The 288,358-nt window shown below is 44.8% G+C and overlaps 1 protein-coding gene and 1 long non-coding RNA gene across 3 annotated transcripts; one reads left to right on the top strand and one right to left on the bottom strand.

The window, feature by feature from the left end:
* Positions 1-51,602: 51,602 nt before the first annotated feature.
* On the top strand, positions 51,603-184,461 carry DBN1 (drebrin 1). 2 transcript variants are annotated; one of them, XM_044277733.1, is made up of 13 exons: positions 51,603-51,768; positions 148,961-149,016; positions 150,183-150,295; positions 151,239-151,313; positions 153,111-153,257; positions 153,840-153,917; positions 156,509-156,660; positions 157,353-157,416; positions 157,492-157,578; positions 158,892-158,997; positions 161,792-162,432; positions 164,374-164,476; positions 183,494-184,461. In XM_044277733.1, exons 1-13 carry the CDS (start codon positions 51,683-51,685, stop codon positions 183,580-183,582), a joined length of 1,797 nt encoding a protein of 598 aa, XP_044133668.1. In that variant the 5' UTR covers positions 51,603-51,682; the 3' UTR covers positions 183,583-184,461. The 2 variants fall into 2 exon arrangements, with proteins under 2 accessions (XP_044133668.1, XP_044133669.1); XM_044277734.1 differs by having other exon boundaries at positions 157,516-157,578.
* LOC122926360 lies at positions 84,239-86,362 on the bottom strand. The gene is made up of 2 exons (XR_006387660.1): positions 86,142-86,362; positions 84,239-84,521 (listed from the first exon to the last, which is right to left on the bottom strand). It is a non-coding gene; the product is annotated as an uncharacterized LOC122926360 (long non-coding RNA).
* Positions 184,462-288,358: the final 103,897 nt, after the last annotated feature.

Below are 288,358 nucleotides of genomic sequence, written 5' to 3' on the forward strand. Positions count from 1 at the left end.
CTTAAAGAGACAGCGCACCTTAAATCAAAATGGCCGAAAAGGACCTCGTACAGTTCCCCAGTGATGAAACAAAGGAAATGCAACCTGATACTGATCATTATGAAGAGCTGGAGGTAGAATCCACACTTCCAGCAGACCAAGTCACGCGACCAAGGCGCTCTCTCAAACCAACTATAAAGATCACGGAAAATTATCACACCAGGAAAGATGAGTTATGTGACAACCTGGAAGAGCTATGGGAACGAGTTTCCTCCCTCATATCAGGAATTAAGTCCTCCTCAGGCGATGCCACCAGTTTACAAGTTGCCGTCGGGCGGCTGAACTCAGCCCATGAAAGATACAAGAGACTGTCCACAAGGTATATAACCTTTCTAAAAGACTCTAATATTGAAGAAGCCCCATCAGAATTGTGCAAGGCAGAATCAATAGACAGACAAAGAGACGCCATGGTGCTGGACGCTAAAGATAAAGTGGAACTCCGCATCTCTCATTTGCAAGAAACTAGATCACACAGATCGCATTCATCCAAACATTCCTCGCGGTCCTACAGATCATCATGCTCTAGAAGCTCCGCCCTGAGCGACAGATTACTAGAGGCCCGTATAAATGCAGAGCAATCCAAAGTGAGACGTTCCTTCACCGAAAAAGAAGTCCTTGCGAGGGCAGAAGCACAGACAGCGGCCAAGAGGGCTGAAGCAGAGGCGGCAGCCAAGAGGGCTGAAGCGGAGGCGGCGGCCAAGAGGGCTGAAGCGGAGGCAGAAGCCAAGAGGGCTGAAGCGGAGGCAGAAGCCAAGAGGGCAGAAGCGGAGGTAGAAGCCAAGAGGGCAGAAGCAGAGGCTCGAATAAAGATCCTTGAATCAGAGAGGGAAGAGGAAATTGCATTAGCAAAAGTAAGACTACTTGAGCAAGCATTGAGCCAAGGCCTTGATTGTTTACCACCAGAGGAGATAGACGATCCAGTTGATCGCACCAGCGACTACGTACTGAAACAGTTATCTGCACCACCCCCAGTGTGCAGTACTGTCCAAGCCAACTACACTGAAACCTCCAAGTCAGCTCTACCTGCAGTGCCAGCGATACCCACAGCACCCGAGCAACCCAATAACAGTTGCCCAGGCGCACCCCCTCAAGGACAGCTATTACAGCAAGATGGCTACCAGGTGTTTCCTGGCCTACCTCCACAGCTCAAGCAGCAGGCATCAGAATCTACAGAGGCTAGACCACAGCTCAACCCTGCAGCAACATCATTCTACCCGGAAGCATCTCACCCTTTCACGCCACACAGCCTATACGCCCCAGGGGCATCACAAGTTGTCATGGCAACAAGCAGTGAGAGATCAGATATGTCTGAGTTTGCCAGGTTTATGGTGAGCAGAGAGCTAATTAACACCAGTCTCTCAAAATTTGATGACCGTGCGGAGAGCTACAGAGCCTGGAAGGCAACCTTCAAAGCTGCCATCGCCAACCTCAACCTAACTGCAGAGCAGGAGCTCGACCTCTTGATCAACTGGCTGGGCCCAGGCTCCACAAATCGCATCAAGAGCCTTAGAACTGTCTATGTGGGACAAGCAGAAGCAGGTCTCGCTGCAGCCTGGCAGAGACTCGAACGCACCTTTGGCAGTGCAGAAGCAATAGAGAAGGCACTATTCAGGAGACTGCAGAACGTTCCCAAGATCAGTCTCAAGGATGTCCACAAGCTTCAGGATTTAAGTGATTTGCTCATGGTACTGGAGCTCGCCAAAAGAGATCCTCGTCTGTCCGGGCTGTGCTACCTGGACACCGCCCATGGGGTGAACCCAATTGTCGTGAAGCTACCATACAGCCTGCAAGAGAAGTGGGCGACATCCGTCTCAAGGTACAAAAGAGTGCATGACGTCACTTTTCCCCCATTTATTCATTTCTGTAGGTTCATCGACGAACAGTCCCAGATGAGGAATGACCCCAGCCTCGACTTCCTGGAGTTCAATACTACAGCTTCAGTGACACCATCATCAAGGTATGAAAGTATTGTGCATAAACACAGAGACTTTAAGAGCAGCGTGAATGTTAGGAAGACTAACCTACCATCATCTGCAGTACCCACTGGTAAACAGTACACTACCTCATCAGGAGACAAGGCCTTCAATCGTGAATGTCCCATTCATAAAAAACCACACTCACTGAACAAATGCAGAGGATTTAGATCCAAAACCATACAGGAGCGCAAGAAAGTCCTCACCGAGCTTGGGGTATGTTCCAGGTGCTGCGCTTCATTGGAGCACATCAGGAAATAAAAAGATATGAGTCTCTGTTTAAAATACTTATTCTCTCTAGCGCTGCAAATCCAAAAGACGATGTGGGAAAAGTCCGCTATGTAGATAAATGTGGAGGAGGATTGCGCTGCAGGAGAAAAATCTTCTTGGAAATATAAGTTCCTTATGGAAATCCTAAACCATTAGGATCACAGACCAACTTTGCAACCTTCACTGGTATGGAAATCTGTGGTATATTTTATACCACAGATTTCCATATCATTGGAGCACATGGCTAAGGACTGTAAATCCATTATCAAGTGTGAGGAGTGCCATAGTGAAAGACACGCCTCAGCTATGCACCCAACTCCACTCACAAGGGATTCACCGGCTGCTTTCGCCACCAGTCCCGCTCCAAGTCATGGCGGGGAGCCCCAAAATAACGCCAACACAGCCACTGCTGTTTCCTGCTCATGCTTGGACGTATGTGGGGAGGGCCAGAGTGAGAAATGTTGTGCCCGCATATGCCTAATCAAGGTCTACCCGGAGGGGCTACCAGAAAAGGCAGTAAAAATGTATGCCATCATTGACGACCAAAGTAACCGCTCCCTAGCAGGACCTAAATTCTTTGAAGCCTTTGGAATAAAGGGACCGTCAGAACCCTACATCTTAAACACCTGCTCGGGTCGCATAGAGACTAGCGGCAGGAGGGCACAAGGATTCATCGCTTGTTCCGTCAGTTGGAATACAGAAATACCTCTACCGACGCTGATCGAATGCGATCAAATACCCAACCATAGGGATGAAATTCCTACCCCGGAAGCCGCATTTCACCAACCACACCTAAGGCACCTAGCCAACGTTATCCCACCTATGGACAACAACGCCGAGATTCTACTCCTGCTTGGCAGAGACAATCTAAGGGTACACAAGGTGCGTCAACAGTGTAATGGTCCTGACTATGCACCATACACCCAGAGACTGGACTTGGGATGGGTAGTCATAGGAAATGTATGCTTGGATCAACCAAGAATCCACTCTTTCAAAACGTACGTGCGTGGAGATGGACGCACAACTTGCATTAAGCCTTGCCCTCATCACTACGAGGTGAAAGAGAAGCCTCCAGACCTCATACAACCACCTGACGACATTCCTCCCTTCTTTGCCGACAATTTGGGAAGATTAATCTTTCACACAAGCAAGGACGATGATAAAGTAGCTTTGTCAGTAGAAGACAGAGAATTTATCAAGATAATGGACAAGGAGTTCCTTAAAGACGAAACCAATCACTGGGTTTCTCCATTACCCTTCCGAGCTACCAGGGTGAGACTCCCGAACAATAGAGAACAAGCTCTGTCTAGATTTAACTCTCTTCAGCGTACCATGAACAGTAAGCCTGAGATGAGAGAACACATCGTTGCCTTTATCGACAAAATATTCCGTAACAACCATGCAGAACCAGCTCCATCCTTAGGGAAGAACGACGAGTGCTGGTACTTGCCTTCATTTGGAGTGTATCACCCACGGAAACCTAATCAAATTAGGGTTGTTTTCGACTCAAGGGCCGAACACCAAGGCAGGCAAATTACTGAGGGCAAATTACGGTCTACAGGCCTTTGGATTATAGGTATGAAAAAACGTGTGGCCCAGGTACTGCATCAATGTGTGCACTGTCGTAAAGCAAGAGGAAAACAACTACACCAACAAATGGCCGACTTGCCTGCAGATAGACTATGTACAGAGCCGCCTTTCACCTATGTTGGCCTAGATGTCTTTGGGCCATGGATGGTATCCGCACGCAGGACCCGTGGCGGTCACGCAAACAGTAAGCGTTGGGCCGTACTATTTACTTGCATGAGTGTGCGAGCAGTTCACATAGAGGTGATAGAATCTATGGACACATCCGGCCTTATTAATGCCTTAAGACGGTTCTTTGCAATCAGAGGACCAGTAAAACAATTGAGGTCTGACCAGGGAAGCAACTTCATTGGAGCCTGTAGAGAACTTAACATCGACACCAAGTCCATCCAAGATCAGTTGGCGGAAAAAGGTTGCACCTGGATTTTCAACCCTCCTCACAGTTCCCACATGGGGGGCTCTTGGGAGAGAATGATCGGCATCTCACGCAACATCTTAAATTCTATGTTGATGGATGTAAACTCGTCTAGACTCACACATGAGACTCTAGTTACTCTCCTCGCTGAAGTTTCAGCCATTATCAATTCAAGACCCCTTGTGCCAGTGTCTATGGATCCTGAGACACCAGCCATTCTGACTCCGGCTATTCTACTTACCCAAAAAACTGAGAGTACGCTTATTCCTAGTGGAGAATTCACTCATGCGAACATCTATCAAAAACACTGGAAACGTGTACAATATCTAGCAGATTACTTCTGGAACAGGTGGCGAAAGGAGTACCTCAGTGTTCTTCAAGGAAGAAGAAAATAGCAACACCACAAACCAAACTTGAAGGAAGGAGACCTTGTATTGATGAAAGAGCAACAAACCGAAAGGATTGACTGGCCTGTTGGGCTAATTTCAAAGGTTTTCCCTAGCAAGGATGGTAAGGTCCGGAAGGTGGAGTTGAAGATCTTCAGGAAAGGCGAGCTTAAAACGTTCTCAAGACCAATCAATGAACTCATCTTAATACTACCCATCGAGAACGTCCCTGACGGGTGAACAGGACTGTATTTAGCTTCGCAGATCTTCTCCATTCCAAGTTGAAAACAGGACTATCTATGTTTTGCATTCTAACATGTTTTTTTACAGGTTGTTTATATTTTATGGACATTCGTCATAGTGAAATCCCCAAAGTGAATTTCAGACGGGGAGTGTGCTGTTTCTTTCAAATTTAATTAATGCACTGTATTATTATATCTCCTTTTACTATGTTGTTTCTACGTATTGTTTCTCTGCTGCCATCTGCTGGCCGGAATTTGTATGCTGCACGCCTTGTTCCTTATCCATAAAGTTTTTCTCTGCTGGGCGTGTTTTTGCAGCCTTGGTCCTGGTCACTTCCTGTAGCCATTTTCAGTGCTGCACTCCTTGTGACTGGAGACACACATCTTGGCTTGGTAAGGCATCAGTTTTTGACCAGCAGTTGCCTCAGCAGTTAGCCTCAGAATAAGACATCTACACAACAGCATCTATTCTACTACCGCATTACAGTACTGCATCACTGTATGTCACTGCTCTGCATCAAATAAACCCACGTTTGATTGCATCCTCGTGTCTACGTCTGGGTCCATCTAACCTGAGCATCTGCCGGTCCGGTCTGCTCCACTGCTTGGATACGAAGGTAGGACAGTCACAAGGTCATTATCAGTTACACCTTCATTCGCCTTCATGTGGGGACAGAACATGCACCCTTTACATACAGGGGTTTAATTCAGGCATATCAAATACAGCCATTTTGGGGAAAGAAATCTTTAATTGAGGCCTACAGTGGGTCAGGCCATGTGAGATTCACCCTTTACACACAGGGGTTTGATTCAGGCATTTGAAATAAAGCCATTTTGGGCAAAGAAATCTTTAATTGAGGCCTACAGTGGTTCAGGCCGTGTGAGATACACCCTTTACATACAGGGGTTTGATTCAGGCATTTGAAATACAGCCATTTTGGGCAAATAAATATTTAATTGAGGCCTACAGTGGTTCAGGCCATGTGATATACACCTTTTACATACAGGGGTTTGATTCATGCATTTGAAATACAGCCATTTTGGGCAAATAAATCTTTAATTGAGGCCTACAATGGTTTAGGCCGTGTGAGATACACCCTTTACATACAGGGGCTTGATTCAGGCATTTGAAATACAGCAATTTTGGGCAAAGACATCTTTAATTGAGGCCTAGTCTGGTTCAGGCCGTGTGAGATACACCCTTTACATACAGGAGTTTGATTCAGGCATTTGAAATACAGCAATTTTGGGCAAAGACATCTTTAATTGAGGCCTAGTCTTGTTCAGGCCGTGTGAGATACACCCTTTACATACAGAGGTTTGATTCAGGCATATCAAATACAGCCATTTTGGACAAATAAATCGTTAATTGAGGCCTAGTCTGGTTCAGGCAGTCTGAGATACACCCTTTACATACAGGGGTTGGATTCAGGCATTTGAAATAGTAATTTTGGGCAAATAAATCTTTAATTGAGGCCTACAGTGGTTCAGGCCGTGTAAGATACACCCTTTACATACAGGGGTTTGAGTCAGGCATTTGAAATACAGCCATTTTGGGCAAATAAATCTTTAATTGAGGCCTACAGTGGTTCAGGCCGTGTGAGATACACCCTTTACATACAGGGGTTTGATTTATGCATTTGAAATACAGCCATTTTGGGCAAAGAAATCTTTAATTGAGGCCCACAATGGTTTAGGCCGTGTGAGATACACCCTTTACATACAGGGGTTTCATTCAGGCATTTGAAATACAGCCATTTTGGCCAAAGACATTTTTAATTGAGGCCTAGTCTGGTTCAGGCCGTGGCCGTGTGAGATACACCCTTTACATACAGTGGTTTGATTCAAGCATATCAAATACAGCCATTTTGGGAAAATAAATTGTTAATTGAGGCCTAGTCTGGTTCAGGCAGTCTGAGATACACCCTTTACATACAGGAGTTTGATTCAGGCATTTGAAATACAGCCATTTTGGGCAAATAAATCTTTAATTGAGGCCTACAGTGGTTCAGGCCGTGTAAGATACACCCTTTACATATAGGGGTTGGATTCAGGCATTTGAAATACAGCCATTTTGGGCAAAGACATCTTTAATTGAGACCTAGTTTGGTTCAGGCCGTGTGAGATACACCCTTTACATACAGTGGTTTGATTCAGGCATATCAAATACAGCCATTTTGGGCAAATAAATCGTTAATTGAGGCCTAGTCTGGTTCAGGCAGTCTGAGATACACCCTTTACATACAGAAGTTTGATTCAGGCATTTGAAATACAGCCATTTTGGGCAAATAAATCTTTAATTGAGGCCTACAGTGGTTCAGGCCGTGTAAGATACACCCTTTACATACAGGGGTTGGAGTCAGGCATTTGAAATACAGCTATTTTGGGCAAAGACATTTTTAATTGAGGCCTAGTCTGGTTCAGGCCGTGTGAGATACACCCTTTACATACAGGGGTTTGATTCAGGCATTTGAAATACAGCCATTTTGGGCAAATAAATCTTTAATTAAGGCCTACAGTGGTTCAGGCCGTGTGAGATACACCCTTTACATACAGGGGTTTGATTCATGCATTTGAAATACAGCCATTTTGGGCAAATAAATCTTTAATTGAGGCCTACAGTGGGTCAGGTCGTGTGAGATACACCCTTTACATACAGGGGTTTGATTCAGGCATTTGAAATACAGCCATTTCGGGCAAATAAATCTTTAATTAAGGCCTACAGTGGTTCAGGCCGTGTGAGATACACCCTTTACATACAGGGGTTTGATTCATGCATTTGAAATACAGCCATTTTGGGCAAATAAATCTTTAATTGAGGCCTACAGTGGGTCAGGTCGTGTGAGATACACCCTTTACATACAGGGGTTTGATTCAGGCATTTGAAATACAGCCATTTTGGGCAAAGAAATCTTTAATTGAGGCCTACAGTGGTTCAGGCCGTGTGAGATACACCCTTTACATACAGGGGTTTGATTCGGGCATTTGAAATACAGCCATTTTGGGCAAAGAAATCTTTAATTGAGGCCTACAATGGTTTAGGCCGTGTGAGATACACCCTTTATATACAGGGGTTTGATTCAGGCATTTGAAATACAGCCATTTTGGCCAAAGAAATTTTTAATTGAGGCTTAGTCTGTTTCACGGCGGGGGGTGGGGGGAGACCCCCACCGAGCGGTGTCAAAGGGTAAAAGGAGATCAGCCTGGCCAAAAGGAGTAATAAGGGAGCAGGTCACCTCCTACAGCGTCTCTAATCCTCTCCATGACTCCTCACCACATGAGCGGACCCCGATGGTAGGACTACTCATACACAGGATTTCTAGAGACCCTAAGTTGCCCTGGCAATCCCTCACCAAGGAGCAGGGAAGAGACGACCTGTTCATTCAAGTCATGAAGGAACAGGAGTCTCTATCTGAGGCCAGGGTGCAAGGGGGGAACACATACAGCATATGGAGATGGCAGGTAAGCGACACCCATAGCACACTTACCTGCCACAGACACACTGACTGGAACCCGTGCACAAGTACTGGTGTCCACACCAACATAAATGGACACAGCACACACCACAAACCACACAGGGACCCAGGACACCCATAGCTGCAATAAACATAAGACATACAAACACCCTGAACTTAACCCACTCGATACAAATAGGGACAGGAAGGGAAGGAGACACCGGGATAACATTGAACATCTATGACCACAAGGGTGGCCCTCACTGGAAAGATGGTAAAGCCAGGAGCAGTGAACCACCGGCACAAACCAAGCCTGGTGGAGCACTCAGCTACAGGCTTCTAGCAGAGACTAAATAGCCCAAGTAGCCACACCCACAAACACATAAACCCAGTGTTGACAATGTAAACTAGGAAGGGAGTTAACCCTTCCAACACCAGACAGAGGAAGGAAGCCACTTAAAGGGGAAGTGCACACACAAGCAAACTAAGCCACACGTTACCACCGGCAACAGCATGCGTGGCAACCTTGTCACGACAATCACCCAGAAGGCCGAGACATTGCCACTGCAGGGGTGAAGACTGGGTGGAAGATGATGTGGAGGACGATGAGGTCCTCGACCCCACATGGAATCAAGGTCATGCGAGTGACCTATGTAGTTCGGAGGAAGAGGCGGTGGTCGCACAGAGCCACCAGCACAGCAGAAGAGGGAGCAGGGTGCAAAAGCGGAGCGGCCATCCTCTAGACCAGTGGTGGCACACCTATGGCACTGGTGCCAGAGGTGGCACTCAGAGCCCTCTCTGTGGGCACACACACCCAGGAAAAAGTCTATGGTGTACCAATATGCTTTAGACTTTTCCTGCCATTCATCAGCGCATGGCGCACTATGAACAGCACAGGCAGCGCACTAAATGTAGGCAGGCTACTATAGATAAACAGTAAAGGACCTGGAAGATATACTATAGTGGTATTCAGGTTAAATTGCCGTGTTGGCACTTTGCAATAAATATATGGGTTTTGGGTTACAGTTTGGGCACTTGGTTTCTAAAAGGTTCGCCATCACTGCTCTAGACAGTATGCCTTCTACTGCCCACCGCAGCAAGGGACCGAGCACACCAACGCCAGCTCCAAGGAGTTCCCTGGCGTGGCAGTTCTACAGACAATGTGCTGACAACAAAACACAAGTGGTTTGCATGCTGTGAAATAAAAGCCTGAAGTGAGGCATAAACGTTCTCAACCTGAGCACAACCTGCATGACTAGGCATTTAAGTGCAAAGAACAATCTGCAGTGGATTAGACACCTCAAAAACCAAGAAAGGTCTCTGGCTCCTCCTGCTTCCTCTTCTGCTGCAGTCTCGGCCTCTTTATCCACCTCTGGAGTGACAGTGCCACCTGCCACCCCGCAAACAGAGGATCTGCCAGCAACCCACTGAAGCGTTCAGCTCTCTATCTCCCAAACGCTGGAGAGGAAGTGGAAGTACCCCCTACCCACCCGCGATCTCTAGCCCTGAATTTCTAGCCCTAGCATTTCTAAATTACTGGCCTTTGAAATGCTGTCATTCCGTCTGGTGGAGACGAATAGTTTTAAAGGCCTTATGGCGGTGGCTGTCCCACAGTACGTCGTGTCCAGCCAGCCGCCACTACTTTTCCAGACGAGCCATCCCTTCCCTGCACAACCAAGTAGGGGACAAAATCAGGTGTGCACTGCACAACGTCATCTGTGGCAAGGTGCACCTGACTACGGATACCACCACCGAGGATTGCAGGGCGCTTCAGTTTGCATCCTGTTGCTTCCTCCTCCTACTCTGCTTCCTCCTCCTCTACCGGCTCCTCATCCGGTCAGCGTAACACCCTCACCACCAACTTTAGCACAGCCAGGGGTAAACGACAGCAGGCAGTTTTAAAACTTATCTGTTTGGGGGACAAACCCCACACCGCGCAGGAGCTGTGGACAGACCGATGAGTGGTTTGTGCCAGTCAGCCTCAAGCCCGGCCTGGTGGTGTGCGATAATGGCCAAAATCTCGTAGCAGCCCTGGGACTAGCCGGTTTGACGCAGATCCCTTGCTTGGTGCATGTGCTGAATTTGGTGGTGCAGAGATTCCTTAAAAATTTCCCCAATATGTCAGAGCTGCTGCTTAAAGTGCGGACCATCTGCGTGCGCTTTCGGCGTTCTCACCCTGCTGCTGCTCGCCTGTCAGCGCTGCAGCATAACTTCGGCCTTCCAGCTCACCGCCTCATATGCGACATGCCCACAAGGTGAAACTCCACCTTGCACATGCTGGCCAGACTGTGCGAGCAGCAGCAGGCGATAGTGGAGTTTCAGCTGCAGCACGCACGTCTCCCAAATGCTGCAGAGGAAGTGGAAGTACCCCCCTACCCACCCGCGATCTCAAGCCCTGAATTTCTAGCCCTAGCATTTCTAAATTACTGGCCTTTGAAATGCTGTCATTCCGTCTGGTGGAGACGGATAGTTTTAAAGGCCTTATGGCGGTGGCTGTCCCACAGTACGTCGTGTCCAGCCAGCCGCCACTACTTTTCCAGACGAGCCATCCCTTCCCTGCACAACCAAGTAGCGGACAAAATCAGGTGTGCACTGCACAATGTCATCTGTGGCAAGGTGCACCTGACTACGAATACCACCACCGAGGATTGCAGGGCGCTTCAGTTTGCCTCCTGTTTCTTCCTCCTCCTACTCTGCTTCCTCATCCTCTACCAGCTCCTCATCCGGTCAGCGTAACACCTTCACCACCAAGGAGGGCAGACCCGTCATTCAGTACATGTAGGCGTGTTCCTCGGTGGTGGTATCCGTAGTCAGGTGCACCTTGCCACAGATGACGTTGTGCAGTGCACACCTGATTTTGTCCTCTACTTGGTTGTGCAGGGAAGGGATGGCTGGACAAAGTAGTGGCGACTGGCTGGACACGACGTTATGCTGCAGCACAAAATGATTGGGCCTCCATGCGAGCCCTGTGTTCCCTTGTTGCGCTGTTTCGAGTACTCCACCAACATGGCCAGTGCCAATAATGCCGTTCTCAGCGTTACTATCCCACTTCTATGCCTCCTTGAAAAAACGCTCCTGGCGATGATGGAAGAGGATGTGGCAGGGGAGGAGGAGGAGGAGGAAGAGGGATCATTTCATAGGTTTTCCGGCCAGTCATTCCCAAGTGGCTCCGAGGGTGGGTTCCTGCATCCACAAACCCAAGGTACACAATTGTCCAGCCAGGGCACAGTTCTGGAAGATGACGAGGTGGAGGATGAGGAGGAGGAGATGGAGGAGGAGAAACCATGTTCACAGCAGGGTGGCACCCAGAACAGCTCATGGTCATCACTGGTGCGTGGATGGGGGGATAGAGAGGACACAGACGATACACCTCCCACAGAGGACAGCTTTTAGTTGCCTCTGGGCAGCTTGGAACACATGAGCGATTACATGCTGCAGTGTCTCCGCAACGATCGCCGAGTTGCCCACATTCTAACTTGTGATGATTACTGGGTGGCCACGCTGCTGGGGCACCGCCAGCACCTCAGAAGGCAGGGTTAGCATGGCTGAAATGTGGAAAAGCTTTGTCAGCACACCACAACAACCAGCACCACCAGCTGATATGGAACGTCTTAGCAGGAGGCAGCATTTCACTAACATGGTGGAGCAGTATGTGTGCACACGCCTACACGTACTGAATGACGGGTCTGCCCCCTTCAACTTCTGGGTCTCCAAATTGGGCACATGGCCTGAGCTTGCCATTTACGCCTTGGAGGTGCTGGCCTGCCCTGCAGCCAGTGTATTATCTGAACGTGTGTTTAGCACGGCAGGGGGCGTCATCACAGACAAGCGCAGCCGCCTGTCCACAGTCAATGTGGACAAGCTCACATTCATCAAAATGAACCAGGCATGGATTGTCAGAATTGTCAGTTACATTTTCGGGTGAAATTTACTAATTTTTGGATGTGATGTACCACTGCTATACCTAGTAGGCCGGCTAAAAAAATTAATAAATTGTCTGTTATATTTTCAGTTGAAATTCAACAAATTAAAAAAAAATTGGCAGTTACATTTTCTGGTAAAATCCAGCAATTTTTGGTGTGATGTACCACTGATATACCTATTAGACCGGTAAAAAAACAAACACATTTGTCAGTTACATTTTAGGGTCAAATTCACCAATTTTTGGGTGCAATATACCCCTCCTCTACCTATTTGACAGCTTAATAAATTTCAATAATTTTTATTTAACATTTTCGGGTGAGAATAAACAATTGTTTTCTGTCATAGACCCCTGGTCTACCAAGTAGACAGGTTAATACATTTCTGTAATTTTTCTGTTACATTCTTTGGTTGACATTATACAATTTTCGACGTGAATAAACCCCTGCTCTGCATAGGTGATAGGTAATAGAATTTCGGAAATGCTTCTTTAATTGATGCGCACCACCTTCTTTGATTCAATGCTTAAACAAGTTGTACCACATTTGCACTTCAATAATTTGTCCCACATTTCCGCTATACTCTTTTGGCCAACATTTGCGCCTCAATAGCTTTTCCTACATTTCCGCTTGACTCTTTTGGCCCACATTTGGGCTTCTGTAATTTGTCCCACATTTGCGCCTCAATAGCTTTTCCCACATTTCTGCTCGATCACAATTTTTTAAAATAAATTTATCTCCTTTAAATTTTGTCTCTTTTTCTCACGCTTCCTCTCCGGACTGGAACCCTGATTCCCAGCCATCTGTGATCACCATAGTAGGCGCATAAAAGAACATCGAAAGTTGATAGAGCAGATATCAAATTGGATTGTGAACATCACGGGGACGTGCGACATGGTGGGGCAGTAAGTATGCACATGCCTACACGAACTAACTAACAGCCCCTGCAACTTCTGGGTCTCCAAATTAGGCATATGGCTTGAGCTTTCCCTTTATGCCTTGGAGGTGCTGGCCTGCCCTGCAGCCAGTGTATTGTCTGAACATGTGTTTAGCACGACTGGAGGGTTATATTTCCCAATGTTTTGGGGTGTACCCTAATTTAAAAAAATAAAAATAAATTTTAAACTAAAAGCAGTGTAGGCTACATACTCCTCTTCTACCGCCACTTACACCTACACCCACTGCCTCCTCAACCTCCTACTCCATATGGACCTGGTCCTCCTAGATCAAGATTATTATTTTTTATTTTTACGTATTTTATGTTATTTTAAGTAATTTCCCTATCCACCTTGGTTTGCAGAGCACTTGCCATGCTCTTAACCACATTTTGATGACAATTGCAGCCCTCTTGCCCTTTCCATGACATTTTTACAGCCATTTTAGTGCTCAAAAGTTCGGTTCCCCATTGACTTCAATGGGGTGCGGGTTCGAGGTCAAGTTCGGGTCCCGAACCCATACTTTTTTCTGAAGTTCAGCCGAACCCGTCGAGGTGTCCGCTCAACTCTAGTTAACAGTTATCCCCATCTAATCAATTCCACTTAACCCTGGATCAATACAGAATCAATGATTTAATCAGGATAGGAAACAACAGCACTATGAGTGATCACATTAAATCGAAGCGTCATTGTGATGATCAAAGCAGGGCACTGTCACTGGGGGTGTACAGTACAGACCAAAAGTTTGAATATACCTTTTCATTCAAAGAGTTTTCCTTATTTTCATGACTATGAAAATTGTAGATTCACACTGAAGGCATCAAAACTATGAATTAACACATGTGGAATTATATACATAACAAAAAAGTGTGAAACAACTGAAAATATGTCATATTCTAGGTTCTTCAAAGTAGCCACCTTTTGCTTTGATTACTGCTTTGCACACGCTTGGCATTCTGCCTGCCTCAATGAATACTTCTGTTCCGTTTTTACAAAGGAAAATGAAGGAGAAGGACCTCAGTTAGGAAAGAAGACTAATGAATTTTTTGACGCATGTGTCTTTACAGAGGAAGAGGTTCTAAGTCAACTGTCTAAAATTAATACAAATAAGTCACAGGGGCCTGATGGGATACACCCAAAGCTATTAAAAGAGCTCAGCGGTGAACTAGCAAAACCATTAACAGATTTATTTAACCAATCACTGGCAACAGGAGTCGTCCCCGAAGATTGGAAATTAGCAAATGTTGTGCCCATTCACAAGAAAGGTAGTAAGGAGGAATCAGGCAACTATAGGCCAGTAAGCCTGACATCAATAGTGGGGAAATTAATCGAAACCATACTTAAGGAGAGGAATGTGGACCATCTAAAATCCCATGGATTGAAAGATGAAAAACAGCATGGGTTTACTTCAGGGAGATTATGTCAAACTAATCTTATTGATTTTTTTGATTGGGTGACTAAAATAATAGATGGAGGAGGTGCAGTAGACATCGCTTATCTAGACTTTAGTAAGGCTTTTGATACTGTCCCACATAGAAGGCTTATCAATAAAGTGCAGTCATTGGGCTTGGACTCCCATATTGTTAAATGGATTAGGCAGTGGCTGAGGGACAGACAACAGAGGGTTGTAGTCAATGGAGTATATTCAGACCAAGGTCTTGTTACCAGTGGGGTACCTCAGGGATCTGTTCTGGGACCCATATTAATTAATATCTTTATCAGCGAAATTGCAGAAGGCCTCAATGGTAAGGTGTGTCTTTTTGATGATGATACAAAGATTTGTAACAGGGTGGATGTTCCTGGAGGGATACACCAAATGGAAAAGGACTTAGGAAAACTAGAGGAATGGTCAAAAATCTGGCAACTAAAATTTAATGTTGATAAGTGCAAGATAATGCACCTGGGACGTAAAAACCCAAGAGCAGAATATAAAATCAGTGATACAGTCCTAACCTCAGTATCTGAGGAAAGGGATTTAGGGATCATTATTTCAGAGGACTTAAAGGTAAGCAGACAATGTCACAGAGCAGCAGGAAATGCTAGCAGAATGCTTGGGTGTATAGCAAGAGGAATTACCAGTAGAAAGAGGGAGGTGCTCATGCCGCTCTGCAGAGGACTAGTGAGACCTTATTTGGAGTATTGTGCTCAGTACTGGAGACCATATCTCCAGAAGGATATTGATACTTTGGAGAGAGTTCAGTGAAGTGCTACTAAACCGGTACATGGATTGCAGGATAAAACTTACCAGGAAAGATTAAAGGACCTTAACAGGTATAGCTTGGAAGAAAGATGAGACAGAGGGGATATGATAGAAACTTTTAAATACATAAAGGGAATCAACAAGGTAAAAAAGGAGAGAATATTTAAAAGAATAAAAACTGCTACAAGAGGACATAGTTTTAAATTAGAGGGGCAAAGGTTTAAAAGTAATATCAGGAAGTATTACTTTACTGAGAGAGTAGTGGATGCATGGAATAGCCTTCCTACAGAAGTGGCAGCTGCAAATACAGTGAAGGAGTTTAAGCATGCATGGGATAGGCATAAGGCCATCCTTCATATAAGATAGGGCCAGGGGCTATACATAGTTTTTAGTATATTGGGCAGACTAGATGGGCCAAATGGCCGACACATTCTATGTTTCTATGTTTCTATGTTTCTTATAAGTGGGATTTATTGCCTTATAAATGGGGTTGGGACCATCAGTTGCGTTGTAGAGAAGTCAGGTGGATACACAGATAGTCCTACTGAATAGACTGTTAGAATTTGTATTATGGCAAGAAAAAAGCAGTTAAGTAAAGAAAAACAAGTGGCCATCATTACTTTAAGAAATTAAGGTCAGTCAGTCCAAAAAATTGGGAAAACTTTGAAAGTGTCCCCAAGTGCAGTCACAAAAACCATCAAGCACTACAAAGAAACTGGCTCACATGCGGACCGCCCCAGGAAAGGAAGAATAAGTCACCTCTGCTGTGGAGGATAAGTTCATCCGAGTCACCAGTCTCAGAAATCGCAGGTTAACAGCAGCTCAGATTAGAAACCAGGTCAATGCCACACAGAGTTCTAGCAGCAGACACATCTCTAGAACAACTGTTAAGAGGAGACTGTGTGAATCAGGCCTTCATGGTAGAATATCTGCTAGGAAACCACTGCTAAGGACAGGCAACAAGCAGAAGAGACTTGTTTGGGCTAAAGAACACAAGGAATGGACATTAGACCTGTGCTTTGGTCTGATGAGTCCAAATTTGAGATCTTTAGTTCCAACCACCGTGTCTTTGTGCTACGCAGAAAAAGTGAACGGATGGACTCTACATGCCTGGTTCCCACCGTGAAGCATGGAGGAGGAGGTGTGATGGTGTGGGGGTGCTTTGCTGGTGACACTGTTGGGGATTTGTTCAAAATTTAAGGCATACTGAACCAGCATGGCTACCACAGCATTTTGCAGCAGCATGCTATTCCATCCGGTTTGCGTTTAGTTGGACCATCATTTATTTTTCAACAGGACAATGACCCCAAACACACCTCCAGGCTGTGTAAGGGTTATTTGACCATGAAGGAGAGTGATGGGGTGCTGCGCCAGATGACCTGGCCTCCACAGTCACCGGACCTGAACCCAATCGAGATGGCTTGGGGTGAGCTGGACCGCAGAGTGAAGGCAAAAGGGCCAAGAAGTGCTAAGCATCTCTGGGAACTCCTTCTAGACTGTTGGAAGACCATTTTAGGTGACTACCTCTTGAAGCTCATCAAGAGAATGCCAAGAGTGTGCAAAGCAGTAATCAAAGCAAAAGGTGGCTACTATGAAGAACCTAGAATATGACATATTTTCAGTTGTTTCACACTTTTTTGTTATGTATATAATTCCACATGTGTTAATTCATAGTTTTGAGGCCTTCAGTGTGAATCTACAATTTTCATAGTCATGAAAATAAAGAAAACTCTTTGAATGAAAAGGTGTGTCCAAACTTTTGGTCTGTACTGTATGTTTTGCAGATTTGCATTGTGGATTCTCCTCTGAAATTTCACAAGAACATACTGTACAGTGCAGGTGAACAGGGTTTCTCAACAACATCTCCACACAGATTTGAAAGCTTGCTGCAAATTTTAAAGCCTGCAGTTAACTTGTTCTAAAATGGATAATGGATAAATGGATATCATCAATCTACATATGACAAATATTATGATTCTACTAATGCATTAAAAACTGAAATATTTATTATATTTACAAGTAAACAGAACTTTGGCTGTGAACACTGGCTACCACGCACCTGCTGATACGTCTCATTCAGCCTATGCCCCTGTAATGTTATGTGTTTCACATGTGGTGAATTCAGTTAAAGGAATATGATCTGGCATGACAACTGCAGAGCAGAGAGCACTGAGGGATCCACAGCTGGAGAATGAAAAACATATTTTTTTGCAATTGAACACTGAAAGTCCAAAAGAACATACCGGCCTCCATGATTCTTTAAAGTAAGAAGTTTCGAACCACCAGGATCTTACTAAAGCTGTTCACCAAACTGTAGCAATCAAAGACTTGGTCAGTTAGGTTGTCTAAAAGAGCTCCAGAAATCCTTTGTGGTGATGGGAGAAATCTTTAGGACAATCATCTCTGCAGCATTGCACCAATCAAACTTTTATGAACCATACAGAATCCATGCCTGACACACCAATAAAGGGCACCAAATCGTAGTCAGGCCGAGGTCAGTGCTGGTGGACTGCATGCAATACAGTGAAACAGGCAGCAAAGGGTCAATATGGAGGTTAAGAACAGGTCAGTCAGGTAGTGGACGTCAGAGAAAGTATACAGCAGAGGTCAGTACATGAGCAGGCAACAGAACACAGAACACCTTAACATACACTTAGCATGCTAAGGAATCTAATGGCCTAGGCACCCTCCCACAGGAGAAGATGCCTGAAGTACCCTAGGATTGCCAGCCATTGGCTGGTGAAGATTAGAGTGTGTGCTGGCCCTTTAAGAGCCGGAGGAAACACTTGTGTGACCTAAGAGCAGAAGTGGACAGGCTTTGGCAGCAAGCAGGCCTTAGTCCGCCTGGCTACATGCACACAACTGTATGAGTTTTGAGGTCTGCAAACCACGGATATGCAAAATACAGATACCGGCCGTGTATATGTGAGAAATACCTATACCTGTCTGCAAAACATAATAATAAATAAATATAAAAAATTATAGGTCATGTTCTGTGCAGGACGTGGATGTGGACAGCTCAGGGATGACATCCATGTTGCGGTCCCATAAAAATAAACGGGTTTGCTTGCAACTGGTGATTTGTGGCAGTGCCAGGAGGTGGACCCCCACAAATTAGATATTGATTACCTATCCTGAGGATAGCCCATTAATATTCTACTCCCAGAAAACCCCTTTAATACATTGATTTTTCATGAAGGGTGCCCATTATTTTAGTGTTCACTGTATATGGATGCAGATGGATACACATACATAGCATATACACATATACATGGCATATGGAATTAAGTGCAAACATTGTCTCTTTAAATGCAAGTAAAATAGATGGCTTCCTTTGTACTTGGTATTCTCACATTACACCCAGTCTTATCCTGTTCACATCTGTCTTTCTGTTCTATTACCCAGAGACATAGCTTGAAGCCCCAGGCTTTGATTCAATCTCTAACTAGATGCATGTGATCTGCACAGTATATATGCTATGCATTACACCGTATAGAAGTATGTATTTTTATAGTGAGATAGCTCTATGATTGATTACATCACAACTCTCCACTGCCTGTCATAGTAGCCTGTGCATTAGATTTCATGAAGATTCCCTACTATATGAGAATGATATAAGGTTACAATGCTCAATGGTATAGCTTTAGGGGATGGGAAGACATTACATTACAGACACCCAAATCAATAGAACACCATTGTAATTAGCATATAACAGTTGTGGGTTCCTGGTTGTGATGTTACAGCAGGGCTTGTGATCTAGGCCCCTTATGTAATTCCATAAAGATTATATAGCCTATAGGCTATACAAGTATGAATGCTAAGAGGATTCCCTAGTATTTTGGATAAAACAAAATCAGTCATATGAGGATTTTCTACTATGAAATATCACAGTACCAATGCTATAAGTGTTTTCTAGCATATGGCATGCCATGAAATTATTAATGCAGTGCCCTGTGTTCATCTGCTGTCACCCCTGCCATTGCCAGAAAACCAACCCCCAATCATTGCCAGTCTCTGCCATCCTCAGCCTGCAAGTAAGTTTTTTTTCCTAAAGCCATGCTCACTATGCATCTTCAGTCTTTTAGGACTTGTTTCCTCTCTCATTCTGTACTCATGACCCAACAAAGAACATACAGTATATACAATACTCATAATAAACCTTTGCGTATAGCTACAATTTCCCGAGGTACTCCGGCCTGCTCTTTCCCAGTCAGAAAAGATCAGGTCCTTGAGGACTGCCTCATAGAACTGAAGGAATTTCCCTGTGTTGCCAGCGCTCTGGGACAGCACAAAAGAGTTGTACAAGGCAACCTGTACCAAGTATTCCGCAACTTTTTTGTACCATGCCCGGGTTTTGCGCATGGCATTATATGGCTTGAGGACTTGATCATAGAGATTAACTCCTCCCATATACCGATTGTAGTCGACGATACAATCGGGCTTGAGGACCGTTGTCGTGGTACCTTGCACAGGGACAGGGGTGATGCCGTTACCGTTAATTGTGGACAGTACAAGGACATCCCTCTTGTCCATATATCTGTCCAGCAACAGGTTTCCACTGGTAAGGGCATGGGTCTCACCCCTGGGGATAGGTACCTGGAGGGGATGGGTAGGGAGGCCACGTTGATTTTTCCGCACGGTCCCACAAGTATCTGGCGGCGAGGGACTGGAACAAGGGGATACTAGTATAAAAGTTATCCACATACAGGTGGTAACCTTTATCTAGCAGTGGGTGCATAAGGTCCCACACAAGTTTCCCGCTAACACCCAGAGTGGGGGGACATTGTGAGAGTCAGAGGCAAGCAGGGCGTATGCCTCCTCGGCTGAGAACGTCTGGCGGGTCATAGGGGAGTGTGTGTGTGTGTGTGTGTGCGTGTGTGGCAAACTTTATTCAGTGTGCGTGTGTGTGGGGGACGGATGTTCGCAGACTTTGCCCTACACCTAACAGAAAAAAAAAAAAAAAAAAATTAGAAAATCCCAAAAAGTGTAAAAACAAAAAAAAGATTTGAATGCGCTGACCAGCGATACGAAGCTGATCAGCGGTGGGGTGGGCAATGCGCTAACAGTGGCCGGACACAAGAGTGGCCGGACACTAAGAGTGCAAAGCAAAAAAAACAAAACTTGCGCCCCCCCAAAATGTGTGTGTGGAGGCGGGGGGGGGGGGGGGCGGCAAGCTGCAGCACCCCTGGGTGGTCTAGGGTCACACAGCTGAGTGCTGTGGACCCCAGACACCCGATCCGGTGCTACAACCCAATAAAAAAACTTTATTTTTTTCCCTAACTCCCTCACTATCCCTATTTTCCCTCACTATCCCTGCCTAATCTACCTCTTCCTACCTCTCCCTTCCTCTCCCTACCTCACCAAAAACACCATCGATCACCGTCCTATTCCGGGTTATCAGGTCACCAGAGACCCGAATAACCCGTAAACGCAGCAAACTGCAGGTCTGAATTGACCTGCGGTTTGCTGCGAGCACCAACACGGGGGAAGGGGGTGGTCACAGGACCCTCCTGGGCATTGTCCCAAGGTGCCTGCTTAATGATTTGAGCAGGCACCTTGTTCCGATCACCGCCCACCACGCAGCGGTAATCGGAAATACACAGGGCGTAAAGATACGCCCTGTGTCTTTAAGTACCCGGACATCAGGGCATACCTGTACGCCCTGTGTCCATAACAGGTTAAGTACTTCAAGAAAAAAGGACTCAAGTCATATTTGAGCATATAATGATAATATTGATTGCACTAATAAATGCACTATGTTTTTGCCCTATTATCTACAGGTTATGCAACGTTACAACATTACAAGCTCTTTGTGATCTATATTTCTATATTATTGCACTGTTTATTCACTTAAATTTACAGGTTAAGCGACGTTCAAGTATCATATGCCCATTGTGTGTATTCTTTTCTGGGTGCCGCAATGTGACCTTGATGCATTTATTGTGAAATTGCACTTAACTTTTGCACTTAGCCAGATATGTAGCACCTTACTTTTGCATGCCTTGCTTTACAGCTCTTGTTCTCTCCCCCCTTTAAACGGAGTGCCTATATGGACGCTTAATACTAATGGCCTACACCCGGTGTTATATACCCATAGGTACCCAGGGTAGGAGCAAGTGGTAAGTCCTGACAGGTCTAGTAACTACACGGGTAACCCTGCTGCTTCGGGAATGGTTAGAGGAGTTTTTGACCCCTTCTTCCCGTTTGTTATTTGTTCAGGATTGCTCCCATGCTGAGGTGTCTTCCAGGAGTTCATGGGATTATCCTACCTTCCTCTTCTGTGCCTTTGCCTAAGGTATGGTGCCTCAAACCTTAGAGCCATATTAGCTACCCATAGTCACCATAGTGATCGTGCTATAAGCCTTATATTTTGACTTTGGTGCAGGGAAGGGAATACAGGATAAAGCCACCCTTCCATTTGCGGGTATTTCATTACATAATGGTGGGATTACAGAGTAAAGACACCCCATGCTTTCTTTGGTATTGGTGGACAATACTCCAAAAGTCAGTCAGTAGTGATTGCTTTGTAGACCTTTGGTTCACTGGTTATATTGAGAGGGAAACTGTTACTTAGATACCCTACTTATGCGGGCAGGAACCTCAGGGTAGCCGTTTCATGTTTGTCTTTGTTTGTCGTTATATGTAATACATGCAGCACTTTGTATTTATCTGGGTACCCCAGAGCTATTTCCTCCCCTCCTAAGCATAAGCCGAGGGCGGCTCAACTCAAAGTAAGGGGGAATGTAACACCCCAGAGTTGTGTTACTACATGCCTTTACCCTGCTACTATCTTCTAAGAGCCTTTATCTTGTCATCTGATATGATTTTACATTATGTCATTCACAAATGTGCATAAACCATGTTAAATACAATTATTGTTGTAATTTTCCATGTTCTCCAGCACGTGGCTAGAATGGATTGGTAAGGAGTTAGTTTCAGTTTAGTATATCTAGGCTGGAATGGATTTTTTCAGCTTAGCTCCCCTTCTGTGGAGGTGTGGAATATTCCCACATCCTGGGAGAGAAGGGAAGTTAGAGGCAGTGTAGCCCTTCCCTGCTAGGGGTAGGGTGTGTATGTTAGGAGCTCCCCGATATAGGGAACAAAGCCAGGACCAAGTCTCGTGCTGAGACATTGAGCACAATCCCCAGCCTGAGCCCTGCAGCCTCAGCTGGATGGCAACACAGCAGACAATCTCCAGAGTTCCAGAACGAAAGCATTCCCTGTGAGCCTATCTGTGAGTAAAGTCCAGAGACACAGGATAAGCCATATTCCTTCTCAGCTAGTCAGTCCCCATAAAGCACAAGACATGAATAAGTGCAGAAGCCAAATTCATGCCACAGTTTTAGAGCTACTAAGCAGATGTTCTTTCCTGCAAGCTCCAGGTTTATAGAGCAGAAGATTAATTCCTGCCAACCATTGCCAAAGCCTGCTGGGACCTGAGACCAAAGCTGTACATTGCTTGGATGAAAGTTATTCTCATTAAAGACACGTTTGAATTTCACCTAAAGGCCTGGACATATTTTCTGCTGCAAAATTCCTCTATTACTCCTACTATCACTACACTTAATTTATTTCAAGTGAGCCAGGCGTCCAGCCATACCCAGGTAGTAGACACCGTTGACACCATTAGGGACTGACTGTTAGTTACGCTGCAATTGGCATCACAAACAAAACTACAAACTGTTATCTACCCATATCCTGGCCCACTGGCATCAGCGTACCCCTTTCCTGGTCTCTGCACCATAAAACTGTTGGATGAAGGTGGTACCATTAGGGTGGCCAGACGTCCAGTTTTAGGCCGGGCAATCCTGTTTTCTGGCTCCCTGTCCTCAGTCTGGCGCAGGGCCTGGACGGACCCAGGGATGTCCACCTTTGCAGTAGCTCACGCTAAGACAGCAGCACTGCACTGTCTGAGCGTGAGCTACAACTGACTGAGGCTTCTCTCACCCCCAGTCAGTCACTAGAGCCGCAGACATGGCTCCTGTGGCTGACTGAGGGTAAGAGAAGCACCCAGGCTGCCCCCAGCTCACCTTCCATTCAGAAACTTCTTCTCTCTCCTTCCCCCGTTTTCTTCAGGCCGGTGATGGGGCGTGACTTTGTGGAGATGGGGGTGTGGCTTGATAGGTGTGGGGGTGATTTATAGGTTTGGGGGCGTGGTCATGAGGTCCGGATTTCTGGAGTGAAGCCAGTGGCCACCCTAAGTACCATTGATATCACCTCTCTGTATTTCAGCAAAGCCTTTGACATAAGGAGATGATAGATACAGTGAGGAACAGAAGTATTTGAACACCCTGTGATTTTGCAAGTTCTTCCACTTAGAAATCATGGAGGGGTCTGAAATACACATTGTAGGTGCATCCCCACTCTGAGACAGAATTTAAAAAAACTGAAAATCACATTGTATGATTTTTAAAGAATGTATTTGTCTTGCACTGCTGAACATAAGTATTTGAACACCTGAGAAAATCAATGTTAACATTTGGTACAGAAGCCTTTGTTTGCAATTAAAGAGGTCAAACGTTTCCTGGGATTTTGGCCCAATCCTCCACACAGATCTCCTCTAGATCTGTCAGGTTTCGGGGCTGTCGCTGAGCAACACAGAGTTTCAGCTCCCTCCAAAGATGTTCTATTAGATTTAGGTCTGGAGACTGGCCACTCCTTGGTTATCCTGGCTGTGTGCGTCGGGTCGTTGTCATGTTGGAAGACCCAGCCACGATCCATCTTCAATGCTCTGACTGACAGAAGGAGGTTGTTGCTCAAAACCTCAGAATCAATTCATCCTCTACTTAATTCAGTGCAGTCGTCCTGTTCCCTTCGCAGAAAAGCACCCCCAAAGCATGATGTTACCACCCCCAAGCTTCACAGTAGGGATGGTGTTCTTGGGAAGCAACTCGTCCTTCTTTTTCCTCCAAACACGACGAGTGAAGTTTAGACCAAAAAGTCTGACCACATGACTTTTTTTCATGCCCCCTCTGGATGATCCAGATGGTCATTGGCAAACTTCAAACGGGCCTGGACATGTGATAACTTGAGCAGGGGAACCTTCCGTGCAATGCATGATTTGAAATCATGACGGCATAGTGTTCTATCAAAGTGACCTTTGAAACTGTGGTCCCAGCTCTCTTTATGTCATTAACCAGCTCCTCCCTTGTAGTTCTGGACTGATTCCTCACTTTATCATCAGTGATCAGTGCAGTTTCTAGGTAAAATTTCTCTCAGGGCGATTGTCAAAAAAACTCCACCCCCCTTCAAAACTGCTCGATGAAATACATTGTAAAAAATGTTCAACCACATTGCACGGACGGTCACAGTGACACACCCAGTGACCCACAGACTCAGGCTCTCACTCACAGCAGGCTTCTTTATCAGCACTGCTCCGGGCGGGCAGTAACAGGCAGGCAGTGTGGGCGGCGGTGCTCACCTCCCTCCCTGTACGTCACGTGGCGCATGACGTACAGTGAGTGAGCGTGTACGTCACGTGGCGCATGACGTACAGTGAGTGAGCGCTGCCCGCAGAGCCTGCCTGTGGGGGGACATTATTTTTAATAAGGATCACTATGGACATTATTTAGAAAGGAGGCTGCTGTGGGTGTCATTACTCATTATAACTATAATGTCTGATAGGCCTAGTCCTGAGTTATATTACCCTGCCCTGTATAATAATTTACCCATTTTCTAACAATTGCTCCAAGCTGCTTGGCAATTGCCCCAAAGCCCTTTCTTTTTAAAGGCATAAAGGCACAGTATCAGGTCTTTGAGAGCCAGAATTCTTGCTGTTTCTCAGGTGTTCAAATACTTATGTTCAGCAGTGCAAGACAAATCAATTCTTTAAAAATCATACAATGTGATTTTTTTTAAATTCTGTCTCTCTTAGGGCTCTTTCACACTTGCGTTGTTCTGTTCCGGCATTGAGTTCCGTCGTCGGGGCTCTATGCCGGAAGAATCCTGATCAGGATTATCCCCATGCATTCTGAATGGAGAGAAATCCGTTCAGGATGCATCAGGATGTCTTCAGTTCAGGACCGGAACGTTTTTCGGCCGGAGAAAATACTGCAGCATGCTGCGCGTTTTGCTCCGGCCAAAAATCCTGAACACTTGCCGCAAGGCCGGATCCGGAATTAATGCCCATTGAAAGGCATTAATCCGGATCTGGCCTTAAGCTAAACGTTGTTTCGGCGCATTGCTGGATCCGACGTTTAGCTTTTTCTGAATGGTTACCACGGCTGCCAGGACGCTAAAGTCCTGGCAGCCATGGTAAAGTGTAGTGGGGAGCGGGGGAGCAGCATACTTACCATCCGTGCGGCTCCCGGGGCGCTTCAGAGTGACGTCAGGGCGCCCCACGCGCATGGATGACGTGATCGCATGGCACGTCATCCATGTGCATGGGGCGCTCTGACGTCAAATGAGCAGCACGGACGGTAAGTATACTGCTCCCCCGCTCCCCACTACTACTATGGCAACCAGGACTTTAATAGCGTCCTGGCTGCCATAGTAACACTGAACGCATTTTGAAGACGGATCCGTCTTCAAATGCTTTCAGTTCACTTGCGTTTTTCCGGATCCGGCGTGTAATTCCGGTATATGGAGTACACGACGGATCCGGACAACGCAAGTGTGAAGGAGGCCTTAGTGGGAATGAACCTACAATGTGAATTTCAGACCCCTCCATGATTTCTAAGTTGGAGAACTTGCAAAATCGCAGGGTGTTCAAATACTTCTGTTCCTCACTGTATATTGTTGAAACTTGGACATAACTCCTAGTAAGTTCAGTGGATTTACAGTTGTCTTAAGGATAGATATCAGTGCTGTTTTTATTTCTGTGCATTCTGAAGAGATGGCCTTGCAGTTCGCCCGGTGGTTGTTTCGCATCGAACTTTGCTCGTTCGCGATTTGCTGAACATGCGAACATATGGCGATATTCGCATGCACCATATTTTTTTGCATAGCGCCGAACTTTGACCCATGACACATCTATCAGGTGGGACAGGACAGCCACTTGAGACGTGTCAGCACATGGACACACCCCCTACCCTGTAAATAAACCCGATCTGGCAGCCATTTTACATTAAGTCTTTTGCCAGTGTAGGGAGAGGTTGCTGTGTGGAGCAGGGACTGACTGTTAGTTACACCAAATGCTTTCTAATAGAGCCACAAAAGTCCTTTTGAGGACTGGTATAGGTGTGCTATCGATAAGTGTGACATACAGAGGGGTGTGATATACTTATAATATACTTTCTAACATAGAAAGTATATTATAGTGCATTTGTATTGTGCAGCAGTTGTGTGCGGTTCTGCTGCGATACTGCAGCTAGATAGAGGGACAAATGCTATTGGAATAACTAATTGCAACTGGTGTGATATACCTGTTGCCCCCCAAAAAAACTGATTGAGGGGTGAGATATACCTATAATATACCTTCTAACATAGAAAGTATATTATAGTGCATTTGTATTGTGTAGCAGTTGTGTGTGGTTCTGATGTGATATCGCAACTAGATAGAGGGACAAATGCTATTGTAATAAGTAATTGCAACAGGTGAAATATACCTATTGCACCAAGAAAAACTGATAGAGGGGTTTGATATACCTATAATATACCTTCTAACATAGAAAGTATATTATAGTGCATTTGTATTGTGCAGCAGCTGTGTGCGGTTCTGCCGAGATACCACAGCTAGAGGGACAAACGCTATTGGAATAAGTAATTGCAACAGGTGTGATATATCTGTTGCCCCCCCCCCCAAAAAAAAACTGATCGAGGAGTGTGATATACCTATAATATACCTTCTAACATAGAAAGTATATTATAGTGCATTTGTATTGTGCTCCACTTGCCCGTCAGATGTCGTTAATGACTGCCTGTACGAACTCTGCGGCAGGACAGGTCCAGGGGAGCTTCTTTTTTTTACCGCGTCTGTGGTTGCTCATGCGCTATGCATGCAGACTTCTGCGGCCATTTGATGAGATCACCAAACTGGTCAGTCGAAGCCAGGACACCATCAGTGACATCTTAACTTACGCCTTCTTTCTGGAGCGTGCATTGCGTCGTGCTGTTGATCAAGCCTTCGAGGAGCAGGAAGATTAGGAAGTCGCAATGCTGAATGAATGCCCAGGGGGGGCTACTCCATCCGAGACAAGTCAGCAGGAGTCTGAAAAAGAGTCAGAGGAGGATGGTGCCTTGGGGGAGGAGGAGGAGCAACAAGAGCAGGTTTTAAACTTTTCTGGGACCCCTGGGGGGAGGAGACCGAGAACGACATTCTCCTGGGCAATGAGCAGGAGCCAGGCTGCTCCATCGTTTCAAATTTAGTGAAAATGGGGGCCTTCATGCTCTATTGTTTTTAGAGGGACCCCCGTATAAAAATCATAAAGGGCAAGGACCAGTACTGAGTGGCAACGTACGTTGACCCCCGGTACAAACACAAAATGGCGGATATGTTACCAGCATCACAGAGGGCTGGCAGAATGCAGCATTTCCAGGCCTTGCTGCAAGAGATGCTGCATTCTGCTGTTGCGGGCGCTGGCAGAGGAATTTCCACCCACAGCGAAACAGGTGTGGGTACCAATCCTACCGCGCCTGCAAGAAGAGGGTGGTTTGAAGATGTGTTAGTCACTTCGGATATGAGATCATTCTTGCATCCAACCCATCGACAGCTGCCCTCCAGTTCCAGCCTCTGACTACATCGGGTTAACGGCCGATGTGAACGCTCTGAGAAGCGAGGAACCCCTGGACTACTGGGTGTGCAGGCTTGACCTCTGGCCAGAGCTGGCACAATTTGTCATGGAACTCTTGACTTGCCCCTCGTCGAGTGTCCTGTCCGAAAGGACGTTCAGCGCAGCAGGGAGGATCGTGACCGATAAGCGCACTCGCCTAGCTTTCTAAAAATGAATGAGGCATGGATCTTGGAGGAATTCAACACCTGTGACGATCACATTTAATCGAATTTCCTCATACCAGCCAAAGGCCTTTTCTGTCCGGTGAATGCCTAATGTTTGGGGTCACGGAGGAATTCAACACCTGTGACGACCACGTGTTATAGAATTTCAACTATTATCATTTGGGGTTTTTTCAAGAGGGGGGATTTCGTCAGAAATCCAATTTTATATTTTCAGTTCTTTTAAATATATTTGAAATGTATTTACGGGCCTGCTGTAAAATTGATATCCAATGACCGTCTAATATACCTGCAGCCACATAATCACTTGATATTTTCTGTCCGGTGATTGAATAATCTTTGGGGCTTGAAGTCCACTGGCCTGCATTAAAATTGATATCCAATGAACGTCTAATATACCTCCAGCCACATAATCACTTGATGTTTTCTGTCCGCTGAATGCCTAATGTTTGGGGCCTGTACTCCACTGGCCTGCAGTAAAATTGATATCCAGTGGTCGTCTAATATACCTCTAGCCACATAATCACTTGATGTTTTCTGTCCTGTGAATGAATATTTTTTGGGGCCTGTAGTCCACTGGCCTACAATAAAATTGATATCAATTGACCATCTAATATATCTCCAGCCACATAATCACTTTATGTTTTCGGTCCGGTTAATGCCTAATGTTTGGGGCCTGTACTCCACTGGCCTGCATTAAAATTTATATCCAATGACTGTCTAATATACCACCAGCCACATAATCACTTGATCTTTTCTGTACGGTGAATACATCATTTTTGGGGCTTGTAATCTAACTGTCCAACAGTAAAATTGTTATATGGTGACCGCCTAATGTACCTCCAGCCACATTATCAATTGTTCTTTTCTGTAAGGTGAATTACATTTTTTGGGGGGCCTGTAGTCCACTGGCCTTAAGTAAAATTGATATCCAGTGACCATCTAATATACCTTCAGCCACATAATCACTTGATGTTTTCTGTCCATTGAATGCCTAATGTTTGAGATCTGTAGTCCACTGGCCTGCAGTAAAATTGATATTCAATGACCATCTAATATACCTCCAGCTACATAATCACTTGATGTTTTCTGTCCGGTGAATGCCTAATGTTTGGGGCCTGTACTCCCGTGGTCTAAAATAAAAAATTTCTAGGCGCCAGCAGGGCTTTTTTGACAGTTTCCCTTTAAGACGCATAAAAATGGCCCCTGATTAAAATACATATTTTTGCCATTGATCCCTCTCTGGTATGTCACTGTCCATGTTGTGGGGCGATTTGTGCACGTCTAGTAAGTATTTGGTGGCTGCAAATATGACCTGTAGGTTTTCAGGTTCGCCTGTCATTAATGTGAATGGGGCCTGCCGTGAACTTGCGGTTCGCGAACATTTGATCGCGTTCGCGAATCATCCCAGCCAATGTTCGTCCATCACTAGATATAACAATACCAATGCTGTGAGGGGTCTCCAGTGTTATGTCATATAACAATACCAATGCTGTGAAGGGTCCCCAGTATTATGGAGATAATAATACAAATGCTATAAGGGGGCCCCAGTATTATGGATATAACAATACCAATGCTGTGAGGGGTCCCCAGTATTATGGAATATAATAATACAATGCTATAAGGAGTCCCCAGTATTATGGATATAACAATATTAATGCTGTGAGGGATCACCAGTATTGTGGATATAACAATATCAGTGCTATGAGGTCACCAGTAGTATGAAATATAACAATACAATGCTATAAGGGGTCCCCAGTAGTGATGGCCGAACATCGGCCAGGACATTTCGCGAATGCAAGTTCGAGATCAAATATTCGTGAACCGCGTGTTCGCGGTGGGCCTCATTCACTTTAATGGCAGATGAACCTGAAAAACACCAAGACTTTACAATCTGCTGGCCACAGGTTGCCTGTTATTTAGGTCCTTCCTGCAATTACTTACCTGGTTTGCTGTTCTCCTGCTCATGTTAGACTTCCGTCCCTCTCATCCCTTGGTCTTGGCGTTCCCTCCTGGTTCTGACTTTGGCTTCCTCCTGACGATCCTCTGCTTGCTTTTCTAGAACCTTGCTGTTCTCCAGGTTTTGACTCTGCTCGTTTGACTGCTCTGTTGTGTGTTTGTCCGTCCTCCCTGCACTTATCCTAGTTGAGGGTTTGTCGATCAGTTGTCCCTTGTCACTAGGACTTGCGAGGCAAGTAGGCAGGAAAAAGGGTGCGGGTTGACCTCAGTGGTCACTTCCCTACCCCCTGTGTGTGTGAAACCGACACTGTGTGTGAGAGATATATTCAATTGCCGCTGAACATGTAGTTCAGGGATGCCCTTCTGGGAGAAATATTTCCTTCCAGGGAATTTCCATTGCGGTGTGCCAATGGCCACAAATTTTCTAAAGGCCCTCAGAGTCCACCAGTTTATATGGCAGTAGTTGGTGGGCTAGCAGTTCCAACAAGCCAACGGTCAGCCATTGGGCAAGAGGGTCATCCGGCGCCATCAACTTTTTCTTTCAAATTTCATTTTATTAAGCAGAAAAGACAAATATACACTTATTGCAGAAGGTGCACAGATAAGACCAAGTTGTAAGAAGGTTAAGGACACCATACAATCCTGATCAAAAGTTTAAGACCAATTGAAAATTGGCAAAAAATCATATTTTGCATGGCTGGATCTTAACAAGGTTCCAAGTAGAGCTTCAACATGCAACAAGAAGAAATGGGATTGAGACAAAACATTTTTTGAGCATTCAATTTAATGAAAACAACGAATAAACTGTTTAGGACCACACCTCCAAAAAAAATGTACTAAAACCCCCAAAACAGAAATCCAACTTCGAAACATGAACTCAGTAATGAGTATCTCTGCCGTTATTGTTGATCACTTAAAAAATTTGTTTCGGCATGCTTGATGCAAGCGTTTCCATGAGGTGAGTGGGAACATTTCTCTAAGTGGTGAAGACGGCTGCACGAAGGCCATCTACTGACTGGAACTGTTGTCCATTTTTGTAAACTTCCCTTGCCATCCATCCCCAAAGGTTCTCAACTAGATTTAGATCAGGGGAACACGCAGGGTGGGCCAAAAGAGTGATGTTATTCTCCTGGAAGAAGTCCCTTGTCCTGCGGGCATTGTGTACTGTAGCGTTGTCCTGTTAAAAAACTCAGTCGTTACCACACAGACGAGGGCCCTCAGTCATGAGGAATGCTCTCTGCAACATCTGGATATAGCCAGCAGCCGTTTGATGCCCCTGCACTTCCTGAAGGTCCATTGTTCCACTGAAGGGAAAAGCACCCCAGACCATTATGGCGCCCCCTCAGGTGGGATCTGCTTGTCATGCCAGTAACGTTGGAAACCATCAGGACCATCAAGGTAAAAAAAAATTCTGACAAAAAATGACAATGAATCCACATCTTTGCACAGATTTGGCTCCCTATAGCGTTTGTTGTGCTCGTCATCCCTCTCGGCTGTTTTTCCCTGTGTCCATCGCATCTGCAGGGTTTTCTTATTTATACTTTTGCTAAGGTTTCCCCATTTGTTCTGCTTTTAGCGGTGGCACTGTACACCCATATATTATTCGTTGCAGGTTCTGTTTTACCTCCCCTTTGCACATCGCTTCCCGCGCTCCCTCCTCCGGTTTTCTCCAATGGCCGTGGGATCTCGCGAGATCTCGGCGGCCATATTGGTTCACCTTTTTGTCCGTCTCCCGCTTGTTCTCGCGGGATTTCGGCGGACATTTTGGCTTTCTTCTGTTTCTTCCTGTCGGGTCTCGCGAGATTTCGGCAGCCATTTTCATTTCGCCGCATCCGTCCTGCGATCCAGACGTCTTTCGCCGGCGCTCCTCAGATCGGGTGACTAACCCTGTTTCGGCTACTTTAGACCATTATCTCTTTGTTTAGGCTCCCTCCGGTCCCTTATATTTATCTTAGTCTCCCACCTGCGCCTTAGGATTAGAGGGATTTCACCTAGTATATATATATATATATATATTATATATTACCTTGCTACCATGCCTCTATCAGACCCAACTCCTGAGGCTACCTCTCCTTCATCCCCTGGGAGGGATTCCCAGATTAGGGATGAGACCCAGGCAGTAGCGCTGCAGTGCTCTGTCTCAGCCGCAATCACTGCTGCAATGGACTCTATGTCCTCTGTGCTGTCTCAGACGATAGCACAGGCACTGGCTGGCCACCCTGTGTCAGGGTCTGCACAGCCTGCGATCCCCACAGCTCAGCAACCTCCTGATGTGAATCTTTCTGTGTCACAGGAACAATTGACTGGTGCGCCTCCGGCCACCCATGAACACGCGCATAGATCGCGTAAGACAGCCTTTCCGCGCCAGGCAGAACGTGCGCGGCCTTGGAAATGCGCTAGAGCGCAACAAATAAGTGATTCTGACGCCGAGCTTGGGTCAGACGAGGAGGCATTTGCTGAAGCTAGTGCAGACTTAGAGGAAGAGACGCATTTGGTGCCCAGTGCTCCTCTTTGCCCCACTCCTTCCACTTCTCAAGTGAAGGATTCCGCTTCCGTAGTCACTCTGGCATCTTCCCTGGTAGACCCTTTGGGAGAGCCCATGTTTGATCCTGACGCCCTCCACCATCCCAGATCGGCAGAGTGGCTCCCTACGGACCATGTGGGCAAATATCTGGAATATTGGGTCCGCCGCCCCCTTAGCAAGGAGGCGCGCAATAAGATGAAGGTGGAATGCCCAAGACCCATTGTGCCTAATAAGGTATGTGACACTCCTGTGGTAGACCCGAAAGTCACACAATTTCTTGCCAAGTCCGGCTGGAATCCCCGTAAGGGGTTAGACTCAGCTCTGCGTAGCTGTCAGGATAAACTCCTGGACGTATTTGGACCTCTGGCCAAATTGTTTGAGCTGGCTGAGAACGCCAGATCAGATGGGTCCCCTATTGACCCAGAGGAGATGAGGGGCTGGGTCCAGAGAGCGATCTGCATCGCTGGTAATGCCAACTCCTTTCTGGCAATCGAAAGACGTAAGGCCGTTCTATTTAAAATAGATCCGAAACTGGCCAACCTGGCCCTGACCAAGTCTGGCGCAGATGCCCAGGGTCATCTATTGGGCGACTCCTTCATTAAGGATTAGAGTCGGTTTGTGGGAGCATTTACTGCCTAGATAAGACCCAATCCTCCATTAGGATAGTATTCCAGGGACGGGTCTCCACCAGGGCCGGCAGTAGTAGGGGCCGCCTGTCCGGCCGTTCCAATTTTCAAGCCCGCAGCCCTGGTGTAGAGGCTCCTTCCATCAACGTCCCGCCTTCCAGGAACAGAGGTTTCCGTCCCCCTTCTTCCCTGCCAGAGGTGGACAGTGGCGTGGCAGATCCTACAGAGGAAATCAGTCTTCTCGACGCCCTTTCGGTAAGTCCTCCCACGAGGGGGGCTTCTTTGGATCATTGCATAGGGGGCAGACTCCTTCATTTTTTTCCCTGCTTGGGCGGCAATAACATCCGACCCTTGGATTTTATCCACTATAGAAGGCTTCCACGTGGAACTCGTGGGGTCTCCGGACCTTATTCCCCCCCCCCCCTCCCACCTCCCTACTGTCTCCCTCCGATGCCGTGCTGGTAGATCTAGAACTCCTGTCCCTCTACCACAAGCGGGCGATCGAGAGGGCCTCGACATACCTGAGGGGGTCATCAGCTCTATTTTTCTGGTTCAGAAGAAAGGGGGTCAGATGCGCCCAGTCATCAATCTGCGGGCTCTGAATGCGATTGTCCGCTATCGCCACTTCAAGATGGAAGGCATCCATCTGCTTCGAGATCTCCTCATGCCGAACGATTGGTTTGTAAAGCTGGACCTCAAGGACACTTACTTGACGGTCCCCGTCTCCGCCCCCTCCAGGGACTTGCTGCGTTTCCTATGGAAGGGAGAGATTTGGCGGTTCTCTTGGCTCCCGTTCGGCCTTTCCTCGGCACCGTGGTGTTTCACAAAGCTAATGCGACCGGTTGTGGCCTGGCTCCGCAGTCGTGGGGTCCGCCTTGTAATATACCTGGACGACATTCTTCTCATGCACCAGTAAGCCTTGACTCTGCTGGTCCACCTTCGCTGGAGGACGGATCTCGGGTTTCTCCTCAACCACGAGAAGTTGTGCTTGGTACCATTGCAGAGGATGGAGTTCTTGGGATTTACCGTGGACTTGGTGTTGGAATCCCTCTCCCTGCCCGCGACGAAACTGCGTTCCATACGCAAGGAACTCAGACATGCCCTCTCCATGCCTCAGTTGTCTCTACACCATCTGGCCAGGATCATCGGCCTCCTTGCCTCTTCGATCCAAGCGGTGTTTCCGGCCCCTTTGCACTTCAGAGCCCTTCAGCGCTTGAAGATAGCGCACCTCCGCTCTGGCGCTGCGTTCGCAGACACTCTGACCCTGGACCCAGAATCGCGGGAAGAACTCACGTGGTGGATCGACAACCTGGAAGCGTGGAACGGCAGGACGATCTTCGGTTTCCAACCCGAGTTCACTGTCGAGTCGGATGCCAGTCTTCACGGCTGGGGGGCTCACTGCAACGCGATCTCCACGGGTGGCCGGTGGTCCGCGGACGAGGCACGACTACATATCAATGCGTTGGAGCTTTTGGCCGGGTCCTTCGCCATTCGGAGTTTCTCCAACGGGATTGCTCAGGCGTGCATCCGTTTACGGATGGACAATGTCTCTGCCGTGCGCTGCCATGCACTACATCAACCGGTTGGGAGGAACGCGTTCGGATGGATCCCTGCGACTGATTGCCTGCCGGATCTCAGGACGCCCGGAGAGGTCGACGATATTTCGGAGGCAACTAGACGCTTTTTGGACAACGCGTGGGCTCCAGAAAATCTTATTGGGCATCCTGGCAATCTTGGTCTGGCTGGTGCGTGGAACGGGACTTAGATCCCGTTTCAGCCCCTGTGACCCATCTTTTGCAGTTTCTCACTTAACTTTTTGAGGCAGGTAAGGCTTTTCGGGCTATTAATTTGTTCCGGTCAGCTATTTCTTCTACGCATCAGGGTTTTAATGGTGTTCCTGCAGGTCAGCACCCTTCCATGTGTCGTTTGCTTGGCGGCTCCTGCATGTCCCGGCCTTGTTTTACGACGACTTGGGATGTGTCTTCTGTTTTGTCTTTCCTTTCCAATTGGCCAGGTAATTCGGATATCACGTTACGGCAGTTGACTGCCAAATTACTGGTTCTCTTTTGTCTCATATCCTGTAAACGGGTCTCGGATGTTCGGGCTCTTGATCACGACGCCAGGTCCTTTACTCCTGAAGGGGTCACCTTCAACATCTCCCGGCCTACAAAGACCAACATTGTTTGAGGGAGTACAAATCCCGGACGCATACTTACCGATCATCTTCGTTCCCTCAGCTCTTCCTGTCTATTCGACATCCGTTCGGTCCTGTGTCCAGTCCTACTCTTGCTCGCTGGATGAAGTGGGTTATGTAATTAGCAGGGGTAGATACCTCCATTTTTACCGCTCATTCCGCTAGGGGCATATCGGCTACCGCCTTGGCTGTTTCGTTTGTTGGATATTTTACGTCTCGCTGACTGGTCTTCGGCTTCGACATTCAGGGAGTATTATTTTAGGCCACCTCCACATTTGTTTTCTGCTGTTATTGCTCAACTTTAAACTAGCAATAGGAGCCTCCGTGTCTTGCTGTAAAACATGATTTTCCTAGTCTATGACGTAAAGTCATGGTTTTATTAAAGACACGGAGGCGAGTATTGCCCGCCCTTTTGTTCCCTCCTTTGTATTTATATTAGTTTTCTGTGATTATCAGTTTTGATTGCATACTCTGTTTGCATTGTTTGCTTTTTATGCTTCTTATAGCAGGATCGCGTATAATTTGCGCTGTCTGCTCCTGCCCAATGTTTAATCTTGCTATATATTGTCTGTTCCTTTCAGGTGGAAGTTGAATTTCTTCGGGCTGCAGTTGCTCTGTTCCGGTTATAGCCACGTTGGCTTTCGATGAGGACGTTCAAGTGGATTTGAGCTGATCGTGTTCGTTAAAGGTGTTCCGGTGGATCCGAGCTGATAGTGTCCAGGTTCATGGTTCCGGTCTTGTTTTCGGTGGTTTCCGGTCATGGTGTCAGGCTCATAAAGAAAGAAGAGGATCTATAGGAGGAGCCGTCTGTTATATGGACTGTGAGGGGAGGGTGTATGTTACTATGGTTACATCCGGTTTTGTAAACTTTTCTTTGCTGCTATTGGTGGACAGTAAAGAAGGAGATAGCAATACTCGCCTCCGTGTCTTTAATAAAACCATGACTTTACGTCATAGACTAGGAAAATCATGTAGTTTTTAAGAGATTTGTCCTACCCATCCACGAGAAATATGGGATTTTAAGGGATTTCAGAAGTGACTGAATGTCTTTAATGAGGGGTATGTAGTTAAATTGGAACAATTTCCCTAATTTAGAAGGAATTTTGACTTCAAGGCAGTGGCTAATCCAGAGCCTGGTCTCGGGAGGGGCACTTTCAGATTATTTTCTGTCCGCTGCCACAAAACAATGGTGCTTATAGAACAGACTACACAGTGTAGGCCAGTGATGGCGAACCTATGGCACGGGTGCCAGAGGCGGCACTCAGAGCCCTCTCTGTGGGCACTTGCACCCGGGAAAAGTCCATGGTGTTCCAATATGCCTTAGGCCTCCTGCACACGAACCCCGTGGCCGTGCTGCGGGCCGCAATGCAAGAACACTGACCATGGGGCAGCCGCAGTGGATCACGGACCCATTCACTTTAATGGGTCCACGATCTGCAAAAAGATAGGACATGTTCTATCTTTTTTCGGAATGGAAGTACGGGATGAAACCCCATGGAACCTCTCCGTAGGGTTCCGTTCTGTGCTTCCGTTCCGCACCATTCCGCATCTTCGGCTTTGCGGACCCATTAAAGTGAAAGAGTCCGCATCCGTGATGCGGAATGCACGTGGAACGGTGCCCATGTATTGCGGATCCGCAAATGCGGTCCTCAATATGGCAACGGGACACCTACAGTCATGTGCAGGAGGCCTTAGACTTTTCCTGCCATTCATCAGCGCAGGCATGATTTCGCTTTTATAGCGAAATGTACATGGAAGATATACTATACTGGACTGTAGTATTCAGGGGAAATTCCCATGTTGGCACTTTGTGATAAATATGTGGGTTTTGGGGTGCAGTTTGGGCACTCGGTCTCTAAAAGGTTTGCCATCACTGGTGTAGGCTATATGTGTATAACAAACATATTTCACATGAAAACTTACAAATACTTGACTTGGCCCTTGGGGATCTCGGACACCACTTCAACACTTTGGTCGGGGGCTCGGCGGAGCTGATGTGTTTTATCCTAATGAGAAAGATTTCATAATAAGGATTTGGAGAAGGGGCAGAGGGATAGCAGAGCAGGGAGAGACTGGTGCTGCTACTAGGGGGTGTTACCATGGGGGAGTAATAAAGCCCACCATAATGTCCCCCCCAGTAGAAATAATTCTCCTTACAATGTGACAGTGCAAAAAATACCCCCTTGTAATGCCCCCAGTTGAGCTAATGTCAGCATACTGCCCCCATAATGTGCCAGTATAAAATACCCCTATATAGTGCCCCTAGTAAATTCCCCCATAGTGCTCAACACCCTCCTTCCTCCTAGTGCCCCACATGTACCAGTATAAAATGCTCCAGTAGATGCCCTCAGTGTCCCCCATAATTTGCAAGTATAAAATGCCCCTTCTTGGTGCCCCCCGTAGATGACCCCATAGTACTCCTCTCCCCCCTTCCCCATAGTACCCACCATAATGTGTCCCAGTATAAAATTATACTGTACAGAGCGCCCATATAAAATACCCCTTCTTTGTGGCCTAAGTAGATGCCCCTATAGTGCCCCCAATCATGTGCTAGTATTAACAGCCCCCCATGTGCCAGTATTAATAACAGCCCCCCATGTGCCAGTAATAATAACAGCCCCCCATGTGCCAGTAATAACAGCCCCCCATGTGCCAGCAATAACAGCCCCCCTGTGCCAGTAATAACAGCCCCCTGTGCCAGCAATAACAGCCCCCCGTGCCAGCAATAACAGCCCCCCCTGTGCCAGCAATAACACCCCCATGTGCCAGCAATAATAGCCCCCCTCTGTGCCAATAATAACAGCCCCCCTGTGCCAGTAATAACATCGCCTCTGTGCAAGTAATAACAGCCCCCCTCTGCCAGTAATAACAGCTCCCCCCCCCCTCGCCAGTAAAAATATTGCATATATATATAAAAAAAAAAACACACATACTTACCTCCGTGTCAGCGATTCGATGCAGGCCTCTTCCAGCCTGTGTCCCGCGCTGTATAGCTCAGGTGGCGCGATGACGTGTGCCAGTAATAACAGCCCCCCATGTGCCAGAAATAACAGCCCCCCCTGTGCCAGTAATAACAGCCCCCCGTGCCAGTAATAACAGCCCCCCCTGTGCCAGCAATAACAGCCCCCCCGTGCCAGCAATAACACCCCCATGTGCCAGCAATAACAGCCCCCCTCTGTGCCAGTAATAACAGCCTCCTGTGCCAGTAATAACAGCCCCTCTGTGCCAGTAATATCAGCCCCCCTGTGCAAGTAATAACAGCCCCCCGCCAGTTAAAGTATTGTATATATATATACCTTTGTTCTTTTCTTTAGACTTGCACCAGCAGGAAAAACAAAGTTTAATTCATATGCAAATGAGCATTCGCAAGTGCCCAGGGGCAGCGTTCAGTGTGTGTAGGTGCCCAGGCTGCTCTGCCTTCTTTTCACTTTACTCCTCCCCAGTCTCTGCATTTGCCCTATCGATGAGGCAAGAGACTTGGAAGGCGGGCAAAGGAAGAGACTGGGGAGGAGTAAAGTAAAAAGAATGCAGAGCAGCCTGGGCACCTACACACTGAACGCTGCCCCTGGGCACTTTGTGAGTGCTCATTTGCATATGAATTAAAGGGATTCTGTCACCTGCTTTTAGCATTTTAAGCTGGCACCATCGCTATGTTGACTAAAGTACCTTATTTCCAGCAGTCTTCTTTTTACTTATTTACATTTGCTAGTTTTGATATAAAAGCGATTTTTATGTTATGCTAATTAGGGTCCAAGGTGCCCAGAGGGGCATTTTTTTTCACTCTCCGGTGCCCAGTGACGCCCCCCTGCAGTGCCCAAGACAGCCTTCTGATCATCAAAACACCTCCCACAGCCCGGCAAACGGTTCCGCCCCTCCCCACGTCATAATCTACCTTATATAAATGCCCCGTCCTCCTTCCTGTCTGCGGCCAGAAAACTCGCGCAGGCGAGGACAACAGCGCTCAGGTCACATCACTGGGCTCAGCGCATGCCCAGTGAGACTTTTGAGGCTGTTGCCCTCAGGAGGTTGATGATCGCGCAGGCGCAGGCCGCAGGCGGTACTGCGCCTGCGCGAGCTTTCTGGCGACAGGAAGAAGGACGGGGCATATCTATAAGGTAGATTATGACGTGGGGAGGGGGCGGAACCGTTTGCCGGGCTGTGGGAGGTGTTTTGATTATCAGGAGGCTGTCTTGGGCACTGCAGGGGGGGCATCGCTGGGCACCGGGGAGTGAAAAAAATGCCCCTCTGGGCACCCTGGACCCTAATTAGCAATACCAATGCAGTGAGGGGTCCCCAGTATTATGGATATAACAATACCAATGCTGTGAGGGGTCTCCAGTATTATGGGATATTTCAATGCCAATACTGTAAGGGGTCCCCAGTATTATGGATATAACAATACCAATGTTGTGAAGGGTCTCCAGTATTATGGGATATAACAATACCAATGCTATGAGGGGTCCCCAGTATAATGTATGTAACAATACCAATGCTATGAGGGTTCCCCAGTATTATGGATATAACAATGCTAATGCTATGAGGGGTCCCCAGTTTTATGGAAATAACAATACCAATGCTGTCAGGGGTCCTAAGTATTATGAATAAAACTATAGCAATGCTGTGAGGGGTCTCCAGTATTATGGATATAACAATATCATTGCTGTGAGAGGTTCCCTGTATTATGGATATAACAATACCATGCTGTGAGGGGTCCCCAGTATTATGTATATAACAATGCCAATGGTGTGAGAGGTTCCCTGTATTATGGGTATAACAATACCAATGCTGTGACGGCAGGGCCGGTGCAAGGATTTCTGCTAACACAAGCGAAGCTACATGTCAGCCATTAGCCCCCATGTTAGCCATTAGCCCCCATGTCAGCCATCAGCCTGCCACTATATAAGCCATCATGCCCCCCATGTAAGCCATCAGCCCCCATGTCACATTTCTCCCCCTCCATGTCACATTGCCCCCCTCCATGTCACATTTCTCCCCCTCCTTTTTACATAATCCCCTCTGTCACATCACCCCCATGTCACATTTCTCCCCCCATGTCAACTTTCTCCCCCTCCATGTCACATTTCTCCCCCTCAAGGCCTCAATGTCACATTTTTCCCACTCCACTGTCAAATTACCTATGTTACATCAACCCTCCATGTCACATTTCTCCCCCTCCTTGTCACATTTCTCCCCCTCCAAACCATGTCACATCACCCCTTTGTGTCACATCATGATCACATCATTACCCCCTATTGTGTCACATTTACATTTCTCCCCCATGGCACATCATTCCCCCCCCCCCGGCCAGCCCTGGCCCTCCCTGGCCCATCCCCATGTCACAGACTACAGACATTGTCCCTCCTCCCATCATGTCAAGGTTACCATCCTCCCCTCCATGAATGATTGTTGTTTGTGTAATAATTTTTTTAAAACACATTTATGCCGTGCACTCTGGTGCTAGTGCGCTCATCAGTGATCACCTACCCACCTGTCCAATCTGGCTGTGTGTAAAACAGACTCAAAGAGAAAGACACAGTCAGCTCCTTGCTGCCGCCCGCCGCCACTGCACCACTCGCCAGTCACACCCCCCTGGCCTGACACTGTGACCGTGTTGCCGCGCTGCCGGGCCCAAGCGGCTCTGTGAGTGAGGGCCGTACGGCGCACCGAGGCTGGGGCGGGTGGCCAGCGGCGCTGCGGCACAACTCATAAGTAAGTGATAAAAATAAAAAAAAGAAGGTTAATTTTTCCGCTCTTCTGCCTTATGGTAGCTTGGTCTGCCTTATGGTAGCATCGGCTCTGTATGACGGCTCACTAGAATAAGGCCTCTTAGATGTCTGTGATGACATCTGCGACAAGCAGGTCATTGGTTCATCCGTGTTTCATCTGGGTGTCTTTTTGTCATCTATATTACACTGTGAGGATGAAAATAGTTTCCAGAGTATCTCCTAGCATTGAAAACTACGGCCCAAACACGGTTGGCATCCGTGGTTTTTATGGGCTTATAGACTGTAAAAGGAGTCTTAGGTCCCTTTCACACAGGCAAGATTTCCGCGCGGGTGCAATGCGTGAGGTGAACGCATAGCACCCACACTGAATCTGGACCCATTCACTTTGATGGGGCTGTACAGATAAGCGGTGATTTTCACGCATCACTTGTGCTTTGCGTGAAAATCGCAGCATGTTCTATATTCTGCATTTTTCATGAGGCCCCATAGAAATGAACGGGGCTGCGTGAAAATCACAAGCATCCGCAAGCAAGTGCGGATGCAATGTGATTTTCACACATACACTACGTGCAGAATTATTAGGCAAATGAGTATTTTGACCACATCATCCTCTTTATGCATGTTGTCTTACTCCAAGCTGTATAGGCTCGAAAGCCTACTACCAATTAAGCATATTAGGTGATGTGCATCTCTGTAATGAGAAGGGGTGTGGTCTAATGACATCAACACCCTATATCAGGTGTGCATAATTATTAGGCAACTTCCTTTCCTTTGGCAAAATGGGTCAAAAGAAGAACTTGACAGGCTCAGAAAAGTCAAAAATAGTGAGATATCTTGCAGAGGGATGCAGCACTCTTAAAATTGCAAAGCTTCTGAAGCGTGATCATCGAACAATCAAGCGTTTCATTCAAAATAGTCAACAGGGTCGCAAGAAGCGTGTGGAAAAACCAAGGCGCAAAATAACTGCCCATGAACTGAGAAAAGTCAAGCGTGCAGCTGCCAAGATGCCACTTGCCACCAGTTTGGCCATATTTCAGAGCTGCAACATCACTGGAGTGCCCAAAAGCACAAGGTGTGCAATACTCAGAGACATGGCCAAGGTAAGAAAGGCTGAAAGACGACCACCACTAAACAAGACACACAAGCTGAAACGTCAAGACTGGGCCAAGAAATAGCTCAAGACTGATTTTTTCTAAGGTTTTATGGACTGATGAAATGAGAGTGAGTCTTGATGGGCCAGATGGCTGGATTGGTAAAGGGCAGAGAGCTCCAGTCCGACTTAGACGCCAGCAAGGTGGAGGTGGAGTACTGGTTTGGGCTGGTATCATCAAAGATGAGCTTGTGGGGCCTTTTTGGGTTGAGGATGGAGTCAAGCTCAACCTCCAGTCCTACTGCCAGTTTCTGGAAGACACCTTCTTCAAGCAGTGGTACGGGAATAAGTCTGCATCCTTCAAGAAAAACATGATTTTCATGCAGGACAATGCTCCATCACACGCGTCCAAGTACTCCACAACGTGGCTGGCAAGAAAGGGTATAAAAGAAGAACATCTAATGACATGGCCTCCTTGTTCACCTGATCTGAACCCCATTGAGAACCTGTGGTCCATCATCAAATGTGAGATTTACAAGGAGGGAAAACAGTACACCTCTCTGAACAGTGTCTGGGAGGCTGTGGTTGCTGCTGCACGCAATGTTGATGGTGAACAGATCAAAACACTGACAGAATCCATGGATGGCAGGCTTTTGAGTGTCCTTGCAAAGAAAGGTGGCTATATTGGTCACTGATTTGTTTTTGTTTTGTTTTTGAATGTCAGAAATGTATATTTGTGAATGTTGAGATGTTATATTGGTTTCACTGGTAAAAATAAATAATTGAAATGGGTATATATTAGTTTTTTGTTAAGTTGCCTAATAATTATGTACAGTAATAGTCACCTGCACACACAGATATCCCCCTAAAATAGCTAAAACTAAAAACAAACTAAAAACTACTTCCAAAAATATTCAGCTTTGATATTAATGAGTTTTTTGGGTTCATTGAGAACATGGTTGTTGTTCAATAATAAAATTAATCCTCAAAAATACAACTTGCCTAATAATTCTGCACTCCCTGTAGTTGCTAGAAGATGATGTTAGTAAATTGATAAAAGTCAATTTACTGTATTAATTTCCCTTATAACATGGTTATAAAGGAAAATAATAGCATTCTTAATACAGAATGCTTACTAGAATGTGGCTTGAGGGGTTAAAAAATAAAAAATTCAATTAACTCACTTCATCCCCTTCTTTCAGGGCCTGCAAAAGTACCTTTGATTACATAATCGCGCTCACCACATGGTGATGTCAGCGCAGGTCCTGCTGAATGAAGATAGAAGATCCTTCTGTCTTCATTAAGCAGGATCTGCGCTGACATCACGACGCTCACCACGTGGTGAGCGAGATTACGTCATCAAAGGTTATTTTGCAGGTCCTGAAAGAAGAAGAAAGAAGACATGCCGGCTGCACGAACCTGAGGATGAGGTGAGTTAATTTTATTTTTATTTTTTAACCCCTCATGCCACATTTTAGTAAGCATTCTGTATTAAGAATGCTATTTTCCCTTATAACCATGTTATATGGGAAAATAATAAAATGAATAGAACACTTAACCCAAAAATCATTAATTTCTAACGATAATTTGTTTTCCCTTAGTCCTAACAGCAGCACAGATGGGGTTAACCACCCACAGTGGACTGGTAGGACCGGCGGAATGTTTAATGAGCCCAAACATAATAGCTCAATTTAACAATTAAGTATCCCCTTAAAAGGAGGGAGTCAACCCCCAGCCCACTGTGTTTATAGCAAGAAAAACAAGACATACTAGGGTGGGATATTTGTGTGCTGCTGTTAGGACTAAGGGAAAACAAATTATCGTTAGAAATGAATGATTCCCTTACGTCCTACCAGCAGCACAGATGGGGAGATAGCAAGAAGAAACCCCTAGGGAGGGCCCTCCTGCCTGGCAGAACTAAGAATAGTTTGTCCAAAGGACGAAAACTCAGCTAGTCTGGCATCTAGTCTATAATGTGAGATGAATGTCGATTCAGAGCTCCAGGAGGCAGCTTTACAAATCATGTCGAGAGGCAGAAGACTCCTCTCGGCAAAAGAAGTAGCCACAGCTCTAGTAGAGTGGGCCTTCACAAACTCCGGAGGGTCCAGAGATTGGGAAACAAAAGCCTCCTTAATCCACAGAGTGATAGAAGGTTTGGATGCCTTACAGCATTTAAACTTACCGGCAAACAGGATTAGAAGATTTTCATCTTTCCTGAACTCCTTTGATCTATCCTTATAGATCCGGAGACATCTCGAGACGTCCAGAGGATGTCTAGCAGGTTCCTCGGAGGAGGTGGAAGATGTCAACAGAAACGGGAGGGATATCACCTGTTTGATGTTCTGGAAGGAAGGAACTTTAGGCCTAAAATACGGGAGGAATCTAAAAAGGACCCGGTCATGTAATAAGATAGTATAGAGCTCATGTGCTGAGAGAGCTTGAAGCTCAGAAACCCTCTTGGCCGAAGTCACTTCAAGGAGAAACACAAGCTTCCAAGTGACGAACTTGAAATCCACCTCCTCTAACGGTTCTAAGTGTGGAGATGCTAACCCCCTGAGAACTACTGATAAATCCCATTGAGAAATGGGTCTCAGTACTGTAGGCTTTAATCTTTCAGTTCCTTTAAAGGGTTTCTACCACTTCACTTTCACATAATTAGCTTTCAGACACTAGCGATCCGCTAGTGTCTGCTCTGCCAAACAATCCTAATATAATAGCTTTTGGGGCAGCCGTTTCGCTAAAAAAAAACTTATATTGATATGCTAATGACCCTCTAGGTGCTATGGGGGCGTCATTAGCACCTAGAGGATCGGTCTACCTTCACAAGATGCCGCCGCCCAGCGCGTCCCTCCAGCCCCCCATCTCCTCTGGAATGCGATCAAGCGGACGACTTCTCGCGCATGCGCCGTGCGCGTCTGTATTCGGCACATGTGCAGTGAATGTCCGACCGCTTCCCTGCTCAGACATCTCCACTGCGCCTGCGCCGATGGAGCACTATGACGCCATCGGCGCAGGCGCAGTGGAGATGTCTGAGCAGGGAAGCGGTCGGACATTCACTGCGCATGCGCCGAATACAGACGCGCACGGCGCATGCGCGAGAAGTCGTCCGCTTGATCGCATTCCGGAGGAGATGGGTGGGCTGGAGGGACGCGATGGGCGGCGGCATCTTGTGAAGGTAGACCGATCCTCTAGGTGCTAATGAAGCCCCCATAGCACCTAGAGGGTCATTAGCATATCAATATAAGTTCTTTTTTTAGCGAAACGGCTGCCCCAAAAGCTATTATATTAGGATTGTTTGGCAGAGCAGACACTAGCGGATCGCTAGTGTCTGACACCTAATAATGTGAAACCGAAGTGGAAGTAACCCTTTAAGGAACCGTTTGATGAGCTAGTCCTGAGAGAAAGGCCTGTTGAGGCAAGCTGAGATGGTTGAAACTTGAACCCTCAGAGTAGAAGGGGCAAGGCCTCTATCAAGGCTGTCTTGCAGGAACTGAAGAATAGCAGAGAGGGGCGGATCTGCAGACACCACCTCCTTTAAGGTATACCAGGATGAGAATATCCTCATAATATGAGAGTAGGCTCTCTTGGTAGAGTCCGCTCTAGAAGTAGACAGCGTTCTCAGGACCAACTCTGAAAGCCCTTCTACTCTGGGATGGGACTGATCAACCTCCCGGCTGTCAGTTTGAATCTGTGCAGATCTGAGCAGAGGTGAGTGTCCCACGACACCAGGGTCTCTGCGGGGGGAGCCTCTAAAATTGTCCTCATCTGGGTGAGCTGGGTAAACCAGGATCTTTTCGGCCAAAACGGTATGATGGCTATCACCGAGGCCTGATCCTGACGGATTTTCATCAATACCCTCGGAATCATGGAAAACGGAAGGAAGATGTAAGCCAGCCTGAATCTCCAGGATATTGACAGAGCGTCTATCGCCAGGGGGTTGTCCTCCCTGTAAAGGGAGCAAAACCTCTCCACCTTGGCGTTGAACCTTGTTGCCATGAGATCCACCTTTGGCATACCCCACTTGAGGACTATCTGCTTGAATATCTTCGGATTTAAAGACCACTCCACCGTCGGAAGACCGTGGCTCAGCCGATCCTCTATCATATTGAGAGAGCCTTGAATGTGGATCGCAGATAAGTGGGAAAGGTTCAACTCTGCCCAATCCAGAATCACCCCAATCTCTGATAGGAGGGGAAGTGATCTTGTGCCTCCCTGCTTGTTGTAAAGTACCGCAGTCTGACTGGACTTTCACCGCTTTGCCCCGGATCTGAGGGGCGAAGTGAAAGAGGGCTAGCCAGATTGCTCGAATCTCGCAGAGATTGGATGAGAGAAGCCGCTCCTGAGGAGATCGGGTTCCGTGAACTGGAGTGTTGTCTAGGTGAGCTCCGCCCCCCGAGCCTACTTGGGATGCATCTGTAGTCAATATGATCCAGGTTGGCTGGGTCATAGACTTCCTGTCTAAAAGATGGCACCACCATCTGAGGGAATACTGAGTTCGCCAAGACAGGAAGCCCAGGGAGTTTAGCCTGGCAGGGCTGCCATCCCATTTGGAAAGGACCTCCGACTGTAGAGGACCGAGGTGCCATAGAGCCCAAGGGACTGCTTCCACAGACGCTGACATGAGCCCTAACATCTTCATGAGAGTAGGAAAGGAACTCTGACATGTTCTGAATCCGGGAACTTCTTTCTGGGGTCAACTGGAGCGACATCCCAGCGGAGTTGATTATGAAGCCTAGATATGTTACTGAAGTCGACGGGCTGATGTTCGACTTCTGCCAGCTGGCAATCCAACATAGGCGGAACAGAAAGGAGATTGCTACCTGAAGATGTTGGGTCAGGACCGTTAGAGAAAGGCTTTCAAAATACCCCACATGTGACCCCACTTTGGAAAGAAGACACCCCGAGGTATTCAATGAGGGGCCTGGCGAGTTCCTAGAATTTTTTTTTTTTTGCATAAGTTAGCGGATATTGATTTTTTTTTGTTTTTTTCTCACAAAGTCTCACTTTCCGCTAACTTAGGACAAAAATTTCAATCTTTCATGGACTCAATATGCCCCTCACGGAATACCTTGGGGTGTCTTCTTTCCGAAATGGGGTCACATGTGGGGTATTTATACTGCCCTGGCTTTTTAGGGGCCCTAAAGCGTGAGAAGAAGTCTGGAATATAAATGTCTAAAAATGTTTACGCATTTGGATTCCGTGAGGGGTATGGTGAGTTCATGTGAGATTTTATTTTTTGACACAAGTTAGTAGAATATGAGACTTTGTAAGAAAAAACAAAAACAAAAACAAAAAAAAATTTCCGCTAACTTGTGCCAAAAAAAATGTCTGAATGGAGCCTTACAGGGGGGTGATCAATGACAGGGGGGTGATCAATGACAGGGGGGTGATCACCCATATAGACTCCCTGATCACCCCCCTGTCATTGATCACCCCCCTGGTAAGGCTCCATTCAGACGTCCGTATAATTTTTACGGATCCATGGATCGGATCTGCAAAACACATGCGGACGTCTGAATGGAGCCTTACAGGGGGGTGATCAATGACAGGGGGTGATCAGGGTGATCACCCCCCTGTCACTGATCACCCCCCCTGTAAGGCTCCATTCAGACGTCCGCGTGATTTTTACGGATCCATGGATACATGGACCGGATCCACAAAACACATGCGGACGTCTGAATGGAGCCTTACAGGGGGGTTATCAATGACAGGGGGTAATCAGGGTGATCACCCCCCTGTCACTGATCACCCCCCCCTGTAAGGCTCCATTCAGACGTCCGCATGATTTTTACGGATCCATGGATACATGGATCGGATCCGCAAAACACATGCGGACGTCTGAATGGAGCCTTACAGGGGGGTTATCAATGACAGGGGGTGATCAGGGTGATCACCCCCCTGTCACTGATCACCCCCCCTGTAAGGCTCCATTCAGACGTCCGCATGATTTTTACGGATCCATGGATACATGGATCGGATCCACAAAACACATGCGGACGTCTGAATGGAGCCTTACAGGGGGGTTATCAATGACAGGGGGTGATCAGGGTGATCACCCCCCTGTCACTGATTACCCCCCCTGTAAGGCTCCATTCAGACGTCCGCATGATTTTTACGGATCCATGGATACATGGATCGGATCCACAAAACACATGCGGACGTCTGAATGGAGCCTTACAGGGGGGTGATCAATGACAGGGGGGTGATCAGGGAGTGTATATGGGTGATCACCCGCCTGTCATTGATCACCCCCTGTAAGGCTCCATTCAGACGTCCGCATGTGTTTTGCGGATCCGATCCATGTATCCATGGATCCGTAAAAATCATGCGGACGTCTGAATGGAGCCTTACAGGGGGTGATCAATGACAGGGGGGTGATCAATGACAGGGGGTGATCAGGGAGTGTATATGGGTGATCACCCGCCTGTCATTGATCACCCCCCTGTAAGGCTCCATTCAGACGTCCGCATGATTTTTACGGATCCATGGATACATGGATCGGATCCACAAAACACATGCGGACGTCTGAATGGAGCCTTACAGGGGGGTGATCAATGACAGGGGGGTGATCAGGGAGTGTATATGGGTGATCACCCGCCTGTCATTGATCACCCCCTGTAAGGCTCCATTCAGACGTCCGCATGTGTTTTGCGGATCCATGTATCCATGGATCCGTAAAAATCATGCGGACGTCTGAATGGAGCCTTACAGGGGGGTGATCAATGACAGGGGGTGATCAGGGAGTGTATATGGGTGATCACCCCCCTGTAAGGCTCCATTCAGATGTCCGTATGCGTTTTGCGGATCCGATCCATGTATCCGTGGATCCGTAAAAATCATATGGACGTCTGAACGGAGCCTGACAGGGGGGTGATCAATGACAGGGCGGTGATCAATGACAGGGGGGTGATCAGGGAGTTTATATGGGGTGATCATGGGTGATCAGGGGTTTATAAGGGGTTAATAAGTGACGGGGGGGTGGTGTAGTGTAGTGTGGTGTTTGGTGCGACTGTACTGAGCTACCCGAGTCCTCTGGTGGTCGATCCTAACAAAAGGGACCACCAGAGGACCAGGTAGGAGGTATATTAGACGCTGTTATGAAAACAGCGTCTAATATACCTGTTAGGGGTTAAAAAATTCGTATCTCCAGCCTGCCAGCGAGCAATCGCCGCTGGCAGGCTGGAGATCCACTCGCTTACCTTCCGTTCCTGTGAGCGCGCGCGCCTGTGTGCGCGCGTTCACAGGAAATTCTGGCCCTCGCGAGATGACGCGTATATGCGTCGTCGTGCGCAGGGCTGCCGCCTCCGGACCGCACATCTGCGTTAGGCGGTCCGGAGGCGGTTAAACTGATTGAAATACCTCAGATCGATAATCATCCGGAGATCTCCAGAAGCTTTGGGAACCAGAAAAACTGGTGCATAGATCCCTAGGCCCCGTTCTCCTGTCGGAACCTCTTCCAGAGCCCCCTTGCAGATATAGTCCTGAATGTAGGCCTCCAGGATCGCCTGCCTGTTAGCTTGTAGAAGATTGGTCTTGACCAACCTGTCTGGAGGAATAGAGGTGAGGATGATTAAATATCCCTCGGAAATGATGTTCAGGAACCAGGGATCCGAGATCTCTCTACTCCACTCTTCCCTGAAGTGGGAGAGACGACCCCCGACAGGTACATGAAGCACAGGAATGGGGAAGCTTACTGGCAGGACGGCAGGAGTAACGGGACTTATCCAAGAGCCTCGAAGAGGGCTGGGGCTGGGGGTTGACTCCCTCCTTTTAAGGGGATACTTAATTGTTAAATTGAGTTATTATGCTTGGGATCATTAAACATTCCGCAGGTCCTACCAGTCCACAGGGGGTGGTTAACCCCATTTGTTCTGCTGGTAGGATGTAAGGGAAAATGCACTGCACTCGCGCAGAAAAAAACTTCGGAACGCAATCGCAGTTAAAAGTGACTGTAATTGTGTGCCTACTCACGTGGGTTTCCCGCAATGCACACAATGCAAATCCAGAACGCCCGTGTGAAAGAGGCCTTAGGCTTGGGATACATGTGTTAGCAACAAGTCACCGAAAGGAATTTGTTTGCGACTTGCTAAGAGTGTGTGATTTAGCTGTAGAAACGCTGCAAAGTCACAGAAAAGCCACAGGAGAGTTGCATGTTGCACGTGACTTTTATTAAAGTCAATGGAGTAATAGTCGTATGCGACTTGCAACACAAACTCCATCAGGTCTGGATTTTTTTGCAGCTGGCACATGTCAGTATGTCACCCTGAGACACCATTGACAATCATTAGATACAATGCCACACGACACATCTCACTGGGTAGCCCCAGCCTTATGAGGTGAGACAATTCTAATGCCACTGTGGTAAGTTTATTTTACATAGCAGCACCATTGTACCAAACAAGCACTGTTACCTTTTGTGTCACCCCTATCGCCATAGATTGTAAGGTCTTGCGAGAAGGGCCCTCATTCCTCTTGTTCTAATTATTGACTTGTCTGTTGGTATGTTATATACATTAGGCCTAATGCACACAAATGTATTTTCTTTCTGTGTCCATTTCGTTTTTTCGCGGACCGTATGCAGAACCATTCACTTCAATGAGTCAGCAAAAAAAAGAAAAAAAAGAAAACGGAAGTTACTCCGTGTGCATTCCGTTTCCATATGTCCAAATTTCCATTCCGCAAAAAAACAAACATGTCCTATTATTGTCCGCATTATGGACAGGGATAGGACTGTTCTATGGAGGGCCAGCTGTTCCGCTCCACAAAATATGAAATGCACACAGATGCCATCCATATTTTTTGCGGATCCGCTTTACATATGGTCATGTGCATGAGCCCTAAGGATTATTATTATATCAATGTTTCCAGACAATTGGAGTCTCTTTATGGTGCAGATATACTTTTTAATGGCTGACTAACCTACAAGAAATGCATTGTGGTATCCTCCATTTAACCAGTAGGACCTATGTTACATGAGGTGCACTTTCCCAGTGGCCAGTATGTCAGGGAATACAGAGCAGCAGTCGCCTGACACCAGTGCACATGATGTACATGGAGCTGGGGTAAATAGTGGTTTGGGCTCGCCCGTCCCCGCACTAGGACCCCGCAGCTCCCCCTCCCACCCTGGCCCTCCCCTTCCTCAGCTGCAGTTACTGCCTCCACCTCTCTCCATCTCTCTCCTCCTCATCCCTCCCTCAGTCCGCTGCCTTGTCTCTCCATCCCCCGGCACACAGTCAGCCTGTAGCCGGCATGGCCACCGTTAGCTTCAAACCCCATCGCCTGGAGCTGCTGGCTGCCTATCATGATGTTATCCATGAGCAGACCCCTGTAGACTGGTGAGTGAGAGCGGCGTTAGGACCCTGCTGCGCCCGAGGAACTTGTGGGGCACCTGGCACTGTGATGTGGGCACGTGTACGGGCACTGCATTGTGCTGCATTATTGGGGGCACTAAGAATGGGAGGGGTGACATTGCCATTCTTTGCAGGGCATTGTCGGGGTTATGCACGGGCTGGTGGGTAAGTGGGTGCATTTGATAAAATGGTGCAGTACATAAGGTAATGTGGAGAAACAGGGCAGGGCTGTGGGGGAGGGGCCTTAGTCCTGCAGGGATCGGGGTGACTGTAGCATGTAGGGCACTACTACACACAATGAGGAGGATGCATAGAGTGGCAACAGCTGGCATATCTATAGGGATCTTTGGCACATGATTGTATGAGGGGTGGGGCGCAGCACTGGCCACCTAGGATGCACATTGTTTGGGCCATGTTGTGTAGGCATGGGCCACCTGTCAGGGTATAGTCCTTGGCACAGTAAGGGATTTGCTTGCCCATCTTACAGGGATGGAAGTCTGATGGGATTAATCCTAGGCTGGTCAGGTGGTAGAGAAGCTTGCCAGGCTGCAGTTGTAGCCAGCTAGGGTGGCACTGGCAGGCAGATGGCATTGTACACTGCCTGGGATGCTGAGCTGTGCAGAGGTCTGGATGGGGGCTGCCTCTTTGTGTCTGGTGATCTGCAGAAAGGGAATTGGAGGACATTACAGAAGAACAGGGAGGGTGGGTCACAACATAGGAAGGAGTCCAGTTCTCCGCTCTGTTATCTGAGATGATTTAGGGGGGATCGTGTGGGAGGGGACCTTAGGGAGACATTGAGAACTTACATTTGGGTGGGGAAGGCATGGAGGAGGGGGATCAGACAAATCATTACAGCATGTGAATGAAATGGTTGAGGTCAGCTCCTGGGATTGCTGGGATGTGCTCGCTTTAGGGGTTAATGTACCTCTTCTTGGAGGCAGCTGGGTGCACCCTGTTATTGAGACATAGAAGAAACCTGTGGGTGGGGGATGATGCAGCTCTGGGCCAGCTCACAACCCCTAACTGGCTATTACCTCATCCCTTCATTTCTTCCCCTCTTTGTTCCCTGCTTCTTTGCTTTGTTCTGTAGGTTTTCATATTATTATTATTATGTATCTATGTCCTGTCAATCTCATCCTGTCTTCATCTGGCCATAGATGGAACGATTACACGCACCTCCCAGTGCGTGCTGTGATACTGGAGGAATAGATTTAGGGCCCATGTGCACCAATTTGTCACTGGCCAAATGAATGGGTCAGGAAGAAAAACGGATACACCCCAATGTCATATCACTACGACCATGCTTCCTAGGGTGACATCTGAATCAGGCCTATTGTTTTTCCACCTAATAGAACAAATCATGTATTCTAATAGACATAGCAATAATCTCAATAAGATATATATTTCAGTACTGCTTTTCTTTGTTACCGCTTCCACCCTGAAGTTTTATTGCCTTTGTCTTGTGTCTCTTGACAATTTCAGGTCTCTTCACTATACGGTATTTCTACATTTCTGACCCCTGTCCTCCTGCTCTTTGTCCTATCTCTGTCCACAGACATCCAGTTGTTACATAAACACCCCCTGTCCCATTCTGGCTAAAATATGTTTTCTATATTTGGAGTTTGGGAGGAATTTTTCCCCTAATATTGGGCAAATGGCATCTGCCTCCTCTGAATCATCGCTGTAGGATTATAGCTTGGGCCTGAAGGGTAATTGCATACATTTACAGGGATCATTAAGTGGCCATATAATTCACGTTTATTATATGGAATTCTATATATACCGTTTATTTTTATTTTTTCCAATGATCACAACTTTTAAAATGGCAGAATGCGGACATCCATATATTATCATCTAGGGTATATTTAATGCCTTAAAGAAACCTGTCACTTTTCCCAATATATCTCTTTTAGTAACTACTTGCATTCCTTATGCCATAAAGATTCTGTAAATCTCTTCATATAAATCAGTGTTCCGTTCATTTATTATTCCTACTAGACATTTTTAAATAAAGGTACAACTTGGTGTTACCAGTTCGGTGTGTGCCAGTATGAGCCGGTACAGGGACACGCCACACCCTAACTGGTAACATCTATTTGTAGATTTATTAAAAACTTATAGTAGCAGTAACAGAGGAACAGAACACCATAGAGTCATAGTAAAAGATGGCCCAGAATTACTGGTATTGCACGGCAAATGCAAGTAGTTGCCAAAACAGACATGTCAGAAATGTTTACGGATCATTTCCAGATCCCTCCTTTTTATTACTCATGTACTAGACCCCTGCATGTTGCTTTTTTGTGGACCACTGATACTTCTCTTGGATCTCCCCTGTGTTGACCAGCTCCATGGATTATGCCATGTCTAGTTTATGTCTAGACTGTCCTCCAGCCACCATTCCTCTCTTGCATCTCACCAGTGTTCACCAGCTGTATTATATTGTTGTACTAGACCTCAACTTCATGGGTTATCCCAGTTTATGTCTAGACCAGGCATCCTCAAACTGCGGCCCTCCAGCTGTTGTAAAACTACAACTCCCATAATGCCCTGCTGTAGGCTCTTCAAGCATGCTGGGAGTTGTAGTTTTGCAACAGCTGGAGGGCCGCAGTTTGAGGGTGCCTGGTCTAGACTATCCTCCAGCCACTATTCTTTCCTTGGATCTACCCTTCTCTTGTATCTCACCAGTGTTCACCAGCTCTATTATATTGTTGTACTAGACCTCCACTCCATAGATTATGCCATTTTATGTCTAGACCAGGGTTTAGCAACCTTTGGCACTCCAGGTGTTCTGAAACGACAACTCCAGAATGCACAATTCACTTTAATAGGAGTTGGAGAACAGCTGAGCATGTTTGCATGCTGTGAGTTGTAGTTTCACAGCAGCTGGAATGCCGAAGGTTGCAGATGCATGGTCTAGAGTCTCTAGACTGTCCTCCAGTACCAATTCTTCTCGTGGATCTCACTAGTGTTCACCAGCTGCATTATATTGTTGTACTACACCTCTACTCCAAGGATTATCCTAGTTTGTCTAGACTCTAGACTGTCCTCCAGCCACTATTCTTCTCTTGGATCTCACTGGTGTTCACCAGCTCTATTATATTGTTGTACTAGACCTCCACTCCATGGATTATCCCAGTTCAATGTCCATACTGTCCTCCAGCCACCACCTTCTTTTTCGTCCTTGCAAGACACCCACCTTTAGGTCTTATCTCTGTCCACACATCCTTCAATTCCATGTTTAGATCCTCATAACTTTTTTGAGTTTCTACATGAAGAAATTATGGCTTTGATCACTTCATATTCTCAATGTAATGGTATAAGCTAGGAATACAGCGAAGCCTTTGCTGGCACATTTCCCCTTTGTTTTTAGTTCACTAATGAAATCTGAGTCCTGCTTCCAGTACTTGCTGAGCTTCAGTGCGTTATACATTTGGGTGTACTGAGCATGGGATACAGCTGTGTCTTGTACCACTGCATTGCCCTGACATCTGATCATTGGCAGGAACAGCTGGTGTCTGATCCTTAGAGCCACTTACTACAATGGATATTTCTGTTATGTAGAATCTATTGGCTGCAACACTGTTCTGAGGGGAAAAAACTTGTGAATAGGTAAAGGGTGTGAGTTAGGCTACCATCACATCTGCCGCTGGCTTTTATGGTAGAGAATGTTTGGACATATTTGCCTGGGAGCAGATGGATCTTTGCTGGACCCTGTTATAGTCAATGGGGTCCGGCAGGCAGGTGACAGTACTCCAGCGTGCTGTTCTCTACCGGGACAGCCTGTCTGAGGTGGTGTCATAGATGAAACTTTCAATCACAGTGCAGAAGGCACAGCAGTTGAAGATAGAGCAGAGCCTCTAGGTGTAAGGGCAACGCCCATATTGCTCCAAGAGGGCAATGTTGGCACGTATGAACATGGGACACGGTCATGTGCCTGAGGCTTAATACAGATGGATAATAAGTCCAGAATACGCCCATGTGAATAGCCCCTTAAAGGGCTTCTACCACCAGATTTTGACCTATTTAGCTGCTGACACTAGCACTTTGCTAGTGTCAGTCAGTACCTAACCGTGTTCTTTTATCAACTTTGTCTGCTGCCGTTAACCTTTTAAAAAGTACTTTTATTGATATGCAAATGAGCCTCTAGGTGCTATGTGGGTGTCTTTTCAGCACCTAGAGGCTCCTTCCACTAACCATTTCTGCCGCCCATCGTGTCCCTCTGGCCCACCCCGCTCCTGTTGATTGACGTGAAACTTCTAAGTATTTTGTGCCAATTCCCGCGCCTGCGCCGTGAATGGAAGTCCGGCAGGCAAGAGGAAGCCCCTGGTGCCGGCTTCCTCACTGTAACATAGTCTACGCAGGCGCAGTGAGGAAGCCGGCACCAGGAGCGCGGCATTCACTCACTGCGCCGAATACAGAAGCGCAGGTGCGGGAAGCAGTACGAAAAACTTAGAAGTTTAATTTCAATCAACAGGAGCGGGGCGGGCCGGAGGGAGAAATGGTTAGTGGAAGGAGCCTCTAGGTGCTGAAAAGACGCCCACATAGCACCTGGAGGCTCATTTGCATATCAATAAAAGTACTTTTTAAGGTTAACGGCAGCAGACAAAGTTGATAAAAGAACACGGTTAGGTACTGACTGACACTAGCGATGTGCTAGTGTCAGCAGCTAAATAGATCAAAATCTGGTGGTAGAAGCCCTTTAAAGACCATTTCCACTAAGAAAGGACCACCAACTAATAGTTCTCTGTGCGACCTCTTTTATAAAGTTGGTGAAAATACCATTGAGCTGTTTTTTTTTTCATTCTTTTCCCTGTAACTGAAAAGTACTAATGAAAGCTGTGAGAACCCATCTTCTCCAGGACCTCTGCGGCCTTACACATTTACTATAGTTTGCGGCGGTTATAACTGAAATCTTGGCCAGCTCCTAGCAAGTGTAGATTTAGTTTTTGCTGCATGGTGGTCACAGATGCAATAAAGACTGGCATGTGAAACACCATCCTCGTATAAATGACCCCCAATAGGCAAACAACTGATAGACACAGGGCAGTTTCCGGTTAATCCTGTGCTCTTTGGATCACATCTGGAGCTATGCTAAGTTTAAAGGCTCTGAACCCTGACATAACTTCTTCACTCATTCAGCATGAATGAGTGGAGCATGCTTCCTCTTGTCCTGTCCTGCATCGCACAGGGCAAGGGCTTTTTCTTTACCTCCGATGACGTACCAGGTCTCAGAATGGGTTTGCTAGGTGGAGGTTTCCGCCTAACCGTGAGCCCAGTGACATCACTGGCACTTATGGGTGGTCTTTAACGCTGCCCTTGCCTGTCACTGGGATCATTGCTAGGTGGAAGCTTCTGCCTAGCAACGTGAGAATGTTAACAAAACAATGAAATGCTCCGCTGCTAGACTCAATCATGCTGAATGAGTGAAGAAGGGGTTATGTCTGGGTTCAACTCTGAACCCAGACAACCCCTCTAAGGAATCAACCATACAGACATTTTTGAACATGCATATTTTGTATTGAATTGTGGTGAAATTTTGCCACAGAATGTAGCATATTATGCTACACCCCTTCCCTTGCAAAGTCACTCCCCTTTTCTGTTAAAGTATGCCCCTATGTCAGGCCAAGCACAGATAATTTCTCTAAACTTGGATGTGAAAAATTGCTACAGATTTTGGTGCAATTAATGGTGAACTCTAGGAACACTCGCATTGGTAACTCATGCTCATTGTTTATATGGTGTTTATTTTTGAGAATTGTGCACGTCTACATTTCCCACCCTGAAGTAGATACTGGCAGAGGTATCAAGGTATACCCTATAATTATAGAAATTATTTCCCCTATTGGGACTAAAAAATAATACGGTAGTTATCGGTTAATAAAGTTTATTAAAAAAAAATGCCTTATTTTTTTTATGTGGTAAAAAAAACACACACAAATATGCAACACTGTGTTTGCCAGAGCCATAATGCTTTTTTAAACTGCTTTGTAAACCAGATATTAATGCAAACAATACAGATTTTGTTTTTTCACCTGCGCCCCAAAAAATTCTAAGTGTTAAGCCAGAAGTCCCATATACCCCCCTCACCTGAAAATAGTACCAATAAACATACTGAAGCACTCGTATGGCTAAGCCAGTGCAAAAAAGAAATGAGTTGTGGCACTTGCAATGCTGTGACATAACAAGACGTGCTGTTATGTGCAAAAGTAGTAGAAAACATGGAGATGGAGATATATCAACCAATAAGGTGTGTCTGGCATATGCTTCGTTTAGTGTTGAAAGCAGAATTGCGTTATGGATTCCGTTACCACGGACCATAACGCAATTCTATGACTGAAGGTATAACGGAATGCCTTTAGAGGCATTCCGTTATTCATTCCGTCATCATTGAAATCTATGGGCTGCAAAACTGATCCGTCCGGTTTCCGTTATGCTGGGGAGTCCTCTCCTGCATAACCGAAACAAGACGGATCCTTTATGCAGGCCATAGACTTCTATTATGACGGAATGAAAACGGAATGCCTCTAAAGGCATTCCGTTATGCCTTCAGTCATAGAATTGCGTTATGGTCCGTGGTAACAGAATCCTTAACGCAATTCTGCTTTCAACACTAAACAAAGCATGAACGAATTTCATAACATGAAATTCGCTCATCTCTAATGACTATCATAAAGCCAGTTTGGGTCAAGGGAGCCATGGCCAGCTCAGGAGATGGACTCAGTCCTTAAAGGGATTCTGTCACCAGGAATAACGATATGTAGATATTTATATGTGCCCAATAGTCTTCATGCAGTGTTTACAATGATCTCTCTGTTTATGCTCTGTGTGCCTTATATTCTTAAAAAAAAAAAGTGATCTTAATAATATGTAAATCACCTCTGTCAGGAGCCCAAGGGGTTGTCCCACGATCTCCTGGAGCCCAGCACCGCCTATCGATCCAGAGCCCAGCACCGCCTACTACTTAATTTATTCACTGCACTATCCTGACGGCATGTAATCTCTGCTCTGTAGTCTCACGCAGGTGCAGTGGACACTAGTCTGAGGCGCCCGTGCGGACTACTGGCACCGGCTTCAACTTTTCCACTGCGGGTGCTCCGGCTCCCTGCGCACCCCGATCGGACCGGAAAATACTTTCTTTCTCTGCGCAAGTCGTTCAAAATTGTCAAAGGAGCGATTGCTGCTAGAAGATTCCTCCGCCTAGGACCGACTTGCACAGACTTTTCCGGTCCGATTGGGGTGCTCAGGGAGCTGGCGCATGCACAGTGGACAAGTTGAAGCCGGTGCCAGTAGTCCGCATGGGTGCAGACTACAGTGTCCACTGCGCCTGCGCGAGACTACAGAGCAGAGATTACATGCCGTCAGGATAGTGCAGTGAATAAATTTAGTAGGCGGTGCTGGGCTCCGGATCAATGGGCGCGACTGGGCTCCAGGAGATAGTGGGACAACCCCTTGGGCTCCTGACAGAAGTGATTTACATATGATTAAGATCGCTTTTTATAAATATATAAGGAACGCAGAGCATAAATGGAGGGATCCTTGTAAACACTATATGAAGACTATTGGGCACATATTAATATCTACATATCGTTAATCCTGGTGACAGAATCCCTTTAATACTCATGAATGCTGATGTTTTTTGCAGTGTGAAATTTTGAGAAACAACTTGACCATTTCTAATTTCATCAGATTAAAGATTAAAAAAAAAATACCTGGCCATGTGCTCTACCTTATCTGGAGACTTGGTGGACAAGTGTTAGGCTACATTCACATGACTGGCCAGCAAGCGCACATGCCCTCCTGAATTTAACTGCTGTGGCCTGCATCTTACCTCCCAAGCCCCCTGCTCTTATCAGAGACATCTGTAGGTGGAGGAAAGAAAATGGCAACTGTTTATGGCCCCCACAGAGGGACGGCTTTCGGGGCAGTATATTGTGCTGCCCTGTGGTTATATAGTTATGATTGGACAGTATTTTATGCTGCAATATTGCTGACCCTGTCTACATGTATTGCCCTGCCTTCTGGCAATTTCGACCCACCTACAACATGAGGCCACTTTTATGTTTTTTTTCCTAGGGCCACTTTAAGTTCTGACACTTGGATATTCAAATATGACCCCCTCTTTTTTTTTTTTCTCTCTCTCTGCGCATCACCTGTCTATGGATTGTGCCTGCTATTACAATGAATGAGGCTAAACTGCAATACCACACACAACCTATAGACATGGGAGGTGCTATATTTGCAAAAAAAAGTAGCCATGTTTTTGTTACAGGAGATCCCCTTTAAACCAGACAAAGCAAATGTGAAACAATGGAGTGAGTCAGGACTGAACTCGGAAGGAACTTTATACATAGACAGTGATTCTTTGTAAGGCTACTTTCACACTAGATCCGTCATGGATCTGCAAAAACACTTCCGTTGCAATAATACAACCGAATGCATCTGTCATGAACGGATCCGGTTGTATTATGCCTTCTATAGCCATGACTGATCCGTCATGAACACCGGATCCGTTTCCAGTGACTTGCATTGTGTGCCAGGACGGATCTGTTTGGCTCAGTTTCATAAGACGGAAACAGATGCAGGCAGCGCTTTGGTGTCCGCCTCCAAAGACAGAACGGAGGCAAACTGATGCATTCTTGGCGGATCCTTTTCCATTCAGAATGCATTAGGACAAAACTGATCAGTTTTGCACCGCTTGTGAAATCCCTGAACAGATCTCTCAAACGGAAAGCCAAAACGCCAGTGTGAAAGTAGTCATAGGCTTTTTTAAAATATAATTCACATAATATACGGTATATGTACACACCGCAGAGTGATCAGATATATCTGTTGGTTGCAGAATATTCTTTTGATTAAGAGAAGTCAGTCCATTTCATTCTCCGCACAGAATAGGGTTTATCCTATTTCTTCATGAATGTACCAGAGAATTATAAATTCCTGCTCCTTATACGGCAATTCTTCCTCTTAGGCCTCATGCACACGGCCGTGTTCCGCGGCCGAGAGCGGACTGTGGAAACCCGGCCGGGATTCCTCCTGACAGCATGAGCGCACGGCGTCATTGGTTGCTATGACGCCGTGCGCTTCATGCAGCCGCTGCTGTACAGTAGTAATACACTAGTATGCATGATGCCTTAGTCAGAGGTTTAGTACAATGTAAAGTGATTTCACAATTTTGGGACATTCTTTATGTATGAAGCACTCCTTTTGTTTCTTGTATTAATGGATTTCAGGTCAATATGGACTTGAACTTTAAAGCAAAGTTCCCCTGCATATTTAAGAGAAGCCTTAGCCGATAGGAATAATACAACCTACCAAGGGTTACGAAACGTGTTTAGGCTCTGTTCATGTCTAATGTCTGAGGTATACTTGGGGAGGATCTTATGAGTTTTATACTGCAATAACTGGTTTAGTGGATCGATGGGCGCTAAAAGGAAACTCTGTTGGGTAAATGGAGCCCTATGAATACATTGGGTGTATACACAAAAAACTCTTTCCTGACATATATGCCAAGCATAGGTTGTAAACATGAAGAAAACAGGGCTTTAGTGTCAAATAAAGAGCAGGAAGTAGATGCGTAGGCCTAAAGCGGGCCATAGTTTTTATTTTGTGGACCACAGTGCAGACATGGTCGTGTGCATGGGGCCTAAGGCTATGGCTACATGGTGATCCTGGTCGCATTGCTGGATTTGTTTTTGAGAGTAGCGCAGCAATGCCACTCATTTCTGATTACCGATACACTGCTATCCTGGCTGTGTAGCCATACCCTTAAAGGGGTTGTACCACAAACATATATTTATAGCAGAGCAATGAATGGGGAGATCTCTGGATCTTTTCTAGAGATTGTCATGTACTAGATTATGTAGGATTTTCATTTTTACAATTATCATGGGGTAACCCCTTTTAATGCTCATTTGGCCGGCATATTTATACACTGGCTCACTTTCAGACTTCCCTTAGCAATTTACCTTGGACCCATGTCCATGTTATTTTGGCTTGTACTTGTTATTTTGCTGGCTGCTCTGTTACCTCATGGAAACCAATAACACTGGAGAGATTACAAGTACGTCAGGAATCTTTTATCCTTGGGGAAATATTTGGAGTCTGTCTACAGGACAGCAGAACAAGGAGTTTCAGGCTCTCTGTTTGCCTCTGTATGGTGCTTGATGCCATATGTTGGAGATATTGAGGGTCATTTAGTAGGATCAATATGCCAATTTTTGGCGTTCAAAATGTTGCAGGAGCCCTTTCTGCTTTATTTTTTATTTTTTTTAAATGTCCATGCAACAATAAGTTGTCCCATGAGGTGTGCGCCTCATCATAAATTAGGCGCATCCTCTGGCAGCGCAGAGAGGAATTTACGCCAATCTTTGTACCTGACCTCCATACTTCCCTAAATGCAAAGCTTGTAGGGTAGAAAACCTCTTGTCAAACTGCATCCTATAAAGCTAGGTGTATATTTTTTTCTATTGGTTATGTAGAGAATCTGACTGAAATAAAAGACTTGAGGGAATTTATCATTCCTCTTTGTCACTTTTCTTGTGTAAAAATAGTTGCAGACTTTTTTTTAGCACCACTTGCAAGTGGCGTTTCAATGCTTCTGTCACCACTTTATGTTCATATTCGCCAGTTTTCTGGTTTAACTGGAGACAGAAATCTACGCCAGCTCAGAGCTGCCATATATTTCTGTTTAGATGCACAGACCACCAGAGATGCGCCCATCAGTGTATGGGCATATCATAGACCAGTGTAAAACGCTGGTCTGTAATAAATCTGGGCATCAGTGCTTTTCCATATGAAATCAGAGGTATATCTTGTAGATTGTAAGCCCTCGCGGGCAAGGCCCTCTCTCCTTGTACCAGTTTGTAGCTCGTCTTGTTTATGCTTAGGGTACTTTCACACTTGCGTTTTTCTTTTCCGGCATAGCGTTCCGTCCTAGGGGCTCAATACCGGAAAAGAACTGATCAGTTTTATCCTAATGCATTCTGAATGGAGAGCAATCCGTTTAGGATGTCTTCAGTTCAGTCAATGAACAGCGTTTTGGACGGATGAAATACTGCAGCATGCTGCAGTATTATCTCCGTCCAAAATTCTAGATCAGTTGCCGGAATGCCGGATCGGGCATAAATTTACATTGAAATGTATTAGTGCCGGATCATTAAATCCGTTATTAAAAATACCACAATGCCAGATCCGTTTCAATTTTATTACGGAAGAACCGATCTTTGTCCGTATGACAAACGGAGAGATCTGCCTACAAATGCTGTCCATTTGCATGCAGATTGCCTGAGTCGGATCACTCTGCCGCAAGTGTGAAAGTAGCCTTAGTGCGATTGTATTATGTATGTATACCATATACCCCTTATATGTACAGCGCCATATAATGATTGGCGCTTTAATAATTAGATTCGTACAATAGGTCTCTATAGAAGCCTTTGGGTACCCACTTAAAGCTCCGTGGAGTTTCAATAGGGTCATATGCTTGAGATTGCATGTTTGAAAGTTTGACTTAAAGGGAACCTGTCATCGGGATTTTGTGTATAGAGCTGAGGACATGGGTTGCTAGATGGCCACTAGCACATCCGCAATACCCAGTCCCCATAGCTCTGTGTGCTTTTATTGTGTAAAAACCCCTGATTTGATACATATGCAAATTAACCTGAGATGAGTCCTGTGTGTGAGATGAGTCAGGGACAGGACTCATCTCAGGTTAATTTGCATATGTATCAAATCGTTTTTTTTTTACACAATAAAAGCACACAGAGCTATGGGGACTGGGTATTGCGAATGTGCTAGTGGCCATCTAGCAACCCATGTCCTCAGCTCTACACAAAATCCCGGTGACAGGTTCCCTTTAAAAGAGGACCTATTACACTGTGAACTAAGTATACAGACATGTATAGCGGCGCCCGGGGATCTCACTGCACTTACTATTATCCCAGGCTGTGAGCTCTGCGCTGTGATTGGCCAGTGCTAGAGCAGAACAAGGGTAGACTCCGCCTACCATAACTTAGTGACTGAAATCTCCGCCTACTATAATTTAGTGGCCGGAGATGCCGGAGGGCATAGCAGGAGAACGGATGCGATGTGTTTTTTACGCAGCCCCTTTCACTTCTATGGGGCCAGCGTTGCGTGAAAAACGTAGACTATAGAAAATGCAGCGATTTTTATTTTATTTTAATTTTTTTATTTTTTTCACGCAAGACACAAGTGATGCGTGAAAAACAACGCAGACCCATTAAAATGAATGGGTCTGGATTCAGTGCGGGCGCAATGTGTTCGCATCACGCATTGCACCTGCGTGGAAAACTCGCTCGTCTGAAAGCGGCCTAAGGGTGCTGCCCTACACTGCGGCTGTGCTGCGATTTTCGTGTGATCAAAAAAAAAATGCATGCGGTTTTCGTGATGACATATCTGTGATTGTGCTGTGTTTTGTCCAGCAAAGGGAAACCGCAGAGCAGACAATTCCACTAATGTAACTATATTTTAAGTATAACTGTCATATATTTTTTGGAGTATTGGATTGTGGTGATTAACCACCTCCCGACCGCCGTACGCGTATATGCGTCCGGGAGGTGGTTGCTTTATTCCTCCTGGACGCATATACGCGTCTTCTCGCGAGACGCGAGATTTCCTGTGAACGCGCGCGCACAGGCGCGCGCGCTCACAGGAACAGAAGGTAAGCGAGTGGATCTCCAGCCTGCCAGCGGCGATCGCTCGCTGGCAGGCTGGAGATCCGAATTTTTTAACCCCTAACAGGTATATTAGACGCTGTTTTCATAACAGCGTCTAATATACCTCCTACCTGGTCCTCTGGTGGTCCCTTTTGTTAGGATCGACCACCAGAGGACTCAGGTAGGTCAGTACAGTCCCACCAAACACCACACTACACTACACCCCCCCCCGTCACTTATTAACCCCTTATAAACCCCTGATCACCCCATATAAACTCCCTGATCACCCCCCTGTCATTGATCACCGCCCTGTCATTGATCACCCCCCTGTCAGGCTCCGTTCAGACGTCCGCATGATTTTTACGGATCCGATCCATGTATCCATGGATCCGTAAAAATCATGCGGACGTCTGAATGGAGCCTTACAGGGGGGTGATCAATGACAGGCGGGTGATCACCCATATACACTCCCTGATCACCCCCTGTCATTGATCACCGCCCTGTCAGGCTCCATTCAGACGTCCGCATGATTTTTACGGATCCGATCCATGTATCCATGGATCCGTAAAAATCATGCGGACGTCTGAATGGAGCCTTACAGGGGGGTGATCAATGACAGGCGGGTGATCACCCATATACACTCCCTGATCACCCCCTGTCATTGATCACCGCCCTGTCAGGCTCCATTCAGACGTCCGCATGATTTTTACGGATCCGATCCATGTATCCGTAAAAATCATGCGGACGTCTGAATGGAGCCTTACAGGGGGGTGATCAATGACAGGCGGGTGATCACCCATATACACTCCCTGATCACCCCCTGTCATTGATCACCCCCCTGTCAGGCTCCATTCAGACGTCCGCATGATTTTTACGGATCCGATCCATGTATCCATGGATCCGTAAAAATCATGCGGACGTCTGAATGGAGCCTTACAGGGGGGGGTGATCAGTGACAGGGGGGTGATCACCCTGATTACCCTGATCACCCCCTGTCATTGATAACCCCCCTGTAAGGCTCCATTCAGACGTCCGCATGCGTTCTGTGGATCCGATCCATAAAAAATCATGCGGACATCTGAATGGAGCCTTACAGGGGGGGTGATCAGTGACAGGGGGGTGATCACCCTGATTACCCTTATCACCCCCTGTCATTGATAACCCCCCTGTAAGGCTCCATTCAGACGTCCGCATGCGTTCTGTGGATCCGATCCATGGATCCGTAAAAAATCATGCGGATGTCTGAATGGAGCCTTACAGGGGGGGTGATCAGTGACAGGGGGGTGATCACCCTGATTACCCTGATCACCCCCTGTCATTGATAACCCCCCTGTAAGGCTCCATTCAGACGTCCGCATGCGTTCTGTGGATCTGATCCATGTATCCATGGATCCGTAAAAATCATGCGGACGTCTGAATGGAGCCTTACAGGGGGGGTGATCAATGACAGGGGGGTGATCAGGGAGTCTATATGGGTGATCACCCCCCTGTCATTGATCACCCCCCTGTCATTGATCACCCCCCTGTCATTGATCACCCCCCCCTGGTAAGGCTCCATTCAGCCATTTTTTTGGGCACAAGTTAGTGGACATTTTTTGTTTGTTTTTGTTTTTTCTTACAAAGTCTCATATTCCACTAACTTGTGTCAAAAAATAAAATCTCACATGGACGCACCATACCCCTCACGGAATCCAAATGCGTAAACATTTTTAGACATTTATATTCCAGACTTCTCACGCTTTAGGGCCCCTAAAAAGCCAGGGCAGTATAAATACCCCACATGTGACCCCATTTCGGAAAAAAGACACCCCAAGGTATTCCGTGAGGGGCATATTGAGTCCATGAAAGATTGAAATTTTTGTCCTAAGTTAGCGGAAAGTGAGACTTTGTGAGAAAAAAAACTAAAAAAATCAATATCCGCTAACTTATGCAAAAAAATAAAAAATTCTAGGAACTCGCCATGCCCCTCATTGAATACCTCGGGGTGTCTTCTTTCCAAAGTGGGGTCACATGTGGGGTATTTATACTGCCCTGGCTTTTTAGGGGCCCGAAAGTGTGAGAAGAAGTCTGGGATCCAAATGTCTAAAAATGCCCTCCTAAAAGGAATTTGGGCCCCTTTGCGCATCTAGGCTGCAAAAAAGTGTGACACATCTGGTATCGCCGTACTCAGGAGAAGTTGGGCAATGTGTTTTGGGGTGTCATTTTACATATACCCATGCTGGGTGAGAAAAATATCTTGGTCAAATGCCAACTTTGTATAAAAAAATGGGAAAAGTTGTCTTTTGCCAAGATATTTCGATCACCCAGCATGGGTATATGTAAAATGACCCCCCAAAACACATTGCCCAACTTCTCCTGAGTACGACGATACCACATGTGTGACACTTTTTTGCAGCCAAGGTGGGCAAAGGGGCACCTTTCGGATTTCGCAGGCCATTTTTTACACATTTTGATTTCAAGGTACTTCTTACACATTTGGGCCCCTAAATTGCCAGGGCAGTATAACTACGCCACAAGTGACCCCATTTTGGAAAGAAGACACCCCAAGGTATTCCGTGGGGGGCACGGCGAGTTCCTAGAATTTTTTATTTTTTGTCACAATTTAGCGGAAAATGATGATTTTTCTTTTTTTTCTTTTTTCCTTACAAAGTCTCATATTCCACTAACTTGCGACAAAAAATAAAAAATTCTAGGAACTCGCCATGCCCCTCACGGAATACCTTGGGGTGTCTTCTTTCCAAAATGGGGTCACTTGTGGGGTAGTTATACTGCCCTGGCAATTTAGGGGCCCAAATGTGTGAGAAGAACTTTGCAATCAAAATGTGTAAAAAATGCCCTGCAAAATCCGAAAGGTGCACTTTGGAATATGTGCCCCTTTGCCCACCTTGGCAGCAAAAAAGTGTGACACATCTGGTATCGCCGTACTCAGGAGAAGTTGGGCAATGTGTTTTGGGGTGTCATTTTACATATACCCATGCTGGGTGAGAAAAATATCTTGGTCAAATGCCAACTTTGTATAAAAAAATTGGAAAAGTTGTCTTTTGCCAAGATATTTCTCTCACCCAGCATGGGTATATGTAAAATGACAGCCCAAAACACATTCCCCAACTTCTCCTGAGTACGGCGATACCAGATGTGTGACACTTTTTTGATGCCAAGGTGGGCAAAGGGGCACATATTCCAAAGTGCACCTTTCGGATTTCACCGGTCATTTTTTACAGATTTTGATTGCAAAGTACTTCTCACACATTTGGGCCCCTAAATTGCCAGGGCAGTATAACTACGCCACAAGTGACCCCATTTTGGAAAGAAGACACCCCAAGGTATTCCGTGAGGGGCATGGCGAGTTCCTAGAATTTTTTATTTGTTGTCGCAAGTTAGTGGAATATGAGACTTTGTAAGGAAAAAAGAGAAAGAAAAAAAATCATCATTTTCCGCTAACTTGTGACAAAAAATAAAAAATTCTAGGAACTCGCAGTGCCCCTCACGGAATACCTTAGGGTGTCTTCTTTCCAAAATGGGGTCACTTGTGGCGTAGTTATACTGCCCTGGCAATTTAGGGGCCCAAATGTGTGAGAAGAACTTTGCAATCAAAATGTGTAAAAAATGCCCTGCAAAATCCGAAAGGTGCACTTTGGAATATGTGCCCCTTTGCCCACCTTGGCAGCAAAAAAGTGTGACACATCTGGTATCGCCGTACTCAGGAGAAGTTGGGGAATGTGTTTTGGGGTGTCATTTTACATATACCCATGCTGGGTGAGAAAAATATCTTGGTCAAATGCCAACTTTGTATAAAAAAAATGGGAAAAGTTGTCTTTTGCCAAGATATTTCTCTCACCCTGCATGGGTATATGTAAAATGACACCCCAAAACACATTCCCCAACTTCTCCTGAGTACGGCGATACCACATGTGTGACACTTTTTTGCTGCCAAGGTGGGCAAAGGGGCGCATATTCCAAAGTGCACCTTTCGGATTTCACCGGTCATTTCTTACACATTTTGATTGCAAAGTTCTTCTCACACATTTGGGCCCCTAAATTGCCAGGGCAGTATAACTACCCCACAAGTGACCCCATTTTGGAAAGAAGACACCCCAAGGTATTCCGTGAGGGGTATGGTGAGTTCCTAGAATTTTTTATTTTTTGTCGCAAGTTAGTGGAATATGAGACTTTGTAAGAAAAAAAAAATAATAAAAAATCATCATCATTTTCCGCTAACTTGTGACAAAAAATAAAAAGTTCTATGAACTCACTATGCCCATCAGTGAATACCTTAGGGTGTCTACTTTCCGAAATGGGGTCATTTGTGGGGTTTTTCTACTGTTTGGGCATTGTAGAACCTCAGGAAACATGACAGGTGCTCAGAAAATCAGAGCCGTTTCAAAAAGCGGAAATTCAAATTTTTGTACCATAGTTTGTAAATGCTATAACTTTTACCCAAACCATTTTTTTTTTTGCCCAAACATTTTTTTTTTATCAAAGACATGTAGAACTATAAATTTAGCGAAAAATTTATATATGGATGTCGTTTTTTTTGCAAAATTTCACAGCTGAAAGTGAAAAATGTCATTTTTTTGCAAAAAAATCGTTACATTTTGATTAATAACAAAAAATGTCAGCAGCAATAAAATACCACCAAATGAAAGCTCCATTAGTGAGAAGAAAAGGAGGTAAAATTCATTTGGGTGGTAAGTTGCATGACCGAGCGATAAACGGTGAAAGTAGTGTAGTGCCGAAGTGTAAAAAGTGGCCTGGTCATGAAGGGGGTTTCACCTAGCGGGGCTGAAGTGGTTAATATCTCCTTGGTGGCCCTATTTAAACTTTTCACTTCAATTACCCCTTAATTCCATATTTTTATTCCCTGTACTGCCTGCTTTTACCTGTGCTTAAAATCAGGTTGCTATGCATGGTCCGTTTATCTGTTGAAGGACGGAGGACGCAGAAGCAGGCAGCCTGCAAGGTCACATTGCTGACAGCCAGGGACTGTAAGTAAATGATTAAAGCCAGGTCCTCCCCAGCAGCTAACAGCGCCTGGGTTGTGTGCACTTCTCCCTGTCCCTGCGCTTGGCAGACGCTCCCTCACTCAGCAGAGCTGGAGAAGAGTTGAAGCAGCGCAGACCAGGGAAGGGAGATCTGCCATCTGCTCAGTGTATAAATTAAAGCAACATGTGGTAAGAGGACCCCTTTGTGCTCCAGTAGATTAACCCTTTAGGGGGAGGGCTCTGGTTACTGACACTTTTCGGGGGCTATTGTTACTGGCTAGTGAGGGCAGTGGCGGCCATCTTAACTGAATAGTGAAATTGCAGTTTTATGCAGACTGGTTGCTAAGGGCTGAATCTTAGTATGAGGCAAGTAAGTCTAATAGTAACTGATTCTGGAATATCATGTTATTAGTAACTACATATATGAAAATTTAAATTAGGGTCTAAGTGTGACAGTTATCCTTTAATAATTAACGTGATTCAGTTTTGCTGTGTGTGATTTGCTTTTTCCCCCCCCCTTTGCTGGAAGAAAACACACCATAAACCCAATTGTGTTGGTGCAAAAACCGTAGGCTTTTTTGGGGTGTGTTTTTTGCTGCACTAAAAAACGGAGCATGGCAGCAACATGTGGTAGGTCCCTTAACCCCTTAAGGACCCATGACATACCGGTACGTCATGTGTTGTTCCGATCACAGGCACCTTAGCTAAATGCGTGGGGGGGTCCTGTGACCCCCCCCCCACCCTTTCCGTGTCGGTGATCGCCGCATACCGCAGGTCAATTCAGACCTGCGGTTTGCGGCTTTTACCTGGTGCGGCGGTGGTGCCATCGGGTCCCCATGGGGCTGTGTGTGTGTGTGTGTGTGGGGGGGGGGGGCCTGATGGCATGGACGGCAGCGCAATGCCTTCCTGAGGCATCTGCGCTGCCTTCCAGTGAAGAGCCTGTGAGATCCAACCCCCTGGATCTCACAGGCCCCGGAAGCTGTATGAGTAAGGCTACTTTCACACTAGCGTTCGTCGGTCCGCTCGTGAGCTCCGTTTTAAGGGGCTCACGAGCGGACCCGAACGCAGCCGTCCAGCCCTGATGCAGTCTGAATGGATGCGGATCCGCTCAGACTGCATCAGTCTGGCGGCGTTCAGCCTCCGCTCCGCTCGCCTCCGCACGGACAGGCGGACAGCTGAACGCTGCTTGCAGCGTTCGGGTGTCCGCCTGGCCGTGCGGAGGCGTGCGGATCCGTCCAGACTTACAATGTAAGTCAATGGGGACGGATCCGTTTGAAGATGCCACAATATGGCTCAATCTTCAGGCGGATCCGTCCCCCATTGACTTTACATTGAAAGTCTGGACGGATCCGTACGAGGCTATTTTCACACTTAGCTTTTATATGCTAAAATAATGCAGACGGATCCGTTCTGAACGGAGCCTCCGTCTGCATTATTATGATCGGATCCGTTCAGAACGGATCCGATCGAACGCTAGTGTGAAAGTAGCCTAATGCACACAGTATTACTCATACATTGTAAAGGAATATACCCCCAAAAGTTCAAGTCCCAAAGTGGGACAAAAAATAAAGTAAAAAAAAAAGTTGAAAAAATAAAGTTTTTCCCCCCAAAATTAAAAGTTTCAAGTAAAAATAAACAAAAACTTAATTTTCCCGAAATAAAGTAAAAAAAAATTGGTAAAAAATAGGGGGGGGAAAAGGATACGTATTATGTATCGCCGTGTCCGTATCGACCGGCTCTATAAACATATCACATGACCTAACCCCTCAGATGAACACCGTAAAAAATAAAAACTGTGCTAAATAAACCATTTTTTTTTTGTCACCTTACATCACAAAAAGTACAACAGCAGGCGATCAAAAAGGCGTTTGCCCACCAAAATAGTACCAATCTAACAGTCTCCTCATCCCGCAAAAAATGAGCCCCCTACCTGAGACAATCGCCCCAAAAAAAAAAAAAATATGGTTCAGGATATGGAGACACTAAAACATCATTTTTAAAAAAAAATTTTTTAAAAGCTGTTATTGTGTAAAACAAAAAAAGTACACATATTTGGTATTGCCGCATTCGTATCGACCGACTCTATAAAAATATCACATGACCTAACCCCTCAGATGAACACCGTAAAAAATGTTTTAATAAAAAGTGTGCTAAATAAACCATTTTTTGTCACCTTACATCACAAAAAGTGTAATAGCAAGCGATCAAAAAGTCACACGCACCCCAAAATAGTGCCAATAAAACCGTCATCTCATCCCGCAAAAATCATACTCTACCCAAGGTAATCGCCCAAAAACTGAAACAATTATGGCTCTCAGACTATGGAAACACTAAAACATGATTTTATTTTTTTTTGCTTCAAAAATATAATCATTGTGTAAAACTTGCATAAATAAAAAAAAGTATACATATTAGGTATCGCCGCATCCGTGACAACCTGGTCTATAAAAATAATCGCATGATCTAACCTGTCAGATGAATGCTGTAAATAACAAAAAATAAAAATGGTGCCAAAACAGCTATTTCTTGTTATCTTGCCTCACAAAAAGTGTAATATAGAGCAACCAAAAATCATATGTACCCATAACCAGTACCAACAATACTGCCACTGTCAGGTTGTAATTCGGACTCAGATGTGAATTGTATCAATTAGGTTGTCTACAATTCACCAGGTCATGATTTTAAGAATTTATGACAAATTTTATAAATTTTATTTTTTTATGGTTAATTATTTTTATGACCATAATTAATAATTCTTAATTGAATTATTACAACCCGACACCACCCTATCCTGTAGTTTCTAAAATGGGGTTTCTACTTTGGGGGCTTTAAATGGGACATGGTGTAAAAAAAAAAAAAAAACTGTCCAGCAAAATCTGCCTTCCAAAAACCGTATGGCATTCCTTTCCTTCTGCGCCCTGCCGTGTGCCCGTACAGTAGTTTACAACCACATCTGGGGTGTTTCTGTAAACTACAGAATCAGGGCCATAAATATTGAGTTTGGTTTGGCTGTTAACCCTTGCTTTGTAAAAGTCAAAAAAATATTAAAATGGAAAATCTGCCAAAAAAGTGAAATCTTGAAATAGTATCTCTATTTTCCATTAATTCTTGTGAAACACCTAAAGGGTTAACAAAGTTTCTCAAATCAGGTTTGAATACCTTGAGGGGTGTAGTTTCTAGAATGGGGTCATTTTTGGGTGGTTTCTATTATGTAAGCCTCGCAAAGTGACTTCAGACCTGAACTGGTCCCTAAAATTTGGGTTTTTACAAATTTCTGAAAAATTTCAAGATTTGCTTCTAAACTTCTAAGCCTTGTATCATCCCCCAAAAAATAAAATATAATTCCCAAAATGATCCAAACATGAAGTAGACATATGGGGAATGTAAAGTAATAACTCTTTTTGGAGGTATTACTATGTATTATAGAAGTAGAGAAATTGAAATTTGGAAATTTAGCAATTTTTAAAAAATGTTTGGTAAATTTTTTATTTATTTTTTATAAATAAAAATGTTTTTATTTTATTTTTTTTACTTCATTTTACCAGTGTCATGAAGTACAATATGTGACGAAAAAACAATCTCAGAATGGCCTGGATAAGTCAAAACGTTTTAAAGTTATCAGCACTTCCTTGTCCTTGATGCGGTTTTGCTGTTTACAGTTGCATGTCGCAATGTAACCTTATGTGCGGTTTGTATACTGCAATGTGTGATGTTCTTTTATGAGTACAAATGATAATTATATCAATAAAATCTTATTGAACCATAAAGTTATCAGCACTTAAAGTGACACTGGTCAGATTTTCAAAAAATGGCCAAGTCCAGTAGGTGAAATAGGGCCGAGTCCTTAAAGAGGACCTTTCACTAGAATAAAACATCTAATCTAACTATACAGACATGGAGAGCGGTGCCCAGGGATCTACCTGCACTTACTGTTATACCTGGATGCCGCTCCATTTTACCGGTATAGCCTCCGGTATATTCATAGTTAGGCTCCACCCAGGGGAACCTGCCGGTGTCTCATTCTCCCATGCTGTAGAGCTGGCCAATCGCAGCGATCAGTTCATAGCCTGAGAGAAAAAAAGACTCTCGGGCTTTGAGCTGAGCGCTGCGATTGGCCAGCGCTACAGCATGGGAGAATGAGATGCCGGCAGGTTCCCCTGGGTGGAGCCTAACTATGAAGATATCGGGAGAACGGAGCTGCGCCCAGGTATAACCGTAAGTGCAGGGAGATCCCTGGGCGTCTGACTTCAAAGCCCAGAATGAGCAGGAATTTAAATGAATGAAATACAAATTTTATGGAATCTTTTCCTATAAAACTATATATCAATCTGCTCGGCTCCTCCTGCTCTATAACATTCTGCCTGCAGATTGCACTGCATTTACATGGTGATAGGTTCCTGAGGATGGGGAACAAATAGCTTATTAGCGGGGTTAGGGTACTTTTTACACTAGTGGCAGGACGGATCCGACAGGCTGTTCACCTTGTTGGATCCATCCTGCCGCTATTTCGCCGTACTGCCAGCTCCGTCCCCATTGACTATAATGGGGACGGGGGCGGAGCTCCGGCGCAGCACGGCAGTGAACGGTGAGAGGCCGCTGGACTAAAAAGTCGGATATGTCTTAGTTTTAGTCCGGTGGCCTTTCGCCGTGCACTGCCGTACTGCGCCGGAGCTCTGCCCCCATCCCCATTATAGTCAATGGGGACAGAGCGGCGGCACGGCGAAATAGCGGCAGGACGGATCCAACAGGGTGAACAGCCTGTCGGATCTGTCCTGCTGCTAGTGTGAAAGTACCCTTATGATTGCTGGGGTCTCCACCGATCCAGAGAACAGGGACCCTTTCATCTGTCCTGTTGGAGCGGCAGGTCGAGCATGCTTCCTGAGGAGGGGAGCGGACCCTGTGGCCACTTCCACGGTCCACCAATGATTTAATATTGGAGGTTTGGGGAGAAGGAGGGCACACTGCGCCACCAATGTTTTCAATACTGCACCGCCAATGAAGATAACTAATGTTTAATGCAAATACAGGAGGCGGTTGCCGGCGGCAGAATCGCATAGCCGGCGATCAGCGGCAATTAACACCTCGAGATGCAGCACCTGAAGGGTTCACTGGCACTAATTGCAGCTCCCTGTCATAGACGTCAGGTGCCGGGTATGTGATTCTGCCGCTGGCACCCACCTCCTGTATTTGTATTAATGGTTTAGTTATCTTCATTGGTGGCACAGTGGCCACAGCCTCTCCTCCTCCTCCTCCCCTCTTCTCTCATTGGGAGCAGCAGCACAGAGGGGAGAGACTGCTTCCTTCTTCCCTGTGCTGCTGAGGGAACATGGCGCTCGCCGAGAGCAGCACGTGCCATGTTCTTGATACTAGGTTGTGCAGTATCGCAGCCTATTATCGGTAAAAAGCAAATCCCGGTATTTAATCAATACCAGTACAAAAGTATCGATTGGTTATAGATAATTTGATACCCAGTGCAACCCTATTTTTGACAAGAATAGGACATGCTCTAGCTTTTCCGTGGAGTAGCGGAACGAAACCATGAATGCGGACAGCACACATCTTTTGCGGCACCATTGAAATGAATGGGTCTGCACCCGTTCCTCAAAATTGCAGACCGGGTGCGGACACATTTAGACTGCCATCTAAATGAGCCCTAAGAGACGGTCCTGGCATCAAGACCACTTTGTTAAGGTGTTATACAAGTAGAAAGTACTTTTTATTTCAGTTAATATTATTGGGTAGTTGGCTTTAGATTACATAAATGCCCCTTTTTATGAATGTCAAGTATGGATCTGTTCAAATCTTTTTGGTATTTTGTGATTAATTCATGGCAATACATGGCATATTATGCCCAACCTGCAAAACTGTTAAACATGCATAACATCAAATAACAAAATGCACTGACTAGAGAGTGGAGGTAAACGGCCAAGGCCTGATTTATTAAACAAATGCCAAATACAACTTAAATTAAACTTTTCCGGCTCCACAGCTAGGCTCAGATTAAAGACGAGCCCAGCCTGTGGGGCACGGACAATTATAGCCCCCCAAACATTCCAATAAACCAATCAGATGTCGTCTCCAGGGCTCCGCTAACCTTCCCCGAAACCCTGGAATAATATAGGCTAAAATTCTAGCCAATTGTAGGACACTCACTGGGCAGAAATATTCCTCTGCCCAGTGATCCCACAAAGGCGGGAAACCCTTTTCCCTCCAAAACTGCCTCCCAGAATAACTATCCTGTCACCGGGCAGACAATCCCACAGGGCAGACAGTCATCAGGCAAATGCCAGTATGGCCATGTGTCCCCCTCCATAATGTCCGGGGTCCCTTCATGGCAATACATGGCATATTATGCCTAACCTGCAAAACTATTAAACATGCATAACATCAAATAGCAAAATACACTGACTAGAGAGTGGAGGTAAACGGCCAAGGCCTGAGTTATTAAACAAATACCAAATACAACTTAAATTAAACTTTTAAGAGCCTAGTCATAAACTCAGACTCCAATACCATAAATATATATATCTATATCAGAGTCCATCCCATCACGGGACGACTATCATTACTTTAACCAACCGGCCCAACCCGCCTTAACAAAGCGGTTGGTGGGGCCCGCGCCGCCATTTCAATCATCGCCTGCAGGTTGAGGTTGAAGATATCGCAACCGATTACCGATAAATGCACACCATCTCTAAAATAAAGGCCCGCCTCTCCACTCTTTAAATCAACATGTCTGAATGAAAAACCACCCCACATAGGCATATAGCTAAACATCGCCCGATTGATCCTCTTCCGCACTTTCGCCTTGAACTTCAATTCCGGGGACAGTAACCAACAGCTTCTGCAGATTTCCGAAAAGATCAGACGAGTGCCAGGAAACAGACGATGCAGATCCGAAAATGTCCTCTTCATCTGGAAAATTAACTCCATAGTGTCCAAACAACCTATATCATTACCTCCTAAGTGAACAATGATAATATTCGGGTTAGGAAAAACATCATGCAAATGTAACCCTAAATCAACCAAACCTGACCAACGAAGTCCGGCCCAGTATATCCTGACGGCCTCAGCTGAAAACAATAGATTCTGCATCTCTGCAGCCCTCTTTTCAGCCCAGTGGACAAAAGAATCCAGACTGCAGCACCTGTAACTAATAAATCACACGATTAATAAATGAGGTCTTACATATAACTTATACCTGTTAGGCCACCTGCCAATCCCTCTTATAACCGACTCATTCAAACCTGCTTGTGCTGCTGCAGTCGCAGCTCCTATACGGAATGAATGAGAAGAAAAAAATGTTGCACTTAACCCCAAACTGCCCAAACATTTAGCTAGCACTGCTCTAAATTGAAACTGTGACAGGGGAGATAAGTCCTCATGAACCAGAAAACAATCCAACCTACCTACAGGCTGAATTGCCAAATACTGCCCCACTGCCAACATCGGATAAATCCTCTTATCCTCAATCGCCCCCACTCTAATCCATCATCCCTTACCTGCCTGATCCGTCTTGGACTTCTCAATAAACAAAGATACCACCTGCCTCAAAGACAAACCTCCCTTAGCCCAACGAGAGCGAGGTAAAAGCTCGACCTTGTAACATCACACAACCTTATGAGCAACCCCGGGGAAATGGGACACCGCCCATCCGGCAAATGACCCACCGAAATAATCCGCAAATAACCCCGACCCAAACAGTTTAAGAAAAAACTACACCCCCGCTAGAATCCGACAAACCGAGCTATGCGCCAATCTCTCCTCAAACAAAAGCAAACCAAACGACAAAGCCAGTGACTCATTCAACACCCATGGTGACACCGACAAGCCACCCGTAAATCGTTCCCAACGCAACCACGCAGACAGGTAACCTTGCCATGCTGACACCTCCACTGACCGCCTCAGCGGGTTCAGAGCTAACTCCAGATCAGCCCCCACAGATGCTCCGGACAAGGAGTCCCGAACGCGTTGGCCGATGGCACCAAACTGCGAAACCGATCCATCTGCAAACAGGACAAAGCATCAGCGACATCATTATTAACACCCGGGATATGCACAGCCTCGATCCACACATTCCTCCTCAAACACAACAAAACCAAATGTCTTAACAATTTGACTTGCCAAACATCCTCACCACTAAAACAGCTGCATCAAACGTAGTGTAACAAACCTTTGTCAAAGACGGATCAATTTCATCATTCAGCGACTGTCCAAACGGATAGGACAAATGATAAATAATCCTAAACGTGCCCGGCTCCTTCTTCGGCACCACCCCCAGAGGAGATAAACGAAAATCCTCAAAAGGTGGCACTGAAAAGGGGCCAGACACTCTTCCAGCAGCAATCTCCTTTTGCAACTTCTCCGACCACTACCCACGGAAATTGCTGAACCGAAGGTAAATTCTTTACCAGCACGCATCCCTTTCCAGAGAAAGGAGGCAAAACGAAACCCTTGGCAACCAAATCAGCTATCTGCCGATTTGGAAACCTGTTTAGCCAGGGAAGCATTCTCGCCAGATTTACCGGCGTTGATGCTTTTAAAAAGAAACTCTTTTGCCAGCGGCTGTGATGACAAATTAGCCTTTTTAAACCGCCGTGACATTGGGTGACTTGCTCCACAAAACCCACACTCGTGCTTTCAACTTACATGTGGCAGGCCATTTGCACTGCGACTCATTGTAAGCAAAGCAAAGACCCCTCTTCATGACACCACCCACTGGAGACACTCTGACTAACCACCGGCGGCTTCTGAGGCACCAACAGATTCAGCCACAAGCCAACATCCTTGGTGCCCCATTGCAATTGCGGATAAACCGCCAACTTCTGTCTAAAATTCTCATCGTAATGGAACCAACCAAAACTCCCAAAACTTTTGTACGCATCTAACACAATATCCACATGTTGAAACAATAACTAACATCTCTCAGGAAAACGCTCACCCAGCACACCTGCAAAAATAAAGAATGCCTTCAACCAGTTATTAAATGAGCGAGGAATCGGACGTCGCCTATCCTCTTCCACTCTCTCCTCCTTGCGCTCCATCTTAGAAACAAATTCCTTAGAGGCCGGGAGGAGAGATAGAATATCCACATAATCTCCACTCCAGATTTTCTCTTTAACAGCCGTGGATAAATGAAAACCTAAAGGAGATACTGAACAGGGCAAAACCTCCTTCAAACAATTCTCAGCAATACCTCCCCTTCTGTCTAACACAGGTGGTAGACGCTGAACCGTAAGCAGCTCAACAATACTGTCGGCCTCTCTTCACCCCCCAACCCCTCAGCTGCAAGCCAGGCAGAAGCAACATTACGCAGGACCGGTTCAGCATCAGAGATCTGGGGGGGGGAGGTGCCGAGGACCGAGGAGGTAACAAACCCTCAAGAGAGGATAACACTCTAGACAAGGATGACATTACTGGGGCATGATGTGCAGCTTTCTACTCACCCGACATAGCAGACGATCCAGGCTGAGGTGCTGCAGCAGCATTCGCCCATCGGGCTTGCGGTCCCGATGCAGAGTCCACCTGCTCCTGAAGAACGCTGCCCGCAAGCTCCACCGGTCCCCCCAGACCCTGCGACCCGATACCACAGGTCCGCAGAGCGGGGTTAGAAACCGGCCTGCAGCTCTTCCTGCTGTCCCCTGGCACTGCCGAACTCTGACCCGCCGCTCCAGACGTACCCAGCGTAATCTTACGTCGTCCTCTCGCGAGACTACCACCGGCACACCTCCGATCCTGCGGCCTCGGCCTCACATGCTCCGCAGTGGCCGGCGAGAACTTCCTCTTCTGGGACCTCAGTCTACGGCTCTTCTCACGGTATCCAGACGCTACCGCTTCACCCCGCAGGTCCGGCAGCTCCGAAACTTCTTTCAGCACCTCGACGGTAGGGACGAACATCGCAGCCTCTCCTCCATCCTGGGAACCATCGATAGCCGTCACCAATGCCTCCACCGCTGGCTGGAACACCGGGGCACGCAGCTGTACCAAACAATCCTGGATCCACTCCGGGGCACCCTCCTCAGCAGCCCGAGACGACAGCTCCTCCATCAAGAAATCCATCCTAAGGTAAACGCACAAAGAATCCGGCTCCACAGGTAGGCTCAGATCAAAGACGAGCCCAGCCTGCGGAGCCCGGACAATTATAGCCCCCCAAACATTCCAATAAACCAATCAGATGTCTTCTCCAGGGCTCCGCTAACTTTCCGCGAAACCCTGAAACAACATAGGCTAAAATTCTAGCCAATTGTAGGACACTCACTGGGCAGAAATATTCCTCTGCCCAGTGAACCAACAAAGGCGGGAAACCCTTTTCCCTCCAAAACTGCCCCCCCAGAATAACTATCCTGTCACCGGGCAGACAATCCCACAGGGCAGACAGTCATCAGGCAAATGCCAGTATTGCCATGTTTCCCCCTCCATAATGTCCGGGTTCCCTTCAATCTAAAGACTTATTGCATTCTGGGCTAATAAAAGGTTATGCTTTTTGAACAAAGTTATACAATATTATGTTATACTTTCTGTGTGAATTCCTCACGGTTCTCAAGATCTTTGATTGCTGCCACTAAAGGAGTTTTCTGGGCTTTTTAATATTGATAACCTATCTGCCTTTCCAGTTTGCAGTAAAGGTCAAGATAGGTGTTGCCAGTTGAGGTTTTGTCCCTGTACAGTCTGACGCTATACAACCAGTGCTGCCAGTGTCAGACTGTACAGGGACCCACCCCCAGCTGTTAACATCCATCTGGGCTTTCGTTGCTAACTGTTTGGCATTATGCATGAATTACTAACAGGAATAATAAAAGAATGGCGCATTATACGGTAGTCATAAAAATAGAGGCCCCAGAATTGTTATTACACCGGGAGTGCAAGTAGTTATAGGGGTTGTCCGGGTTCAGAGATGAACCCGGACATACCTCTATTTTCACCCTGGCAGCCCCCCGGACATGAGCATCGGAGCAGTTTATGCTCCGATGCTCTCCTTTGCCTTGTGCTAAATCACTCAGGGCAAAGGCATTTTTTGGAGATCTGGTGATGTCATAGCCCTAGTAAAACGGCTAGGGCAGCGCTAAAACCTGCCCATCAGAGCCGGTGACGTCGCCGAACACACTGCCAGTGTAAAACAAAAGAGCCCTTGCCCTGTGCGATTTAGTGCAGGGAAAGGGAGCGCATCTGAGCATGAGATGCACTGATGCTAGCCTCGGGGGGCTGCCTGGGTGAAAATAAGGGTATGTCCTGAACCCGGACAACCCCTTTAATAAACGGATATGGAGAAGTCAGGTTACAGGTTTACTTAGTTTAAGGCTACTTTCACAATAGCGTTTTTTGCAGATCCGTCATGGATCTGCAAAAACGATTCCATTACAATAATACAACCCCAGGCATCCGTCATGAGCGGACCCGGTTGTATTATGTTAAAGTCAATGAGGGACGGATCCGTTTTCTATTGTGTTTTCTATTGTGTCAGAGAAAACACTCCGCATGCATCCTAGCAGGCAGCGTTTTGGTATCCGTCTCCAGAGCAGAATGGAGACTGAACGGAGGCAAACTGATGCATTCTCTCTTGTGAGAGCCCTGAACGGATCTTGCAAATGGAAACCAAAACGCAAGTGTGAAGCCTTACTTATGGGGACAGCTGTTTTCATGTATGCAGTATGGCAGTATAGTTTAAAGAATCTTTTTCACTTTTATCTATCCATCACCGAAATGTTGTAGGTTATATGACATAACACTGGATTATTGGTGTGGTTTTAGCGCCATGGTTTGACTAATGGATGATATATTTGAGACCAATCCCTAAAGGGCTGATCATTATTTCCTCAGCTATTCCTTTTCTTTCTTTTGGAGCTGCCAAACAGCTGTCAAGTCATTGATTGCAGTCTGTGGGATGTCTTTGCTGAAATAGCAGGAAGATCTACATTTGCTTTTACATTTATTTGTTGTTTTGTTGAACCATCTGTCAGATAACCACAATGATTGGTCTTGTGTGTTGGAACAAAGAAAATAGCCTCTGCAAAGCTAACCTAAGTGCTTTCTGTCCATTTATCCATCTGCTGCTTGTGAAGCACCCCATTAAGGGTATGTTCACATGTAGTGGTTGAGGTATGGTCAAAGCCTTATAACACTTTTCTGATATAGTTTTAACTGTACCTAAACCGCTACATGTGAACATACCCTAAAGCTGGAATCACACATGCTGTTTTGGTGATGTTTTTTTAGCTAAAATCTCAGGATTTTCTAGATGACTGAAATGAATGCAATTAGTAAAATTGTGAAAAAAAAACTTCTGTAAATATACACGACCGTATGGCTTTTTCAGTATTTTCCGCAAAAAATATGGATGACGTCTGTGTGCATTCCGTTTTATCTGGAACGGAACAGCTGGCCCCTGATAGAACAGTACTATCCTTGTCCGTTATGCGGACAATAATAGGACATGTTCTGTCTTTGAATGGAAATATGGAAACAGAAGGCACGTTGTGTGTTTTTTTTTTTTTTGCGGACCCATTGAAATGAATGGTTCCGTACACTGAACACAAAAAACGAACGTAACCGGAAAAAAAAAAAGTTCATGTGCATAAGGTCCTAGGTACTTTCACACAGTATTTTGACCATAATATTTCATCAGTATTTGTAAGCCAAAACCAGGAGCGTTCAACCCCTTTAGTGCTCATGGACACAACTGTTGCGGGTTCGCCAAACACGGATACCGGCTGTGTGCTTTCAGAATTTTGCAGAACAGAACTGCTGGCCCCTAATAGAACAGTCCTATCTTTGTCCTTAATCCGGAAAAGGTCATATCGGCCTGCGCTATAAAAAGTTATTAGTTGTTTGCATGAGTGGTTATGTGAGGACACAGCCAACAGCCTCCAGATGGACCAGACAGAACACCAGTAGTAAGGATCGTTTGATGCACCGACAAGCATGTTTTGCTGTCAACCATTAAGACACAAGTAGCGGTAGTGGAAGGAAATTTGGTGTCACAATGCCAATTCTCCTGACATTGACAGCCAGCCACTGTTGCATTTGTTTGCAGTTGTGCCATTAATGAGAAACCTGGACTGCTATGGACTGGAACCTTGCAGTCTTTTGCAAGCAATCTAGGTTCTGTTTGGGATTCGACAATGGTTACATTCGAGTGCGGTTGCTTTGTGGTGAGCGCTTCAATCCTGTCTGTGGTGTGGAGTGACACACTGACCTAACTACTCGTGTAATGATCTGGGGAGCAATTACATATAACAGTTAATCACCCATAGTGATATGTGCAGGACATCCTCCGACTAGGGTTGGACGATATCAAAAATATTCAGACGATAACGATATAAAAAAAATTATCGCGATAAATACCCGTTTTAAAGAAGCCACAAGGGGACGTTATACTGTATGGGGGCAGCTACAAGGGGGCGTTATACTGTATGGGGCAGCCATAAGGGGGCGCTATACTGTATGGGGGCAGCCACAAGGGGGCGTTATACTGTATGGGGGCAGCCACAAGGGGGCGTTATACTGTATGGGGGCAGCCACAAGGGGACGTTATACTGTATGGGGGCAGCCACAAGGGGACGTTATACTGTATGGGGGCAGCCACAAGGGGACGTTATACTGTATGGGGGCAGCCACAAGGGGATGTTATACTGTATGGGGGCAGCCACAAGGGAACATTACATACAGTATGGGGCTTGTGGGGGGCAGCAGCCTTCCCCCCCATGTCTTATGGACACCTGTGTGACTGTGACTTGTCACCTGCCTGCCAGGCTGCCACCACCATAATTCCTCCTTGTTCATCATGTCATGGGGGCCTACAGTGGAAGCTAGCCCCGCCCCTCCCCACCCTCCAACCAATCAGAGGCAACCAGCAGTCCAGCACTGACTCACAGCACAGGGGAGAATCATCTAAGTTTATTAGTTAAAAGAATCGAATGAGTCAGAGACTGTGTCACAGAGTCCCTGCCAGGCTTCCTACTCTGCGGCTCCTTGTCTCCCGACAAGTCCGTCGGAGCAGTGTAGCATGTAGCAGAGCAGGAAGTCTGGCAGGGACTCGGTGACACAATTCTTTTAACTAATAAACTCTCAGACAATTATCTGAGTCCCTGCAATAACTATACATTGTAAGTCCCTTCTGACCTTCGGTTCACTTGAGAGCCGACTCAGCAGTCGCTGCTGTACTTCGCTGCTCAACTCAGCCTGGGGTTTCCCAGGGCTGTCTCCACTATATTGCAACAATTTCCTTAGCCTGTCCTGTTACCAGATTTATCACCAATCGAGCATTTACGTTTTTTTTTTTTTTTGGTCAATGAGTGTATTTGGCATACTGGCTATTTTACTTTGAGAAGACCCTTTTTAATGCAATTCTGGGTGGGCGGCTTGAAAGTTCCACCATTTATGTAACTGAATGCCTAATAGTTGTGTACATCTGCTTTGGATTTCTATTATTTAAAAAAATACACACTAACACACATGTTTTTGTGGTCTGTTTTCTGAAAAACAGATATACTTTTCACTACTGTCATAGAAAACATATGTAGACCTAAGCATAAATCTTCCCCATTGAAGCCTGGGAATATAGCACAGTACAGTAAATTGCTAAAGAGTCATCATAAGATTCTAGACCCTATGCAATATAATCAGCTCATTATAAGCTTACGTTCCATCCATAGTGTGGGTGTTTGGTCACCTATATTAACAACGCAAATGGCAGATTATTCTCCAACGTAAGTGGTTTACGACCAGATGTAGATGGCAGTTATTGTATGGGTACAATAGATTGATTTAGATATGGGTCTACTCTGAGAAGATACACGGCACTGGTCTAGTCAGCATTTTTATTGTAATGAAGATGCCTAAAAACTGTTGGAAACATCTGACTCTGCTAGGAGGTGGGTGACTGTTGGTACCCATGGTAAGGTTGATTTGAATAAGTATGTTTGTGCAGCATTCTTAATTGTTTTTTGCTTGTACAAAATAAGGGCCCTTTTACAGGTGAACAAAAATTTTAAGCCATATTGTTTTTCTTTGTTCTTCTTGGTCGCAGTTGAAATTTCTTGTTGACCTTCCTTCCCTCCTGTTTTGTCTTCTAACATCTATAAGATGCCTGTTGACACGAGGGGATATAATGCAATAAACATTTATTTTCAGGTCATTGTAAAACATTTGATAAATTAACAAGTGATTAAATTCTCACTGATTGTGCAATGGCCAATCATTAGTCACGTTTGCTAAAACAAGGCCCATTTTGTTTTCTAGGTGTTCCTATCTTGTTTCATTGTCCACTCATTTTATACAGAACCAAGAGCTGAGCTTCCCTTGACATTTTTGTTTGGTATGGTTGATGTACAATGCTGGCAAGAGTTCATCTGTTTGGTTTTCTTTCAGTGATCTTATCTAGCATTCAGAACTCATAGCTCACAGATGCTTGGTGATCTTCAGTTGTCTGCCACAATTAATTGGCGGAAATGCTACCAGTGCAACAGATGACCATGGAACAGATGACAGTGCTGGTTGCTTGTAATTAACCACATTTACTGCACATGGCTCTGCTCATTCCCTGAAGCGATTAATAATTTACTAGGGGGTGCATTATATACTGTTATATACTGGTCAGCTGCTTGGCTCATTATAGTGAGGATTTAAAATTATTGCACTATTGCCATACACTGTGTGTCCCTCACTTTACATATAGGTAGTCTTCAAACTCAATAGAGTTCTTGGGCTGCTTTCACATGGCCATGTGTAGTCCATGAAACATACTCCGAGTGATGGCTTCATTTCCTGGACTGACCGTAATTTGAACTCGCTGAATCATGGTGAACTACTGGTATATTGCTATGCGTTCCTGCATAATGGGACAGTAGAACCACAGGTGGGATAGGACTCGCAGCATGTTCGATCACTATGATGCTGTGAGTTTAGGTTTGTGAAACTGTGGTTGGTCCAGGAAATAAAGCCGTCAAATGGAGTAGGTTTAATGCACAACACACATCCATGTGAAAGCAGCCTAAGCCATATAAACATATGAGTATGTAAAATCCCCTTCAATAAGCTATATTCCTGTGGATAGGTCATCAATTTTATTTCCCGGGTATCCCCTTTAATGACCTATACTCAGGATAGGTCACTAATATTCTATCAGTGAGGGTCTGAGACCCCTCACCCTTACCGATCAGTGGTTCCCCGCAACCTGTTGTGCTGGATATTTGGATATTAATGACCTATCCTAAGGACTAGTCATCAATATTTGGAGCCTGGAAAACCCCTGTAAAGTGAACCAAGAAATGCCATGGTACTTGGTACATTAAAATGGACACCATGCTGGGAAACCAATGGACACAGAAAATTTTAGGTCCTTATTTAGGTTGATGAAAAATGCCCAGATATTTTCTGAATGCTTTGGGGACATAATCTGAATTTCAAGTATGCCATGGGGGTAATAATAAACACATATGGAGCCATCAAGTTGAAAGTGGATGCAAGGCAGAGGTGGAATGTTAACTGGAAGCCAGTAAGTTATATTGGCATAACTGTGGATGGGTAAACTGCGAGGATGTTAGAACTGGTTCATTAGTATGATACTGAATCAGTTTATGTATGCACTGTGTGAGTACAAAAAAAAACCCAATGACTTAAGCATTTTGTTCTCTAGTGTATTTTTTGGGAGCACACATTTTTGTGATTTATGAAACTGTATACATTAGTGGAAGCATAGTTTTCATACCTTGTATAGTTATAGTGTTCCACCAGGGACTGAAAGCCCTGAATGATTCCAGAACTGCCACGTCATTAGAACATTCCTGAAAGAATAGAAGCACGGGCACTATCACAGTTAGCTTCCGGCAAGCTTGCTTGGCATCCCTTTTGTTCGCACTGCATGATGTGCCATGAGAGGTAGACGTGGCGGATTTTGATGCGATCATTCTTCACCACAAAGGGCTGGGAGTTGCTGAACACTTTCGGACCTTGTATCTAATAATTTATGCTGGCACGGTTTCCTTAGAGAGTGAAGATTTTATTAAATATTGCTCAATAAACCAAGCTCATGTGGTGTTACAGGTCGGAGTGTATTTATGTTGTAAAAAATTTTAGGGTGTAAACACTTAAAGGGAATGTGACATCAGAAAATGACCTGCAGTTTGTCACATTTTTTTTTTTTTTATAATTTTTTTAATTTTTCATGTCCCTTTTAATCCTTAAACTAAAACATAAAATCCTGCATTTTTTGCACTGGCCACTATGTCTAATAATTGGCTCCACTTCTTGGTTTATACAGATCACTTTACTGCAGTTAACTCATTCTAACCCTGCCTGTAATTATATCACCTCTGTGTATAGAGAAGATGGGATCTACCATTCACAATAGGTGATTGTCAAAGCTTATCTATTCTTACCTTGTACAATGACCTCTGCCCAGGTCACAGAGCATGCCTAGAAAACTCTCCTATTTACCGTAAGTCAATGAGGTCCCCTCCTGACCATAGTGTCCATGGCCCATGGGGCTGCCATAAAGATTTTTTTTTTATGCTGTGTAAATGCTGTTAAGTATAATCGTGTTCAGTAAATAAAATAAAATAAATTCTACAATTGGAAAATAAAATCAGATTAGAAAAAAAGAAATGTGTTACTATCTGGTTTTAACTGGCAGATAACATTTTTGGCGACTATGGGGAAAAAGCACAGGCCTATGTGCACCCTCACTGTCCCAACCACCAGAGAGGCCTGTGCTTTTTCATATAGTGTACAAGCACGGCCACTGCTGCTGAATTGCAAGGTGGTCGTAACCATGGAAACGAGCAGTGTATGTGATGGAAAAATGAATCCAGCCAGCAAAAGAGGCAATATGGACAATCACAATACATTAGTAAGCGCCTTGTATTAATTTTCTCTGCATGATAAATGCCATTTTCTGAAGTGAGACAAGTCCTTTAAGTATAGATTGCTAAAAAAAAAAAAAAAAATCTCAAACATAGCAGAAATAACCTATATTGAAAGAACCCTTGAAGCATATGAGCTTTAGAGCTTGTTTTTTTTGTACCATTTTACAAAACATCTGGTAACTTTGTAAATACATTGCGTTGCTTATTCTGTATTTATCCTGAGCTACAGCATCTCATATACTCCAGAATCCACCAAAAGTGGTATCCACCAACAGTCTGATATGTGTGGATTGCCAATTGAAGGAAACAAGGCTTTTTGCGCTCCGTTCCCTTGTTCGGTCTTAGACAACCTGTAAGGCTACTTTCACACTTGCTGCAGAGTGATCCGGTAAGCAGTTCCATCGCCGGAACTGCCTGCCGGATCAGGCAATCTGCATGCAAACGGACAGCATTTGTAGACTGATCCGCATGCGGATCAGTCTCACAAATGCATTGTAAGAACTGATCAGTCTGTCCGTTTGTCATATGGACAAATGGATTAGTTTCTATATTATTATTTTTTTCACATTTTTAAAGGTCTGCGCATGTGAAGACCGGAAGGACGAATCTGGCACTAATACATTTCAATATAAATTAATGCCGGATCCTTCATTCCGGCAAGTGTTCAGTTTTTTGGGCCTGAGAGAAAACTGCAGTATTTTCTCCGTCCTAAAACTTTAAAAAGACTAAACTGAAGACATGCTGATGCATCCTGAACGGATTGCTCTCCATTCAGAATGCATTAGGATAAAACTGATCAGTTATTTTCTGGTATAGAGACCCTAGGACGGAACTCTGTCGGAAAAGAAAAGCTCTAGTGTGAAAGTACCCTAATACAGGTAGATATGACTGGCAAATTGAACTCGAGACCACCAATGGAAATATATTTACTTGTTTCTATAATCGGAGAGCTATATATCACGTTTAGATGTAATCAGAATAACATAGTAACATAGTATATAAGGCCGAAAAAAGACATCTGTCCATCTAGTTCGGCCTGTTATTCTGCAAGTTGATCCAGAGGAAGGTAAAAAAAAAAACACTTAAGGTAAAAAATTCCTTCCTGACTCCAATCAGGCAGTCAGAATAACTCCCTGGATCAACGACTTATCTCTACTAGCTAAAGCCTGTAATATTATAACACTCCAGAAATATATCCAGGCCCCTCTTGTACTCTTTTTTAGTAAACTCACCATCACCACCTCCTCAGGCAGAGAGTTCCATAGTCTCACTGCTCTTACCTTAAAGAATCCTCTTCTATGTTTCTGTACAAACCTTCTTTCCTCCAGACGCAGAGGATAGCCCCTTGTCACAGTCCTGGGGATAAATAGACGATGGGTGAGATATTTGTACTTACCCCTGATATATTTATACATGGTTATTACCATATTTTTCACCCTATAAGATGCACCGGCCCATAAGCTGCGCCTAGGTTTTAAAGACACCGCCGCTCCTCCCCTCCAGCACGCTCTGGCTTCTTCCTGCTGTGCTGTGACCCAATGCGCACAGGGTGAGGTCACAGCTCACACTCGCACTGTGCGCAGCCTTCACTGCCGACAGCCGAGGACTAGGAAGCAGTGAGTACAGAGCCTTCACTGCTTCCCGGTCCTCCGGTACTAATAGGCGCTTCCAAAATTAAGTGATTAACCTTCATTTTGATAAGCTTTCAGGGTACCCATTCCAGTTATTACTTTAGTTGCCATCCTCTGAACCCTCTTCAGCTCTGTTATTTTTTGTCTTGTTCACAGGAGCCCAGAACTGTACACAGTACTCCATGTGTGGTCTGTCATGATTTGTAAAGTGGTAGGACTATGTTCTCATTATGGCATCTATGCCCCTTTTGATGCAACCCATTATCTTATTGGCCTAGGAAGCAGCTGCCTGGCATTGGTTTCTACAGCTTAGTTTGCTCTTCACTAAAATTCCTAGGTCCTTTTCTTAGTTGGTGTTACCCAGTGTTTTACCATTTAGTATGTACGGGTGACTTGGGAAGCCATGTGCATAACCTTACATTTGTCAGTGTTAAACCTCATCGGACACTTATCTGGCCAAGCCTCCAATCTATCCAGATTCCTCTGTAGCAGTATACTGTCCTCTTCAGTGTTAATTACTTTACACAGTTTAGTGTCAGCTGCAGATTTATTTATTTTTAGTGTGCAAGCCTTCTACAAGATAATAAATATATTAAAGAGAATAGGGCCCAATACTGACCCCTGTGGTACCCCACTAGTGACAGTGACCCAATCTGAGTGTGTACCATTAATAACCACCCTCTGTTTTCTATCACTGAGCAAGTTAGTTACCCACATACAGACATTTTCTCCCAGTCTGAGCATTCTCATTTTATATACTAACCTTTCATGCAGTACAGTGTCAAATGCTTTGGAGTCCAGATATACGACATCCACTGTCTAGAACTTGCCGTATTTTTTGCCCTATAAGACGCACTGGCCCATAAGACGCACCAAGTTTTTAGAGGAGGACAAAAGGGAAAAAATATTTTTAATTAGACCTCAGCTCAGACCCCCAATCAGACCCCCAATGTTAATAAGACCCTCAATCAGACCTTGGATCAGAGCCCCCAGGCTCCTGTCTGCAGCCTCAGATCAGATAAAATAAAATAAAAAAGCCACTTACCTCCAGCTCTGGACACCACCGGTCCTCACCTTTTGGCGCTCCTCCTGCTCTTCCTGCCACCGGCTATGCTGTGAACTGAGGCGCACAGCGTGAGGTTACAGAGCGCCCTCACGCTGTGAGCAGCCACATTACAGCCGACAGCCGAGGACCAGGAAGCGGTGAGTACAGAACCTCCACATATTGGAAACGCTCATTAGTATTCATCCCATAAGATGCAGGAACATTTCCCCCCACTTTGGGTGGGGGGAAAGTGTGTCTTATAGGGCGAAAAATACGGTATTTCCTCATAGAAACTGATTAAATTAGTTTGACGTGACCGGTCCCTCATGAAACCATGCTGAAAAAGCGTTATATGCTTATTTTCATTGAGGTAATCCAAGATACATGTAGCATCTATTAGAAAACCTTCAAAGAGTGGACCCTTTTTGAATGTTGGTACCACATTTGCCAATCCTGTGGAACACTCCCTGTTAGTATAGAGTCCTTAAATATCAGAAATAAGGGTCTGGCTATGACATTACTTAATTCTCTTAGGATACGGGGGTGTATGCCATCTGGTCCTGGCGATTTGTCTATTTTAAGCTTTTTAAGATGCCGCTGTTCTTCTTCCAGGGTCAGGGCACTTTTAATGGGGAATTTACTTTTAAATTCTGCATTTTATCCAACAGTTTATTTTCCTCAGTGGATACAAAATATTTGCCGTATTTTCTGGGCGTATAAGACGACCCCCAACTTTTCCATTTAAAATATAGGGTATGGGCTATAATCGCCGTATAAGACTACCCCGGAATGCCCAGCCATCCCTGTCTTCAAGACTATCTTCTCCAGTCCAGAGAACTGACTGGGATCTGTGGATGGCATTGTTATGGGGAGGGGGATCAGTGGATGACTGTGCTATGGGAAGGGGGATCAGTGGATGACACTGCTCTGGGGAGGGGGATCAGTGGATGACACTATATAGCATCTTATGCTATATGTGCCATCCACAGATTCCCCTCCCCATAACAGTGCCATCCACAGATTCCCCTCCCCATAACAGTGCCATCCACAGATTCCCCTCCCCATAACAGTGCCATCCACAGATTCCCCTCCCCATAACAGTGCCATCCACAGATTCCCCTCCCCATAACAGTGCCATCCACAGATTCCCCTCCCCATAACAGTGCCATCCACAGATTCCCCTCCCCATAACAGTGCCATCCACAGATTCCCCTCCCCATAACAGTGCCATCCACAGATTCCCCTCCCCATAACAGTGCCATCCACAGATTCCCCTCCCCATAACAGTGCCATCCACAGATTCCCCTCCCCATAACAGTGCCATCCACAGATTCCCCTCCCCATAACAGTGCCATCCACAGATTCACCTCCCCATAACAGTGCCATCCACAGATTCACCTCCCCATAACAGTGCCATCCACAGATTCACCTCCCCATAACAGTGCCATCCACAGATTCACCTCCCCATAACAGTGCCATCCACAGATTCCCCTCCCCATAACAGTGCCATCCACAGATTCCCCTCCCCATAACAGTGCCATCCACAGATTCCCCTCCCCATAACAGTGCCATCCACAGATTCCCCTCCCCATAACAGTGCCACCCACAGATTGCCCCCTCCCCCCCATGACAGTGCCACCCACAGATTGCCCCCTCCCCCCCCCATGACAGTGCCATCCACAGATTGCCCCCTCCCCCCCCCATGACAGTGCCATCCACAGATTGCCCCCTCCCCCCCCATGACAGTGCCATCCACAGATTGCCCCCTCCCCCCCATGACAGTGCCATCCACAGATTGCCCCCTCCCCCCCATGACAGTGCCATCCACAGATTGCCCCCTCCCCCCCATGACAGTGCCATCCACAGATTGCCCCCTCCCCCCCATGACAGTGCCACCCACAGATTGCCCCCTCCCCCCCCATGACAGTGCCATCCACAGATTGCCCCCTCCCCCCATGACAGTGCCACCCACAGATTGCCCCCTCCCCCCCATGACAGTGCCACCCACAGATTGCCCCCTCCCCCCCCCATGACAGTGCCATCCACAGATTGCCCCCTCCCCCCCCATGACAGTGCCATCCACAGATTGCCCCCTCCCCCCCCATGACAGTGCCATCCACAGATTGCCCCCTCCCCCCCATGACAGTGCCATCCACAGATTGCCCCCTCCCCCCCCATGACAGTGCCATCCACAGATTGCCCCCTCCCCCCCCATGACAGTGCCATCCACAGATTGCCCCCTCCCCCCCCATGACAGTGCCATCCACAGATTGCCCCCTCCCCCCCCATGACAGTGCCATCCACAGATTGCCCCCTCCCCCCCCATGACAGTGCCATCCACAGATTGCCCCCTCCCCCCCCCATGACAGTGCCATCCACAGATTGCCCCCTCCCCCCCCATGACAGTGCCATCCACAGATTGCCCCCTCCCCCCCCATGACAGTGCCATCCACAGATTGCCCCCTCCCCCCCCATGACAGTGCCATCCACAGATTGCCCCCTCCCCCCCCATGACAGTGCCATCCACAGATTGCCCCCTCCCCCCCCATGACAGTGCCATCCACAGATTGCCCCCTCCCCCCCCATGACAGTGCCATCCACAGATTGCCCCCTCCCCCCCCCATGACAGTGCCATCCACAGATTGCCCCCTCCCCCCCCCATGACAGTGCCATCCACAGATTGCCCCCTCCCCCCCATGACAGTGCCATCCACAGATTGCCCCCTCCCCCCCCATGACAGTGCCATCCACAGATTGCCCCCTCCCCCCCCATGACAGTGCCATCCACAGATTGCCCCCTCCCCCCCCATGACAGTGCCATCCACAGATTGCCCCCTCCCCCCCCATGACAGTGCCATCCACAGATTGCCCCCTCCCCCCCCATGACAGTGCCATCCACAGATTGCCCTCCCCACGTCCAGAGTATACATTTATTAACTGTAATCTGTAATTTTAAATGAGCCCTCATGTCCAGAGTATACATTTATTAACTGTAATCTGTAATTTTAAATGAGCCCTCATGTCTTTACTAGGGTACCTTACTCTCCGCTCCTGTAATAGGCAGTGCAGGTGGCGCTCACTTACTGACATCACGCGCCTGCCCCGCCTAGTGGGAGGGGCAGGCACGTGTTGTCAGTGATTGCGCGCCGCCCGCACTGCCTATTACCGGAGCTGAGAGTAAGGTACCCTAGTAAAGACATAAGCGCTCATTTAAAGTTAATGTTACAGATTTCAATTATTAAATGTACTCCTGTGAGCGGCGGGGCCCTGTATATTCTAACCCCCAGGCAAGTGTCCCCGTCACCATGGGAACGCCTGGGGGTTAAAATATACCATCAGATCTGAGTATACTCGGTGTATAAGATGACCCCCGACTTATATAAATAATTTTTAGTGTTAGGAAGTAGTCTTAGGCTACTTTCACACTTGCTTTTGGGGCTCCGCTTGTGAGTTCCGTTTAAAGGCTCTCACAAGCGGCCCCGAACGGATCCGTACAGCCCTAAAGCATTCTGAGTGGATGGGGATCCGCTCAGAATGCATCAGTCTGGCAGCGTTTGGCCTCCGCTCTGCTCAGCAGGCGGACACCTGAACTCTAAAAGTCCAGCAATACAGATAGCGAGCTTATACTAAGACGGGGTATCAATGTGTATCAATAGTTAGTCCAGCAAGAGTACCCTGTTTATTCATTAAGTAACTAAATTTAATAGGTAATTTCAGAATTTACATATACACAGACAAAACAGTTCTATGCAAATGATCCATGTAGAGGCCAGAATATGAATACCTAAGATACAGGTATACACAGCGGGAGGCCGGGGAAGATTATCCCTAGCACTGATTCCCTGATCTGGTCCTCTGCCCAGGGACGTCTCCTGATGGTGGGGGCGCCCTGTCCCCGTACCTAAACTCCAACTCCTAACTATCCCTGGTGAGGTGAGTGGTGGAGTGGGACGATATACGTGGTGTCTAACATGGAAAACAAGCACAGATAGAAAGGATTAGTTACAAAGGTGTCCACTGTATACTGCCCTCGTGGCGTAACCAGGAGGTACAGGGCACACCTAGAAGATAAAATATACAAACAAAACGCACAATTAGGTATAGGTATATTAAGATAAGTATAGATGACCTACAAACCCCGACGCGTTTCACCCATACGGAGGGTTCATCAGGGGGTTACGTGTAGTAGGTATGCAAAGATACCGGGACCATTGCCAATGGTTATGGCCGCCCCAGTTCAGTGATGCGTGTGTGCATATATAACAGGAATAAACAATCCTTTATGACACTGCAGACCCACAGTAATGAAACGATTGCCAAATGGCAGTTTACATACGTTTTTGGCAGCGTGGTGAGTGAACTCGACTGCCAACATGCACACTGAGGTAGGCAATAAGATATTGCAAACAAGGTCGTTCCTGAGGAGGCTCATAGATAAGAGCATATATAACTGGCTGCCGGGCTAACCACCCAGAGGATACATGGTGTGGTCAGTGGTGTGGAATAATGGGTGACCTCAGACCCATTATTCCACACCACTGACCACACCATGTATCCTCTGGGTGGTTAGCCCGGCATCCTGGGTGACTAAACTGGGGCACGCATACCTTTCGTGCTGCACTTCAGCCAGTTATATATGCTCTTATCTATGAGCCTCCTCAGGAACGACCTTGTTTGCAATATCTTATTGCCTACCTCAGTGTGCATGTTGGCAGTCGAGTTCACTCACCACGCTGCCAAAAACGTATGTAAACTGCCATTTGGCAATCGTTTCATTACTGTGGGTCTGCAGTGTCATAAAGGATTGTTTATTCCTGTTATATATGCACACACGCATCACTGAACTGGGGCGGCCATAACCATTGGCAATGGTCCCGGTATCTTTGCATACCTACTACACGTAACCCCCTGATGAACCCTCCGTATGGGTGAAACGCGTCGGGGTTTGTAGGTCATCTATACTTATCTTAATATACCTATACCTAATTGTGCGTTTTGTTTGTATATTTTATCTTCTAGGTGTGCCCTGTACCTCCTGGTTACGCCACGAGGGCAGTATACAGTGGACACCTTTGTAACTAATCCTTTCTATCTGTGCTTGTTTTCCATGTTAGACACCACGTATATCGTCCCACTCCACCACTCACCTCACCAGGGATAGTTAGGAGTTGGAGTTTAGGTACGGGGACAGGGCGCCCCCACCATCAGGAGACGTCCCTGGGCAGAGGACCAGATCAGGGAATCAGTGCTAGGGATAATCTTCCCCGGCCTCCCGCTGTGTATACCTGTATCTTAGGTATTCATATTCTGGCCTCTACATGGATCATTTGCATAGAACTGTTTTGTCTGTGTATATGTAAATTCTGAAATTACCTATTAAATTTAGTTACTTAATGAATAAACAGGGTACTCTTGCTGGACTAACTATTGGGACACCTGAACTCTGCTTGCAGTGTTCGGGTGTCCGCCTGGCCGTGCGGAGGCAAACGGATCCGTCCAGACTTGCAATGTAAGTCAATGGGGACGGATCCGTTTGAATTTGACACTATATGGCTCAATTTTCAAACGGATCCGTCCCCCATTGACTTTCAATGTAAAGTCTGGACGGATCCGTCTGAAGCTACTTTCACACTTAGAATTTTCTCTACAATATAATGCAGACTGATCCGTTCTGAACGGATCCCATCGTCTGCATTATATGAGCGGATCCGTCTGGGCGGATCCGCTCTGAACGCAAGTGTGAAAGTAGCCTTATACACTGGAAAATGCGCTAATAGCTTTGCTTTCTCCTCACCGCTCTCTGCAACTCCCCCCTCATTACACTGTAGAGGGCAGATACCTTCAGATTTATACTTTTTACCATTTATATAATTGAAGAACATTTTAGGGTTAGTTTTGCTCTCTTTGGCAATTAATCTCTTGGTCTCTAGTTTGGCTGCTTTTGTTTTTTACATATTCCATTTTTTTCCTTGTTTTTAGTGATTTAAATTCTTTCTTTTTGTCATTTATTGCTTTCTTTACAGTTCTATTTATCCACATTGGTATTTTTTCTTGTTCCTTAACCTTTTATTCCCATACGGTATGTACCTCTCATAATTAGATTTTAGGATGCTTTTAAAAATATCCCATTTTGTCGCTGTATTTTTATTTTTGAGGACTTTGTCCCAGTTAGTTCGGCCTATGGCCTCTCAGTTGGCTAAATTTAGCATTTTTGAAGTTTGGTATATTTGTTCCTCCCTGTAGAAACGCTCGTTTGAAGGATAATTGGAAGGTTATTACTTTATGGTCACAATTTCCCAGGTGTCCCCCAACCTGCACGTCTGTTGTTCTGTTAGGTCTATTGGTTAATACTAAGTCCAGTATGGCTGTCCTTCTAGTAAGATCCTGAACCAGTTGGGAGAGGTAATTGTCTTTGGTTATTGCCAAGAACCTGTTTCCTTTTTTTTGCGATATATACAGGTTTGTTTCCCAGTCTATATCTGGGTAGTTGAAGTCCCCCGTAACAACTACCTCATTATCATCTGCCGCCTCATCTATTTCGTTTATTAGCAGATTTTCTGTAGACTCTGGTTTATTAGGTGGTTTATAGTAAACTCCTATTAGTAATTTATTATTGTTTTTGCCTCCATGTATTTCTACCCACAGTGACTCCACATATCCATGCCCCTCACTTATATCTTCCTGGAGTGTGGGCTTTAGACAGGACTTTACATAAAGGCAGACCCCTTTCCGGTTTTGGCGATCCTTTGTAAACAGACTGTAACCCCATTAACTGCCCAGTCATAGCTATCATCCAGCCATGTTATTCCCACTATGTCATAGTCCTCCTCACACATCACTAATTCCAGTTCATCAGTTTATTAGGGTACTTTCACACCAGCATTATTCTTTTGCAGCATTGAGTTCCGTCCTAGGGGCTTAATACCGGAAAAGAACTGATCAATTTGATCCTAATGTATTCTGAATGGAGAACAATCCGTTCAGGATCCATCAGGATGTCTTCGGTTCAGTCTTTTTGCCTTTTCAGGATGGAGATAATGCCGCAGCATGCTGCAGCCTCCCCCCCCCCCCCCCCCCCCATTAACATGCATTAATGCCGGATCCGGCATTGCGGTCTGCGCATGCTCAGACTGCAAAAAATGTGAACAAAATAAATGTTTCTCTGGATCACACCGGAGAGACTAATCCGGCATTTCAATTCTTTTGTCATATGGATCAGGATCCTATCCGTCTGACAAATGCCATCAGTTTGCATACGTTTTGACGGATCCGGCAGGCAGTTCGGCGACGGAACTGCCTGCCGGAATCCTCTGCCGCAAGTCGGACTTCTGGCATTAGTATACATACAATTTCAGAGGTTAATATTTAATTATAAACTATGTTACTATGTAGAGGTGGTCCTCTTTTGTGATGAAGTATTTTCATTGCTAAGGTAACTGATAAATATAACTAAGAGGATTGTGAAGATTAAAGGCTTGTTTCCTGTTTTTATTATATAATTTTCCATCTCTCTTATTAATTTATTATGCAGTTGTAGGGAGGCTTTATATGCACATTCAGCTGATATGGCAAAGACATACTGATGGGGAATCTAGATTGTGAGCTCCACTGGGCACAGTGAGTGATGCTAATGTCTGTAAAGAGCTGCAGCGTATGTCAGTAAAATAATATGGCCTGAAATCCGCTGCACAGTACACATATATTACTGCAGATTTCACTCTTTGCATCCATAATATGCCTGCGGTAGGATGGCTAGCTGCTGCATTGAGCATGAACCAACTAGTGTACAGGCAACGACCTATAATGCCGCGTTGGAAATGAAAGCTAAGCAGCCATGACTAAGGACTACTTAGGTTATCAGTGTGTAAGCTGGGTCTTTTCCCATCATTTGCATTACAAAAATATTAATAAAAGACAGGTTTTTAGGCAATTTATTGGAATACTGGTCATTGTTGGAAGTTTTGTGTGGATGTTATATCAATGACACCTAGGGATTGCCGAGAAGAGCACCAGGACAATGTGAGCGCCCTTCAAATTTCAGTTGTACATAGGCTGTCCCTACCCCTCTCAATAACATCCAATTGCCTGGCTTACCTGTGTTGTGGGTCCCTTTTTGTTTGTAGAGGCAATTTATACCAGGATATTGCATACATAGCAATTGACAAGTATAAGGTTGCTATTGAATTTGCTCCTGTTTTTCCCTCATATTTTGCCCTTCCCTATTAAAATGTACGGAGGCCTCCAGACACGAATGTATTTAGAATAGTCCAGCTGAGGCTACTTTCACACTTGCGTCGGAACTGGCCACCGGATCCGCCGATCTGCTGCTGCCTGAAAGCATTTGTGAGACGGATCCGGATCCGTCTCACAAATGCATTGCAAGGACGGATCCGTCTCTCCGCTTGTCATGCGGACCGACGGATCCGTCTTGTAAATTTTTCGCATTTTTACCGATCTGCGCATGCCGGAACGACGGATCCGGCATTCCGGTATTCTGAATGCCGGATCCGGCGCTAATACATTCCTATGGGAAAAAATGCCGGATCCGGCGTTCAGGCATGTCTTCAGTTTTTTTCGCCGGAGAAAAAACCGTAGCATGCTACGGTTTTCTCTTTTGCCTGATCAGTCAAAACAACTGAACTGAAGACATCCTGATGCAAACTGAATGGATTACTCTCCATTCAGAATGCATGGGGATATGCCTGATCAGTTCTTTTCCGGTATAGAGCCCCTGTGACGGAACTCTATGCCGGAAAAGAAAAACGCTAGTGTGAAAGTACCCTGACTTGTAATATACACAGTGAGGGGAGTGTATCAACTTTATTACCTCAGAATACTGGCGTACAAAGTCTACATTTTTGCTACCAAAATTGCAACTTTTCTACCTCTTTTGTCACTTTTATAAAAAGTGAGCTGAGGTACGCAGAAGAAGGTGGGCAGTCGGTGGGACCTCTGCAGTATAACCCATTTAACATTTGCAGAAATCTACACCAGCTTCTTAGCTGTTGTAGACTTTTATCTGTGGTCTACAGTGCTCCTGGTGATGCAGCAAGGTTATTACCGCATAATAATTCTAGTGCATCATATGCAGTGGGGTTTTCTATAAAGACTGGTGTACAATAGAGCAGTCAATACTTATTAGGGAGATTTATCAAACTGGTGTAAGGTAGAACTGCCTTAGTTGCCAATTGGATTCCTCCTTTCATTTTTGACAGCTCCTTTGGAAAATAAAAGGTGGAATCTGGTTGCTATGTGCAACTAACCCAGATTTCCTTTACAGTTGTTAAATGGCCCCAATATTGTTTTGTCCTCCCCAGTTTCAGTTTATGCACCATTAAAAATCATAATCTGTCTCCTTGAACCCAAAAAATCGGTAGTAACTCTTGTTACTAAAATATCTTAAGGTTCCATTACAAAAATCTTACAAGGACATCTAAACCATGTGCGTCATTGCCGGTGCCAGTTTTTATCAGATGCTGGTAAATATATGACTGAATATTTGTTAATAAATAACCCTTTTAAGTTAGTGTAAATGATGGAAAGTACTGGCAATGCTGCAGAGCGGGGAACACACAGAGGTTATGGTGTTTAACGCCTTTTCCTCCAAATCAAGACAAAAGCTGATCACTTATTTGAGGTTCCAATGCAACCAAAAAAGCCACCTCAACTGATCTGAACCCACCACCCAGAAGCTGTAAAATCTGATGGGATTGAATAAGCATTATGCATGATGCATAAATTACAAGTTTTGCTGAATCTTTTCCCACATAACAATATATCAATCTGCTCAACTCCTTCTGCTCACTGTATTTTAGGGACTGCTTCACATATTGTATTTTTCACCCCATAAGACACATTCTCCCCCCCCTCAAAAAATTAAATAAAAAAATAAATAAAATAAAGTACCGTATTTTTCGCTGTATAAGACGCATAAGACCGTATAAGACCCAAAATGGGGGGAAAATGCCCCTGCGTCTTATACGGCGAATGCTGTCAGTTTTACATCGCAAGCTGCGATGTAAAGCGAGCGGGGACTCGGGGAGGGACTGGGAGGAGGAGCTGGGGCCGGCAATAGCGGCGGGGCGGTGCAGTCACTGTACTATAGCCCCGCCGCTCCGGTATACTAATATAATATGTCATATTCAATTAATAGTTATTAAATATGCCCCTTTATGCCTAATAGTACCTTAAATCATAAGCGCTTCAGTACAATGCAGGCCGGGCGGGCGGCAGCGTAACTCCCTGATGTCACGTGCCTGCGCCGCCTACTTTATGAATGAAGCAAGCGGCGCTGCCGGCATTATACTGAAGCGGTTAGGATTTAAGGTACTATTAGGAATAAAGAGGCATATTTAATAACTACTAATTGAATAAGACATATTATATTAGTATACTGGAGCGGCGGGGGATCTGTGGATGGCACAGTTATGGGCTGGGAGGGTCTGTGGATGACACATGTATAACAGTGCCATCCACAGATCCCCCCCCCCCCCCCCCCCCCCCTGTAACAGTGCCAGCCACAGATCCCCCTGTAACAGTGCCAGCCACAGATCCCCCTGTAACAGTGCCAGCCACAGATCCCCCTGTAACAGTGCAAGCCACAGATCCCCCCGTAACAGTGTCCGTCATCCACAGATCCCCCCCCGTAACAGTGTCCGTCATCCACAGATCCCCCCCCGTAACAGTGTCCGTCATCCACAGATCCCCCCCCGTAACAGTGTCCGTCATCCACAGATCCCCCCCGTAACAGTGTCAGTCATCCACAGATCCCCCCCGTAACAGTGTCAGTCATCCACAGATCCCCCCCGTAACAGTGTCAGTCATCCACAGATCCCCCCCGTAACAGTGTCCGTCATCCACAAATCCCCCCATAAGTGTCCGTCATCCACAGATCCCCAGTAATAGTGCCATCCACAGGCCACCATTAGTTCCAAACACACAGCACACCTTTTGGTTAAAAATATTTTTTTTCTTATTTTCCTCCCCAAAAACCTAGGTGCGTCTTATACGGCGAAAAATACGGTATATCTTATGGGGTGAATACTAATGAGCACTTCCATTATGGAAGCGCTCATTAGTACTGGAGGACCAGGAAGCGGTTTATGCCTACATAATCTAATTAATGATTTTGGTCCTGTAGATTTTGTTTAAAACATGCTTTTATATGCAAATTACCTTGCTACCAGCAAGTAGGGCGGCTACTTGCTGGTAGCAGCCGCATCCTCCGATCCTAAAGACGCCCCCTCCGCATTGTGATTGACAGGGCCAGGGAACGGCATCGTTCTCTGCTGGCCCTGCCTGTTTGCATTCAAAATCTGGCGCATGTGCCGCCTCCATTCTGTGAGCTGAATACGTTCAATACACAGTGGACAGAGCCTTCTGCTTCCAGCTCCTCTACTCTGCTGGGTGACTAGTTTATGGGGTGCCAGGTGTCTGACCACCACCAATATATAGAGCCTCTTTAAATATACATCCTATTGACAAACTCTGATATAGCCAGTAATACAGTGAAGACGTATATGATGCATCGTCATATGACCAGCTTTGTTCCATGTTGATTTTTTAACAATTTGTTCTGATGTTATTAGTGCCGAACGGCATTTCTTTTCTAATCACATCTTGAGAAAACATGGAGGCTGAGCTTGTAACATATGATGCTGGACTCGGATGCCAAGGATTTGTTCAGCTCCTCCCTTTATCACTTCCAAAGAAATGGTAATTGTATGTGTTTGGCTAATAAAAGGGAGCAGCATGTACTGCTGTACAAAACCTTGCCACAATGTATATCCTGTTTTTAGATTTTGTCTACACTGTTATACTTGGCGCTTGCAGCCAATCCATGTATGTAGGGAGGGCTGAGTTAGCCTCCCACCTTTCCCTTGGCAGCGTCTGATGCTGACAGTCTGTCCGATTTTTACAGCATTTGAGCCAAGCACTCTGACAATAGTAGTGCTGGCAGTGCAACATTTCTCTGTAATGACAGTGCCAGTGTGGGCTGGATCACATGCAAGGTACTGGAATGAAATAGCAGCAGGACCATTTTTTTTTTCCGTATAAGGCACATTATATTCCACCCCCATAAGCAATTATCCTTTACACTGATTATTTTCCATAAAGCTGTCAAACCTGTGACAAATATACCTAAACTCCCATCCACTAGAACTGTGCCACTTGAACACTACAGCAGTTGGCAGGATTTTATGGATCTCCTCTTTTAAGAACCTCCTCCTCCTAACCATCCGTAGCTCAAACCGTGACGTCACACAGCGCTCCATGTGAGCGCGAGCGAGCAAACTTTTCAATTTAGAGCTGTACCGCCAGCTGCGGCAAGCTCAATATTAGTAATAGGGTTTAGCCTCCGGAATCCCCTTCATGCTGACATAAGAGAGAGAGAAAAGCCACCAGTACACAGTCGAATAAACAAGAATTCGGGAACAGGTACTTACCAATCTAAAGTTGTATAGCTATAGCACTGACAGATAGTGAAGATGGACAGGGAGTGCATTGCGCAGTACCACAATACAGAATACACTTGTGAATACTAATAGCAGTGGCTGCGGTACCGCAGCGGCAGTAATCAGGAGGTATAAGCGCCTGTGTAATTGAGATAAATAATGATACATATTTGTTTTAACATGGAAATTGTAAGAATTGTCCCTAATTTCTAGCAATTCAGATTTTTTCAGTTGCTAACATTATATTAAGATGTGCCCACTTCACTGCTCTTAAAGGGGCTGTCCACTTTTCAGGATAGGCCATTACTATCTGATCGGCAGGGGTGTGACACAGAGCATCCTTGCCGATCAGCTATTTAGCAGTCGCTCCAGCATCTGAAGTCTGCATCAGAACTACATAGCTCCATCTGTTGTGCAGTGAACAGAGCTGGTTACTGTAGAGCTGCTGGTATTCACTTCAATGTAACGTATAAGTATAAAATCATCAAAGCCTTTAAGTATGTTAAAAGTTTAAAGGGAATCTGTCACCAGTGACCTCCCTATTTTACTGTTTGCATAGACACATAGTTGTGGCTCACCTGAGAATTTTTTTATTTATTTTTTGATCCGAGGCTCTGTTCTCGAATTATTATACATTTTCTTAATATGCAATTGCGTCCTTTGGTGCAGTGAGGACAAAACTGTTGCTCTTGTCAGAAAATATTATTTTACTAAAAGAGAAGTAGATTTTTTTAACCAAATTTCCAGTTGATCTATCCTGAGAGAAAATGATAAAAAAATAAGGTCAGAGTACACAGACCAGGGTGTCTTTTCCTGCCTTCATTCCTCTGTTTCAAAAAAATGAAAAAATGATAAAATAATTCTCAGTAGTGAATAACAGAGAAACATAACAATGCTTTTTCCCTTTTTAATACCTAGGATGAAATCTGCAGCAACATCTGAATGTAAAACATGGTTTTGCCATGGATTTTGCTGCAAATTCTGCAGTAGATCTTCAGTAGATATTTTCCATTGTATATTACATTCCATAGGGCGTGCCCTTAACAGTTCACTTTCATGCATGCATGCAAAAATGTTATTGTAGCGTCCAATCAGAGACATAAACACCATACCAAGAATTTGATGCCATGTCCCCTACAAATCATGCAGTGCAGTTGAGGTTTGCTAGCTTGGAGCACATTGTAAGATTCACATACAGTACAGACTAAAAGTTTGGACACACCTTCTCATTCAAAGAGTTTTCTTTATTTTCATGACTATGGAAATTGTAGATTCACACTGAAGGCATCAAAACTATGAATTAACACATGTGGAATTATATACATAACAAAAAAGTGTGAAACAACTGAAAATATGTCATATTCTAGGTTCTTCAAAGTAGCCACCTTTTGCTTTGATTACTGCTTTGCACACTCTTGGCATTCTCTTGATGAGCTTCAAGAGGTAGTCACCTGAAATGGTCTTCCAACAGTCTTGAAGGAGTTCCCAGAGATGCTTAGCACTTGTTGACCCTTTTGCCTTCACTCTGCGGTCCAGCTCACCCCAAACCATCTCGATTGGGTTCAGGTCTGGTGACTGTGGAGGCCAGGTCATCTGGCGCAGCACCCCATCACTCTCCTTCATGGTCAAATAGCCCTTACACAGCCTGGAGGTGTGTTTGGGGTCATTGTCCTGTTGAAAAATAAATGATGGTCCAACTAAACGCAAACCGGATGGATAGCATGCCGCTGCAAGATGATGTGGTAGCCATGCTGGTTCAGTATGCCTTCAATTTTGAATAAATCCCCAACAGTGTCACCAGCAAAGCACCCTCACACCTCCTCCATGCTTCACGGTGGGAACCAGGCATGTAGAGTCCCATCCGTTCACCTTTTCTGCGTCGCACAAAGACACGGTGGTTGGAACCAAAGATCTCAAATTTGGACTCCTCAGACAAAAGCACAGATTTCCACTGGTCTAATGTCCATCCCCTGTGTTCTTTAGCCCAAACAAGTCTCTTCTGCTTGTTGACTGTCCTTAGCAGTGGTTTCCTAGCAGATATTCTACCATGAACGCCTGATTCACACAGTCTCCTCTTAACAGTTGTTCTAGAGATGTCTGCTGCTAGAACTCTGTGTGGCATTCACCTGGTCTCTAATCTGAGCTGCTGTTAACCTGCGATTTCTGAGGCTGGTGACTCGGATGAACTTATCCTCCGCAGCAGAGGTGACTCTTGGTCTTCCTTTCCTGGGGCGGTCCGCATGTGAGACAGTTTCTTTGTAGCGCTTGATGGTTTTTGTGACTGCACTTGGGGACACTTTCAAAGTTTTCCAAATTTTTCGGACTGACTGACCTTCATTTTTTTAAAGTAATGATGGCCACTCGTTTTTCTTTACTTGGCTGCTTTTTTCTTGCCATAATACAAATTCTAACAGTCTATTCAGTAGGACTATCAGCTGTGTATCCACCTGACTTCTCCACAACGCAACTGATGGTCCCAACCCCATTTATAAGGCAAGAAATCCCACTTATTAAACCTGACAGGGCACACCTGTGAAGTGAAAACCATTTCACGTGACTACCTCTTGAAGCTCATCAAGAGAATGCCAAGAGTGTGCAAAGCAGTAATCAAAGCAAAAGGTGGCTACTTTGAAGAACCTAGAATATGACATATTTTCAGTTGTTTCACACATTTTTGTTATGTATATAATTCCACATGTGTTAATTCATAGTTTTGATGCCTTCAGTTTGAATCTACAATTTTCATAGTCATGAAAATAAAGAAAACTCTTTTGAATGAGAAGGTGTGTCCAAACTTTTGGTCTGTACTGTACATGGTGATGACTATTTGTCCTCTGTATCTGTTTATCCTGAATATATCTGTTGATCCTGAAGTAAACCTATATCCTTTTTGTCTCTATTCAGCAAAGGATACTCCTCATTCAAAATTATTGGCGTCTAGCAGTTTGAGACCACAGTATTCTCTAGTGTTTTCACCTCTGTATAATATTGTCTGTTTATTTATTTATTTTTTGCTCTTTTTAACCCAAAAATCAGCTGGTGTTAACTACTTCCTCACTTGTACTTGGTGTATACATTTACAGTGGGTTCACATATGGTGGATACTCCATGGATTTGCCATCACAGATTTTTGTACAACAAATCTGCAGCATTGTACAGCGCCAGCGAAGTGGACAAGATCTTAAAGGGTTAAAAAAAAAATTACACAGTGCGTGTGCGTGCATAAGATTTCTTAAAGGGTTTCTGTCACCTGAAAAATGGGTAGTAAGCTGGCTGACATTAGCGATGTGCTAGTGTCAGCTGCACATAACTATATTAGGGCCATCTCACTGCCTGAAGCCTTTATTGAGAAAAAAAACTTTTATAATATGCTAATTAGCCTCTAGGAGCAGGGGGGCGTTGCACCTCCTCCTAGAGGCTCTGTTTGCCCACCTCTTTTCATGCCCTTCTTCTCTTAAATGACAGGCCCAGGCAGCGCTGCTCTCCTCCCGCCGGCCGTGTCTTCAGTGTAAATCTCTTGCCGTTCGGTATTTGGCACAGGGGTAGTGAGGGAAGGACACTTTGCGGCTTCCGACACGGCAGACACGGCCGGCGGGAGGAGAGCGGCCCTGTCAATCAAGAGAAGGGCGTGAAAAGAGGTGGGCAAACTGAGCCTCTAGGAGCAGGTTCAATGCCCGCCCGCTCCTAGAGGCTAATTAGCATATTATAAACATTCATTTTTCTCAATAACTGCTTTAGGCAGTAAGATGGCACTAATATAGTTATGTTCAGCTGACATTAGCACATCGCTAATGTCAGCCAGCTTCGTACCCATTTTTCAGGTGACAGAAACCCTTTAACCCCTTAGGGACAAAGCCTTATTTCACCTTAAGGACCAGGTTATTTTTTTTCAAATCTGACCAGTGTCACTTTAAGTGGTGATAACTTTAAAACGCTTTGACTTATCCAGGCCATTCTGAGATTGTTTTTTCGTCACATATTGTACTTCATGACACTGGCAAAATGAAGTCAAATTTTTTTTAAAATTTTTTTTTACCGTATTTACCAAAAATTTGAAAAAAATTGCAAATTTCCAACTTCTCTACTTCTGTAATACATAGTAATAACCCCAAAAATTGTGATGACTTTACATTCCCCATATGTCTACTTCATGTGTAAATTATTTTGGGAATGACATTTTATTTTTTGCGGATGTTACAAGGCTTACAAGTTTAGAAGCAAATCTTGTAATTTTTCAGAAATTTACAAAAACCCAATTTTTAGGGACCACTACAGGTCTGAAGTCACTTTGCGAGGCTTACATAATAGAAACCACCCAAAAATGACCCCATCTAAGAAACTACACACCTCAAGGTATTCAAAACTGATTTTAAATACATTGTTAACCCTTTAGGTGTTGCACAAGAGTTATTGGCAAATGGGGATGAAATTTGAGAATTAAATTTTTTTTTGGTCTAATTTTCCATTTTAACCAATTTTTTCCACTAACAAAGCAAGGGTTAACAGCCAAACAAGACTGTATCTTTATTGCCCTGACTCTGCCGTTTACAGAAACGCCCAATATGTGGCCGTAAACTACTGTACGGGCACACAGTAGGGCGTAGAGGTAAAGGTGCACAATTTGGTTTTTGGAGGGCTGTTATTTTATGGACCGTTTGTTTTACACTGTTTCAACCCCCCTAATGCACCCCTGGAGTAGAAACTCCCTAAAAGTGACCCCATTTTGGAAACGACGGGATAAGGTGGCATTTTGTTGGGGACTATTTTTAGGGTACATATGATTTTTGGTTGCTCTATGTTACATTTTTGTGAGGCAAGGTTACCAAAAATTGAAATTCTGAAATTTCATCTCCATTTGCCATTAACTGTTGAGGAACACCTAAAGGGTTAATAAAGTTTGTATAATCAGTTTTGAATACCTTGAGGGGTGTAGTTTCTTAGATGGGGTCGCTTTTAGGGAGTTTTTACTCTAGGGGGCATCAGGGGGGCTTCAAAAGGGACATGGTGTCAATAAAAAAGGCAATCAAAATCGGCCTTCCAGAAACCATGTCTGTCCTTTCCTTTTGCGGCCTCCCTTTTACTGATACAGCAGTTTACGACCACAATTGTGGCATTTTTGTAAATGGCAGTATCAGGGTAATATTAACTTTTGGTTGTTAACCCTTGTTTTGTTACTGGAAAAAAAACTGATTGAAATGGAAAAGTGCCAAAAATAACGGTTTTGGCACAGTTTTTTTTGTTTTTTTGACCGTGTTAATCTGGGGGGTTAGGTCATGGGATATTTTTTTAGAGGAGATTCTTACGGATGCGGCGATACCTAATATGTCTACTTTTAATAAATAATTTTAGACTTTTTGGGTGTCAAGTCTGAGAACCACTTTTTTTTTTATCCGATGTCAGTGCTAAGTTGGGATATACATTTAGTACTCCATGGAAGTGTAATACTCCCTGAAGCAACCGTCAATGCAGAGGCCCAGATGATCGGGGCACATTTTTACACTGAGTAGTGGTGTCCTTTCGTATCCCCCTCCTGCGACACACTCTGCACTTTTTTGGGGTTTGTACCTTCTTTCCAGTATGGGGGACCACATCTGGAAAGTGTTGGCCAGGGACGATTCGGGCGCTTACAGTTCCCGAGGTACTCCGGCCTGCTCTTTCCCGGTCCGGAAAGATCAGGGCCTTGAGGACTGCCTCATAGAATGTCCCTGTGTTGCCAGCGCTCCGGGACAGCACAAAAGAGTTGTACATGGAAACCTGTACCAAGTAGACCGCAACTTTTTTGTACCATGCCCGGGTTTTGCGCATGGCGTTATATGGCTTGAGGACTTGATCAGAGAGATCAACTCCTCCCATATACCGATTGTAGTCGACGATACAATCGGGCTTGAGGACCGTTGCCGCGGTACCTTGCACAGGGACAGGGGTGATACCGTTACCATGAATTGTGGACAGCATAAGGACATCCCTCTTGTCCTTGTACCTGACCAGCAACAGGTTTCCAGTGGTAAGGGCACGGGTTTCACCCCTGGGGAATAGGTACCTGGAGGGGGTGGGCAGGGAGGCCACGTTGATTTTTCCGCACGGTCCCACAAGCGGACGTGGATCTGGCGGCAAGGGACTGGAACAAGGGGATACTGGTATAAAAGTTATCCACGTACAGGCAGCAGTGGGTACATAAGGTCCCACACAAGTTTCCCGGTAACACCCAGAGTGGGGGGACATTCTGGGGGTTGAATCCGGGAATATCGCCCCTTGTATACATGAAATTGTAAGTGTACCCTGGGGTACTCTCACAAATTTTGAATAGCTTCACGACATACCTCGCCCGCTTGGAGGGCACATACTGGCGGAAAATGAGTCTCCCCTTGAACGCAATGAGAGACTCATCAACTGCGACCTCCCTTCCAGGTACAAAGGCCTCCATGATCGATGACCGGCCGTATCTTATACAGACGGTCATAGGCAGGATCACCTCGGGGGGAGGGGGACATGCTGCCGTATCTGAATGCAGACATTTCCGGATGGCCTCAAACCGGGAGCGTGTCATGGCCGTACTGTAAAGTGGGGTCTGGTATAGGATGTCCCCGCTCCAGTACAGCCTGACACTGGGTTTCTTGACCAGCCCCATATGCAGCACGAGGCCCTAAAATGTCCCGATTTCGGCTGCACTGACCGGCCTCCAGCCACCGGGCCTGGCCAAAAAGGAGCCCGGGTGTTGAGCAACGAACTGTTGGGCGTACAGGTTCGTCTGCTCCACCATCAGATTTACCAGTGGGTCACTGAAATAAATTACAAAAAAAGTCATATTCAGTGTAGCCCACTGAGGAAATCTGGATTCCTGATTGGCCTACAAAATCAGGAATCACGGGCTCATATCGCTCTGGGCTACACCAGACTAGTTCACCGGCAGGGTGCTCCGGTGGATTTAACTGGTGGGCCGGGAAACCAGTATGAGCCCCAGAGCTGCTCGTACTAGGCTGGGCCACAGGGTCCCTAACATGGCAGTCCCCTTGCTCCGCCTGGCGGCGTCTCATCATCGCTAGATGATGAGACGGACGCGGATGACAACAGGAATGTGGGGTCATCCTCGTCCTCACTGGGACTCTCTGAGTCATAGGCAAGCTGGGCGTATGCCTCCTCGGCTGAGAACGTCCGGTGGGCCATAGGGCAGTGTGTGTCTGCGTGTGTGTAAATCTTTATTTGGTGTGCGTGTGTGTGGGGGCACGGGTGTTCACGAACTTACCCTCAAACTAACAGAAAAAAAGGGCAAAAAATAAAAAATAATAATAATTCAAAACCGCTGATCAACTGTCCGAAGTTGATCAGCGGTGGGGTGTGCGATGCGCTAACAGTGGCCGGACGCTAAAAGTGTCGGCCACAGTCAGCGTACACAAAAAATAAAATCCTGCACCCCAAAAAAGTTGGAGGGGGGGGGGGGGCAAGCCGCAGCACCCCTGGGGGGTCTAGGGTCACACAGCTGTGCTGTGGACCCCAGACACCCTTTCTTAGGGTGATGCTGGATGGTGATTGGTGGGGTGAAATTACACCACCATCACCATCCTGTTCCGGGTTATCGGAGACCCGAATAAACCAGAAACGCAGATTCAGACCTGCGGTTTTCTGCGATCGCATACATGGGGGGTCACAGGACCCCCCGGCGCATTTGCCCCAGGTGCCTGCGCATTTGCCCCAGGACATAAGGGCGTACCTGTAGGTTAAGAAATCTTTTCCACGCACGCGAATATCTCCACGCAAGATTTTCTTTGAAATCTGCAGCATTGGAAGTCTTGCAACTGGGCAGGCCAGGGACATGTAATCTGGTGGAGATATTCCTAGGAAACCCTTGCTATGTGGGGGCCAGCATTATCTTGCTGAAAGAAACTCTGCCATGAGAGGCAACACATGTGGCTAGAAGATGCTCTGCACATCAGATCATCATACCAATAGTTGGGACCATTTATTGCTCCATAGCAAAGGCAGGATTGAAGCTCTCACCTTGAGGCCTGCATACTCGAACCAGACCATATGGGATCCCAAATAGAACCTGGATTTGTCAATAAAGATGATGCGGCCTCTAGTCCATAGCGGTGCAGGTTTCTTGTTCGCTACACCATTGCAAAAGAAGACAGTGGCTGTCTGTCAACAGCACAATATGAAATGGGCACTGTTGCACCAGATTTCCTTCTGCTAAGCGTCTGTGCAGTGTAATGAAGGTGCCACCTGTATCTGGATGGTGGGCAACAAAACTGTGGAAGTTGCTTGTGCTTGTGGCTGGATCCTGTCTACTGGTGCTCTGTCTGGAACATCTGTAACCATTGCTCTCAACACTTCTTGAATGATTGGCAATTTGTCAAAACTGTCATCCTGCTTCTCTTAGTCACTGGTGTGCCCCCTCTCATAGTCTGTCAATGATCTCTCACCAAGAGTTATACTACCCAGAAGCAGCCTCTGAGAGCCTTTTTATACCGCAGAGGAGGAAGCTCTTTTACGCCCTCTTGTGGCAAGGCTCAGTGTCTAATTAGAGCTTACCTGGAATCATTTACATATCTCCCTGAGATATAACTGCATGATGAGTCGCGCAGCAATCCTACATTTCCTTCTGGGTGTGTTTTCTTTTTTTGTCATTTGAGTGTATTTTCCCCAGTTAGGCTGTAACCTGACAGTTCATTTTCAGGACATGCCATGAGCTTTATGTTTACAATTGACAGTGCCAGTGCGATTGATCATGCATGGCTAGGATCTAAATGCACAGGCAGATTTTGGGCACATGCATGTTGTGTAGTATTGTGAAGGACGAACTCCAAACTGTTGCTGATTTCCGTGTATATCCCTCATTCAATGTAATGCTTGAATTAGCCCTTCCTGAAATTCTGGATGGTAACATTAACATTTACTTGTAGCTGCCAGTTCCCAGCTGTGTGTTTGGTTCCTGTTGCCAAGTGTCCTTTTATTTCCACTGAAGCATTCCTTCCTCTCTGTCTGCTACCCGATTTTGGTAGCCTGTAAAGTTCAGATTTCCTTCTCCCTCCCTCATATGACAGTGACAGGATTGCATGGATATGAACTCTTCCCTTAAGGCTCCATTCACACGTCCGCAAAACACGGAAAGCGGCAATGTGCGTTCTGCATTTTGCAGACCGCAAATTGCCGGCACTAATAGAATATGCCTGTTCTTGTCCGCAATTGCGGACAAGAATAGGACATGTTCTATTTCTTTGCGGAACGGAAGTGCGGACCCGGAAGTGTGGATCCGCAATTCCGTGTCTGGACAGCACATTGTGCTGCCCCATAGGAATGAATTGGTCCGCAATTCCGTTCCGCAAAATGCGGACCGAAATTGCGGACGTGTGAATGGAGCCTAAGACTTGAGACTAATGGTGGCCATACACATTAGTCACTGATTATTCCAACCAAAACGATCATTCCTAGGGTGAAATGTTATCAATAATCAACTGTTTTAGCTGATGACTGACGGCTCATTATCGCCTGGTAAAGGTGGCCGTGTTTATAATTTTTGTTCAATGGTCACTAGTAATTTACTAAATATTGTTCAGCCAGCCATTACATGAATGAGTTTGTTCTTACTGAAATATTGTTTGTCCTTTATTTAGGTCATTGATCATATATAGCTGTAGTGGTCAATATGGACTATTGTACGTATGGCTGTGCAACATTCATTGTTGTTCAACTATCCATCTAGCTCTGTCTAATCTAATGGTCATGTTAAAGGAAATGTCACCAAAACCTTTATATACCAGATAGTAACACATATATTCCTTTTTTTTCTAATTAGTTTTATTTTCTGATTGCAGATTTTTTTGTGATAGTGATAAGTCAGTGATGTAGGGAAGACAGTGGGATGCCCTCCAATAAGAAAGGGGAGAGCTTGGTCAAAAGGCTTGGGCACTTGCAGTGAATGTATACACCCCTCCACACTTACAGGCTCCTTAGCATATGGCATCAAAGTACGTTTAGGTGCATGAACTGCCATAAGATGCACCTAATTTATGACTAGTTGCACACCTCATCATAAATTAGACACATCCTCCGGCAGCACAGGGGATATCCAGACCAGCGCAGAAAGCACCGATCTTGATAAATCTCTTCCAGTGTTTAGAGCCAGAAGCAGACAGCCATGCCAGGTTGCTGCAGCTCAGCCTCCATTCTAGTGTTTACTGCAGGACAGGTCCTCCAGAGACACTGTTCCCTCTGGCCAAGTGGTGAGGGTACTTAATAGCGTGTCCACCTCTGTTAAATCAGAATTCCTTCATAGGGAGGATGAAAAAGGGTTTTCTAAATGAATGAACCCCTTTAGTGTCTCAAATGTCTTCAAACGTATGCTAAAATACTTTCCATTCCATTATAAATCAAAGCACATGTTTTTTAAAGTAAGGCTACTTTCACACTGGCGTTTCTGGGTCCGCTTGTGAGATCCGTTTCAGGGCTCTCACAAGCGGCCCAAAACGGATCAGTTTAGCCCCAATGCATTCTGAATGGATAAGGATCTGTTCAGAATACATCCGTTTGCCTCTGTTCAGCCTCCATTCCGCTTGCAGCGTTTTCATGTCCGCCTGACGATGCGGAGCCAAATGGATCCGTCCTGACTTACAATGTAAGTCAATGGGGACGGATCCGTTTTCACTGACACAATATGGTGCAATTGAAAACGGATCCGCCTCCTATTGACTTTCAGTGTAAGTCAAAATGGATCCGTTTGCATTATCATGAACAAAAAAATAAAAATATAATATATATAATTTTTTTTTTTTTTTTTTTTGTTCATGGTAATGCAAACAGACCCGTTCTGAATGGATACAAGCGTTTGCATTATCGGTGCGGATCAGTCTATACAGATACCAGACGGATCTGCACCTAACGCAGGTGTGAAAGTAGCCTTAATAATATAAAGCCTATTGCCTATGCTAAAAATATACAATATCACATAAACCATATGTAAAATGACATAATTTGAAAACAGGTTACGAAAGGATACGTTCCTGAAATGTTAAAAAAAAATCGTAAGGACAGGAAACGTGATGTGAAGGGGAGTTTAAGAGCTTTATATTTTTATTTTTTACAAAAAAGTCTCAAAAAAGCAACTTATACATGCACACCCAGAAATGTTTCATGTCTATAAATGATTGTGTTCAGGTAAGTGATCCTTATTTCTTTAGACGCTGGAGCTTTGGCAGATGTCGGTCTTGCAGAGCCACGTCTGTATTCTCACATTCCCTTACTTCAAGGCAAGTTCTTTGTTGTTTGAAGGGATGGAAGGTCAGATCGCTCTCTATTCCCCGTTCAGGATATAACCTCATTGGTCCATCATTCATTTTGTGGGTTCTGTCTACTCCCCCCTTCCTGCATATCACTTTGCTTTTCCCAAGCCTACATAAATTGTCATATCTGCTTCCCCTATGAGTGTCTGATGACACATGAGGCTGCAGAGCTGGGTGGATGCATTTCATCAGATAATAGACTACCCCTCCTTCCCCCAGCTGCTCTAGATAGTCTATAATTATTAGTGGGGGTTTCTTCAAGGCTTGAATTTTTGTCTTTCTATTGCAAGGGGAATGATGGGTCGAGGCGTTTTGTTCCTTCCATACTAAAGAACTGCCCAGCTCGACAGCCACTGTATCGCCATGGTTACGGAAGGATGCAGCTTGCCTCAGTATTTGCAGTTTCCCCATTTGCAAAAACACATTTAAGTACCTAGCTAGAGACTAGTGGCTATAACACTGATAATGATTTTGTCTGTAAAGCGCTGCAGAATGTCATCTCTATATAAATGAGTATAAACAAAAAAAAAAAATGACACTACATACAGTGCCAAGAGAAAAGCGAGGCTGCTTCTGCAGAGGAGACGTTGGCAAGACAATATTAAGATGGTTCCCGCTGTACTATGATGTAAATTATAATTTTTTTCTCTCAAATATATATATAATATAGTAGCAAGGGGTTGTCATTGATGGTAGGTATGTAAATTCGAAAGGTAGTCGCGCTGCCAGGCACACTTCAAAGCGTCAGGGTGCAAAGTCAAGGAAAAAACGGCAGCTCTTTTTGTGTAGCTACGACACAGACTTCCACCAAAAGGCAATCTCTATCGTACGAGTTCCTCCTGTGGATTACAAATTTGCACTGCATATAGTGAAGTTCCATCAATCTTTATCTCTTAAAAACTTTTTAATATACTCACAAGAGTCGTTAAAACTCAAGCATATCAACAATAAAATCTGAAGCACCGCTGTGCTTGAATTTTAACGACTCTTGTGAGTATATTAAAAAGTTTTTGAGAGATAAAGATTGGAACTTCACTATGTGCGGCGCAACTTTGTAATCCACAGGAGGAACTTGTATGATAGAAGATTGCCTTTTGGTGAAGAAATTCACTTTAAGGCCTCCTGCACACAAACCTATTTGTTCCGTTACGTGCATTGGGGACCGCAATTTGCTACAACTCCCAGCATGCCTGGATAACCTACAGCTATTAGGGCATGCTGGAAGTTGTAGTTTTGCAACAGCTGGAGGGCCGCAGGTTGAGCATCCCTGTAGTAGAGCAATCCAGAGCATCTTCTTAATCCATGTGAGGTAGAGGGCTGGTTCTAGCTTGTCATGTACTATATGATGTATGATTTCATTTTTTGCCTTTAAAAAAATTCTCCTAATTCCCTTTTTAATGTTCGAGGAAATATCAAATGCACACCCAAACATAACGGGTGTTGCCCGGGGAAATTTTCTGTATTTGCCCAGAAGTAAAAAGGCATATAGTCTCTTCAGTGTCAGTAGGAAAGGCGTAAGGCATGTGAAATTCCCCTGGAAACCTAGTTGTGTTTTCAGTCTGCTGGCGAGCTTGCTTCCCCCTCACCCCCCTTATTTTTGCTGACTATGAGATATCTGTAAAATAAATCGCACTAGAATTAGTGGTTTGGCCCAGAATTGCCATTGAAGGAGATCTGGATTTTACATTTATTTCTTTACCTCATCATGTGGTTAGAAGAATCCTCCATAATGATGTTCCTATAAATGCATCCGGCCGTCTCTGTTGGAAGCACACAGTGAATGTCTTTACATTCATGTCTAGAGGTCATCGGCGGCTTTCTCTGCCTCATTCTGTGTCTACAGCAGAAGGATATGACATGTTTATTAACAGGTAGCTCTGCGTTCATCCCGGCGCTTCATGAATTTGTTCCATCGTATGATTCCACACTCTGCTGCCATGGCAACCCTGCGGAGACCCCTGTTTACATGAGAGCTGTGGGGGTCGGCTTTTGTCTGGGTGTATTATGGATGTGAGGTTCTCTGGGCACTGCCCCAGAATAATCCAGAAATGATTTAATATAACCCCCTCCCCCAGGCTTCCTTTCTCTTCGCCCTCATCTTCTCTTCACTCTCATAGCGACTTGTCCAGTTCAGGAGAAGAATCATAATTGCTGCACTTCAGCAGCTTAATAAACTTGTGCAGTGTCAATGTGGGATTTTTATCTGTGGACTGCGCTTGATCTGTACAAGTGATGAGGGATTCTCTGTAGCTGCAGAGCATGGCTCTGATCCAGTTGAGCACAGCGACTGCGGTGCACAGACACATACTGGTTGGTGCTGGGATTGCCCTTGGGGAGTTATGATGGTAAAGCGATCTGCTAGCTCAGCCTAGTGTCACACGTTGAATTATCTGTCTTTATGCAGATGGGTTGGTGAACTTGATCAAGGTTGCCAAGTTCCTGCACTATTTTAATAGAGCGGGATAGAGCAGTAACTATAAGCAATGGCAATCGCACACAAGATATGAGGAGTTGTCTGGTAAGGGTCCTCAAGCTGTTCAACTCATTTACTTGGCCCATGTCTGAGATGTAACCATATAGGACAGAGATGCTCAACCTGCGGCCCTCCAGCTGTTGTAAAACTGCAACTGCCACCATGCCCTGCTGTAGGCTGATAGCTGTAAGCTGTTCGGGCATGCTGGGAGTTGTAGTTTTGCAACAGCTGGAGGGTTGCAGGTTGAGCATGCCTGATTATAGGATGTTATCATATTCTGAGAATGATGTCTGCAAATTTCTACATATGGTACACTACATGAACAATTGGGTCACACATATTTAATAATTTAATTCAGGTATTTAATTCAGTTACATTGCCACAGGTGTATAAAATCCAGCACCTAGCCATGCAGCCTGCCTTTACAAACATTTGTGAATGAGTGGCTCATTCTAAAGAGCTCACTGAATTCCAGCGTGGTACTGTAATAGGATGCCCCTATTGTATAATGTCAGTTCATGAAATATCTTCCTTCATAGATATTCCCCCAACAGTGAATGGTATTATTACAAAATGGAAGTGTTCGGGAACCACAGCAACTCATCCATGAAGTAAAGTTACAGAGCTGGGTCGCCGAGTGCTGAGGCTCATAGTGCAAAAGTCACCAACGCCCTGCTGACTGCAGAGATCCAAACCTCCTGGGAGCTTCATGGCATGGGTTTCCATGGTCAAGCAGCCCCATGAAAGCCTTACATTATCCAGCACAAGCATTGGATGGAGCGATGTAAATCCCAACGTCACTGGACTCTGGAGCAGTGGAAATGTTTTCAGTCTCCATCTGGCAATCTGATGAGTCTGGGTTTAGCCAGTGCTAGAACGTTACCTGCCAGACTGTGTATTGTGCCAGCTGTAGAGTTTGGTGGAGAAGGGATAATGCTATGGGATTGTTTTCAGGGATAGGCCTAGGCCCTTTTTTTTCAGTTAAGGGAAATCTTATTACTTCAACATACTGAAACATTTTTGATAATTGTATGTTTCCAACTTTTTGGGAACAGTTTTCTATTTTAGCATTAGGCTACTTTCATACTAGCGTTAATATTTTACGGTTTTGAGATCCATCATAGGGTCTTAATACCGGAAAAAGACGCTTCTGTTTTGTCCCTATTCATTGTCAATGGGGATAAACGTAACTGAACAAAATGCATTCGGTTCCGTTCTCATACCGGAGAGCAAACTGCAGAATGCTGCGGTTTGCTTTCCGTCCTCAGATGCTGAGCAAAACGGATCAGTCATGACCTACAATGCAAGTCAATGGGGATGGATCTGTTTTCTCTGACACCATCTGACACATTAGAAAACAGATCTGTCCTCCATTGACTTTCAATGCAGTTCATGACAGATCCGTCTTGGCTAATTTAAACCGGATCCGTTCATGACGTTTGCAGATGGTTGTATACTAACGGAAGCGTTTTTGCTGAACCCTGTCGGATCCAGCAAAAACGCTAGTGTGAAAGTAGCCTTACTGTTCCTCAGTGTGCTAAGCAAAGTCCATGAAGGCATGTTTGGGTGAGTCTGGTGTGGAAGAAGTTGACTGGCCCCATCAAACAACTTTAGTATAAACTCGAATGGAGATTGTGAGCCTGGCCTTCTCATCCAACTGTCTGATCTCACAAATGCTCTTACAGATCAATGGGCAAAAATTCTAACTGACACATTCAAAAATCTTGTAGAAAGCTATATCGGGAAAGTGGAAGCTGTTTACAAATGGGATATTAACTGCCTCTTGGAGAATAAAAAGTCAATAGACAGAAAAGTGTATAGCGCTTAGCCAAAACATACCGTACACATGATGACCTTCTAATTATACTTTGCAACTGAAACAGAAAAAAGAAGTGGTGCCTTATCGTGCAGACATCCCTGAAAAGAAAGTGAATTGGTAGGTAGTGCCGTGTTCTGACCATCTGTGAAGGATGTCCTTAACACAGGCACTACCCTGGTAGAAGTGGGGAGTCTTCTCTCTGATATACACTGCCACATGTATAGCACCCAATCTTTTCAAAAGATGGGAAGTACGGTATGCACTGTATATCCCCCTTTTTAAACATATTATAACAGTGCTAGTAATTAAATATATTTTATTTCTTTAAATGTTTTCTGTCCGGGAATATAGGTGTGGCTGCCTTGCTTGAGCTGCTCTTTGAACAGCAGTTCAGAATATGCTTTTTAGCAAGCCAATGGACTTGAATAATCTTATACGGAGAATACCCTTTTGACTTCTTTGAAATAGTTTGGTGAGCATGCTTTGTGACCTGCGCAAGGACGGGAGAAGGCAAACTGTTGTCAGTGGTTGTCTATATAGAGGTTTTATTTTTCCTTGTAATTCTGCTGAGATGTGATCTCTACAGAACAGGAAGTGTCTACATATTGTCAGGTTCCGTGTTAGAAATGCAAGACTTAGGGCCACAGGTTGAGCATCCCTGTAGTAGAGCAAGTTTTAAATACATATATGAGATGGAAACCTGGAACCATGTCATTTTTCTGATGGTACATCCAGAACCCCCATGTTTTCTGCAGCTGCCAGAAAACAAAACTAAACAGTTGATGGAACTGTAAGCAGAAGGCTCCATCCAGTGTGTAGAGACTGTACCAGTGTACTCTAGTTCAGCCTGCATTCGGGTGCCTTCCAAAGCCATCCACTGTTGTGTTTCCAGCACTGGCTGAAAACATCTGATCGGTGGGGGTTCTGGGTGTGGGATTCCCTTCAATCTAATACTGATAACTTATCTGGATGATAGGTATTCAGTATCTAAAATCTGCAATCCCCCTTTTAAAGGTGTTGTGAAAAAACAACTTTGGCAGACCTGTGAAAGAACACCACTTGGCCGGACCTGTAAAGGAAAGATTATTTGTCTGCTTCCTGGTGCTGACTTCCCACTCCATCTCCTCCAGGTCTGTAATGTTCCTCTGAGCTCCCTCAATGTCAACAGCCGATCTGACATAGCTGTAGCCAATCACTGGCCATGGTGGTAACCTCCTCCCCTTATGTCATAACAACAAATTGTCACATGATGCAAGGAGATGCAGTCTCCATCGGGGCCAGGGGTTGGCTGTGGCAATGTCAAACCAGATGGAGCCCAGGGGAGCATCCCAGGTCTGGAGGAGAAGGTTCAGGGAGCCAGAGCCAGTCCTGGGAAGCAGGTAAATAATCTTTTCTTTATGGGTCCAGCCAATGATGAGGGGATGTGTATTGTCAAAAACCCTCCCATTCTTGCAGAACTCCTTTAAAGGGGTTTTCCAGGCTTGTAATATTGGTGACCTATCCTCAGGATCAAACACCTGGAACCCTGCCCATCAGCAGTATGAAGAGAAGGCACGCGCCATGCGCATGTGCCGTCTCCTATCTCTCTTCCTGCTCGTTGCTGCTATGTCTATGGCAAGCAGAAAGAGAGACAGGAGACAGCATGCATGGCACATGCCTTCTTTTCATACAGCTGATCGGTGGGTGTCAGCCCCCCACCAATCTGATATTGATGACCGAGATCATTAATATTAAAAACCTCGAAAAACCCTTTAAGGACCTGCATCAGATGTTCATATGTAGAATTCATCTCATGACATTACACATTAAAGAGTCAGATTTACAAATACTATCTAGGCAGTGTAAACGTAAACTAGACAGTCTAAGGGGGGAGTTCACATCTGCGTTTGAATTTCCGTTCTTCTGTTCCGTCTCCGGGATAGAAAAAAAGCGGAAAAAACGTTTCCAGTATTATGCCTATTCAAAAGAATAGTACAAAATGTATTTCAGGATGCCTCCATTTGCATCCTTTCCATTAAACGTCTTTTTTTGCAGGACAAAAAAATGCTGCTTGCATAAAAAGACTGACTAATACGGAAATTGATGTTCTGTTTTGTTGTACATTAAAGTCAGTGGCATGACTGATACCGCTGTCATTTATTCAGTTTAACAGATCTGTTTTTCTTTTCACGCATGTGCGATAGAACAAAAATGTATGTGTTAAAACAAGATAAAAACGGATGTGTAAATAACACTTTGTTCTGCCATTAGGACCGGTCCGTTTAGACAAATCCGTTTAAAATAAGAGAAATTGAGTTTGTGTTTTGATGGATCTGTTTAAAAATACAGCAAATTTACTTATGTTTAGACTAATCCGTTATAAAACAGATCTACCAATACAGATGTGAACCCGGCCTAAAGATGTACTAAATGTATCACAGTGGCTGATGCTGGATGATAAATATGGGGCATCTTTAGACTGCTTAGTCTAAGTTTATACTATCCCCATAATAGGTGGCTTACTTTGCACCAGATTTTTAGCATACAGTGGTGCAATTTAGGCCACACCCCTTTATGCTGCGCCTATTTGTCAAGCAAGTAAAAGAGTGATACAAGAGATTGGGACTGGGTAGCTGCACATCGTAAAGGATGACCCTGATGTCAAGATGGATGAAATCTGCTTTATTGCTGTCTTATAACTCATTTCGGGAAGAGTGTTTAAGACCCGTGCACCAGAATCATGGCTCAATTTGTGCATTTTCATTAGTAGATCTTCATTAGTAGAACTTATGATCCGTGGTAGCGGAATCCATAACGTAATTCTTAGATAACCCTTACCTTGCTCGCTTATCCCAAATTTTCACTCTCTTTGTATATAGCACCTTAAGGCTGGTTTCAAACGGGCGTTGCGGGAAAAGGTGCGGGTGCGTTGCGGGAAAAGGTGCGGGTGCGTTGCGGGAAAAGGTGCGGGTGCGTTGCGGGAACATGCACGATTTTTCCGTGCAAGTGCAAAACGTTGTAATGTGTTTTGCGCGTGAGAAAAATCTGCACGTTTGGTACCCGAACTTCTTCACAGAAGTTCGGGTTTGGGATCGGTGTTCTGTAGATTGTATTATTTTCCCTTATAACATGGTTATAATGTAAAATAATAGCATTCTGAAAACAGAATGCATAGTACAATAGGGCTGGAGGGGTTAAAAAAATAATAATTTAACTCTCCTTAATCCACTTGCTCGCGCAGCCCGCCTTCTCTTCTGTCTTCTTCTTTGCTGTGTTATGGAAAAGGACCTGTGGTGACGTCACTCTGGTCATCACATGATCTTTTAACCTCCAGCCCTATTTTGCTTAGCATTTTGTATTCAGAATGCTATTTATTTTCCCTTACAGCCATGTTATAAGGGAAAATAATAATGATCGGGTCCCCATCCCGATCGTCTCCTAGCAAGCGTGCGTGAAAATCGCACTGCATCTGCACTTGCTTGCGGATGCTTGCGATTTTCACGCAGCTCCATTCATTTCTATGGGGCCTGCGTTGCGTGAAAAACGCAGAATATAGAACATGCTGTGATTTTCACGCAACACACAAGTGATGCGTGAAAATCACCGCTCGTGTGCACAGCCCCATAGAAATGAATGGGTCTGGATTCAGTGCGGGTGCAATGCGTTCACCTCACGCATCGCATCGCATCCGCGCGGAAATCTCGCTCATGTGAAAGAGGCCTAAAGGGCTAGTTTTATTAGGGGTCCATTATAGTCAGAACTTGGGCCCAACAGAAGATCCTCTAATACTCTGGTGGTCCAGTCAGACCCTGTATGGCGATTGTTGGGGGTGACCCTAATATTTTCTGTGCATTCTTCATAACATCTGCATTATTTTGTATGTATGTTTTAGAATGCTCCAGCTCGCCGATGGTTTATTTGCAGCATGCATAATCTTATAAAGAAAGTGTCCATAATGTAGATTGTAGAGAAATACAATTTGCATAATATTTATGCAAATGTACTATCACCTTTTCAGAGTGGCATGAGCTTCATCTTCATTATCAAAATGCTCCTGGTTTTGATGCAGATGGTTTTTCAAACAATATTTGTCTTTGTAACCATAGTACGTGATGTTCTTTTGATATTATGTGACCAATGTTCATGATGTTTCCTAGTCACGTGGTGTTCTATAGCGTCATTTTTAGCTGCTGGTTCTTTTCTCTGTAGGTTTATATAAATGATTAATGTCTTAATTTTTGCAGTAAATTTATTGCGCAGTTTGACATATGTTGACATTATTGCTACAGTTAAAGTCAGTACTAAAATGACAAAAATGTATAAAGAGCAAAAGTAGCATTTTCATTGTATCTAGTGTACTTCCCCTAGCGTGCAGAAGATCATGAGACATACAAAATCTCCACAATCTCGGTCTTTCCCCTTATTCATAAAATAGAGAAATGTAAGACTTGTGTTGTCCCTCCCTATTGTTTCTCTACCCACAAGTCTTTATGTACTCTTTGAATGCCAAGATCATAGATTAGATGTAGCATAGGCTTCTGGTGTCTCAATTCAAAATTCAGTATGCCCCACTCACTTACCAAATATGATATTGACCTTTGGTGTTCCTCTTAGGCACCAGGGCCAGATGAACTTGATGCTCTGCCACACCTATAGCTAGTGTACATCACAAGCAGCTAAGAGACCCTACATAACACATGCAGATGACCACTTCCACCAGAAATATATAGGGGGGCATACTTTCCACTGGTGGTTACATTACACTTTCCACTCCAGAGTAGTTACATTACTCGCTTAAAAGGTTTACATTCACTGAAGTGATTTTCAACCTACTTAAGGCATTCCCTATGGACACTGATTTCACAAAGTCTAGGTCTAGCATCAGTCATCTGCAAGACACTTAGGCTGGGTTCAGACCTGAGCGTTCGGGATGGCGCGCTCTTTATGCGCGATTGTATGCACATTTACCATTGCGGCTCCGGAACAAACGAATGCCCATTGTCGTGCGTTCCTGGAAGTCTATGTACGGGAACGCACGACAAGACACCCCAAAGAAGCTCCTGTACTTCTTGGGGCGTCGGGCGTTTTACAGCGCGATCGTACGCGCTGTAAAACGCTCAGGTGAGGACCATTCCCATAGGGAATCACTGGTTCTTGCCTGTTGAGCGTTTTACAGCGGTAAAACGCTCAGGTCTGAACCCAGCCTTATGCACAACATGTGTAGATGCCCCAGATTCATTATTGCCAAGAGATGAAGATAGCTGCAATTGAGGCTGATCAATGAATGGACCTAGTTTCTCTTGCCTTTTTGTTTTTTCCATTTCACCTTATTCTTTAGTTCTTATTGTGTGACCCTTTGTGGATCTCTGACACTTGAATTTTGTGTTAGGCTGCATTCACACTAGTGTTTTAGTTTTCTCAAAATGCATTCCGTTCCGCTTAGTTGCATTCCCAAATCGGAGAGCGAACAGCAACATGTTGTAGTTTGCTTTCCGTTCCGGGATGCGGAGCAAGAAGTTTTCTCTGCCACAATTTGCCACAATAGAAAATGGATCTGTCCCCCATTGACTTTCAATGGAGTTCATGACGGATCCTTCTTGGCTATGTTATAGATAATACAACCGGATCCGTTCTGAATGGATGCAGATGGTTGCGTTGTCAGTAACGGAAGCGTTTTTCCTGAACCCTACCGGATCCAGTAAAAACGCTAGTGTGAAAGTAGCCTTAAAAGTTAAACTGTGTGTGATGTTAGTCACTGATGCCTGGTAGCCCTAAAAAGGAAAATCTATGAGTTGCAAAAGAAGTGAAATAAGATAAAACCACAAGGTTGAGTTGACTTAGAGCATTTTTACTGCAGTTTTCTTGATGGCTTTTAACCTGTTTTATTGCTAGTTTACCAGTCTTGGAAGTTTTCAACAGACGAACCAGATATCTCCATCCGCACATGAAAATTACAGCTTGCAATGCGGTAAACCTGCACGTGGCCTTTTAAAACCAACTCCAGTGAAACTCGCACTATTTTGCAAGCAAGTTCAGTTAGTTTTGTCTGCAATTGCGTTCAGTTCTGTTTTTTCCGTGCGGGTGCAATGCGTTTTGATGCGCTTTTCACGTGTGTTATTAAACTGAAGGTTTACAAACAACATCTCCTAGCGACCATCAGTGAAAAATGCATTGCATCCACACTTTTTTCCGGATGCAATGCGTTTTTCACTGAAGCCCCATTCACTTCTATAGGACCAGGGCTGCGTGAAAAACGCACAATATAGAACATGTTGCGTTTTTCACACAACGCAGAACTGGTGCGTGAAAAAAAATGCTCATGTACACAAACACATTGAAATTAATGGCAGTGGCTTCCTTCAGCAGGTTAGTGGCTTTTCACAGTGCCAAGAGTTCAGGGATGATTCGAGGAACCTGACAGAGTTCAAGGTGTTGACCTGATCTCGCAGCTAACTGATCAGAGCAACATTTTAGGCTTGGATTACACAGGCAACATTTTTAACGCTGTTTTCAATTTCACTTGTCTTGAAAAAATCCTAAAAGAGGAAAAAAGTAGGAACATTAATGACAAGAGAATTTGTGTGCATAGAAATAAGGTGGTATTTTTATTTCTGAACAATGGACTGTTCATATATATGTATAAAGTTATTATGTTCATATTTCTCCCACGCTTCCTACTCCCACTGCACCATTTACCTCCTGCCATTCAGCTTCTCTAAGCCCATCATGCATGTGCCAGTATAGTGTGCTTGAAACAGAGATATATCGCAGTTAGGGTACTTATATATGGTGCTATGTGTAATCAGGGTGATCAAACATGAATGATTCATAGAACCAACTTTTATATCATTGATTTAAGGCTACTTTCATAGAATGTGTCGGCAGATAATAACTATTTGGCCCATCTAGTCTGCCCAATATACTGAATACTATGGATAGCCCCTGGCCCTATCTTGTATGAAGGATAGCCTTATGCCTATCCCATGCATGCTTAAACTCCTTCACTGTATTTGCAGCTACCACTTCTGCAGGAAGTCTATTCCATGCATCCACTACTCTCTCAGTAAAGTAATACTTCCTGATATTACTTTTAAAACTAAGCCCTCTTGTAGCAGTATTTATTCTTTTAAATATTCTCTCCTTTTTTACCTTGTTGATTCCCTTTATGTATTTAAAAAGTTTCTATCATATCCCCTCTGTCTCATCTTTCTTCCAAGCTATACATGTTAAGGTCCTTTAATCTTTCCTGGTAAGTTTTATCTTGCAATCCTTGTACTAGTTTAGTAGCACTTCTCTGAACGCTCTCCAAAGTATCAATATTAGGGATGAGCGAACTCGAACTGTATAGTTCGGGTTCGTACCGAATTTTGGGGTGTCCGTGACACGGACCCGAACCCGGACATTTTCGTAAAAGTCCGGGTTCGGGTTCGGTGTTCGTCGCTTTCTTGGCGCTTTTGTGACGCTTTCTTGGCGCTTTTTGAAAGGCTGCAAAGCAGCCAATCAACAAGCGTCATACTACTTGCCCCAAGAGGCCATCACAGCCATGCCTACTATTGGCATGGCTGTGATTGGCCAGAGCACCATGTGACCCAGCCTCTATTTAAGCTGGAGTCACATAGCGCCGCCCGTCACTCTGCTCTGATTAGCGTAGGGAGAGGTTGCGGCTGCGACAGTAGGGCGAGATTAGGCAGATTAACTCCTCCAAAGGACTTGATTAACTGATCGATCTGCAGCTGTGGATCATTGAGCTGCTGATCCTCAATTGCTCACTGTTTTTAGGCTGCACAGACCGTTTGTCAGTCTCATTTTTCTGGGGTGATCGGCGGCCATTTTGTGTCTTGTGGTGCGCCAGCACAAGCTGCGACCAAGTGCATTTAACCCTCAATGGTGTGGTTGTTTTTTGGCTAAAGCCTACATCAGGGTGAAGCTGTCACACCAAGTGCATTTAACCAGCAATAGTCTGTTCATTTTTTGGCCATATACAAAATCAGGGGCAAGCTGCGCCTGTCACCAAGTGCATTTAACCCTCAATGGTGTGGTTGTTTTTTGGCTAAAGCCTACATCAGGGTGAAGCTGTGACACCAAGTGCATTTAACCAGCAATAGTCTGTTCATTTTTTGGCCATATACAAAATCAGGGGCAAGCTGCGCCTGTCACCAAGTGCATTTAACCCTCAATGGTGTGGTTGTTTTTTGGCTAAAGCCTACATCAGGGTGAAGCTGTCACACCAAGTGCATTTAACCAGCAATAGTCTGTTTATTTTTTGGCCATATCCCAGTCTAATTCTGTCACTAAATCCATACCGGTCACCCAGCGCCTAAATACTAGGCCTCAAATTTATATCCAGCTAAATCTGTCCCTAGTGCTGTAGCTGGGCGAGTTATTTAGTGTCCGTTCAAGCACATTTCTTGTTCTGGGTTGAAATACAATTCCCAATTTAGCAATTTCATAATTTAGTGGTTCCTGCTATATCAGAGCTATTTGAAATCTATCCCAAAAAGGGTATATAATATTGAAGGTGCACATTGGGTCATTCAGAATAACTTCACACACACGCTTCTGTGCATTTCCAAGTCTAATTCTGTCACTAAATCCATACCGGTGACCCAGCGCCTAAATACTAGGCCTCAAATTTAAATCCCTCTAAATCTCTCGTTACCCACCGCTGTACTGTTGTTGCTGGGCAAGATATTTAGTGTCCGTCAAAGCACATTTTTTGTTCTGGGTTGAAGTACAATTCCCAATTTAGCAATTTCATAATTTAGTGGTTTCTGCTATATCAGAGCTATTTGAAATCTATCCCTAAAAGGGTATATAATATTGAAGGTGCACATTGGGTCATTCAGAATAACTTCACACACACGCTTCTGTGCATTTCCAAGTCTAATTCTGTCACTAAATCCATACCGGTGACCCAGCGCCTAAATACTAGGCCTCAAATTTAAATCCCTCTAAATCTCTCGTTACCCACCGCTGTACTGTTGTTGCTGGGCAAGATATTTAGTGTCCGTCAAAGCACATTTTTTGTTCTGGGTTGAAGTACAATTCCCAATTTAGCAATTTCATAATTTAGTGGTTTCTGCTATATCAGAGCTATTTGAAATCTATCCCTAAAAGGGTATATAATATTGAAGGTGCACATAGGGTCATTCAGAATAACTTCACACACACGCTTCTGTGCATTTCCAAGTCTAATTCTGTCACTAAATCCATACCGGTGACCCAGCGCCTAAATACTAGGCCTCAAATTTAAATCCCTCTAAATCTCTCGTTACCCACCGCTGTACTGTTGTTGCTGGGCAAGATATTTAGTGTCCGTCAAAGCACATTTTTTGTTCTGGGTTGAAGTACAATTCCCAATTTAGCAATTTCATAATTTAGTGGTTTCTGCTATATCAGAGCTATTTGAAATCTATCCCTAAAAGGGTATATAATATTGAAGGTGCACATAGGGTCATTCAGAATAACTTCACACACACGCTTCTGTGCATTTCCAAGTCTAATTCTGTCACTAAATCCATACCGGTGACCCAGCGCCTAAATACTAGGCCTCAAATTTATATCCCGCTAAATCTCTCGTTACCGCTGTACTGTTGTTGCTGGGCAAGATATTTAGTGTCCGTCAAAGCACATTTTTTGTTCTGGGTTGAAGTACAATTCCCAATTTAGCAATTTCATAATTTAGTGGTTCCTGCTATATCAGAGCTATTTGAAATCTATCCCAAAAAGGGTATATAATATTGAAGGTGCACATTGGGTCATTCAGAATAACTTCACACACACCCGCTACTGTGTATTTCCAAGTCTAATTCTGTCACTAAACCCATACCTGTCACCCAGCGCCTAAATACTAGGCCTCAAATTTAAATCCCTCTAAATCTCTCGTTACCGCTGTACTGTTGTTGCTGGGCAAGATATTTAGTGTCCGTCAAAGCACATTTTTTGTTCTGGGTTGAAGTACAATTCCCAATTTAGCAATTTCATAATTTAGTGGTTTCTGCTATATCAGAGCTATTTGAAATCTATCCCTAAAAGGGTATATAATATTGAAGGTGCACATTGGGTCATTCAGAATAACTTCACACACACGCTTCTGTGCATTTCCAAGTCTAATTCTGTCACTAAATCCATACCGGTGACCCAGCGCCTAAATACTAGGCCTCAAATTTAAATCCCTCTAAATCTCTCGTTACCGCTGTCCTGTTGTAGCTGGGAAAGTTATTTAGTGCCCGTCAAAGCACATTTTTTGTTCTGGGTTGAAGTACAATTCCCAATTTAGCAATTTCATAATTTAGTGGTTCCTGCTATATCAGAGCTATTTGAAATCTATCCCAAAAAGGGTATATAATATTCAAGGTGCACATTGGGTCATTCAGAATAACTTCACACACACGCTTCTGTGCATTTCCAAGTCTAATTCTGTCACTAAATCCATACCGGTGACCCAGCGCCTAAATACTAGGCCTCAAATTTAAATCCCTCTAAATCTCTCGTTACCCACCGCTGTACTGTTGTTGCTGGGCAAGATATTTAGTGTCCGTCAAAGCACATTTTTTGTTCTGGGTTGAAGTACAATTCCCAATTTAGCAATTTCATAATTTAGTGGTTTCTGCTATATCAGAGCTATTTGAAATCTATCCCTAAAAGGGTATATAATATTGAAGGTGCACATAGGGTCATTCAGAATAACTTCACACACACGCTTCTGTGCATTTCCAAGTCTAATTCTGTCACTAAATCCATACCGGTGACCCAGCGCCTAAATACTAGGCCTCAAATTTAAATCCCTCTAAATCTCTCGTTACCGCTGTCCTGTTGTAGCTGGGAAAGTTATTTAGTGCCCGTCAAAGCACATTTTTTGTTCTGGGTTGAAGTACAATTCCCAATTTAGCAATTTCATAATTTAGTGGTTCCTGCTATATCAGAGCTATTTGAAATCTATCCCAAAAAGGGTATATAATATTCAAGGTGCACATTGGGTCATTCAGAATAACTTCACACACACGCTTCTGTGCATTTCCAAGTCTAATTCTGTCACTAAATCCATACCGGTCACCCAGCGCCTAAATACTAGGCCTCAAATTTATATCCCGCTGAATTTGAATACAATACATTGGGCCAAATAATATATTTGTTGTTGTGGTGAACCATAACAATGAGAAAAACATCTAGTAAGGGACGCGGACGTGGACATGGTCGTGGTGGTGTTAGTGGACCCTCTGGTGCTGGGAGAGGACGTGGCCGTTCTGCCACATCCACACGTCCTAGTGTACCAACTACCTCAGGTCCCAGTAGCCGCCAGAATTTACAGCGATATATGGTGGGGCCCAATGCCGTTCTAAGGATGGTAAGGCCTGAGCAGGTACAGGCATTAGTCAATTGGGTGGCCGACAGTGGATCCAGCACGTTCACATTATCTCCCACCCAGTCTTCTGCAGAAAGCGCACAGATGGCGCCTGAAAACCAACCCCATCAGTCTGTCACATCACCCCCATGCATACCAGGGAAACTGTCTCAGCCTCAAGTTATGCAGCAGTCTCTTATGCTGTTTGAAGACTCCGCTGGCAGGGTTTCCCAAGGGCATCCACCTAGCCCTTCCCCAGCGGTGAAAGACATAGAATGCACTGACGCACAACCACTTATGTTTCCTGATGATGAGGACATGGGAATACCACCTCAGCATGTCTCTGATGATGACGAAACACAGGTGCCAACTGCTGCGTCTTTCTGCAGTGTGCAGACTGAACAGGAGGTCAGGGATCAAGACTGGGTGGAAGACGATGCAGGGGACGATGAGGTCCTAGACCCCACATGGAATGAAGGTCGTGCCACTGACTTTCACAGTTCGGAGGAAGAGGCAGTGGTGAGACCGAGCCAACAGCGTAGCAAAAGAGGGAGCAGTGGGCAAAAGCAGAACACCCGCCGCCAAGAGACTCCGCCTGCTACTGACCGCCGCCATCTGGGACCGAGCACCCCAAAGGCAGCTTCAAGGAGTTCCCTGGCATGGCACTTCTTCAAACAATGTGCTGACGACAAGACCCGAGTGGTTTGCACGCTGTGCCATCAGAGCCTGAAGCGAGGCATTAACGTTCTGAACCTGAGCACAACCTGCATGACCAGGCACCTGCATGCAAAGCATGAACTGCAGTGGAGTAAACACCTTAAAACCAAGGAAGTCACTCAGGCTCCCCCTGCTACCTCTTCTGCTGCTGCCGCCTCGGCCTATTCTGCTGCTGCCGCCTCGGCCTCTTCCTCCGCCTCTGGAGGAACGTTGGCACCTGCCGCCCAGCAAACAGGGGATGTACCACCAACACCACCACCACCACCTCCGTCACCAAGCGTCTCAACCATGTCACACGCCAGCGTTCAGCTCTCCATCTCACAAACATTTGATAGAAAGCGTAAATTCCCACCTAGCCACCCTCGATCCCTGGCCCTGAATGCCAGCATTTCTAAACTACTGGCCTATGAAATGCTGTCATTTAGGCTGGTGGACACAGACAGCTTCAAACAGCTCATGTCGCTTGCTGTCCCACAGTATGTTGTTCCCAGCCGGCACTACTTCTCCAAGAGAGCCGTGCCTTCCCTGCACAACCAAGTATCCGATAAAATCAAGTGTGCACTGCGCAACGCCATCTGTAGCAAGGTCCACCTAACCACAGATACGTGGACCAGTAAGCACGGCCAGGGACGCTATATCTCCCTAACTGCACACTGGGTAAATGTAGTGGCAGCTGGGCCCCAGGCGGAGAGCTGTTTGGCGCACGTCCTTCCGCCGCCAAGGATCGCAGGGCAACATTCTTTGCCTCCTGTTGCCACCTCCTCCTTCTCGGCTTCCTCCTCCTCTTCTTCCACCTGCTCATCCAGTCAGCCACACACCTTCACCACCAACTTCAGCACAGCCCGGGGTAAACGTCAGCAGGCCATTCTGAAACTCATATGTTTGGGGGACAGGCCCCACACCGCACAGGAGTTGTGGCGGGGTATTGAACAACAGACCGACGAGTGGTTGCTGCCGGTGAGCCTCAAGCCCGGCCTGGTGGTGTGTGATAATGGGCGAAATCTCGTTGCAGCTCTGGGACTAGCCAATTTGACGCACATCCCTTGCTTGGCGCATGTGCTGAATTTGGTGGTGCAGAAGTTCATTCACAACTACCCCGACATGTCAGAGCTGCTGCATAAAGTGCGGGCCGTCTGTTCGCGCTTCCGGCGTTCACATCCTGCCGCTGCTCGCCTGTCTGCGCTACAGCGTAACTTCGGCCTTCCCGCTCACCGCCTCATATGCGACGTGCCCACCAGGTGGAACTCCACCTTGCACATGCTGGACAGACTGTGCGAGCAGCAGCAGGCCATAGTGGAGTTTCAGCTGCAGCACGCACGGGTCAGTCGCACTACAGAACAGCACCACTTCACCACCAATGACTGGGCCTCCATGCGAGACCTGTGTGCCCTGTTGCGCTGTTTCGAGTACTCCACCAACATGGCCAGTGGCGATGACACCGTTATCAGCGTTACAATACCACTTCTATGTCTCCTTGAGAAAACACTTAGGGCGATGATGGAACAGGAGGTGGCCCAGGAGGAGGAGGAGGAGGATGAGGAAGAGGGGTCATTTTTAGCACTTTCAGGCCAGTCTCTTCGAAGTGACTCAGAGGGAGGTTTTTTGCAACAGCAGAGGCCAGGTACAAATGTGGCCAGCCAGGGCCCACTACTGGAGGACGAGGAGGACGAGGATGAGGAGGAGGTGGAGGAGGATGAGGATGAAGCATGGTCACAGCGGGGTGGCACCCAACGCAGCTCGGGTCCATCACTGGTGCGTGGCTGGGGGGAAAGGCAGGACGATGACGATACGCCTCCCACAGAGGACAGCTTGTCCTTACCCCTGGGCAGCCTGGCACACATGAGCGACTACATGCTGCAGTGCCTGCGCAACGACAGCAGAGTTGCCCACATTTTAACCTGTGCGGACTACTGGGTTGCCACCCTGCTGGATCCACGCTACAAAGACAATGTGCCCACCTTACTTCCTGCACTGGAGCGTGATAGGAAGATGCGCGAGTACAAGCGCACGTTGGTAGACGCGCTACTGAGAGCATTCCCAAATGTCACAGGGGAACAAGTGGAAGCCCAAGGCCAAGGCAGAGGAGGAGCAAGAGGTCGCCAAGGCAGCTGTGTCACGGCCAGCTCCTCTGAGGGCAGGGTTAGCATGGCAGAGATGTGGAAAACTTTTGTCAACACGCCACAGCTAACTGCACCACCACCTGATACGCAACGTGTTAGCAGGAGGCAACATTTCACTAACATGGTGGAACAGTACGTGTGCACACCCCTCCACGTACTGACTGATGGTTCGGCCCCATTCAACTTCTGGGTCTCTAAATTGTCCACGTGGCCAGAGCTAGCCTTTTATGCCTTGGAGGTGCTGGCCTGCCCGGCAGCCAGCGTTTTGTCTGAACGTGTATTCAGCACGGCAGGGGGCGTCATTACAGACAAACGCAGCCGCCTGTCTACAGCCAATGTGGACAAGCTGACGTTCATAAAAATGAACCAGGCATGGATCCCACAGGACCTGTCCGTCCCTTGTCCAGATTAGACATTAACTACCTCCCCATAACCATATATTATTGGACTCCAGGGCACTTCCTCATTCAATCCTATTTTTATTTTCATTTTACCATTATATTGCGATGCTACCCAAAGTTGAATGAACCTCTCCTCTGCCTGTGTGCTAGGCCTAAATATATGCCAATGGACTGTTGCAGTGGTGGCTGACATGAAGCCTGATTCTCTGCTATGACATGCAGACTAATTCTCTGCTGACATGAAGCCAGATTGTCTGTTACGGGACCTCTCTCCTCTGCCTGGGTGCTGGGCCTAAATTTATGACAATGGACTGTTGCAGTGGTGGCTGACGTGAAGCCTGATTCTCTGCTATGACATGCAGACTGATTCTCTGCTGTCATGAAGCCAGATTGTCTGTTACGGGACCTTTCTCCTCTACCTGGGTTCTGGGCCTAAATTTATGAAAATTGACTCTTACAGTGGTGGGTGACGTGAAGCCTGATTCTCTGCTATGATATGAAGACTGATTCTCTGCTGACATGAAGCCAGATTGTCTGTTACGGGACCTTTCTCCTCTGCCTGGGTTCTGGGCCTAAATTTATGAAAATTGACTCTTACAGTGGTGGGTGACGTGAAGCCTGATTCTCTGCTATGATATGAAGACTGATTCTCTGCTGACATGAAGCCAGATTGTCTGTTACGGGACCTTTCTCCTCTGCCTGGGTTCTGGGCCTAAATTTATGAAAATTGACTCTTACAGTGGTGGGTGACGTGAAGCCTGATTCTCTGCTATGATATGAAGACTGATTCTCTGCTGACATGAAGCCAGATTGTCTGTTACGGGACCTTTCTCCTCTGCCTGGGTTCTGGGCCTAAATTTATGAAAATTGACTCTTACAGTGGTGGGTGACGTGAAGCCTGATTCTCTGCTATGATATGAAGACTGATTCTCTGCTGACATGAAGCCAGATTGTCTGTTACGGGACCTTTCTCCTCTGCCTGGGTTCTGGGCCTAAATTTATGAAAATTGACTCTTACAGTGGTGGGTGACGTGAAGCCTGATTCTCTGCTATGATATGAAGACTGATTCTCTGCTGACATGAAGCCAGATTCTCTGTTACGGGACCTCTCTCCTCTGCCTGGGTGCTGGGCCTAAATTTATGACAATGGACTGTTGCAGTGGTGGCTGACGTGAAGCCTGATTCTCTGCTATGACATGCAGACTGATTCTCTGCTGACATGAAGCCAGATTCTCTGTTACGGGACCTCTCTCCTCTGCCTGTGTGTGTGCTGGGCCTAAATATATGCCAATGGACTGTTGCAGTGGTGGCTGACGTGAAGCCTCATTCTCTGCTATGACATGCAGACTAATTCTCTGCTGACATGAAGACAGATTCTCTGTTACGGGACCTCTCTCCTCTGCCTGGGTGCCGGGGCCTAAATATCTGAGAATGGACTGTTCCAGTGGTGGGTGACGGGAAGCCAGATTCTCTGCTATGGAACCTCTCTCCAATTGATTTTGGTTAATTTTTATTTATTTAATTTTTATTTTAATTCATTTCCCTATCCACATTTGTTTGCAGGGGATTTACCTACATGTTGCTGCCTTTTGCAGCCCTCTAGCTCTTTCCTGGGCTGTTTTACAGCCTTTTTAGTGCCGAAAAGTTCGGGTCCCCATTGACTTCAATGGGGTTCGGGTTCGGGACGGAGTTCGGATCGGGTTCGGATCCCGAACCCGAACATTTCCGGGATGTTCGGCCGAACTTCTCGAACCCGAACATCCAGGTGTTCGCTCAACTCTAATCAATATCCTTCTGGAGATATGGTCTCCAGTACTGAGCACAATACTCCAAGTGAGGTCTCACCAGTGTTCTGTACAGCGGCATAAGCACTTCACTCTTTCTACTGCTTATACCTCTCCCTATACATCCAAGCATTCTGCTGGCATTTCCTGTTGCTCTATGACAGTGTCTGCCTACCTTTTAAGTCTTCTGAAATAATGACCCCTAAATCCCTTTCCTCAGATACTGAGGTTAGGACTGTATCACTGATTTTATATTCTACCCTTGGGTTTTTACACCCCAGGTGCATTATCTTGCACTTATCAACATTACATTTTAGTTGGCAGATTTTTGACCATTCCTCTAGTTTTCCTAAGTCCTTTTCCATTTGGTGTATCCCTCCAGGAACATCAACCCTGTTACAAATCTTTGTGTCATCAGCAAAAAGACACACCTTGCCATCGAGGCCTTCTGCAATTTCGCTGATAAAGATATTAAACAATATGGGTCCCTGAGGTACCCCTCTGGTAACAAGACCATGGTCTGAATATACTCCATTACCTACAACCCTCTGTTGTCTGTCCCTCAGCCACTGCCTAATCCATTCAACAATATGGGAGTCCAAGCCCAAAGACTTCAATTTATTGAAAAGCCTTCTGTGTGGGACAGTATCAAAAGCCTTACTAAAGTCTAGATAAGCGATTTCTACTGCACCTCCTCCATCTATTATTTTAGTCACCTAATAAAAAAAATCAATAAGATTAGTTTGACATGATCTCCCTGAGGCAGAACTAGCTATTTTGGTTTTCCAGTTTACATCAGGAAGATTAAAGTCTCCCATAATGCTAACTTCACCTTTCAATGTCATTTTGGCTATTTTCTCAACTAGTAGATCATCTAATTCTTTGACTTGGCTAGGTGGTCTATATATCACACCTACACAAGTTACCTTATGATTATCAAGCTGCAAGGTGACCCAAACTGACTCTAAATTGGTCTCGCTGACTTGTATTAAATTAGATTTTATGTTATTTCACATTAGCGTTTTCAATTCCGCTATTGAGATCCGTCATAGTCTCTCAATAGCGGAAGAAAACGCTTCAGTTTTGTCCTCATTCATTATCAACGGGGACAAAACTGAACTGAACGAAACTGAATGCTCCAAAATGCATTCCGTTCTGTTTGGTTGTGTCCATCGTGGACAGAAATACGCTGCATACAGCGTTTTTCTGTCCGCCATGTGGTGTGGAGCAAGACGGATCCGTCCTGACACACAACGTAAGTCAATGGGGACGGATCAGTTTTCTCTGACACGGTAGAAAACTGATCCGTCACCCATTGACTTTTAATGGTGTTCAAGACGGATCCGTCATGGCTATAGAAGGCATACTACAACCAGATCCATTCATGATGGATGCATGTGGTTGTATTATTGCAAAGGAAGCGTTTTTGCAGATCCATGACGAATGCAAAAAAACGCTTATGTGCAAGTAGCCTATTCTTTGAAAAATACCTAAACGTGAAGCACAGTTTTACCCATTGGCTCACAGCTGACACTACACCATAAAAGTTACTGAGTCAAAAAAAAAATTATTGCTGTGAAAAGATCATTAAATAATGGATGTATTTGTCCTTATTTCCATAAACACTTTCCATGTCTACTTATGTTTTGACTGAAAGCAGTTCCTTTATGATGACCAGTTTGTCACTAGTCATATTGTGAAGACTTAAATACCTCCACAACACTAGACTGACCCCTTTAAGGTGAAGCAAGAATAGTTCGAAGTGCACTTAGTTATTGCCATAAGAAAGCTGTAAATAGTATCCAGTGTATCTACTGTACACCACTGTCATGAAAAGTGCCATGGATATGCTGTGTGATCCTGATAGACCGATTTGCCACATATGATGTTCGAATTTGCATAGAGGATGTACATTTATGTGATGGCTAGTGTTGAGTGAAGTTGTGTTTTCACGTTCGGTGTACAAGGTTCGGGTTATCTAAGAATTCTATTATGGATTCCACTACCACAGACCACATAACTCATGGTCCGTGGTAGCGGAATTCTTAGATAACCTGAACCTTGCACGCTGAACTTGAAACACAAGTTCGCTCATCCCTAGTGGTGGCCCAAATGGTGGAGGAGTAGGTATTTTGAGGGACACACACAGTACTGTCCCCTACTCACTTTCATTTTTATCTGCCTAATATTTTACCTTTTTACCCAAAATTCCAGGTACATTTTTAGAATAAGCTGTAATCTGTGTTTAATAAGAGGATTTCTGACAATAATGTTATCCATATCAATTCTCAGGCTCCAAGTAAATGTCTGTTTTTCATGAGCTGAGCTCCAGAAGGGGTTGGCACCAGCTGCTATGAGGTTCTCTCACACTACACCTTGTCCACCAGATGGCAATTTTGTGCCTGTTTCTAATCATCGCCTAAGTCCCAACACTGCGATAAGTCATCAGTGTGCAAGGGAATTTAACGTTTGAAACGACCTGTATTCATACTCGCCCAAGGAACTATATGAGTGGTTGTTTGGGGTGGTAGGTGGAAGGAGTAGTGATGGGCCGAGGGATAATGGTGGGGTGTGCAGTGGGACTGTTCCACATTATAGGCACATTTTTATTGTAGCCAGTCTTGTTTGTAGTACAGGAGGGAGTGCTTGCTGACAAATGTGTAATTTTCATTATTCCTCCCAATAGGCTGAAATCGCACTCTGAAGATGCAGCACATCCTCTATCATTAATGTCTCTATTAAACTTCAAACGACAATATTTTTAAGTCCTGATTTGTATTTAGTGTTAATAGTGCTTTTTTTTTTTTTCTTCCTCTCCTACAAACTGATATGTCCTGAACCTTCGAAATGCATTCTGGAACATATAGATTTTCACATGCTCCAGCCCTAGAAAGCACTGCGACATGGATGATGAATTATGCATGCCCTGGGGCAACAGCAGGATTTTGACGGGAGGGAGTACTTCTAAATATACTTTTACTTAGCATTTTCATCTCTGGGAGATATGTAGTATATGTAAGTACAGCTGATTAGGTGGCCACAAGTAACTGGCCTCTGGGTGAAATATTCTTGCAGTCACACTAATAGGATGCTGGGGGATCTATTGCGGCTCTGTATTCAAAACTCGCCCAGCTTGACCTCTATGCTGAGACTAATTTCTGTAAATTAGTAATATTTTAAATTTTTGAGAATGTTGGGAATTGTCACCACAATAATAGAGATGCCCAATCACCTAAATATTGGGGCTAATCAAAAAAGCTTTATAGCACCAAAGATAAAACTGTATACCTCATGCTATTAACCAACTCGGGGTAATGTTCATGGGATGATTGTCACTTCCCTACTTGGGCTACACCTACCGGTACACGTTTTGTAGCACTGTAAGCTTGATATCAACAGACCCCGGCAGTTCACATGAGTCAGGTGTATGCAACTTAGGCTACTTTCACACTAGCGTTTTGGCTTTCCGTTTGTAAGTTCCGTTCAAGGCTCTCCACTAGGGTTGTTTCAATACCAATATTTTGATTTGGTTTCAATACGATAAAGTATTGCTATACTTGATACCTTTCGATAACACGCAAAAATAAAATAAAACACAAAAAAGCCTTTTGATTATTTAAACGTAAAACATTTATTGAATGAAACAGAAAAACCCGCACCAGATATCAGAATTTGGCAATGTAACGATGCTACTGAGGAGCCTTCACCTCTCCTGCCCGACTCCTCTTTAGGCAAATAATTCTGGAGCATTTATTCTAGGTTTTACTAACTCAACCCCAACATTAACCCCATGTTGCCCATTATGTGAGCTGGTACACTACTTTGAGGGTCACTTACTATTAATGTGAAGCACATGGGGTCCAGTCCAAATGTGACCAGCCTGACATTAAAAATAAGTGACCCCCATCATGTTTAAAACATGGCAGTGGCAAGATTGGGGTTAATGAGTCACAATAACCCCAATCTTGCTGGCTGCTTGATACAAATGTTTTTTGCCTGCCTTTATTTTGAGGCAGGCTAATCACTCTAGACTTGCACTGTGCGGGTGTGGGTACCTTCTATGCTGGCTGTTCAGAGCACTGACACTGGGGTTGGTGCTCGGGCTGACAGCGAGCTGTGCACTCAGGAGTAGGAGGATTCTGCCATTCGCTGAGCTCACTAACTCAGCCGGCGCAGTGGTAACTTTTTTTTACCTCCCCCGTCCCTCCTCCTGCTTTCATTAACAGCCAGACATTGATTGGCACACCGTGGAAGTGGTGCGGGCAGCTTCAGAGCCCGCTCACTTTATTGGTCTTACAGCAGCCATGTCATAGGAGGGAAGGATTTCCTACCTCTGTCCCTCTCTTCCTCCTTCTCCACTGTCTGCCGAGCGCTGCACACTCCATATTGTCATATAAAGGATCCGCTCAGAATGCATCAGTTTGCCTCCGTTCAGTCTCCATTCCGCTCTGCAGTGTTTTGCTATTTTCTCTGGCACAATAGAAAACGGATCCGTCTCCCATTGACTGTCAAAGTAGTTAATAACTGATCCGTCTTAGCTATGTTACAGATAATACAAACAGATCCGTTCATGACGGAAGTGTGCGGTTGTATTATTGTAACTGATCCATTTTTGCAGATCCATGACGGATCCTCCCAAAAAGCAAGTGTGAAAGTAGCCTAAATGTGTTCCTTTGGTCTGTGTATTTTCACATGAGCCTATTCAGTCTGGTAAACATGGTCCACGTATGAGCTGTATTCTCGGACTGAATACTGCTCCTCTGAAGCGAATGAGCTGCATCCTAATGATTTTATGATTCCGTGAATTCACGTTTCACCGCAATCTACTGAACTGTAGTCACTGACTATGTGAGTAAAGTTCAATAGACTCTTGGTGAGCGGGAAATTCACAGCATCATCAATCATAATGATGCTGCAAGTTCACCTCAGAGGAGGAGTGTTCAGTCCAGGAAATACACCTCCCACACAGAGCAGAATATGCTTGTCTGAAACTGGCCTAATATATGGACGTCAAGGAGAAATTACTTACATTTGCTTGAGCGGAAGGCTGAGCGTTACCTGCAATGTCAGTAATCTTAGTCCTTTGGTAAAATCTGTTGTTTGAGAGAGCCTTTTGTATGGTATCATATAGGAGTTACAGCACCTTGTTGGCCAGGAGGTTCCACATATCATCAGATGCTGGAGCAGGGGACAAACGGTGCCAGACTGATGCATTCTGAGCGGATCCTTATCCACTCGGAATGCAATAGGGCTGTACGGATCCGTTCGGGGCCGCTTGTGAGAACCTTCAAACGGAACTCGCAAGCGGAGCCCCGAAACGCTAGTGTGAAAGTAGCCTAACAGGATGAACTGGATGGACAAATGTCTTTTTTCGGCCTTATGTACTATGTCCGTACGTTTTTTTTTTTTTTTTTTTGTGGCCTGTATGTAAAACCATTCACTTCAATGGGGCTGCAAAAAAACTGAAATTACTCCATGTTCATTCAGTGTCTGTATGTCCACATGTCCGTTCTGCAAAATGATAGAGCATGTCCTATTATTGTCGGCATACATAAAATTCATTTGGCCCCATAGCGGGAATCTGAATTGGGCCTGCATGGTCCTTTACAAGCCCCGCTGAGTACCCATCCCTCGTCCCTCCAACCTTCTACCCCAGCCCCTCCCTCACCCATGAACTTGTAGGTTCATTGGTGCTACATTACACATTACTACTGTTTTTGCTTTAATGTACTATATAGCACTACTGTCCAAGCCCGCGTTCACATTACTGTTAGTTTTCCGTTCTTCCGATCCATTAGAACAAAAAAAGCTATAAAACAGATCCTGTATTTTAAGCATCCGCGATGCACATTTTGCACCCATTTTCGTTTGAGATGTTATTTTAGACGGTAAATTTACATAAAAAAATTTACATTACAAAAACGATATCAGACGGAAATGGCTAAAAAGGATGCAAAATGTGTGTAACTGAGCATGACGGATGCTTTAAAATACAGGATCTGTGTTTTGTTTATTTATCTCTTCTTCTGACAGATCAGAACGGCTTCATTCGTATCTCAGGTGACTGTATCTGGCAGGCTGTTCTGACAGAGAACATCTTGCCAGGGTTCACTGGATCCAGCATTGCTAGAATCTGCAGTTCACCAGGGATGCCCAACCAGCACCCTCCAGTTGTTGCAAAACTACAACTACCAGCATGCATGGACAACCTAAAGCTTTCCTGCCATATACTATGGCAGACTACCAGCAGGGTTTCGGCCTGACAAAACTGTTCTACTGGTGAAACCAGCAGTGGTGGATTAGTGAACTCTGGCAGGATGTTCTCTACCACAGGGATTCGCAACCTCCGGCACTCCAGCTGTTGTAAAACTACAACTCCCTGCATGCTCCACTCACTTCTTTGGGAGTTCTGAGAACAGCCAAGCAAGTGTGCATACTGGGAGTTGCAGTTTCACCACACCTGGAGTGCCAAAGGTTGCTGACCCCTGCTCTACCAGATGCCGATCACCAGAGATGTGACTGAAGACTAATATGACATCAAAGTGCAGCGATCAGATGGCTTTATTGTGTCTGGGTTCAGAGCTGAACCCCGGAGATATCCCCTTATTCCCCCACTCAGCCCCTGTGACATGAGCATCCTGCCCTGCGCTGAATCTGGAGAATTTTTCTGGAGCTTTGGTGATTTCAGCGCAGGGCAAGGGAGAGTATTGGAGTATGAAATGCTCCGGTGCTCATATCAGAGGGGCTAAGTGTGGGAATAAGGGAATATGACCACCCTTTAACAGTCACAGTCATAACTAGTATTGAGTGAACTTGTAAAGTTTGGCATACAAGGTTTGGGTTATCTAAGAATTCCGTTATGGATTCCGCTATCATGGACCATAATAGAATTCTATGACTGCATAGCATGGTCAGCATAGACTTCTATTATGACGGACTGCAATACGGAAAGCCTCTTATAGGTTTCTGTGATGCATGCCGTTATAGAATTCCGTTGTGGTCCGTGGTGCTGGATTCCATAACTGGATTCTTAGAAAACCCAAACCTTGTACACTAAACTTAAAACACAAGTTCGTTCAACACTACTCATAACGTATTAACTAAATGTGAAAAGTGTGTTAAAGGGGTATTATCATCTTAATGATCACTGTTAAATCTGTTATGAATGTCTTCTGTCTCCCCTGGTTACGGCCACCCCGATTCCTGTGAAGTGCGCAGACGTCTTCTTTTCTTCTCCAGGCCGGCCGCGCACTGTACTGTACTGTACAGCGCGCGGCCCGGCTGGGAGAAGACATCAATCAAGATGGAGCCCGCCCACTGCCGAGTGCCGAAACCAGGAAGTGGACGGCGTGCCGGGAGCAGGTAAGTATTAAACGGCGTGTTGAGAAAACCCCTTTAACTCTGCTACATCTGTATATATGTGTGTGTGTAATAAATAAATATATATATATATATATATATATATATATATATATATATACATACACACACACACAAACACATATACACAGTACAGACCAAAAGTTTGGACACACCTTCTCATTCAAAGAGTTTTCTTAATTTTCATGACTATGAAAATTGTAGATTCACACTGAAGGCATCAAAACTATGAATTAACACATGTGGAATTATATACATAACAAAAAAAAGTGTGAAACAACTGAAAATATGTCATATTCTAGGTTCTTCAAAGTAGCCATCTTTTGCTTTGATTACTGCTTTGCACACTCTTTGCATTCTCTTGTTGAGCTTCAAGAGGTAGTCACCTGAAATGGTTTTCACTTCACAGGTGTGCCCTGTCAGGTTTAATAAGTGGGATTTCTTGCCTTATAAATGGGGTTGGGACCATCAGTTGCGTTGTGGAGGTGTCAGGTGGATACACAGCTGATAGTCCTACTAAATAGACTGTTAGCTGCTTTTCTCTTGCCATAATACAAATTCTAAGTAAAGAAAAACGAGTGGCCATCATTACTTTTTTACAGTCCGAAAAATTGGGAAAACTTTGAAAGTGTCCTCAAGTGCTATCACAAAAACCATCAAGCGCTACAAAGAAACTGTCTCGCATGCGGACCACCCCAGTAAAGGAAGACCAAGAGTCACCTCTGCTGCGGAGGATAAGTTCATCCGAGTCACCAGCCTCAGAAATCGCAGGTTAACAGCAGCTCAGATTAGAGACCAGGTCAATGCCACACAGAGTTCTAGAAGCAGACACATCTCTAGAACAACTGTTAAGAGGAGACTGTGTGAATCAGGCCTTCATGGTAGAATATCTGCTAGGAAACCACTGCTAAGGACAGGCAACAAGCAGAAGAGACTTGTTTGGGCTAAAGAACACAAGGAATGGACATTAGACCAGTGGAAATCTGCTTTGGTCTGATGAGTCCAAATTTGAGATCTTTGGTTCCAACCACTGTGTCTTTGTGCGACGCAGAAAAGGTGAACAGATGGACTCTACATGCCTGGTTCCCACCGTGAAGCATGGAGGAGGAGGTGTGATGGTGTGGGGGTGCTTTGCTGGTGACACTGTTGGGGATTTATTCAAAATTGAAGGCATGCTGAACCAGCATGGCTACCACAGCATCTTGCAGCAGCCTGCTATTCCATCCGGTTTGCGTTTAGTTGGACCATCATTTATTTTTCAACAGGACAATGACCCCAAACACGCCTCCAGGCTGTGTAAGGGCTATTTGACCATGAAGGAGAGTGATGGGGTGCTGTCCCAGATGACCTGGCCTCCACAGTCACCGGACCTGAACCCAATCGAGATGGTTTGGGGTGAGCTGGACCTCAGAGTGAAGGCAAAAGGGCCAACAAGTGCTAAGCATCTCTGGAAACTCCTTCAAGACTGTTGGAAGACCATTTCAGGTGACTACCTCTTGAAGAGAATGCCAAGAGTGTGCAAAGCAGTAATCAAAGCAAAAAGTGGCTATTTTGAAGAACCTAAAATGACATATTTTCGCACTTTTTTGTTATGTATATAATTCCACATGTGTTAATTCATAGTTTTGATGCCTTCAGTGTGACTCTACAATTTTCATAGTCATGTACTGTATATATAGAGAGAGAGAGAGAGTTTGTCTGTCTAGACGTTCTTTATGCACGACCAAACGACTGGACCGATCTTCACCAAATTTGACACACAGGTACATCAGGTGTCCGGGAAGGTTTTAGACCGGGTCTCGGCTCTCTAGGACGTACCGTTCCTGAGATATTCCCAAAAAATGAGTGTCGCCCCCCCCCCCCCCAATACAACCCTGCTAGACTTTCTCTTCAAATCCCAACTGCTATAAACACAGTTTTACTCCAGGTTTCCATAACAACCCAGACATTTTTCTTTACTGCTTAAAGGGCGGGCAATGTTGAGGTCACTGTTTGTTTTTAAATGGGCGGGCACTGTGGAGGTCACTGTTATTAAAGGGGCGGGCGCTATGAAGGTCCCTGTTTAAAGGGGTGGGCACTGTGAAGGTCACTGTTAAAGGAGCGGTCACTGAAAGTCAATGTTAAAAGGGCAGGCACTGTAGAGGTTACTGTTATGGGGGAAACTATCTTTTTACGACACACGATAACATTAAAGAGGTGAAATATACCCGTGTGAAGGAGGGTCCTTCTGCTTATATATATAAAAATCAAATTTCTGCCTGTCTGTCTGGACGTTCTTTATGAGCGACCAAACGACTGGACCGATCTTCACCAAATTTGACACACAGGTACATCAGGTGTCCGGGAAGGTTTTAGACCGGCTCTCCAGCTCTCTAGTTTGTCTCGGCTCTCTAGGACGTGCCATTCCTGAGATATTCCCCCAAAAATAAGCCACATTAGCCAATACAAGCCTGCAAGTCTTTCTCTTCAAAAACCAAGTCTTTCTCTTCAAATCCCAACTGCCATAAACACAGTTCTACTGCAGGTTTCCATAACAACCCAGCCATTTTTCTTTACTGCTTAAAGGGGCGGGCATCTGAGGCTGTGGGGATCCTGGAGCAGGTGTATTAGGGGGGGCAACTGGAGAAGAGGCAATATTAGGTGTGCATTTATAGTGTGGGCATCTGGAACTGTGGTACTAATGGGAGGTGCACCTAAAGCAGAGGCATTGGGGGGACCTAATGCCACTCTGAACTCTGCAGACAGCACCACACATACACAGATCTGTGTTTACTATAAGCAAATCCCCTATCCCCCCCCCCCCCCTCCCAACAGTCTCCTACAGCTCACTACTGTCACACACCTGAGAAATCAGCCCAGCACCACAGAGGAGTCCTTCTCTCCAGCAGCCACAGTTTTCTGACAGCAGGCAGGGCAGGATGATGCTAGACATGTTCTCTCCTGAGTCCTCCTTCATTGCCAGCAGCCCTGGAGGTTTAAAAGTTACTGCGGGCCCTCCTGTACAATGTACACCAGTAGGAGACTGCATCACTGTGCGATATTGCCACCTAGTGGTTATAATAATTATATCTCCTGAGAAAGGAAAAATAATTACTCCTCCGTCTCCTCTCCGGGCGCAGGAGACTGGGGGCCCACAGGAATCCCCTGCCTCCCCAGTGGGCCAGTCTGAGCCTGTTTGGAGATCAGGTTCCCCCTGAGAACTGATCCTAAAACAGAATCTTCAGTCTGTTGATTGAAGAGGACACAACAGTAAAAGTGCTAGGCATTACAGGCTACACTAGGTCTTTTTCAAAGCATAACCTAGTGTATCGTTCTCATACATCTAGTGCATCAGTTGTGATGCTGGATGTCAAATAGCACTGGACAGAAAAATCTGTTGGATCTGTCTCCCAGCCTAAAATATCTGGCTGGGCACAACTGATGTATGTGAATTGGGCCTTAGTAAAATATGGCTGTTTCTTCCAGAAACTCTGCCACGCCTGTCCACAGGCTGTGTACAGTGGAGCCAAGCTGCAATAACAGACACAACCCATGCAGAGTTTTTTTTTTTTTTTTTTTTCTGGACAGACAATTCATCCCAAAATCACACAGTCAACATTTTTAACAGACAAATTGGAATGGTAAAATTGATCATAAAGATTATAAATGATGCGTGCCTACTGCTTAGAATAGTGAGATAAACCCTAACTGTGCAGTATGAACTGATCATAATTGGAATCATAATAAAATCCACAAGTTCATTTTAGGTTGAAAAAATTGTGGATGCATCGGTTTTTATAGGCAGTGGGTGAAAAAGTCCCTTTATTTTATGACTGTTTAGTAATATATTGGCAACTCTTGCCAATGGATAGTTGTAACACTGTTTTTTAGAAGAAAGCAGCCATGCTTTTCTAACCTTGGACAACACCACCTTTAAATGTCATCTCAGACCTCATTCGCCAGTGAATAATGGAAGTTTCCTTCCTTTCATCCACCTCTACCACCCACGATTGCAAAAGCCTTTTTGGTGTGTTTTGTTTTTTGTGTACGTTACCTTTTGTTATGATGTAGTTGCTTCTGTCCTGTTGATGTAATTGTTAGCTTGTTCAGCTCTTCCTATTTCTCAGATTTCCAACCAGACTTTCCTGGTTCTTTAGGGTTCCTTGGCACTTGCTTAAGGTCTCCCTGGAGGAAAGCTTCATTTTAATTGCAGGGAACAGTGGGTTAATCTTCAGCTTGTTCAAAGATGCTTTGCAATGGGTACAAAAAACATCCAACAAGTCTGAGCTATTTATAGGGGTATTCTGGTTATATTATCTTATCCCCTTTCCTCAGGACAGGGAATAAGTATTAGATTGGTCACGAGATCACAAGAATGGAGGCCCTGTACCCTGCGAAGCCCCCATGAAATGAACAGTGGCTAGTTGGGCATGCTCGCAGCCTCTCCCTTAATTTCTATGGGAGTTTTGTAGATAGCAGAGTACTTACTATTGATGAGTGGGTGGGGTCCGATCAATATCAGATGGGTGGGGTCCGACTCCCGGCAACCCTGACGATCAGCTGTTTGAAGAGAAGGCAACACTCATACGAGCGCCGCCTTCTTTGCTCTGTTTACCTGCTCACTGCAGCAATTGCAGTGGTCGGCCGGTGTAATTACATAGTAGCATAGTAACATACTACATAAGGCCGAAAAAATACATTTGTCCATCCAGTTCGGCCTGTCATCCTGCAAGTTGATCCAGAGGAAGGCAAAAAAACCCTGTGAGGTAGAAGCCAATTTTCCTCACTTTAGGGGAATAAAAATTCCTTCCCGACTCCAATCAGGCAATCAGAATAACTCCCTGGATCAACGATCTCTCTCTAGTAGCTATAGCCTGTAATATTATTACGCTCCAGAAATACATCCAGGCCCCTCTTGAATTCCTTTATTGTACTCACCATCACCACCTCCTCAGGCAGAGAGTTCCATAGTCTCACTGCTCTTACCGTAAAGAATCCTCTTCTATGTTTGTGTACAAACCTTCTTTCCTCCAGACGCAGAGGATGTCCCCTCGTCACAGTCACAGTTCTGGGGATAAATAGCTGATGGGATAGATCTCTGTACTGACCCCTGATATATTTATACATATTAATTAGATCTCCCCTCAGTCGTCTTTTTTCTAAAGTGAATAACCCTAATTTTGATAATCTTTCAGGGTACTGTAGTTGCCCCATTTGGCTCCCCATTCACTTCTATAGGACGGCTCTGTAGTATTCTCTTTAACCAACAGAGCCATCCCATAGAAGTGAATGGGGACTCCATACTGGTAATTACACCTGCTCACCACCGCAATTGCTGCTGGTGAGAAGGTAAACAGAGCTTGTACGAGCGCTGCCTTCTCTTCAAACAGTTAGACCCCGATCTGATATTGATGACATATCCTGAGAATAGGTCATCAAAAATAAAAAGCAGACAACCCCTTTGTTGAGATATGGGTGTATATGCCATTAAAATAGCCTATACTCGGTCTAAAACAAACAAAATAACAGCAAAATAAACTATCTTCATGTGTTTTTGCAATTACCTTGGTAGCAAGTAGCTCCCCCCAGTGTCCAGATCACACTTTGAACTGAAGATGGATCACCAGCACATTACACAGGTGCCTTTAAAGGGAACCTGTCATGTGGATATTTAATTATAATCTAACTTATTAAAAGTACCTTTTAGATGTATTTACTTACTGGTGTGACAGATGGTTACCTCATAATATACACACAAAGATGCCGCATGCTAATGAGCTGATTTGAGTCCGGCGTGATGTCATTGAGTCCAGCGTATATTTAATTCAGAGCTATAGCCACTCCCCTGCCCACCTGCTGCTGATTCATATGGAAACAAACTGTCATTCAGCAGCAGGTGGGCAGGGAGAGTCAGGAGCTCATGAATATTCAGGACTCCTCATTATCAACTGGAGCTTTTCAATACAAGATGTTGGCAGATTGACTAGGTCAATTAAAGAAAGTGACCCAGCATTTTGCTAAGAGAATCAGTCACTTATTTATGTTGCCCTTAGTTAGGACAACATAAAACTGGTGACGGGTTCTGTTTAAGTACACAAGACTCAAGACCACAGCCTTAGGCCAAATGCACACGGCCGTGTTCTGCGGCCCTCAGCGGTCCATGGTATGCCAGCCTGGATTCTGGCTGACAGCAGGAGCGCACGGCGTCATTAGTTGCTATGACGCCGTGCGCTTCATGTCGCTGCTGCACTACAGTAATACACTCGTATAGATCATACCAGTGTATTACTGTAGTGCAGCGTGTGCATGAGCCCTTAGTGTGAACAATGCCTTAGTCTGTCTGCAGAAGTAATAGTGGACAGATAGGTTTGCTGGCCAGCAAGAAAAGGAAAGCATAAAGAAAGACCTACAGATACACACAGACAAACTTATGACATATACACCGCCTAACACTTTAAGGCCCCATGCACACAAATGTATATTCTTTCTGTGTCCGTTCTGTTTTTTTGTGGACCGTATAAGGGACCATTAATTTCAATGGGTGCGCAGCAAAAACGGAAGGTAGGCCTCATGCACACGGCCGTATGTATTTTGCGGTCCGCAAAAAATACAGATGACGTCCGTGTGCATTCCGTATTTTGCAGAACAGCTGGCCCCTAATAGAACCGTACTATCCTTGTCCGTAATGCGTACAATAATAGGACATGTTCTGCTTTTTTGCGGAATGGACATACGAAAACGGAATGCACACAGAGTAAGGGCTCATGCAGTCTGTGCCATACTAGAAGTGATCGGAACCCATTCACTCACTGGCCTGGGTGGTCATGTGTGCAAGAATGGGTTGTCACTATTGAGTTTCAGCAGCAATGTGCTGTTCTTGCACGCATGACTGCTTAGGCCATTGATTGGCTCCAGTGATCTCGTGACCAAGAACGGGTCCATATCGCTTTGGTCAGGTGGTGACCACTGGCAGCCACAATACTGGAATGAAGGGTGTTTTCAAAGGGTTTTTTAAACATACACTTGCCTGGCACTAGTGTTTTATTTATACTGGACAACCCATTTAAAGTACTTCAGAAATAAAAATGATTTCCAGAGTTCCCTCATGGTAAAAAAGTTTACAATTCAGATAATTTGCTGCTCCAGACCCTGGTGTTTATTTTGAGACATTAGGACTGTACTTAATAGGGTGGCTTAAAATGTTGACAGTGACCAATAAAATTACTAGCTATGTTGTAATTGGAATACATTTTTTATTCAGGGCATTGTACACATACGAAGATGGCACAGATGACCTTATCTTGGCAGCATCAGGAGGTAAGTGGTTAAAGGCTCTAAATATAATTATACATGCATACTTACAGGTACTGTATATAGCTATACACTGTAGAAAAGGTTCTGCTAATAGCTGTTCAAAGGAAATGAAATTAGCCTTGTATTAAAATATTATTTAGCTGTTTGAGTTCATTATCTCTGGATTAGGCGTTTAAGTAGTTGGCATGTGTATCCCCTTGGGACCATGAATCTAGTGATTTATCAATGCCTGTTGACTTATACTAGTATTTCCTAATGTTATTACCACAAAAAACCCTGAAAAATGTTTCCAGCCTCAAAGAAGCTTAGTATATGGCCTGGTAAAGCCATTTTACCTACTACTTCATGATGGCTTTGTGGTTAAGGTGCTGGACTTAAGGGGGAGTGTGGTTTCAGGAGGAAACTGGACAACCCTCAGGATCCACATGCAATTAAAAACTGTTGGGTATTGATCTAACTGGTCTTGCGCTGCCTCTCCAGTTCTCCCAGCCTGGCTCTGCTTACCCATTCGCAGCGGTAATGTCATGTAACATGTGACTGCTGCATCCAGTCACAGGCCTCACGGGTGTACCCAATGAGTGATTGTTTATAGTGGGCACACGTTGATGTGATATAACCACTGCTGCCGGGTATTTAGAGCCAGACTGGGAGAAATGGAGCACTTCTTTATTGCAGGCAGATCCCAAGGGTTGTCCACTTTCCTCCTGAACTGGGTTGTTAAAAATACAGTTTGCCTTCCCTAAGACCTTGTAAGCGTGACAGATCTTGTTGTTTTTATATTTTAGGGAACCGCCGATGAGGGCTCAAGCAACCCCAGTAACATACTCAAATTTTGTAATTTCTGATCCTGTTGAGATTCAGAAATGTTAGAAGGTTTCATTGTTTGCACACAAATAGTATGTTTTATGTACATAAAATATCAAGACATACTGAGAAGAGGACATAACAATAATGTTTAATAACTACTTAAGCTCTATCTAGTGTGTTTGCTGCCTGTCAGCAAATAGTCTTTGACAATATTATATCCTCTGGTATGAAAGCTACCAATAAAAGACAGTGGTTTCATTTTTGCTTAACAGCCTCTCAGTTACCTCCAGTGATTGAATGAGTTTTTGTTTGTTGGTTACAGATTATATCACATTTTGCTTTCCTTATAATGCTTCTTCTAGGTGGTGGATTACCTGACCTCGCTAGCCACTTTGAGAACCAGAAAGTGATGTATGGGTTCTGCAGTGTGAAGGAGCCCCATGCCATGCTAGCTCGATACGTGCTCATCAACTGGGTGAGAAGATTCTCCTTATTACTTCAGCTGAGAAGGAACAAGTGTTCCCATGTTGGGAGATATTTTCATTTTTGAAAAATATTTTTGGCAATTTATCTTTCAGTTGCCCCACGTACCACAGTAGCATATACTGTTTATAGTTGAGAAATGCTGCGTGCTCCATAAATTAAGGGAAAAAGATTGTGAAATGATTTGGAGAAATGATAATCTTGTCTATAGCTTTACTAGTACAGTTTACACAAGGTGTTGTCAAAATACACTGAACTTTGGAGAAGATTTCTCATCTCCCCACGCCTCTTTTGGTGCAAAAAAGTCACAAACCTCACTTTCAGTAAACTTTTGATATCTTATAGAGACATTTCAAAAGTTTTGATCGGTGGGGATCTGAACACTGGGACCCCCACGAACTCTATAATGAGGCGAGAGAAGGGCCCACTGAGCAAGATGGGCCCATAGACTTTCTGTTGAGCCCATCTTGCTTCCTGTCCTGCATCGAGGAGAGAGAGCACTAAGTGGTGCTTCTTTCCCCTCATTCTAGAGAAAGTGGTGGTCACAACGCCCAGATCACCACTGATCAAAACCTTTGATATGTTCCTATGACCTATCAAAAGTTTGCTAAAAGTACAGTGACCGTTAAACACCACTTGCAACAAATTTTGTTGCAAGTGGCATTGCTGCACCAACCTCTCCACTTTCTGAAAAGGGTGTATGGCGAGGACAAATAGAGAGCAGGGCCAGTGGGTCGACCACACTTACCTTTGATAAATCCCCCCCTTTCTATACATTGTAGTAATCACATCCGCTGAGCTTGCTGTTCAGTCAGCCAGTCTAACATAATTGCCTTTTACGTCAATCACAAATACATTGGAAACAGCAGTTAAGTGATGCTCTATTAAATCTGTGTTTCTTGGATGCATACATTATCCTTGTGTGTAATTTTTAGGTTGGAGAAGATGTACCCGATGCCAGGAAGTGTGCATGTGCTAGTCATGTGCCAGAGGTGGCAGAATTTTTCCAGGTGAGTTTATGTATCTGTGTGTGCTACATTTGAATAAATGTTGAATTAATAATTGCTTTAAAAGGAAACTGTTGTTATGAAAATACAAAATAAAACTGCAGGCTGCAGGAGGAGCTGAGCAGAGTCTTATATAGATTTATGGGAAAACATTCAGTATAACTGATTTCATTCATTTACTTTCCTGCTCATTCTGGGCTTTGAAGTGAAGGAGGAAAGGCTATCAGTGATTGACAGCTATCTGTATACACATAGAGGGCAGACTGTCAATCACTGATAGGACCGCCTCCAAAGCCCAGAATGAACAGGAATATGCGGTAAATGAATAAAATGCAAGTTTTGCTGAATTTTTTCCTATAAAACTATCAGCTCCTCCTGCTCTAACATGCTGCCTGTCGCTCATACACCATGTGTCAGCACAACGTGACTTGTTCCCTTTAATGCCAATTTGTAGTTTATTCACACCCAGCATGCTTTAATTTGTGTGATGTTCAGTTATAATGTATTAATGTTTATTAGCTGACTTATGACTGTACTATATCACTAATACACAGGTTCAATATTCAATATAAGTATCAGTAGTAAAAAAATTAATAAAATTACTGATAAAAATTTGTATCCTAAATTAATTTGTATTTAGCTGAATAAAGGTTTAATATGATTTGTATGCAATAATTAAAAAGAAAATAAACCAAGTCAATAATATGTGATGGGGAAAAGAATGGGTTGCCCTTACATAACAATTATCATGTTCGCTTGTGTGATATTGTAAAAGTGTTTCATGAAAATTGTTCCCTATGTCCAGCCACATACAGTACCTCCAGTGATGCTCCTCTGTGTGTAAATTCAAGCTTCAAATCTAAAATGAAAAATGATTGCTCTGTGGTGCATATTACATTCATTTCAGTGTAGGGCAGAATTTGCAAGAGACTTGAGTTACTACAGCCCTTTACTTCGTGCTTACCGAGAGAGATAATTTTATACTGTAAATAGAGAGTGAGAGAGCTAAATACTTTTGACTATTTTATCCAAACTGGAAATGACTGATATTACTACTGCAGCATCACTGGGCACGGATTCAAGTAGGCAGTTTCTCTCTCCCTGCAGATGAGGACAGGGTAAGTGAGTGAGTTTAGGAAACTTGTTGACTGGGCTGCAACTCTGCTATATCTGTACCATGGCAGATAACTTCAGTTCTTCAGACTGTTGAGCTTTGAATGGTAAGATTTCACAAGTGTGCTGTACAAGAGGCTCTACGACCAATGGAATTTTTAATTCAAGACGTGACCTATATAGCTATAATATTTTCTTTTGATCAGCATATATCAATGGCTAAATTTATTTGTGATTCTTTAGGGGAAACATAGCTGTAAACACTTGTTCTCACATAATGTTTTTTCACATTTTTTTGTTAAAGTTTTCGTTGAAAACTAATTATATATTCAGAATGTAATTTTGCAAAGTATGACTTGAAGAAAATTCTAAAATTTGGACTGCACTTCACCATGTGTTTGTAACACTTGTAAGTTTATTCTGGAGACAGTAATGTTGGGGCAGGGCTTGGGCATATTTTTATATATATTTTTTATTATTAATGTATCTTCACTCAGACTACCACAGTTTCTTAACTATTTTTGTGTAATTTCCCTTTATTGTAGGTAGCTTGTTGTTACATGTTGTTTGTTTGTCCAACACTTAGGTTATTAATTTGTTTTGCCTTATCACTCCCATCAACCTTGATGCTTGCCTTAATTATGTAAAAGTTTGAATATATTGTAATTTTAATTCCTTGTTATATAGGGTGTGGATGTTATAGTGAATGCAAGCAACGTCGATGACATAGATCCTTTGGCCATAAACCAGCGCCTATCTAATGGTTCTGGGCGGCTGGCAAGTCCAGTCTTACAACGACTGCAGATCAAAGATGAAGGAACTGCTGATCCTGTGGTAAGCAAAACCCAGTATGTTGAGTATATCATGTAAAGCTGACCATAGATATAACAATTATCGTTAACCATTCAAAAACTTTTACAGCTGCAAACATTACAAAAAAACTGTTCCAGCTGAACCTATTGAATCTATTTCCCTCAGTCAGACAACTTATTGTATAGGCTTGTAAAAAATGGTTTGGTTGCTAGTAGTAAATATTACATTTGTATAAACTGAGAAAAACCTGTGTGAGCCAAATGCAGAATCTGTCTCGTATCTTTTCTAAGGGGAAAATCATGTGTCCCGGGAAATATCGGTTATTATAGTTCTCCCTGCTGACTATCATTTAGATTTTATTTTTTTTTCAAATCCTAATCTCTGCATATCATAGGATTTATGGGTGTTGAAAGAAACACGGCTTCATGAAATTGTTTGACAAATAAAGGCTTGGCGATAGCGTTATTTTAACATTATGTGAGTTACTGTTTCACACTTTGATATCTGGTGGTATACTTTTAGTTCACTGCATGAAATTTGTTGAGCGCTGACTCATTTATCACAGTTTTTTTGAATTTTATTTTTTTTGGGTTTCCTTCACAGGGTACAAATTACCAGAAGACAGACGCAGCTGTAGAGATGAAACGTATTAACAGGGAACAATTCTGGGAGCAAGCAAAAGTAAATACCCCTCACCTTAATGTGCAATAAATGCTCACATCTTAAATGGGTTGTCTAAGTTATTTTTATTGATGACCTGTTGTCAGGTAGGTCATCAGTATCAGATTGGCGGGGGTTTAACACCTGGTACCACCGCCGATCAGCAGGTTGAAGTGAAGGCTCAAAGCATGCCAGGCTCGTTTCTATACAAGTGTATACTACAGAGCCCTCCCATTGAAGTGAATGGGTCAGCTTCTTGGAATTACACCTGCTCACAACTGCTGTTGCGTCGGGGAGCAGGTAAACAATAAAGAGAAGGCAGCGCTGGCATGGCACGCACCTTCTCTTTAACCAGCTTTCGGCTGAGGATAGGTCATCAATAAAAATAAGTTCAGTTAATTTTCAATATAGTGTAGGGACAGGGATGTTAAACATTTTTGTAATTTACATTATTAGGGAAAGATGTTTCTCTTTACTTGAAAACTAGGTGTAAAAAGTCGTCTTATCAAAGCTCTAACAGAATTTTACTAAGGAGAGTCTCTTATCAGTTCTACCGTACTTGGGTTTCTAGCATGCCTCTTGACACTACTCCAGTCCCTGATCATGTACACGTGCCCTGACTATCTCTGCCCATCACCCTGCCTATGTGACTTGTTAACTTGACATCTTAAGTTCTTTGTATAAATGGCAATGTGGCAGTATAGTGCTTTTTGAAGGTTAGCTCTAGAGAATGAGTTTCAAAACTAAGTAAGGAAATAAATATTTTTCATCAGACCCCAAAATCAGCCCTCCCAAGCTCCATCAGTCTCAGATCGGACCCCCCCTCCCGTGAGCCTCAGATCGGACCCACCCCCCCCTCCCGTGAGCCTCAGATCGGACCCACCCCCCCTCCCGTGAGCCTCAGATCGGACCCACCTCCCCTCCCGTGAGCCTCAGATCGGACCCACCTCCCCTCCCGTGAGCCTCAGATCGGACCCACCTCCCCTCCCGTGAGCCTCAGATCGGACCCACCTCCCCTCCCGTGAGCCTCAGATCGGACCCACCTCCCCTCCCGTGAGCCTCAGATCGGACCCACCTCCCCTCCCGTGAGCCTCAGATCGGACCCACCCCCCTCCCGTGAGCCTCAGATCGGACCCACCCCACCCTCCCGCGAGCCTCAGATCGGACCCACCCTCCCGCGAGCCACAGATCGGACCCACCCCACCCTCCCGTGAGCCTCAGATCGGACCCACCCCACCCTCCCGTGAGCCTCAGATCGGACCCCACCCTCCCGTGAGCCTCAGATCGGACCCCCAGCACACTTTGCTCCAGACGGCACTGCCACTTACTGCTCCTTGGTCTTTTTCCAGCCCACACTGCATTGTGAACTGATATTGCACAGCATCAGGTCATAGTGCACACCTACTTACACTTCATCCTGGTGCTGTATGCCGTCAGGACACAGTGCAGAGCGGGGCCCAGAAGAAGACCATGGAGAGTGAGTACAGCTGCACAACGCTTCCCTTACCGCTCCCCGCACCTCCGGCATGCCGATGACCACTTCCATAATTGAAGCAGTCATTAGCATTTGGACTCTTAAGATTCACTGCTACTTTTCCTTCGTTTTTATTGGGGGGGGGGCAGCTAAAGTGCTTCTTATGGTCCGAAAAATATGGTAATTTTATAATTAATGTAAAAAGAAAATATCATGGCTGCTTTTTACAGTGTTGCATGTTATAGCCACAAATGTATTTACTTAGGAGAAACCTCCTTCCTATTTCTTTGCTTTAGGGTACTTATACACGACCCTTGATTGGGCCATAATGACCACCAATTGACGCTATAAGAAGTTGCTCAGCGCTTGTTTAAAGGGTCTTTACAAGCAAACTGCATGTGGGACAAACAGTGTCATGGTCCCTCAGTTGACTGATGTCAGGAAATCAAGGAGATTGGCTGAGTGTGAAGGAATCTAACAGCCTCCTTGATTTCTCTTGATTCAGTGTTGATAGGGTTAATGACCACTTCCCTTTTCTCAGCTATTGCTCAGTGGTCATCACTTCTACCCTTTATAGTCTCACTCCACCCTTCTGACTATGCGGTTGATAGCTTCATTTGGCTTTGGCTGAGCTGGTGTGAGATCCTCTGTGGTGTTCCTGTTCTTCCATCTCTACAGAAGTTAAGTGTCACGTTTTGTTTGTATTTGTTATATTCCCTGTTGTTGTATCTGGGACTGAGACAGAGACTTCCATTCGTCCATCCGGGGAGGAATGGGTTGTCTATTGTCCTATACTTATTATAGGGCCTTATAGGGAAATCAGGGCCTAGGTATCCTGCTTACGAATATTCCTACCTTCAAGGTCTATTCATATTGATAGGTATTCAGGGCCCGGATTAGGGTTGTCTAGGAGTTGACATGTTTCTTCCCTAGTTTCTAGGCCTAGTTACTGTTCCCCTTCCCTCCTGTGTTCAGTGTGGAGTCTCCCCCCCCCCCCCCCCCCCCCCCCACTGATCGTGACACATGGGGTGATGCGCAGTCATCCTACAAAACTATATTCCTGTTCATTGGCTCATGTAAAAAGGCCATATCTTGCTTTGTTTTTCATATTTAGTAACTGCTGATATGTTCTTGGCAGAGAGAAGAGGAGGAAAGGAAGCAGGAAGAAAGGCAAAAAGCTATTGAGGAAAGATTGCGCTTTGAGCAAGAACGCATGGAACAAGAGCGTAAAGAACAGGAAGAACGTGAGCGACGTTACCAGGAAAGAGAGCAGCAAATAGAGGAACACAGGTACCTACTTCTTCTGAGCCCGGCATCTATCTGGTTTGATAAGGCAGATTCGTTTTCAAAAGAAAATGTACTGTCAGAAAATTATATATTATATCAGGGTTTTATTATATATTAAAAAATTGTGTTTTTGTTGTGACATATGAAAAAAAAAATCTTCGAAATGTTCCAGTTTCCACACTGGCCACTAGAGCAGTCACGATAAGCTGATAAGATGAGGAGCATAATCTCAATATTCTTAATGAGTTATTAACAGCTGTATTATAGTGCTGGAATTCTAGATAAGAATTTGTAGAAGAGTATTGTGCTCCATCACTTCCTGGAAACTGTAGTAATCTATGACATTTCTCTGTTTAACTTTAATTCATTGCTCTACCATAAAGAGTTGATACAGGAAATGCACTGTTAATACAGGAAATGCACAAAGGAAGTGTGCAATATGTCCACCCCCAGGGAAGATTTTATTGATAAAAAAACTAGCTGCAATAATAAAAAAGAGCAAACACATTACTTATCTATTTACTTGAGCGTACTTTATGAAATTAAAATTAAATACATGACATGTCCCTTTAAGACGACAAAATTGACGAATAAGCTAGAAAATTGACAGTTACATATATTAGAGAATGTCAAATTAATATATAACTATGTAATTTTAAGATCACCTCCATTAACTTTCTCCATGTCACCGGCAGGAAGAAACTGCAAAGTGAAGAGGAAGAAGAGACCAAGAAAAGATTGCAGAGCAACTCGATATTTGTGAGTTAATCTCAAACACAAAGTCCTACTCTGCCCCTTTATATATAGCCAGCAGTGCTTAATTATTGTTAATAGAACTGTCTGTTTATACCCTGCCAGATGGACCAGAGAGAGATGGATGATGAGGCAGCAGAGCTAAAGAGGACGGAAAGCGAAGTGGAGGTATGTGTTTAGGGGTGGTGGTTTCTGTATACAGTATGTGACTGTCATCTAGGCTAATATATTATCTGGTGCAGCTGAAAATGTCATCTAATGACCAACAGTAGGAACATACTGAGCTAGCTTTGAGAGAGTGAACAACTTGGTCTGACAGCTTTGAATGGTCAATAGAGCTTTTCCAATTACTTACTATATGGTAAACCCAAGGGATGGAAAACGATTTGCCAAATGTTGCCAAAGTACCAATAAGGCTGGGCCATGGGAGGACCCCATCCATAAGGTTCTTGTTGCAATTCCAATTTGCAAGATGTTTGCAATCAATAAATGGAAACTTTGGGGAGATATTAGAGCTCTCTTGTAACAAGCCTCTACTAATTGCACCACTTTTTATTTTTGTGTTTTTTGTTGTTTTTTATATTAGAAAGGGAGTGGGGGACCTTTCACTACTGACTTAGCTAGGATTTTCGCAGTATTGCAGTGCAATAGTAATCAATGTCCTTAACAGTTGCATTCACTGGTAAAAAAAATATACAGCAAAAGGGGGGTTACGGTTTTTCCTTTCTACTCACGGTTTGTAGATTTTCCTATAAAGGAAACTTTTACTCACAATCTTTGTATTCAGTTGTTTAAAAGTAGAGGATCAATGTTTGTAAATTATGGGACACCAAGAAATTCTTACTGTGCCTATTCTCTCCCTCTATCTACCCCTGCCTACAGGCTGAACCCCCGCCCTAAAAGGGGCGACCCCACCTCTCAGTGGCTAAGCCCTTTACTGGTCTTTGTATATGCCCTGGTCGCTAGAAGCTTTTGTCCCAGAGATGCAAAAGTGGAAAAACAACTTGAGGACTCAAAACAAGGAACTTTGGAAAAAATTCAAAATCGTTGCTGCAAAAATATACGTCCCTTTTCTTAGTATGTCCCAACGCAGCGTTTCCCCAACATTACAGCTGATACGATGATAGAAGTTCTCCAGATAATAGGATTTCTCCTCCATTATAATATTTGAGACTTTATCCATATTCCTATGATATGGGTTCTCCAGGAGACCCAAGTTCTTAGGTGTGGAATTTTTTTTTTTTTTTTTTTTTTTTTTTTTTTACCAATGAATGCAGCTGTTAATGACATTGATTACTATAGTAACTATATGAGGGGTTGAGTTTCTGGATATTTTAACAGGATTTATTAATGGTTAATTTTTAATAGTGGAAGGGTTTTTGTGTTGAATTGTAGTGCAACATACTTAATGATTCCATGTTATATAAATTATACGAGGCATAAGCTATATTCGCAAACTGCTTTTTACCCACTTCCTACAGGAGGCTGCTGCCATTATTGCCCAGCGTACAGAAAACCCCCGGGAATTTTTCAAGCAACAGGAGAAGGGTTCAGATGTCAATGTTTCATTGCTAACTCCCCGGACTGGTATGTCTAGACCAAAAAACATATAATATCATAATGCATTTTGGCTCTATGTTTATGTCTGTATGTCCAGTGTACTTACAAGGTACCTGCTGGAATTACTGGATTGCTTTGTTTTGGCCCTATTCCTTGTTCTGGTTGCAGGTCTCAGTTTTAGTCAATATAGGGATGACCCAGTCAGTGGTGAGTCCCTCACCTGTTTGCTCATTGAGCCTTAATGGGACATTTGAGAAGAGAATTTCTAATAGAGACAACCTTTATGAAAGACATTTTAGATGCATATGTCTCCCAAAATGAAAAAAATAATAATATAATAATCAAAGAGTATGGGATATACCTAGATATCTCAATGTTACCTATAAGCCTTTCTGTCAAAGAAAATCTAATTTCATTAAAAATGTGTAGTAGCTTTCTGTACTTGAAATATGGACAACGTGAGCCCTCAAGCTATCCATATGACCAAGGAATAAGATAATGAATAGCTGGAGCTGGCACACACACTATATAGGCAATAGTAGCTAAATTATAAGCATTTTTAAAAGACAGTACATCACAGACATGCAATAGATATAATCGAGTGGAATCTATTCCTAAAAATGTTAATATATTATGATATATCCAATGTTATATAGTTAGCCCTTCCCAAGAAATAACAGATCACTTTGCCCACACTGTGTTTTTTCCGCTTTAAAAATATGAAAGGAATAAAAAAAATATATAAGAAAACATATATGAAAAAAAGTATAAAAAATAAGTCCCGGATTTTAGCTAGACGATTCAATCATGTGTATATCCAATGGCGCAATGGTATTAGTCTCTATTATAGTAACCCATACATTACTGTTCTTGGTATGATTGCATAAATGTTCCTTTTAATGAGATATAGTAGAGAAAAGTGCGCAGCTGCGCCGTACTGCACTGTTGAAGTCTCTATATAAATAAATAGATGTCTTCATGGCTCTGTTTTGTACAGAAGGACTTGCGCTCCGGGTCCTGCAACTCCAGACAGGGCCATGCCTTTTAAGGGAACGGCTGACTATATAACATTGGATATGGCATATGGATATATAGCAACTTCTTGGCACTCAAGCTGTTGTGAAACTACAATTCCCAGCATGCTCCGTTCATTTCTGTGAGAGTTCTGAGAAGAACAGACAATGTATGCTGGGAGTTGTAGTTTCACAACAGCTGGGGTGCCGGAGGTTGCCTATCCCTGCCTTATATTCTTAAAAATCTTCTTTATTTGACATCCATATTAAAAACAGATAAAATGTTGCATACTGCTGACACATTTATGGCCTAGCCTGACTATTAATCATAGTAGACCTCATGTAGACAATGTTAATACGATGCACCTATGTATTGTGATTGTCCATATTGCCTCCTTTGCTGGCTTGATTTATTTAACTATTGCATTACACACTGCTCATTTCTATGGTTACGGCCTTGGCTGCGCTTGCACACTATAGGAAAAGGTGCTGGCCTCTCTAGTGGACCGGACTATGGCAGAACACACAAGAATGCATGCCCAGCAATTTCCATCCTGGCCACCTTGTATCTGTGCTGCAGTGGTGGCCATAATGCAATGGAAAGATGAATCAGGACAGCAAAGGAAGCAATATGGATAATAACAATACATTACTAAGTGCCTTGCATATTGTATATACCCAGACACAGTCCTCTTACCCAGTTAAGCCAGTACTTTCTGCTCTGCACTGATGAGGGGCAGTGTCTTCTAGGAATAGAGGCAGGCCAGACAGTATCTCCTCTTCCCTGGGATCCACCTTTTGAAGTTGTTGCAGAGAATCCTAAAATCAATAATCTGTTAGCGTCTTGTTGCTGTCTGTCTGTCTCTGTGTGGGCAGGTAATATTTGCATGTCGCTGTACAGAGGGGCCCCCAGAATGAATTTTACTGGTGGGCCCTAGGCATCCCAGTCAGACACTGTCTGCAGGTGAGTTGCTGGCTTACTTAATATCCAAGTCATGTCTAAAGGCTTTTTTTTAAGAGCTGAACATTGACTTAAAGGATAGCTGCCCTACATCAGGTGGCATTAGAGGCAGAGCTTGTTAAGAGCTCATTTTCATCCCTTCTCTCTAAGTGCCTTGTATTAACTTTCTCTACATGATGAATACAATTTTCTGAAGTGACTCAACCCCTTTAAGCAAGTAATCCTCTTGGGTGCACCTTGGCAACTGGCTAAAGGGAGTCTATCCCCCAGTAAGTGCAGAACTACATGAATAGTATTTCTGCAGGTGACTGCTGCTTGCTAATTTAAATGTGCATACTCACCACTGTTCCCCGGCTGTGCACCCCTAAACCGCTTCTTCTCTCAATAAACCACTGGCTCAGAAGTCCTCTTCATTATGCACACAGTTCACAAGTCCTCTCAAAGTATTTCAGCCAGGGGGGATTGGGGTTAAGTATGCGTCTTTAAATTAGTGATTGGGAGTTTCCTGCAGCAGTACTGTTCATGTAGTACTGCAATTAATAGGGCTTTGGAGAGATGCCCGATGTTTACCCAGCTTTGTTAATGGTCATATATAAAAATCTGTATTGGTGCACAAAGTATTTAATTTTTTTAGAATTCAAAATTCTACATCTAAACATTTTTTAAGTTTCTTCCTAATAGAATTTCCAATTATGTGGACTTTTGGAGTACCTGTTTTCTTTTGAGCTGCCAAATGGTTGTGATCTGCATGTCTATTATACTTTTATGCATTTTTCTTTGTTTTGTAACAAGATAAAAAAAGGTTCTGTAGGTTGCTTTCTTGATGTTTTTACTCCCTTACTTGCAGCAGTGAGAAGTTCTTCAGAAGCAGGACCACCACGTACTCCTGAGAAGGACCGTCGTATTAGCTTGGGGGAAGAGTGGAACAAAGCCCTGAGTTCTGAAGAGACTGTCCAGGATGGTGCATGGGCACCACAAGGGCTCACAGAAGATGTTTTTATGGAGACAAAAGATGAAGATGCTGGGTTCCCAGCTGCTCCTCAATTAACAGGGAGTGAGGAAGAAGTTGTTATGGAGCTGGGAGAGGTTGACTTGATGTCTGAAAGTCATCCCCCTCCAACACAAGAAGCTCCTAGTCTTCTTGATCTGTGGCAGAATGATGAGCCTCAGGAATCCACCTGGACAGATGAAAATTTGATGACATCCCATGAAGACATCCACACAGAGCAAAAAACCTTTGGGGAAACAGAGGCATGCCCTCCTGTCCCTGAGGATAACCTTCTGAACTTTGAGGAGCTACCACAACCACCCCCTACTTTTTGTGACATGGAGGCAGAGGAGGATCCCCAGAGTATCATCCACATTGAGGGTCCTCATCAGATGACTTTGAGCTATCAGCATGCACTGCAGGAAGCTTCTTGTCATCAGCCAGAACTTACAGACTGTCTTCTTACAAATGGGGAGACATCTCAAAGAGAAGGAACTCAGGTGCGCCACACATTTTTAATATCAATGCAAGTATTAGTTTAACGGTAATACCACATGGGATGGTTTGCAAAAGGTGAAATCCACAGCTTAAATTGACATGCCGTGGAACAAAATTCTGCATAGGTCAGTTTTCACTGCAGATTTCCTATGCATCTTGTGGATCATCCATTTTGGTGCCACTCTAAACACTGTGATTTTCCTCAATTAAGTTCAAAAGCTATAATGGTTTTAATAATTTGGTTATTCAAATAATTTTTTTCCTTCTTTACCGTGTTACATGTGGCTTTTTCTGCGTTAGATAGATAGATAGATAGATAGATAACCGATAAAGACTTTTGATATGTCTCTGTGATATATCAAAAGTTTTACCAAAAATTCAGTGACCCTTTAATTGAGGCTGGCATATTATCCCCAGTAACAGACCCAGCAACTCCTACAACTACCACATGAACACATTATAGCGAGGGGTTAACTCAGTAAACTGTGTTGCTGCTTCCTGAACTGTATACTGTACCTTACACCTTCCCTCCATAAGAAGGTAGGGATGACAGCCAGCTCCCCTCTTCTGCAGCTGCATATTTTCCATGATGATACTGCAGAGACATTTAGAAAAGTATTTGCAGAGTTAAAGGGATTCTGTCACCAGGTTTCACCCCTTTAAGATAAAAATATAGTTATGTTAAGGGAGCTTTAACCATTCCTAGTGCGGTCTTATACATGTAATCTGTAGGCTCATTTTGCTAAAAATACGCTATTACTAACCTGTCAGTCATAAAAATAAGATGCCCAAGGGGATGTAAATGGCTCCAAGCTGCCGCCCTCACCTGCTGCCATTCATACCCAGCGCCGCCTCATAATCTTCTGTGACGCCTCCAGCTCTCCCTCTGTAACATCGCTGTGAAAGCCTCCTCATAGTGTGAACACTAACATACAATTGGGAATTCAGTGTGCTTTTCTTTTGCTGATGGAATTTTTTTTTCCCAGGGATTGTTCTCTGATTGATCTCTATTATAATTATCCCTGTAACTCTGCAGAGTGTTATGGATTTAGGGGTTAGCTTTACGGGGAATGTGTCGTCCAAAAATGATCTGTTTTTAAATCAAATTTAAACTTTTTTTTTTTTTTTTTTTTTTTATATATATATATATTTCAGATCTACTGTATATTTTTAAAACTACTCTAAAATCTTTCAGTTTTCATGCAGACCACTAATCCTACTTGGGGACCCCCTTTCTTGCAACTGAGAGGTCCCTACAGTCAGATCCCGTGTTCATACATGTTTCACTTCTCCTTTAGATAGGTGATAAAAGTTGTTTGTGGGCCCTGTCACTTTAACTATAATCTTTGGGTCTATGACTACCTTCTAGTGGTATAAATCTGCTGAGAAAATCAAAGCTATCCATTCTATTTTTACTCTGAGAATGACCTCTAAAATCAGCCATGCACATTAGATAGATGTGTAAGGTGGTCTCTCCCCTCTCCCCACTCTCCCCCCTATGACAGATGTCGGAAAAAAGAGAAGTTGGCCATGTTGCATTTCCATAATAGATGAAGAATCAATCTGGCAGCAGCTTATTCCCTCCCCCAATTCAAAAAACATGTATGCTCAGTCCACCCAAGCATGCATGATTATTATCAGTATTCCTCTGATCTAAGTGATTGGCCATGTATCTTTAGGGTCTCCGCAGAAGATTTCACAGGTATTTGTTTTCTTTGGAATCTGCCCACAGTCTAATGCCTATGGGTGCCACCACTCTTACAGATCACCTCAAAGCTTCCTGAAACAGCCATGTTTATAAAATGTTTGTTTCACACAGTTACTTATACAGGTAGAAAGATCAGTGAAGTGATTCTTTTTGCGTTAGCCATAATGTTTTAGTTAGGTGTTCTGGAGTCAGAGATGTGAACTAATAGAAGTTTCCTGTCTTTTGTGCTTTCCAGGCAAGTGAAGGTTACTTTAGCCAGTCACAGGATGAAGATTTTGCTCAGCCCGATGACATGTCTGCTAAAGCACCACCACCAGTGTTTTACAACAAACCACCAGGTAATTAACCATTCAGTCATCACAGGTTATTTTATAGAATTTTTCCTGAACCAAATTCTTAGTGACATGAACTACATGATGAGAATGGAGGAGGTAATGTTTATTGTACCGACCCACCAAGATGTCCATTTAGATGATGGAATAATTGCATTGTAAACAGGCATTTGCAAAACTGAGCCATAAAGGGGTTGATTCCATGACATCACCTGCTTTCCCTTGGATACGTCTGTATCTCTTTAGGGAAGGTAATGGTAATTTCTTAACCTGTTTGTGGCATACTGGCATGCCAAACTGATGACCTCAGCAGTGTCACTTTGTCTACACAGTCAGGAGCTGGGTAGTTGCTGCTATAAGAAAAAAACAAACGGGGATGGGGGACCCTTTTGTTCACATCACAGAGAAGATGCCCTGTGAGATTATCTATACCTAAATTGTATATGATACAGTCAGTTCAGGCAGTCCTGCTTTAATTTTGGATTTCTATAACTGATATAGGTAGATGGGTCAGAGTCCATAGAAGAGCCCAAGGGCTGTCTGTGATCTTAACGCATATTTAAATATTCATCTTATTCTTGCTAGTACATAGGCTAATGTACTTGCATGCCAGTACACTCAATGATAAAATAATAACGCACCAAGCAGGAGTTGGAATCAAATGAACTTTACATGTGGGAATGTAATGATATATGTAAGTGATTACAAGATTAAAGGGAAAGGATACGTTTATTAAGGAAATCTGTACATTGGAAAGGAGGCTGTAGTAGAGGTGTAGCTAGGCTTTCCAGCACCCAGGGCAAGGATTCATTACGGCGCCCCCATCCCTCACCTCACAACTTTAGTAAATCGGAAAGAGGCTCAATATCAGGATAGCATTCTGCGGCAAATTATATATTTTTTTATACTAAGTTGCGCCTCTAACTCCCCAATGCATAACTATACTTGCCAATCCCACCCAGTCCCCTTAGGGTTACACGTGAATAGCTTAAAACGTAACTTTTAATAATATCCTTACAAATATTTGTATGCCTTTTTTTAGGCATAAAAATAGTCGCAAGCCTCCTTTTTGCAACTATTTAGGAGTGGCGAGTGCTTGTTGGGGGCTGGAACTACTTTGCTGCCTTTGGGCCAAGTAGTTTTCACTCCAGGAGCATGGACTGCAGGAGCTGCACCTAATCATAAATTAGGTTAATCCTCCAAAGATTGGCGTAACAAGCCGTTCTTTGTGAAGGACCCCCAATATACACGTCATAAAATCTATCATGGGGTACATAGTGGTACCAATACACTTTGCTATAAATGAAAGAACCATTCTTATTGCTTCCAGGGTTTCGATGCTGTGTCAGCATGATGTCCGCTGGAACCAGAAAAAGGTCCCTGTGGTAATAGAGCAAAAAGAAAAACACATAAACGGAATGGTAACTGTTAAGGCTACTTTCACACTTGCGTTCAGAACGGATCCGTCTGCATTATATTGTAAAAAAAAAATTCTAAGTGTCAAAGTAGCCTCAGACGGATTCATCCAGACTTTACATTGAAAGTCAACGGGGGACGGATCCGTTTGAAAATTAAGCCATAGTGTGTCATATTCAAACGGATCCGTCCCCTTTGACTTACATTGTAAGTCTGGACGGATCCGTTTGCCTCCGCACGGCCAGGCGGACACCCGAACGAGACTGAACGCTGCCAGACTGATGCATTCTGAGCGGATCCGCATCCACTCAGAATGCATTACCCTGGGTTCAGACCTGAGCGTTCTGAAACGAGCGCTCTGTATGCGAGATTGTACGGGCGTTTACAATCGCGCATACAGAGACAGGCGTGCACACATTGTTGCGCGTTCCCGAATATCTATGTGCGGGAACGCGCGACAAACGCCCCCCAAAAAGCTCAAGATCTTGTTTGAGCGTCGGGCGTTTTTACAGCGCGATCGTACGCGCTGTAAAACGCCCAGGTGAGAACCATTCCCATAGGGAAGCATTGGTTTCTCGTTGTTGAGCGTTTTACAGCGCGTAGGAACGCGCTGTAAAACGCTCAGGTGTGAACTTAGGGTTAGGGCTGGACGGAAGCGTTCAGGGCCGCTTGTGAGAGCCTTTGAACGGAACTCACAAGCGGAGCCCCGAACGCTAGTGTGAAAGTAGCCTAAATCCCCAGCAGGGGGCGCTGTGCTGACCCTGTAAGATTTAGCAATCCAAATGGTATAACAGTGAAATCTAGGGCATTGCTTTCTCCTTTTTACTATCACTTAGTACAAATTTACAGATTGTGCCCCTTTACAGTGGTAATGCCCACATTGTGCCCTCTCACAGTAGTAATGCCCACATGGTGCCTCCTTCACAGTAGTAATGCTCACATTTTGTCCTTTCACAGTAGTTATGCCCGCATTGTGCCCCCTCACAGTGGTAATGCCAATATTCTGCCCCCCCATAGCCCCTCACAGTAGTATTGCCCACATGATTGCCCCTCACATTAGTAATGCCCGCATTCTGCTCCATGAATAAATTGCTGGGTTGTACAGGAGAAGGCTGATTCCTATGCCTGCACCACTGCTCCCACACAGCTCAGCAGCTTCAAGATGTGTTGACTGCTGGGGAACGCTGCAGCTCAGCTGAACTGTGAAGCAGGGAGTAGACGGCTCCCTACATCTAGATCTAAATAAACTGCCCTTGCACGCCCTCAACTTTCTGCGCTCTGGGTACGTGCCTCCATCACACCTTCCTCTCTACAACCCTGGGCTCTAGTATCCTGTTGGGCTGTATCTAGCCTAGATACAAGATGAGATTCAGTTTGGCATGGAGGCATACAGGTTCAGTAAGGTATCCAGTGGCACATTTGTCCAAATGTTGCAGCTGGCCTTGTAGATGCTGCACACTCTTAGGGCAGGTCAAAGAAGTGTTGCAGTCTGGCGGATACATTTCTGAAAAACCCTTGCTGTTTGTGGGCGAGCATTATTCTGCCAGTTGGAAGCGCTGCCATAAGTGGCCGCAGGATATTCTGGACATATTGCTGAGCTGTCAGTTTCCCTCATATCACTACTAGGGTTGATCGAATGTCATATGTAATGGCTCCCCAGAATAGCCTAGATGGCAGGCTATTCGTCAAACTGGCCATCCTTCTTCTCGAAGTTCAGTTATGTATCTCAAACCCTGTCAATTGGGAAAAATGTCTGAGTGCTTCGTAGAGGTATGTCTAGCAGTCAACGATCTCTCACCAAGAAGTACAATACCCAGAAGTAGCCTCTGAGAGCTTTTTTATAAGGCGGCAGGGGAGCAGCAAGCACTTTTACGCCCTCTTGTGGCAATGCTCAGTGTCTAATCAGACCACACCTGTAATAATTTGCATATCTACCTGAGACATAACTACATGCTGAGTCTTACAGTAATCTCACATTTCTATCTGGGTACGTCATTATTATATATTTTTTTTTTAGTGTACATTATTGTGTAAATGGATTAGAAACATTTAATATCAAAAAATGAAATGGTGTGGGAGAAAAAAACTGAAATAACATGTATTTGTGAAGTAAAACAAATATATATTATTTAAAGGGGTGGCCCCATGAATAAGTGTTTTTTTTTGTTAAGTCACATAAAAACATAGCAAGTTTTCAAATGATTTGAAAAAAAGCCATTGGCCCAGATTTACTAATCTTAAACACTATGTTTAGGATTAGTAAATCTGGGCCAACAGGCAATGTAGACCTGCATCAGAATTATTAAAGGGAGTCTGTCACCACATTTCAGCATATTAGACAGATCAAATAGGGTTATATGATCCACCCAGAACTTAAAAACGGTACCTTTGTTGTAGAAAACTGACTTTTCTTTTTGCCGAGAATGAACTTATAAGATTGTTATGAGCCCTCTCAAGTGCCCAGGGCGGTCTCTCAATCCTCGGAGCCCCAGGCAGCACCTCCTCAACGGCTCATAACCCCGCCCTCCGTGCGCCTCTGCCCGCCCGTTTACTCCCCTCCCCTGTCCTTTTCCACTGCGGCTGTGCGGTCCAAATCGTAGCCAGCGCATGCGCAGTAGGTATTGCGATGCCCTGCCAGGAGCGGGCATCGCATTGCGCATGCGCCCGCTACGATTTGGACCGCACAACCACAGTGGAAAAGGACAGGGGAGGGGAGTAAACGGGTGGGCAGTGGCGCACGGAGGGCGGGGTTATGAGCCGTTGAGGAGGTGCTGCCTGGGGCTCCGAGGATTGAGAGACCGCCCTGGGCACTTGAGAGGGCTCATAACATAATCTTATAAGTTCATTTTCAGCAAAAAGAAAAGTCAGTTTTCTACAACAAAGGTACCGTTTTTAAGTTCTGGGTGGATCATATAACCCTATTTGATCGGTCTAATATGCTGAAATGTGGTGACAGACTCCCTTTAATGTCTGGGGAAGAAACTTTTCTCTAACTCTATACCAACTATTGCCTTACTTTGAGGAGACCTTTAGGGCAGAATTTTGGTGCAAAATGCCTCATCTTAGTCCCCACCCTGTTTCCAACAAACCTTTGCCCCTTTGTCCAGTATATCAGGAAGAAAGTATAAAAACCCTAGATATGAAACCCTAGATAGATTTTTGGCTCGGGTATCGGCAAACTCTGGCACTCCAGCTGTTGTGAAACTACAACTCCCAGCATGCTCCGTTCACTTCTTTGGGAGTTCTGAGAATAGCAAGAAAAAAAAAATTGCTGATCTAATTGGATAACCAATGAATCATGTAAAGTATCAAAATAGAATTAATCAAACCGAACGTGAATTAATATAAAATACCTTTAATATATCTCATAGATTGGTAAGGGAACAAAAGTGCCCATATTAAAATTGCTAAAAAGCTAATGACGAACGCCCACAAAAGAAGAGTAAACTAAAAATGAAAATTCTATGGAAGGAATCATAAACAAAAATGTGAATAGGGAGGAAGGGGGGGGAAGGTAAAAAAAAAAAAAGGTGATCTATCCCTACGTCACCCTGTATAACCCTTAGCCCAGGGCGACCTCCTGATGGTTGAGGTTCCCAGTCCCCATTCCTAAAACTGATGTAAGACTATTACAACCCTACAAACATTAAACAAATGGAGCAAAAATGCTGCTAGGTACAAGATGAGACTGGTACAGTATACCCAGACACGTTTCCCCTTCAACTAGAGGTTCATCAGGGGGTAATGAGCATACATAAATATTCAAAAAAAATATGAAAAACGTAGGGATAAAGAGACATAGAGAATCAGATGGTGGCTTATTATACTTGGCTCCCGGACATAGGTGGGACAGGATGAGCCCCAAGATACTATAGTTGCATGTGATGTCCTAAGAAATAGATATAAGGATGCATAAATGTAGTTGCAAATATAAAAAAAAAATAAAGTAAGGTATAAAGTAATTATAATAACACTGAGTCACTTACTGATATATGGAGAGCCCACATACAGATAGTCCGGTCCAAAAAGGAGCATATGCAACTGATGGTAGCGGTACCAGTGTGAAAATTTAAACACCGGCGCTGCATGGAATCTCCAGACGCCGAGAGGGTTACTTCCAGTGCGGTGGAACGCATATTGGAACGCAACACATGACTTCCTGTCAGTGAGATGCGTTGTGAAACGCAAACAGCTTACTGAGGCGCCGGAAATCCCAATAAAGCGATGCAGAGGATAATAAAGGTCCATCAGTGCCTATATTTTTTTTATGGAGAGGGTGATGATCATTATACAAATTAGATAACTGTTGATAGTAGAAAAGGGTCCCATATTAACCCCTTAAAGACACAGCCCTATTTCACCTTAAGGACCAGGCCATTTTTTGCAAATCTGACCAGTGTCACTTTAAGTGCTGATAACTTTAAAACGCTTTTACTTACCTACGCCGTTCTGACATAGTTTTTTTGTCACATATTGTACTTCGTGACACTGCTAAAATTGGATCAAAAAAGTAAATTTTTTTGCATAAAAAATACAAAATTTTTCAAAAATGTGGAAAAATTTGAAAATTTCAAAGTTTCAGTTTCTCTACTTCTGTAATGCATAGTAAAACCCCCAAAAATTGTGATGACTTTACATTCCCCATATGTCTAATTCATGTTTGTATCATTTTGGGAATGATATTTTTTTTTGGGGGGGGATGTTACATAGCTTAGAAGTTTAGAAGAAAATTTTGAAATTTTTCTGAAATTTTCCAAATCCCACTTTTTATGGACCAGTTCAGGTCTGAAGTCACTTTGTGAGGCTTACGTAATAGAAACCATCCAAAAATGACCCCATTTTAGAAACTACACCCCTCAAGGTATTCAAAACGGATTTTACAAACTTTGTTAACCCTTTAGGTCTTCCACAAGACTTCATGGCAAATGGACATAAAGTTTAATCTTTAATATATATATTTTTTTTTTCCATTTTAACTCATTTTTTCCACTAATAAAGTAAGGGTTAACTGCCAAACAAAACTCTATGTGTTGCCCTGATTCTGTAGTTTGCAAAAACACCCCATATGTGGTCGTAAACTACTGTTTGGCCAAACGGCAGGACATAGGAGGGGAACACCATATGGGTTTTGGAAGGCAGATTTTGCAGGACTAGTTTTGTTTTATACCATGTCCCATTTCAAGCCCCCGTTGCACCCCTAGAATAGAAATTCCAAAAAAGTGACTCCATCTAAGAAAGTACACCCCTCAAGGTATTCAAAACTGGGTTTACAAACGTTGTTAACCCTTTAGGTGTTCCACAAGAGTTAATGGCAGATGGAGAAACAATTTAGGAATTTCTATTTTTGGGAAAATTTTCCATTTTAACCCTTACTTTATTACTGGAAAAAATGGGTTAACAGACAAACAAATATCAATATGGGTTGCCCTGATTCTGTAGTTTGCAGAAACACTCCATCTGTGGTCGTAAACTACTATTTGGCTAAACGGCAGGACATGGAAGAAGGGGAAAGCCATATGGTTTTTGGAAGGCAGATTTTGCTGGACTGGTTTATTTACACCATGTACCCTTTCAAGCCCCATGATGCACCCCTAGAGTAGAAACTCCATAAAAGTGACCCCATCTAGGAACCTACGGGATGAGGTGGTTGTTGTTTTGGGACTATTTTAGGGTAAATATGATTTTTGGTTGCTCTATATTACACTTTTTTTAAGGCAAGGTAACAAAAAATGTAAATTCTAAAATTGCTATTTAGTTTTGTGGAACACCTAAAGGGTTAACAAAGTTTGTAAAGTAACTTTTGAATACCTTGAGGGGTGTAGTTTCTTAGATGGGGTAACTTTTCTGGAGTTTCTAATCTAGGCTACATCAGGGGGGGCTTCTAATGGGACATCAAAATCTGCCGTCCAGGAACCATATGGAGTTCCCTTCGTTCTATGCCCTGCCGTGCGGCTATATAGCCATTTACGACCACATATGGGGTGTTTCTGCAAACTACAGAATCAGGGAAATAAATATTTAGTTTTGTTTGGCTGTTAACCCTTGCTTTATTACCGGGAAAGAAAGGATTCAAATGGAAATTTTGCCAACAAATTTGTGTTTTGGCACCGTTTTTATTTAATATTTTTAACGCTGTTCATCCGAAGGGTTTGATCAAATGTTAATTTTATAGGACATATTCTTACAGACGCGGCGATACCTAATATGTCTACATTTTAAAATGTATTTAGATTTTACACTATATTATCATTTTAGGAACCAAAAGAAAAATTATTTTAGTATCTCCATAGCCTGGGAGCTACAGGTTTTTTTTTTTTGTTGGGCGACTAATGTAGGAGCTCATTTTTTGCAGGATGAGATGGCGGTTTTATTGGCACTAATTGGGGGTGCATTTTTTTTAACGCTGTTCATCCGGAGGGGGGTTGGGTTAAATGTTATTTTTATAGAGAAGATTTTTACGGACGAAGCCCAATATGTATGGATCTTAGACTTTGGAGACACTAAGCAGGCATCCTCAAACTGCAGCCCTCCAGATGTTGTAAAACTACAATTCCCACCATGCCCTGCTGATGGCTGTAGGTTGTCTGGGCATGCTGGGAGTTATAGTTTTACAACATCTGGAGGGCCGCAGTTTGAGGATGCCTGCACTAAAACTATGGGGGAAAAAATGTGTTTCCGTGTCTCCAAAGTCTGAGAGCCATAGTTTTTTATGTTCTCTAGGGGACTGTTGGGGATTATAAAAATGTTGTACTCCATGGAAGTGTGATACTCCCTGAAGCAATCGATAACGCAGAGGCCCGGATGATCAGGGCAAGTGTCACATTGAGTGGTGGTGTCCTTCCATATCTACCTCTTGTGACACACTCTGCATCTTTTTGGGGTTCTTCCCTTCTTTCCAGTATGGGGGACCACACCTGGAAAATGTTGGCCAGGGACGATCCGGGCGCCTCCAATTCCCGAGGTACTCCGGCCTGCTCTTTCCCGGTCCGAAAAGATCAGGTCCTTGAGGACTGCCTCATAGAATTGGGGGAATGTCCCTGTGCTGCCAGCGCTTCAGAATAGTACAAAAGCGTTGTACAAGGCAACCTGTACCAAGTAGACCGCAACTTTTTTGTACCATGCCCGGGTTTTGCGCATGGCGTTATATGGCTTGAGGACTTGATCAGAGAGATCAACTCCTCCCATATACCGATTGTAGTCGACAATACAATCGGGCTTGAGGACCGTTGCCGCGGTACCTAGCACAGGGACAGGGGTGATGCCATTACCGTGGATTGTGTACCATACAAAGACATCCCTCTTGTCCTTATACCTGACCAGCAACAGGTTTCCACTGGTAAGGGCACGGGTCTCACCCCTGCGGATAGGTACCTGGAGGGGGTAGGCAGGGAGGCCACGCTGATTTTTCCGCACGGTCCCACAAGCGAACGTGGATCTGGTGGCGAGGGACTGGAACAAGGGGATACTAGTATAAAAGTTATCCACGTAAAAGTTATCTAGCAGTGGGTACATAAGGTCCCACACGAGTTTCCCACTAACACCCAGAGTGGGGGGACATTCTGGGGGTTGAATATGGGAATCTCGCACCTTGTACATCACGAAATTTGTAAGTGTACCCTGAGGCACTCTAACAAATTTTGTACAGCTTCACGCCATACCTCGCCCGCTTAGTGGGAATGTATTGGCAGAAACTGAGTCTCCCCTTGAACGCAACGAGAGACTCATCAACCGCGACCTCCCTTCCAGGTACCTAGGCCTGCGCAAATTTGGCCCCGAAGTGATCGATGACTGGCCATATCTTATACAGACGGTCATAGGCAGGATCACCTCGGGGGGGGGGGGGGGGGGGGGACGACATGCTGCATTATCTGAATAATGCAGACATTTCCGGATGGCCTCCAACTGGGAGCATGTCATGGCCATAGTGTAGAGTGGGGTCTTGTAGAGGACATCCCTACTCCAGTATTGCCTGACACTGGGTTTTTGCACTAGACCCATGTGCAGCACGAGGCCCCAAAATGTCCTCCTCTCGGCTGCACTGACCGGCATTCAGCCACCGGGTCTAGCCAAAGACAAGCCCGGGTGTTGAGCGACGAACTGTTGGGCCTACAGGTTCGTCTGCTCCACCATCAGATTCACAAATAGGTCACTGAAAAAAAAACTAAAAAAGTCAATTTCACTAGATTCCTGGATTGCCAACAAAATCTGGAATCTTGGGCTCAAAATCCACTGGGGGACACCAGCTAAGTTCACCGGCAGGGGGCTCTGGTGGGCTTATTTGGTGGGCTGGGAAACCAGTGCGAACCCCAGGGCGGCTCGTACTAGGGTGGGCCACAGGGTCCCTAGCATATGGGGCCCCTGGCTCCGCCTGGCGGCGTCTCCGCCGCCTTTGGGGCTCATCGTCATCAGATGATGATGAGGAGGATGCGGATGACAAGAGGAACGTGGGGTCATCCTCACTGGGGCTCTCTGAGTTGGAGGCAATCTGGGCGTATGGCTCCTTCACAGAGAACATCCGGCGGGCCATGGGTATGTATGTGTGTATGTGTGTGTGTGTGTGTGTGTGTAACCTTTATTGTATGTGCGTGTGTGTGGAGGCACGAGTGTTCGCGTACTAAAAAGTTAACAAAAAAAATGGGCAAGTGTTAGGAAAAAAAGTTCAAACTTGCTGATCAGCGGTGGTGTGGGGGGCAAGTGGCAGGGCATCCTGATTTCAGCCGGCATCCTGTTCCGATTAACCTCTGCCGCGCCACAATCGCGATTTAAACCCATGATGTACCGTTACGTCATGTGTCCATAAGGGGTTAAATTCTAGGGGGCCCACTAGACTGAAATGAAAGATGCGGTGACAAAGTATATGTCACCACTATATACCGTAGGTGCTTTTTGCATTGATAAAGGCAGGTTGAGGACTATAATAATAACTGAGACCAAGCAATTACAAAACAAAGAAACACAGAGAAGGTGTATAAAATAAAACAGGTAAAAGTCAATCTTTCATTCGCTTCTTTTTCAGTTCTGAGAACAGCCAAGCAAGTGTGCATGCTGGCAGTCGTGGTTTTACCACAGCTAGAGTTCTAAAGGTTGCTGACCCCTGCTCTAGATATTGCTGTTACATCCATGTCATGGCGCCCCATAGTGTTTTAATTCCCTCTTAGAACATCCATTTGTTTAGTGCTGGTGGTCAGACGTCCCAGATTCCCTTATACCCTGGCAGCAGACTGATCCCTGCTATTGTGTAGGTTAGCCGATAAGAGTGCACTGAAGGCATTTTTGGCCACTAGATATGACAAATGCCAACCAATAAAGCGGCAGGGGGATGTCACCTTTTTGTGTTTTTCTTTATGCGATTGTGCTGGCGCCAATCCTCTACTTTGTCCATTTATCTAGGCTATAACTATGCTCCCCATGCACACAAAACATTTTCCTCTCCGGTCATGTTCACATTTAGCAGTTTGTATAATGCACGAGAATGCAGTTTTACAAAGATCTGTCTGAAAGTCAATGGTAGGAATATGCCTCTATAGGCATAGGGATGCATACGTCTGCAGTATATATTTTGCTTTTTTCCAATGTATGTGACTCATGTAGTTTCCAAGCATGATGCAAAGAGAGGATAATAGGACCTCCTGCCAGATGCAATTATTGGTTTTGTTGTTCCTTACATAAGTGAGAACAGTTTCTTTTATGTCAGATTTATTGCAGTAGGTGATTGGAAGCGGTGTGGTTAAAGGGAGTCTGTCACCTCCATATGGCCATATACAGTGCTTACATGGCTCTGTAGCACACCTATACAGGATTGTAACGGTACCTTTGTTCTTTTCTTGAGACTTGCACCAGCAGGAAAAACAAAGTTTAATTCATATGCAAATGAGCACTCGCAAGTGACCAGGGGCGGCGTTCAGTGTGTAAGTGCCCAAGCTGCTCTGCCTTCTTTTCACTTTACTCCTCCCCAGCCTCTTCCTTTGCCCACCCTGGAAAGTCTCTTGCCTCATCGATAGGTCCGGACTTGGAGGGCGGGCAAAGGAAGAGGCTGGGGAGGAGTAAAGTGATGTAAGCACTGTATATGACCATATGGAGGTGACAGACTCCCTTTAAAAACTATTGCAAATGAGTGATGGATGGGTAAAATTTATTGTGACTTTTAAAGTGGACCTGTCACAATAAAATGCAGTGCAATTGTAGGCAGCATGTTATAGAGCAGGGGGAGCTGAGCAGATTAATACATAGTTTTATGGGAAAAGATTCAGTAAAACTTGCCTTCAAATCTCTGCTATTTCAGATTTCATTGTACATGGGGGAGGTGTTATCGGTGGCTGACAGCTATATCTATATGCACACTTATATAGAAAATGCTGGTAACATTAATAACACCTGTGTATAATAAAGTCAGAAAGAGGAGAGATATAACTGTATAAAATATACGTTTTACGGAATCTTTTCCTACAAGATCAGTCTGCTCAGCTCCTCCTGCTCTATAACATGCTGCCTGCAGATTGCACTGTATTTTGTGGTATGTAACTTTTATTATTCCCGTTAAAATAAGTGAGACGGTGTTACTAAAATTTCTTGCGGTGCTTGTAGGCAGCTGTTAGGCGAGGGACGAGTAATGTTCCTGCGGCTGGGGGTCGCTCTTTTTTCAGGGCGAGTGCTCTGACTACAGCCAGTAAGCCTATCTCCCCACTCTAGACTAGAGCAGTGATAGGCAACCTGCGGCTCTCCAGCTGTTGCAAAACTACAACTCCCACCATGCCCTGCTGTAGGCTGAAAGCTGTAGGCAGTCTTTGCATGCTGGGAGTTGTAGTTCTGCAACAGCTGGAGAGCCGCAGGTTGCCTATCACTGGAGCATGAGGGTCAGAAACAATTAGGCATAGCTGAGAAGCAATTAACGAGCATATCACGCAACACTACCATTTTAGTGACCCTGTCTCACTAATTTAGGCTACTTTCACACTTGCGTTTGGGGCTCCGCTTGTGAGTTCCGTTTGAAGGCTCTGACAAGCGGCCCCGAACGGATCCGTACAGCCCCAATGCATTCTGCGTGGATGCGGATCCGCTCGGAATGCATCAGTCTGGCACAGTTTGTCCTCCGCTCCGCTCAGCAGGCGGACACCCGAATTGAAGCGTTCGGATGTCCGCCTGGCCGTGCGGAGGCAAAATTGTTGAGACTACTGAGTAATCAGATAGGCTGTCAGATCTGACAGCCTATGGCCTCATGCACACGACCGTTGTGTGCATCCGTGGCCGTTGTGCCGTTTTCCGTTTTTTTTCGCGGACCCATTGACTTTCAATGGGTCCGTGGAAAAATCGGAAAATGCACTGTTTTGCAGCCGAGGCCGTGATCCGTGTATCCTGTCCGTCAAAAAAATAAGACCTGTCCTATTTTTTGGACGGACAACGGTTCACGGACCCATTCAAGTCAATGGGTCCGTGAAAGAACACGGATGCACACAAGATTGGCATCCGTGTCCGTGATCCGTGGCCGTAGGTTGCTTTCATACAGACGGATCCGAAGATCCGTCTGCATAAAAGCTTGTTCAGATCTAAGTTTTCACTTCGTGAAAACTCATATCAGACAGTATATTCTAACACAGAGGCGTTCCCATGGTGATGGGGACGCTTCTAGTTAGAATACACTACAAACTTTGTACAAGACTTCCCCCTGCTGCCTGGCAGCACCCGATCTCTTACAGGGGGATATGATAGCACAATTCACCCCTTCAGGTGCGGCACCTGAAGGGGTTAATTGTACTATCATATCCCCCTGTAAGAGATCAGGGCTGCCAGGCAGCAGGGGGCAGACCCCCCCCCTCCCCAGTTTGAATATCGTTGGTGGCACAGTGTGCGCCCCCCATCGGGCCCCCCCTTCCTCCCTCTATTGTTATAAATCGTTGGTGGCACAGTGTGCGCCCCCCATCGGCCCCCCTCCCTCTATAGCAGTAACAACATTGGTGGCAGTGTGCGGCCTCCCATCTCTTCCCCCCCCCCCCCCCCCCCGATAATTGGTGGCAGCGGAGTTCCGATCGGAGTCCCAGTTTAATTGCTGGGGCTCCGATCGGTAACCATGGCAACCAGGAAGCTACTGCAGCCCTGGTTGCCATGGTTACTTAGCAATAGTACAACAGTAGAAGATTCATACTTACCTGCTTGCTGCTGCAATGTCTGTGACCGGCCGGGAGCTCCTCCTACTGGTAAGTGACAGCAATGCGCCGCACAGACCTGTCACTTACCAGTAGGTGGAGCTCCCGGCCGGACACAGACATCGCAGCAGCAAGCAGGTAACTATGAATCTTCTACTATTGTACTATTGCTAAGTAACCATGGCAACCAGGACTGCAGTAACGTCCTGGTTGCCATGGTTACCGATCGGAGCCCCAGGGATTAAACTGGGACTCCGATCGGAACTCCGCTGCCACCAATGATCGGGGGAGGGGGGGGGGGGAGATGGGAGGCCGCACACTGGCCACCAATGTTGTTACTGCTATAGAGGGAGGGGGGCCGATGGGGGGCGCACACTGTGCCACCAACGATTTATAACAATAGAGGGAGGAAGGGGGGGCCGATGGGGGGCGCACACTGTGCCACCAACGATTTATTACACTAGAGGGAGGAAGGGGGGTCCGATGGGGGGCGCACACTGTGCCACCAATGATTTATTACACTAGAGGGAGGACGGGGGGCCTGATGGGGGGCGCACACTGTGCCACCAACGATATTCAAACTGGGGAGGGGGGGTCTGCCCCCTGCTGCCTGGCAGCCCTGATCTCTTACAGGGGGATATGATAGTACAATTAACCCCTTCAGGTGCCGCACCTGAAGGGGTTAATTGTGCTATCATATCCCCCTGTAAGAGATCGGGTGCTGCCAGGCAGCAGGGGGCAGTCATGTACACAGTTTTTCAGTATATTCTAACCTGAAGCGTCCCCATCACCATGGGAACGCCTCTGTGTTAGAATATACTGTCGGATCTGAGTTTCACGATGTAGCTCATATCCGACAGTATATTCTAACATAGAGGCGTTCCCATGGTGATGGGGACGCTTCAAGTTAAAATATACCATCGGATTGGAGAAAACTCCAATCCGATGGTATAAAAGAACTCCAGACTTTACATTGAAAGTCAATGGGGACGGATCAGTTTGAAATGGCACCATATTGTGTCAACGTCAAACGGATCCGTCCCCATTGACTTGCATTGTAATTCAGGACGGATCCGTTTGGCTCCACACGGCCAGGCGGACACCAAAACGACTTTTTTTTTCATGTCCGTGGATCCTCCAAAAATCAAGGAAGACCCACGGACGAAAAAACGGTCACGGATCACGGACCTACGGACCCCGTTTTTGCGGACCGTGAAAATAAACTGTCCTGTGCATGAGGCCTATCTCACACTGTGTCATCTATATGTTAAACACTTTATTGCATGCTTCAATAATTCCATGCACTGCACAAATTCTCTTTCTGGTATGGACAAGTAGCACTGTTCACCCTGAGTGTCAGAGAAAAAGAGGTTACTAATGACAGCTGACATGACGTTCTGCTGGTCTTTATACATAACTCACTTAAAGGGAATCGGTCACCAGTGACCTCCCTATCAATCTGTTTGCATAGTCACATAGGTTAAAACACAGTTTTTCTTTTGTTGATCCGAAGCTCTGTTCTGGAATTGTGATACTTTTTCTTAAAGGGGTTGTCCGGCCATATATTTTGATGACTCCACCGATCATCTGTTTAAGGAGGAGGTGTCGCTCCATGCCAGCACTGCTTCCTCACAATGCACATTGTCTCAAAAGTGCAGCGCAATGATGAATGGAGCCAGTACGTATAATTACATTGTGCCGCCACTCCACAGGAGATGACGTGTAGTCTAATGCCCTGGAAGTGGCGATCGCAAAGAGACAATCCTTTTAATATACAAGTTAGTGGAATTTGGTGCAATGAGCGTGTCACCATTGTTCTTGTTGCATCCAAGCTCCACTCATTTGTGGCCAGCAGGTCCCTCACTGCCTGGCCCTGACAATCAAAGCAGTCAGGGAGGAGCTGGCCACAGAAAGAAGTGGAGTTGGGTGCAACAAGAATAATGGCGATGCCGTAGGAAGGTTGCTGGTGACAGATTCCCTTCAAATTTATGTCTATTATTCTGCTGCTGATTGGGTCCACCTCTGCAGCACCATTCACCTGTGGACCTGATGACCTTATCAGGACCTGTCTTGTTCATGTCTCAATTATATGGTCACTCTGATACTCCATCATGTTGCCCACAGGTGCAGAAACAAACTTTCCTGGTAGTGTGATCAACTAGATCAGAATAACAAGCTGAAGTACCCGTTCTTGTCTGTAAAACTGATCTAAAACTGAAATAGGCTTTGGTCTTGTCTCAATATTCAGTGTACATTCCTGTAAATTACACAGGGTGAGATTTGTCAAGAATTGATCTCCAGCACGGTGGAGCAAAATGCATCAAAATTATTAAGAGATGCATGCCTCTTTAATAATTATGGTGCATCTCAGCTGATACATGAACCAGAATCTCAAAAGCTACGTATGCCAGCTAGGAGCTGGCTTGGTTTCACGTATTACTTGCGCCTGAAAACTGACGTAAGTAATGATACATGTGTCAGGCTGCTCCCATGGCCCACCTACTTTATTTTTTTTTAAAAAAGGAAAAAAAAGTGGTAAGTGTTGCAGAAAAGGATCAAAAGGTTGCAACTTAAAAATAAAACGGTGCTTGTGTAAAACTTGTAACTTTCTGATGCCACAATTCTGGATAAATCTCCACCATTGTGCACTGAATATACAGGTCCTTCTAAAAAAAATTGCATATTGTGATAAAGTTCATTATTTTCTGTAATGTACTGATAAACATTAGACTTTCATATATTTTAGATTCATTACACACCAACTGAAGTAGTTCAAGCCTTTTATTGTTTTAATATTGATGATTTTGGCATACAGCTCATGAAAACCCCAAATTCCTATCTAAAAAAATTAGCATATCATGAAAAGGTTCTCTAAACGAGCTATTAACCTAATCATCTGAATTAACTAATTAACTCTAAACACCTGCAAAAGATTCCTGAGGCTTTTAAAAACTCCCAGCCTGGTTCATTACTCAAAACCGCAATCATGGGTAAGACTGCCGACCTGACTGCTGTCCAGAAGGCCATCATTGACACCCTCAAGCAAGAGGGTAAGACACAGAAAGAAATTTCTGAACAAATAGGCTGTTCCCAGAGTGCTGTATCAAGGCACCTCAGTGGGAAGTCTGTGGGAAGGGAAAAGTGTGGCAGAAAACGCTGCACAGCGAGAAGAGGTGACCGGACCCTGAGGAAGATTGTGGAGAAGGACCGATTCCAGACCTTGGGGGACCTGCGGAAGCAGTGGACTGAGTCTGGAGTAGAAACATCCAGAGCCACCGTGTACAGGCGTGTGCAGGAAATGGGCTACAGGTGCCGCATTCCCCAGGTCAAGCCACTTTTGAACCATAAATAGCGGCAGAAGCGCCTGACCTGGGCTACAGAGAAGCAGCACTGGACTGTTGCTCAGTGTTCCAAAGTACTTATTTTTTCGGATGAAAGCAAATTTTGCATGTCATTCGGAAATCAAGGTGCCAGAGTCTGGAGGAAGACTGGGGAGAGGGAAATGCCAAAATGCCTGAAGTCCAGTGTCAAGTACCCACAGTCAGTGATGGCCTGGGGTGCCATGTCAGCTGCTGGTGTTGGTCCACTGTGTTTTATCAAGGGCAGGGTCAATGCAGCTAGCTATCAGGAGATTTTGGAGCACTTCATGCTTCCATCTGCTGAAAAGCTTTATGGAGATGAAGATTTCATCTTTCAGCACGACCTGGCACCTGCTCACAGTGCCAAAACCACTGGTAAATGGTTTACTGACCATGGTATTACTGTGCTCAATTGGCCTGCCAACTCTCCTGACCTGAACCCCATAGAGAATCTGTGAGATATTGGGAAGAGAAAGTTGAGAGACGCAAGACCCAACACTCTGGATGAGCTTAAAGGGATTCTGTCACCTCCCCTAAGGCAAAAAACGATTTAAAACCAGCCATGCAGCACAGCTTACCTGGATTAGGCTGTGCTGTTCAATCTTGAAATCCGTCCAGCAGTTAGTTCAAAAAACGAGTTTGATCAATGAGGAAATGCGTCCTGAAGGTGCCCAGAGGGGCGTTTTTTTCTTCTGAGAGAGCCCAGTCCCGCCCCTTTTTTAGTGCCCAGCCCGCCTTCCTTTTACTTCCTAACCGCCGCCCCCAGCCTGCCACAGCCTCCCCTTCCTCTCCTCCCCCTCCCTCTTGCCGAACGAAGTCTCGCACAGGCGCAGTACCCACTGAGGGCTGCGCCTGTGCGATCATCAGGAGACTGAGGGCGGCAGCTTCATCTTCGTCACTGGGCATGCGCCGAGCCCAGTGACGTCCGATGCTCGCTCTTCCCTCAGTCAGCAGGGAAGAGCGAGCATCGGACGTCACTGGGCTCGGCGCATGCCCAGTGACGAAGATGAAGCTGCCGCCCTCAGTCTCCTGATGATCGCACAGGCGCAGCCCTCAGTGGGTACTGCGCCTGTGCGAGACTTCGTTCGGCGTGAGGGAGGGGGAGGAGAGGCAGGAGAGGCTGTGGCAGGCTGGGGGCGGCAGTTAGAAAATACAAGGAAGGCGGGCTGGGCACTGAAAGAGGGGCGGGACTGGGCTCTCTCAGAAGAAAAAAACGCCCCTCTGGGCACCTTCAGGACGCATTTCCTCATTGATCAAACTAGTTTTTTGAACTAACTGCTGGACGGATTTCAAGATTGAACAGCACAGCCTAATCCAGGTAAGCTGTGCTGCATGGCTGGTTTTAAATCGTTTTTTGCCTTAGGGGAGGTGACAGAATCCCTTTAAGGCCGCTATCGAAGCATCCTGGGCCTCCATAACACCTCAGCAGTGCCACAGGCTGATTGCCTCCATGCCACGCCGCATTGAAGCAGTCATTTCTGCAAAAGGATTCCCGACCAAGTATTGAGTGCATAACTGAACATAATTATTTGAAGGGTGACTTTTCTTATATTGGTCGGATGAAATATGCTAATTTTTTTAGATAGGAATTTGGGGTTTTCATGAGCTGTATGCCAAAATCATCAATATTAAAACAATAAAAGGCTTGAACTACTTCAGTTGTGTGTAATGAATCTAAAATATATGAAAGTCTAATGTTTATCAGTACATTACCGAAAATAATGAACTTTATCACAATATGCTTTTTTTTTTTTTTTTTTTTTTTTTTTTTTTTTTTTTTAGAAGGACCTATATATTTGGCATTAATATGCACAGAAGGGTTAACTTTTGGGATAAATGTAATTAATTACAGAATGTTTTTAATATGATTTTCATTACACATAAGCCTCACAAATTAAAAAGATGTAAGATGAAAGCCCCTTGTGTCCTGCAAAAATGTCCTGCAAAAAATAAAAAATAGAAAATGAAGTAAAAAATTGTGGAAGATTAGACATTTGAGCACAAATCACACCCAGCATATGACAATTGTTGTCTTCTGTATATCCCGTGATGCATTTACGAAGAGTGTCTGTACTGATCACCAGCTAACATACTGTTATGTATTTCAGAGATTGACATCACATGTTGGGACTCTGACCCGGTCATGGAAGAAGAGGAAGAAGATGAAGAAGGAGGCGGCTTTGGTGAAAGTGCTTAGTAATCCCTTCTCCATTTACATGTGACTAAAATACGTGACACAGCCGTTTAACAGCAAAGTATTGTAGTAATGGCTGAGGCTTCTGCCCCTGCTGGAGCCATGCTCGTACGACTCTGCCTGCTTCCCCCTCTCTTTACCACCATATGTGATTTTGGGGGGTAGGAGACAGGTTGTCATTTTCTTTACCTCCTTTCAGTTATTATTTTCTATATATTCTAATAAGCCAGTCATAGCCTTGCTGGCATCTCTCTGCTTTATTTGACACGATTTTGGGGATTGCTATTAACCCCTCTAGGTTGCGCAGAACTTGTGCATCAGATCCAGGAGCAGCAGCCAAGCGCCTGGTTCCCTCAGTGTTATTAGCTGGATTTTTTTTTTTTATTCTTTTTTTTTGACCAGCCTGTGCCGACTGCCTTTTGCATTCGGATTGAAGGATGCAAAGAGGATTTCATGTTGTAGTTTTATCTTTGTAACTTGTTCCTGCAGCTTTTTGAGGAAGCAAAATAGAAACTTATGGCAATAATTAACTCTTAATACCCCTGCACAACCCTGTGGGGCAGGGGGCATATTTTCCACTGTAGCATCCCCCCCTTTTCCTTCATATTATTCATTTGCTCAGTGCTCCTATTTATTCCCTGGATGCGGGGGTGCCATGCCTTGTTCTTGGATCATAAGCTCCTGCTGGTAGGCTAGTGAAGATGAAGGGAAGTTGTGCACACAGATATTTTTTTCTGTTGACCACCTCTTTGACTCCTTGCGCCTTCTCATTTCATGACCTACAGCAAAGCTTCATTTTCTTTTTCCATGTTTAGTAACGTTCTGAAAGCACAACACTGTACAGACTGTGCTCGTGTGTTAATAAAGGAGTTTGGATCCAAATGTGGACTATTGTGGTTATTTTAGAAAGTGGGCTTTATGGTCCAAATTGAACTAATTTTGACAATTTGATCATTTAATGGATACTCTTTGTTGGCTGATTTAGAATTTAACACTACTGGAACTGATCACCCCCACCCCCCTTTTTAAAAATGCTGATGGTAATCTAAAGTCTATATAGTACATATGCAGCATTTGAGGTCTTGACATTTTTATCTCGTATACTTTGCTGATACTGTATCAAGCCTCATCCACACGTCAGTGTTTTGTTCAGTGATTTCCATCAGTGATTGTCAGCCAAAACCAGGATTGGAGCCTCATCTGTTCTATCTTTAGAGCCACACCTGGTTTGGCTAAAAAAATCACTGACAGAACACTGACGTGTGAATGAGAATTAAACACATCAGTGTTTCACGGACGTGTGCTGTAGGTGTTCTCCACAGACAGCACACGCTAACATTTATTTTAATGTGTGTATTCAGACATCGGTGTTTTAGCACGGTCCGTGCATGGACACGGATGCATGCTCTATTTTGTCCGTTGTTTGTTCACGGATCCATCACATCTATTATAGTCTATGGGTCAGTGAAAACCATGGATATAACACGGATGCCATCAGTGTTGCATCCGTGTTTTACAGATCATTAAGAAGAGATGCTTTGAAAATTATTTTTCAGTGATCAGTGTCAGTGAAACACGGATGCTACACGGACAGCAAAAATCGGACCCGTGGCTCCTTCACGGATGCATTACTAACCACCTGCTCATGGATTTCAGCACAAAATCCACACACAAAAAATATGCATAATCTACACAAAAAAATATAAAAAAAAATTTAACATGTCCATTTCAACATGCATTTAAAAATGTTGACCAAAAAATGTGTGTTATTCTGCTGTAACAGTTTTATTTCTATTTTTTTTTTTTTTTTTTGCAGTTTTTGGTGCATTTTTGGATGGCTTTTTTTTTTTTTTTTAAAGCTTTTTAGACGGCGAACAGCAGTTACATATATTGCATGGAATTGCGTGCACTATGAACTGACGCTGTGTGACATCAGGACAACAGTGCAGCAGCGGGAGAAGATGAAGGAGCTGTGGAGCGGTGCTCCTACAGGAGAGATAAGTATTTAATTTCACTGGTGCTGGGAACATGGCTAGGGGGGGAGCCTGATGGCACTGGGTGGAAGCTGCCCCCGGGTGTGGCAGCTGGTGTACAAGGCGGAGCCTGATGGCATGGGGGGGCAACTGAAAGCACAGGGGGATGAGTTTTTATAAAGAAACGTTCTTTTAATTTGTTTTTTGTTATTAGAGTACTCTATTAATCGTTGAATAATCAATAGAATACTCGATTACAAAAATAGTCGATAGCTGCAGCCCTACATAAAAGTCTTTGGGGAGAATACTAACTGCAAGACAAACACGGTTTATTCTTAGTGAAGTTTTTTCACCGTTGAGGCTCATTTTTATTTCAGTTAATAACACTTTTAAATTTTAAATCGTAGCATGCTCTTGGTCTTGCATTATTTCCCTCATCTGTGTTTTTGTCCCATAGACGTCCACTTTTGTTTTTATATTTTTATATATAAAAATAAAAAGACAGCACACCCTGCACTTATTTTTTTGAACTCTTTTTTTTGTGCCAATGTTTTCCCCCATACTGCTCTAGAGAGGTGACATTACAGAGGTTACGTACTTTACTTTCCTCTAAAAAAAAACAAAACAAAAAAAAAAATGGTAATAAAACTCAAGGTTATAAAAGAGTATAGAGCTCATCGGTAAAAAAATGGTAATAAAACTCAAGGTTATAAAAGAGTATAGAGCTCATCGGTAAAAAAATGGTAATAAAACTCAAGGTTATAAAAGAGTATAGAGCTCATCGGTAAAAAAATGGTAATAAAACTCAAGGTTATAAAAGAGTATAGAGCTCATCTGTTTTGTTTTTTAAATCAACTCTGTGTTTGGCTTTAAAAACTGCATCATAGGAGGGCGTGGCCAACTGCCGACATGTAAGCACGCATCTGAGATCTGCTCCAATTCCCCGTCTTCACTCTGAATCAGTGACAGCAGAAGTGTGATGATCTGGAGAACAGAGCCAGATGAAACAACGTCTGAATCCTGGGTCTTCCGGAAAAAGCAGAGGGTCGGGACCCTGCCACTTTCCTTGAGCTTTGGTTCAAAGCACTATACCCAGAAGTGCCATTTTCCAACGCATACGCCATAGAAAGGGTGCACAGGTTTCCCGCCAAATCCCCTCCTCCTGGAGCTCCACCGAGGCCTCTCCTTGCGAGATTATTAAATTGGAAGGACAGAGATCTCATCCTCAGCCAAGCGAGGATTAAGCAAGTAATCAAGCACTACCTGCATAGGTATTCTATCTAATAGCACTATGCAGGTCCCCGAAATATGGGCCCATATACTAGTTGGATCAGATTCCAATGACCATATAATCACCTTGTTACTTAAACGTACTAAGTTATGTTCCTTTTTAGGATTTGTTTTTTTCGGGTATGGATTTTTATTCTAGCAGGGCTAGATAGAGGGATGACAGGGCATTGGTGTCTAGTAATGGTTTGCTTCTCTCCAGTGGAAAGAGTAGGAAGACATCCTATAAGACCAGAGATAAATCGAAATGGCCTCCATGAAAATCTTGTTGTGGAATGTAAGGGGATTGGGGGATCCAAACAAAAGGATTGCGGTATTCTCACACATTCGCTCCTTTAACCCTCACATTATTGGTCTACAAGAAACCCACCTGATGCCAGAGACCGGGAGTAGACTTAAAAAACCCGGGGTTCAATACTTGGCTAACGCATTTGGAAGCTCACACTCTAGGGGGGTTGCTATTATGGTTTATAGTAGTCTAAGATGGGAGGTGCATCAATTGGTTATTGATCCAGAGGGTCAATATATTTTCCTGTATGCGCATATTAGGCTACTTTCACACTAGCGTTCTGCTGTCCGCTCGTGAGCTCCGTTTGAAGGAGCTCACGAGCGGAGCAGAACGCTTCCGTCCAGCCCTGATGCAGTCTGAATGGATGCGGATCCGCTCAGACTGCATCAGTCTGGCGGCGTTCAGCCTCCGCTCCGCTCGCCTCCGCACGGCCAGGCGGACAGCTGAATGCTGCTTGCAGCGTTCAGCTGTCCGCCTGGCCGTGCGGAGGCGTGCGGATCCGTCCAGACTTACAATGTAAGTCAATGGGAACGGATCCGCTTGAAGATGACACCATATGGCTCAATCTTCAAGCGGATCCGTCCCCCATTGACTTTACATTGAAAGTCTGAACGGATCCGCTCAGGCTACTTTCGCACTTAGAAATTTTTCTAAGTTATTAATGCAGACGGATCCGTACTGAACGGAGCCTCCGTCTGCATTAATATGATCGGATCCGTTCAGAACGGATCCGATCAAACGCAAGTGTGAAAGTAGCCTTAACTGTACCCCCTACGTAGTAATTAATGTATATAATCCGCCGCCTGCTTCTACCTCCCTACTGCAAACTGTGATTGGATTTGTCACGCAATACCCCAAAGTTAGACTGCTTTGCATGGGCGATTTTAATATGGTAATGCATTGTGGGATGATAGATTTCGTGGGGATTCTAGCGGGAATGATGATTCTCCTTCTGACACTGTTCTTTCCAGAGTAGCTGCTGAGATGGGGTGGCTGGATTTGTGGAGGATCAGACATCCACTTCTACAGGAATAATCATGCTTCACACCTTCCAGGGGAGCTCTTTCCCGGATTGATTATATTCTAGGGAATGCTCTGGTTTATACCAATCCTAATGATGTGAGATATGGGCCCCAGGGTCCTTCAGACCACACCTGATATTGGCTGAGCTTAAACTCCCTGATGTTGCCAGACAGGGAAGAAAGATGCGCATCCACCCTTTCTGGTTATCTCTTCTCACCTCCAATGACAGGGTTCCTGATCAGCGTCTGATGTTTTTGGAGGATATTGAGACAGATGGCTTGCTGTTATGGGAAACGATGAAGGCATATCTGAGAGGTTGCCTCAAATCATCAATATCCTTCATCCAGAAAGACATGCAGCACAAAGAGGTGGAATTGCACACTAGATGCAAGGACGCAGAAAATGCTTTCACATCCTCCCCAACTGAGACGCATAGACTAGAATGGCTTAACAGGGGCAGACTATACATGATGCATCTGTCAGAAAAAATTAACTGCAAATCATTCTTTCTCAAACAGCAGACTTTTGAGATGGGCAATCAGGCTGGCAAGCTCCTTGCGCACTTAGCGCATGGCAGCAACATGTCTCCCCCTCCCCCCCCCCCGTTATCAGAATTAGGGGCCTTGATGGGCTAGTGAAGGAGTCAGCAGATGGTATCCTAGAATGCTTTGAGAGCTTTTACACAGATCTATATGATTCCACTGTGACTTACACAGCGCGCGAGATGGAGGAATACCTTCTTGAGGTGCCACCTTCGGCTGAGTGATCTGGATAAAGGTGTCTTGGATGATGATATCACTTTGGATTAGATTAAACTAGCAATCACGGACCTCCCTGCTGGGAAGGCCCCTGGCCCAGATGGCATCCCAATAGAAGTATACTCCAGATACACTGACATATTAGGCTCACAACTACACAAATTATATAAGACTGCTCATACCCATGGATGTTTGTCGGACTCTATGTATGAAGCCACAATTGTGGTTATTCTGAAGCCCAATAAAGACCCGTTGGAATGCGGATCATACCGTCCTATTTCCCTTTTGAATCTAGATTATAAGATTCTCACTAGAGTTCTGGCAACTCGTCTTAATAGAGTAGTCACTTCAGTAGACTGCCCGTTCCCCTGAAGACTCCATGTATATGGCAAAACATGTCGGGGGGGGCAGCTCATAGGGTTTTAAGCTGCTAGATACCTCTTAATAGTGTGATAGCAGGCAGACGTCGAGACAAATATTAGATAGCTACTGGAGCAAGTGCGCTGCCACCAGGCTATCAAAATCCAAGTACAGCTAAATCAAACAGCACACTAGAGGGTCCAGTAGATAGTTTTAATAGTAGGTTAGATAGAAATAAGGTATCACTAAGTTTATAAAACGACCAATAAAAGTTATACTAAATGTAAAAAAAGTCACTTCAGTACTGCACAGCGATCAGTCGGGCTTCATGCTGGGCAGGTCCACCTCTGACGACATCCGGAGGGCCCAAGTGATTGCACACATAGGGGCAGCTGAGGGTGAGCACTGGGCTATGGCCTCCTTGGACACTGCCAAGGCCTTTGATTCGATTGAGTTGACATTTCTGCTTACTGTGTTGAAGAGCTTTGGCCCGAAATTCATTAGGTGGGTTGAGATGATATTATACAAATAACCGAGGGCAGATATATTAATAAATGGCCATCACTCTGGCTCCTTCCCACTGAATAGAGGCACGAGGCAGGGCTGCCCTTTGTTGCCTCTGCTATTCGCAGTAGCTATAGATTATTTAGCTCTAAGAATAAGGCAGGATCAGATATACATGGGTATCTCCATGGGTTTGCTGGGTGGATAAAATGGGACTTTATGCGGACGATTTGCTTCTGTTTATGTCTGACCCTGTGGCATCGCTCCCTAGAGCAATCGAGATTATTGAACAGTTGTAGATTCTCGGGGTTGCGCATAAATTGGACCAAATCAGCTATTCTGCCTCTCTGGGATCACACTTGGCCATCTCACTACCTCAACCTACCTGTGGTGGATCGTTTTAAGTACCTAGGGATAGTAATCACTAGAAATGCGCAACTATCATACATTTTAAACATTGAACCCCTGGTAGCTATCTTTGTAGACAAATTCAAGTCGTGGAGATCTCTCCCCCTTCCCATTATGGGCAGATTGAATCTAGTTAAAATGATATTACTTCCCAAGGGCCTATACATCTTAGCTCATGCTTGCGCTCCCATATTTAAAGGCTTCTTTGATCGTGTTCATGCCATGATTGCCTCATTTGTGTGGGGTGGAGCTAGAAGGAAACTTTCCTTGGCTGTGCTTCAGAGGCCTAAGACGCATGGGGGTGCCACTCTCCCGGACTTCTTTCTCTACTTCTTGGCTTGTCAGCTGAAGTTCCTGAGGTATTGGGTATTATCGGCTGATTTACCTAATGCTGAGTATTTTTTACAGAAATATTTGCGTCTGGGTACTCTTTGGCCAGTCCTAGAGAATTCATACTGCCCTCGCGGTCGTCTGCTCCCCCTTCACAGGTTGGCACATCAAGTATGGCAGGCTTCTAGATTACATTCATATAAGGATTTACCTGATGTCGTCCCCTTGTGGGATAATCCCATGTTCGCTCATCTGAATCTGCTTAGAGAGTCGGGGAGGGATATCTCAAAATACCTTTTGATAGGAGTGCTGAGATCGCAGTGCCCGATAGGGATTATCTCCGTCCTGTACACCCATCTGCTATGCAACCGTTTGACAATGAACCCTCTTGCCATTGAGAACAAATGGAAGCTGTCCATACCCTCCCTGACGGAAGATGATTGGAGTGAGGCGCTTCTTACTCCGACCAGGGTTTCACCCTCTATTAATAATAGATGTTTATTCTGCATAGGAGCTACCTCACTCCAACCAGGCTACACACAATGGGAAGGATTTCCCATAGTAGGTGTCACAGATGCTCGACAGATGGTGCCAACTTTTGGCATATGTTTTGGGAATGCAGCTATATCCGTCGCTTCTGGACTTCGGTCCTGGGGGTGCTATCTACAATGGTTCCTGTCGCGATCCCTCTCTGTCACAAACTGTGTATACTTGGTGTACTGGATGAGGAGTTGTGGTCCCATTACAACAGAATATTTTTAGGGGAAGCATTATTCCTAGTCAGGAAGGCTATTGCGCGCCGATGGATGGGAGACAGACCACTGTCTCTGGGTCAGTGGAAGTCCCTAGTTAATCACGCAATGTCCATGGAAAACATTGTCTTTAAACAGAGGAAGCGTCCGCAAAAATTCCAGAAAGTTTGGGGAGAGTGGTGTTCCTCCACGTTAACCTTGCAAAATTCACATATGTACTCAGCGATTGATAATCTAAGCTTGTGTTAAAGGAGATGTGATTAGATTCTCATCATTGCATGACGCTGTACGCTCCTACTCTCAGTACTCTTCGACATGGTTTATTTTGATTCAAACTGAATGCCCTATAACTTGCCTAACTCTGTGCTTGTATCATGTCATGTTACTCCCCTGCGTGGGAAACTATTGTGCATTATCCTACTTGATTCATACCTTAATTGGTAATCTTTAATAAAACGAGTTAAAAAAATAAATAAAACTGCATCATAATGCACATAACACATCTATCAACCAGGTGAAAGGTACTGCTTGCTGAAGTTGGACTGGCCCAATGGAGCATCGTAGGATGCTGCGGTAGGACCTCTTACTCTGTCACATGACTGCCACGGCCACCTGCTTCCTGTGAATCACAGCACTGTCCTGCTTGGCTATAATGCCCTGCAGCGCCACAGCACCAGAGCTGTCTCTGTGCTCATTGAGAGCTTATGACAGGTGGAACCAGCCACCTGGGCATGCTTTTGTATGTGTGTGTGTGTGTGTAACAGTAGCAGTCACACGCACAGGAAGCAGCCGGCTCGAGAGATCTGCCGAGAATCTGCAGACAATATACAGTCATGTGAAAAAATTAGGACACCCTTTGAAAGCATGTGGTTTTTTGTAACATTTTTAATAAAAGGTTATTTCATCTCCGTTTCAACAATACAGAGAGATTAAAGTAATCCGACTAAACAAAGAAAACTGAAGAAAAGTCTTTTCAAGATCTTCTGTAAATGTCATTCTACAAAAATGCCTATTCTAACTGAGGAAAAAGATAGGACACCCTTGCCCCTAATAGCGAGTGTTACCTCCTTTGGCTGAAATAACTGCAGTGAGACGGTTCTTGTAGCCATCTACCAGTCTTCGACATCGGTCTGAGGAAATTTTACCCCACTCCTCAATGCAGAACTTTTTCAGCTGTGAGATGTTTGAGGGGTTTCTTGCACGTACAGCCCTTTTAAAGTCACCCCACAGCATCTCAATGGGATTCAAATCTGGACTTTGACTTGGCCATTCCAGGACTCTCCATTTCTTCTTTTTCAGCCAATCTTTGGTTGATTTACTAGTATGTTTTGGGTCATTGTCATGTTGCATGGTCCAGTTCCGCTTCAGCTTTAATTTTCTAACTGATGGTCTCACATGTTCTTCAAGCACCTTCTGATACACAGTAGAATTCATCGTGGATTCTATGATGGTGAGCTGACCAGGTCCTGCTGCAGCAAAGCAGCCCCAAACCATGACACTTCCACCTCCATGCTTCACAGTTGGTATGAGGTTCTTTTCTTGGAATGCTGTGTTTGGTTTACGCCAAACATGTCCTCTGCTGTTGTGTCCAAATAATTCAATTTTGGACTCATCTGTCCAAAGAACATTATTCCAGAAGTCCTGGTCTTTGTCAACTTTATCTCTGGCAAATGTCAGTCTGGCCTCGATGTTTCTCTTGGAAAGCAAAGGTTTCCTCCTTGCACACCTCCCATGCAAGTTAAACTTGTACAGTCTCTTTCTGATTGTAGAGGCATGTACTTCTACATCAACAGTAGCCAGAGCCTGCTGTAGTTCTCGAGATGACACTTTAGGGTTTTTGGAGACCTCTTTTAGCATCTTGCGGTCTGCTCTTGGGGTGAACTTGCTGGGGCGACCAGTCCTGGGCATGTTGGCAGTTGTTTTGAAAGCCCTCCACTTGTAGACTATCTTCCGGACAGTGGAATGGCTGATTTCAAAATCTTTTGAGATCTTTTTAAATCCCTTCCCAGACTCATAGGCTGCTACAATCTTTTTTCTGAAGTCCTCTGACAGCTCTTTTGCTCTCACCATGGTGCTCACTCTCACTTCAACAGTCAGGAGCACACCAAACTAAATGTCTGAGGTTTAAATAGGGCAAGCCTCATTCAACATGCAGAGTAACGATCTACTAATTATGTGCACCTGGTGTGATATACCTGTGTGAGATCTGAGCCAATTTAAGAGGGAATACATGTGAGGGTGTCCTATCTTTTTCCTCAGTTAGAATAGGCATTTTTGTAGAATGACATTTACAGAAGATCTTGAAGAGACTTTTCTTCAGTTTTCTTTGTTTAGTTGGATTACTTTAATCTCTCTGTATTGTTGAAACGGAGATGAAATAACCTTTTATTAAAAATGTTACAAAAAACCACATGCTTTCAAAGGGTGTCCTAATTTTTTCACATGACTGTAAGTCTAAGGGCTCATGCACGCAGCCGTAGACGTTTGTGCATTCTGCATTTTTTGGACTGAACGTCCAGCCCATAAAAGAACAGTCCTAGCCTCGTCTGTAATGCAGACAAGAGTAGAACATGTTCTATATTTTTGCGGGTGCCACGGAACGGTCCTACGGATCGGACCACACACGGTGTGCTGTATGCATCTTTTGTGGCCCCTTCAAAGTGAATGGGTCCACATCCGACCCGCAAAAATAAATGCAGATAAGATGCAGACAACAAATACGTTTGTGTGCATGAGGCTTAACACTGGTTGGCTGAGTCTCAGCGTTAGCTTATTTTTTCGTATTTACAGGCCCTCAGCACAGTAAAGTACAGACCTACTCCTCCCACAGGAAAATCTGTCCACATGAACCTGACATTATCAGAGGTCCTTTAGCCCACTAGGAAATACTACTGCTCTGCACCGCTCATACAGGCAACATCTACTATATTATCTGTACTCAAAGAGCTATCATGTTATTTGTGGTGGTACATAGGACTGCAGCAGGGGCTTAGCTAACGGCTCATGGGCCCTGGTGCAAGAGTTCAGCTTGGGCCCCCCTTCCCTCGTGCGTTGTGTGTCTTCTTATATGGCACAAGGGTCTTTGGGCCCCCTCAGGCTCCTGGGCCCGGTAGTTACTGCTACCTCTGGACCCCCTATAGCTATGCCCATGGACTGCAGATGACGACTACTACATTATGTACTCCGAGTTAACATTGTGTTATCTGTACTCAGAGTTAACACTGTCTTATCCGTGGTGTTACATAGACTTCAGGTCATATTTGCCCCTTTCCCAGCTTCCTCTACCATCTATCATCTTGCTGCCTCCATAACATTTCAATTCCTTTTTTAATTTAATCCATAAATGTGTTAATGTCCCATGTAGACATACACTGATATTTCCACGTAGCTATAGGGTGGGCCCAGGGGCGTGGCTAAAGGCTCATGGGCCCTGGTGCAAGAGTTCAGCTTAGGCCCTCTTTCCCTCAGTGCTTTGTGGCAAGGGGCAGGGGTACACCTAGCCTTTCTGTTGCCTGAGAAAAAAAATGTAAACCGCAATTCCCCATGCCAAATTCACAAATTAACTCCTTCCCTCCTAGCACAGGAATACGTAAATAAGGACAAGAAAAACAAACGCCACCTCTAAGGGCGCCTATAACTGCCTATTCGTTATACTATTCGTTTCGAGTTGAAATGGTTGTGTTGTCAAAAATATCATCAATACAAATTGTGGCACATAAGAAATTAGTCATAATAGTTAGATGATAGTAAAAAAAAAAGAGAAAAAGAAGGACTCTCTTTACTGAGGAGGAGGTCAAAGAGATAAAGCTCAAGACACTCTTTGATTCTACTTCCCCTGCCAGGATCGCTTGTAGTATTTCAGGAACAAACACAGCAGTATTCAGTGATAACTTCTTGTGGTTCCTTTTATTAGCATCACAGTCGGGCTCAACGCGTTTTGGGGTAAATAATACCTTCTTCGGGAGCAGTCTTACAGTAAAAATTGACAAACAAACATACACAATACCTCACCTCCATGGGTCTTTTAAAGTCAACCTCATTAAGGGGTAGTCACATGGTAAAACGTCACTTCCGGTTTCTCAGGGGTGTGCAAAAAATAAATATACCTTGCACTATATATATAATTGCCTGTAATGGCTCTCCGGTTTTAAATCAATGGTGGTTCAGTGTCTGGGGCGCCTTCAGTGCCACCAACGTTTGGTGCATGGGCCGAGGGAGCGGGACTAGGAGGCAATTCCGGTCCCGCTCGCTGTGGAACGCACGTGGCTTCCGGATGGAGCACGCAGTTCCCCAATGGAACGCATGATAACTTCCGGTGAACGGTCCTCCGTGGAACGCAGAAATAGGTTGATCTTTACAGTACATGGACCTCATCTCTTGGAAAATAGTTATTACATTGGACATATAGTGAAGGGGTAGAACAATCTAAAATTGTATAGTATGGAAACTCATAAACAAATCTAGAGCCTAAATTCAAGGTTAAAAGGTTAAAAACCTTTCAGCCGTCTCTTTTCTCTGCATTTTGACAAGCAGACATCTTATTTCCTACTTTTTTCATCTTCCTCCCCACCTTCTCAACACCCATCGTGCCACCCCCGATACTGTTCCTGCTGTGCTCCCCAATACTATGCTGCAGAAACAATCCACCTGAAAATACTAGGACCACGCAGATAGTGCCCCGTTCAGTAATTATTAGCACACAGTGTCCTTAAAAAATAACTGCGCCCAGGAAATAGTGGCCCTGGCACTACAAGTGTTGTAAATATAACGTCCCCCCAAAATTGTATTTAGCCGATACTGTGCCAGGGTGTCCACACAGTAATAGTGTTCCCCAAAGTGCCACCAATAGTAATAATTATCTTCCAGAGTGCATTTAGTGTTAAGTGTCCCCAATAGTAATAATGCCCATACTAGTAATCATGTTTCCCATAGTCCCCCAGTAGTAATAATTCTCCTTTATAATGTGTGCCAGTACAAAAATTACCCCTTATAATTTGCGCCAGTGGGAAAAAAAAAACTTGTGTCTCAGTGCAAATAATACCCTTACAATGTGCACCAGTACAAAATAAAACCCTCTTCATGATGTGCACAAGCACAAAAAAAAGACCCCATTATAATGTGTGCCAGTGCAAAAAATGCCTCTTTCTAAAGCATGCCAGTGCAAAACATGCCCCCTAAAATGTGTGCCAGTACAAAAAATTCCCTCTTCTGTGTGCCTGTACAAAAAATGCTCCCACTTAATGCCCCCAGTAGAGCCAATGTCCCCATACTGCCCCAATGTGTGCCAGTACAAGAACATGCTCCCTTATGTGTGCCAGTACAAAATGCCCCAGTAGATGCCCTCATAGTGCTCCTCCTCCTACACAATTGGTGGTGCACCACTGGCAAGGGATGCCTGGTCTCAATTGAGACTGAGGAGACCCCTATAGCTACGTCCCTGGATGAGCCTCCAGAGTCGAGGCCGAGATGTCAGCACTTTTCTACGTTGCATGTTCCATAGTTAGGAGAACAACGATGAACTGGAATGGCAGCAAGAGGTGAATCTAAGCATAGATTTGATCAGAAGTATGGCACCCAGTTATCAATTCTGTAGTGAAAGAGGACATCACAGCCCAAGCCTAGGGCAGCAGTATCTACACAAACCAACAGAAGGTGTTTGCTCGACATTGGGCTATGAGTCAGAGGTTTGACTATAGGTGTTCCACTGACCTTACGCCACTGCTCTCAAAGGCTATCCTAGTGCACAGCAAGATGGCAATGGAGGATGGAATGGAGGTCTGTTCTCTTCAGTGATGCATCTTGCTTTTGTCTTGAGTTATGGCCAGAGACTGGTCTAGAGACCACGTGGGTAATGCCATGAAGAGGCCTTCACAAGAAAGCGTCACACTGGTCCTTCCTCCCAGGATTATGGTGTGGGTTGACCCATCTGGTCTCCATTTCAGGTAAACTGACAGCCCAGCATTACATTGATTTAGTCATGGAACCAGTGGTATAGCCATTTCTCCAAAGTGTCCCATGAGCTGTTTTTTGACAGGACCTGCCAGGAGCTGTCAGCATTGAATCTTGATGATTTGTGTGCCCAAGTGCATTCAAAATGGCAGAACACTCCTCAGACAACCAATACCCCCTTAACGCATAATGCTGTACATGTACGGCATTATGTGCTGGGAATTGTATGGAGCAGGCTGCTGCGGCGCGTGCCAGCTGTACAGTTATGTCCATATGTATTTGGACAAAGACAACATTTTTCTAATTTTTGTTCTGTACATTACCACAATGGATTTTGAACAAAACAATTCAGATTCAGTTGAAGTTCAGACTTTCAGATTTAATTCAGTGGGTTGAACAAAATGATTGCATAAAAATGTGAGGAACTAAAGCGTTTTTTAAACTCAATCCCTTCATTTCATGGGGTTAAAAAGTAATTGGACAAATTAAGTAATTGTAAAAAAAAAAAATGGTTATTTCTAATACTTGGTTGAAAACCCTTTGTTGGCAATGACTGCCTGAAGTCTTGAACTCATGGACATGACCAGTGTTTCCACCTTTTGAATGCTCTGCCAGGCCTTTACTGCAGCGGTTTTCAGTTGCTGTTTGTGGGCCTTTCTGTCTGAAGTTTAGTCTATAACAAGTGAAATGCATGCTCTATTGGGTTCAGATCAGGTAACTTACTTGGCCATTCAAGAATATTCCACTTCTTTGCTTTAATGAAAGGTTGCTTTGGCTTTATGTTTTGGGTCATTGTCCATCTGTATTATAAAACGCTGATCAGTTTGGCTTCATTTGGCTGAATTTGAGCACACAGTATGTCTCTGAAAACCCCAGAATTCATCCGGCTGCTTCTGTCCTGTGTCGCATCATCAATAAACACTAGGGACTCAGTGCCACTGGCAGCCATGTATACCCAAGCCATCACACTGCCTCCGCCGTGTTTTACAGATGATGTGGTATGCCTTGGATCATAAGCTGTACCATGCCCTTACCATACTTTATTTATTTCCATCATTCTGTTAGAGGTTGATCTTGGTTTCATCTATCCAATGAATGTTCTTTCAGAAGCGTGCTGGTTTTTAAGATTATTTTTTTTTAGCAAAGTCCAATCTAGCCTTCTTATTCTTGAGGCTTATGAGTGGCTTGCACCGTGCAGCAAACCCTCTGTATTTACTTTCATGCAGTCTTCTCTTCATGGTAGATTTGGATATTGATACGCCTATATCCTGGAGAGTGTTGTTCACTTGGTTGGCTGTTGTGAAGGTGTTTCTCTTCACCGTGGTAATTATTCTGTGATCATCCACCACTGTTGTCTTCCGCGGGCGTCCAGGTCTTTTTGCATTGTTGAGGTCACACAAGTGCTTTTTTTCTTTCTCGGGATCTACCAAAGTGTAGATTTTGCTCCTAATAGTGTAGCAATTTCTAGGATGGGTTTTTCTGTTTTTGCAGATGAAGGATGGCTTGTTTCACCTGCATTGAGAGCGCCTCTTTTGACCGCATGTTCTCAGCAAAATCTTCAAAATGCAAGCATCACACCTCAAATCAACTCCAGGCCTTTTATGTGCTTTTTTTTATTTTTTTATTATTATTATTATTTATTATTAAAGCGCCAATCATTCCATAGCACTGTACATATGAGAAGAGGTATACATACATAATACAGACAATTGCACTAATCATAAACAAATTTAGTTACAAACTGGTACAGAAGGAGAGAGGGCCCTGCCCGTGAGGGCTTACAATCTACATGGTATGGGAGAAGGACAGTGTGTGCGGGTGAAGTTGGTCATGGTGGTATAGCGGCAGCAGCGTCACTGGTTGTAGGCTTGTCTGAAGAGGTGGGTTTTCAGGTTTCTTTTGAAGGATTTCACTGTAGGTGGGAGTCTGATATGTTGGGGTAGCGAGTTCCAGAGTATGGGGGATGCGTGGGAGAAATCTTGGAGGCGATTATGGGAAGAGGTGAAAAGAGGAGAGAAAGAGGTCTTGTGAGGATCGGAGAGTGCGTGTGGGGATGTATCAGGAAAGTAGCTCAGAGATGTAGGGAGGGGACAGGTTATGAACGGCCTTGTATGTTTTTGTTAGTACATTGAAGTGAATTTGCTAGGCAATGGGGAGCCAGTGAAGGGATTGGCAGAGGGGAGAGGCAGAGGAGTAATAGGGTGAGAGGTGAATTAGTCGGGCAGCAGAGTTGAGGATAGATTGGAGGGGTACGAGAGTGCTAGATGGAAGGTCACAGAGGAGAGTGTTGCAGTAGTCTAGGCGGGAGAGGATGAGGGCATGTACAAGCATTTTCGCAGATTCAAAGTTAAAGAAAGCGCAGATGCAAGAGATGTTTTTGAGTTGGAGGCGGCAGGTGGTGGAAAGGGCTTGGATGTGTGGTTGGAAGGAAAGGGCAGAATACAAGGTCACTCCAAGGCAGCGGACTTGTTTGACCGGGGATAGTGTGCAGCTATTGATCGTGATAGATAGGTCTTTTGGGGGGTTGAGCAAGGTATGATGTGATCCAGGAGAGGGCCAGGTCAGTGATGCCAAGAGATGAGAGTTTGCAACAAAAGAGAGTGGTCAACAGTGTCAAAGGCAGAGGACAGGTCAAGGAGAAGGAGAGAGTATTGTTTCTTGGTTTTGCAGGTAGTAGGTCATTGGTGACTTTGGTAAGGGTAGTCTGTCGAGTGGTGGGGTTGGAAGCCAGATTGTAGGCGGTCAAAGAGGGAGCAGGAGGAGAGGTGAAAGTTTTTCTACTGCAATAGTGGACAAGCGGGTTTTGGGAGAAAGGGACCGAGCAGTTGTGTAGAGGGTCCATGGGGACTGTGTACTGAAGCTTTCTCTGATGTTGACTATCTTTTGTTTGAAGTACTTGGCAAAGTCCTCAGCTGAGATGAGAAGAGAGGGTGGGGGCGCTGGGGGATGGAGAAGGGAGTTAAAAGTGTTAAAAAGTTGTTTAGGGCTGTGAGCCAGGGAAGATATGAGAGATGAGAAGTAGGCCTGTTTTGCATCAGCGAGTGAGGATTTGAATATGAGGAGGGATTGCTTGTATGCGGTGAAATGATCTTTAGAATGGGATTTCTTCCATTGCCGCTCAGCAGCCCTGGAAGCTTGTCTGAGTTTTTTGGTCAGGCTGGTGTGCCAGGGTTGTCTGTTAATTTTTCGGGTTTTGTTGTGTGTGAGGGGGGCAACAGTGTCCAGAGCTGTACTTATTGTGATGTTATATAGGGTGGTGGCAGCATCTGGGTCTTGGAGAAAACAGATGGTAGAGAGTGGTAGAAGAGAGTCAGAAAGCAAACTAAAGTCGAGATGTTTAAGGTTCCTGCAGGGGTGTGCTAGTGTGTGGACTGGGGGAGCTGCAGAAGAGACCAATGAAGAGAAGGTGAGTAGGTTGTGGTCGGATAAGGGTAGAAGCAAATTAGAAAGGTTAGATAGGGAGCAGAGGCGGGTAAAGATAAGATCCAGAGTGTGACCATCTCTGTGGGTGGGAGCTGAAGACCACTGTGATAGGCCGAAGGAGGAAGAGAGTCACAGGAGTTTAGAGACCCAGAAAGGAAAGTTTTTGAAAGATAAAAAGTTCATGAATGTAGGATAGTTTGTTACAGAGTGTGCATTCCATAATGCTACTACAAGAGGAACCAAAGGAGCAGGGGTCTAGGGGGTTGTAGAAGTTTGTAGAAGGAGATTTGTAGTGGAGCTGACAGTGGGGATTTGCTGAGGGGGGCCTGGATTTGGATAGATATCATCAGCAATTAGGAGAAGCAGAGAAAGTGTTAATAGTTGAGAATAAGAGAGGGCATGAGGTATCTGTGTGTGTTTGGGAAGGAAGTGTTTTATGTTGGCAAACAGGTTTGTGCAAGCTGTCAGATGAGAAGGTAAGATGGAGGAAGAGATGAATAGTTCCTTGCTGGGTGAATAGATGTGATGATACTTCAGGAGATTGTGGAAAAGTGGGAAGAGTAAGATGAAAAATTGAAACATTGTTTGCAGTAACTATGTCTGTAATTACCTGTGGTCCCCTTCTGGTTCCATTCTGGTATAATTCAGTATGTGCACTTAAGAGTTGCACTTGAGAGACGTTGCATTTGGAAAGACCTCGGAACTTAGATTTATACCACTCAGTGTTCAATCAGGTGTGACCAAGAGGGGAGAGGGCTACATTTGGCATAATCAAGGAGGACCAGATACAGGGGTGAAATAGTCAATGTAAACAAATACTCCAGCAGGGAAAGAGACATGTAAGCTTCAGTCAAGACATACCAGTTATTTAGTAGGAAAGATGAGAGGGGTGGACAATATCAGACTGTGGAAAAGCTGGGTGCAGCAGTAAGCTTAAGACAAGACATACCTGGAGATGAGAGAATTGGGTGATGGTCAGTAGGCAGTGATGACAAAGTGGATTGAGAATGAAATAATGAAGTAATTGCCCACACCTGCCCATCAAACAGGCTTTTTGTCAATTGTCCAATTAATTTTGGTCCCTTTAAAAACAAGGTGCCACAGGTAAAGGAGCTGAAACTCCTAAACCCTTCATCCAATTGTAATGTGGATACCCTCAAATGAAAGCTAAAAGTCTGGACTTTATGTCCATGTCCATTATATAACTATAACTTGAATATGTTTTAGTAAATGGGTAATAAAAACAAAATTTGTGTCAGTGTCCAAATATATATGAACCTAACTGTATAATACAGCAGTAACCTGGTCGCAGCGACTTGGAATGGTGATCATGCCGAACTCCGTTATTTAACCCCTCAGATGCCACGTTCAAAAGTGATCACAATATCTGTTAGGTTAGGCAGAGGAATGCAGCTCTTTCTGCCTTTTCGATCGGAGCCCCTGCAGTAAAATCGCAGAGCTCTGATTGGTTATGATGACAGACTGGAAACTGCTGGAGGTTCTCAGGGCTGCCATGGTAAGCTTCCTTCTAAGGTGTGCACGAGGCATAGCTCAGCAAGGGAGCACATCAGAATGCCATTCACCCTAATAGATCTCTATTAGGGTGAAAGGGACAAGGGATCAAAAGATCCCAGGTACTAGCCCCCTAAGGGGCTATAACTTATTAAAGGGGTTATCCCATGACTAACATAAAAAATAAAAATCAGACATCATATAGAACATGCCAATCTCTAACAAAGCTATAAACAGCACTATACCTCACATGGATCTAGAGATCTCCCCAGTCATTGCTCTGCTAGATTTACATAGCATGTGTGTCCATCTCAGTGAGCAAGACAAAGAAATAAGAAAATAAAAAAAAAGTGGCGCTATACAGATATGTTTCATTGAATAAAAATGTGCATATGCTACATATTTATTTACATGCAATTACAAAAGAATTCAGACCCAGGTGCTGGTTTGAAAACTGTACAATACTTTTCATGGGACAGCCCCTTTAAGTTAAAAGTAAAAGAAAAGTTAAAAAAAATATATATTTCAAAAGTTTAAAACTTCCCCCTTTCCCAATTTTACATACATACAAAAATATATAAACAATAAAAAAAATAAACATAGCGGGTATCACTGTGAATAAATTAAGATTTTTTAAATATATTTTGTTTCCATTTTGTTCCTTTATTTGAATATTGTTAAGGCTACTTTCACACTGGCGTTTCTGGGTCCGCTTGTGAGATCTGTTTCAGGGCTGTCACAAGCAGCCCAAAACGGATCAGTTTAGCCCCAATGCATTCTGAATGGATAAGGATCCGTTCAGAATGCATGAGTTTGCCTACGTTCAGCCTCCATTCCGCTCTGGAGGCGGACACCATTATCCTAATTGGAGTCAGTAGGTGATAATGACCTCCCAGAAAAAGGTGTCAAGACAGCATTGTATGTGGCAGACAATAGATGTCTTACCCCCCCCCCCCCCCCCCCGCCTCTATTCAAGCTTGGCTTCTCCATTTTTACGTAGATGGCCTCCTTCACACCTCGTTTGTACCAATCGGCCTCCTTATCCAAAACACGTACTTGACTGTCTTCAAAGGTGTGACCTGTTTCTTTTAGATGTAAGTGCACGGCTGAATCTTGACCAGAGGTTTTGACTCTTCTATGCTGAGCCATACGCTGATGTAGTTGTTGTTTTGTTTTGCCGATATATAGTTCTGAGCATTCCTCATTGCACTGCACTGCGTACACAATGTTGTCCATCTTGTGTTTAGGCGTTGGGTCTTTTGGGTGAACCAGTTGTTGCCTCAGTGTGTTGCTGGGTTTAAAGCAGACAGGGATGTGATGTTTATTAAAAATCCTTTTGAGTTTCTCAGACACCTCAGCTACATATGGGATAACCATATTCTTGCGTCTGTCATGCTTCTCGCCCTCACTGGTAGTGCTCTTTCTTCTCCTTCCTGTTTTGACAAAGGCCCAATCTGGATACTCTCAAGTTTTAAGTGCCCCTCTGAGGTGTTTGAATTCCTTCACTTGGCCTCCGTGCTGGTGGGGATTTTCTCCGGTGGTGTAGAGTCTGGATGACTCCCAGTTTGTGTCTATAGGAAACAAAACAACAACTACATCAGCGTATGGCTCAGCATAGAAGAGCCAAAACCTCTGGTCAAGTTTCAGCCGTGCACTTACATCTAAAAGAAACAGGTCACACCTTTGAAGACAGTCAAGTACGTGTTTTGGATAAGGCGGCCGATTGGTACAAACGAGGTGTGAAGGAAGCCATCTACGTGAAAATGGAGAAGCCAAGCTTGAATAGAGGCGGGGGGGGGGGGGGGGGGTTAGACATCTATTGTCTGCCACATACAATGCTGTCTTGACACCTTTTTCTGGGAGGTCATTATCACCTACTGACTCCAATTAGGATAATGGAATCAACACCTTTGACCTCATGCTGGGTATAATGACCTCTGACCCCATGCTGGGTATAATTACCAGATGTTGATTCAGTTACAAATTTATTCCCAGAGAATTCTTGTACAGTCACTCCGAATTGAGAAAGCTCATTGGAAGAACGAGTGAAACGTTTTCAAGAAATCTACAGTAAGTCCAGTTCCCTTGATTTATTCTTTACAGATATCCTACTATTAGATCAGACAGGCTGCCCATTATTTAAAAACACCATGACACTCCTTTCTGCCCCAACATCACGAAGCTCAACTGTTTCCTGGAAGTATGATACACATGTGGTATTAGTTGATATTTTGGCAAAAATATGCAAACTCACAAACCAAGGATCTTAAAGGCAGCTTAACACAGTAGGGAAAATTGAAGAAACAACTAAACCAAATGATTGTAAAAAGTAGTGCAGCGTTCCACTAGTGTACGTGGGCACTGAAAAAGCTTGTTATGTCATATGTTGTATCATTCTGTATTTCATTCTTGTGTAGAATCCCTGTAACCAGGCTGTTAGGTGCATTACACACATTCCACCACTAGATGGGGATAGCACCACAATATATATATATCACAGTTCACGCCTAGTTAGTTGGTGAGATGTAGGAGATGGAGTTGGGGGCAAGGGGGAAGTAGAGGACCCCCTCCTCTCAGCTCTCTTTTGGGCTCCACGGCCCAGGCGAGCCAAGTCATGGTCTCAGTGTCAAGCAACAAAAATAGGCAGAGGTGAAGTCTTTATTCTACCGTCTACTCTTCCGGAGTGCCAAGTAGATTTTACTAAGTTTATTGTGGAAAGACAAAGGAAGGACAACAGCCGTTATTCTAGGCTCTAGGCACCTTTGTAATAAGGTGAAGGATTTACTAGCTTCCAGCAGCCTCATTGTTACTTCAAGGACAGAAAGGCCATCTGTTGCATCATTTGTGTGTAGAAGAAAAGGACTTAAATCACCCTTACTGAGATTGGAGAAAGGCAAAGGGCTGAATAATAGTGAGTACACAACTTCCTACTATAGCCTGATATATAGCCGCATATACAGCCTGTTACTGGGATTTGCCACATCCAACCTACATGTTCATAAGAGACTGTTTTATAACTGCATGTAAATTGCTGTCAAAATCCTGGTTACAGTAAAGTTGTATCTCCATACTACAACCACTGTCATCATTTTGCACCACCAAGGTGCTGTCGTCACGACATTACCTAAGTCAGGGGCCCAGCCGCACAAGTGGCTCCCCTGTGAACCGGCACCTTGCAGTAGGTGTCTACTCCTCTGCCGTGTGTTAGCAAATATTTGTAGTTCTCATGAAATCACATTTTTGGCATTGTGCAGTTCCTTTCTTATTCCTCTTGTACTGACTCATCCTCTTTTATGTAGAAAACTGAATTAACAATAGTAATATGCTAAAACGCCAAATATTCTCATGTTTCATGTCTTGTGATTTGTGGAGTGTAATATACCCATATAAGCAAGTAGTACAATAATTGCTGCAAGCATATGTTTTAGGGTATTTTTAAGAGCACGGAAGAATGCTTTAAGGACGCAAAATATATGCTGAAGCTGGTAATAAACCCAGTTAATCAGACCTACTAATCAGCTGGAAGGCATTGAAAGAATGGAGGAAACCACCAAACTGGATAACAGCTAAACTTATCCAAATGAAAAAAATGCACAATATAAGACGAGTAGCAAAGAAGTTGGGAGACCAGAAAAAAGCTAATTAACCCAAAAAATTTGCTACTTTATACAGTCCTGATCAGAAGTTTAAGACCACTTGAAAAATGGCAAAAAAAATCATATGTTGCATTGTTGTATCTTAAGGTTCCAAGTAGAGCTTCAACATGCAACAAGAAGAAATGAGAGTGAGACAAAACATTTTTTGAGCATTCAATTAATTAAAAGTAACGATTAAACTAAAACAGGCTGTTTTTCAGCTGATCAAAAGTTTAGGACCACATGCCTTTGAAAGGCCAAATCTGTGCAAAGATGTGGATTTATTGTCATTTTCTGTCAGGTAGTCACACGTTGTGATGGCAAAGGCAAAAAAACTCCCTTTTTGAACGTTGTTGGGTTGTTGAACTGCATAAGCAGGGTCTCTCACAGTGCACCATCGCTGCTGAGGTGGGACGCAGTAAGACAGTCATTTGGAATTTCTTAAATGATCCTGAGGGTTATGGAACAAAAAAGTCAAGTGGAAGACCCAAAAATATTTCACCAGCACTGAGCCGGAGGATCCAATTGGCTGTCCGTCAAGACACTGGATGATCCTCGACCCAAATTAAGGCCCTTGCTGGTGCTGACTGCAGCCCCATAACCATCAGACGCCATCTGAGACTGAAGGGCTTCAAAAACAAAAAACGTCTTCAAAGACCTCGTCTCCTTGAACGCCACAGAACTGCTCGTTTGGACTTTGCAAGAGAGCACCAAACATAGGACATTCAAAGGTGGAAGAAAGTTTTATTCTCTGATGAGATTTTTTTTTACCTTGATGGTTTCCAACGTTACTGGCATGACAAGCAGATCCCACCTAAGATGGTTTCTACGCGCCACAGTGGAGGGGGTGCCATAATGGTCTGGGGTGCTTTTTCCTTCAGTGGAACAATGGAGCTACAGGGAGTGCAGGGGCGTCAAACGGCCGCTGGCTACAGTTGCAAGAAAAAGTATGTGAACCCTTTGGAATGATATTGATTTCTGCACAAATTGGTCATAAAATGTGATCTGATCTTCATCTAAGTCACAACAATAGACAATCACAGTCTGCCTTAACTAATGCACAAAGAATTAAATGTTACCATGTTTTTATTGAACACACCATGTAAACATTCACAGTGCAGGTGGAAAAAGTATGTGAACCCTTGGATTTAATAACTGGTTGAACCTCCTTTGGCAGCAACAACTCTAACCAAACGTTTCCGGTAGTTGCAGATCAGATGTGCACAACGGTCAGGAGTAATTCTTGACCATTTCTCTTTACAGAACTGTTTCAGTTCAGCAATATTCTTGGGATGTCTGGTGTGAATCGCTTTCTTGAGGTCATGCCACAGCATCTCAATCAGGCTGAGGTCAGGACTCTGACTGGGCTACTCCAGAAGGCGTATTTTCTTCTGTTTAAGTCATTCTGTTGTTGATTTACTTGTATGCTTTGGGTCGTTGTCCTGTTGCAACACCCATCTTCTCTTGAGCTTCAGCTGGTGGACAGATGGCTTTAAGTTCTCCTGCAAAATGTCTTGATGAACTTGGGAATTCATTTTTCTTTCGATGATAGCAATCCGTCCAGGCCCTGATGCAGCAAAGCAACCCCAAACCATGATGCCCCTACCACCATACTTCACAGTCGGGATAAGGTTTTGATGTTGGTGTGCTGTGTCTCTTTTTCTCCACACATGGTGTTGTGTGTTTCTTCCAAACAACTCAACTTTGGTTTCATCTGTCCACAGAATATTTTGCCAGTACTGCTGTGGAACATCCAGGTGCTCTTGTGCAAACTATAAACGTGCAGCAATGTTTTTTTGGGACAGAAGTGGCTTCCTCTGTGGTATCCTTCCATGAAATCCATTCTTGTTTAGTGTTTTACGTATCGTAGATTCGCTAACAGGGATGTTAGCATATGCCAGAAACTTTTGTAAGTCTTTAGCTGACATTCTAGGATTCTTCTTCACCTCACTAAGCAGTCTGCGCTGTGCTCTTGCAGTCATCTCTACAGGACGGCAACTCCTAGGGAGAGTAGCAGCAGTGCTGAATTTTCTCTATTTATAGACAATTTGTCTTACTGTGGACTGATGAACAGCAAGGCTTTTGGAGATACTTTTATAACCCTTTCCAACTTTATGCAAGTCAAAAATTCTTCATCGTAGGTCTTCTGAGAGCTCTTTTGTGTGAGGCATCATTCACATCAGGCAATGCGTCTTATGAAAAGCAAACCCAGAACTGGTCTGTGTTTTTTATAGGCCAGGGCAGCTGTAACCAACACCTCCAATCTCATCTCATTGATTGGACTCCAGTTGGCTGACACCTCACTCCAATTAGCTCTTGGAGATGTCATTAGTCTGGGGGTTCACATCCTTTTTCCACCTGCACTGTGAATGTTTACATGGTGTGCTCAATAAAAACATGGTAACATTTAATTCTTTGTGTGTTATTAGTTTAGGCAGACTGCGATTGTCTATTGTTGTGACTTAGATGAAGATCAGATCACATTTTATGACCAATTTGTGCAGAAATCAATTTCATTCCAAAGGGTTCATATACTTTTTCTTGCAACTGTATGTCCAGATGTTGCAGAGAGCATTCCTCATGACTGAGGGCCCTCGTCTGTGTGGTAACAACTGGGTTTTTCAACAGGACAACGCTACAGTACACAATGCCCGCAGAACAAGGGACTTCTTCCAGGAGAATAACATCACTCTTTTGGCCCATACTCTGTTCCCCTGATCTAAATCCAATTGAGAACCTTTGGGGATGGATGGCAAGGGAAGTTTACAAAAATGGACAACAGTTCTAGACAGTAGATGGCCTTCGTGTGGCCGTCTACACCACTTGGAGAAATGTTCCCACTCACCTCATGGAAACGCTTGCATCAAGCATGCCGAAACAAATTTTTGAAGTGATCAACAATAACAGTGGAGCTACTCATTATTGAGTTCATGTTTGGAAGTTGGATTTCTGTTTTGGGGGGGTTTAGTTTTTTTTTTTGGAGGTGTTGTCCTAAACTTTTGATTAGCTGAAAAACCAGCCTGTTTCAGTTTATTTGTTGTTTTCATTAAATTGAATGCTAAAAAAATGTTTTGTCTCACTTCCATTTCTTCTTGTTGCATGTTGAAGCTCTACTTGGAACCTTGTTAACCACCTCAGCTCCCCTAGCTTAAACACCCTTAATGACCAGACCACTTTTTACAATTCTGCACTACACTACTTTCACCGTTTATTGCTCGGTCATGCAACTTACCACCCAAATGAATTTTACCTCCTTTTCTTCTCACTAATAGAGCTTTCATTTGGTGGTATTTCATTGCGGCTGACATTTTTATTTTTTTTGTTATTAATCAAAATTTACCGAAATGTTTGCAAAAAAATGACATTTTTCACTTTCAGTTGTAATTTTTTTTTTTTTAAACAACATCTCTATATCATTTTTTCTCTAAATGTATTGTTCTACATGTCTTTGATAAAAAAAATGTTTGGGTAAAAAAAAATGGTTTGGGTAAAAGTTATAGCGTTTGCAAACTATAGTACAAAAATGTGAATTTCCGCTTTTTGAAGCAGCTCTGACTTTCTGAGCACCTGTCATGTTTCCTGAGGTTCTACAATGCCCAGACAGTAGAAAACCCACACAAATGACCCCATTTCGACAAGTAGACACTCTAAGGTATTTGCTGATGGGCATAGTGAGTTCATAGAACTTTTTATTTTTTGTCACAAGTTAGCGGAAAATGATGATTTTTTTATAAATTTTTTCATATTCCACTAACTTGTGACAAAAAATAAAAACTTCCATGAACTCACTATGCCCATCACGAAATACCTTGGCGTGTCTTCTTTACAAAATGGGGTCACTTGTAGGGTAGTTATACTGCCCTGGCATTTTAGGGGCCCTAATGCGTGAGAAGTAGTTTGAAATCAAAATGTGTAAAAAATGCCCTGTGAAATCCTAAAGGTGCTCTTTGGAATGTGGGCCCCTTTGCCCACCTAGTCTGCAAAAACGTGTCTCACATGTGGTATCGCCGTACTCAGGAGAAGTTGGGCAATGTGTTTTGTGGTGTATTTTTACATATACCCATGCTGGGTGAAAGAAATATCTCTCTAAAAGTCAACTTTTCCCATTTTTTTATACAAAGTTGTCATTATAGAGAGATATTTCTCTCACCCAGCATGGGTATATGTAAAAAGACACCCCAAAACACATTACCCTACTTCTCCTGAGTACAGTGATACCACATGTGTGACACTTTTTTTGCAGCCTAGATGCGCAAAGGGGCCCAAATTCCTTTTAGGAGGGCATTTTTAGACATTTGGATCCCAGACTTCTTCTCACGCTTTAGGGCCCCTAAAATGCCAGGGCAGTATAAATACCCCACATGCGACCCCATTTTGGAATGAAGACACCCCAAGGTATTCAATGAGGGGCATGGCGAGTTCATAGAAAATTTCTTTTTTAGGCACAAGTTAGCGGAAATTGATTTTTATTTTTTTTCTCACAAAGTCTCCCTTTCCGCTAACTTGGGACAAAAAGTTCAATCTTTCATGGACTTAATATGCCCTTCAGCGAATACCTTGGGGTGTCTTCTTTCCGAAATGGGGTCACATGTGGGGTATTTATACTGCCCTGGCATTTTAGGGGCCCTAAAGCGTGAGAAGAAGTCTGAAATATAAATGTCTTTATGCATTTGGATTCCGTGAGGGGTATGGTGAGTTTATGTGAGATTAAATTTTTTGACACAAGTTAGTGGAATATGAGACTTTGTAAGAAAAAAAAAATCAATTTCCGCTAACTTGTGCCAAAAAAATGTCTGAATGGAGCCTTACAGGGGGGTGATCAATGAAAGGGGGGTGATCAGGGAGTCTATATGGGGTGATCACCCCCCTGTCATTGATCACCCCCCTGTAAGGCTCCATTCAGACGTCCGTATGTGTTTTGCGGATCCGATTCATGGATCCGTAAAACACATACGGATGTCTGAATGGAGCCTTACAGGGGGGTGATCATCCCATATAGACTCCCTGATACCCTACCAGAGGATCAGGTAGCAGGTATATTACACGCTGTTATCAAAACAGCGTCTAATATACCTGTTAGGGGTTAAAAAAAATCGCATCTACAGCATGCCAGCGAACGATCGCCGCTGGCAGGCTGTAGATCCTCTCGCTTACCGGCCGATCCTGTGAATGCGTCTTGCGAGATGACGCATAGATGCGTGACTGTGCCTCAGTGAGCCGCCTCCGGAACGCGATCCTGCGTTAAGCGGTCCGGAGGCAGTTAAGATCCAGCCATGCTAAATATGATTTTTTGCCATTTTTCAAGTGGTCTTAAACTTTTGATTAGGGCTGTATGTTCAGTGAAACCTCTTTAAAAGACCTCCACCATGTCTGAGCCAAATTTCTAGTGACAGCTGTTAAATACCATCACATATATAATATAGACTGCCTATCTTAGAAAAGACCACATTTGGGTTGTTCTTTCAAAGAGGGTTCACTCTCTAAAACTTTTTTCTGCCTCCACAGAATTCTTTACACAGTCAATTAAGTTATGCAGCAATGAAGCACCTGATATAACTGCCTGAATGAAACGTCATACATTGCCTATCCTTCATACTGACCGATTATCGAGCCTAGGGCTACACGGTGATTTTTTCCAGCACCACTGGTTGATTTTCACTATTGAGTTATAGCTGCAGCTGCAAACACACTAGATTGTGTGCAATCTTGTGGACTGCAGCTGTCACTCAATAGTTAAAATAAGTGTTGCGAAAAACAAGTTTTGGATGCTACATCCGAAGTCCCTTTGTTTAAAACTTCTGATTAATACTGTACGGAGATCCGAGGTACTAGTCGGAAACTGAAGCCGAGTTCAGTTTCAAGTAGTGCTCCAAAAAGTTGCACGATAGCCCAAGGCTTTACTCCTTAAGGACCAGGCGTTTATCTGGTAATAACTTTGGAATTCTTTTACTTAGCCAAGCCATTCTGAAAATGTTTTCTCGTGATACATTGCATTTCATGATAGTGAAAAATTTGAGTTTATGTAATTCGCCTTTATTTATTACAAAATACATAATTTGCAGAAAAATTCACAGTTTTCAAAATTTGAATTTCTCTGCTTTTAAGGCAGATAGTGATACCTCATAAAAGAGTTATTACTTTATATTTCTCATATGTCCACTTTTATGTTTGCATCATTTTGTAAATGTCATTTCTTTTTTTTTACTGAACTGCAGATTTTTTGTCCGGTTTGCGAAAATGAACAAGCTGGATCTGGCACTGAAAACAATTTAAGTCAATGGTGCCGGATCCGTTTTTTTTCCGGACAGGTTAGTGTTAGTGCCATATCCGGTTGTTCATTTTCGATTTAATACAACCGCATCCGAACGGAACAGATGCAGCCTGTTGTATTAAATTGAATTGAATTGTTTTCCTCCGGGTTTGAGATCTGCTGCCGGATCTCAAAACCTGAAAGGAATATGTATATGCGAAAGTAGCTTTACCGTAATAGCTGTGTTACTGAATGTGTTGTAGATTGTTGCAAGATAACAGGTAAATACAAATACAACAAACACATTTTATATCAGTAAAATAAATTATAACCACAAAGGTATTATTGCATCAGTTCATGTAGTTCAAAGATATTTAACTGCAAAATTTGCATTGTCACTCCAGTGTTTTAGTGTTTCAATAGTTTTCAATAGTTTACCACAATAGTTGTGTTACTGAATGCGTTGTACATTGCTGCAAGATAATAGGTAGATACAACAAACGCATTGTACATCACTAAAATATATTATAACAGTGAATGTGCTGATTTAGCATTTATTTCTTCCATTTAGGATTAAAGGGTTTCTACCACCAGAAATACTGTTATGTAGCTGACTGACATTAGCGATGTGCTAATGTCAGCAGTACATAACAATATGTTTTTGACATTTCTCCCTGCAGCCAATTTGGTAAAATAAGCACTTTTATAATATGCTAATTAACCTCTAGGTGCTATGTGGGTGTAAAATCAACACCTAGAGGCTCCGTCTACTCACCCTTTATCCCGCCCAGGTCCAGTGTTATGCCTGCCCGCTCCTCTTGATTGATGTGACGGTTCGCAGCATTGTTGACGAAATCCCGCACCTGGGCCGTTCACTTCTGTCTTCGGTGCAGTGAGTGAAGGCCGCTCTCCTGGTACTCGGCGCAGTGAGGAATCTGGCACCAGGAGCGCATCATTCACTCACTGCGCCAAGTACAGAAGTGAACGGCACAGGCGCGGAATTTCGTCAACAATGCTGCGAACCATCACATCAATCAAGAGGAGCGGGGTGGGCAGAATAGGGGACCTGGGCGGGATAAAGGGTGAGTAGACGGAGCCTCTAGGTGCTGATTTTGCGCCCACATAGCACCTAGAGGCTCATTAGCATATTATAAAAGTGCTTATTTTACCAAAACGGCTGCAGGAAGAAATGTCAAAAACATACTGTTATGTAGTGCTGACATTAGTGATGTCAAGACTAATGTGCTAATGTCAGTCAGCTACATAACGTTATTTCTGGTGGTAGAAACCCTTTAATTGCTGTATTTGTGTTATCATAACATTACCAAGTTATGTAATGCTGCCACCCTGTGGTCATTCTTGTTATAGGTTTCCTGAATGTATTATGTAAATCTCATTGCCTTTGCTCTCTGTCTACTCCTCCCTTTCTGTGACATCATATGCTGGTTGTTCTGGTCCTGTGTCTTTCTCTTCTGCAGCAGACTCAGAGCTGGTGAGAGCATTTGTTTTGACCTCTAATATCCTCTATATGTCTTTGCTCAAGGTAACTTCAATAAATTACCAAAGCATCTCCATTGTATTCTCCTCAGTGGATTATCACATGCAACTGGTACCACGACCTAATGGGATATTAGTGAGTTCAGCTGTCTACCATTGCTTGTACAGAGATTACTATTCACAACCAGTCAGAGACTTCAATAACGTACATCTGTGTCAGAATAGTTAAAACTAAGCCTAAATCTTCAGTCTTTGCATGTCTACACACAGTCTGCAAGCAAGCTTAGAGCTGTCCGCCATCTTAAATGCACATGGCTTCATAAGCACAGTGAGTAAGCTGAAATCCTTTCTTAAAAAGAAGTACCACTTAAACAGGAATAACATGTCAACAAGAGGCTACGTGGATTTCTCGGTCACTGAACATACAGAAACTCACCCTGCTCCCAAAAACTCAGATATACAGGAAGCAGAGTACATGTTCACTGAATAACAAAATGTACGATCTAAACGTGTTATCAAGCCAACACAAAAGATTAGAGAGAACTTTGAGGCAACCAAAGAAGAGTTCAGTGACAATTTCAATAATTTATAGCAAAGTAACTGAACACTATATAGCAGCTCTTTCACACTATAACAAGGATGAACCAAAGTTAATCCCAGCGTTGAATCGTTTAACGAAGGCCTATGTTCGCTATCAGCGACTGTCTGCAAAGTACATCACCTTTCTGAACGATTCCGATTTTGATGATGCTTCAGAAGAGTTGAGCGAGAGAGAGAGAGAGAGAAAGAATCTACTCCAAGAGAAGGATACTAAGAACAAGGCAGAACTCTGCATCGCACACTTGCAGGAGGTAAGATCTCATCAATCATCTTCAACCAAATATACGCTTTCATCTTCCAAAACCTCTTGTTCTGGAAGGTCGGCGTTACATGACAAGCTTATAGAAATCTGAGAAGAAGCAGAGGAAGCTAGTGTAAGAACTTCCTTTGCTAAGAAGGAGGCTGAGATCGCAAAGAAGAGAGCAGAAATGGAGGCTGAGATCGCTAAGAAGGAGGTAGAGAGGGCAAAGAAGAAAGCAGAAATGGCGCAGATGGAGGCAGAGGCAGAAGCTCAACTAAAAATTCTCCAAACAGAAAGGGAAGAAGTAGCTACCTTAGCTAAACTGAAGGTCCTCGAGCAAGCATTAGGCCAAGGTGCCGACCTAGACTGTTTCATCCCAGGAGAAGTGGAAGACCCAGCTGACCGCACTGCCAGATATGTGTTAAGGAAATCATCGCCTGCTCCTCCTGCTAAATCACATGTACCAACACCACTTCTAAATCACCAACTGCGTGAACCCACAGAGCACCAGATGTCGTCATCCACCAACAACAAGGTAATTGCTAGCGTAGAGCCAACTGATCCTCCAGAGACTAAACCACAGCTTAATCCTTATGTTACATCATTCTGTCCTGATCAAGCTCAACCTTATGTGCGAGAGCCCCTACATGCCCCAGAGACACCACAATGCGATCCAGCAACAAGGAATGGGAGATCAGACATGTCAGACTTTGCCATATACATGATGTGCAGGGAGCTGATTAACATTAGTCTCTCGAAGTATGATGACCGTGCTGAAAACTACAGGGCCTGGAAATCGACCTTTGAAGCAGTAATCAGTGATCTTAACCTCACTGCCAAGGAAGAACTTGACTTGCTTGTCAACTGGTTAGGCCCAGAATCTGCAGAATGCATAAAGACATTAAGAGCAGTTAATGCAGGCCACTCAGAGGAAGGTCTCACTGCAGCATGGGAGAGACTTAAACGGACCTATGGCAGTTCTAAAGCTATAGAAAGCGCCTTATTCAGGAGACCTCAAGACTTCCCAAAGATAACTGGCAAGGACAATCGCAAGCTCCAGGATATGAGCGACCTACTAAAGGAACTAGAATTGGCTAAAATGCACCCTCGTCTGCTAGGACTGAGTTACCTTTATACTGCCCGTGGTGTCAATCCAATTTGAAACTACCACATTGTATGCAAGAAAAATGGGCAGACCAGTGCTCCAGATACAAGAGAACACAATGTGTCTTTTCCCTCTTTCTCTTAATTTTCTAGATTCATCAGTGACCAAGCTATGAAGAAGAATGATCCCAGATTTGACTTCACAGAATCCACTCTACCTGGTTCATCCTTATGCTCGAGGTATGACAACACAACAAGTAAATGTAGAGACAAAGGGAACAGTAGCCATTAGGAAAACAAACATCCCACTTATTACAACCTCCACTTCTAGGAAGGACACCCCTGTCCTTAAAGAAAGGGACCATAATCACATGTGCCCTATCCACAAAAGACCTCATCCTTTAAAAGAATGTTGTGGGCTCAGGGCAAATACTTTGCAAGAATGCAGAGAGACACTCAAAGAGCTTGGAGTGTGTTACAAGTGTTGTGCTTCATCAAATCATATGGCAAAAGACTGTAAAGCTATCATCAGGTGTGCAGAATGCAGCAGTGACAAGCATGTTACAGCAATGCATCCTAATTTGCCTCCAGACAATGCACCATCTCAAGCCAAAACCAATGCAGTCGCACTTTGTGGCAGGGAGCCACCGGCTAAAGAGCTAGCTACAATGACTGTCTCCTTTTCCTGTATGGAAATATGTGGCAAGGAGATTGGTTCAAAGTGCTGTGCAAAGGTGTGTTTGGTCAACGTCTACCCAGAAAAGGCCACTAGAATGTATGCCATTATAGATGGACAAAGCAATGGGTCTCTTGTGAAACCTAAATTCTTTGAGATATTTGGCATAACAGGAGAAGCAACACCATACACCCTCAACACTTGTCGTGTAGAGATTTATGGCAGAAGAGCCACTGGATACCTTATTTCCTCCATTAAAGGGAACATTCATATACACTTGCCAACATTAATTAAATGCGACCAGATACCTGATGAAAGACATTAAATTCCTACTCCAGAAGCTGCATGCCATCATTCCCACCTGAACCATCTAGGTAGTGAGATTCCTCCTATGGATATGAATGGTGACATCCTACTCTTGCTTGGGAGAGACATTCTGAGGGTCCACAAAGTGTGTCAACAATGCAACAGTCCTGATAACGCCCCATATTTACAGTGACTCGACATAGGTTGGGTAATTGTGGGTGATGTACTTATAGATAAGAGCCACAAACCATCTCATGTGAACTCCTTCAAAACTTTTGTGCTAAAAAATGGTCGCACAACTCACTTTAAAACATGTGTTCATCATTCCGAGGTAAAGGAAAAGCTCTCTAACCTCCTTAAGGCACCAGACATCATTCCTACCCTTTATGACAACTTAGGAAGATCAGTATTTTGGACAACACCAGAAGACACCAGATTAGCCTTGTCCATAGGTGACAAAGAGTTTGTTAAAATAATGGACAATGGATTCTTCAAAGATGCATCTAACCACTGGGTTGCACCTTTACCTTTCCGTGCTGTAAGAGCTAGACTTCCTGACAACTGGGAACAGGCACTATGCAGATTCATCTCCTTGCAATGTACGTTAAAAAACGAGCCTGAAATGAAAAATCATTTTATTGCCTTCATGGAAAAGATATTTCACAATAATCATGCAGAGCCGGCTCCACATTTGCAAGAGCATGAAGAATGCTGGTATCTTCCCTCCTTTGGAGTATATCACCCACAGAAACCAAACCAGATAAGAGTGGTATTCGACTCAAGTGCCAAACATAATGGCGTATCTCTGAACGACGTCCTTTTCACTGGTCTAAACCTGACCAATAATTATCATACGGCAATGACACCAGCAAGGAAATGGTTGAATACTGCATAAAGGTGCACGTGTTCGGTAACAGTCCTTCACCTACTGTTGCTACATATGGCCTATGTAGGGCTGCCTCTGATGGTGAGTCAGAGTTTGGGAAGGGTGCCCAAAACTTTGTTAAAGAAACTTCTACTCAAGATGTCTTCAGTCTCCAAGACCCTCATGATGATCCAGAGATTCGGCCTGAAGTTAGTACCCTCGTCATCAAGTCTGAAAGGAGGGCTGGCCTGGGCTGTCACCGCTTTGAATGTATCTCTAGATGGTCAAAGATTGTTCACACCATTGCAAGGTTAGTCCACATTGTACATTGCTTTCGCGCTGAGTAACAGAACACTGAATGTTGCAGTTGGCATGTGTGCCAGAAACCTCTCACTGCATAAGATAGAAGGCCTTTCACGATGAACTGAAATGTATACATGACAAGCAAGATATTCCAAAAAGCAGCCCCATTGTCAACTTGAAACCAGTAATTGACAATCACGATGGTGAGGTTTGGTGGTCGCCTAAACAAGGCTAAGTTAGAGAATTCAGAAAGGAATCCCCTCATTATGCCTGCCAATCACCATGTTACTACAATTCTGATACAGCATTATCATGAAAGAATTAAGCACCAAGGCAGACATTTCACTAAGGGTGCTTTAAGAGCTGCAGGTCTTTGGATAGTGGGAGCAAAAAGACAGGTTGCTCATATAATTTACCATTGCATTAAATGTCGCAAGGCAAGGTGAAAACTGCAACATCAACAAATGTCTGATTTTCCAGTTGATAGGACAAGCACCGAATCACCGTTTACTTGCGTTGGTCTGGATGTCTTCGGGCCACGGACAGTCACTGTACGTAGGACCAGAGGTGGTCATGCAGACAGCAAACATTGGGCAGTGTTGTTTACATGCTTAAGTGTACGTGCTATACACATTGAAGTAATAGAATCAATGAATGCTTCTAGTTTCATCAATGCTTTAAGACGATTTCTTGCCATCAGAGGACCAGTAAAGCAAATAAGATCTGACTGTGGAACCAACTTCATAGGCGCCTGCCAAGAATTTGAAAATCAACTCTAAGCCAGTTCTTGACTACTTGGCCAACAATGGTTGTACATGGATCTTTAACCCCCCCCCCCCCCCCCATGCCTCTCATATGGGCAGTTCATGGAAAAGGCTGATAGGCATCACCCGCAAAATATTGTACTTTATGCTAATGGGTCAAACTTCTCAAGGCTCACCCATGAGACTTTGACCACCTTCTTAGCTGAGGTATCTGCTATTGTCAACGCAAGACCTCTTGTAACTGTATTTATGGACCCAGAATCCCCTGCCATACTCACTCCAGCAACTCTTATCACTCAGAAGTTGGGATATGTTCCTAATCCACCTGAAGAGTCTGCTTCTGGTAACCTATATCAGAAACAGTGGAAACACGTTCAACATCTGGCCAACTGTTTCTGGAGCAGGTGGAAAAAAGATTAAAGATTACTTAATCCTTCTTCAAGGACTAAGAAAGTGGCAGCAGGTCAAGCCAAACTTACAAATAGGAGATCTTGTTCTCATGAAAGACCAGAACGTTGAAAGAAATTCCTGTTCCATGGGTCTCATCTCAAAAATCTTTGCCAGTGAAGATAGCAAGGTCCCTAAGGTGGGAGTGACCATTGCAAACAAGGTTATCCCAAGTACTTCATCAGGCCTGCATCTGAGATTGTTCTTCTCTTACCTGTTGAGTAATTATTTCTTCTACCTTGAGGAACTTTTTAAGAACTTTTCTTCCATTTAGTAGTCCATCTCCGGACTATTCCTAAAATTCCAGACATTGGACTGTTCCTGTCCACCCATTCTAGTTTACTGTATTTTCTTTATTGCCTTTGTCTTTTAGGTTTCAGTATTCTCATTGAACATCATATGGACATTCATGTTTAGTATATAGTGTGAAATCCTAGGATTTCAGACGGGGAGTGTGCTGTTCCAGCATTTATTTCTTCTATTTAAGATTAATTGCTGTATTTGTGTTATCATATCATTACCATGTTATGTAATGCTGCCACCCTGTGGTCATTCTTGTTATAGGTTTCCTGAATGTATTATGTAAATCCCATTGCCTTTGCTCTCCGTCTACTCCTCCCTTGTGGTGACATCACATCCTGTTCTTGTCCTGTGTCTTTTTCTTCTGCAGCAGACTCAGAGCTGGTGAGAGCGTTCATTTTGACCTCTAATATCCTCTAATGTCCTCTATATGTCTTTGCTCAAGGTAACTTCAATAAATTACCAAAGCATCTCCATTGTATTCTCCTCACTGGATTATCACATGCAACTGGTACCACGACCTAATGGGATATTAGTGAGTTCAGCTGTCTACCATTACTTGTACAGAGATTACCACTCACAACCAGTCAGAGACTTCTCTAACATACATCTGTGGCAGAATAGTGAAGGTATTACTGCACCAGTGTGTCAAGTTCAAAGATGTTTCACTGCAAAAAACAAATATTTGCATCATCACCCATGTGTTTTAGTGAAGGGCTGGAGTTGCTGCAGCAGACCATGTGGTTCAAACCTGCTCCATTACAAAACTTGCATTATCATTGTAAATTGTCAATACCAGCGTGCAATGTTTAATTGCAGTTCTGTCTTTAAATTACAGGGGAAAAAAACTTGCAATTTTGCTAGTGCAGTTTAATCATCTGTGTACCAAACCCCTGACCTGGGGGGGGAGGGGGGCAGTAGATCCCATGCATAGCTGGTAGTGAAAGTGGCAGAGAGGGTGAGAACTATGAAGATGACTGATTTTGGACAGGACCTGGAAGCCAGATCGAGGTGCTGAGGAGAAGGTAACATCAGAGGAGGAGTGTGATGGCAGCAGCAGCAATAAAGAGCCTTCCAAAAACTGCAAGGGCCAGATCTGCTTCTATTATGGTCAGCTTGGAAACTGGTGATGCCGCTGATACTGTGGGATCAGGCTCAACATGTGTCAGACCTAATCTAAGCCCTTCTGGCAGTTTTCCTCCATAGCGCCGGAAGACAAAAGCATTGCAGGATTAAATAAAGCCATGGGCGTTGAAACACAAACATAGGCACCACGGCTTTATTGAACCACATGAAGGAGGGCTGTAAGGAACTGTTATGGAGAAATCTGGAAATATTGAGGAGAAAACCCTGAGAGGAGAGCGGCTTCTAGCGAGAAGACTGAGACCAGGGTTAGAGACAGCACAGCTACAGGAGAGCGGCTGAGTGGCTGCGACTGTTACCACTGAAGCTGATGGGAGACCTGTGTCGGTGGTTTGTAGAAATCTGCACAGACTGATATTGTGTCACTGTACAACCGAAACTTATATATTTCATTATTGAAGTGAAGTAAAATCTTCCACATGCCTGGTTCCTATGCTCATACACTACACTGGTTTTACCACCTTTACATATGGGTATACATATGTACCACCTTTACATATGGGTATACATAGACAATTAATCAAATGCCGGTGTTGTATTACAGCTCAGTGCTACTAATGGGGCTGAACTGCAATATGCACAGTCATGGTGCAGTTTCTGCATAACTCATTTAAAGTCTTATGGCTGTTTAAAGGACGGCAGAAGGTTTGGAGCTCTGTATTAAAGAATCAAGAAGCTCCCACTCCTGTAAATGTATATGATGCATATATGGAATCATATATATATATACGAAAAATTCCTTTCTGCTCCTACGTGCTACAGTATAATGACTTGGTAACAGTGACAGTGGGCATCCTCTTGTCATCACACACGGCAGCATTGTCCAATAGCTGTGTGCATGGTGGAATTGCAGTAGATTGGGGGTAATTTATCTGGATAGGTCTCCATCTGTATTTTGGGGCAAAATCTGCATGTCATTGGTAATGTGTTATTAGTGATGTTTTATGTAGTGGTTTAGTATTCTTATTGGATTGGTTTGACTTTTGGCTTCAAATGTTTACACAAGTGTGTGACCTAAAAAAAATGTAAGGTGTGAATGGTAAAATATGTTTAAAAAAATAAGGAATAAAATGTTAAGTAATTTGAGTAGTTTCTTTTTCAGACCTGGAAGAAAGCACTTTTTACCCAAATATTAACTAACGTTACAAAGTATCAAGCCCTTGTGCTCATTAATATACCGTATTTTGGACTTGCAAATCCTCTGTGACTTATTCTAATAATCATATTGAACATCTACAGACACAAAAGGAAAAGGCAATTTGTCAAATGGTTTCCAATTGATTAGCTAGGTCCTGGCCTGCATCCAACGTCCATGAAATGACATAATTGGTGTAATTGTCGATTTACCTTTTAAAATCAGATGACTATAAATATTTATAAATGTATGTGTGCTCTTAAATTGTACTGTTACTATGGCAACCACAAAACTGAGGAGGTGGTTCGCTTGCTTTGTATTGTGTGGTCTCTCTCGTTTCTCCCCTGGTTTTCTTCTCTGGAGAGAAGAGCCTAGGACTCAGTCCTTTAAATGAGCTATTTCAATGTACTTTATTAAAGAATAATGTTCTAATCTGGTTTAATGCAGCTGTGTATGTGAAAATACACTGGAAAACAAGCTGCATGATTTGGTTAAAATGAGAACAAATTAATGGAGGAAATTGTATTGCACACGACCAATCAAGAATATATACAACATCAATGAATCCTACATAATGAAGGAAATATACATAAGAAGACAAGGGAACATTTCTAAAAATGCATGCAGTATTCATGCCCCATATTTATAAAGCAATAGGCAGGCAAAATTTGCACATATTCAAAGGTGTTGATCGCTAAATGGTTCTCTTTCTTGGGAGATACCATTTTGCATATTTCCCCCCCCCCCCCCCCCCCATGGAGTATTGCCGATAAGTCTCCATAGCATGGAGCACTACTAAAAAGGCTCCATACAGGGCTGGTCTATTTAAGGAGAGCACCCTGCCTAAGCTGCATTCAAGGCATCACACTGAGCCAGCCAGAGTCCTTCTGTGTATTGATAAGGGGCAAGCACCCCAAAACATCTGTCTGTGGATGGATATGTGGCCTGACTATTTTCCTTTGGGATGTTCCAAGGCTTGTTAAAAAGTCAGACTTTGACTTATAGGGAACCATTTCCAGAAGTTGGTGCTAGCAAGGTGGTTCTCTTTCCCTGGGAGATACCTGTTTGCTTTTTTTCTGTTCCCCATGGAGCATTGCCAATAAGTCTACATATACAGCTGGTCTCTTTAAGGGAGATTCAGCACCCTGCCTAAGCTGTGTGCAAGTCACACAGAAATTGAACTATTTTGCAGAACCCATGAGCAAGTAACATTTTAGTTATGTGCCCCCCGTATTCTGTGCTGGAAGCAGGAGGCCATCATCTTCCGTCCATCCGTTTTTAGGGACCATGGGGGATGTCACATTTCAGAAGACTCAATACTTTCTGCAGAAATCAAATATGCTTAACCATAGGACAGTGACATCTACAGTTTATCCTCAGGCTCCTCACAGTCACATCTACGTCAGTGCAACCTCACTACACAGTGTAAGTGTTATTTGGACTGGACACTAAAGATTTTTCATTCCAAAACCAGTTGTTATCACTTTAATTTTGCAGCAATTTTGTAGACCAAATTGTTATATACTTTATTTTTCCTAAAGAATGAATTACCATAAAAGCGCCTATTTTATCTTTACAGAACGAAAACTTCAAGCATACCTTTACAGGTTGCTCTTCACTTGTTCCAGCTCCTTTTTCCCCTTCTAACTCCCTGCTCTGCTTTGGCCCTGATACTAGTGGGTGGTTTGTCAGGTGGAAGCAACCAACGACCAGAGAATTAACTAGTATTGAGCATTGAAACTAACAGTGCTGATTGTCTGCAAATAGAGAGTTCAACGAAAAAGAGGATGGGGTGGGGTGGGGGTGCTGGAACCAGTAAACAGCTGCATGTAAAGGTATGCTTCAAGCTTTAGTTCTGTGAGGATTTGACAGATCCTATTTAATGAATTATAGTTTCCCCAAATTTTCATGAATCTGATGAATGAATTGTAATCAATTATAAAATCATGGCTCATAGATTATAAGCTCTTTGAAGCAAGGCCCTCATTCCTCATGCTTTAAAGGTGTTGTCTGGGTTCAGATCTGAACCCAGACATACCCATATTTTAACCCAGACAGACCCTTTGATGTTGGCATCGGAGCATGTCATGGATTGTGCAGGGCAAGGGCTTTTTTATTTACAATAATACGCTGCTGGGTGGAAGCTTCCGCCCAGCAGTGTGTTCGGTGACGTCACCAGCTCTGATAGGCTGGCTTTAGCACTCCCCTAGACCAGCTCACTGCTCAGTGGAAGCCTCCTCCTTGCAGCCCTAAGGAGAGCCCGGTTAGTCACCAGACCACCTGAAAATGCCTTTTCCCTACGCGATTCAGCGCAGGGCAAAGGAGAGCATCGGAGAGCATCAGAGAGCATAGGAGCATGAGCATAATTATTCATCAGTACCAGAGGGTCAACCATGGACTTATGGATCTTTGGCAACACTTAAATGACAGGTGTATGTGGATGTTGTAAAAAACCAAAAATTTATATAGTTCCTCATCAATAATGTCCCGACTCAAAGCGAAATTGAGGACCTTCTTGAAGTGTCGAGCAATATCAAATCTAGGATCACCCATTAATGCTCTATACACATTCTGATCACTCAGTTGTATTCTGATTTCATGGATATACTTGGAGGTGTCCAGGCAACCTCATTACGTAATGTAGTCATATCTACTGAAATTGCTTTAATAAAGGTATCAAGTGCAGGTAAGTTACTTTGAGGTGTATAATCCGAATGATCTCAAATTATTCAACTTTTGGATCTGGTACTGAGGAATAATCATTTTTTATTTATGGATTGTTTTTTTCTGCAGTTACGATGGACCTCCATGGTGTCAAATGTGGCGCCCACTTACGCTAATGTCTTTATGGCGGCCCTCGAGGAGGACGTTGTCTATGTATTCCACCACTTCAGTCATGTACTGGGGTAGTGGCGGTACATAGACTATGTCTTCCTTATCTGGCGTGGTGATTCCTCATCCTTGGAGTTATTTCACACTTTTTTTTAACCAGATTGATCCCGACATCCAGGCGTGTACATACAGGGGTCGCAGTTGACGCACACCAGAAGACGGGATTATGAACAAGACGGCGGGAGCAGAGCAGGTTCAGAGTAGGTAAGTTTTTTTTTTGTATGTGTTAGGGAAATCTCACGAAGTAGGGTAATGTAACGTTACACCGGCTCATAACACAGGGAGCATGTGGCAGTGCGGCAGAGTGGCAACAATGCACTGGCATCACAGCAAATCCTTCATAGGGGCCAATTTAATGAAATATTTAGCAGAATGCAAAAAATTACAAAAATTAAATATATACAGAGGGGGTAAAAAATTGAATACATACACAGGGGAAAAATTTAATATATAGAGAGTGGGCAAAATGGATAAATATATATATATATATATATATATATATATATATTGTACAGACCAAAAGTTTGGACACGCCTTCTCATTCAAAGAGTTTTCTTTGTTTTCATGACTATGAAAATTGTAGATTCACACTGAAGGCATCAAAACTATGAATTAACACATGTGGAATTATATACATAACAAAAAAGTGTGAAACAACTGAAAATATGTCATATTCTAGGTTCTTCAAAGTAGCCACCTTTTACTTTGATTACTGCTTTGCACACTCTTGGCATTCTCTTGATGAGCTTCAAGAGGTAGTCATCTGAAATGGTCTTCCAACAGTCTTGAAGGAGTTCCTAGAGATGCTTAGCACTTGTTGGCCCTTTTGCCTTCACTCTGCGGTCCAGCTCACCCCAAACTTTCTCGATTGGGTTCAGGTCCGGTGACTGTGGAGGCCAGGTCATCTGGCACAGCACCCCATCACTCTCCTTCATGGTCAAATAGCACTTACACAGCCTGGAGGTGTGTTTAGGGTCATTGTCCTGTTGAAAAATAAATGATGGTCCAACTAAACGCAAACCGGATGGAATAGCATGCGGCTGCAAGATGCTGTGGTAGCCATGCTGGTTCAGTATGCCTTCAATTTTGAATAAATCCCCAACAGTGTCACCAGCAAAGCACCCCCACACCATCAGACCTCCTCCTCTATGCTTCACGGTGGGAACCAGGCATGTAGAGTCCATCTGTTCACCTTTTCTGCGTCGCACAAAGACATAGTGGTTGAAACCAAAGATCTCAAATTTGGACTCATCCGACCAAAGCACAGATTTCCACTAGTCTAATGTCCATTCCTTCTGTTCTTTAGCCCAAACAAGTTTCTTCTGCTTGTTGCCTGTCCTTAGCAGTGGTTTCCTAGCAGATATTCTACCATGAAGGCCTGATTCACACAGTCTACTCTTAACAGTTGTTCTAGAGATGTGTCTGCTGCTAGAACTCTGTGTGGCATTGACCTGATCTCTAATCTGAGCTGCTGTTAACCTGCGATTTCTGAGGCTGGTGACTCGGATGAACTTATCCTCCGCAGCAGAGGTGACTCTTGGTCTTCCTTTCCTGGGGCGGTCCGCATGTGAGCCAGTTTCTTTGTAGTGCTTGATGGTTTTTGTGACTGCACTTGGGGACACTTTCAAAGTTTTCCCAATTTTTCGGACTGACTGACCTTAATTTCTTAAAGTAATGATGGCCACTCATTTTTCTTTACTTAGCTGCATTTTCTTGCCATAATACACATTCTAACAGTCTATTCAGTAGGACTATCAGCTGTGTATCCACCTGACTTCTCCACAATGCAACTGATGGTCCCAACCCCATTTATAAGGCAAGAAATCCCACTTATTAAACCTGACAGGGCACACCTGTGAAGTGAAAACCATTTCAGGAGACTACCTCTTGAAGCTCATCAAGAGAATGCCAAGAGTGTGCAAAGCAGTAATCAAAGCAAAAGGTAGCTACTTTGAAGAACCTAGAATATGACATATTTTCAGTTGTTTCACACTTTTTTGTTATGTATATAATTCCACATGTGTTAATTCATAGTTTTGATGCCTTCAGTGTGAATTTACAATTTTCATAGTCATGAAAATAAAGAAAACTCTTTGAATGAGAAGGTGTGTCCAAACTTTTGGTCTGTACTGTATATACAGGGCCCCTGTATATATATCCATGTTGCCCCCTTTGTATATATTCCATTTTTTGCCTCCGCTGTATATATATTCCATTTTGCCCCCTGTAACTGTAAGGGGGACACATATCTGGACATAACTACTGTGAGGGGGAGACATATCTGGGCATTACTACTGTGAGGGGAACACATATCTGGGCATTACTACTGTGAGGGGGATACATCTGGCCATAACTACTGTGAGGGGCCACAAGGAGGACATTTTGAAGGGACCACAAGGTGGGCTTAATTACTGTGAGGGGCCACACGGTGGGCATTGGTACTGTGTAGTAACACTTAGGGGAAATGTATGCTATATATTGGTATGGCTCAGTGTTACAGGCCAGCACAGCGCCCCCTGCTGGTGATTTGACAGGGGCAGTCACCATCCCTTCCTTATGTGATTATTCTTTTTTTCTCTATCACCACAGGGACCTTGTTCTGGATTCAGCGGACATCATGCCGACGCCAGCGACACCCTGGATGAGGTAGGACCAGATTTTTTTATTTAGGACTGGGCGAGTGTAGTCATGCATTGGGCTTAGGGCTCTTTCACACGAGTGGTTGCTGTGCTGGTAATCTGCTGCTTGAAAGAGAGCCAAACCCCATACTGGACAGCGGAGACACGGAGCATTAACATGATTGATAATGCTCTTTGCCTCTCTGTGATCTATTTGCTACAAAATCACAGTGACAACTTTATCTCACTGTGATTTTGTAGTAAGAAGGTCACAGAAAGGCACGGAGCATTATTAATCCCAATCCAGGGGGCCCAAGTAAATTCTTGCGTCGGGTTGTGGGGGGCGTCAGGGAGGTGGCCCCATGGATCAGTTTCGCACCGGGGCCCCATGGATTTTGTGTACGCCACTGCCGACATCTTATTTACTCTGACACATTCTGACACCCAAGTTAAATTCTTGATTATCATGGTTACTGTGGTTGGTGACAAATTATCTACTGATATTTTTACCAAACCAACTGACTGTAACACTTTGTTGCATTACAATAGCTGTCATCCTAGATCTACCGGGTGGGCCATTTATATGGATACACCTTTATAAAATGGGATTGGTTGGTGATATTAACTTCCTGTTTGTGGCACATTAGTAGATGTGAGGGGGGAAACTTTTCAAGATGGGTGGTGACCATGGTGGCCATTTTGAAGTCGGCCATTTTGAATCCAACTTTTGTTTTTTCAATAGAAAGAGGGTAATGTGACACATCAAACTTATTGGGAATTTCACAAGAAAAACAATTGTGTGCTTGGTTTTAACCTAACTTTATTCTTTCATGAGTTATTTACAAGTTTCTGACCACTTATAAAATGTGTTCAATGTGCTGCCCATTGTGTTGGATTGTCAATGCAACCCTCTTCTACCACTCTTCACATACTGATAGCAACACCACAGGAGAAATGCTAGCACAGGCTTCCAGTATCCGTAGTTTCAGGTGCTGCACATCTCGTATCTTCACAGCATAGACAATTGCCTGACCACTGGATATAGAGAAAGTCTAGTGGAGACAGAAGGCGCATTAGCTTATGGACTCCACAGCACCAGTGACCGGGAGAAGTCTAGAAGCACCTGAACACAGCAGGGCGACTAGGTGCAAGGTTGTCCATTACCACATACATCTATGGATATTGTGGACCAATGTTTCTGAAAGCAACCAGTGAAAACAATGGAGCAGAGGATTCATGCCTGCCATTAGGGAGACCGCCCTGTTGGTTGCCAAACACAAGTAAGAGTCATTATTATATCCAGTATCTGGTGGCTAGAGTGTGGACAGTTAGAAAGGAACTCTCTCATACTTGCCAAAGGAAAATCTTAATGCACCTATTGTCAAGCCTGTTACTAGGATTGCAGCTAAGCCAATCGTGTATGCATCATACGAGTTGTTACCCTTGCCATATAAATGTACTGCACTAACTACCTCAAGGCAATTGATTAAGTAAAAAGTTCCGTTGTTTAAAACCATTGACGCCTCATTAGTGTTGATCGAGCATGCTCGTCCGCATACCGCTTGTATTCGAGCACAATGCTCGAGTCTCCTCCCCGCACGTTTATCTGTGCTACATCTCCTGTGTAACGTGTGCGCATCCCAAAAATATCTGTGATATCAAGTGTACTTTTTCTGTAGACTGTGTCCGCTGCGGCTGCCACCTCCAGACTCTGTCACTGTGCCACTTGGTGGCTTCCTCATACTGTTGCCTCCTCCACACTCGGTAATTAAGCAACTCGGTGGCCTCCTCGTACTGCTGCAAATTCCAGACTCTGTTATTGTGCCACTCAGTGGCCTTCTCCTGATGCTGCTACTGCTGCTGCCTCCACCTCCAGACTCTGTCATAGTGCCACTTAGTGGCTTCCTCATACTGCTGCCACCTCCACACTCTGTCATTGTGCCACTCTGTGGCCTCCTCCTGATGCTGCTGCTACCACCTCCAGACTCTGTCATTGTGCCACTCGGTGGCCTTCTACTGATGCTGAAAGCAACCTCCAGACTCTGTCATTGTGCCACTCGGTGGCCTCTTCATACTGCTGCCACCTCCAGACTCTGTCATTGTGCAACTCGGTGGCCTTCTACTGATGCTGAAAGCAACCTCCAGACTCTGTCATTGTGCCACTCGGTGGCCTCCTCATACTGCTGCCACCTCCAGATTCTGTCATTGCGCCACTCGGTGGCCTTCCCTGATTCTGCTACTGCTGCTGCTACCACCTGCACACTCTGTCATTGGGCAACTCAGTGGCCTCCTCATACAGTCACCACCTCCACACTCTCTCATTGTGACACTCTATGGCCTCTTCCTGATGCTGCTGCCGCCATCACCTCTACACTATCATTGTGCAACTCAGTAACCTCCTCATACTGCTGCCACCTCCACACTCTCTCATTGTACCACTTGGTGGCCTTATCTTGATTCTGCTACTGCTACTGCCACCACCTCCAGACTCTGTCATTGTTCCACTCGGTGGCCTCCTCATACTGCTGCCACCTCCAGACTCTGTCATTGTGCAACTCGGTGGCCTTCTCCTGATGCTGAAAGCAACCTCCACACTCTGTCATTATGCCACTCAGTGGCTTCCTCATACTGCTGCCACCTCCACACTCTCTCATTCTGCCACTCTGTGGCCTCCTCATACTGCCGCCACTTACACACTCTATCATTGTGACACAAGGTGGCCTTCTCCTGATGCTGCTACTGCTGCTGCCTCCACCTCCAGACTCTGTCATAGTGCCACTCTGTGGCTTCCTCATACCGCTGCCACCTCCACACTCTCTCATTGTGCCATTCGGTGGCCTTATTCTGATGCTGCTACTGCTGCTGCCGCCACCTTCAAACTCTGTCATTGGGCCACTCGGTGGCTTCCTCATACTACCGCCACCTCCACACTCTGTCATTGTGCCACTCGATGGCCTTCTCCTGATGCTGCTACTACTGCTACCGCCACCTCCAGACTCTGTCATTGTGCCACTCGGTGGCTTCCTCATACTGCTGCCACCTCCAGTATCTCTCATTGAGCCACTCGGTGGCCTCCTCATACTACCGCCACCTCCACACTCTGTCATTGTGCCACTCGATGGCCTTCTCCTGATGCTGCTACTGCTGCTGCCTCCACCTCCAGACTCTGTCATAGTGCCACTTAATGGCTTCCCCATACTGCTGCCACCTCCACACTCTGTCATTGTGCCACTCAGTGGCCTCCTCATACTGCCGCCACCTCCACACTCTGTCATTGTGCCATTCGGTGGCCTTCTCCTGATGCTGCCACTGCTGCTGCCGCCACCTGCAGACTCTGTCATAGTGCCACTCAGTGTCTTCCTCATACTGCTGCCACCTCCACAATCTATCATTGTGCCACTCGGTGGCATCCTCCTGCTGCTGTTGCTACCACCTCTAGACTCTGTCATCGTGCCACTCGGTGGCCTCTTCATCCTGCTGCCACCTCCACACTCTGTCATTGTGCCACTCGGTCTCCTTGTCCTGATGCTGCTGCTGCCGACACCTCCAGACTTTGTCATTCTGCCACTCTGTGGCCTCCTTATACTGCCGCCACCTCCACACTCTATCATTGTGCCACTCGATGGCCTTCTCTTGAAGCTGCTACTACTGCTGCCGCCACCTCCAGACTCTGTCACTGTGCCACTCGGTGGCTTCCTCATACTGTTGCCACCTCCACACTCGGTCATTATGCCACTCGGTGGCCTCCTCGTACTGCTGCAAATTCCAGACTCTGTCATTGTGCAACTCGGTGGCCTCCTCATACTGCCGCCACCTCCACACTCTGTCATTGTGCCATTCGGTGGCCTTCTCCTGATGCTGCTACTGCTGCTGCCGCCACCTGCAGACTCTGTCACAGTGCCACTCGGTTTCTTCCTCATACTGCTGCCACCTCCACACTCTGTTATTGTGCCACTTGGTGGCGTACTCCTGATGCTGCTGCTACCACCTCCAGACTCTGTCATTGTGCCACTCAGTAACCTCCTCATACTGCTGCCACCTCCACACTCTATCATTGTGCCACTCAGTGGCCTTCTCCTGATGCTGCTACTGCTGCTGCCTCCAACTCCAGACTCTGTCATAGTGTCACTCTGTGGCTTCCTCATACCGCTGCCACCTCCACACTCTCTCATTGTGCCATTCGGTGGCCTTATTCTGATGCTGCTACTGCTGCTGCCGCCACCTTCAAACTCTGTCATTGGGCCACTCGGTGGCTTCCTCATACTACCGCCACCTCCACACTCTGTCATTGTGCCACTCGATGGCCTTCTCCTGATGCTGCTACTACTGCTACCGCCACCTCCAGACTCTGTCATTGTGCCACTCGGTGGCTTCCTCATACTGCTGCCACCTCCAGGATCTCTCATTGAGCCACTCGGTGGCCTCCTCATACTACCGCCACCTCCACACTCTGTCATTGTGCCACTCGATGGCCTTCTCCTGATGCTGCTACTGCTGCTGCCTCCACCTCCAGACTCTGTCATAGTGCCACTTAATGGCTTCCCCATACTGCTGCCACCTCCACACTCTGTCATTGTGCCACTCAGTGGCCTCCTCATACTGCCGCCACCTCCACACTCTGTCATTGTGCCATTCGGTGGCCTTCTCCTGATGCTGCCACTGCTGCTGCCGCCACCTGCAGACTCTGTCATAGTGCCACTCAGTGTCTTCCTCATACTGCTGCCACCTCCACAATCTATCATTGTGCCACTCGGTGGCATCCTCCTGCTGCTGTTGCTACCACCTCTAGACTCTGTCATCGTGCCACTCGGTGGCCTCTTCATCCTGCTGCCACCTCCACACTCTGTCATTGTGCCACTCGGTCTCCTTGTCCTGATGCTGCTGCTGCCGACACCTCCAGACTTTGTCATTCTGCCACTCTGTGGCCTCCTTATACTGCCGCCACCTCCACACTCTATCATTGTGCCACTCGATGGCCTTCTCTTGAAGCTGCTACTACTGCTGCCGCCACCTCCAGACTCTGTCACTGTGCCACTCGGTGGCTTCCTCATACTGTTGCCACCTCCACACTCGGTCATTATGCCACTCGGTGGCCTCCTCGTACTGCTGCAAATTCCAGACTCTGTCATTGTGCAACTCGGTGGCCTCCTCATACTGCCGCCACCTCCACACTCTGTCATTGTGCCATTCGGTGGCCTTCTCCTGATGCTGCTACTGCTGCTGCCGCCACCTGCAGACTCTGTCACAGTGCCACTCGGTTTCTTCCTCATACTGCTGCCACCTCCACACTCTGTTATTGTGCCACTTGGTGGCGTACTCCTGATGCTGCTGCTACCACCTCCAGACTCTGTCATTGTGCCACTCAGTAACCTCCTCATACTGCTGCCACCTCCACACTCTATCATTGTGCCACTCAGTGGCCTTCTCCTGATGCTGCTACTGCTGCTGCCTCCAACTCCAGACTCTGTCATAGTGTCACTCTGTGGCTTCCTCATACCGCTGCCACCTCCAGGATCTCTCATTGTGCCACTCAGTGGCCTTGTCCTGATGCTGCTACTGCTGCTGCCTCCACCTCCAGACTATATCATAGTGCCACTTAATGGCTTCCTCATACTGCTGCTGCCTCCACCTCCAGACTATATCATAGTGCCACTCTGTGGCTTCCTCATACTGCTGCCACCTCCACACTCTGTAATTGTGCCACTCGGTCGCCTTGTCCTGATGCTGCTGCTGCCGCCCCCTCCAGACTTTGTCATTCTGCCACTCAGTGGCCTCCTTATACTGCCGCCACCTCCACACTCTATCAATGTGCCACTCGGTGGCCTTCTCCTGATGCTGCTACTGCTGCTGCCTCCACCTCCAGACTCTGTCATAGTGCCACTCTGTGCCTTCCTCAAACTGCTGCCACCTCCAGGATCTCTCATTGTGCCACTCGGTGGCCTCCTCATACTACCACCACCTCCACACTCTGTCATTGTGCCACTCGGTCGCCTTGTCCTGATGCTGCTGCTGCCGCCACCTCCAGACTTTGTCATTCTGCCACTCAGTGGCCTCCTTATACTGCCGCCACCTCCACACTCTATCGATGTGCCACTCGGTGGCCTTCTCCTGATGCTGCTACTGCTGCTACTGCCACCTCCAGACTATATCATAGTGCCACTTAATTGCTTCCTCATACTGCTGCCACCTCCACACTCTGTCATTGTGCCATTCGGTGGCCTTCTCCTGATGCTGCTACTGCTGCTGCCGCCACCTGCAGACTCTGTCACAGTGCCACTCGGTGTCTTCCTCATACTGCTGCCACCTCCACACTCTGTCATTGTGCCACTCAGTAACCTCCTCATACTGCTGCCACCTCCACACTCGCTCATTGTGCCACATGTTGGCCTTCTTTTGATTCTGCTACTGCTGCTGCCACCACCTCCAGACTCTGTCATTGTGCAACTTGGTGGCATTCTCCTGATGCTGAAAGCAACCTCCAGACTCTGTCATTGTGCCACTCGGTGGCCCCCTCATACTGCTGCCACCTCCAGATTCTGTCATTGTGCAACTCGGTGGCATTCTCCTGCTACTGCTGCTTCCGCCACCTCCAGACTCTGTCATTATGCCACTCAGTGGCTTCCTCATACTGCTGCCACCTACACACTCTCTCATTGTGCCACTCTATGGCCTCCTCCTGATGCTGCTGCTACCACCTCCAGACTCTGTCATTGTGCCGATCTGTCGCCTCCTCATACTGCTGCCACCTCCAGACTCTGTCATTGTGCCACTCGGTGGCCTCCTCATACTGCTGCAAACTCCAGACTCTGTCATTGTGCCACTCGGTGGCCTCCTCATACTGCCACCACCTCCACACTCTCTCATTGTGCCACTCTATGGCCTCTTCCTGAAGCTGCTGCTGCCATCACCTCTACACTGTCATTGTGCAACTCGGTAACCTCCTCATACTACTGCCACCTCCACACTCGCTCATTGTGCCACTTGGTGGCCTTATCTTGATTCTGCTACTGCTGCTGCCACTAGCTCCAGACTCCGTCATTGTGCGACTCGGTGGCCTCCTACTGATGCTGCTGCAGCCACCTCCAGACTCTGTCATTGTTCCACTCGGTGGCCTCCTCATACTGCTGCCACCTCCAGGCTCTGTCATTGTGCCACTCAGTGGCTTCCTCATACTGCTGCCACCTACACACTCTCTTATTGTGCCACTCTATGGCCTCCTCCTGATGCTGCTGCTACCACCTCCACACTCTGTCATTGTGCCACTCGGTGGCCTCCTCATACTGCTGCAAACTCCAGATTCTGTCATAGTACCTCTCAGTGGCCTTCTCTTGATGCTGCTACTGCTGCTGCCACCACCTCCAGACTATGTCATTGTACCACTCGGTGGCCTCCTCATCCTGCCACCACCTCCACACTCTTTCATTGTGCCACTCTATGGCCACTTCCTGAAGCTGCTGCTGCCATCACCTCTACACTGTCATTGTGCAACTCAGTAACCTCCTCATACTACTGCCACCTCCACACTCTCTCATTGTGCCACTTGGTGGCCTTGTCTTGATTGTGCTACTGCTACTGCCACCACCTCCAGACTTTGTCATTGTGCGACTCGGTGGTCTCCTACTGATGCTGCTGCAGCCACCTCCAGACTCTGTCATTGTTCCACTTGGTGGCCTCCTCATACTGCTGCCACCTCCAGACTCTGTCAACCTCCAGACTCTGTCATTGTGCCATTCGGTGGCCTCCCCATACTGCCGCCACCTCCAGACTCTTTCATCATGCCACTCAGTGGCATCCTCATACTGCTGCCACCTCCACACTCTCTCATTGTGCCAGTCTGTGGCCTCCTCATGATGCTGCTGTTATCACCTCCAGACTCTGTCATTTTGCCACTCGGTGGCCTTTTCATCCTGCTGCCACCTCCACACTCTGTCATTGTGCCACTCTGTGGCCTTCTCCTGATGCTGCTGCTGCCGCCACCTCCAGACTTTGTCATTCTGCCACTCTGTGGCCTCCTCATACTGCCGCCACCTCCACACTCTATCATTGTGCCACTCGGGGGCCATCTCCTGATGCTGCTACTTCTGCTGCCTCCAACTCCAGACTCTGCCATAGAGCCACTCTGTGGCTTCCTCATACCACTGCCACCTCCACACTCTCTCATTATGCCACTCTGTGGCATCCTTCTGCTGCTGCTGCTACCATCTCCAGACTCGGTCATTGTGCCACTCGGTGGCTTACTCATACTGCTCCCACCTCCAGACTCTGTCATTGCGCCACTCGGTGGCCTTCTCACTCATGATTCTGCTACTGCTGCTGCTACCACCTCCACACTCTCTCATTGTGCCACTCTATGGCCTCTTCCTGAAGCTGCTGCTGCCATCACCTCTACACTGTCATTGTGCAACTCAGTAACCTCCTCATACTGCTGCCACCTCCACACACTGTCATTGTGCCACTAGGTGGCCTCCTCATACTGCTGCCACCTCCACACTCTGTCATTGTGCCACTCAGTGGCCTTCTCCTGATGCTGCTACTGCTGCTTCTGCCACCTCCTGACTCTGTCTTTTTGCCACTCTGTGGACTCCTAATGATGCTGCTGCTACCACCTCCAGACTCTGTCATTGTGCCACTCGGTGGCCTCTTCATCCTGCTGCCACCTCCACACTCTGTCATTGTGCTACTCGGTGGTCTCCTACTGATGCTGCTGAAGCCACCTCCAGGCTCTGTCATTGTGCCACTCGTGGCCTTCTCCTGATGCTGCTGCTGCCTCCACCTCCAGACTCTGTCATAGTGCCACTCGGTGGCCTCCTCATACTGGCGCCACCTCCACACTCTATCATTGTGCCATTCGGTGGCCTTCTCCTGATACTGCTGCTGCCGCCACCTCCAGACTCTGTCATTGTGCCATTCGGTGGCTTCCTCATTCTGCTGCCACCTCCGCACTCTGTCATTGTGCTACTCTGTGGCCTCCTCATACTGCTGCAAACTCCAGACTCTGTCATTGTACCACTCGGTGACCTTCTCCTGATGCTGCTACTGCTGCCGCCGCCACCTTCAAACTCTGTCACTGTGCCACTCGGTGTCTTCCTCATACTGGTGCCACTTCCACACTCGGACATTATGCCACTCGTGGCCTCCTCGTACTGCTGCAAATTCCAGACTCTTTCATTGTGCCACTCGGGGGCCTCCTCCTGATGCTGCTGCTACCACCTCCAGACTTTGTCATAGTGCCACTCGGTAGACTCCTCATACTGCTGCATCCTCCACACTCTCTCATTGTGCCACTCGATGGCCTCCTCCTGATGCTGCTGCTACCACCTCCAGACTTTGTCATTGTGCCACTCGGTTGCCTCCTCATACTGCTGTCACCTCCACACTCTCTCATTGTGCCACTTTGTGGCCTTCTCTTGATTCTGCTACTGCTGCTTCTGCCACCTCCAGACTCTGTCTTTATGCCACTCAGTGGCTTCCTCATACTGCTGCCACCTACACACTCTCTCATTGTGCCACTTTGTGGCCTCCTCCTGATGCTGCTGCTGCTACAACCTCCACACTCTGTCATTGTGCCATTTGGTCGCCTCCTCATACTGCTGCCACCTCCAGACTCTGTCATTGTGCCACTCGGTGGCCTCCTCATACTGCTGCCACCTCCAGACTCTGTCATTGCGCCACTCGGTGTCCTTCTCCTGATTATGCTACTGCTGCTGCTATTACCTCCACACTCTGTCATTGTGCAACTTAGTGGCCTCTTTATACTGCTGCAACCGCCACACTCTGTTATTGTGCCACCCGGTAGCCTTCTTCTGATGCTGCTACTACTGCTGCCACCACCTCCAGACTATGTCATTGTGCCACTCTATGGCCTCTTCCTGATGCTGCTGCGCCCATCACCTCTACACTGTCATTGTGCAACTCAGTAACTTCCTCATACTGCTGCCACCTCCACACTCTCTCATTGTGCCACTTGGTTGCCTTATCTTGATTCTGCTACTGCTGCTGCCACTACCTCCAGACTCTGTCATTGTGCTACTCGGTGGCCTCCTACTGATGCTGCTGCAGCCACCTCCAGACTCTGTCATTGTGCAACTCGGTGGCCTCCTCATACTGCTGCCACCTCCAGACTCTGTCATTGTGCAACTCGGTGGCCTTCTCCTGATGCTGAAAGCAACCTCCAGACTCTGTCATTGTGCCAATCGGTGGCCTCCTCATACTGCCGCCACCTCCACACTCTGTCATTGTGCCACTCAGGGGCGTAGCATGGGGGGCCGTTGCCCCAGGCGCAAAATTGCTGGGGGTGCCAGGCACCAAACACTTCGATGAGGGTCATGGGAGCCTATGGCACCCGTCTCCTCCGTTCTTCCTCATAGGTTTCAGGCTAGTGGCCTGAAGTCTATGAGGCAGTAGAGCGAGCGTAGTGTCAAGAATGTAGTTGATCCTAGGAGGTATGATGTCAGGGGAAGAGGCGGAGTTTCGTCATCCAGGGGGCGTGGCCTAATGATGTGTCGGATATTCTACAGAGCAGGAGCAGAGTCTGCAGGTAAGTATGTGGAGGAGAATAGCGACTGTTTTTTTACTTGGGGGGGCTTTTTGCAGGGGCTGAAGGGAGAAGGAATCATCTTTGTAATGGAGACTATATTTTAGAGGGGTCTGAAGAAGGTGGGGGGGGGGTGATATTATTTACATGGGAATATATGCTGGAGAGGCTGAAGGCAGGGGGGAGATATTACTTTACATGGGACTGTATGCTGGAGGGGCTAAGACAGGGAAGTGATGTGTCTTACATGGGACTGTATGCTGGAGGGGCTGAAGGCAGGGGGAGTGATGTATTTTACATAGGACTGTATTCTGGAGGGGCTAAGGCAGGGAAGTGAAGTTTCTTACATGGGACTGTATGTTGGAGGGGCTGAAGGCAGGAGGAGTGATGTATTTTACATTGGACTGTATGCTGGAGGGGCTGAAGGCAGGACGAGTGATACATTTTACATGGGACTGTGCAAAAAGGGCTGGAAGGCAGGGGTGTGATGTATCTTACATGGGACTGTATGCTGGAGGGGCTGAAGGCCGACGGCAAAGAGAGGGAGTGTGATATTATTTACATAGGACTGTATGTTGGAGGGGCCAAAGGCAGGGAGTGATGTATTTTACATGAGACTGTATGCTGGAGGTGCTGAAGGCAGGAGAGTGATGTGTCTTACATGGGACTGTATGCTGGAGGGGCTGAAGGGGGGGCATAATTATTACTATAATACTACAGAGGGGGCCATTATAATATTAATCATAGGAGGAAATAATAATAATATAGAGGGGCCAGTATATATTATAATTATACAGAGGGCATTATAGTTATGGGCACTACGGGGGAGGGGAGGTCTGTTATCTGAGGATGATAGTAAAGTGAGGAATCCAAAAAATGTTCTGTGAAACTCTACAGAGATGAGACGCGGCTGAAATAAGTTATCATGACGGTCCTATCTCCGAATGAAGATGTTGAGGAAAGTCTACATCACAGGAGAGGTCACTGGATGTAACAGGTATGGTGCGGTATTCTCCTGTATATTTCATAGCAATGTATGTTATGCCCATCCAAATATCTGTTTGGGGGAAGGGGGGGGGGGGGGGGGTGTGGATATAGAATTTGGCCCACACTGCCGAAGCCTGGCCCCAGACTTCAGGTCACACTGTGTGTGTTCTAAATTCTGGGACCTCACACCCATCTACTACATTATCTGTACTCAGAGTTATCCCTGTGTTATCTGTGGTGTTACATAGGACTGCAGATGACATCTACTGCATTATTTGTAAAAAGGGGTGTGGTCACAGGTTGGGGGCGCAATATTTTGCTTGCCCCGGGTGCTGGCAACCAACGCTACGCCACTGGTGCCACTCAGTGGCCTCCTCATACTGCTGCCACCTCCACACTCTCTCATTGTGCCACTCGGTTGCCTTCTCCTGATGCTGCTACTGCTGCTGCCACTGCTGCTGCCACCACCTCCAGACTCTGTTTTTGTGCTACTCGGTGGCCTTCTCCTGATGCTGCTGCTGCCGCCACCACCAGACTTTGTCATTCTGCCACTCTGTGGCCTCCTCATACTGCTGCCACCTCCACACTCTCTCATTGTGCCACTCGGTGGCCTTCTCCTGGTGCTGCTACTGCTGCTGCCTCCACCTCCAGACTCTGTCATAGTGCCACTCTGTGGCTTTCTCATACCGCTGCCACCTCCACACTCTGTTATTGTGCCATTCGGTGGCCTTCTCCTGATGCTGCTACTGCTGCTGCCGCCACCTCCAGACTCTGTCATTGTGCCACTTGGTGGCTTCCTCATTCTGCTGCCACCTCCGCATTCTGTCATTGTGCCACTCAGTGGCCTCCTCATACTGTTGCCACCTCCACACTATGTCATTGTGCTACTCTGTGGCCTCCTCATACTGCTGCAAATTCCAGACTCTGTCATTGTACCACTCGGTGGCCTTCTCCTGATGCTGCTACTGCTGCTGCCGCCACCTTTAAACTCTGTCATTGTGCAACTCAGTGGCTTCCTCATACTGCTGCCACCTCCAGGATCTCTCATTGTGCCACTCGGTGGCCTCCTCATACTGCCGCCACCTCCACACTCTGTCATTGTGCCATTCGGTGGCCTTCTCCTGATGCTGCTACTGCTGCTGCCGCCACCTCCAGACTCTGTCATTGTGCCACTCGGTGGTTTCCTCATTCTGCTGCCACCTCCGCATTCTGTCATTGTGCCACTCAGTGGCCTCCTCATACTGCTGCCATCTCCAGGATCTCTCATTGTGCTATTTGGTGGTCTCCTTATTCTGCCGTCACCTCCACACTCTGTCATTGTGCCACTTGGTGGCCTTCTCCTGATGCTGCTACTCCTGCTGCCGCCACCTTCACGCTCTGTCATTGTGCCACTCGATGGCCTTCTCCTGATGCTGCTACTACTGCTGTCGCCACCTCCAGGCTCTGTCACTGTGCCACTCGGTGGCTTCCTCATACTGCTGCCACCTCCAGGATCTCTCATTGTGCTATTTGGTGGTCTCCTTATTCTGCCGTCACCTCCACACTCTGTCATTGTGCCACTTGGTGGTCTTCTCCTGATGCTGCTACTCCTGCTGCTGCCATCTCCACACTCAGTCATTATGCCACTCGGTGGCCTCCTCATACTGCTGCAAATTCCAGACTCTGTTATTGTGCCACTCAGTGGCCTCATGATGGTGCCGCAACCTCCAGACCCTGTCATTGGGCCACTCTGTGGTCTCCTCATGCTGTTCCCACCCTCTCCACTTCATGACTGGGCCACTATTTTGCCTTTTAGCCTAGTTGATATCATCATTTGTTTGTCCCTTCTTCTGATCTGTCAGAAGGAAGGAAAAATTTAACGCACAACGGATTCTGTCTGTGTAGCAGCTGTTAAAGCCTGTATGGTCCCTTCAGAATTAGTTTATGATTGGCCGGGGTTGTCTAAATGTGTCAGCTTGTGGTACTTGTGCATGTGCAAAGGTGACACATACTCGTCCTTCAGGATCTCTACTTTCGTTGTCCATCCCGTCCCAACCTTAGACTAATTTATCCATGTACTTTATCACAGATCTGCCGAATTCCTCTGGAAAAACAGTGATTTTGGTGGTTGTTGATAGCTGATATGTGGGGTTTTGAGGTGTGTGACAGAACCATTTGTCTTTGGAATTGTATTGTATGTTATGTGAGGGTACCCAGATAGCTATGCCATTTTATTGTATTCGTGCAGTCTGAGTGCCATTCACCTAATAATATGCACTCAGATTTGAGCTACCTGGGGATATGTTAAATGTCTGTGTTTACTGTAAGGATTGTGACATTGTATGTTTAAATGGTTATTTCTGTCCTGTTGTCCCCACATGTGTATTGGCGATTTCCCTTCGTCCTGAGAGATAATTGAATTGCTCCTCGGGTGTCTCCAGGGCAGAGAGAAGGAAACCACGATGCATGGTGGGGATGTATTGTGTCTGTGTATTCTGAATTGCTGCATATCTGTCCTGTGTCACAGTCTTCCATCTGGTCCCCTAGGGGAGTGTCCACCAGATGGGCACCTGCATAAATATGGGCGGGTAGCCCCCAATAAAGTGTTCCTGTTTTTACATTCAACATAGAGCCTCGTCTCGTGTGTGTGGGGATTGCTATACGTGTATATTCACCTGGCTATTACTCCTAGCTCTTGTAAGAGCTGTTCCTGTTCCCGGTTCCTGTGGTGGTATCGGTGTAGAGCGGAGTGCTTGGAGTCCTCGGGAGGCACTGGGAGCATTTATCAACGGAGGTACCCGGTCGGGGTGCCAGGAGATCCGTTACACTATATATTACCATACAGTATCCATGATGCCATCTAGTTTTTATATATTACCATACAATATCCATGATGCCATCTAGTTTCTATATATTACCATACGATACGATATCCATGATGTCATGCAGTTCCTATATATTCTCACACAGCATCCATGATACCATGCAGTTTCCATATATTCCCATACAGTATCCATGATGCCATGTAGTTCCTATATATTCCCATACAGTATCCATGATGCCATGTAGTTCCTATTGTGGGAGTTAGCTTTACAAATTATAGGCAACTAGCAGGATTGAATGCAGCATAAGGGTTTTATAAAAATAAAAATAAAAAAACGACAACAACAAAATTATCCCAACAGGATGGCTTAATGTCAGCCATTTAAAGTTTAATCACATAAAGCACCTATCTTCAGCCAAAACAATTGTAAGTTCTCATACCGCCATGTGTCTTATAACAGTTCATTTGCAAACAGGCAGACATGCTAGAGTCACCTTGTGCAGAGTCTTGTCTCTCTCTCTGGAGCACTGTAGAGAGGAATGCTCCCAAAACCTCTCCATTAGAGTTTTTCTTCCCTCTGCTCCCAGGCAGCCATTCCCTTTTTAACTACCTCTAGGAACTGCACCTTTACTCCTTTTCAGTAGTGTGGAAAGTCCAGGATGAACTGCTGAAATGGACACACTGCAATCTCTGGATTTAGATAACTGAGAAAGGTATCCTGCATGGCACAAATCTACCCTCTAGTACCTTTCCTGCTGGTTGCCTACACTATATATTCCTATACAGTATCCACAATGCCATGCAGTTTCTATATATTCTCACATACCAAGCATTTCCTGTAAAACATCTAGGGAGATTGCAGAAACTATTAAAATTGGGTTAAGAACTGTCCAAAACATCATTAAAAACTGGAAGGATAGTGGGGACCCATCGTATTTGAGGAAGAAACGTGGCGGGGGAAAAAATCCTGAATGATCGTGATCGGCGATCACTTAAACGTTTGGTGAAATCAAATCGAAGAAAAACAACAGTAGAACTCAGGGCTATGTTTAATAATGAAAGTAAGAGCATTTCCACATGCACAATGCGAAGGGAACTCAAGCGATTGGGACTGAACAGCTGTGTAGCCATAAGAAAACCACTAATCAGTGAGGCAAACCAGAAAAAAAGGCTTCAATTTGCTAGGGAGCATAAAGATTGGACACTGGAGCAATGGAAGAAGGTCATGTGGTCTGATGAGTCCAGATTTACCCTGTTCCAGAGTGATGGACACATCAGTGTAAGAAGAGAGGCAGATGAAGTGATGCACCCATCATGCCTAGTGCCTACTGTACAAGCCTGTGGGGGCAGTGCTATGATCTGGGGTTGCTGCAGTTGGTCAGGTCTAGGTTCAGCAACAGTATGTGCTCCAAGAATGAGGTCAGCTGACTACCTGAACATACTGAATGACCAGGTCATTCCATCAATCGATTTCTTCTTCCCTGATGGCACAGGCTTATTCCAAAATGACAATACCAGGATTCATCAGGCTCAAATTGTGAAAGAGTGGTTCAGGGAGCATGAGACATTATTTTCACACATGGATTGGCCACCACAGAGTCCAGACCTTAACCCCATTGAGAATCTTTGGGATGTGCTGGGTTTGCGCAGCAGTCAGACATCATCAATGCAAGATCTTGGTAAAAAATTAATCCAACACTGGATGGAAATAAATCTTGTGACATTGCAGAAGCTTATCGAAACAATGCCACAGCAAATGCGTGCCGTAATCAAAGCTAAAGGCTTTTTTTTGGTGGCGCCTTTTTTTGGGGGGCAGTGTATCTTCTCTATTTATGCCCTTAGGTCAGTTTCTGTTTGACATGTGCGCAATTAGAGGAAAGTTGCTGAAACTAGACTTGATCTCATGCGCTCCAAGATGGAATGCATTATGTACTTCCGGTTTCGGCGATTATGAATAATATAATAAGTATACTGATGCAAAAAAATACTATGTAAGCGTCATTGGGGGTCTATTAGTATAAGTAGATCTTTATATGGTTCGGTGCTGGGAATAGAAAAGGAGGGGATATGGGTTAGCTCAAGGATGAGAGGAAGCAGGGAGGAGCTAGAAGTTACCTATGCATTCCACGTTGGAATGCATTCGCGATCACATTGTGGAACGCACCGCGATCTGCTTTCAGCCTAATCAGCAAGATGAGAGGTGCTCTTTTCCAAAATATGAGATGAAAATGATTATATATGTTACAGATCTTGCTTTATACTGAATAAAATAAAATATAATAGCTGGGAGGTGTTCCCTTAAAGGGGCAAACCCGGCACCCACTCAGGTCTATGCGGTACAGGGAATCCCCCAGTTTTACTGAACAGTCAGGACTCTAGTTCCCGGCTTAGGAGTACCTGCTCAGAGCTCCATACATGGCTATGTCCATATATGGTGTTAGTGCTACGAACATAAAGGGGGTATCATTGTCAGTATGCTTAGGGACGCCCAGTGTATTTAAATATAATTTAGCCTCTATTTCTGAAATGTTTCTGCCTGGATTTGAACTCACAACCTTCTACATTAGAGGCAAGAACCTTAACCATTGAGCTATGGAGCTCAATTCTAAACTGAACTAGAAAAGCCTCATGGTAGTTTCTGATATATTAGGTATTCCTATACAGCAGAAGTATAATTTAATATATTTTTTTTAAATAATTGCAAAAAAAATTATGGCACAAAATAAATGTGTAATTACTAAATCCTGAATCCTGATATATAATACTTTTGAGATATATAAATGCATAATATGTGGGAAACTACTATAGAGGTTTTTAGCCATACTATATGTATAGCAGGTAAACATGAAGCTCTATAGCCCAGTAGTTATGGTTCTTGCCTTTAATGTAGAAGGCTGTGAGTTCGAATCCAGCAGAATAATTTTACAAATAGAGGCTAAATAAAACTTAAATAGACACACCAACCTTTTTAATTTGTGTAACTATTATTTTTTGTTGGGAAAGGTGGCAACCCTAACAGAACCTAACCCTGCTCCCCGGTGACCCCCATAATTTTTTTTATAGTTATGTCTACGGTGATGTGTGGGGGCTCATTTAAGCGAAATCTGTCTTTTTTGACAATACCATTTTGGGGTGTGTATAACTTGATCACTTTTTATTCAATTTTCTTGGGAGATAAAGGGATGAAAAAACGGCAAATCAGCCTTTTTTTTGTTACATCCTTCACCATATGGGCTAACTTTTTTAAAATATTTTAATAGTATGGGTGTTTTCGCATGCGACGATGCCCATAATGTTATTCTTTTTTTGTTCATTTTGGGGAAAGTGCGGTGATTTTCCGTTTTATTATTTTTTTATATTTTCAAAACTTTTTTTACTTTTTTTAAATAACTTTTCATCAGCAACTTATACAGAATTATGGAAATTTCTCCATTATATATATATATATATATATATATATATATATATATATATATATATATCATCTATAGAAATCACTATATCACAGTTTAGTGCTGCCACCTAGTAGTCTGAATTGGGATATACTAACAATGAGCCTGGAAGCCTAGTACAGGCTGCAGATAATTTTAAGAACAGGGTGCTTTCCCTGATCTCTGCTGGGGGAAGGCGCGTCTGAGCAGGAAGCCTGCACTTCTGTTTGTTAACATTCTCAGATGCCATTGTGACACAAGGGGGCCCACTGAGATTTATCGCCCAAGGGCCCACATGAACCTGGAGCAGGCCCTGCTTGAAGGTTTGTCCGGGTTCAGAGTTGAACCTGGACATACCTCCATTTTCAGCCCGGCAGCCCCTCTGACTTGAGCATCGGAGAAGTTCATGCTCAGATGCTCTCCTTTGCCCTGCACTAAATCGCTCAGATGCTCTCCTTTGCCTTGCGCTAAATCGCGCAGGGCAAAGGCATTTTTGGAAGATCCGGTGACATACCGGGGCTCTCCATGGGGCTGCCAGGAAGCCCGGTGATGTCACTAGTAAAACGGCTAGGGCAGCGCTAAAGCCCGCCCATCAGAGTCGGTGACTTTACTGAACACACTGCCGGGCGGAAGTTTCCATCCGGCAGTGTGTTATTGAAGACAAAAGAGCCCAAGCCCTGCGCGATCTAGCACAGGGCAAGGGAGCGCATCGGCGCATGAGATGCTCCAATGCTAGCCTAAGGGGGGTTGCCTGGGTGAAAATAAGGATATGTCCGGGTTCAGCTCGGGCAAGGGCTCTTTTGTTTGCATTAGCACACTGCAGGGCAGAAGCTTCTGCCCGGCAGTGTGTTTGGTGATGTCACTGGCTCTGATGGGCAGGGCTTTAGCGCTGCCCTAGCCGATCGCCACACGGGGAGCCGGAGCACAATCGAAAGTGCGCACTTTCGGTTTCAGCGCGCTCAGATGCCGTGGTCAGGATTGACCACAGTATCTGAGGGGTTAAATGTCTGCGATCGGCATTACTGCCGGTTTGCCGAAATGAGCAGCAGGTGTCTGCTAAAAGAAGCAGATGGCCACCTGTTGCTATGGCACCCGCTGTGGGCAGGAGTGGGTGCCATCTTTAAACACACGCTGGCACTGGGCGTAAAGGGGTTAAATGCAGCTCTCACATAAGACCCCCAAATTAATGTGGCTCCACATAATCCTCCCATCCAAACATCCTTTAAATCAGACCTCAAAATTCATGTCGCCCTCCAAAATCTTCTTTCCTCAGATCACTTCAGACCTCAGATCAGACCCCAAATTCATATGGCCCCCTAAACTCCGTTCCCTTAGATCCCTGCAGACCTCTGATCAGACCCCGATATGGCCCCATAAGCCACCTTCTCTCAGATCCCTACAGACCTCAGACAAAAAAAAATATATATATATATAAAACAACTTACCTTCAGATCCAGCACACTCTTCTTTTTTTTTTTTTTTTTTTAAACCAAATTTTTATTAGTTTTTAGATCATCAGACATCCATAGCATGTACAAAACACATATATCTGAAATCCATCCACATTACATCAACAAAATTTCCAATCTGATACACATATCTCGTTCAGTAAATGTGAATACATGAGTTCACCTTCCCTCCCCCCTTCCCTCCCCCCCCACTTCGAACCAGCCCCAGCAATAACCCCTACAATAACTTGTGCCAGAACTCTCATTATTTCCTATTTCGTGCCTGACTTTGATTTACCCCTCCACCCAAACCTCCTAACTCTACTGCTCTAAGTTGCCTAAAGTGCCCTTCAATTGCTCTAGGAGATACCAAGACGTCTGCCTCAAAGGGGCCATAATGCCCTTTATTTCAGTCGGATCCAATACTTTACTGATAAATCCTCTCCATCTGGTCATCAGTTTCTGCAAAGCTTTCTCTGCGCCTTGTTCTGCCGCAAAGATTTCCCTATTTAGACACCATTTTATTTGAGTAACTACCTCCCCAATTGATGGGACAGCTTGGAGTAACCAATTTCTGAGAATGCAACGCTTTGCTGCCATAATGTATATATGAGTAATTTGCGTCCTCTTTGCACCCTCGGGACAGAAATGGAACAGTGTAAAGTTCGGGGTTAGTGACAATGTGACCCGCATTACATCTTTAAACCACTTCTCACCAGACGCCCAGAATTCAGCTATCTTTGGGCATGTTCACAGACCATGAAGTAGGTCGGAATTTTCCAGCGCGCACTTTGGACAGTGCGTAATTTTATTTGCCTGCACTGCTGATCTGGTATTATAGAACCCATAAATCGCTCTGTGTGCTATCCTGAATTGAGTCTCCCGCCATATTTCGCTAGGAATCACGTTCCGCAGACATAACCACCCTTTTAAAATATCTTCATGGTCTCCTAGCCCATCTAGCTCTTTACCCCATGCTTTAAATGGCTGGAGAGGGGAGGTCACCCACCTGGCCTCTTGTAGTCTACCTTGCAAATCTGACAAGGATAAAGGCGAAGCGTTCACGTCTCCTAGTAGGTCAAACTTATTTGTGGGAAATTCTTTACTTAAGTCAATTATCCTACTCTTCAGGAAGCTGTACACCTGCCTGTATGCCAAATGGTGACTAGAATGTAAGTCATATTTATTGCACAATTCCCCGAAACTGAGATATCGGCGGTCTGTACTATTCCATAAATCCGCTACATAACGTATTCCTTTGACTCTCCATATACGGAATTGTTTGTTAAGCCTCCCCTCCTCAAACTCTGGATGCCCCCAGAGAGACATATGCTTAGATAAAGAAAAAGGTAACCCATATTCCTTCCGCACTGCCTTCCACGTAGCCACCGTGTCCTTTATTATTAAGCTGCTTCTCAGAATCTGAGGCAACTTGGCATATTTAGTGTGAATCAGTGCAGACAAGGACCAAGGGTGAGCCAGATGCGATTCCAGTTTGTAATAGGAAAAACTGCTTCTCCCCGTCATCCAATCTAAGGCATGCCTGAGGTTGCTGGCGAGGTTATACCTCCTAATGTCCGGGAAATTCACTCCCCCCCTTTCTTTAGAGAGTTGTAGTTTTTTCAATGATATTCTCGCACGCTTGCCTTTCCATAAAAAATACCGGAATGCCGACTCCAGGGTCTGAATATCAGCATGCTTAATTAATAACGGGATCGTCTGCATAGGGTACAATAAACGCGCAAAGCTGATCATTTTTAATAAATGACACCTTCCCAGCAGGGAGAGCGGGAGATTCAGCCATCTGTCTATATCACCCTGGATTTTCTGTATCATGGGGGGATAGTTCAACACACTCTTCTTGAGGCGTTACATGGACAGTTTTTTTTAATGTCTGAAAAAGTAGACCTGTCCTGAAAAAAGAGGATGGATTTTCACCCTACTTCAGGATGATGATGAAGCTGGTTGTCTACAGTAGGTTCAGCAAAGTTGAAGCTGGAATCATTCTTATTCCGAGCTTCATCACTGATAAATGTAACAAAATAAGGGAAAGGGGAAAGGACACTTTATGTTTTCTTTTATACACGGTCTGTCCATATTTTCCTGCATGCTATGTGATAGTTTGGACACAACTGGATTCAGGCTGTGAGCAGTATCAAGGTAACTCAATCCTGGCTGATGGGGTCTGATTTAGTCAATTCCAGTTCACGGTGAGGTTATAGCTTTGACGGTCGATTTTCAGGCCATAAAGTTCTCAGCATGGTCAACAAACTTTGAGAGACTGTTGTTTATTAGCACTTTGCATATCATGTATCTGGTGAAGTCAGACATGTCTGAACTCACATTTCTTCTAGCCAGATTAACATGTGGTGCCCCTAGAGCATGTAAGTTAAGGGGATTCTTTCTTCCCATTCCATTTGTAAAATTTGTAACTGAACCTTCATTTGGGATTATTTTGTCCTCTCCTCTGCATCTTCTTGCCTTTGCCTGTGCTTTCTTTTGTATAATCAGTGAGTGTGGATCCACTGTGCCAACTAACCAGTTTGGTGTAGGGCTAACCCTAAGGGTATTATTCTGACACTCTCCTGGTATTCACCCATAATCCCTGTACAGGGATCTGGCCTTTACTGCAGGGAAGAAACCAGACGGCTACCTCCTGGGATAGTTCAGATGTAGTTGGCAGCTGACCCACTGGGGTCATGGACTCCAGTGCAGGCATCAGGAACTCAACATACAGAGAGTGCACCCAAACTACATGTAAACCTCGGGAACAGTCTAAACAATCTCAAAGGCTTACATGCAGGTTACTAGATCCAAACTGCACAATGGTAGTGTAGATGAGTAAAGACACAGGACTAAATAGGCAGGCTGTGTGGTAGTAAAGACACAGGTAGGACAGACAGGCTGGGTACTTGACAAGAACATCAACAGCGCAGACAGAGTTCACTTAAACAAGAATAGAGCTGAAACTGGAAGTTTAGGAACATTCAGACAGGGCAGGTCTAGGGCCAGATCAGAAACCGGAACAAACACAGGATAATTGCAGGCAAAATGCATGAGAACCACAGAAGCACTAGCACCCTCTGTGTAAAACAAATGGATCAAATCCAAGCCCAAGTTTTAGTACAAGGCTATATTATACACAGCTGATTCCAATACTTGCCAAGGTGAAAGTGATGCAATGTAATACATGTTTTCACACGCTACGCTAGAGACTGATATGATCCTCTATCAATGATAATTTGTATGCTACTAAATCGGGCAGTGCTGTTTCCTTGCAAAGGTTAATTATGAGCATTTGCTGGACAGAACCTTTGTCACGAAGCAGTACCACATGAGCCAGTGTGTGTGTCACCCTGCTACGTCTACCAATCACAGAGCAGAGCTCTACGTGCCAGTGTGTCTCGGGGTACAGAATGTTCCGAGACAGTATTTAGATGTGTCAACAGCCTTGAGACGGGGGTTATATCTCTACATGACATACTTGTGTTTCTAATACAATACATTTGGATTTCTGTATTTCACTTCAGACACCTGCTACTGTAGCTTTGCCAATATCACTTCCTTGCACCACATAATGATTTCCTCATGTGAAGCTGACCATATATTTCAGAACAGCTGTTCTTAATAGGAATGATTTTCACATGGAAATGTGTTTCTATCACTGCAAAACTTGTTAGTTGGCATTATACCACATGGTAGAGCCATGACAGAGATTTTGGAATGTTAAAGAGTACCAATGGAGAAGAAGGATGTCCTGAGCGAAAGAACAGTAGTCTCTCTTTACATTATATCATGGTGTCTTCAACATTTTACCATATAGGTGCATCTCAATAGTCATTGAAACATTAATTTATTACAGTAATTTAATTTAAAAAATGAAACTCCTTACACACAAAGTGATCTATTTCAAGTGTGTATTTTTTCTGATGTTGATGATTATGGGTTAGTGAAATGAAATGAAATGATTTTTGCGTACTGTTAATGAAAACCTAAAAGTCAGTATCTCAGAAAATTAGAATATTATATAAGAGCAATAAAAATTATGATTTTTAATACGGAAATGCTGGCCTACTGAAATGTACAGTATATGCACTCACTACATGAATTACTGCATCAATGCTGCGTGGCATGTAGGCGATCAGCCTGTGGCACTGCTGAGGTGCTATGGAAGCCCAGGTTGCTTTGAAGTGGCCATCAGCTTGTCTGCATTGTTGGTTCTGGTGTCTGTGATCTTCCTCTTGACAATACTCCAAAGATTCTCTATGGGGTTTAGGTCAGACAAGTTTGCTGACCAAACACCATGATACCATGGTTATTAAACCAGGTATTGGTACCTTTGACAGTGTGGGCAGATGCCATGTCCTGCTGGAAAGGAAAAAAATAAAGTAAGCAGAGAGAAACATAAAATTTCCTGGGAGAAAGTTGCTCTAACTTTGGACTTGATATAACACAGTGGACCAACACCAGCAGATGACATCGCTCTCCAAACCCTCACTGACTGTGGAAACTTCACAGTGGACCTTAAGCAACTTGGATTTTGTGCCTCTCCACTCTTTCTCCAGACTCTGGGACCTTGATTTCCAAATGAAATGCAACATTTTCTTTCATATATAAACAGGACTATGGACTCCAGCGTATCAACATTATACTAGGATAGACTGGGTACTAACCTCAACACGACTTCTCACGCATATCCTATATGCCAGACATGTTCCTTGCACCTGGTCTGATCATGATTTGATCCTGATAGAATTTAGTCTGGAGACACCGTCCGCTATACAAGAAAATTGAATGATTCACTTCTCACAGACTCCTCTATAGCAAACCATGTTTCTCTAGTAGTGTTGATCGCGAATATTCTAATTGCAATTTTTTTTTCCGAATATTGGAACTTCACCCATGATGCCTCACTGCTTCTTGCTTGTGGGCCAATGAGAAGGCTGCAATATCTTTGACCTTAGGAGTAGAGTTGATCACGAATCTTCGTATAGCTAATTTTTATCACAAATTTTCCGAATTTGCAGATATATGATGAATATTCACCCAAATATTTGTGAAATATTGCGAATTCGAATATTGCCCCTGCCGCTCATCACTGTTCTCCAGCGCTTAGGGAGTTCTTCATTTTCAATTTTCCTTCTGATACCTCCCATTCCGTTAATTGGGCCACACATAAATCAGTTATATGAGGGGGTCATCATAGCTGAAGCTTCTAAACGGAAGAAGGAACGGTCACACTTGGAGTATAAACTGTTCCGTTTGGAATTAGCTAATCAGACACAACCTTCCTTATATCTCATTAAAGCTAGAGACACAAAGCTTCAGCTTGATGCGACCCTTCTGCACCGCTTTGAGAAAGCCTTGAGATGGAATTTAAGAATTCTACAAATTAGTCAATAAGCCAGATAAATTGTTTGCTGACAAAAAGCATGCCCGGCAGCGTCTTAACGCTGTATATAAAAACTAAGGATGCGTGAAGGGGGGGGGGGGGAGGGGGGGCAGGTTACTTCCAATCCAATGACGTTTGTTTGGTGGAAAAATGCGAGATTTCACCATGTTGGTGACTTCTTGGTTAATTCTAAACTCATGTCCAGAGCACACTTTCTTTCTACCTTCTCACCCCCAAACACTGAACTCTAGAGTTGCCCAAATCTTTCACTTCTTAACTTCCCTAGTCCCAGCAAATGGTTCAGTAGAATAAACAACATTTGAATTATTAGATCCATGTTAGGCCTTAGATAATTTCCAGACTATTGCTATACCTTGGGATTTAGTCACAGATTAGACTGTGGATATTTTGCAATTTGCCTGTCAGTCTCTGTTGTCTATGATCCTGGGACGGTGTGGTGTAACTCACGGACATCTAGTGACCTTTTTCTTTCTGCATCACATTATTAGCCCATTCTGGCATGATCACCAGTATTAGTTATGCAGATTTGGGTGTCCGTGAATTACAGCCACTTTTACCTGTTAGCCACCTAGTGCTTTTTGCCGTGTGGATATACATGTGAACTCAGTTGTGTAGACTGCCCTTCGCTTCTCTGTACGCTGTTCACCATCCTGTCTTTTCCCCATATTTTATATTTGATAATAAATTGGTATTTTGGTATATGATCTCCACTTGCTTTTTTGCTATGATATTGGACATCGTTCAGGCGGAATGTTTTGCTGTCTAGTTTAGACAGAGAGGTTTTTTGTAGGTTAATTGAACAAGGACTACACCAGACGTAATCAGACCCGCAATCCACTAAGCATAAACTTCTATGCAGAAAAGGTAAGTATATAACATCATATTTTTATCCAGGCTCTCCCTCCAATGCTCTCCCTTGCCATGCGCTTGATTGTGCATGGAAAGGGCTCTTTTTGTTAAATCAACACACTGCCGGACAGATGCTATCAGTGTGTTTGGTGACGGCACCAGCTTTGATGGGCCAGCTTTAGGACTGCCCTAGCCCTTCAACAGGCTAGGTTAATGCAGATGCCAGCATATTAGTGCTGGTGACATTACCGAACACATGGCTTGCTGGAAGCATCTGTCCGGCAGTGTGTTGATTTAACAAAAAGAGCCCTTTCCATGCACGATCAAGTGCAGGGCAAGGGAGAACATTGGAGCATGGAATCTCACAGGGTCTGCCTGGATAAATATATGGTTATGTTCAGGTTCAGCTCTGAACCCGGACAACCCCTAGGGGGAGGGGACATGATAACTTCTACTATTTACTCAATCTCCCTGCTGCTCAAGCATTGGTGTGAGTAAAAATAATAGAAGTCATTATGTGACGTATCATAAAAAAGATTATTTTCCATAGTGAGGCCGTTCCATGTATTGGTGACCGAAAATTCCGGGCCACAATGCACGGAACAGATGCACAACATTTGTGTACATCTGGCCTTTTTTAATAGTTATGACCTAAACAGAAAATAGGTCATCAATATTAAATACAAACATACATTTTTAAATATAAACCATACATACAAAATATTAACAGTATCAAACGCTTTTATTCCAAAAATAAAAATTCAGAGATCATATAGTTGCCTCATGAAAGGGTCAGGGGTATTAATGATAGGGGGGATCAGGGGGATTACGGGAAGGAGGGATAACAAGATGAAGCATTTGATTTCTGGACATTTCAACATAATTTACACAGGAATGTGGCTCCTGAGGCCCGGCAAATTGATCTATCACCAGCGCTAAAGTTGCAAGGCACCGAGTTTATCTATCACCGAGAATCTGGCACACGGTGCAAGGAAGGAGCTATCCCTTTTAAAGCTAACTCTTCCTTGGCGTCAGATCGATTCCGGTTTAGATATTCGAGCACCATATTATCAACCTGGGCTCGAATATCTAAACCAGAATCTATCATGACACGTCGACCTTGTCTGCAAGATGAACGGCAAACTGGTGCACCAGCTTCTACTGGGATGACCTCAAGGATTGGCTGTACGGTGTTTTGATTTGCATCGATTTCCCCCGTGGGCTGCAGCCCTTAGGAAACAGAAGATTCGCCCAAGGCCTCTTGGTCTTCGTCCTCCGCTTGTCTTTGCTCCTCTTCAGTGGATGGGGTTTGCATTTCCTCCACTTCAGTGAATGATATAATAATACAAATATAATATAAAATTTACTTACTTTCTTACTTCCATAATTTGTTTCAGAAATTGGAGCTGACGTGTATACATATACGGTTTCTTTTTTTTGTCCACGGACGGTCACCATTCTTGTGTTTAACTGGTTCCGGCATGTGTAACAGGGTTTCTTTAATTGTGATAAAGTATAATTAATGCAAATTAATGCACCGTTTTTTCACCCGCTCCCGTGACCCGTGTTTCCTGCCCGTGAAAAAATATAACCTGTCCTATTTTTTTCACGGCTAACGGTTCGCCGCCCCATTAAAGTCACACCCGATTGACATCCGCAGCCGCGCCCGTGTCCGCGCCCGTTTTATTTTATACTTCAGCCATGGCCATATTGTCTGGCAAAACTTGTGGCAATAAAATTTTAAAAAATATATACAGGAAGTTTAAGGTCACAGAATATGCTAATTACTAGCCACCTGTGCCGAAAAGCTCGTGTGTGGTGAGGCAGCCATTTCAGCCTATTTTTTCCAACAAACATGCCACGTTGGAATGTGGAAAAGCTAATTACCCTGGTCCCGGAGAGGCCCGAACTTTGGGACATCCAAGCCAATTCCTACTGTGACAGGGTCAAAAAGGATGCTTCGTGGGAGCAAGTGGCCCGGAGCCTGCGAAAACATGAATGGGCCAAAGCAGATAGCCGAGGTCGTGCTGAATTAGGTAAGTGATAGCAATGTAGTTGTGCTGTCCTTGCCCTCTGTGTGGCTAAAAGATGTAGTTTTTAATTCCCTGAGGTCACAATAGTGTTTTGTTTGTGGTCCAGCCTCATTTTACATAAAGGCCTGTACCTGGTTTATTAATGAGACGTCTATTAAATTCCATACTCCACCATTTCTAACTTTAAATGGCTGTCCTTCCCTTTGCTACAGCATACAATGTATGATCACATGTCTGGGTACTTTTTTATGGGTGACACATGTGTCCTTGTAATTGCGCATCTTACAGTTGTCCCCTTCACATATTGTAAAGTATTTTAGCTGTAATGGCTTGCACGACTAGTCTCCTCCATCTTGTACTTCTTCATTAGTATCCACACACCTGCTGGACTGTACCATGTGCTGTTTAATATGTCAATTTTAGCATATTTAGCGCTTTCACCTTTTGCCTTTTTTTGGGTGTTCATTTCTTTTTTACCAGTTTTTATAAACCGATAAAAATATAGAACCTCACAATTGTCATTTTTAACCTCTTAAGGACATAGGGCTTACAGGTACGCCCTTGTGCCCTGGTACTTAAGGACACAGGGCGTACATGTACGCCCTGTGCATTTTCGATCACCGCCGCACGGCGGGCGGTGATCGGAACCCCGTGCCTGCTCAAATCATTGAGCAGGCACTTGGAGCAAATGCGCCGGGGGGTCCGGTGACCCCCCCATGTATGCGATCGCAGAAAACCGCAGGTCAATTCAGACCTGCGGTTTTCTGCGTTTCCGGGTTATTCGGGTCTCTGAAGTCCCGATAACCCGGAACAGGATGGTGATGGTGGTGTGATTTCACCCCACCAATCACCATCCAGCGATCCTGAGTGGTGATGGTGACATCACCACTCAGGATCGCTTTCTGATTGGTCTGTGGGCGGTCCGGCGGCAGATTCAAAAGAGGCAGGCGCTCCTCTCCTCCTCCTTTTGTGTTCCGGAGCCGGAGGAGAGAGGAGCTGCCTGCACGTGTCTGCTGCACCGCTGCCTGCACCCAATCTGTGCCCCCCAGGACCCGATCTGTGCCCCCCAGGACCCGATCTCTGCCCCCAGCACCCCATCAGGTACATAGGGACAGCTAGGGAAAGTTTGGTTTAGGCAGGGAAAAAAAAGGGAAAGTTAGTTTCTGAACTTTGATATTTTTTTTTTTTCGTGTACGCTGACTGTGTCCGGCCACTGTTAGCGCATCGCACACCCCACCGCTGATCAACTTCAGGCGGTTGATCAGCGGTTTTGAATTTTTTTCCCCACATTTTTTGCCCTTTTTTTAGTTAGTTTATTTTATTTTTTTTCTGTTAGTTTTAGGGTGAGTTCGTGAACACCCGTGCCCCCACACACACGCACACAAAATAAAGAGTTACACACACGCACATATACACGCAGACACACACTCCCCTATGGCCCGCCGGCATTAGTATATCATTCCATATACTCATGCCCATTACCTGACCAGCCAGGTGGCCGCCCACCCCCATCACTGTCAGCATGGACCTCATTTAATACTGCTCCAGGGTGATCGGTATCTAATAAAGATCATTCTACTGGTTCTCATAGGTTTGCGATTATCTGCAAGGCATTGCTACGGCTATTGTCAGTATACGGTACAAGTATACCGACAAGGCAGATATGCATGTCTTAAAAGCAGATATGTATCCAGAAAGGGATAGCGCTCCAAGTCCACGAGAAGGTTTTCATACTGACAGTTTTGCCACTGGTCCCGATTCAGCCAAAGTACCCTCTGCTAGAGTGCTCTTTGGCTAAATCCGACACAGGGAGACAGATGACAATCTATAAAAACACACACACATCCTAAGGTAAAATGTCCGCATAATAAAATTCCCACAACAGTCCCTCCTCTTTGTCATATGCTCCCCAAAGTCCCTCGATGGATCTCGGTCTTCTTCTTTGAAAAAAACTGTCTTGTCTACGAAAAGTCCTGAATCCATAAAACAAAACAGATGATGGAAAACAGAAAGTCAATCTTGACACGTAGCTTCTTTTCTTCGGGAGGTGACTTAGGAGGTGGCATTTCGCATTGGTCGCCGGCTGGTTTGGGATCCTCTGCATCTGGTCCATGGTTTGGTCTTCAGGGAGTCTTGTCTGTTCGGGCTTCGGTATATCAGTCGATTAGACATCAGGAACATCCCACTCCGGCGTATAGAAGGAATGGAAACAAAAAAAACATAAGTATATGTCCTATTTCCTTTCGCCCGGATCCAATGGAAAACCAGTGAGCCCCAAGACCTCCCAAAGTTTTAAAAAGGATTCTGACTCTCACTAGTCATAGCTCCGCCCCTGCCCTCACAACTGGAGGATCCCAAATCTACGGGTCGCCTAGCTGCCCGGACACCCATACAGGATTAACAAGCGAGGAGCAGGAGCCAGAGCTAATATTAATATCGTCTATCAACAAATGCCTCCTTGTAACAAATAAACAAAAGTGATACTCTGCATTCTTTGACTTAGTTGAGCAGCTTCTTGCAGTGACCGGTGTGGTTGTCTCGTCCCTCGAACTTCAGAGAGGTTGGCGTCATCAGCAGCACCTGGAATGGCCCAAGATATCTCGGCTCTAGTCCCGTCCTCGGATGTTTCTTTAGCACGACCCAATCACCTGGTTGGCTAGAATGAACACTGGTTATTGAGTCTGGTTCCGGGAGCAATTCCCGAACCCGGTGGTGGACATCGGGTGATAACCCGTGGGGCTGCCTGGAGGCATACCTGATGGAATAAAAGGGTTACAGCGGAACATTCAGGCAATGGATCGGCCGTGATTTTTACCTTTTTTAAAAAAAATCGGACCCACGTACCAGCAAAGAAAAGGCAGTTGCGATTGATTGACATTTGAGAGGTTAGAAAGTTTGAAGATTGTTGTTTTCTGCACCACTTTCCCCCTTCTCATCGTCCTTAAAACCAGGACGAAGAGAAGCTGGATTAAACATGGTGCATCGTCTCAAGGTTAGATGGATAGATGACGGAGGGATGAGAGAGAGAGATAGAGAAAGAGAAAAAGAAAAGCGCTTCTTTTGGACTCTGCAGTCTTAGCGGGATGGGAGTACATGACAGTGTTAGTTCGCACTGTCTGGGACTTTTGAATTTCCTGTTGCTGGAGATCGATGGATTTGTGCAGCCACAGTTCTGCTTTCTGGAGGGAACTATGGCTTTGGAGTTTAGTGGGGAATTTACGGATTAACTTTTTCCCAATCCAGACCTCAAAGGTCCCTTCTTTGGGGATGGTCCACTCTGAACCTACAGTCCCTTGGTGCCAATCTTTGAGGGGCTTAACAACTCCTCCTCCATAGATGGATTTCATGTACTGCTTGGCTGTCCTATAGTCAGAAGAGGTACCCTTCTGATCCCTAATTTTCCCTAAACCCATGCTCGAGCATAAAGTTTTCCCGCGACCTACGCAAGGAATTTTCCCGCGACGTACGCAAGGAATTGTCCCGCGACCTACGCTAGGACTGCCCTGCGACACACGCTGGGCGGCTGTTACTCCTCTCCGTTCGCCTCTGAGTTGCCCTAGGGTTTCTGGCACCGACACATGGACTCCGTTCACCCTAGTTAGACCTCAGGAAAAGGAGTAATCAGTGTGAGGAAAAGGGCTCTCGCCGACACACGGCGGCCCTCTGAGTCTCCTAATGAGATATACCAGCCTCGGTTTTGGCTCTGAATAGTGACCTGACCACAGGATAGGGCTTCCAATTGACCTGGAGTGGAAAAAGGGGTGCACAGAGAACACACAGTACCTTCTGTGGGGACGAGGGGTGCACAGGAAACAAACACACAGTACTCCTGTGGGGAATGGGGTTACTCACACAGCTATTGGTATGCCCAGGTGATATACATCACCTTGTCTCCTTAAAAAAATGTTCATCAACTCACTTTCCTTTGCCAATATGATTCTTTATAGTCAAGCTGAACAGCACACAAAGCCCTTTTTGCAGTGACTGATCAAAAACCTCTCACTCAGCAGCAGCCCTTGAATTCAGACAGTAGTTCCCACACAAAATTATGAGACCCCCAGTACTCCTAACCAAATCTACAGAGAAAAGAGAGGGAGAGAGAGAAAAGAATAACATTTAAAGAGAAAAGCACCAAAATATGAAAAGGGAAAACATTTATAATGGACTAAAAAATAAAAATGGGTTGATAAATAAGGAAAAACTGAAAGAAACTTCAATAAAAACCTAAAAAAATAAAAATGAATTAGTAAAAGAAGAAAAATGTAAATGTAAATTAATCAAAGAAATACCAAATAGACAAAAATAACTAAAAAATAAAAAGGAGAAAACACTTGATTACATACATTGAGCTTCAGTAAAAAGTTAATTTTACCTTAACCCAAAACGCATACAAAAACTAAAACCTTAGGAACACATACAATTGTATAGGACTGAATTAACAAATCAATGTCCTGGAGGGTTCCCCTGAAACCGTACAAGAGAAATTCCTACCCACCCAGTAATTGAAATGTTAATTTGCCCAGCCCCAAACGGCTTCAGATTCATTTGACCAGAGAAGCAGGATTTAACATCACAAGGTCCCAAAACCGGTTTCTTTCACATTTTAACCATTCATATTGTGATTTAAAATCCGCTTCATTGATCCAAGACCTTGGCTGTCCCTGGGTTCATTGCCTTTGCAAAGAAACATGCCTGGGACCATTACCCACCCCACCTTGCTGAATAAACCACTTCACTTCTAGGTGTGGTTCTGGGGTACTTAACAAACCTGTGTCTGTTGCCATTAGCAACGTCACAATATCGTGCAATGTGGCCGTATTCCCTGCATGCGAAACAAAGAATAGCTCGCCTCCCTGCACAAGGCGATTTGACCTGGCGCACAACATTAACCATCTTAGCATGAGTAGCTCCCACACTACTCTTTGTATTGAGTCCACTTACCACGGACTCATCTGAGGATTCTTCTGGCCTTGTGTTAACACTTCCAACTCTAGGGTCAGACACATTGTCCATCTCCATCCCTGAGTCAGATCCACCATGTGACCCACAGTCCTCAGACTTCTCCATGCTTACAGCCCATACATTGCCTCTAACCCCAGACACGTTCCTCTCCAACGGTTGTTTCAATAACTCTGGCAATTCCCTTACAGCACCATGTGCATGCATCAGGCTTTCAGATAAACTTTCATTTTCCTTGCACAGCTCAGTATTACACCTCACAGTACATTCATACTCAGGGCTAGCTTCAGCTGCCTGCTGGACAAGAGTTCTCAATTTAAGAATTTCCACTTTTAAATCTTCCACTTCTCCTTCCAAACTCAGTTTCAGCCTACAAGACTCCTGATATTCATCCGCTATCCACCCAGCAGCAAAAATCAGAGCATACTTGCCTTTCCTTTTGCGCAAATTTTTTGTACTGATCAGGTTTTCTACACAATTCTGGGCCTGCAGCCATGGATCAGTAGATCCCTGCATAGCCCGAAGAATGGGCGCCGTATCCTTCAACTTTGCTATTTCTTTAAAAATACTTTCCAGGGGCTGGCCCAAGACAAGGATACAGGAAGTGATGACATACCAAAGGACAGGGAGGGGCAGTCAATGTGGCTGGGCAGACAATGGACATACCCCATCCCTGTATAAGGAAGGATGAGTCTTGCCCATTACCTGACCAGCCTGGTGGCCGCCCACCCCCATCACTGTCAGCATGGACCTCATTTAACCACCTCATTTAACCACTTGTAAATATGATCTGTTATATGGCCGGCCTGCACCTCTGCTGGTCCTTTTCGTCGGTTGGATCCAGCAGAGGAGCAGGCTACACAGTGAGTACAGCAACACCACATACTAGCCCCCGATCACCCCCCCTGAACCCCAATTAACCCTTTGATCACCCCTTCAATCACTAGTGAAAGGAAAAAAGTGATCAGTGCAAACTGTCACTTTTTTTCCCCACTGGTATTGACCGTTAGGTTTTAGGTATAGTTTAGGCCCCTTGGTTAGGTAGTTTAGGGATCAGTTAGCTCCCAGCCCACCGCACCGCAGTCACTGATTCGCTGATTAGCGTATCGCTAATCAGCATTTGTACTTTTATAGTATCTGGAAGTGATCAAAACTGATCACGGTCAGATCTATAATTGTATTAGTGTCACTTTAGGTTCGCCCTCCACCCAAAACGCAGTGTTTGCCCGATCAGGCCTGATCGGTCGCCCACACGTGCGTTCACCCACGCCCGCCCCACCGCAGTGACAAAAAATATTTTTTTTGATCACTGCACATTCACTTTACACGCGCTGCGGCGATAAAACAAATCAGTTTTGATATTTTTATCAACCGCAGCGGCCTCCGGTACTTCGCCAGCCTCCCATTTGTAAGACAGGCTTGCTTTTTTTTCTTGGGTAGTCTCAGGGAATACCCCTAAATTTAGTTGCCCAAATGTCAAACAGGGGGTATTCTTCTGAAGAGGCCTACAGGCTTCTGACCCAGTCGGATGAGGAATGGGAACCCTCATCTGATGAATCTAGCGGGTCAGAATACGAACCTGTAGAAAGCAGTGGCTCTCTGACCCAAAGTTCGGACGAGGAGGCTGAGGTCCCTGATAGCACCAGGCGTACCGGCCCGTGTCGCTAGACCGCAGGTTGCGCAGGATCCGCTTCAAGAGCAGCAGAGTGGGGCTGGTGCTGTCGGATTACGTGGTGAGGCATACACCAGCAGCGCAGCCCTTCCTGGACCTAGTACCAGCACTGCCGTAGAACATGGTGAAGTAGCGAGCACCAGAAGGGCAGTTGAAGCTGGTACGGTGGCACGTGCAGTAGTGACCCCGTCGCAGCCACCGCAAAGACGTGCCCGTAGAGCCCCTAGAATCCCTGAGGTGCTGGCAAACCCTGATTGGCAGTCCCCAACTTCAGCCGCACCTGTAGTTCCCCCTTTCACCGCCCAGTCTGGAGTTCGGGTTGAGACAACTCAGATCGGTTCGGCCCTGGGATTTTTTTAGCTGTTCTTGACTGCGGAGCTCTTAGACTTAGTTGTGGCAGAAACAAATCGGTATGCCACACAATTTATAACCGCTAACCCGGGAAGCTTTTATGCTCAGCCTTTCCGGTGGAAACCAGTCCAAGTTTCCGAAATTAATTTTTTTGGGGGCCTTCTCCTCAACATGGGTCTAACTAAAAAGCATGAATTGCGGTCATATTGGTCCATGAACCCAATTCATCACATGCCCATGTTCTCTGCTGCTATGTCCAGGACACGATTTGAGACCATCCTGCGTTTCCTGCACTTTAGTGATAACAGCACCTCCCGTCCCAGAGGCCACCCTGCTTTTGAAATTTGCAGATTTGTATACCCCAGGCACTGTGTGCCAGAGATATATTCACTTGTCGCTAAACATGCCAATATAGCTCTGGAATTCCCTTCTGGGAGAAATATTTCCTTCTGGGGACCTTCCTTTGCCGTGTGCCAATGGCCACAAATTTTCTAAAGGCCTTCGAGTCCACCAATTTATATGGCAGTAGTTGGCAGGCTAGCATTTCCGACAAGCCAGCGGTCAGCCGTTGGGCAAGAGGATTATCCGACGTCATCATTTTTTACGCTCGAACATTTGGGACACGGAAGCCTACCTGTGCCAGATGAACGCGACAACGGCACGGTGGAAGGTGGAGTGGAGGACAAATGGGAGGAGAGAGGAGAAGAAGAGGCAGGACGTGGAGCACCAGGAGTGTGGCTTTATGGGTTCTGACGGCGTTGCTCCCACTGGGCTCGGTGATGGGAGGCCAGGTGCCTTCTTAAGGCTGTCGTCCCTAGGTAAGTGTTGGGCTTACAGCGACTTATGCGTTGACAACACAGGCTACAGATGGCGACACTATTATCAGCAGCTGACAAGTTAAAAAACGCCCACACTGTGGAGCCATATGCCGTCATCCTGGGACCGCAAGATGTGACTGCAAGATGTGGCTCGCTCCAGATACATTTGCAGTCTGCTTTTTGCCTCCTGTGCCCCGCGAGTTCTGCTTGCTTATACTCCTTCTCCTCCCTATCTGCTGCTCCATCACTCCCTCTAAACTCCCCTCCTCTTCCTCTCTTGTGGGCACCCACACGTCATCATCATCACCTTCACCACCACTGACATTAGAGACTTTGGAGTAAGCAGCAACAGCGAGGACCACCCTCCTTGGGCTGATCTGGGTTGTGTCGTCAGACTGCTGGGTGAAGGCCGTTGATACCTCCTCTTCCTCATCCGATGCCAATAATGGCTGCGCATTGGTAAGGTCTGGGAATGAATGGGAAAATAATTCCTCTGACTCAAGTGGAGGGGCTATGGTGGTGGGGGTGGTGTCTTTGGGAGTGCACACAGCAGAGAGTGAGAAGGGTGCATATACGGAGGATGAGGAGGGTGCAGAAGCGGAAGGCTGAGTGAGCCACTCAACCAACTCTGGTGCGTCCTTTGAAGTAATCGCACGCACCTTCTCGAACTTCCGACCTAGTCTCTGGCCTGGTGCACCTGCCGACCCCTACTGTCCCTGCGGAATGGCCTGCCTCTTCCTCTGCCTGTCATTTTCAAAATTACCCTTTGACAAAGTCCCTATAGAACATGGATGTCAAACTCATGGCCCTCCAGATGTTGCAAAACTACAACTCCCATCATTCCCTGATAGCTGTAGTATGCCCAGGCATGATGGGAGTTGTAGTTTTGCAACAGCTGGAGGGCCAAGAGTTTGACATCCCTGCTATAGAAGAGCAGTATTTGTGGAAGCAGATATATAGAACCGCTTAATGATTATTTGCTGGAAGCTGGTATATTAAACCCCTTAATCATTTTTTTGGGGGGCAACTGGTATATCACACCAGTTGAAATTATTTGTTCCAATAGCATTTGTAGCTCTGTATAGCTGGGGTATCTCAGCAGAACCGCACACAACTCTTGCAAATTACAAATGTACTATATGGAAATTATATTATAGGTATATCACACCCCTGCCTCATTCAGCTTTTTATGCGGGCAACTGGTATATGACACCAGTTGAAATTATTTGTTCTAATAGCGTTTATCCCTCTGTATAGCTGGGGTATCTCAGCAGAACCGCACACAACTTCTGCACAATACAAATGCACTATATGCAAATTATATTATAGGTTTATCACACCCCTGCCTCAATCAATTTTTTGGGGGGGCAACTTGTATATCACACCAGTTTCAATTAGTTATTCCAATAGCGTTTGTCCCTATATTATAAGTGTATCACACCCCTCAGTATGTCACAACTATAGATAGCACAGTTATAACAGTCCATAAAAGGACTTTTGTGGTCCTATTAGCTAGCGTTTGGTGTCAGTAACAGTTTGTCCCTACACCACACAGAAACCTCTCCCTACACTGGCAAAAAACTGAATGTAAAATGGCGGCCAGATCGGTTTAATTTATAGGGTAGGGGGTGTGTCCATCTGCTGAAACATCTAAATTGGCTGTCCTGTTCCACCTGATGGATGTGTTATGGATCAAAGTTCAGCGCTATGCAAAAAAATATAGCGCGTGCGAATATCGCCATATGTTCGCATGTTCGGCGAATCGCGAATGAGCAAAGTTCACCACGAAACGACCGCCGAGTGAACCGCAAGGCCATCTCTACATGTGATACACCGGTTTCCACCAAATATAGTGCGTGCGAATATCGCCATATAGTCGCATGTTCGGCGAATCACGAACGAGCAAAGTTCGCCATGAAACGACCGCCGAGCAAACCGCAAGGCCATATCTACATACGATACACCGGTTTCCACCAAATATTGATTATGGGGTTTGATTTACCTGCTTCCAGCAAATACTCATTAATGGGTTCTATATACCTGTTTCCACAAAAAACTGATAGAGGGGATTGATATTCCAGCTTCCACCAAATATTGATTGCGGCCTGCGATACACCATCTTCCACCAAATATTAATTAAGGGGTTTGGTATACCAGTGTCAGCGCAATTCATGCGCTTTCCTTCTTCTTTGTGTGGTGCCAAATCACTGAGAAGTATTAGTATGCGTACACCATACAGCTTTATAATGAGACCAGACACACTAGGTGGTTTCATGAAAGCATCTTCTCTCTTCCCTGAGTCATGGTAGAAGAGACGCGCCCCTTTATTCACATTACATTGACTTAAATAGCAGACATGACATCACAAAAAGGGGTGTTCCTTAAGAAAAGACTATTGGCTCCATAACCTGATAGGAGTGGTTTCAGCAACTACAACTGTGTTCATAGGTATATTTGAAAACTGTAATGTAATCCCCTCTTCCCCCTCCCTTATTTACCTTAAACAAAAGAATGCACACATGGCTCAAACATCTGGCTTTCGGCCATCTTGTGGACAAAAATGTGTACTACAGAATAATGTTTCAAACCAGATACACGTCTCTCACACCAGCTTCCAGCAAATACTCATTATGGGGTTTAATATACCTGTTTCCACAAAATACTGATAGAGGGGATTGATATACCAGCTTCCACTAAATATTGATTGAGGCCTGCGATACACCAGCTTCCACCAAATATTGATTATGGAGTTTGATAAACCGACTTCCAGCAAATACTAATTAAGGGGTTCTATACACCTGTTTCCACAAAATATTGATAGAGGGTATTGATATACCAGCTTACACCAAATTTTGATTGAGGCCTGCAATACCCCAGCTTCCACCATATATTGATTAAGGGGTTTGATTTACCAGCTTCTAGCAAATATTCCTTTAGGTATTCTATATACCTGTTTCCACAAAATACTGATAGTTGTGATTGATATACCAGCTTCCACCAAATATTGATTGAGGGCTGCGATTCACTGACTTTTACCAAATATTGAACAAAAGTGTTGATTTACCGGCTTCCAGCAAATACTAATTAAGGGGTTCTATATACCTGTTTCCACAAAATACTGATAGAGGGGATTAATATACAGGCTTCCACTAAATATTGATTGAAGCCTGCGATACACCGGCTTCTACCAATTATTGATTAAGGGGTTTGATATACTGGCTTCCAGCAAATACTCATTATGTGGTTCTATATACCTGTTTCCACAAAATACTGATAGAGGGGATTGATATACCGGCTTCCACCAAATATTGATTGAGGCCTGCAATACACCGGCTTCCACCAAATATTGATTATGGGGTTTAAGTTACCGGCTTCCAGCAAATACTCATTAAGGGGTTCTATATACCTGTTTCCACAAAATATTGATAGAGTGGATTGATATACCGGTTTCCACCAAATGTTGATAGAGGCCTGTGATACACTGGCTTCCACCAAATATTGATTATGGAGTTTGATTTACAGGTTTCCAGCCAATACTCATTAAGGGGTTCTATATAGCTGTTTCCACAAAATACTGATCGAGGGAATTGATATTCCAGCTTCCACCAAATATTGATTGAGGCCTGCGATAAACCATCTTCCACCAAATATTGATTAAGGGGTTTGGTATACCAGCTTCCAGCAAATACTCATTATGGGGTTTAATATACCTGTTTCCACAAAGTACTGATATAGGGGATTGATATACCGTCTTCCACTAAATATTGATTGAGGCCTGCGATACACCCGCTTCCACAAAATATTGATTATTGTCAAGGTATATCTTTTATATAAAATATTAATATTTTATATAAAAAATAAAATGTCAATAAAATATGGAAATCAGTCAGGAAATACACTAGGCGGACATAAAATGCCTTTTCTTTTATCTTGAGACTAAATTTAATTTATGAAATTAATGAAAACAAAGGGGCAATCAATTATGCAAAATATATGTAATAATTTATATATAAATGAGTAAAAATCCAATATAAAATAGACATAAGATTAATGGATAGACAAATTGACACATTACCAACAAACCACCACTAGATGGTGGTGTAACCCATTATCACTTTCTCACCAGCACAGAATTATTTTAAGTTACATATGATAAGATATAAATGCTATATCTTTATCAAACAGACCAATAATTAATACATCAAGAGAAACTCAGGATTTTCTGTTTATCAACAGGTTTTAACATGACAAAATATAGATTAATACAAGAGCAATAAATGGTGTGCCTTGACTCTGACTCAGCCTATGACAATCAAAAATATAAATGATATTAATATGATTTTATATCCCACTCAGCAATCAGACTATGGAAATATATTTTCCCAGAGTATTTCCTCTACTCAGACAATGTCTAATCTCCCATTAGCAATATGCATCTTTGCTAAGAGGACAACTAGCATTAGGGAGGTGTTTAACACTATACGTTCCCACATTATGGGAACTCTTGACTATATGCCGAGAGGACTATCTTAATAATATCACAAGCAAAAATATAACATACGTTACCAAGTCAAGGATGGACAGAGTTTCGGATGGGACCAGTTCTCAGGAGTTCTCTAGTGGTCAAAAATATAATTCAAGTTTTCTTTGATATCCTATCTTATGATCTGATGATATGATCTTATGGTTTGATCTGATGGTTTTAATCTGATGGCTTTGATCTCCCTCTATGTTCCTCACCAGCAATACTTATTCTCCCTGATATCCTACGTTACCTCCTCCTGGATTATGATCTCCCAATCAACTGAGGAGGGTGTAGCATATGTTAATACTACTATGATGTAATCTTAACCCTTGATATGCCATATCAAACAAGTTATAAAATAATGTACTATTGTCCATCTGCCTCTAGGTGGCACTGTTGTACCACATAACAATTTCAACATTAATTCTAAATACCTAATAATACATTAACATGACCTTATTAACCTCTACAATATGCATCAGTATTAAGGGTTTCTTCCTGACATTTTAATTACCCCTAATCTAGACATGTTGGAGTCACCATCTCCTACTGTCTTCTTAGGGACAATGGACAATGGTTCCTTTTACTTGACATCCGGGTTCATTAACTTGCCCACATGGCTAATAATAACTTTCAGCTCTCCTCATGAAACCCAATTAGTAGGAAGACAAATTCAATACTTTCTAAACCTTAAAAAGTCTATATGGTCAGTGGGATACACATGGCATAAAACATATATTCCAAATGATTATACAGTACAGACACACCTTCTCATTCAAAGAGTTTTCTTTATTTTCATGACTATGAAAATTGTAGATTCACACTGAAGGCATCAAAACTATGAATTAACACACGTGGAATTATATACATAACAAAAAAGTGTGAAACAACTGAAAATATGTCATATTCTAGGTTCTTCAACGTAGCCACCTTTTGCTTTGATTACTGCTTTGCACACTCTTGGCATTCTCTTGATGAGTTTCAAGAGGTAGTCACCTGAAATGGTTTTCACTTCACAGGTGTGCCCTGTCAGGTTTAATAAGTGGGATTTCTTGCCTTATAAATGGGGTTGGGACCATCAGTTGCGTTATGGAGAAGTCAGGTGGATACACAGCTGATAGTCCTACTGAATAGACCGTTAGAATTTGTATTATGGCAAGAGAAAAGCCGCTAAGTAAAGAAAAACGAGTGGCCATCATTACTTTAAGAAATGAAGGTCAGTCAGTCTGGAAAATTGGGAAAATTTTGAAAGTGTCCCCAAGTGCAGTCACAAAAACCATCAAGTGCTACAAAGAAACTGCCTCACATGCGGACCGCCCCAGGAAAGGAAGACCAAAAGTCACCTCTGCTGCGGAGGATAAGTTCATCCGAGTCACCAGCCTCAGAAATCGCAGGTTAACAGCAGCTCAGATTAGAGACCAGGTCAATGCCCCACAGAGTTCTAGCAGCAGACACATCTCTAGAACAACTGTTAAGAGGAGACTGTATGAATCAGGCCTTCATGGTAGAATATATGCTAGGAAACCACTGCTAAGGACAGGCAACAAGCAGAAGAGACTTGTTTGGGCTAAAGAACACAAGGAATGGACATTAGACCAGTGGAAATCTGTGCTTTGGTCTGATGAGTCCAAATTTGAGATCTTTGGTTCCAACCACCGTGTCTTTGTGCGACGCAGAAAAGGTGAACGGATGGACTCTACATGCCTGGTTCCCACCGTGAAGCATGGAGGAGGAGGTGTGATGGTGTGGGGGTGCTTTGCTGGTGACACTGTTGGATATTTATTCAAAATTGAAGGCATACTGAACCAGCATGGCTAACACAGCATCTTGCAGCGGAATGCTATTCCATCCGGTTTGCGTTTAGTTGGACCATCATTTATTTTTCAACAGGACAATGACCCAAACACACCTCCAGGCTGTGTAAGGGCTATTTGACCATGAAGGAGAGTGATGGGGTGCTGCGCCAGATGACCTGGTCTCCACAGTCACAGGACCTGAACCCAATCGAGATGGTTTGGGGTGAGCTGGACCACAGAGTTTAAGGCAAAAGGGCCAACAAGTGCTAAGCATCTCTGTGAACTCCTTCAAGACTGTTGGAAGACCATTTCAGGTGACTACCTCTTGAAGCTCATCAAGAGAATGCCAAGAGTGTGCAAAGCAGTAATCAAAGCAAAAGGTGGCTACTTTGAAGAACCTAGAATATGACATATTTTCAGTTGTTTCACACTTTTTTGTTATGTATATAATTCCACATGTGTTGATTCATAGTTTTGATGCCTTCAGTGTGAATCTACAATTTTCCTAGTCATGAAAATAAAGAAAACTCTTTGAATGGTCAGTACTGTATTTCTTTCTTAAGTATCTGTACTCTCACTTTAACCTATTTAAGCACTTTACGATCTCTCTGAGATGTACACTATATCTGAGGTCTAATAGTTCACTTGCTGAATTTGGTCGCAATTTGCAGTAAGCAGTTAGCACCATTTGCAGATTAGTTGAGTATGATCTGGTATGGTTTTATGCTATTTGGATTGCTATATGGAATTTGGATTGTGAACTTTGTAGTTTGCGATTGAATTTGTGGTTTGCAATTGGTGGAACTGTAAGTAAACACACATATAACTGGTTCAGTATACATTTATAATCACTATAGTAACAATATGAACATTATATAACTGTTTTAAATACCTATTTGGGCCTCTCTGCTTCCATAAAACACAGCTCTTAGTGGAGTGAATATCTGTTCAGCTTCTCTCTCTGGTAAATAATGATTCCAGCAGCTCCTGCTAGGGGAATTTCCTACACAAGCTGTCTGTGAGGCTGACTGTAATTGGTCAAAACTCCTGCTGTGTGCGAGGCTGGCTGTGATTGGTCTAGACTCCTGCTCAGCGACAACAGTTTAACTCTATGCTTTCTGTTATTTCTGCTGTGTCATTGAGCTTACGTCACATCCATATAATGAATCTTAAAAGGCATATTATCTGTTCTGCTTCTGTGAACACAATATCTAACAGTTATATGACATCCAAACATGAAGTCACTGTAAATAACTCTGCTTTTGTCTTTAACACACAAACATAGGAACGGTATTAAGGTTATTGGCAGGTTTAGCTGTATAAACATATAAGCTATATTTGCAACCTAGGACAGGTCTTAGCTGACCAGCTACAGCTGCCATTGAACTTCATCTCAAAGTCTGGACTCAAGTTATTTTTTTATCCCTCAATTATTCACCCTATTTATTGCTTTGGAGCCAAAGCCTGGGGTCCAGCCGTATCCAGGTAGGAGCACCGTGACACACATAAAGAGACATTTGGGCTGCACCATTACACTACTCTGCATTTCCTACACCTGGGACGCGTTATATAGAGGGCCCTAGGGGGGAGCACCTGAATGGTTAAATAGAATAAGCATTATGATCTGTATGAAGGACAGGAGGTTGGGTGACATCATACTAGAGGGTGACAATATTTACATTGACATTTTGTCTGTATAAGGAACTGTTCCTAGTCAGCATTATTGTAATGAGAGCTGCAGCTGTTCTTGTATGTATGGATGGATGTATATAAAGGCCTGTATGGTCAGGAATAAACACAACTGTTACTGATGTCATACTGCATGTGTCACTGATAGTTCTCAAGGCCTGCCTTTGGGGACAAAGGAAGGAATCAAGGTGCATTGAGAAGGAAAGGATACTTTCAGCTGGGGGTTCGTCCGCGGAATAGAGTACACAGGAACACAGAGGACATTCCGATGCTCTCCATAAAATTTTTGGTTGCTTCTATTTTGAATCCACTTTAGACACACTGAAAGGAATACTATCTATCTTTAGGTAAGATAGACTATAAATAGACTACTGGCCAAGTCTAACAGATAAATTCTTTAGGGAAGGATTTAACAGAGGAATTTTTTTGGGAAGAATTCAAATAGACTCTGCACCTTGATTTCTCTTGTCATCCAATTTCTATCGCTTCTTTTCTGTCGCTTTCTTATGCTTTCTGTTATGTTAATTTTTATGCTGAAGGTAAGCAGCAAATGATACTGTGAAAAATGTACAGTCGTGGCCAAAAGTTTTGACAATTACATAAATATTGAAAATTGGAAAAGTTGTTGTTTAAGTTTTTATAATAGCAATTTGCATATACTCCAGAATGTTATGAAGAGTGATCAGATGAATTGCATAGTCCTTCTTTGCCATGGAAATTAACTTAATCCCCCAAAAAACTTTCCACTGCATTTCATTGCTGTTATTAAAGGACCTGCTGAGATCATTTCAGTAATCGTCTTGTTAACTCAGGTGAGAATGTTGACGAGCACAAGGCTGGAGATCATTATGTCAGGCTGATTGGGTTAAAATGGCAGACTTGACCTGTTAAAAGGAGGGTGATGCTTGAAATCATTGTTCTTCCATTGTTAACCATGGTGACCTGCAAAGAAACGCATGCAGCCATCATTGCGTTGCATAAAAATGGCTTCACAGGCAAGGATATTGTGGCTACTAAGATTGCACCTCAATCAATAATTTATAGGATCATCAAGAACTTCAAGGAAAGAGGTTCAATTCTTGTTAAGAAGGCTTCAGGGGGTCCAAGAAAGTCCAGCAAGTGCCAGGATCGTCTCCTAAAGAGGATTCAGCTGCGGGATCGGAGTGTCACCAGTGCAGAGCTTGCTCAGGAATGGCAGCAGGCAGGTGTGAGCGCATCTGCACGCACAGTGAGGCAAAGACTTTTGGAAGATGGCCTGGTGTCAAGAAGGGCAGCAAAGAAGCCACTTCTCTAAAAAAAAAACATCAGGGACAGATTGCCCTTCTGCAGAAAATATGGTGAATGGACTGCTAAGGACTGGGGCAAAGTCATATTCTCCGATGAAGCCTCTTTCCAATTGTTTGGGGCATCAGGAAAAAGGCTTGTCCGGAGAAGAAAAGGTGAGCGCTACCATCAGTCCTGTGTCATGCCAACAGTAAAGCATCCTGAGACCATTCATGTGTGGAATTGCTTCTCATCCAAGGGAGTGGGCTCACTCACAATTTTGCCCAAAAACACAGCCATGAATAAAGAATGGTACCAAAACACCCTCCAACAGCAACTTCTTCCAGCAATCCAACAACAGTTTGGTGAAGAACCATGCATTTTCCAGCACGATGGAGCACCGTGTCATAAGGCAAAAGTGATAACTAAGTGGCTTGGGTATTAAAACATTGACATTTTGGGTCAATGGCCTGGAAACTCCCCAGATCTTAATCCCATTGAGAACTTGTGGTCAATCCTCAAGAGGCGGGTGGACAAACAAAAGCCCACTAATTCTGACAAACTCCAAGAAGTGATTATAAAAGAATGGGTTGCTATCAGTCAGGAATTGGCCCAGTTGATTGAGAGCATGCCCAGTCGAATTGCAGAGGTCCTGAACAAGAAGGGCCAACACTGCAAATACTGACTCTTTGCATAAATGTCATGTAATTGTCGATAAAAGCCTTTGAAACGTATGAAGTGCGTGTAATTATATTTCCCTACATCACAGAAACAACTGAAACAAAGATCTAAAAGCAGTTTAGCAGCAAACTTTGTTTAAAACTAATATTTGTGTAATTCTCAAAACTTTTGGCCACGGCTGTACTAACTTTATTGTGTGTGTCCTGGATAACCCGCTAACCCAGAAACTGGTGAACGCAAGTAACGGTTTTAAGGGATAATACTAACAGACAGATGAGAAGGAAGTTGTGCATAGACATAAGTCCTTCACGGTTCAGTACTGCCAGTCCTGGGGAGAGTTCTGCTCTGCCTCCATCTCAATCAAGTTATAAGAAATGGGTGCAAAGCAAGGAAAGGTCTCTCCACCCCCTCCGAATGTAGGAGAAACATACAGTTGCAAGAAAAAGTATGTGAACCCTTTGGAATTATATGGATTACTGCACAAATTGGTCATAAAATGTGATCTGATCTTCATCTAAGTCACAACAATAGACAATCACAGTCTGCTTAAACTAATAACACACAAATAATTAAATGTTACCATGTCTTTATTGAACACACCATGTAAACATTCACAGTGCAGGTGGAAAAAGTATGTGAACCCCTAGACTAATGACATCTCCAAGAGATAATTAGAGTGAGGTGTCAGCCAACTGGAGTTCAATCAATGAGATGAGATTGGAGGTGTTGGTTACAGCTGCCCTTCCCTATAAAAAAAATACACACCAGTTCTGGGTTTGCTTTTCACAAGAAGCATTGCCTGATGTGAATTATGCTTTGCACAAAAGAGCTCTCAGTAGACTTACGATTAAGAATTGTTGACTTGCATAAAGCTGGAAAGAGTTATAAAAGTATCTTCAAAAGCTTTGCTGTTCATCAGTCCACGGTAAGACAAATTGTCTATAAATGGAGAAAGTTCAGCAGTGCTGCTACTCTCCCTAGGAGTGGCCATCCTGTAAAGATGACTGCAAGAGCACAGCGCAGACTGCTGAATGAGGTGAAGAAGAATCCTAGAGTGTCAGCTAAAGACTTACAAAAGTCTCTGTGTCACGACCATGTTTATAGTCGTGACTCCTTGGGAGCCGCATACAGTTGCCCGCGGTTTGGGTTGTTGTGTCAACCGCAGCTGGAGGCATTTTGCTGTTTGCCTCAGGTGCGGTTGCCGCGGAAAACAGGTATGTGTGCGGTTGCCTTGGAGTTGTGTGCGTGTATGTATACACTTTTGTATGTCTGTGTGCACTCTGTTTTATGTTTGGTGTGCACTGACATCTTCCCTTCACTGTGGTTGCCTTCGGCAACGTTTGGTTGTATGTGTACATGCGGTGGCAGTGTCCCGGCCTTCGGGCTGACTCCCAGGACATGGTTGCCACCCATGTCGTTGCCTGCGGCAACAGCCACAGTGTGTTCTTGGGTTGGACACTTTCCCTTTAAGTTTGTGTTTCCCTTCCCTGGTGCTGGAAGGGTTAACTCCCTTCCCAGTGTGTGTGTGAGTCACTGGGTGTGTCTGTCTGTTGGGTGTGGCTTCTTGGCCTATAAAGCCTCAGTGTGTAGCACATGTCTGAGGGTTGCTTCAGCCATGCTTAGCTGGAGCAGCCTCCTGTGTTTTCCACCTGCCAGTGGGGGCCACCCTTGTGGTCATAAGATTTATTTCACATAAAGTTTATGTCATGTTTATGTGTGATGTCTATGTGATGTTCAGTTGGGATTTTCCTTTGTTGTTTGGTGCAGCTTATGGATCTGGATTCCTGTGTGCACAGGGATCCAGTCAGCAAGGCTGTGGCAGGTAGGTGGAACTAGTTCGGTTCACCTGCCATATCCGTAAGACTGTTAGTGTTCCCCCTTCCCTGCAGCTTGGCCAGTGAGACCCCTGTTCCTCCGTGTCCAGAAGGAACAGGCTGTCTTACCCTGACTCCTAGTCCAGGGACCGGTCGGAGGGTGAGTTAGGGATCTGAGGTTCCTGAGCATGGGTCCTCCTACCTTAAAGGGTTTCTACCACTTTGATTTCACATAATTAGGTGTCAGACACTAGCGATCCGCTAGTGTCTGCTCTGCCAAACTATCCTGCTATAATAGCTTTTGGGGCAGCCGTTTACCTAAAAAAAGAACTTATATTGATATGTTAATGACCCTCTAGGTGCTATGGGGGCGTCATTAGCACCTAGAGGATCGGTCTACCTTCTCAAGATGTCGCCGCCCAGCGCCTCCCTCCAGCCCGCCCATCTGCTTCGGAATGCGATCAAACGGACGACTTCATGCGCATGCGCCGTGCACGGCTGTATTCGGCGCATGCGCAGTGAATGTCCGACCGCTTCCCTGCTCAGACATCTCCACTGCGCCTGCGCCGATGACGTCATCTGCTTCGGAATGCGATCAAATGGACGACTTCACGCGCATGCGCCGTGCGCGGCTGTATTCGGCGCATGCGCAGTGAATGTCCGACCGCTTCCCTGCTCAGACATCTCCACTGCGCCTGTGCCAATGACGTCATCTGCTTCGGAATGCGATCAAACGGACGACTTCACGCGCATGCGCCGTGCGCGGCTGTATTCGGTGCATGCGCAGTGAATGTCCGACCGCTTCCCTGCTCAGACATCTCCACTGCGCCTGCGCCGATGACGTCATCGGCGCAGGCGCAGTGGAGATGTCTGAGCAGGGAAGCGGTCGGACATTCACTGCGCATGTGCCGAATACAGCCGCGCACGGCGCATGTGCGTGAGGTCGTCCGTTTGATCGCATCCCGAAGCAGATGGGCGGGCTGGAGGGAGGCGCTGGGCGGCGGCATCTTGAGAAGGTAGACCGAACCTCTAGGTGCTAATGACGCCCCCATAGCACCTAGAGGGTCATTAACATATCAATATAAGTTCTTTTTTTAGGTAAACGGCTGCCCCAAAAGCTATTATAGCAGGATAGTTTGGCAGAGCAGACACTAGCGGATCGCTAGTGTCTGACACCTAATTATGTGAAATCAAAGTGGTAGAAACCCTTTAAAGGTCAGCCCATGCAGCTAGGAGTTAGGGTCAGGTTAGGGATGCTTTAGGAGGTGACCTGCTCCCTAATCCTGTCGTCCTGGTCGAGCAGCGACCATCTTCCGGCATCGCACGGCTGAGGGTTTTCCCCATCCTCAGCCGTGACACTCTGGCATATGCTAAATCACTGTTAGCGAATCTATGATACGTAAAACACTAACAAAGAATGGATTTCATGGGAGGATACTACAGAGGAAGCCACTGCTGTCCAAAAAAACATTGCTGCACGTTTACAGTTTGCACAAGATCACCTGGATGTTCCACAGCAGTACTGGCAAAATATTCTGTGGACAGATGAAACCAAAGTTGAGTTGTTTGAAAGAAATGGGTGGAGAAAAAGAGACACAGCACACGAACATCAAAACCTCATCTCAAATGTGAAGTATGTTGGTGGGGGCATCGTGGTTTGGGGCTGCTTTGCTGCATCAGGGCCTGGATAGGTTGCTATCATCGAAGGATAAATGAATTCCCAAGTTTATCAAGACATTTTGCAGGAGAACTTAAGGCCATCTGTCCACCAGCTGAAGCTAAACAGAAGATGGGTGTTGCAACAGGACAACGACCCAAAGCATAGAAATAAATCAACAACAGAATGGTCTAAACAGAAGAAAATACGCCTTCTGGAGTGGCCCAGTCAGAGTCCTGACCTCTACCCAAGTGAGATGCTGTGGCATGACCTCAAGAAAGCGATTCATGCCAGACATCCCAAGAATATTGCTGAACTGAAACAGTTCTGTAAAGAGGAATGGTCAAAAACTACTCCTGACCATTGTGCACCTCTGATCTGCAACTACAGGAAACGTTTGGTTGCAGTTATTGCTGCCAAAGGAGGTTCAATCGGTTATTAAATCCAAGGGTTCACATACTTTTTCCACCTGCACTGTGGATGTTTAAATGGTGTGTTCAATAAAAACATGGTAACATTTAATTATTTGTGTTATTAGTTTAAGCAGACTGTGATTGTCTATTGTTGTGACTTAGATGAAGATCAGATCACATTTTATGACCAATTTGTGCAGAAATCCATATCATTCCAAAGGGTTCATATACTTTTTCTTGCAACTGTATAAGGATTATGTAGCCCGGGTCTGTGGGACTGATTATTATTTAGTTACTCCCTGAGTGGATAATATGGCAGGATGGACAGGGGGGATGAAGAGTATACATTTGTTCCCTCGGGAAGGTGCTAATGACACCTTCCATATGGATATGGTAAAAGGGTTATGTTTGGGTGACACTGAAGGTTACCCATATTATGGTCCAGACCTCCAGTGGGACATTCCCCTCCCGACAGTATATGCAGTTGGGAGGGGAAAATTGGCTTACTTATGCACCATACATGGTATGATATACCAAATAAAAAGGTTAACAAACAGAAGGCAGAGAACCAGGAGGGATATAAAAAGAAACATGAGTTAGAAAAAGAGTTGACAAGGGGTTCACTCCAGAAGCCCTCTCCTCCCTATTTAGGTAATATCCCACAGATATATCCATCCCTTCCAAAATATGACTTAGATTAAAAAGGCAGTACTTTGAGGCCCAGGTATTATTTCATTGGCTCAAAAGGAAGAAGAGATAGGAGAAGAAGAGATAACACTCTAGCATCCTTTCACAGTGCACACATCTTCTTCAAAGCATCTGTTGGGAGATAGGAGACAAACACTGCCCACAGCACAGCTCTCTGCCCACCTTCCTCTCCTCATAGCCTTGCATAGACAGAGCTGACTAACAGCAGAAAGGGGAGGGGGAGGCTCCTGAGATAAGAAGAAGTTTGTAACAACTTAAGATTAACCAGTTAGTGTCCTAGAGATACAAAAAAATATAGATAAATAAATAAAATTCACACATCTCTAGGGATGTCCTATCTCCCATGCGCCTTAGATCACCCAAAAATATTTTCACAAACCTGAACATATACCTTATCATGATGAGGACAGTAACTTTAAGGAACAGTTCACTTTTATGACTGTAGGTGACACCTTGTTAACCGCCTCCGGACCGCCTAACGCAGATGTGCGGTCCGGAGGCGGCAGCCCTGCGCACGACGACGCATATACGTCGCGCGCTCACAGGAACGGAAGGTAAGCGAGTGGATCTCCAGCCTGCCAGCGGCGATCGCTCGCTGGCAGGCTGGAGATCCGAATTTTTTAACCCCTAACAGGTATATTAGACGCTGTTTTCATAACAGCGTCTAATATACCTCCTACCTGGTCCTCTGGTGGTCCCTTTTGTTAGGATCGACCACCAGAGGACTCAGGTAGGTCAGTACAGTCGCACCAAACACCACACTACACTACACCCCCCCCCGTCACTTATTAACCCCTTATAAACCCCTGATCACCCATGATCACCCCATATAAACTCCCTGATCACCCCCCTGTCATTGATCACCGCCCTGTCATTGATCACCCCCCTGTCAGGCTCCGTTCAGACGTCGGTATGATTTTTACGGATCCACGGATACATGGATCGGATCCGCAAAAAGCATACGGACGTCTGAATGGAGCCTTACAGGGGGGTGATCAATGACAGGCGGGTGATCACCCATATACACTCCCTGATCACCCCCTGTCATTGATCACCCCCCTGTCATTGATCACCCCCCTGTAAGGCTCCATTCAGACGTCCGCATGATTTTTACGGATCCATGGATACATGGATCGGATCCGCAAAACACATGCGGACGTCTGAATGGAGCCATACAGGGGGTGATCAATGACAGGCGGGTGATCACCCATATACACTCCCTGATCACCCCCCTGTCATTGATCACCCCCCTGTAAGGCTCCATTCAGACGTCCGCATGTGTTTTGTGGATCCTATCCATGGATCCGTAAAAATCATGCGGATGTCTGAATGGAGCCTTACAGGGGGGGTGATCAGTGACAGGGGGGTGATCACCCTGATCACCCCCTGTCATTGATAACCCCCCTGTAAGGCTCCATTCAGACGTCCGCATGTGTTTTGTGGATCCGATCCATGTATCCATGGATCCGTAAAAAATCATGCGGATGTCTGAATGGAGCCTTACAGGGGGGGTGATCAGTGACAGGGGGGTGATCACCCTGATCACCCCCTGTCATTGATAACCCCCCTGTAAGGCTCCATTCAGACGTCCGCATGTGTTTTGTGGATCCGATCCATGGATCCGTAAAAAATCATGCGTATGTCTGAATGGAGCCTTACAGGGGGGGTGATCAGTGACAGGGGGGTGATCACCCTGATCACCCCCTGTCATTGATAACCCCCCTGTAAGGCTCCATTCAGACGTCCGCATGTGTTTTGTGGATCCGATCCATGTATCCATGGATCCGTAAAAAATCATGCGGATGTCTGAATGGAGCCTTACAGGGGGGGTGATCATTGACAGGGGGGTGATCACCCTGATCACCCCCTGTCATTGATAACCCCCCTGTAAGGCTCCATTCAGACGTCCGCATGTGTTTTGCGGATCCGATCCATGGATCCGTAAAAAAGTATACGGACGTCTGAATGGAGCCTTACAGGGGGGTGATCAATGACAGGGGGGTGATCAGGGAGTCTATATGGGTGATCACCCCCCTGTCATTGATCACCCCCTGTCATTGATCACCCCCCCCCCCCCCGCCCCCCCCGGTAAGGCTCCATTCAGACATTTTTTTTGGCACAAGTTAGCGGAAATTTTTTGTTTGTTTTTGTTTTTGTTTTTTCTTACAAAGTCTCATATTCTACTAACTTGTGTCAAAAAATAAAATCTCACATGGACGCACCATACCCCTCACGGAATCCAAATGCGTAAACATTTTTAGACATTTATATTCTAGACTTCTTCTCACGCTTTAGGGCCCCTAAAAAGCCAGGGCAGTATAAATACCCCACATGTGACCCCATTTCGGAAAGAAGACACCCCAAGGTATTCCGTGAGGGGCATATTGAGTCCATGAAAGATTGAAATTTTTGTCCTAAGTTAGCGGAAAGTGAGACTTTGTGAGAAAAAAACAAAAAAAAATCAGTATCCGCTAACTTATGCAAAAAAAATTAAAAATTCTAGGAACTCGCCATGCCCCTCATTGAATACCTTGGGGTGTCTTCTTTCCAAAGTGGGGTCACATGTGGGGTATTTATACTGCCCTGGCTTTTTAGGGGCCCGAAAGTGTGAGAAGAAGTCTGGGATCCAAATGTCTAAAAATGCCCTCCTAAAAGGAATTTGGGCCCCTTTGCGCATCTAGGCTGCAAAAAAGTGTCACACATGTGGTATCGCCGTACTCAGGAGAAGTTGGGGAATGTGTTTTGGGGTGTCATTTCACATATACCCATGCTGGGTGAGAAAAATATCTTGGTCAAATGCCAACTTTGTATAAAAAAATGGGAAAAGTTGTCTTTTGCCAAGATATTTCTCTCACCCAGCATGGGTATATGTAAAATGACACCCCAAAACACATTCCCCAACTTCTCCTGAGTACAGCGATACCAGATGTGTGACACTTTTTTTGATGCCAAGGTGGGCAAAGGGGCACATATTCCAAAGTGCACCTTTCGGATTTCACCGGTCATTTTTTACAGATTTTGATTGCAAAGTACTTCTCACACATATGGGCCCCTAAATTGCCAGGGCAGTATAACTACGCCACAAGTGACCCCATTTTGGAAAGAAGACACCCCAAGGTATTCCGTGAGGGGCATGGTGAGTTCCTCGAATTTTTTATTTTTTGTCGCAAGTTAGTGGAATATGAGACTTTGTAAGGAAAAAAGAGAAAAAAAAAAAAATCATCATTTTCCGCTAACTTGTGACAAAAAATAAAAAATTCTAGGAACTCGCCATGCCCCTCACGGAATACCTTGGGGTGTCTTCTTTCCAAAATGGGGTCACTTGTGGCGTAGTTATACTGCCCTGGCAATTTAGGGGCCCAAATGTGTGAGAAGTACCTTGCAATCAAAATGTGTACAAAATGGTATCAGCGAATACCTTAGGGTGTCTACTTTCCGAAATGGGGTCATTTGTGGGGGTTTTCTACTGTTTGGGCATTGTAGAACCTCAGGAATCATGACAGGTGCTCAGAAAGTCAGAGCTGTTTCAAAAAGAGGAAATTCACATTTTTGTACCATAGTTTGTAAATGCTATAACTTTTACCCAAACCATCTTTTTTTGCCCAAACATTTTTTTTTATCAAAGACATGTAGACCAATAAATTTGGCGAAAAATTTATATATGGATGTCGTTTTTTTTGCAAAATTTTACAGCTGAAAGTGAAAAATGTCATTTTATTGCAAAAAAATCGTTACATTTTGATTAATAACAAAAAAAGTTAAAATGCCAGCAGCAATGAAATACCACCAAATGAAAGCTCTATTAGTGAGAAGAAAAGGAGGTAAAATTCATTTGTATGGTAAGTTGCATGACCGAGCGATAAACGGTGAAAGTAGTGTAGTGCCGAAGTGTAAAAAGTGCTCTGGTCATGAAGGGGGTTTCACCTAGCGGGGCTGAAGTGGTTAAAGAAACCTATTGAAGTAGATGATATTAATAAGATTGTTTTTATACCCACAGCCCCTGTGGTTCCAGACATACCATCTCTCCTATCAGCTATTCCTGCCCATGCAGAGTTTTTCTCTGTTATTGATTTAAATGCATTTTTTTCTGTCCCAGTTGACAAGGAGACACGGCCACTTTTTTCTTTTACATTTAAATTTCGCCAGTATACTTGGTGTAGAATGCCTCAGGGTTATGTAGACGCCCCAGTAATCTACTCCATTGTCCTCCAAGTTACATTGCGCCCTCATGGTTCTGTCCTTCTACAATATGTGGACGATCTCCTCATATGTAGTTCTACTCGAGAGGCCTGCCAGGCAGACTGTGTTAGAAAGTTTCTAGGAAGAAATTACAATGGTGTATGGGAAGTGTTGAGTATTTGGGCTTTGTTCTCAGTAAAGGTGAGAGGAAAATCAGCCTTGCCAGAATTACCTCCGTACTGGGTCTGCCCCGCCCACAAACCAAGAAAGACATGTTGACCTTTCTTAGCATGATTGGTTACTGCCGCCAATGGATTGCTGATTGTATTGATTGTTGATACAATTGTAAAACCATGGCAGGAGTCCTGGCGCAAGATCATGGAGGTAAATTCTGCCCTATTGCTTTTTTCCCATACAGGTTCAGGGCATGCCTCAGGAGTTTGGCAGCCTGTGCTATGGTCGCTGAGATGGCCAGGCCTATCACCCTAGGTCATCCCACCACTCTGCATACCTCACACAATGTTCAGGCCCTATTGAGGAACTTACATACGCAACATATGTCAGCACGAAGACTGAGTGGATATGAAGTTTTGTTGCTATCTAATCCTCAACTTCATATCAAATACTCAGCACCCACATTCGGTCCAATGGCTATACTGAATGCCCTACTTGGCTACAAGGGAGAGCAGAATGATTTGCCTCCTCCCCATGCATGTACTGAACTTATACATGAACATACCTCACCTAGGCCTGACTTACAGTCCACACCCATTGAAGGAGCCCCTGATATTTTTGTGAATGGATCCTGTTCCCGTCCTAATGACAACACTTGTCATACAGAATACGCTGTGGTTCAGCTCCCTGATGTTATACTGGAATCGAATCCTATACCTTTTCAGTCAGCCCAAGTAGCTGAACTGATTGCCCCCACTAGAGCTTGTTGTCTTTTTGAGGGGTAAGATGTAAATGTATACACCGATTCCAAGTACAGAATCCGTCCGGTGACGGACAAAGACAAAGAGGGTGAAGCAGGTGTGAATTCCCTGAGCAAAGAGGGGAGCACAGAAGAAGTTTCCCTGAAAAGTCCCTTGGCACAGGCTGAAGATGATGACCCCACAATATTCTGGGAGATTTGTTTGTCTGCTGATAATTATTAGTCCGGCTTATTACTACATGTATTTATCACCCAGATGAGATGAGTTTCTTCTGCGGTGCACCAAATAATCGGCTAGTATATAAAAGAGCTTAGGAGCAAGATCCCTTTGCTCCCGTCCCCTTTTATTCTGAACAGAATAATATAGTCAGGATGGCAAATGCCCTAAATGTTAGTTCATTGTGCCTTAAAGACTTACAGAGCCCACGGGATCTTATACAAACATGTGTAATTGCTGTGCCTACACCTGATGAATCCCTCCTTGATGTCTGGGCGATGGCTAACAATACACAATCTTTTATTCCCTTGTATGACTTCTGTGGGGAGTGTCAGAAATTAGCAAATAGCAGGGATAATATTAGAGTAACTACTATTAACGTGACTGCAGCAGAGACTTGTTTTACCTTTTCCCAGGATATGACTTTATATTGTGATAATAGAGACATAAAAAGTGGATTACCTAAGAATAGTGTATATGATTATATTGACAACACTTGTAAAAATAATAGTAGGCTTGCTAGCTCCCTGGATAATTCCATGAGTTGTAATAAGACCATTGTGACTACATTGACCTTCTGTCTGTATAAGGAGCTGTTCCTAGTCAGCATTATTGTAATGAGAGCTGCAGCTGTTCTTGTATGTATGGATGGATGTATATAAAGGCCTGTATGGTCAGGAATAAACAGAACTGTTACTGACGTCATACTGCATGTGTCACTGATAGTTCTCCGGGCCTGCCTTCGGGGACAAAGGAAGGAATCAAGGTGCATTGAGAAGGAAAGGATACTTTCAGCGCCCATTGCAATTTTGGCGTCACAAAACAGGATCAACTTTTGCACCTGGAAGGCCCCTTCTATATGTAAAACACCCTACAAGAGACTTTATAGCATCTACTTACTGCTGGAGAATGTGACTCTGCATCAGTTGCAGCACTGTGGCAAAATAGGGGTTAATAGGCCATCTTTGATTTGGGCATCCTGTGTTGAGAGGAAGACATCCACCCAGCAGAGGGGAGGTAACCAAACAGCCTGCCTCCACAGAGGAACCATTCTTGCAGCAGAAGGAACTAAAGTGCTCAGTACAAGTTTCCAGGAGGACAGAGAAAATCAACTTTACCCCTTACAGGAAGTGTAAGTGGCTGCCATATTGGAAAAGGGAAAATACAGTTCCTTTTTCCCTGGATCCTGAGAAGCTATGTCAAGTGGTCTGAATGAGTACTGCTGGGGAAAATAACCTTGCTAGAGACTGATGGGGGCTATAGTCTGCCTGCCAGAGCATCATACTCCCTGAAATTGTGCAGTTTTAGCGACTCTAAAAAGAGGCAATCACCAATTCTGCCATAGCAACGCGCATTTAAATTGCAATTTACCTTACATGGACCCCTCTAGTCTGGTACAGGATATCATAAGCCATGTCTGACAGTGAAGATAGCACCCACTTGGGCTACAGTGGTCCACCAGCAGCAGCTGCAGCCACCTGCATCATTCCTCTTACTATGCCATACTATTTTGGAGCACCTTGGCTCCCACGTTATTCAGGAGAACCTCATTGACTCAGGGAATTCTGTGATAAAATGTTGGCCACCTTTAAGTTATATCCAGTATATCAGGACCAGAAAGTGAAAATCCTGATTGGTTAGCTACAGGGAGCTGTGCTCAGAGAGGTCAAGTCCTGGCCTCGGCCAGAGCAAAAAACAGCTGAGCAGATCCTAGACTGACTCAGTACCACCTTTAAAACTAGGACCGCCTCAGAGCTCAAGATGAGCTTCTTTGGGAAGCAAATTACTGAGTGAAACTAGTGGTTATAGAAGTATCACCGATATTTCAAGAAACAAAATTTACCAGGGACCCACAGAAGAATCGTGGGGAAATATCCTTTTCTAAAATTTAACTTTTATAGGGTATACAATAAAAATACAATACACCAAAGGATGTAACAAATTGACAGACGTGCATACATATAAGGGGTTCAAAAATAGATACCCCAATGCTGGTGAGGCAAAAGGTAATGAATTGAACTGCTGCGCCTGGATGGACGCCAGCAGTCTTACCTGACCAACCAAATAGCTCAGATCAGCAGACGTGTTGCCTGGGTCAGACGGAGTCCTGTGTAGGCGTGCAGTCAGGGAGGAGGTTCTGTGCCCTATCTCACCCTAAACTTGGGGGAAAGGGTCTGCTCCCATACTGCCTGTCTACACAGAGCACTCGCCCTAAAAAGGGCGACCCCGTCAGGATACCTGTCCCTAGTTATGGACCTGATCGCTGGCACTAAAATTACTTATTTACTACAGACCTCCCGACGTGGCACGTTTCTGTCGTGTCGACTCCTCAGGGGAAAGCAAGTACATGTAGAAAAAGACTCACTAGATACCAATTGTATCCGCAGGTAAAAAGATACAAACTCTGCGGTCAAATGGTACTAGAAAGAAAAAGGGGGGGGGGGGGCTCAGATGGTTTAAATCTTAGCCTAGACTATATGACATCCGTGGTGCAGGACTGCCATGTTGCGAAGGGAGTGATAACCCTCTGCTCTTAGGTGTGTAAGGATATGGTGGTCCTCTCTCAAGGTAATGTCCCTATGATTTAGGGGGTTCCTCAGCCAATACCAGCCACAATGCTACATACCTTGATGGTGTTTAAATAAAGCCCATTCGCGCCTCTTCCTTGAATCCCGCCCTGTCAGCATCTGCGCCGGCGTCCAACGTCACGCGCATGCGCCGGTGCATGACATCACGCTCGTGCGCCGCGTAGTGACGTACCAGACGCCGACGCCGATACCACATGACAGCGAGAGATCCTCTACTGAAACTGATCTATCTGACTCTGAGCGGGAGACGGCTCCAAAAGTGAGCAAATACCCCAATAGAGGTAACTATAGGAAGGGCAGAGGGCGGGGCCCCTATAGAGGACAGGATAACAGTTTTTTAGGACAGTTCAATCAAACCCAAGAATATCCACTGCGCAACCGTCTGCAAAAACCCCCGACCTAGTACAGGGACCGCAAGTCATCAACCTCTCTTCATGGGTTCTTAGTGTGAATGAGACAAAGGCCCTTGAACTAGGCCTGACTTTTGTACCCACCCCTAAATTTGACAGATTTTCATCTGTCAAGGATATCAATTTATTCATTCGCAAACTTAGGTGGCATAAACACTTTAAACAAATGGACCGTCGCCAGTGCCTAGAGTTGGGGATCCCTATTGATTTATTACAGGATGTACAATTCTTACATTCACTCAATACTGAGGAAGACACTATGCAGGGCAATGGCCCATTTACTAATCTAAAAGCAAAAAGCACTAAAATGCCACCTACGGCGAATGATTTGTCATGTATTGATGTATTTTTGAATATGGTCACCAGGGACCTGGAGGACCTCAGAGTATCCACACATCATTCTAACTGCGCCGAGTCTGTGACCACTGCCATCTCTTCATTAGCAGATGAACCCAGGGTTGTCATTAAACCAGCGGATAAGGGGGGCAATATTGTGGTCATGGACTCGGTGCAATACAAGAATATGTGTAGGAATATATTGTCTGACACTGGGACATATGAGATCTTGCATTGTGACCCCAATGAGGGTTATAGGCAGGAATTGAAAACCATATTGGATGGGGCTAAGGCCTCTAACATCATCACAGCGGAGGAATTTGCTTTCCTCTTTCCTATGCACCCGTAAATCAACGTTTTACAGCCTCCCCAAAGTGCACAGGGGGACATCCCGTCTCAAGGGAAGACCTATCGTTTCGGGGGTGGATAACCTTAACCAGAATTTAGGCATCTACATCGATCGTATATTGGCACCCTTTGTTTTGGCTCTCCCCTCCCATGTCAAAGACACCACTGATCTCCTCAAAAGACTGGAGGGTTTGACATTGGAGGAGACTTGTCTTCTCTCTAGTATTGATGTGGAGGCCCTCTATTCTTCCATACCACATCATTTGGGCCTCATTGCGGTAGAACATTTTCTCCGTTCACGGGGATGTCAGTATCGCGCCCACAGCCAATTTGTCCTGAGTCTTCTAAAATTTACACTAACGCGCAATTTCTTCACCTTTGGCCGGAAGACCTACCACCAGCTCAGGGGTACGGCGATGGGGAGTCCCTGTGCCCCATCGTACGCCAACCTATTCCTGGGCTGGTGGGAGAAGACCCTCGTATTTAGGGAGGATGAAGCTCTGGACACTTATGAAATTGGTCTGTGGGCTCGATACATTGATGACATCTTTATTCTCTGGAATGGAGATCAGGGAGGCTTTGAAGCCTTTGTCCAGCAACTTAATCGGAACCAGATAGGTATGCATTTTACCTGCGAATCGCATCCCACTACTTTGCCATTCCTGGACATTACAATCCCCAGGAATGACAAGGGGGAACTGGACACATCCATATACAGAAAGGCTAGTTCTACCAATTCCCTCCTGAGATGGGAGAGCAACCATCCTCTCCCTCTCAGGAGAGGAATTCCTAGGGGCCAATACCTGCGACTCAGACGCAATTGTTCAGACAAGCACGACTTTATCAATCAGGCAGCTGACTTGAGGATGAGATTCTTATCCAGGGGCTATCCGGATCATGTCTTGAGATCGGCTTACCAGACAGCCCTGTCCCGACCGAGATCCTCCTTGCTTACTCCGAACCAACCGTCTACCCCACAAACTAAAATCTTTAGCATTATCACCAATTTTGATAGGGGGTCCAAACAAGTCAAAGACATCATTAAACGTCATTGGGAGGTCCTCAAAATGGACCCTGACCTTAAGGATGCTTTGGGCGACCAGCCTCAAATTACCTACTGAAGGGGACCCAACCTGCGTGATAAATTGGTGCATAGTCACTATGCACCAGACCGCACCAATTCCAACTGGTTGCGGTCTAAGATTGTGGGCTGTTACAAATGCGGAAACTGCGTGGCATGCAAGTGCATACAAACGACTAAGTCATTTGTTAGCCACGTTACAGGTAAAACATATTCAATCCCACATTTCATTAACTGTAAATCGAGAGGGGTTGTATACCGCATCCAATGTGAATGTGGGATTGAATATGTAGGCAAGACGATCCGGGAATTCAGGAAGCGGATAGGGGAACAAACATATGGGGGATATCTCACATCAACGGGATACCCCACTATCAAAGCATGTACACACTACCCATAATGGTAACGCCTCCTTGAAATTCCTGGGCATTGATCTCGTTAAGCCTCCCATTAGAGGGGGTGATTGGGACAAATGTCTTCTGCAACGTGAAACTCGTTGGATCTTTTGCCTCAAAACGTCTGCACCCCTGGGTCTGAACGAGAGATTAGACTTTGGGTGCTTCATATAAACTGTGGTGATTCTTGCATCTCATAATAACAGTGTTACCCCATCTACCGCGATGGGAGGAGTCCACATGAGATATCTCAAAGTGTCATACTATTCCGGCACCAGGCCCAGTATACTCTGTCACAGACTCCCGTTCCAATTATGCCTCTAAAAAATGTCAGTTTAATCTTGCTATGATTCTGTGTCATGGCTCTATCATGGACGTTTTTATCAATAGACGTACCGCGCGGTTTCCATATTGTTGTTATGTCTCCTAGGCAACCAATCACTCCCTCCGCCTCCCCACACCTATTGGCCGCCGCTGTCATGTGGTATCGGCGTCGGCGTCTGGTACGTCACTACGCGGCGCACGAGCGTGATGTCATGCACCGGCGCATGCGCGTGACGTTGGACGCCGGCGCAGATGCTGACAGGGCGGGATTCAAGGAAGAGGCGCGAATGGGCTTTATTTAAACACCATCAAGGTATGTAGCATTGTGGCTGGTATTGGCTGAGGAACCCCCTAAATCATAGGGACATTACCTTGAGAGAGGACCACCATATCCTTACACACCTAAGAGCAGAGGGTTATCACTCCTGAGATCTAAACCATCTGAGCCCCCCCCCTTTTTCTTTCTAGTACCATTTGACCGCAGAGTTTGTATCTTTTTACCTGCGGATACAATTGGTATCTAGTGAGTCTTTTTCTACATGTACTTGCTTTTCCCTGAGGAGTCGACACGACAGAAACGTGCCACGTCGGGAGGTCTGTAGTAAATAAGTAATTTTAGTGCCAGCGATCAGGTCCATAACTAGGGACAGGTATCCTGACGGGGTCGCCCTTTTTAGGGCGAGTGCTCTGTGTAGACAGGCAGTATGGGAGCAGACCCTCTCCCCCACGTTTAGGGTGAGATAGGGCACAGAACATCCTCCCTGACTGCACGCCTACAC

This window comes from Bufo gargarizans, chromosome 2, assembly GCF_014858855.1.
Source record: "Bufo gargarizans isolate SCDJY-AF-19 chromosome 2, ASM1485885v1, whole genome shotgun sequence".
Lineage (NCBI taxonomy): Eukaryota > Metazoa > Chordata > Amphibia > Anura > Bufonidae > Bufo > Bufo gargarizans.

Bases quoted from the DNA above. Each gene is read 5' to 3' on its own strand.
- DBN1 (XM_044277733.1), top strand. From the start codon at position 51,683: ATGGCCACCGTTAGCTTCAAACCCCATCGCCTGGAGCTGCTGGCTGCC. The intron at 153,258-153,839 runs GTAAGCAAAACC...TTTCCTTCACAG, and splicing joins AAGGAACTGCTGATCCTGTG to GGTACAAATTACCAGAAGAC. The intron at 157,579-158,891 runs GTATGTGTTTAG...CACTTCCTACAG, and splicing joins GGACGGAAAGCGAAGTGGAG to GAGGCTGCTGCCATTATTGC.